Source organism: Pleurodeles waltl, chromosome 2_2, assembly GCF_031143425.1.
Source record: "Pleurodeles waltl isolate 20211129_DDA chromosome 2_2, aPleWal1.hap1.20221129, whole genome shotgun sequence".
NCBI classification, from domain to species: Eukaryota; Metazoa; Chordata; class Amphibia; order Caudata; family Salamandridae; genus Pleurodeles; species Pleurodeles waltl.
Genome location: NC_090439.1, coordinates 1,024,260,097 through 1,024,548,454, shown reverse-complemented (window position 1 = coordinate 1,024,548,454; position 288,358 = coordinate 1,024,260,097). Strand labels below are relative to the sequence as shown.

General features: G+C 43.6%; 1 protein-coding gene across 1 annotated transcript; it reads left to right on the top strand.

Moving 5' to 3' along the window:
• The first annotated feature begins 96,584 nt into the window (after positions 1–96,584).
• HHLA1 (HHLA1 neighbor of OC90) lies at positions 96,585–287,519 on the top strand. Its single transcript, XM_069219243.1, has 7 exons — positions 96,585–96,672; positions 101,258–102,808; positions 162,525–162,602; positions 189,938–190,012; positions 268,515–268,671; positions 270,429–270,511; positions 287,269–287,519. The coding sequence occupies exons 1-7, from the start codon at positions 96,585–96,587 to the stop codon at positions 287,310–287,312; spliced, it is 2,076 nt and encodes a 691-aa protein (XP_069075344.1). The 3' UTR covers positions 287,313–287,519.
• Positions 287,520–288,358: the final 839 nt, after the last annotated feature.

Sequence of the window (288,358 nt, the reverse complement as noted above, 5' to 3'; positions counted from 1 at the left end):
TATATATATATATATATTCACTGAAATAAAACAAAGGTTACAAGGACATTATAGTTAAAATAGTTATAGCTAAGTTCTGAATTTACTCGCACAAAAGTCAGCACAGGGCGCAAGTTATAGTTACCTTAGGGGACACGTTATAGTTACTTAAGCTAACCATAACTATAACTGCAAAATTTCTATGGTTTTGTGCGAGTAAATTCAGATCCTAACCATAACATTCATGTAACCTTTGTTTTTTAGGTGAATTTCTATGTTTTTTTCAAATTCTATTTCCAAACTATAACATCTCTATAACCTTTGTTTTTTTCACTGAATTTCTATTTTTTTAAAAACTAAAGTAATATTAATTACTATGCGTTAACTGAACCACCGCCGCACATGGCCTTTGGCTTAAGTCTCTGTGGGTCTGTGAGTGTGTGCATGAATACTTCAATGGGTTTGTCAGTGGGTGCATAGGTCTTTGAGTGGCTGTGTGAGTGGATGCATGACTGTCTGATTGGGTCTCCTAACAGGTATGTGATTGTCTGAGTGTGTCTATGATCTGAGTGTTTCCGGGAATGGGAACATGAGGGTCTGAGTGGGTCTGTGTGTGAGTGTCTGAGTGGGTCTCTGAGTGGGTGTGTGAGGGTCTGAGTAGGTCTGTGAGTGAGTACATGAGTCTCTGAGTGCATTTGTGAGTGAGTGCACGAGTTTCTTAGTAGGTCTGTAAGTGAGAGTATGAATCTCTGAGTGAGTCTGTTAGTGGGTGCATGAGCCTGAGTGGGTGAAAGAATGTCTGAGAGGGTCTGAGATTGGATGTGTGAATGTGTGAGTGGGTCTGTGAGTGGTTGGATGAGTGTCTGAGTGGGCCTGTGAGTGAGAACATGAGTCTCTGGGTGGGACTGTGAACAGGTTCATTCATATCTGAGTGAGTGTCTGAATGTGTTGGGAGTGGGTGTGTGAGTGTCTGTGTCAGTGTGTCAGTAGCTATGTGAGTGACTTGGCCACAAAGGAACCTCATCTGCCCTTTTATCCAACAACAGTCAACAGCTTTGCTCAAAATATCTACCCAAGTGGAGTTCTTTTTGCCTCTTTGGGTAAATGTCCAGTATGTATTCTACACTATAGGTGTGTAATGGAGCACAAGGAACTATCACCAGTGACCTTGCATGAGTTTTGGCAACATGATTGTTCCTGGTGCAACTTACTCTAGACTTCTATGATAGCATGAATCCTCCTATAGAAAGGCCAACAAGACTACAAAGATGTAAATCTCCACCAAACCAGAGTCCTTCCTTTTAATCTATCAAACCACCCAGTCAGCAGCATTGGGGCCAAACAATCACGTTGCCAAAACGCACGCAAGGTCACTGGAAGACTCAGAACATAAGGACTTCAAAATAATCCCCAAAAATGGAAGTATTTTGTAGTACCTATTATTGACTGATATAATTGGCCTACCTGGTGGATTAGTAATGTGTTTGTGTATTTAAGGCAGCATGTAAAAACATAATGTAGTGAGTTTCCTTATCAATAAAAAATGAAATTCTTCATCTGTCAAAAGGCCCCTGAACACCATTCAGAAAAAAAGGGAATGATAACATGTGATGGAGTTCTTAAATGCCATTAATGAGGATTTATCATAATTCATAACTCCCTGACAATGACAACTGCCTTTAAGCCTCTTGATGATATTTATTCAAATCACACAGGACAACATTGCTACCTTCTTCAGCAGGCTTGATCACAAATGGCATGGCCTTCCTGAGAGTCTCTAGCACCTCCAGGCACTCACTTTTAGTTACATTTCTGGCAAAATCATCACTGCTTCCCTACCATAATTTCAGCAACTCAAATCTGACAGCCTCATGAAACGAATCAATATCATCATGATGAATAACTGGATTGCACCTGGATTTAGGCCTGAAGTTACTCTTGCTTGTTCTATCAATCTCAAGTCCTAAATTACAAAGCAAATCTCTCTCCGTGACCCAGTTCTTCTCCCTAAATTCCAGCTCCTTTAATGCTGCCAAACCTTCGATATCACCTATACATAAATCGTCAATAGTGATAGCGGAACTTGTATTTTTGACAGAATTATCCTCATACAACACAGGTCTCTATTTCTCCTTTTGTTGTGTGAAACCCTTTATCAGTTTTAATTTTTTTGTATAAAGGAAAAGATAAACACGAGTTCTGACATAAAGTTGGCAGTGGGATAAAAGGAGAGCCCAAGTTCCAACAAGGATTGCTCATCCAGTGTCAAATTATGGGACAGTAAATTGACAACAGTTAAGCTGTTCTCACCCATTATTTGTTCCATTTTCTCTGCCGAGCATCCTTCCCATGCAGCATGTTGTTTCTTCTTGCTCATGCCACCTTTTCTGATCTTATTTGTCCGTTATTGCCTCCTCCTCTTTCTTTTGGAGGGTTTCCCCTGGGATGTTGGATTTGCTGTAAAAACGATAGTCCTCTAGTCTTGTAAAAGTCTTCCCCATAGAATTGGCTGAACCCTGTTGATCCTCTAAATCTGAAAGTTATTCAGATTGGATTTGTTGCCTTAAAGAGCTCAATTGCGGACAAAACTCCTTCCTCATATTTCTTACCCTGCTTGGTGGAAGTAGTCTGAAAATGCCTCCATTTATCTCGATCACTTCCTTCACCCATATGTATTTAGTCTGGCATCATATTGTAGAGATAGTAAGGATTTTATCACAAAGATACAGAATATACAGTGGAAAGACAATTATATCATGGTCACAATAGATGTAGTGTCTCTTTACACATGCATCCCACATGATTTAGGCATTCAAGCTTGTGAGCATTTTTTCAGGGTTAAGCCCATAAGAGTATACGAACATTCTAAATTACTTTTGAAAATTTTGATGTTTTGTTTGGAAAACAATTTCTTCCTGTTTGAAGACCAGTGGTATAGGCAGACCACCAGGACTGTGATGGGAAGTTCCTTTGCTCCAAGCAATACCTGTTTACTTATGGGATGGTGGGAGACAAGACACGTGATGGTAGATGAAAACGAAAAGTGGTGCCAACATATAACTTTTTGGATGAGATATATTGATGATATTTTCATGATTTGGGATGGCCCAGAGGCAACTTTAACAGATTTTTTAACTTGGCTTCCTCACAATGATTTCAATCTTAACTCCACATATAAGATTCATAGACAAGTCATGGAGTTTTTAGATGTAGAGGTTGTAGTTGAGAGCAACACTTTACAAACTAAGGCGGTCATTCTGACCGCGGCGGGCGGCGGTCGCCGCCCGCCATGCGGTTACCGCCGAATGACCGCCCCGCGGTCATTCCAACTTTCCCGCTGGGCCGGCGGGCGACCGCCAAAAGGCCACCCGCCGGCCCAGCGGGAAAGCCCCTGCAACGAGGAAGCCGGCTCCGAATGGAGCTGGCGGAGTTGCAGGGGTGCGACGGGTGCAGTGGCACCCGTCGCGATTTTCACTGTCTGCAAAGCAAACAGTGAAAATCTGTATGGGGCCCTGTTAGGGGGTCCCTGCACTGCCCATGCCAATGGCATGGGCAGTGCAGGGGCCCTCAGGGGCCCCACGACACCCGTTCCCGTCATCCTGGTTCTGGCGGTGAAAACCGCCAGAAACAGGCTGGCGGGAAGGGGGTCGGAATCCCCATGGCGGCGCTGCAAGCAGCGCCGCCATGGAGGATTCCCTGGGCCAGGGGAAAACCGGCGGGAAACCGCTGGTTCCCCTTTTCTGACCGCGGCTTTACCGCTGCGGTCAGAATGGCCCAGGAAGCACCGCCAGCCTGTTGGCGGTGCTTCCGTCATCCGCGACCCTGGCGGTTTTGTACCGCCAGGGTCGGAATGACCCCCTAAATTGTTTAGAAAAAGAAAGCAGGAAACAGCATTTTACATGCCCTCAGTCATCACCCCTGAGTTTAAAGTGGAGTATACCATATGGGGAGCTATTACGAGCTAAAAGGAACTGTAGTACACCAGGGAGTTTTCAGAGTGAACAAGCAAATATGATCAGGAGGTTTCAGTCCAGGGGTTATCCGAATCAGGTAATTCAGAATGCCTGTCAGAAGGTGAAGAAAGTGCAGAGAGATGCCCTCCTAGTTGTTAATTAGAAAAGGAAAGAACAGGATAACACCTTGAGATGCATTACCACCTATAATGTGTATTCACAACAGATTAGAAACGTTTTGATGAAATATTGGCATCTGATAAAGGCAGATAGGGTGATTGGTCAAATTGTTACTCCTCATGCACAACTTACATACAGGAAGAGTAGTTCCTTACAGGACATGTTGGTACACAGTTATCAGATCAGAAATAAGGAGACCTTCCTTGGTAAACAACAGGGTTTTTACAGGTGTCTGAAATGTAAGGCCTGCAGAAACAGCATAAATTGTAAGGAGTATATGTTACTCACAGGAGAATCAGTTAGGATTAAGACATTTTTTAATTGTAATTCTGAGTTTGCCATATATGTAATAAGATGCCCATGTGTTCTACAATATGTAGGCAGTAAGATCTTTCCTTTGAAGAAACAGATTCTGGTACATTGGCGGGCCATCAGGAATGATAATGTAACTTACTCGGAAGCACGCCATTGTAACCTAGTACATGAAGGGAAAGTTGAGAATATGTCGTTTTTGGGAATTGACAAGGTGTTTCCAACCCCAAGGGGGGGGGTGACAGGGAGCAGATTTTGAGAAGGATGGAATCCAAATATATCGTTCGATTAAACATCAGACACCCATGGGGTTTGAATAGGGATGAAGAACTCTATATACATTTAGAGTAACTATGTTACTGAACCAACAACACCACACACAATGGTTTGACCTGTTCAGATGATGTTTTTTCTGAGGTTAAGAGAAGGGATGTGTTTGGAGATTTTTGAAAGAATTTTAATAGCTTGCTTTTCAATGTTAAATTTTTGCTTGCTGGCCCTCCTTAGGATGTGATTGGTTTCGAAGTGCAACGAGGCCAGGAAAAGAGGTTTCTCTGAAAAAATAGTTCCAAAAAATAGCTGAATTTTTTTTAAAAACTAGGAACAAGTTGATGAAGCAGGAAATTTGTGAAAAAAAACCTACTAATGTTATTTATGTTATAAATTGTATTATATCCCCGCTACATACTTTATATTTTGGAAAAGTAATTATTTGTTTTAAAAATGTTTTTTGTTTATTTTTAATTGATTTTATTTTACTTTACTTTATTTTATTTTATCGGTATGAGTTATTATTTATGTTTTAATTTGTCATTCATATTTTCTTATTTAGTAAGGGGAAGTGGAGTTAAAGATCCAAATATTATGTAAGTGGTATGGATTGAAAATGGATTTTGGTCATTTACTTTAATGCAGAGTATTTTTTCTATGTTTACTTGGAAAGGCTTATTTATAGGGGAAGGGGGGCCTTTGTAATGTTTGATGCTATTGAAGAAGACCGGAATGGTCGAAACGTGTAGCTGTTGAAGCAAGTTTTCTCTTTTTACCATCTGTTATGATTTGAAAGCCGAAATTAAAGACTACGGTTGTTTTGGAGTGCCATTTGAAGTCTTTCTTTTGACATTACAATTTACGGGTCCTGCGCCCTTAGCAGTCCACCGACCTCGTTTGGCGGAGTCAGGAAGAACAGCAGGATGTTTCTGAATGGATTATATATATATATATATATATATATGTATATATATATATATATACAAGAGAGAGTTGACTTGAACAAAAGCGCACTCACAACTGGTCATTATGGAATGTAGCAAAGTCAGAAACTTACAGAGAATTCTTTGGCATTTTCATTATTTCAGGCCCTGTATTTTCAAACATCTCTGGACACGTGTTTCTGGGTTAATCCCCTCATCAGCAGAGAACAAACATTTCTTTCCTTTTTCAAAGGCCAACTGCCTGGCTGCTCAGCAGATTTAATTGCAGGCACCTGATATCAGTTGAATACCAGTTTTGTCCCAGTGGACCTCAAGTGAGCTGCCAAGTGCATGCTGGTAAAGGTATATATATATATATATATATATATATATATATATATATATATATGTAGTTCCCAAGTTTAGGTGGAGAGCAGCTCCAATCAAGACCACCCTGTAACACTCTAGATTTGTTCACCTCAACTGTCTGTTTATCAGCAAAAGTTTTAAGCATAGGATTAGCACAGGGCTATCCATGCAGAGCTAGACAGGGACAAAGTCTTTTGCCGCTTATACAGCAAAATCTTTAAGCGCAGTATTGACCCAGTGCCATCCTCGCCAAGCAGTAACATGACAAAAGCTATTCACTGCTCCAGGTACAGTACTACAGCTTCGGACTGGTAAAACACCATCCAAGTCATCCTGGAATGAGTAAAATATATTGGTGTAGAGCTATCTATTTATCTTTCTATCTATCTATCTATCTATTTGTCTATAGACAGATATAGATATATGGCAAGGGTATTTTTAGGATTTAGGGCCTGATTCTAACTTTGGAGGACGGTGTTAAACCGTCCCAAAAGTGGCGGATATACCACCTACCGTATTACGAGTCCATTATATCCTATGGTACTCGTAATACGGTAGGTGGTATATCCGCCACTTTTGGGACGGTTTAACACCGTCCTCCAAAGTTAGAATCAGGCCCTTAGTGTTAATAAGAGTATTTGGATGGCAGGGGTAGTTTTTGGGATTAGGGTGGGTAAGGGTTCTTGGGTACTTGGGTCGCAGGGGTATTTTCAGGGTTTTGGGTGGGAAGGGGTATTTGTGTGGCAAATGTATTTTCAGGGATTAGGGCGGATGGTTTTTTTTTCGGGATGCAAGGGTGTTTTTAGGGAAAGTATTATTTTCTGGGAGTTGGTGGTCCTCGAGGCATGGGGCTGTGCTGCCCACATGCATTTTTCATTCTGATTGCCGCAGGGAGGTGGAGGCCCCCAGGGCTAATAGAAGCCCTAGATGGGGGAACCTGTGTGCCCTCATCCTTTATTAAAGATCCCAATGCCCACAGGACCTGGCACACCCGGGCGTCAATTAAAAGAAAAGGGCAGGAAAACTGTCTTTTTTTCAAATGTCGGAAAAATCTGTGGATCTGGATCCACAGATTTTCCCGACAATTAAAAAAAAATGCTTTTGGATGCCAACACTTCCTGCTTGAAGTCCGCGTCCCTATATATCTATATTTTTTTAACTCTAATTTCTCCAAAACTACTGAAGGGATTTATTCCAAATCACAAAAAGTGTGCTTTCTGGACCAAGACTTAGCTTTCTAAAAGATTTCGTGTGCTTCCTTTTTGTGGTTCAGGCTGTAGTTGTGTTCAAAAATTGGAAAAATCCCACTACCTACTGGTATCTTCATAACTATGTATGTATATTTATATATATATATATATATATATATATATATATATATATATATATGTATATATGTTTTATCCAAATGGTCAGAGTCATTTTCTTAAAGGCTCACCCAACTGCCGGTATATGTGGAAAATAATCAATTACATACAGCATTATATAGGAAAGAAACATCTATGAATAGCATATTACATGGGACAAGCTTTTACCCTAAATCACTGTTAAGAAGCATTCCATTTGGGGAATTTCTGAGAACTAGAAGCCATTTTTCTAATGATGCAGAACTGGATACACCAATCAGCAATGTTAAACAACGATTCCTCAAGAGAGGATACACTAAAGTGAATGTAGAATTTTAGATCACTAAAAGCCAAAAAGAGAAGTTGTCAGCAAACTTTGTTTGATAATAAAGTCAAGATCCCCGAGAAACAAGAAGAAAATGAGGGACCGTGACTAATATTAACATAAGTAAAGAAAGTAAGACAATTGAGAAAATTTTCAAAAGATATTGGAAGATTTTAAGGAGTGATCAAGATTTGAAACAAATAATTGGAACGAGACCACAAATAACATAAGAGATCAAAATCTTTAAAAGACATGTTGGTCATAAGTCACTATGTAGAACATCCCAAAACAAACAAAAGTGTTACTGGGTTCTATAAATGTAACAAGTGCAAAGCATGTCAGATTGCGAAAAACATGAAATCTTTTGTGGATTACAAAGGAAGAGAAGTACAGATTGTACAAAGATTGACTTGCAACAGCCAATTTGTGGTATATCTGATCCAATGTGAATGTGGATTCAATATGCGGGTATCACAATCTGCCCACTGAAGAAGAGAATATTGGAACATACTAGAGCAATTCAACATCAAGATCAAAGTTATGCAGTGGCTAGACATCATAATAAATGCCACACCACGGATTGGAAAAGTATATCATTTTTTGGTTTAGCACAAGTAAATAATAATGAACATGGAGGAAATAGAACATTACTGTTGAAACAACTTGAAAGCAAGTATATCATTTGACTCCGTACAAACATCCCATTTGGGTTAAACGTGAATGAAGAACTTTTTGTACATTTATAATGAACCAACTATACCAACAATGAATAGTTGAGGGGATTAGTACAACATTGAACTGAATGATTATCAAAAACTATTGGATAATTTGTGTGCAATTTCTTATTTTTTCGATCAATTGGAAAATAATCATTATGAAGTAAAATTATTGTTCGAATGGGGAGGGTATGGATAATATAACATAATTTTAAAATGATTGAATCTGATATCAAGGATTGATAGTTATTATGTTTAAATAATCAGTTTCCTTGTTGAGCTAATGTTGAAATTTATTCTGTAAAGGCACTTAGCCAACATTTAACGTTTAATAATTGTTGTAATATGTGATAAGCAGCAATGAAAGATCTGAAACGATTTATATTTTTCTATTTATATGAGATAACATCATAAGCAATACATGGTTTGTTAATAGAGCATGACAAGATCAGTGATAATCCTATCCTCAAAAAATGATAAATGACAAGAATATAAAAAGAAATACATATATAAAGTAGGTATTTGTATAACATTCTCATGAAAATTTAGCGATTGCAAAAATGGAGGCAACATATTGAAAAATGCAGAAAATAATATTGGTTATAAGTCTCATGTATATAGAAGTAATTATTGTAATGTAATTTAATGTTTTATTGGACATTCTTTCAACTTTAGGATTCTAATTTGAGTGATATTTTTTATTTTATTCTTTAAAATTCACTTTCATATATGTTTTTGTACAATGTCAAACTACCATAACCAGAATGCAATGGGGCGGTAACAATGACATCACACTATTTAAGGGTGGTATGAAAAAAATCATTTACTGTGAGCAAGGCTCAAGTGGAGTTGAAACAAGTTGGTGGTTGCTATTCTTATCAATAAATCTGCCTAAAGGAAGTTTGGAGTGCGGTAAATTTCGTTTTGGATTCAAAATATATATATATATCTATATACATATACTGAAAAAGGTTACAGGGATGTTATAGTTAGGGAACAGAATTAAAAAACCTTCTGAAAAAAACAAAGGTTACAGGGACGTTATAGTTAATTTCTGAATTTACTCATACAAAACCTTAGAAATTCAGCAGTTATAGGCAAGTTGTTTCAAGTAACTCTAACTCTCACCCTAAGGTAACTATAACTCATGCCTCTATTAAGCACCAAACTGTGATTCTTTCAAATTATCATAAGTGTACATAAAGCTCGTCATCATTATTGAAACCATAGGATATCTTGGTTTTTAGTCAAATAATATATTTTGATTCCAGTTGTCTCAATTACTTTATGTACACGTATGATATTTTGAAAGAGTCACATGTGTAAAAAGCTGCATCAATTACATTTGAACCAGTGAGACTATTGCATAGATAGAATTTTATAGTTTGGTGCTTAATAGAATGCAGTAATGACATATGTTCAAATGAGCCCAGTATAGCGATAATTTAATACTATATATAAAACAATAGTTGCATAACATGAAACATGTTTAGAAACATAACTCGGATGAGTTACTCATTTCATAGGGAATTACCTGTATATATTAATTCAAGATAATGAATAAATGGCACTGCACTAGAATATAATGGTTCTGTCTAATGGGAGACCCAATTTTGCATATCTGGAAGAAAAAAAAATGCAGACTGTGAACTGAACACAAGAATAACAATATAGCGTTTCAGTACTAAATTGATAAACTGAGGGAGTGGTGAGCAAATATAGTAGAAACAATTAATTAAGTACCATAAATAATAGCAAGAGACATAGCACCAATGCAACCAAAGGAATTTAATGAATTGTCTGAATAACGTGATGCAAAGTAGGAGTCATCATCCATGAATTGTGTGGAACATAAGTGTGCAAAGTTTTTATATTCACTATCGTTCACATTTGTTGTTTTATTCATTGTCATTTGAACTACAGATCCCACAATGCCTCCTAATGGGTTTAAGTGGGACATTTATATATACCTCTAAGATGGAACGCTCACCTACCGTGAAAAAGACCAGTAGTGGTTGGAACACATTGGTGGAGGAATTGTTGTTGTGAAAAAGAAATTGGGAAATTTGGAGTTCACAAATTGCGGTGTAATTTTGTGTGCAAATATATATATATATATATATATATATATATATATATATATATATATGAAAGAAAAGATGTCCTGATCTGCGTGTTACGGCGCACTTAATTCTCTGATGGTGCTGGTTTGAGGCAGGACAACCATATTTTCAAAAAACAAGATTCTCTTTCTGTTTTAGCAAGAGAAAACCGCACTCTGTCGTTGTGCCAAAAATACCTTAACTTTTAATACATTAGTGAGATCATAAACAAACAAACAGGAATCCCCTGACGCGTTTCGGTCTCACCAGACCTTGTTCACAGGTGTTTCCTGTGTGCTAATTTCGGCGCTTAAAATAAAGTACTCCAAAGTAACAGAAAAAATACTCAAGTTACACCACTTATCAAGAGTTACTCCATAACATCACTAAATATATATACTTTAACAAAGAAAAATTAAACGTTTTTCTATATACATATTTACCAAATTGTAACAGTGTTTTGACTACAATCCAAGGTGTTTTTCACTGAGTTCCACATTGCATTCTGGTATATGTAGTTTATAGCATTTCATTAAATCAAATTATTTTTAAATTTATGTCATAAAATCTTGTTTCAGCGACTAATGGAGACTTCAAAACAATTTCTGAGGTGTGTTAACAAAATATAGGGGCCCTCATTAGTTTTTAATTTATATTCACATTGGATTCATATTCATGTATTGCATGTTACCTACAATAGCACAATCCCCAAAGTTTCTTTTAAACAAGGCCCTCGCTAAATCCTGCACCTCTGATGGAAGAAAATTAATGTTTGGGTATTATTCCTTCAGTCAATTTATATTGATAGCACCAAAATTGTATGTCTATCTGACAAATGACAACGGGAAAGAAAGCATCTTATCAATTGGTGGAAATGACATAAAATAAATGAATGGCAACATCTTATGAGCTATGACAACTCTTATAGGTGTACAAATAACTCCTCATCCTGGTTTAAACCTAGCGGGGTGAGAGATCGGATATCAAGTATATGTCTGGATTCTAGTTGACGCAATTTATTTTCTCTGTCACCACCGCGTTCTGATTTTAGTACCTGATCAATTACATACATATTTATTTTTGGTAAATATGTATATAGAAAAACGTTTAATTTTTCTTTGTTAAAGTATATATATTTAGTGATGTTATGGAGTAACTCTTGATAAGTGGTGTAACTTGAGTATTTTTTCTGTTACTTTGGAGTACTTTATTTTAAGCGTCGAAATTAGCACACAGGAAACACCTGTGAACAAGGTCTGGTGAGACCGAAACGCGTCAGGGGATTCCTGTTTGTTTGTTTATGATCTCACTAATGTATTAAAAGTTAAGGTATTTTTGGCACAACGACAGAGTGCGGTTTTCTCTTGCTAAAACAGAAAGAGAATCTTGTTTTTTGAAAATATGGTTGTCCTGCCTCAAACCAGCACCACCGGAGAATTAAGTGCACCGTAACACGCAGATCAGGACATCTTTTCTTTCATACCTTTCAAATTGCGTGGGCAGCCACCATCTGCTAAGCCTTTTGTCTCAGAAACCGAAGGAATAAGAGCGAAACGGTAAGCGGAGAGAACAGAAATGCTGCTAATTTAAACAAAATGCACTCGTGTCTATTCAAGGGCTTGTCTTTTGTGAAAACCGAAGAAAATATATGAATGCGAAGTGTTGTTTGCAGTGTGAGAAGTCCTGAGGGAATTCTGAGCATATCGAAACTAAGCAAATTGTTGAAACTTTAATTGCCGTCTTAAGTTACAGAAAGGAGAGATTGGTATCTGTGCAAGTTCAACAGTTAAAACAACAGACACGTAGGTGCAAAAGCAGCTTCAGCTTTTCTCTATTCTTTGATGGTTTAAAAGGGAACCCCGACAAACACACATGGTAATGAGAATCCTTTGCTGTTGTCCAAAGGGGTGGTCGTGTGTGCACAGGATTTAAATTGAAAAGTGAAGTACATTAGTGGGATCTACAAGCAAAATAGAGTTGTTTTATGCACAATGGAGGAAAGAGAAGCTATACGAACTGCAACAGCTGCAGAGATTTTTAATGAGGCGACAAGTAGCTCAAACTTGAATGGCAAAAGTAGTGGAGTGGCGCAGAATCATGGTGGTGTGAAGATAAAATTACGTGAATGGGAGAAACTATCACGCAAAGAGATTAATAAATGGTGGGAACTTTTTACCCTGAAGAAATATGTTGAAGTGAACAGAATCCCAAGAGGCCTGCGAATTGGTATCATGCCCAGTCACCAAGATGCAAGCAGTGCACTGTTGGAAGAATGGGTTGCACATATCTTGGATTCATCAAAGGGATTAGTTTTGATATTAATCAAACATGTGGAAATAGCATTGAATAAAATTCAGATTGAATTGAAGGCTTTAGTACAAGAAATTGCGGGCATAAAATTAACTGAAGAAGAAAGTAAAATCAGGAGTGAAATGGCTTCAAAAATTCAACAACATGAGGAGACTGTGAAAACACGCAAACAAACTAAATTTCAAAGGGACAAAAGTGACTATGAAGAGGGGAGAATTTTCACCTTTGCAAGGAGATTTCAATATGCAAAGTTGAAGGAACAAATAGATGTATCCCAATTTGAAAAATCGGATAAATCAAGTAATGAATCAAGGTCAACTGATAATGAATCCAGTGAAGGAGAATCAACCTCAATAAATACACAGGGAGTAAAATTAACTTTGTTAAACGAGATGCGCCTCGCCCTCCAACAACAATCCAAAGATCAGCAAGTCAAAACAAGAGGGAGAGGAAGAGGACGAGGCGCAAAAGGAATAAACCCACACGAAGGGGACAAAGAGGGAAGACAAAGAAAAACCAGGGCTCAAACAGCGGCAACTTTCAAGAGCTAAATATTATTAATCTTTCCACCAGAGAAATGTCCCAATCGGAGGAATCTGTCCTAAAAAAGGGGCTACAATTCTGTCCCTCTACAGATTTGGATTTAGTACAAACACGCATAGACTTTTATAAGTATATACGCAAAATCAAACTTGCCAAAACCTTTGCGGAAACTAAAATGAAAGAGAAAAATGATCCACCAACACAGGAGTATGACCTTACTGTCGGAGATAAAGAGACGTTGATGATTCTGGTGAATTTAGATCTGGGAAACAAACCATTGGAAGTTACTGAAATAGTTAAACCCCTTGGGGCGGGCCTGACAGATAAAAGACCACCTTCCAAGTTTTACCCAGCACTACCAGCAGGGAATAAAATAGATTTATTTGCGGAGATGGTCATTCATGATCTTTATAAAAAGAATTGGAATAAGAAAGAGGAGAACTTAACCATACCAGAGAAACAGGCGTTGCACAGACTTCAGATGGAAACAATGGTTGAAATCAAACCTGCGGACAAAGGTGGAAACATTGTAATACAAAATAAACAGGATTATGTGAAAGAAGCGATGCGGCAATTGTCGGATAAAACCTGTTATGCACTTGCTACTGGGAACCCAGTAATAAAACTGAAGGAGGAGATAAATTTGTGTATCTTAAGGTGGGAAGATCAAGGCCTCATTGATCAAGTAGAGGCAAAATATTTGTTAGTGGAACATCCTGTAACTCCAACAATATACTTGCTCCCTAAAATTCATAAAAATTTGCAACATCCACCAGGTAGACCTATAATATCAGCCAAAGCATCTCTATTAGAACCTATGTCAGAATACATAGATTTCTTTCTAGCACCCTTGGCAAGAAATTTGAACTCCTATTTACGTGATACAGGAGACTTACTGTTACAATTGGAAGGGATACCTTGGCAGGACACCTATAAATTAGTAACAATGGATGTAGTTTCGCTGTACACGAACATTGAACATCAAATAGGAATCCAGGCATGCAAATTCTTTCTCAACCAAAGGAATATACGTTTTTATCAACACAATGAGATGCTTCTGGAAATGATTAACATTTGTCTAACAAATAATTATTTTTTGTTTAACCAACAACTGTATCTGCAAATTAAGGGCACGGCAATGGGTTTTTCTTTTTCTCCCAATTTTGCGAATCTGACGATGGGATGGTTTGAACAACGAATAGCTTGGGCAGAAGAAAACGAGATTTACCAACAAAAAGTAGTGACTTGGTTGAGGTTTATTGATGACCTTTTTCTTATCTGGGATGGTACCGAGTCAGAATTTGATGAATACTTTAAGATCTTGAACTCTAATGTAGCCAAACTTAATTTCACCTACGACATCAGTGCAACACGTGTGACATTTCTAGATACAGAAATTTATGTTAAAGAGGGGACAATTCAGACTTCATTGCACAGGAAAATAACAGCTACGAACTCCATATTACATGCTAACAGTTTTCACCCACCACGAACAAAGTGGAACATTCCCTATGGTGAATTTCTACGAATAAAGAAAATCTGCTCAGAGCCGGAAGAGTGTGAGAAGCACTTGAAATTAGCGGAGGAGAGATTCCTGGCAAGACAATATCCGAAAAAGTGTTTAGCTCTGGCACAGAAATGTGTGAAACAATCATCAAGAGAACAACTAATTCATGGAGGAAACCAAGCCATTAAACATGCCAAACAACAACAGCTGAGGTTCATAACAACATACTCACAGAGTGCTACACAAGTTCGTAAAATCTTGGAAAACCATTGGGCAATTTTACAAATGGACCCAATAGTGGGGGAAATCATGGGACAATACCCATTAATGACTTTCAGAAGAACAGCAAACTTAAGGGATAAATTATCGCACAGCCATTTCCAAACTACAAAAGCAAACTGGTTACAAAAAACTGGCTTTTGGAAGTGCAGCAGCTGTAAGGCATGTAAAATTGGGGTGAATAAGAAAGAGTACTCAACAAATACTGGCATGGAGAGAGTGATACGTAAGCACTTGAACTGTAAAAGTCGATTCACAGTATATGTGATTGAATGTCCTTGTGGGTTGAAATATGTTGGCAGTACCATATGTGAGACTAAAAAGCGAATTTTAGAACATATTCGAGCAACTATCAATATAGATAGGAGCTATGCAACAGCGAGACATATGGAACAGAAACATGATAGCAAGTGGGAACTCATGACATTCCATGTAATTGATCAGGTACTAAAATCAGAACGCGGTGGTGACAGAGAAAATAAATTGCGTCAACTAGAATCCAGACATATACTTGATATCCGATCTCTCACCCCGCTAGGTTTAAACCAGGATGAGGAGTTATTTGTACACCTATAAGAGTTGTCATAGCTCATAAGATGTTGCCATTCATTTATTTTATGTCATTTCCACCAATTGATAAGATGCTTTCTTTCCCGTTGTCATTTGTCAGATAGACATACAATTTTGGTGCTATCAATATAAATTGACTGAAGGAATAATACCCAAACATTAATTTTCTTCCATCAGAGGTGCAGGATTTAGCGAGGGCCTTGTTTAAAAGAAACTTTGGGGATTGTGCTATTGTAGGTAACATGCAATACATGAATATGAATCCAATGTGAATATAAATTAAAAACTAATGAGGGCCCCTTTATTTTGTTAACACACCTCAGAAATTGTTTTGAAGTCTCCATTAGTCGCTGAAACAAGATTTTATGACATATATTTAAAAATAATTTGATTTAATGAAATGCTGTAAACTACATATACCAGAATGCAATGTGGAACTCAGTGAAAAACACCTTGGATTGTAGTCAAAACACTGTTACAATTTGGTAAATATGTATATAGAAAAACGTTTAATTTTTCTTTGTTAAAGTATATATATTTAGTGATGTTATGGAGTAACTCTTGATAAGTGGTGTAACTTGAGTATTTTTTCTGTTACTTTGGAGTACTTTATTTTAAGCGCCGAAATTAGCACACAGGAAAGACCTGTGAACAAGGTCTGGTGAGACCGAAACGCGTCAGGGGATTCCTGTTTGTTTGTTTATGATCTCACTAATGTATTAAAAGTTAAGGTATTTTTGGCACAACGACAGAGTGCGGTTTTCTCTTGCTAAAACAGAAAGAGAATCTTGTTTTTTTAATATATATATATATATATATATATATACTTACTTTATACTTTCCTGTGAAATACTTACATTTTCATTGTAAGGCATGTGTGATAAAGGTACCTGCGTGGTTAAATTTTGCATGTGTCAAAGCATTTTTATTGACACAAGTGGGACATTGCTGGATGTTAGGAATTTTGTGGATTCCTATGGATTCCAGACATTTCCATCTCAGAAATATAGGAAAATGTGTGATTTCAGGCACATTTTGAGGTTTGCGGAGCATTGTGGATGAGAAAACCTTATGAGATTCACAGAAAGCACACCATCCTGGAATTGCCTTTTTGTCTACTTTTGAAAAATGTGTGTTATTTGTAGGTTTCTATAAGTTGGCTGCCGAACATAGTCCCTAATTCCACTGCTACCCCTATTGCTGATCTCTCCACTAAGTACTAGAGGGCCTTATGTGTCAAGGTCTCTTGGCCCACCCACAAGTGAGGTACCATTTTTATCAGGAGACTTGCGAGAATCCTGTTTAATAGGAAATGTGTGGCTCCCCACAGACTCCAGAATTTTGCCTTAGAGAAATGTGAAGAAAATGTATGTTTTTAGTCAACGTTTGCAGTTTGCAGGGCATTGTGGGTAAGAAAATGATGTGTGACGCCTGCAAAACACAACAACCTGTGCTCCCCAAATGTCTAGTTTTCAGAACCGTCTGGGTCTGGTAGGTTTTTCCAGGTGACAGTCTACCAAAGTCCAAAAAATTCAGTCGTTCAACATTGCAAGTCAGGCAATATTGGGAGTTAGACACACTCTTGTAGCCAATATGTGAAAACAAAACAAAAAAAAATCAAGGCTTGCGCTAGTTTGCATCCAAAAATTTACCGCTGGCTAACGCCATTCCTACGGGCCAGGCGGGTGCCTTATTTATGGATTGACGGTAGCCGGTGCTGCAGGCTGGTTAGAGTAAAAAAAATTGACTCTAACCGCAAGTACAGGCGTAGGGAAGAATGGGGGTTGTGTGTCAAAAAATGGTGCAAGTCAAGTTAGAGTAAAAAATCATAGCTCTAACCGGACTTGTGCTTTTTTTGACGCACAACCCCCATTGAAATGACTCCTGAGTTAGGCCCCCCTATGCGACTTTATAAAAAAAAAAACATTACTTACCTCAACTTACCTGTACTTACCTGGGATGGGTCCCCCCATCCATGGCTGTCCTCCAGGAGTGGGCCGGGGTGGTGGGGGGTGTCCCTGGGGGCAGGGAAGGGCACCTGTAGACTGTTTCCATGGTCAGAGACAATAGAAATGAGCCCACAGGTCCCTTAACGCCTGCCCTCACCCAGGCGTTAAAAAACGGCGCAAATCAGGCTGTGCGCCATTTTTTAAGGCCTGCCCCCTCCTGTGTGTCAAAATGATGTGGGAGTATAAGTAAGGCGCACATGCCTTAAAGACATTTCTTGGACGGGAACGCTTACCGTGCATGTCATTAACGCAAGGCGGTTCAATGCATCCAGAAAACGACGCACACTGCTGAATTTTGAGGTCCGCGGGGTCAGGCATCAAAGTATAAATATGGTGTTAGGTTTGCGCCGCATTTGCATAAAAAATGTTGACGCAAATTCGGCGCAAACAGAGTATAAATATGCCCCCAAATGTCTTCTCACTTGCCCATTGAGATGGGAGTAGAAAGACTGTTGAGGTTTTAGGGGTGAGGGTGGGGCCTGATGTTAGGCTGGGAAAGACACACCACATTGTTTTATTAAATATATATTGCTGCAATACACCCTGGGGGCAGACTGGGTGTAATTACCCCTATCTGTGGAGGCAGAAAGACTGGTTCTTCATTGGGATGGGGACATAGCTTACTCATGCTGGGCAGTCCCACCCCTATAATAAAAAGAATCCCTGTATCTAGTGGCAGATAAGGGGGTAATTACCCCCATCTGACCCACAGAGGGGGCAGAAAAACTGTTTACTTAGAGTTGGGGCATGGTTATGCCATTGCTGGGCAGCCCCCACCCCTATGTTCCTATATCATTGAAAATAAAACTGGTGTCTAGTGGGCTTTCTGCCCCCTGAGGGGATAGATTCAGGGTAATTGCCCCCACCTGCCCCAAGAGGGGGCAGAAAGACTGCAATATAAAAATTGGCAAGGGGGAGCACAAGCACTTGCCAAGGGGCGGCTCCCCCTATCCCTGTTGGGATAGGCAGTGGATCCCTGCTTGTGGATCACTCTCATGTGGTGATCATCAAGCAGGACTCTACTGAGCAGAGGTAGCTTAGGGAAGGAGAGATGCTCTCCTTTCTAATGATACATATCGTGTGAGAGTCAGTGCATTCAGTGATAGTAAAATTAGCCCATCAGCTCATTTTACTTTCACTTTTCCTTCAATGACGATTATGTGGGTGTTGGCCATTGGTCGACAGCCACACTCAAAAGGTTAAGAAAATGTTTTCCAAGATGGTTGTTTTGCATGCATTCACATACATTGCACACACAGGTAGCTATTTAGGAATGATTTAAAATATGTCTGCCTGCCGATACTGGTAGGTGGCAGACAGAGCCAGGTGACAAAGCTGGGGCTACGAGAAAGGCAACAATTTTAATAAAGAGAGCATGGGGAGGAGAGAAGTAGCAGGAAGAGAAAGTAGAGAGAAAGAAAGAAAATTTAATGTTATGTTCTGGTGTCAGCATTGGAAGGACACACATCTCAAAACTCAGTGACACTGAAATCCTTGTTGGAGATGACAAATGCTAGAAAAGGGGGGAAAGCTAATAAGTGGGTAACTTAGGCAAGACCCAAAATTAATTTATGTGTAAAATGGACACAATAGAACTATTTTAGGCAAGATCTAAAAAGGGACCAATCAAATCTGTTCCTAAAAAACTTCTTCAGACATTAATGAATTCAACAACTTCAGACCAGCTTCTAGCCTATCAGTTTTGGGGAAGGCAATGGAGAGTGTGGTCAATATATAACTAAAAGACCATATTAGGTACTACAACCTGATAGTCTCTAACCTGTCAGGTTTCAGAAAGCATAGCATCACTAAAACAGAGACCCAATACATTATCAGTATTGGACTAAAATTCTACACAGACAGATGGAGTTGTCTGTCTTAATTGCAGTGCATTTCCAGAAATAGCTGTCATGGCAATTCCTGGAAATGCTAGATATGATCTGTGGCCTGACAGATATATCTATATACAGTGGGTGGAGAACCTTCAACATGGTGGCCGTTAAGTACTCTGCCATGCTGACGGATCATACTTTGTCTGCCAATATATAAACTGGGCCCTTAACGCCAAGGTATAAATCTCTGACTCGGATGAACCTACTTAGAGTATCCGAACCAGGCTCCATTGTAGTCAACCTTAAATCACACCTGGGTGCTGGTGAACTATGCCCACAAACTATCATTGGAGTTCTACTTTTTCTTGATATTTTTTTCACCTAAAACTTTAAAAAATTCATAGTTCTTGCTCCTCTTATTGGAAGTTTGTCATTGTGGTGTCATCGTGCTTACTAAACTTATTTCTATTTTTCGTTCTTTGGAGGGGGATTTTTATTGTGTTATGTTTTTGATTTTTTAGCTGTTTTAGTGCTTCTAAATGCTTTACACATTTTCCTAAGTAACAGTCTGCGCTGTGCCATAGCTAACAGATTGGTGAGTTGAGTATCTGAGGTGACTGCCATCCACCACAACTAATAACCATCTTTTAATACAACGTTGAAAAAAATGAATGGAAGATGAATTTGCTGTCTTTAAATGTGTAATGCTTTACCTGGAAAACAGGTCCTATGCAGTTAGGATGAGAACTTTCTCCTGCTATACTTTGCCACCTCCTCATTGTCTACCACATGGACACATACTAGCCTCTGCGCTATCTTTGTACTTATTAAACTACTCGATAAAAAAAAAAATCAAAGAACTAGGCATCGATATGCTGATGATACCTATCTCTGTCTAAAAAAATACCTATCTCTGTCTCAAAAATTGCTCTGATAAAGATGATGCCAACCTAATGAAAACTTTTGAATAACTCGAAGTTCACTTTATAAAACCTTGGTAAAACACAACCCTGACACACTGAATTCCTTCTTTTTTGCACAAGTGACAACATAACTCCTTTTTACAATTTGTTACTCAAATTAAACCCTTCAGGAATCAGATCAACTATAGTAAGCAAAGAGATCTTTGGGTTTCATACTTCCGAGCTAACTCTCTGTAAAGGGTCATAATAACTACATTGTAAAAAATGCCCAAAAGATAATTATACAGTTAAGAATTAGGGGCTGGATGTATCAAGGACTGCCCTTGTGTTGCCCTTGAATCATGTAAGGTTTTGCAAACGTTTTGCAAACCCTTATGTGAGATGTACTCTGCCACTCAGAGGCACCTTGAGTGGCTCTGCGTGGCATAGTAAATATGGAGTAATGCAAGACAGTGCAAGTTGCTGACTTGCATTACTCAGCCAGGGATGGCAATTAATGGATGTTCTCATGCATCCACCCATGGTTTTTGGTGCATTTCCAGATTTACTAACACTGGTAAACCTGGGAATGCATCAAAATGGTACGCCTTCCCAGAGGAGGCATGATGAGGAGAAATATGTTTATTTCTTCTAATTCTTTCCTCTTCCTACATGTGCTGCTTTTTGCATCACACATAGAAAGAAAAAAGTCTCATAGGATTGTTTTTGTGCAGGAAGGTATCCTTTCCTCCGTAAAAGCAATTCTGGCTGTAATGCAATCCTGGATATAACTCCAAATGCATTGGCACTTGACAATCACAAGTGCACCACCGCAAAGAAAGAGCAGAAATGTGCCATCTCTTGCCATTTTCCACAGTGAAGCAAATCATCTTGCTTCATTGCTTTACGTTGCACCAACTATTAGTAAATCTACACCCTGATCTCTGTACAAGTTCTGCAATTGATAGTCCAGTTTTTATTTATGCGCAGTCTGTACTGTAAAACCGTCTTAGTCACAGGCCTTAAAGCCTAATGTCGCTAAAAGTAGTACTAAACTCTGCAACAAGACTAACTACAAACATGAAGACTACAGAGCACATATCACACACTGAAATCTCTAATTTTCCTCTCTGTTGAGAAATGATTCATAAACTGTACAGCATGCATATCCAATAACACCATGCATGCTAATACCCCAAGCTACCTACCATGGAAATTACATAGTCTAGCATATAAAGCAACTGCGGAAACTGAGGCTTGAAATCCCAGCATTTAGAATACAAAAATGATTAATCAATCTATCTTGAGGGCAACACCCAAGATCAGAAAAAACATTCCTCCAGAACTGAAGAAGGCCCCTTCATACATTGCACTTTTGCATGGATTGTGCGCATGAACCAACTCTTATTCAAGCACAACCTTATTCCCACAAACTTCTTTTCAGCTCAAAAATCAATTTACAAAGGTTTACACATAGGCTGTTGTTGGAAATACACCTTAATCTGCATGATCACTGTGACTTCTTTGCTGGCTTAAGAACTCATTGCCCTTTGCCCTTATTAACCAGTATGAGTGCCTGTGCTCCCTCTTACTAGCACATTTAGCATTTAACATATAACCTAGGACATATCAAGAAAACATTGACGGTAGAGCAACTTTCAGTCTAGAAGTTCTTAAGGAGAAGAGAAACACTGCATACCTTGTTGACAGCAAAGGCTATCTTGACTAGTGGAAGAGCAAAGACAGTGTTCCCAGATATTGCATCTGCGAAGTGCAAAGTGCGCTGGCAGTAGGTGGGACCATCTCTGGCAGAATCTTGGGTCATAATCTCCTCACAAGTGGTCAAATGGTAGCCCGCATATGCTAACTCTGATCGGAAATTGGAATTTCTGACATACGTTTAGGAATGTCTGACATAGGTTATGTGCATCAAGGTGTGCATCCCAGACATTTCCTTATGAACATATACAGTAAAAGAACGTTAACTCAGGCTACATTATTTTGGTTATATGTCTGTATGTTTTCTTATTCAACTTTGACATGGTGAAAGGTAGACATCTGACCCAGACAAATGTTGTATTGACAGTTGTATCTGTGTCATCAATCGAAAGTCTTGACACTTTGACAATTCTTAGAAACATAAGGGCAGGCGACATCTGTGTCTAATGGCAGAAATTACAATGATTCTGCATAAATCGGGAAAGATGGCAACTTTAATTGTCTGAGAGTGGAAAGATGGCGACTGCCACTAGCCAAGATGGAGTTGAGGCCTACATAAGATGGAGCCGGACCTTAGGAGCTTTACGTCACGCCCAGGGCCTTGAAGGTAAATGCCAGTTGTGGACTTGATAGCAAAAGCTATTGTGTCATTCGCTATAAAGGCATTGCAAACATGGCTGAGGTTTACCCAGTGTAGCGTGACTGCTGCAGTGTAAAAGCTGCAGTGCAACCTTTTAAAATAAACCTTTTATACAGGTAAAAACCTCCCTTTTAAATATCAGTAAGTTACCACTATATAATCCTTGTATTCATCCAGGTAAGGTGTATGATATTTTAAAGTGGGACATGTAAGGCATGTCTCTACAGTGACAAGGGCCAAAAAGCCACTTTTACTAGAGGGCATATTAAAATACTAATACTGCTAACTTAGGAAAGGGACAAACAGGAAAATAACTAAACCATTGCATTTAATATTTGTTAAAATTCAATTTATTGGTGAAGTCAGGTTTAATAAATGTTAAGGAAAAGTAACTTTCAGAAAGTTATCTTTTCACTGCCTGAAGTTCCTGAATTTTAATTGGCTTAGTTGGTGTTAACTCATCAGCAACAAGCAGACTGTACTTAGTCTGAGAATAGGTGTGATATAGGTGTGAAAGGCCTCCCACAAGCAAACAATAGGCTTATCTTATGGACAGAGGTGACTCCTCTAAACTCCACAGAATATTCAGAGTGACACATGGACATACTATGGCACAACACTGTCAAATCCTGCTTGATAGGTCTGTTGACCTACATGTATTCCTTAGGGCACACTTGAGAGAGAACAGGATGCCAAGGCAATTCTTGAGGAATCTCCGGTCTGATTGCTGAAGGGCCCTGCTTTTGTCCTACCAGACATCTCTCTCTGGCATTGATTTCCCTCTAACACTCACACTCTGAGCCTTTCTCCATCTTGAAAATGGCCTGACAGGTAGCATTTTGGGCCTGTTCGTAGTTCAGTTGGTTGGTCCTGGGAACTTTTACCCCATTGGATAGTGTTAGACTTTTCATCCTTGGCGTGGTCTCCCTTAACTTTTTGCCTCTGTTTTCCAGGTTGTTGATGTGTGCTGGACTGTGTTTTTGCTGTTTTTGTTACTCTGTAACTCTGGGGATCCTTGCTTGGTAACCAGTGCTAAAGTGCAATTGCTCCTTTACAAAATGTGTATGTAATTGGCTTATCCATGATTGGCATATTTGATTTACTAGTAAGTCCCTAGTAAAGTGTACTAGAGGTGCCAAGGGCCTGTAGAACAAATGCTACTAGCGGCACTGGTTGTGCCACCCACATAAGTAGCTATGTAATCATGTCTCAGACCTGCCACTGCAGTGTCTGTGTGTGCAGTTTTTAACTGTAAATTAGACTTGGCAAGTGTACCCATTTGCCAGGCCTAAACCTTCCCTTTTCTTACATGTAAGACACCCCTAAGGTCGGTCCTAGGTAGCTCCAAGGGCAGGGTGCAGTGTATGGTTAAGGTAGGATATATAGTAATGTGTTTTATATGTCCTGACAGTGAAATATTGCTAAATTCATTTTTTCACTGTTGCAAGGCCTGTCCCTCTCATAGGTTAACATGGGGGCTACCTTTAAATCTGATTAAAGAGTAGATTCCCTTTGGGAGTGGATAGACGTGGAGTCTGGGGTCTCTGAGCTCACTATTTAAAAATACATCTTTTAGTAAAGTTGATTTTAAGATTGTGTGTTTGAAAATGCCACTTTTAAAAAGTGAGCATTTTCTTGCTTAAACCATTTCTGTGACTCTGCCTGTTTGTGGATTCCCTGCCTGGGTGAGTTTGACAGTTGGGCTGGTTGCACCTCACACTTGACAGTGACACAAAGGGAGCTGGGAAGTAGGCTGCATTTCCTGATGAGCCATCTGTGCTAGGAGGGAGAGGAGGAGTGGTCACTCACACCTGAAAGGACTGTGCCTGCCCTCACACAATGCAGTCTCCAACCCCCTGGTGAGTGTCTGGGCACGGCAGGATTTCACAAACAAGGAAGACTTTGCTTTGAAGTAGGCCTACTTCAAAGGGCAAAATGGGTATAAGAAGGGCACTCAAAACCACAGACTTTAGAACACTTCTGGAAACCAAGAGGGACCTCTGCCTGGAGAAGAGCTGAGGAAGAAGAGCTGCCTTGCCTGTGACTGTGCTTTGTGGAGCCCTCCTGCAGTTGCTGCTTCTGCCTGTGCTAGAGGACAAAGACTTGACTTTGTTTTCCCTTCCTTCTTGTGAAGAACTCTCCAAGGGCTTGATTTAGAGCTTGCCTCCTGTTGTTTGAAGTCTCAGGGACAGCAAAGACTTCTCTCTGCCAGCACCTAGAGTCTCTGGAGAGACTCCTACTCTGCCAAGTGGTGCCCATCCAGTTCCTGGGATCCTGAAAGGAGAAGCTGGCAGCCCAAGAGAGAGAAATCCACGCACCGACCGCCGTGCGTTGAAAAGATCGATGCGACTCCTATCTGCGGCTCAAAAATAGACGCGCCGCCGGCTTCACAGCAGAAAATCGCCGCTCGCCTGCAACGCGACCGGAAGATCGACGCCCAGAGCTGGGGGAAACGATGCACAGCATTGCTGACAGAGATTGGTGAGATCACAACCCGCACTGCGTGGTTTTCGGACGTGTTAGCGTTGTGTTTAAAATTACATGGAGACTTTTGAAAAACAACTTTTTGCATTTTTAGTGATAATTTGACTTGTGTATTGTGGATTTTTGTCGTTTTGGTCTTGTTTTGTTTAGATAAATGTTTTCTATTTTTCTAAACCTTTGTTGTGTCATTTTTTAGTGTTTTCATTAAGTTACTGTGTGTGTGTTGGTACATATACTTTACACCTATCACTCTGAAGTTAAGCCTGCTGCTCATGCCAAGCTACCAAGGGGGTAAGCAGGGGTTAGCTGAGGGTAATTCTCTTTTACCCTGACTAGAGTGAAGGTCCTTACTTGGACAGGGGGTAACCTCACTGCCAACCAAAGACCCCATTTCTAACAGATAGGGAGTTCCCAAAAGAGACCCCCACCCACTACCTGGTGCCTGGCATAAATGTGGCACCCTTAGGTACACACATCAGAACACTTTACAGGCCTGCAGAGGATCAGAAGAGGGCAGGACCTACTGTCTGTGACCAGGAAGGACCTCTGAATGTCCTGCTCTCTCCAGTACCCCAAACAAAGAAGTCAGAAAATGTCTTATGATAGCCTCAGGAGATGTGAGGGTGTAAGGGTATGCTTACAATGCCAATACGAATGCTCACTTGTTGAATTGTTGAATCAAAAGCAGTATATATTAGTCTGTATACACGTCCCATGCAGTTGCATGAATTTATTTCTGTTCTCTTTCTTTTTAGAGCTGCCTGCTGCTTCTGTTGACCTTGCTGCCTTCAACCTCACTGATTTAGTCAATGGAATGTTTAATACAGCTCTTAAGGGTAATAAACACTTTCCAACGGATATGTAAGAATACATGTTTTGTATTTAAATTTTACACATTGTCAAAAGTCAGAAAATTACGTTGAGTCTTGTGAGTTACCAACTGTTGCACTAGCAGTTCCATGGGAGATCCTTGCTTGGTGTCCAAAACAATTAGTAGTTCTGAGAATATTTCCATGGTCACGTTTACTGATATAAATGCTAGCATTTGATTCAAGTGGGAGAGACATTGCTAACCATACCCTCCAGCATTAGGGTTGTTATCATTAAGTGTTGTGCTGGTGCAGCGCAGTGTTTTCTGGCTGTTTTTAAGACAGTGGACTGGCTTAAACCCATACATTTAAATCAGAAATTCTCTAAGTTAACGCATAAGCTGCAGATAGCACAGCTCAGACACCTGAAAGAAGCAGACACTGATCCATGTTTTTGAGCCGTGCTGTCTGCAGCTAAAACACTACCAAAGAGTTATCTGAGATAAGTGCATGTACTTAAGAAAGTGCAATAGACTAAAAACAGGCATACAGCTCTGCTTTATGCCTGCGCATCCATTCATGATATGGCCCTTGGATTGCAAATAACAGGGCTCAGTAAGAGCAGTATAGTACACAGCACTCTATGCTGAGATCAACACTCAACTGACCAGTAGACGCCAGACCATACAAAACTCAATGGCTTGGCTCATCTTCAAGATCCCACCTCATACTCACATCTCCCCACACCTCAAAGAGCTCCACTTGCTTCCAATCCACAAACGAGCACTCCTCAGACTCTTTACATACACTTACAAAGCCCAAACCGTCACACAGTATTGGCCCCACATAACTCAACAACTGCATAAACTTCCACAAACACACCAGGCACCTATGCTCAGACAACCCCTGCATATGCAGAACCAGATATGACAGTCTGCATTCTCCTACCTGGTCCTTCCCAAGCACATCAGAGCCTCCACCTCAGTTCTTTAATTCCAATAGAAACTGAAGACGTGGCTCTTTACCTAGCCCTGCCCCTGATCCCGCAGATACAACTTCTTCTTTCAGTGTTGGGATAACCTCCAGGGTTAGTTGTGTGATATACGAATAAACATAAGATAACATAGCATGACACGGAATAACATAACATAGCATAACATTCGCAAAGCCATTTGCACATGTAAGTTTACCTCGCATATGCAAATATCTCAAAGGTGAGTTTGCACTTGTTAATCAATTACATTATGAAAATAATATATGCACCACATGCCATTCCTCTAAACAAAGAATTACTCACTGTGTAAGTCAAAAGTTACATCATTTTCTGGGTGGAAATGTACCGGGAACATCCCAAACCTTTAGGAGTTTCAGGGAAAAGCTTTTCTTTGGGAAAAAATATTGTGTGTAGATGAAAAAAATAAAGCGTATTGGTAAGTGGTTCTTTCCGTGGAGCAAATATTTTACCTCCTCATTATTATTAAGTAAAAGAGCAATTGGACCAATGAAAATGCATTATAGATGTGCAGTCTTTCATTATATACATTAGTAATTCCATTGGTAAGAAGCATCTTTTAACCACTATAATCATCCTCTGTTCCTTCACACTTGTGATCATTTCTATCTCACCTTGATGTGCTCTTCACCAGGGCCTGTGGTCTGTGCTCTACTGTGTTATCACACTTGTGTATATGATGTCACTTTGGGGATATTCGCTAATATGTCGCGCAGTAAGTGAAGTTGCGGTGACTTGCGTGAAAAGGAGAGAGCAGAACAGCGCCACATTTTCAAAGATTTGACACAGTTCTGCTTTCTCCTAGTGTTGGCATGCTTGTGGCTGTGTATAGCCAATGTTGTGTCTATGTTATGGTCAGGTTGATTTTTGTGCAGAAAGGGATACCTTCTTTCAATGTGTGCTGCAGAATTCATTGGAGCATCGATGAATCACCCATTAAACTGATACGTAACGCAAGGTAATGCAAGGCAGTGCTAAGCAAAGCCTTGCATTACTTTTGGTTTTGAAAAACCATTAAAAGTCATGCAAATCAGGGTTTTACATGGCTTTGAATATACCAAAATGGATTTTGTACCGGGTTGCACCAAAAAAGTGGGGCAATCTCAGCACAAAATCTTAGTAAATGTGGGCTTCCTTACTCAGGCATCCTCCCCACCTTTCTTACCAGTTTGGTATTTATGCATAAAACTGATGATCTAAATACTAAATACATTAATTTATTGAATATTTATTTGCTGAAAGGGTGTGTGGGAAGATTCTTTTTTGTTTGTTTTCTAATTCTTGATTTCTAAGGTCATCTTCAATGGAGTCCACTGCTATGCCCTGCGTGGTCTGAGCAGAAAACACAGTAGATTCCAGAAAACGGTTCCAAAATTAGCAACAAAATTAGCAACAAAAAACATTTGAAATAGGAGCAAGCCATGCACACCTGCAACCAACATAGACCACATACTCTGTCGGTCAACAGTTTAGAGTGAGGGCCAGCTGTATTATTACAATGGCTGCAAAAACTTGTCGCAAATTGTGACCAGTATTTTTGCACATAGTATGAAACTTGATACTGTATACAGTGTGACAATAGGCCAGTTTGTAAAATTCTGAATCAGATTAATATGATCAAACTCATTAATATTTTTGGGGTAGGTTGCAAATTACACAAGTTACAGCGATGGTGGCCTGCGTGGGCCAGTAGACCAACATGCCTGTGATTCTGGTAAAATGAAGATAACTTTTTTTTAAGCCTTTTTTCCTTTAGGGGAAAAGGACTGCATGTTTAAACAAAAGTTTACGGTCTTTTAAAAAGTTTCACTTCGAGTTGGCAGTCCAGAAGTGAATGGTGTCAAAAGAGACCCTCCCCTTTTGTGAATGATTTGCTATTCAAATTTGGGGGGTGAAAACCTTTAAATGGTTTGTGACTGAGATTATGGTTGAAAGCCATTGACACCTTGTATACTTAGTTTTTGAAAGGATGCCTACAAGATGCCCTTTGAAATGCCAGATCTGTAACTAGTCTTAATCCTGTTTTAGGAGTTGCAATCCTGTTTGCTACTGACAAAACGGATAATATATCTGTCCCTGAATTTGCACACACAACATAGACTTCATAATTACAGGCGTTACAGACACACACGCTCATGAACAGGCACACGTACCCCTAACAGACAGCACCATGTCATCAACAGTGAAGTTTTCACGACACAGACAGATGTGGTCACAGATTTCTGGCTGTTTTTATGGGTGAATATGTGTGCAATGTCTAAGTGCAGTGTGCTTGTATGTACAATGAAAATGGTAATGTTTTCTTGTTATTAATATTATTAGTAGTATTATTGTTGTGGTTATTATTATTATTGTTTTATATAGCGTGGACATGGCCCGGAGGCATCAGTGCACTTTACAACAGAACTAAACCAGCACATCTATCAGAGCGGGTAACACTAAGATACAACATAGCAGGCATGGAAAACAGGCAAAAGAGTAAATTGGGAAGGAGAATGTTAAGAGCGGAGCTCATCAACAGTTCTTGTAGGGGGAAATAGAGATGCACCTTCTGCTAGTGGGAGAAGTTAACTCGAGCCTCTTTGGAAGAGGAGAGCTCTAAGATATTTTCCAAAGTTGTCATGACGTGGTAGGGTGGAGGGAGGGAGTTCCAAATTTTTGAGGAGCTTGCTCCATTTGCATGTGTACACCCACACCTGCACTTGTCACATATTGCGGATACACTCTATCAAAGGTCCCTCACAGCCAATGCACTCTACAAAAGGACCCTCAGTTCCAATGCACTCTACAAAAGGCCCCTCTGTGCCAATATGCTCTACAAAAGGCCCCTCGGTGCCAATGCACTCCACAAAAGGCCCCTCGGTGCCAATGCACTCTACAAAAGGCCCCTCTGTGCCAATATGCTCTACAAAAGGCCCCTCGGTGCCAATTCACTCCACAAAAGGCCCCTCGGTGCCAATGCACTCTACAAAAGGCCCCTTGGTGCCAATGCACTCTACAAAATCCCCCTTGGTTCCAATGCACTCTATAAAAGGCCCCTGGGTGCCAATGCACCCTACAGAAGGCCGCTCTGTGCCAATATAATCTACAAAATGCCCCTCAGTGCCAATGCACTCTACAAAAGCCCCCTCAATGCCAATGAACTCAACAAAAGCCCGCTCAGTGCCAATGCACTCTACAAAAGGCCTCTCAGTGCCAATGCACTCTACAAAAGGCCTCTCAGTGCCAATGCACGCTACAAAAGGCCTCTCAGTGCCAATGCACGCTTCAAAAGCTGAACATATCTTCTTTGTCCATGCATGTTAAGGTGGGCAGCTTGGAAGGCTCGCTCTTAAATACTGTACACTTTTTAAAAAGTCCCACTGCCCTTTGAGATGTCACTGGGCACCTGTCATATCTCATATCTCTAACTACGGAAATGCCAGAAATGTGCCTGCCATCTGACTGACTGACAAGTTGTATTCACTGTGAATTAGAGTTCCATGTAAACATTATTGTTTCTTCTTAATGGTCTGTGAATGCGCTTTCACAAAAACGTCAATAAAGCTAAATTAATCAAAAGCAGTGTGCCTGAAATCTGAATTACAAATTTGGCCCAGCTGCACTGGCCTGTTCGAAGTGCACCTCCTGCATACCTGACACGTTCCTACCCCTAATGCTCTTTGACAGGGGAGTCTGGCATGAATTCGACATGACAAACTCCCTACTGCCGTTCCTGAGGTGTGCCTGACATTCCACTAATCAGCATCAGTAGTACCAGACTGACTGACATGAGATTGATGTGTTGCTGACTCCTCCTTCTCCCTCTCTGCCTGTCAGGTGACCTTGCATGTGATCGACTCTTTTCCAATCCTACTTACCTTATTGAGCTGTGTCGGTCATGTGAATGACTTCTTAAGCCCTTCAGAAATTTCAATGAGTAACATTACCTCTCTGCCATGTCCGAAGTGCATCGCGCATGTGACTATCCTTGCGCTGTCCCAACCCATAAGATACAAGAAGTGTGACTGCCATGTGGCTGGCTCTCCCCAACCCCATGGGCTTGTCAGAGTCATTAGTGACCTATGGTTCACGCTGTCAAAGACAATTTGCAATGTAGACAGAAAGGCCTCTCAGGAATTCTTCATCTACCTCAAGAACCCGTCTTCCAACAATCAATATTTCCCTCTGAGCTCTCTCCCAGTAAGTACTTTTGAAAATGGCGCATTAATGGGGCATTACGCACATAAAGGCCCTCATTTAAACATTGGCGGTAAGTGCTGCTTACCGCTGTGGCGATGGCCGCCAAAAGACCGTCCGCCAAATTATGATTACAGTCAGATTTCCGCCTCAAGAAGGGCGGAAATCTGGCTGTGGCCATGCTGGCAGATGGTGTTAAGGTGGTGCTGCTACCACGAGCAGCGCCGCGCCAGTAGACAGCCGCCAGCCATATTATGAAAAATAATATGGCCTGGCAGTGTTCTGCTAGGCGGGTGCTGATGGCAGTAGCAGCGTCCCCTCCCCTGCCGAAAGACCCCCTGGATTCAGGTAAGTTGGGTTTCAGACAGGGGAGGGGGTGGGGGTTGTTTTGTTTGTGTGTGTGGGGGAATGTGCATGTATGTGTGTGTGTGTGCGTGAATACGAATGTGTGTATAGTGTTGTTTGCATGTGTGTATGCATGTGTGAGAATGAGTGTATGAATGATAATGTGAATGCATGTATGCGTTTCAGTGTGTGTGTGTGTACGGATGTGTGCAAGAATGAATGGATGCATGTGTGTATGAATGCGTGTATGCCTGTGTGAATGAGTGTGCATGCCTGGTGCGTTTCTGCCAGTGTGTGTGAATGGGGGGAATTGGAAAGTGGGGAGCGTGGATGAAGGGGAAGGGGTGTCTGGGGAGTGTATGGGGGAGGGTGGGCCTCCTACTCGTGACATGGAAAAAGTTTGCTCTCACTGGTAGGGCCTACTGCCATGGTTTTCGTGGCGTTACCAATGCCACAAAACCCATGGCGGTAGGCAGAATCAATATGCAGGCAGGTGTCTTTCGCAATTCTGAATGTAGATTACGGATTTAAGAGCACATTTTGACATCTTGACATGTTAAAGAAGTCAATAGCCTCCAGAAATATATTTCTGTGTTCTAAAAACAGCCTCCCAAACGAGACCTAACTATAACATTAAAAAGCTTGCTGCAGTCGAAAACAAAAAAGTAATAACTAGTTTCTGCATACAATGTGAGAGCTGCCGCCTTCGAACTGGGAAACAGGTTTGAATCTGATAACTCAACGTCCTGTGATTTTCGAAAAAGCAGTAAATCTCACCTTGCCCAAAAAATGAATGTGACCTTATATAATGTATTCTGGTGCTCGTGAAAAATGCATTAATTCCCTTGGGCCACGTTCATGCTATAGAAAACAGCAAAAGAAAATAATAGGAAATCAATGTATGCTGATTCAGAGTACTTTTAAGATGTAAAATAGTCCTTCATGCATTGCAATGCTAACATCCCATATGCGGTTGAATGGTATAGAAAATTAGGTTTTAAAATTAAGTGAGAGAGAATTACTCCTTTGGCAGAGCAAAAGTGTACTCACTCGATAGATATATTGAAGAATTGATTCCAGCCGGCATTGTTACACGGCTCATCAGATCTAAAAAAAAGAAATCTGATCAGATCTGAAAAAAAGGGTGGAAGCAGTTCTCCATCAACAATCATGTATATGTGGCACCAATGAAAAGGCAATGTGCCTCACTGCACCAACACCATATGTCATAAACAACAGTCATACGTTGTCTGGGCCACACATGAAGCAGGCCATAAACTTGACTGTATCTTTTCTAATCAGGAAGATCAGGTGAGATAAGAGTGTAGCCAGGTTGGCTGGTGATATCATTATGCAGTGTTATTCAAAGCAGCCAAGGCTCAGGCTGTTGAAAGGATCCAAGATAAAGCTATTAGTGTGAGGAAATGGAGCAAACTCTCTGGTAGGAGTTAGGAGAGGTTCTGATTAAATCTCAGATTGACACCTCATTGGAGTCTGAATCCCTAGCAGCGTATTTTAATAAATGACCTTCAAATGGGGCCCCTTCCGATCCTATCCATCTACTCAAAGCAGACCTGCCTCACCCATATCCAGGATAAACACCACACCGAAGTAACAGTTGGCCATAACCATGAGGCAACTGATGCACACTGGCCCCTAATTCGATACCCTCCATTAGATTGCCGTGGCAGCGCTCTGCCCTGCTTCAGCGGGATTCACTTTACAGTAAATGACTCTCACTCACACCCTTTATGGGTGACATGGTCTCCTGTCACTGTCACTCATGGGTCTCTTGTGAAGGCCGAAACAATCATATATCATGTGTATGGTAATTGCATAAATGTTCAACAACTGTCTGATACCAAGAACTGTGCCTCATGTTGGTTACTGTTGATGTTCGTACAAGATGAAAAAAGCATAATAAAACAAAAAATATGGCCTTCTGCTGCTGTTGAATAACTGGTCCTGGCTCAATATATAGTGGCCAATATATAGAGGACAATCTCGGCCCCATGGCTTTCAGAAGATATGAAAAACTTAGAAAGGACATTTTGGCGACTAGAACGCAGATGGAGACTCACAATGATCTCTGAGTATAAGACTAAGCAGAGAGACTCTGTGAAATAAAATAAAGGTGCGATCATTGAGGCTAAATCCTCCTACTTTTCACAGAAAATAAGGCTAGCCAAGAGAACTATTTAAGGTGTTCACAAATCTCTCCTCTCCACCTAATACACAAGCTCTGGAAAACTCCCAAGATTTTTGTCATAGAGTAGCGGAGTTTTTCATACAAAAGATCATGCAAATCCATGTGGAGTTTATACAGGAGGCTAAACTGTTTGCCCCTGCTTTTGAAGTTACCTCCCAGGATGTGCTTGTTAGGGCTTCATTAGCAACGATCTCTCCTCTTCCAGCAGCTAGAATTAAAGTTCTTCTTGCGCAATTCAACTCTGGCTCCCCAGGAGGCCCGTGCTCGCCTAGGGTGCTGCAACTGGTCACGGGTATTATGGAGCTTTTCTGGATAATGTCTACTCTCAGGTGTTGGAATCTGGCATTTTTCCCCAGTGCGGGAAGGAGACGATTGCAATTCCACTAAAGAAGAAGCCCAATGGTGATGCAGGAGATCTTAAAAATATATGTCCAATCTCTCTGCTGCCCACCTTGCTTTTAGCACCAGCCCAGTTTGTACAAAGACATGGCTGTGTATTTCTTATGAATCTCCCATTGGCATAGAAAGCAACACTACACTGAAATAAGAATTTGTAGAAACATGGTGGCATACAACTTGTGTAGTAGTAGATCAGAAAAGCTATAAGTCCAATGCAAGCCAAAGACAATTTACTATTAAAATAAAAGCATTTGGGAACTAGCACTGGAGGGTGTACAAAAAGTTGGATTCAAGTTTTATAAGAATGCAAGTCCATACTTAGATGCAGAAAAGTGTACTGAATTGAAAGAATGGAGGACTTTTCCAAATGAGTAAGTCTGTGTCATGAAGTGAAAAATGAAGGTCTGTGATGTTATTGGATGTAAAGAACTGGCTTTAAAAGCAGTTGTGGCACACAAATTGAGACCATTATATGGTGTTTCACACCCTTAAAGTGCATGAAAGATCACTCCTGAAAAATCACAGTGTATTTTAAGTTCCATGGTAGGAAGTTAAAGGAGTACTTTCAAGTTAAACAGGGTGCAGGACGAGAGTTTTTTGCATTGCTTTGGAAAAAAGGGAAAAAGCTCCAAGTGCAAATGATCATTAATAATCTCACTATTCCGGTTAGGTCCAGTAAAGGTTTCAGTGATTTAAACCTGAGCTGAACCGTTGGTAGCTATGTCACAAACCAGACAAGCTGGTGAATGTGAAAAGCATTTAGAAGTACCAAAACAGTTAAAAAAGGTGAAAACACAACACAATAAAAATCCCATTTCAGTTTAAAAATATGGAGAATATTCAATGAAAAAATGAGACAAAAACAACAAAAATCCAAAAGGAGAACGGGAAATATGTTAACATTTGAATTGAATTCTAGCACCAAAAGCACAAAGGCCCTCATTACAACCCTGGCGGTCGGTGTTAAAGCGGCGGTAAGACCGCCAACAGGCCGGAGGTAAAAAAAATGGAATCACGACCATGGCGGAAACTGCCAACATAGACAGCCACTTTCACACTCCTACTGCCACGGCGGTACAAACAAACACCCCGGCGGTGACAGCCAACAGACAGGCGGAAGACAATGTACCGCCCACACTATTATGAGAGGCCAATCTGCCACCTTTTCCGGGGCAAAACCAACGTGAACAAAAACACGGCAGAAACAGGACTTGGAAAGGAAAACACTCACCTCTCTATACCCCACGAGGAACCAAGACACAATGGAGCCAGAACTCCAAATACTCCCTGCGATGGCATTCCTGCTCCTCTACCAGGAGCACGAAAGACGGCGGCGACGACCACGGTGAGTACTGCACCTACAACACAGGGGAAGGGGGAGGGAAAAGAGAGTGACACACACACGCAACACGCAAAACCCCCAACCCCACCCTCACCCACAACAACATATACACAAATACATGCTGCAACATTACATTTACACCCCACCACCCCCCCTTCAAGAACGCAAGGACAAAAGGAAATGAGTTGAACAAGTAAATACAGTATATACAATGATGTACACCAACTACACAAGTCCAGATAGTGCACCATTCATAGTCCGTGGACCACTGGGCCCAAAAACCATGGGCGAGGCCCACACTCGATACCAGACTTCAAACGGAGAGAACACTACAGGGGCATCAGATCGAAATGAAACAGGCACCTCAGGGGGAAGGGAAGGGGGGGCACCTCAGCCGGATGAGTGCACAATGCCAGCTCCAGAAGGGGCTCCATTCCCACTACTGTATCCTGGGGAGTGCAAAGCCACAGTCTCACAAGTCTTTACAGTGGGTGGTTTGCCCACTGCTGTATCCTGGGAGTGCCAAGCCACAGTCTCACAAGTCTTTACAGTGGGTGGGTTGCCCACTGCTGTATCCTGGGGAGTGCAAAGCCACAGTCTCTCAAGTCTCTCAAGTGGGTGGGTTGCCCACTGCTTTATCCTGGGGAATGCCAAGCCACAGTCTCTCAAGTGGATGCCTTTCTCCACTGGTTCTGGAGGGGGCTTTGTGCCCAGAGTGCTTCATCCTGCCAAGGACTGAGGTAGTAGATGTGAATCTCCACTGGTTCTGGGGGGGGGGGGGCTTTCTGCCCAGAGTGCTTCATCCTGCCAAGGACTGAGGTAGTGGATGTGCTACTCCACTGGTTCTGGAGGGGGCTTTGTGCCCAGAGCGCTTCATGCTGCCAAGGACTGAGGTAGTGGATGTGAATCTCCACTGCTTCTGGAGGGGGCTTTGTGCCCAGAGCGCTTCATCCTGCCAAGGACTGAGGTAGTGGATGTGAATCTCCACTGCTTCTGGAGGGGGCTTTGTGCCCAGAGCGCTTCATCCTGCCAAGGACTGAGGTAGTGGATGTGATACTCCACTGGTTCTGGAGGGGGCTTTGTGCTCAGAGTGCTTCATCCTGTCAAGGACTGAGGTAGGGGATGTGATACTCCACTGACGGTGGTGCAACATGCAAGCTGGCCAGGCTCCTGGAACTGACCACCAGCCTCGTACGACTGACCACTGGGGATGGCAGCCATGTCTGCGGTGGTGCCACTGGCTCAGGGTGTCGCGGGGCCGCTGGCGGCGGTATCAGTGGCATCGGTGCTGGCGGCGGGCTCTGTGGCATCGGTACTGTTGGCGGGCTCTGTGGCATCAGTGCTGGTGCCAGTCTTTGTGGCGGCAGTGCTGGTGCCCGACTTTGTGGCGGCGGTGCTGGTGGTGGGCTCAGTGACTGTGGTCCTGGTGGCGGGCTCAGCGACTGCGGTGCTGGTGGCAGGCTCAGTGACTGCGGTGCTGGTGGCGGGCTCAGTGACTGCGGTGCTGGTGGCGGTGCAGGTGGCGGTGCTGGAGGCGGTCTTCTCCGCCGTGCAGGTTGGCGTTGACGTGGACCTGCCCTTGATTTTCTGGCCCTTCCCCACCTAGGATGGTGGCGCAGCTGTCTTGCCACTATCGACTTTTGTTTTGCCTGAGCCCTTGGTGGCAGGTGTTTTCGCCTTCTCCCTCTGGGATGTGGGGAACTTTTTTACTTTTGGAAGTGGCGGATTGTCCTTGCCCTCGCTCCGTGGAACCCTGGCAGCCCTGATGCTTGGTGCACTCCAAAAGCCCGCAGTTCCTGGCACCACTGTGCTCGGTGATGTGGTGGCTGAGGTGCTAGGTTGGGACCTGGAAAGGCGGGCCATAGGGGACGGACGGGGGGAGGTGTAGGGAAGAGGTCAATATTAGACAGGAAAAGCTTTTTAGACACACTGGGATGGGTAGGTGGAGGAGGTTTGGGAGTGGAGGAAGAGGTAGTGGTTGTAGGAGGTGTACGTTTGCTTACTTTGGGTAAAGGTGCATGGGCTGGAGGCTGTCGTGAGGTGGATGGCTGTTGGGTGGGTGTGTGGCTGTGTTTGTGTAGTTTGGGAGGAGGGCTCACAAACACATTGGGAGAGGACACAGGGGATGTGTGAACGGTAGTGGGGGTGGTGAGTACACGTGAGCGGTGTGTGGTGATGGGCGTGCTGGTGATGGAGGTAGTGGCTGAAGATGTAGTGCATGCAGGTGTGAGTGGAGACGAAACAGGGAGGGAGGAGGGAGACGTGGAGGAGGGGGACACAGTGGAGGCAGTGGATGTTGGTATGTGTGCATGGGTATGATGCTTGTGTGAGTGCCTGTAGGATGTGTGGTGCTTATGTTTGCCAGAGCCACCCTTGTGTGTTGAGGTGTGTGCATGCTGGTCTGATGGTGTGCTTGGGATAGGCTGAGGAATAGGGGATTAGGTCTGGGTGGAGGAAGTTGGAGGGGGGAGGCTGGACACAGGGACAAAGGCTGCCATCAGTGCTGAGGCCAGAGCCTGAAATGCTTTCTGTTGGGCTGCCTGGCCAGAATGAATCCCCTCCAGGTATGCATTTGTTTGTTACAATGGCCTCTCTACACCCTGGATGGCATTCAGAATGGTAGACTGCCCAACAGTGAGGGATCTCAGGAGGTCAATAGCCTCCTCACTGAGGGCAGCAGGGCTGACTGGGGCAGGTCCTGAGGTGCCTGGGGCGAAGCAGATGCCCACCCTCCTGGGTGAGTGGCCACGGGACACACGCTGAGGGGCTGCTGGGAGGGCGGTGCTGGTAGGGGGGGTAGCGGCTGTACCTGTTGATGTGGGTGGCACAGAGGGGTCCACCACTGCAAGGGAGCTCCCATCAGAGGAAGAGTCGGTGTCGCTGATGTCACCTCTGGTCCCCGCCGTGGAGCTCCCCTCGCCCTCTGTCCCACAGGTGGCTTCAGACTCCGTTGTCTCACCCTCCAGGTCCATGTGGGATGCAGCTCCCTCCTGCTCCGGTGCCACTGTCCTCCGCCTGATGATGCTAATGCACACAAGAACAGGGAGACAACAAAAAGGGGGGGAGACAGAAGAAAGACATGTTCATTGCATGCAATACCATTACCGTTGGCGGTCACTACAGGCACAACAGCCCTCTGCACTACACCATGCACTTAGAGTTCCCTAATTGATCGCAGGGACATGGGGTACAAGGCCTATGCCCGATTGCTGCACACATGGAAGTCACAGGAGCCTGACTAGGTGTAGTTGGCTCTTACCACTGGTGGGGTTGGGGTGCCACATAGGCTGCCTCACGAAGGGACCTTGCCTACAAAACTCGCCCTGGCCTAGGGGAACCCACAGCCCACCTCCCCTACCCAGACACCTTTAAATCCGCGCAGAGTCAGATGGATGTGACTGTACTCACCCCCTTGTGGCTGCTGTGATGCCCTCAAGCGCCCATCCAACTCCGGATAGGCCACCGCCAGGATCCAGTACATCAGGGAGGTCATGGTGCGACGGGCACCCCTCCCACGTTGGGAGGCCATCCCCAGCTGGGCCTCCGCCGTCTTCTTGCTCCAGCGGCAAATGTCCTCCCATCTTTTAGGGCAGTGGGTGCTCCATCTGTGGTGGACCCCCAGGGTCTGGACGTCCTTGGCGATGGCACGCCAAATATCCTTCTTCTGGTGGGCGCTGACCTAGAGGAATAGTACAGGGGAAAAAGGAAAATCTTCAATCGTCCAGAACGTCACAGTCACTGACCCACGTTCCCACCCTTGCCCTGACGCACATACACTCACCGTTCACTCATGCAGGCCTCAGTCCTCCCCCTCCCTGTATCTTCCATCCACACCACTCCAAACAGGCATTGCCCATACAGCATGCTCACAGTGTACTCACCTGTTTGTCTGGAGAACCGTAGAGTAGCGTGTACTGGGGGAGGACCCCATCCACTAACTTCTCCAACTCCTCCGAAGTGAAGGCAGGGGCCCTTTCCCCATACACATGAGCCATCATCGCTTCCAGACTGAGGTCACAGCAGCACTTGCAGTGTAGGGCCTCTCCTGTCGAAGGTCAGGTATCAAGTGAGTGAACAGACAGAAAATGGCGGTCACGTCTGCGGCGAGCGAACCGTCACCGCCGGCGTACATCGTCATTGGCTCCTTAGACCCATAGGGTCCAATGTTAACCAATGCAGGATTGCTCTGCGGTCTTCAACCGCCTACCGCGACGGTGTACAACACCAGCGCAGTTACCTCATATCTCCTTGTCCCACCTTACAGGTCAGGCAGCCGCCATTTCAGGGGGCCACATGGCATTAATTTTAAATGCGTCACACCTATCTAGGCCTTGCATACACACAGTGACACGCACATTGCGGATTGACAAATGTGTGCAATAAACATTATTTTTAATACCTCATTGTTGGCTGACTCTCTGCTCGCTGTTCTCATCCTTAGGGCATGTCCACTGGGGCAGGTGAGGAGATGGCGGCATCCTCCGGTGTACAGACCGCTGGTGGACCTGTCAACAATGGAAGAGAGACAGGTAATAGTCGCCCACAGTAAAAGGTGACTTCTATGCCCTGGGATATATCCCCAACATCATAGGTGCCATTGATGGGACACATGTGGCCTTGGTACCCCCCGCAGGAGTGAACAGGTGTACAGAAACCGGAAGAGCTACCATTCAATGAATGTGTAGATGGTGTGTTTGTCTGACAAGTACATCTCCCATGTGAATGCCAAGTTTCCAGGCTCAGTGCATGACTCTTACATTTTGAGGAATAGCAGCATCCCTTATGTGATGGGGCAACTCCAGAGGCACCGTGTGTGGCTAATAGGTGAGGACAAGGACCCTTTACCCTGTGAATAGTTGTCTGGGTCTGGGGTTGTCCCTAAGGGTTAGTGTGTGTCTAACAGTTGTCCCTCGATATTTTCAGGTGACTCTGGTTACCCCAAACTGTCATGGCTACTGACCCCAGTGAGAAATCCCAGGACAAGGGCAGAGGAATGCTACAACGTGGCACATGGGTGAACTAGGAGAGTGATAGAAAGGACCTTCGGCCTCCTGAAGGCCAGGTTCCGGTGCTTTGATATGACAGGTGGTTCTCTCTACTACTCACCAAAGAAGGTGTGCCAGATCATCGTGGCCTGCTGTATGCTTCACAACCTGGCTTTGTGATGACAGATGCCTTTTCTGCAGGAGGATGGTCCGGAAGGAGGTCTTGTGGCAGTTGTGGAGCCTGTGGACAGTGAAGAAGAGGAGGCAGAAGAAGAGGATATCGACAACAGAAACAACGTTATCCAGCAATACTTCCAGTAAGATATAGGTAAGAAGATGTCACTGGCTCACACATCTCATACAATTGTTAGACCTACCATAAGTCTGTCACTTTCATCCAGTGTATGGACCCTGACTTGTCACTTTGCCTTTCCATTTCACAGATGTGGGTCCCACTGTATGACCTCTGCTATATTACCTCATGGAATAGAGCTGTGTGACATAGGTATGTTGGCAATACAATCGACATTGCTTTTTTCCTTAGTTATTGCAAATACACATTTGTGAATGCACAGACTGACTCCAGATTGTTTTGTGATTCAAGGGTGTTTATTTCAGTGCAAATTAGTGGAGGGGGTTGTAAAATGGGCAGGGGTGATGGTGGAGAATTGTCCATGGCAGAGTCCAGTCTATTTGTTTCACAGGTGCATTGTCCAAAGTGGCATAGGAAGTGGAGCTAGGACAGTTGATGGATGGACAGGGTGACAAAGTGGGACAGAAGGATGACATTCAGGGTGGTCTCCTTTCCTGGCGGGGGTCTTGGCATTGTTCTCTGTCTTTGTCCTGGATCTCAGGGACCGTTTGTGCGGTGGTTCTCCATTTGCAGGGGGTGGGGTGCTGGTGTCGTGGTCCTGTGGCGGTGCCTCCTGTCCACTAACGTCGGTGGAGGTGGTGGGCTGTTCATCATCCAGGCTAGTGTCAGGGGCCCCTTGTTGTGACACAGTGTCCTTCCTGGTGTCCACAAGGTCCTTCAGCACCCCTACAATGGTGACCAGGGTGGTGTTGATGGACTTAAGTTCCTCCCTGATCCCCAGATACTGTTCCTCCTGCAGCGGCTGGGTCTCCTGAAACTTGGCCAGTACCGTTGCCATTGTCTCCTGGGAATGATGGTACGCTCCCATGATGTTGGAGAGTGCCTCGTGGTGAGTGGGTTCCCTGGACCTGTCCTCCCCCTGTAGCACAGCAGTCCTCCCAGCTTCCCTGTTATCCTGTGCCTCTGTCCCCTGAACCGTGTGCCCACTGCCCCAAGGTCCCTGATCTTCTTGGGTAGGTGGGTTTGCCTGGGTTCCCTGTAGTGGTGGACACACTGCTGCTTGACGTGTCCTGGGTGGGTGTTGTGCTGGTGTTTCCTGAGGAGGGAGGCTCTGTGGTGGCATGTGCCAGTGTGAGGGGAACTGACTGTCCCGAGGTCCCAGATGGGCCGGGCTGGTCATCTTGATCCAGTTGGACAGAGCTGCTGTCATCACTGTGGGCCTCTTCTGTGGGGGGAGTGGACATGTCTGGAACCTCCTGTCCGGTGACGTTGGGTAGGGGGTCCTCCTGCAGGGGTGTAAAGGCATGATTATTGCATCTGTGTGTGCCATCATGTGCAATGGGTGGGTGACCCTGTACTCCAGTGCTTGCATTCTTGTCTAGGACCTTGTGTGATAGTTGGTTTGGGGTCTGTGTGGGTATCTGTAGTGGACATGCTTTGGTGATGGGTGTCCATGCTTTGTTGTTGCATGCAGGGCTTGGTATTGGGATGGGTGGGTTGTGATAGTGGGGCATATGTGAGATGTTGGAGTGATGGGGGTGAGGGTGGGGTATGAGATAGCATGCAGGTAGGGTGGGGGATGTAATAGTTAAGATTTGACTTATCAGAGTCCATTCCTCCTACTGCTCCTGTGAGTCCCTCAGGATGCAGTATAGGCAAGATCTGCTCCTCCCATGTCGTTAGTTGTGGGGGAGGAGGTGGGGGTCCGCCGCCAGTCCTCTGAACTGCAATCTGGTGTCTTGAGACCACGGAACGCAACTTCCCCCGTAGGTCGTTCCACCTCTTCCTGATGTCATCCCTTGTTCTTGGGTGCTGTCCCACTGTGTTGACCCTGTCTACGATTCTGCACCACAGCTCCATCTTCCTAGCTATGGAGGTGTGCTGCACCTGTGATCAGAATAGCTGTGGCTCTACCCGGACGATTTCCTCCACCATGACCCTGAGCTCCTCCTCAGAGAACCTGGGGCGTCTTTGCGGTGCCATGATGTGGTGTGGGTGATGTGTAGGGTGGTGTGTGTTGTGATGTGTGAGGGGATGTGTTTGTGTGTGTTGTCTGAGGTGCGTGGATGTTGTGTGAGTGATGATGTTGTGTGCCTGTGGAAGCTAATATTGCTGATGGTGGTGTCTCTCTGTGTGCTCCTTTCTCTATTTTTGTCGTAGGGGTTTGTGGGTGTGTGTTTTATATTGTATTGGGTGAGTGGGAGTGGTGTGTGTATGTGTATCAGGTGTGTGTATTTGGAATTGTCCAATGTGGTTGTGTTTTGTAAATGTGTGTGTATTTTGAGCGCAGCGGTGTGCACAGCCAATGGAATACCGCGGTTGAAAGACCGCTGCGTGGATTCGTGGGTCGTGATAGTGTGGGCGTATTCCTGTTGGCGTGACGGTGTTGGTTTTGTTATCGCCAGTTTATCACTGACCTTTGGTGTGGCGGACTTGTGTGGGTGTCTGGATTTTGGCGGATTCCGGCCTGTGGGTCGTAATAGCTGTAGCGGAATTCCGCCGCCGCAGCGGTGTGTTGGTGGTCTTCTGCTCGGCGGTAAGCGGAAATTACCGCCAATGTTGTAATGAGGGCCAAAGTGCCAACCACAGGAAACTGGTAACATGAGACTGGGAAAAGGGTAAGGTTAAGGCCACCCACAATGGAGAGGAGATTAGATATAAAGCACAGGCAGGTCATGGTCACAAAATTTCCTTTAGGCTTAAAATTCTTCTGAGAAAGTAGAGTCCTAAGCTGGGCAAGGCACCAGGCTGGATATGAAGACAAGGCCATCGATGACGGGTTGGTGAAGGCCAAGGGCTGGATGAAGCCATCAACAAAGGTGGGGAAAAACTTAGAGCAGAAAAAGTCCAGAGTTCATGCCCAGGAAGCCTTTGAGGTCAATTAGATGCTGCTTGTCATTAGGACCGGTGAAGATTTCTAATTTAAGTCATATGGCCTGATTTATTTATTGGCAGACAGGGTTAACTCCATCAGGTAAAAGGTGTATATTATTCCCTTGCCTTGACAGAGGCCCTGTCCGGCAAATTTAGAAATGACCACCAAATCAGCAGTCATTTCTTATGCATTGGCAGGAACCACCGTCACAGCAGTTCCTGTCAATGCTTTTTTAAATTTCACACACATCTCAGTCAAAGTTATTTTTATCTTTTCAAAAAGAAAATCCTAAAGCAGAATTTTTTTTTTTTTTATTAAAATAACATTTCCCCCCTTGCCCAGGGATCTCACCCAGAGGTGTGGCCATGGTGGTCACTCAAATCCTCTTCTACGGATAGCCCCTCTCCCACTGGCATTCATGCCTGGCTGTCTGGTGTGACAGTGGAGGGGCAGGTTTAAGTGTGAGTCACATTTATTTGTCTGTGACTGGGGATGCACCCTTTGAAGTTACTTAAGTCCCTGGACACATCACAGATGATCATTTTGTCAGGGGGGAATATCTTCCCATACCTAAGCCCTTTTTCCACTGTCTGGGACCAATACACATTTCACCACAGAAGAGCAATCAACAGTCAGATGACACTGAGCACTGGCAGAGAAGCACATCTGGCTCAGGCAGAAAAATGACAACTTTCTAAAAGTGTCATTTTTAAAATGGTAGTTTGAAATCTGACCATTAAAAGGAGTCCTAGGAACATTTTTGTAGTTATTCCCACACTGAAGTTAAGCATTACAAGGTAACCCAGTGTTTTTCGATAGGAGACCCATAGTAAAAACAACTTTGGAGATATTTCACTGTCAGGACACATAAAACATATATTGCATTGTATTGAGGGGTATTTATAGAGCGCTTTCCGGGCAAAGCATTGAAGCGCTAAGGACTAACAGTAAGTCACAGGGAGCCCTTACAAGAGTAAAGAGAGAGGCCAGGTGCCAAGTTTATCAAAAAGAAAAATGGCAAAGTGGGGCCAAGAAGAGAAAGGGAGGCCTACCTTAGTCTGAAAACAGCCACGTTTTAAGCTGCTTCCGGAAACGGAAATACGTCTCCTCCACCTTGATGGAAAGAAGAAGTGAATTCCAGAGTCTTGCCACTATAACTGAGAAAGCTTTGTCCCCCCATCTAGCCCTGTGGCAGTGAGGGATACATATGAGATCCAAAGCAGAAGATCTGAGCTGACATCCCAGCCGGTACGGCCGTAGGGCTGAGCTTAGATAATTACAGCCTTCCTGATGAAGAGCCTTATAAGTAAGGCAGAGTGTTTTAAAAGTAATCTGTTTTAACACCGGTAGCCAATGCAACTGTCTTAGGCTAATACTAGCCAATGAAAAACTCAAAAGATCCAGAACTAAGCGAGGCTCAGCATTCTGAATCAATTGCAGTGTTTTGAGAGAGACCTTCTTGATATTAAGCATCAGCGCATGACAATAGTCAAGTTTAGAAATAACTAGCGCTAAAGTCACCAAAATGTTGAGTTCTTTTTTAAGAAAAGTGAACATTTTCTTTAGCATTTTCAGGCACCAGTAGCAGCATTTAACAGTTCGGTTAATTTGATGCTCGAAGGAGAGAGTCCCGTCAAATAAAACGCCTAGGTTTCTTACCAAGGAACTTGGAACTGGAAATTCATTACAAGACTTTGGCCACCAATGAGAGCTCCATATATTGGTGTCCAGAACAAAGAGGACAATTTCTGTCTTCTCTCCGTTCAATTTCAACTAGTTATTGTTTATCCAATTGTTAATTTCACTCATGCATGTGTGAAATCTGTCTGCTACCTTCTCCGAGTTCTGGTTGACCGGTATAATCAACTGGGTGTCATCTGCATAAGACACCACTTGAAATCCAAATGAGTGCACAAGTCTGGATAATGGGCCACTTTCAAATTAAACAAGGTGGGGCTAAGTGAAGATCCCTGCGTAACCCCACAGGGGAGTTGAAACGGAAGAGCCCTGTAATCTCCATAGCTGACCGTGATCGATCCATCCATCAGGAAAGACGTTAGTATTAAAAAGGTATCAAAAAGGAAGGTTTATTTTGACAGCTTGGATTGGCAGTTCTCAAAATGCTTGTCCAGGCTGCTGGCGCAGGCCTGGAGACATGCCTTGCATTGTCACTTTAGCGGTGGCCCAAAATATGCTGCAGTCCACTAGTGACATTTTGCATGTGGGTATAAGAACATTGTTTATGAGTCAAAGAGTATGTACAAGAAATTCAATTAAAGTCTATGCTTGCATGGTTGAAAACTATCTCCTTCGTGTACTGACCAAGAGACACCACCTTTCTCACAACACACAAGCACATTTATCAACGCTTTCAGTAACTCCTGACCTCGAACAGTTCGACCTTTGACCCATTGGAGAGGGCAAGTAGATACCAGTTGACCTTTGAATGCTCCCCCTATTGCCTCTTTCCCAACAGCCCAGTGTTTTTCGAGATTGTGACCAATGTCTCATTAATGGCCATGTATCAAACTGCAAGCAAATTACAAAAACTGGATATACGGCCGTCTGTCCCAAGAGGGCCTCAACCCCTCGCTGTCGCATGCCGATAGACCCGATTTAGACGGGAGCCTCCCGATTTTTGAGGCAAATGACGGCTTTATGATGACTCTCCTACACCGGAAATTGCATCTGTTGTAAATGCCTCAGTTGTAATAGAAGTCATAGAGGAAAATACATTCTTCCGATTTTTTTTCCTGGAAAATCTCCTACTTACTCTTCTAAAATGTTGGCTTGTATGGTCTCCTCAGCTTGTGAATGAGATAGGCCAGGTGTTCGGAGTGTACACTAATCGTTTGTCCTGCGCACAATTAGTGCACCAGTGTCAGGGAAAATAACTTCCTCAGTGTCTGCTCTCAAATATACTAGGGCTGAGGCGAGTCACTGTATATGGCCCACGATCATTAATGTCAATTAATCAAAATGCCAGGGGTAGCGGAAATTACATCACATGCCCATCACACGCCCTTTTCCTTAAATTTCACTCTCACACACGTGCTTAAACACACACACACCTACACACACGCTCAGTAAACACACACACACACACCTGCAAGCACGCACACAACATACCTTTGAAAGCATTTTTTAAATATGAGCCGCCACTGTGTTCTAGGCACTGACTGCGCCACTTCTGAAGCCAGGGGTCCTAAAAGCAGTGTTAGGGGTCGCAAAGCGCAAAATGACGTCCATGCCCATGATATGCAACATTACCACCTTGTCTATTCTAGACCCAGTATTCTTTAAGTCTGCTTCTGGATTTCAGACTGCAATTCACTGCACCTGATGAAACATTTGTCATGCATTGTGTAGCTCCAGTGTCATTGTATGTGTTTATTTTTTCCACAGGTACAAAGAAATTCTTCTCTTTCCTGAGCATTACTTCGTACAGCTCATTTGCATTTCACAAAGTTACAATCCTTATTTACAACAGTAGGTGCCTTTTCATTTTTCTTAAACTATTCAAAGATTATTAGTGAGCAATTATTTCCTGTCACTGATATTCGTGACGTGATTCTATTTCAGTTTCAAATATAAAAAACGTGGACCACAACAAATTCCCCATGAGGTACTGCTACTGTTTAACTAATAGGACCAACGACTTGACTGGTAAGCCCTCAACCATCTTTTTTTTAGTTCACATTTTAGAAAAATGTATTTGTATTGCATGAGTGATCTCAATCACCTGGACACTGAGGGGCAGATTTATCATTATTTCATGCAGCGCAGTGCAGCAAGCCACCTTGCTGAGCTGTGTGAAATGGAAAGGACAGGAATGTGTCGTCTTTAACATGATATGTCTTTTCCTTGCGTTGGCACACAACGTGCTATCTTGCTCCAGCACAGGCCCCCTTGCACTATTGTGAAATGGTGCCTGTGTTCTAGGCAGCATTGTTTTTGTGCAGGAAGGACCACCTTCCTGCACATAAACCAGTGCTTAATTTGTGCTTGTTGTATCCGGTGCTGAGCACCCGCACTTATTTTTGAGGGCCGGCGCTTATTCTTCTGCCTCAAGCATTTGCTGCGAGCAAATGATACATATGGGAAAGATGGAGGAAGGAAAAAAATGAAAAAGCGTCCCAAAGGGAGAAAGTAGAAAGCTGCAAGAGTAAGCTGCAGGAGCAGGGAGGGGCTTTAAATGGATTGACAAGGACGGAGATGGTTTCAGGATTAGGCCACCTCAGTATTCTGTTCCCATATTTAATCGCAGTAGCCGCGTGTTTAAGAGGAGGGCTTTCGGCACCAGCACGTTTTTATTTACAAATTAAGCACTGACATAAACAATCCTCCGCAACATCTTCCTCTTTGTAAGTGTGCTGCACAACGTAGCACGCATAGAAAGAGGAAACAATGAGAAGAAATAAAGATATTTCTCTTCGTTGTACTTTCCCTGGGAAGGCATATCAATTTGCCCCATTCCCAGGTTTACCAGTGTTGGTAAATCTGGGAATGCGGCACAATCCAAGGATGGATGCATGGGAACACCCATGCTCCACCCAGGGAATGCCTCCCTGGGGCAGAGTAACACAAGGTAGTGATTTCAGCTGCCTTACGTTACTTCCAATTCATCAAGCCACTCGGACCATGCAAGGTGGCCGTGGGCGGCTTGATAAATGTTTTGCACTACCCTTGTGCCCCATTGCATGGTACAAGGGCAATGCAAAACCATGATAAATATGCCCCCGGAGTATTCAAATAAGACACCAAGATGCTCCAGATATGTCTACATTCCGATAGAATCTTTTAAATTGTGAGAGTAAATACAAAGCTAGAGACTAAGGTCGTATTTAGCAGTTTGACTGTCACGCGGTCTCCAAAGGTTTAATCACCTGTATACAGCATATCGAACACTATATTGGTTGCACTTAAACAGCATAAGCAGGTCAAGATTATTTGATTTGTTCAGTTTAAAGATGTGGCCGGCTATAACTCTCTGCTTAGCTGTGTGCTATGAGTCTGCTCACTCAGTGAACTCTGCCTCTCATAGACTGCTGAAGGTGCCATGCCTTTCCACAAGACGCAGCACTAGTGGCTGGAGGCATGTCCGGGCATGTGATTAGAGACTATTCCCTTTCTTGGAAGACTCAGTTAAATGGTACAACTGACTAACCACGCAAAATTGGTGGGATGTGCACCATGATCATCTTTGTTTGAAACATTTCACTTGAGTGAAACCATGGGTTCCACGGAACATAGGAGTATGGCAATTATAATTTTCAGACGACTTGTCCTGATGAGACCCAGAAAATGCCTTTTAGGGTCAAAGCGTTGACAATAAGATCCCTTGGTGTATAGTTTCTGATTTTATAGAATGATAGACTGTAAATTGTTACAGGATTCATCTAGACCAGTGGTCTTCAAACTTTTTAATGCCGCGCCCCCCCAGTTGAAAAAAAAAAAGCATTGGGCCCCCCTCAGAATTTTTCACAATTATTTTAGAAAGATGGCAATGTTTAAATAGGTCTATACCTATTTAAACATTACAGTTAAGTACTGTTACCTTTTAAAAACTGCAATAACATGCTTCTGCTTAAAACAAAGGCATGTTATCTGTTTAATATTTCTTTTGGCCAGAGTTTGGCGCCCCACCTGGGATCACTTGAGGCCCCCCAAGGGGGGCCCGCCCCCCAATTTGAAGACCTCTGATCTAGACTGGTGTAAAGACGAGGGAATATATTGTTTTACTTGTATATAGTCACTTTGTGCATCTTCACACACTTCATTGTCTGCATCTTTGTCACCATGAAACATTTCATCTTCTTTACCTACATAAAGATAAAGTTTGAGTATGATTATGAACAATGAATGGTTTATGAAGAAGGCACTTATGTTATATTAATTACGGTTGTTGAAAGGTTGGATTATTTTGGGTCACCGCTGATTTAAATACAAGCCTTCAGTTTAAGAAAAGAGTCCCACAAGACCATTGTAATACATATATATATATATATATATATATATATATATATATATATATATATATATATATATATATATATATATGTAGCTTGGTCTTCCTTCTATAACTTACATGCTTTGAAAGAGCACACACTGGTTGCTTTCTGATCAGAATCCTCAGTCCTCAACTAGGACGTCCCTGCTGAAGTAGCTTATCCAGAGATCAGACTACTAAAAGTTCCAGAAAGGCTTAAAAACGTACCTTTTCTGTTAGTGTTTTGTTTGCCCCCCCATACCCCGTTATGCATTTAGTGAGAGGACACCATTTTAATGAAAGTCAGAGCTTCATACAGAAATGAAACACAAATAAGTAGTACCAGTCAGGACACAGGTTATGGAGGAGCTCTTGTGCTATCTCCCCTCAGCTGACTCTGTGGGGTTGGTTTGATGAATGGAGCACTCCATTTCAGTCTCTGCAAATGCTTACTCCATGCAGTCTCCCATCATTTGTCAAGGGTTGGCGATCATAGATCTCCCTTTTTTCCTTCAAAGACCGGATTGTCTATTTTTTTCGATCAGTCTGCATCTTGAAACAGTCAAATTTATTTAAAGCTGTTCTTTCCTGAACCTCAGGCGTCTATTGATACTGAATAAATTACTGTACCAGAATAGGAATCTGAATAGCATCAGGAGGCGCAAACAGCAGAGCAGAAAGAAGCACTGTTGAGATGCAGTGAAGATGAACCAAACACTTCCTTTTAAACCCCACTTTCCTACAGTGATCCTGAAATTAAAAGCAGACATTTTGGATTGGGATCCAACATAGTCACATAATGGTGATGCCGTGTTGGTTTAAGAAGGGAACTTGATGAAAGTGATGAGTGTTGCAATGCAGAGTTAGAAGACTGGTCTGGTAACCTTTTGAATGATGTCACTGTGTAAGAGGCAATAAATCAGAGACCAGCAAGATCAATGACCTGCACATGGGAACTCAAATGGGAAATGAGAGCAGCAGAACTAGAAGATGTCAGGTGATAGAACTTGAAAAAAAGTACTTGCGGTCACAAAATTATGCCTACTTCCCAGGACACCATATCCCCACAAATGCAACAAAAAGGGGGTCATTCTGACCCTGGCGGTCGGTGATAAAGCGGCGGCCAACCCGCCAACAGGCTGGCGGTCCAAAAAATTGAATTTTGACCCTGGCGGGAACCGCCAACAGAGCCCGCCACTTCAACACTCCGACCGCCACGGCGGGACACACAAACAGTGTGGCGGTCACCGCCAACAGCCAGGCGGCAGACAATGTACCGCCCACCCTATCACAACTCACCAATCCGCCACCTTTTCTGGGGCGGGAGCCCCGCCGATAAAAACACGGCGGAAACAGACTACGAACGGGAAAACGCTCACCTCTATACACTCCACGAGGACGGAGGACAGCATGGAGCCCGAATTGAACATCCTACCTGCTCTCGTCTACCTGCTCATCTACCACGAGTACGAACTCCGGCGCAGACGACAACGGTGAGTTCCGCACCTACAACACAGGGGAGGGGGGGATGAGGAAGGGTTACGGGCACACACATACGAATTACACCCACCCCCCAACTATCTACACACCAATGCAGAGCACCAAGTCAAAGTGACCCCACCCAAACCCCCCGGAATAACCAAAAGATATTATTAAAGTGAGAAACAACATTTATGTAAAAAATAGGTTCATTGAAGTCATGGTAAAATAGGAAAATGAATCAAAAAAATTCAAGTGTAAACATTTCGTAACCGATAAATAGAGGCAAAAAGTCCCGCACAGTCACTGAAATTGCAAACGTCCGTGGGCCAAAGTGTATCAACACATGGGCAAAGCCCACACAGGAGACCTGAGTCCGTTGGAGAGAACACTGCAGGGGCATCAGATGACAAAACTACAGGCACCTCAGGGGGAAGGGAAGAGGGGGCACCACAGCCACATGAGTCCACGACGCCAGATCCAAGAAGGGGCCACCATGCCCACTGTCCAATCCTGGGGAGTGCAAAGCCACAGTCTCTCAAGTCTCTACAGTGGGTGGCTTGCCCACTTTCATATCCTGGGGAGTGCAAAGCCACAGTCTCTCAAGTCTCTACAGTGGGTGGCTTGCCCACTGTCATATCCAGGGGAGTGCAAAGCCACAGTCCATCAAGTGGATAACAGTCTCTACAGGCAATGGAGGAGGCAGGGTGGCCCGAGTGCAGCGTGAACATTAGCACGACACAGAACCGGCACTGTCATTGGGCCAGCGGTGCTTGAGACGGCGGGGCCCAGCGGAGCGGTGCTTGACAGGAAGGGCCCAGCGGAGCGGTGCTTCAGACGGCGGGGCCCAGCGGAGCGGTGCTTGACAGGAAGGGCCCAGCGGAGCGGTGCTTGAGACGGCGGGGCCCAGCGGAGCGGTGCTTGACAGGAAGGGCCCAGCGGAGCGGTGCTTGAGACGGCGGGGCCCAGCGGAACGGTGCTTGAGACGGCGGGGCCCAGCGGAGCGGTGCTTGAGATGAAGGGCCCAGCGGAGCGGTGCTTGAGACGGCGGGGCCCAGCGGAGCGGTGCTTGAGACGGCGGGGCCCAGCGGAGCGGTGCTTGAGATGAAGGGCCCAGCGGAGCGGTGCTTGACAGGAAGGGCCCAGCGGAGCGGTGCTTGACAGGAAGGGCCCAGCGGATCGGTGCTTGAGACGGCGGGGCCCAGCGGAGCGGTGCTTGAGATGAAGGGCCCAGCGGAGCGGTGCTTGAGACGGCGGGGCTCAGCGGAGCGGTGCTTGACAGGAAGGGCCCAGCGGAGCGGTGCTTGAGATGAAGGGACCAGCGGAGCGGTGCTTGACAGGAAGGGCCCAGCGGAGCGGTGCTTGACAGGAAGGGCCCAGCGGAGCGGTGCTTGAGACGGCGGGGCCCAGCGGAGCGGTGCTTGACAGGAAGGGCCCAGCGGAGCGGTGCTTGAGATGGCGGGGCCCAGCGGAGCGGTGCTTGACAGGAAGGGCCCAGCGGAGCGGTGCTTGAGACGGCGGGGCCCAGCGGAGCGGTGCTTGAGATGAAGGGCCCAGCGGAGCGGTGCTTGAGACGGCGGGGCCCAGCGGAGCGGTGCTTGACAGGAAGGGCCCAGCGGAGCGGTGCTTGAGATGAAGGGCCCAGCGGAGCGGTGCTTGACAGTAAGGGCCCAGCGGAGCGGTGCTTGAGACGGCGGGGCCCAGCGGAGCGGTGCTTGACAGGAAGGGCCCAGCGGAGCGGTGCTTGAGATAGTGGGGCCCAGCGGAGCGGTGCTTGACAGGTAGGGCCCAGCGGAGCGGTGCTTGAGAGGGCGGGGCCCAGCAGAGCGGTGCTTGACAGGAAGGGTCCAGCGGAGCGGTGCTTGCGACGGCGGGGCCCTGTTCAGCGGTGCCTTTCTGGACGGCGGGGCCCTGTTCAGCGGTGCTCCTCCCGGCGGTGCCCTGTTCAGCGGTGCCTTTCTGGACGGTGGGGCCCTGTTCAGCGGTGCCTTTCTGGACGGCGGGGCCCTGTTCAGCGGTGCCTTTCTGGACGGCGGGGCCCTGTTCAGCGGTGCCTTTCTGGACGGCGGGGCCCTGTTCAGCGGTGCTTGTTCTGTAAGTCAAGGGAGTCAGACCTGGCCACGACTCCCTGCTCAGTCGCCCTCCGACCATGCAGTTGCTGGACCCTTCGGTGACGGTGTGCTGGGCCCTTGGGTGTCCTCCCTCACACCCGGGATGGGGCTTGTGGGGCCCTCCTGGTCTGTGCTCCTGCTGGCTGACTTCTCCGCCCTGCCGCCCTTGCCCTCCTTCGATCTGGCTCTCTGGCCCTTGCCTCCCCTGGATGTTGTGGCAGGTGAAGTGGCAGAACTTTGGTCCTTGGGGGCAGCCGTGTCAGTCGTCCCGCGGCGTCCCCTTACTTTACGGGTCCGCTTTCCAGGGGGGGGGGGCTGGCTGTCCCCTTGCTGCTGACCGATGTATCACTGCTGGCAAAGGGGGGACTCCAGAAGCCATGCACTACGGTGACCCTTGAAGCCGGGCTGGTGGTGGCTGAGGCGCTCCTGGGACTCTTAGCAGATGGAGGGGGGGGTCAGGGGAGGGAAAGAGGTCAAGAGTGGAGAGGTAAACTTTTTTAGGACCAGGGTAAAGGGTAGGTGTAGTGGTTATGGGAGTGGAGGAAGAGGAGGTGGTTGTAGGAGAGTCAGGTGTGCTGTCCTTGGGTGAAGGTGCATGGGCTGGAGGCTGTCGTGAGGTGCTTGGCTGTTGGGTGGGTGGCTGCCTGCGTTTGTGTGTCTTGGAAGGGGGGGTGACAGACACAGTGGGAGAGGACACAGGGGACGTGTAAATGGCAGTGGGGGTGGTGACTGCACGTGTGCGGACTGGACTGGAGGGTGTGGTGGTGATGGAAGTACTGGCTGTTGGTGGTGTGCATGCAGGTGTGAGTAGAGACGTCACAGGGAGGGAGGAGGGAGACGAGGAGGTGGGGGACACAGAGGTGGTAGTGGCTGTTGGCATGTCTGCATCTGGGTGTTGCTTGGGTGAATGTTTTTGTGATCTGTGGTGCTTATGTCTGGATGAGCTGCCCTTGGGTGTTGAGGTGTGTGCAGGCTGGTCTGATGGTGTGGGTGGGATAGGCAGAGGAACAGGAGACAGAGACAGGCTGGAGGCAGTTAGAAGAGGGAGGCTGGAAACAGGGACAATGGCTGCCGTCAGTGCTGAGGCCAGAGCATTGAACGATCGTTGATGGGCAGCCTGACCCGAATGAATGCCCTCCAGGTATGCATTGCTACGATGCACCTCCCTCTCTACCCCCTGGATGGCATTCAAAAGGGTAGACTGCCCAACAATGATGGTCTGTAGGAGGTCAATGACCTCCTCACTGAGGGCAGCAGGGGTAACAGGGGCAGGGCCTGAGGTGCCTGGGGCGAAGGAGACGCCCGCCTTCTTGGGCGAGCGGGCACGGAGCGAAGGCGGAGGGGCTGCTGGGAGGGCGGAGCTGGTGCGCGGGGTGCTCCCATCCGAAGACGTGTCGGTGTCGCTGGTGTCACCACGGCTCCCCGTTGTGAAGCTCCCCTCGCCCTCCGTATCACTGGTGGCCTCGGTGTCTGTGCCATGGCCCACCGGGGCCTGGTGAGTTGCAGCTCCCTCGTGCTCCGGTGCCAATTCTCCTCCGCCTGATGATGCTAATGCACACATGCACAAGAAGATAAAGCAAAAGGGTGGGGGGAGACATCAAAACAGGTTGAGTGCATGCATTGTCAACACCGTTGGCGGAGAGGACAGACACAGGAGCCTCATGCACTAAGCCGCGCAATCGGGGCACACTACTCAGTACTTGTGACTAGGCCAACAGGTCTAGGGACAACAAACGCGCACATGGGTGATGCAGGACCATGGATAGCTGTACTTGTCACCCTACAGAGGTGGGGGGCGGGGGCACAGGGACATGGCTAAAGCAGAGGACTACACTACAGAAAGCGCCCTGGCCTAATGTCACCCACAGCCCTCTTCCCCCACCCAGGCACCTCCACTGCGCGTACAGATAGCTGAATGTGCTGGTACTCACCCCCTTGTGTCTGCTGTGATGTCCTCACGCGCCCATCCAAATCGGGGTAGGCCACCGCCAGGATCCGGGACATCAGGGGGGTCAGGGTACGACTGGCACCCCTCCTAGGTTGGGAGGCCATCCCCAGCAGTGACTCGGCGGTCTTCCTGGTCCCGCGGCGGATGTCCTCCCACCTCTTGCGGCAGTGGGTGCCCCGTCTGTTGTGGACCCCCAGGGCCCGGACTTCCTTGGCGATGGCACGCCAAATGTCGACTTTCTGATGGGCGCTGACCTATTTGACATGTACAGGGTGGAAATTGAAATATCATCAATTTTCCGCATGATAGATGCGATTGGCCCCCCCTCCCCAACCTTGCCATGTGGCACATGCTCTCATCTGTCGTGCCTTGCACTAGTCATTGTCTCCCCACCCCACCATCTTACATCCACCATACACAACCCAGGCATAGCCCATTCAACGTGCACACAGTGTACTTACCTGTTGGTCTGGAGGACCGTAGAGTCGCGCATACTGGGGCAGGACCCCATCCACAAGTTTCTCCAACTCTTCTGTAGTGAAGGCAGGGGCCCTTTCCCCAGTCGCAGCAGCCATTGTATCTCCCAGACCGAGGTCACAGCAGCACTTGCAGTATAGGTCCTCTCCTGTGGATGATCAGGTCTCGAGTGATTAACCAGATAGAAGATGGTGGTCACGCCCGCGGCGGCGCGTACCGCCGCGGTGCGTTCCGCGACCGCCGGCGCAGCTAGTCATTGGCTTGTGAAACCCATAGGGTTCGATGTTAACCAATGCGGCTTTGCGCCGCGGTCTTCGACCGCCTACCGCCACGGTGTGTCACGCCAGCGCATTGACCTCACATCCCACTGTCACACTTCTCAGGTCAGGCAGCCGCCATTACAAGGGACCACAGGGCTTAATTACTACTGCGTCACATAGGCCTAGGCCTTGCATTGCCACTCATACCAGCCATTCAATGCATTGAGAATCGTGTACTGTGCAAGCTGTAGTAACGTACCTGTGGGTTGCTTGACTCTGTGCTCCATGTTGTCCTTCCTAGGCACCGTCCGCTGGGACTTGCGAGGAGAAGGATGAATCCTCCCGTGTACCGACCGCTGGTGGACCTGTCGACAATGGAGGAACGTCATATAATACTTCGCTACCGACTTGACCGAGCCACTATACATGAACTGTGTGCCCAGCTGGAGCCAGCACTGATGTCCCCCATCCGCCAACCCACAGGAATTCCCCCTCTGGTGCAGGTTCTGTCAGTCCTCCATTTTTTGGCAAGTGGGTCTTTTCAGACAACAGTGGCCATGTCATCAGGGATGTCTCAGCCTATGTTTTCTAAGATTTTGTCCAGAGTGTTGTCTGCCCTGACGAAATACATGCGGAGCTACATCATTTTCCCTGAGGAGGGTGATTTGGCCACTGTGAAGGCTGACTTCTATGCCCTTGGACATATCCCCAACATCATTGGTGCCATTGATGGGACCCATGTGGCCTTAGTACCCCCAAAAGACGATGAGCAGGTGTACAGAAACAGGAAAAGTTACCATTCGATGAATGTCCAGGTGGTCTGTTTGGCTGACCAGTACATCTCCTATGTAAATGCCAAGTTCCCTGGGTCAGTGCATGACACGTATGTTATGCGAAATAGCAGCATCCCTTATGTGATGGAACAGCTACAGAGACACCGTGTGTGGCTAATAGGTGACTCTGGTTACCCCAACCTGCCGTGGCTACTGACCCCAGTGAGGAATCCCCGGACCAGGGCAGAGGAACGGTACAATGAGGCTCATGGGCGATCTAGGAGGATCATAGAAAGGACCTTCGGCCTCCTGAAGGCCAGGTTTAGGTGCCTGCATATGACAGGGGAATCCCTAATGTACTCACCCAAGAAGGTGTGCCAGATCATCGTGGCCTGCTGTATGCTTCACAATCTTGCATTGCGACGCCAGGTGCCTTTTCTGCAGGAGGATGGTCCAGATGGTGGTGTTGTTGCAGCTGTGGAGCCTGTGGAGAGTGAAGAGGAGGAAGACGACGGGGACGACACGGACAACAGGGACACAGTCATACAACAGTATTTTCAGTAGCACCCAGGTAAGAATCCCCCACGCCATTTTACATTTACTTCTGGCCTCCTGCATCTCTACTTTCTGTGTTTCCCCCCAGTTCCTTTCAACTGAATTGTGACTTTCCCTTGGCTTTTCAGAGCTGTATGACCCACTGCGTGACTTCTGGTTTGTTCGGCCATGGAGTAAAGCACATTGACATTGGTATGTTGTCATCACAATGTAACTGAACATTTTTTAACCGTTATGTGTAATACATTTGTTAAGAATACAAGCAGACTCCTGAGTGTTTTAAGTGCAATTAGTGATTTATTTAAAGTGCTACATATAGGTCCATGATAGTAAAACGGTGATGGGTGGGGGTGGAGTGATGTCCATGGCAGAGTCCAGTTCTCGGTCGCACAGGTGCATTGTCCATATGCCTGTGGAAGGATGGAGCAGGGGCAGTTCAAGGTTGGACAGGGTGACGATGTGGGACAGTGGAATGACATCCGGGGGGATCTTAGGCTGGCGGGGGTCTTGGCATCCTACTCTGTCTTCCTTTGTGATCTCAGGCTCCTCTTGCGGGGTGGTTGATCTTCAGCAGGAGGTGGGGTTCTGGTGGCCCGTCGTTGTGTGGGGGCCTCCTGTCCACTAACGCCGGCGGAGGTGGTAGGCTGTTCCTGGTCCGGGCTGGTGACAGGGGCCCTTTGAGGTGCCACATGGTCCCGCAATGTGGTGACTATTAGGTTCTGGGCCTGGACGATGTTCCTGAGCTCCTCTCTGTACCCCATGTACCGTTCCTCCTGCTGTGCCTGGATCTCCTGGAACCTGGCCAGTACCGTCGCCATCGTCTCCTGGGAGCGGTGGTATGCTCCCATGATGGTGGTGAGGGCCTCTTGGAGAGTCGGTTCCCTGGGCCTGTCCTCCCCCCCCTGTCGCACTGCAGCCCTCCCAGTTGCCCTGTTTCCCCGGGCTTCTGTCCCCTGGACGGTGTGCCCACTACCACTGCCCCCAGGTCCCTGTTGTTGTTGGGGTGTTGGGTCAGCCTGGGTGCCCTGTAGTGGTGGACACACCGCTGATTGACCTGTCCTGAAGACAGAGGCATGGGCCCGCTGGGTGGGAGCTGTGCTGATATTCCCAGAGGGGGTTAGGTCTGCTGCGGCCTGTGTCTGTGTGTGGGGAACCGACTGTCCAGAGGTCCCCGATGGTCCGGGCTGGTCATCAGGTTCCAGGTCGACAGAGCTGCTGTCCTCACTGCGGGCCTGTTCTGGGGGTGGGATGGACATATCTGGACCCTCCTGGCCGGTGTGTTGGCGTTCGGGCCCTGCAGGGGTGAAAGAGTATGGTTATTGCTTCTGTGTGTTCCATGGTGTGCGATTTGTGGGTGCCCTTGTCCCCCAGTGCTGGCATTCCCTTGTGGCAGGAGTTGTGAGGGTGGTTTGTGGGGGGGATGGGTATGTGCAGTGGTCATGCATAGGTGATGGGTGTCCATGGTTTGTGTTGGCATTCAGGGTTTGGTTTTGGGTTGGGTGGGTTGTGCTGGTGAGACATTGGCAGGGAGGATGTGTGCTGGGGGGTTGGGGGTGAGGGTGGGGGGGGTGGCTTGGCATGCTGGTGGTTGGGGGGGGGAGTAGTTGAGACTAGACTTACCAGAGTCCATTCCTCCGCCTACTCCAGCGAGGCCCGCAGGATGCAGGATGTTAAGGACCTCTTGCTCCCATGCTGTGAATTCGGGAGGGGTGGGTGGTGGTCTGCCGCCAGTCCTCTGCACAGCGATGTTGTGTCTGGAGACCATCGACCGTACCTTCCCCCGTAGGTCGTTCCAGCGCTTTCTGATGTCTTCCCGGTTTCTGGGATGCTGTCCCACAGCGTTGACCCTGTCGACGATCCTCTGCCATAGCTCCGCCTTCCTGGCTATTGTGGTGTGTTGCACCTGTGTGCCGAAGAGCTGGGGCTCTACCCTTATGATTTCCTCCACCATGACCCGGAGTTCTTGGTCCGAAAACCTGGGGTGTCTTTGGGGTGCCATGGGGTGGTGTGGATGAGGTGTGGGGTGGTGTTTGTGGTGATGTGAGTGCTGGTGGGTGGTGATGTGTGCGTAGATGTGGTGTGGTTGATGATGTTGGGTTCATGTGTGTGTTGGGGTTTTCGATTGCTGTGCTCGCTCTCTCTCTCTCTATCGCCTTCTCTCCGATTTCCAACTAGTGGGGGTTTGTGGGTGATGTGGGTGTGTGTTTTATAGTTGCTTGGATGTGTGGGGGTGGTGTTTGTATGTGTATCAGGTGTGTGTATTTCAAATTGTCCAATGTGGCTGGGTTTTGGAGCTGGGTGTGTATTTTGACCGTGGCGGTGTGTACCGCCAATGGAATACCGCGGTTGAATGACCGCCGCGTGGATTCGTGGGTTGTAATGGCATGGGCGTGTTTGTGTTGGCGTGGCGGTAGAGGTTTGGTCATCTCCAGTTTATCGCTGCCCGCTGATGAGGCGGCCTTCCGTGGATGTCGGGTTTTTGGCGGCTTGGCAGTTGTGGGTCAGAATGACCGTGGCGGGTTACCGCGGCCGCGGCGGTAGAATGACGGTCTTCTGACCGGCGGTAAGAGCCTTTTACCGCCGAGATCAGAATGACCCCCAAAATGTCTAAACAAAAACAAATGCATGGCCATCACAAGATGTTCACCAGGCATAAGAAAACAAAAGATAAAGGGGGTTATTACAACTTTGGAGGAGGTGTTAATCCGTCCCAAAAGTAACAGTAAAGTGACGGATATACCACCAGCCGTATTACGAGTCCATTATGTCCTATGGAACTCGTAATACGGCTGGTGGTATATCCTTCACTTTACAGTCACTTTTGGGACGGATTAACACCTCCTCCAAAGTTGTAATAACCCCCTTAGTGTCCAGAACACAAACAATTGGGCAAGTGTTTGATTAAACCTCATACTCCGAATGGGAACCCACAACTATTGGAAGTAGATTTAGAAAGGAATGATCATAGAAGAGGTCTCGGAGTGCAGGTTTAAGAAACACTACATGGAATACAGAATAAATGTTCCAGTGGCAGGGAGGTATCAATTAAACAGACACAAAGTTCAAAATATTGTAAATTGGAAAATGGTAAATGTTGGGTGGGGAAGACTGTAAAACGTTGTTCTTGCATGACCAGACTTGATTACTACTTCCATTTGGAGGTGCAGGAGCATGACAAAACCCCAAGTACACTATAGTTATAAGGGAAAACCAATTAAGCTGGGAGGCATTATTGAAACAGTCACAGGCTCCAACTAGCAACCTGAATAGTGTGATTCAACCTTAATAAAAATTTTAGCAAATTTAGTAAGGCCTTCATAAGTCCTACGGGTTGAAAGGCTCTGAGAAAACCCCCATTTAGAGGAACATGTGCATATCTGTCCTGAAGCTCCTAGAAGACAGAATTCCAGAAGTCGAGGGAGGACTGCGAGGTACATCTGGAGCATCAATGGCTGGGACATACTCATTAAGAGCTGGAGAGGCCCCATATGCAAGTTTTCGATGTGATCTTAGGCTTAAGCTCCAATTACTGACAACCTGCCCCCAGTGATAAATCTGCATGAGACTTTCCAGGATCAATCTTAAGAGCATGTGTCCTTGTTTGCAAAGTTTGCACACTGGATTATGTGATATTTTCTGACATCAATGGTTGATGTTAGATAATATTGGCCCTCATTCCGACCCTGGCGGTTATAGACCGCCAGGGCCGCGGGTGACGGAAGCACCGCCAACAGACTGGCGGTGCTTCCTGGGCCATTCTGACCGCTGCGGTAAAGCCGCGGTCAGAAAACCGGGTCCGGCGGTTTCCCGCCGGATTTCCCCCGGTTGCCCAAATCCGCCATGGCGGCGCTGCTTGGATTCTGACCCCCTTCCCGCCACCCTGTTTCTGGCGGTTTTTACCGCCGGGAACAGGATGGCGGGAACAGGTGTCCAGGGGCCCCCTAACAGGGCCCCAGCCTGCTTTTCACTGTCTGCCTAGCAGACAGTGAATAGCGCGACGGGTGCTACTGCACCCGTCGCACACCTGCAACACCGCCGGCTCCATTCAGAGCCGGCTTCAGTGTTGCAGGCCCCTTTCCCGCTGGGCTGGCGGGCGCTAACTTGGCTAGCGTCCGCCGGCCCAGCGGGAAAGTTGAAATGGCCCCAGCGGTCTTTTGACCGCGGAGCGGCCATATGGCGTTTACCGCATGGCGGGCGGCAATAAGTATTCTCATCTCCTGGATGACTGCTGTGCCTAAGCACAAAACTCCTAAATATTAAGAGAGAGAAAGCTGTGAAATTTAAATCTACCAGTATGGACTCAGGTTTCCACTAAGAAAAGACTGGTAACATTGAGAAACTAATTCTCAAACTAAGAGATTGCACGTCTATGGATGCATCTATTGCACCAGCACACGCACTGATGCCTGTCTTTAGTTGTAATTGTAATTGTACTTGATTGTGATATGAATTATAAAGCGTAGGAGGGATAAACATTTACACACCGGACACCACACTATTTATTTGAGTGAGTTTTACCCAATTAGGGGCTTTCTTCATTTGTTTGTTTATTACTTGTTCAATAATGCTACTGTTGAGAGTATTAGGCCACGGAAAAATGCAGTTTGGGGTATCTCTAATAGAACAACAGTATATCCAATGGACTGATATGGTATTTGCATTAAAGTATGTTATCTGTCTATTGTCTTACAAAAAGATAAACGCCTCTTTTAAAAAACTCTCGTTCGTGCCTGGGCTCCGGGCCTGCCTTGCATCTGTATCCTGGCTTGATTGCTGCTCTGAACTTTATCACGAGGAACCGCATGGGCATGACAACCTTTCAGAACTGCATTTGGAAGAGTTGGTTTTAAATGTATTAAGACCAGCAGAGAAAATGACAACAATGATAAGCAAAACCACACACCGTCCACACCCTGTCTGAAGGTCGCCTCCAGTCTTGACCATGAGTGTCAGGTCCACAAGTCTGCTGCATGAGATCTGCATGTTGAACTCCTCTAGCAGTCAGCACCTAAGAACCCCTCCGACCCATCTCACCCTTCTTTTCCGCTAAGTGCAAATGTGTTTTCTTCATTCTCTCTTAAAACATACGAAAAGTCCACACGCAAAGTTGCCTGTTTTACATATGGTTGGCATCCTACCTGAATGACAGAGACAAGCTAAAAATGATGACATGGAATGCGCCCAGAATAAATTATTTAGATTATTTGGAGCGTTCCCGTTCATCACGTCTCTTCTACCAGTGCATGTTATTTTTATCCACATGAGTGTGTGATTCCTCCATACGTGTATCTAGCAAGTGCCCCATCCATCTTCCCCGGGCAGAAGGCCTGATCCTTTCCTAGACACATTATTAGTCACTCAGTTTATTCCTGCACCTCATTCTGCCCTCCTGTGCAGTTCACCTCTAACTCTCTCTCATTTGTCCAAATAACACTGGCTATGACTTCATGCGGCCAGTCCTTCAAAAAAGTATTATTGCTCTTCATCCCTTTTCCTTTAAAAAAAAGTCTAAATAAATATTTTCAGTCATTTTGATAGAGATGATGTTACATTTCCTAATTAAACATTTTCTTCAACTAAGTGATACTAATACCGATAACTATTTTTTTGTTTTGTAGATTTTACAGCATTACTCCTTGATATAATTGGAAATTCTACCAGTTACTTAAAAGAAATTTTCAAGTCGACATCCATTGTTTCAGGTTTGTTTTACCTTACCATCGATTAAGCCAAGACAGTCATTAATCTTTGTAATTTCTGAAGGCAACTTAGCTTGCTTAACTAGTACCATATTTGTGGATTGTTGGGTTTATTAAAGGCGCCGACATGCGGCATTTCGGTCACATCGAGGCGCCATGTTGAACAAGCAATGAGAAGTTTATTAGAGGTAAACAAAGTACATCATGGTAATGCATTCAAACCTATAATGAGAAATCCAGTTGCGGGGAGGAAAAAAGGAAGGCAAGTATAAAATGAGGATGGTACAATAAGAGAAATATAGAACGTCTGAAAATGCAGGCAAATAAAAAAAAATTGTGACTAAGTAGTCTTCCATAAAAGATGTAGGAAAATCAAAGTGGTTGAAGCACTTCTGTGAGAGGTTGACAGTGATGGGAAGATTTGGTATGTTGATTTAGAAAGTTTGTGATAGGATACCGTAAAATACAACTATTAAAAAAAGTGAGAGAGAATGAATGTATTCTGTTTCAAGTCTGTGATTGTAACAAACTGCATTTCACCAGGATCGAAAAGATAACTGTGTAAAATCTTTCCAGTTCTTCGTTGTTTCTTGGAATGCCCCTGCCAACAATAGATCTATAATTTGTGTGTGTGGCAAAATATCTTTCCAATTGCTAGATATACTTCCTAAGAAAATATTAATTATAGAAAAAGGTACTAATGAATTGAAAATAGAATTGAATTGTTCCAAACTTGTGTCCAAAAAGTATGTATGAGAGGACAGGTGAAAAATAAGTGTATTAAATCAGCATCTTGAGAGTGACGCGACCAACATCTATCAGAAAGGTCTGGGCACATATGATGAAGAGTAAAGGGAGAAAAGAAAAGTCTATTATAAATATAAAGTAGAGTTTGGGTGGTATTAGCAGCATGAGAATTTTTTTGTAATTTAGTCCAAATTTGTCTCCACTAGAAATAAGCCAAGTTACTCTAAAGTAACGTGCCCATGCCAGTTCAATGTCCATTTTATGTCTATCAACAGAAGGTTGTTGTGAAATAGGCAAAGCTTTAGGAGCTGGGGGGGGAGAGTACCTCATTTAGGTGGGGTTATTGAAGATTGTAAGCTGAGGTATTGGAAGTGGTTATAAGCAACAGTAACGATGCTTTGTAATATTTGAAATGTGTGATGAAAGGAAGATGGAAGATGAAAAAGATCTAGAGCTTGTGTAAATATCACAAGTAAGTCCTTAGAGTAAGGTTGATTTATCCATATTTCCCCCCAAGCATTCCAATAAATGGGTGTACTGCTATCTAATAAAGAAGTGGTGTGGCATATTGTAAAGATAGGGAAGATAGGGGAATTAGTACGTTTATATGTTAACAAGGGGTCCAACATTGTATAGAGATGTTTAAAAATGGGGGTAGAGAGAGTCTGAGGTTTCCTCAAGAAAATCAAATATTCACACAAAGTAAAGGGAGAAAGAAAACATTTATTCAAGTCTGCCCACAGAGGATAATGTTCACAGGATTCTAAAATCTAACAGATTTGTTGCTTTAGAATAAAAGCTGAGTGGTAGTTATGAAAGCCAGGAAAATGTACACCACCATCTGATGTAGGACGTTTCAATTTCAATAGCGATATATGTTGTTTTTTCCTATTCCATAAAAAAGAAGAAAGAACAGAATTGATTTGTTTAAAAAATTTGGAAGAATGGATGATATTAAATATAGGGCCTGATTTAGAACTTGGCGGACGAGTTACTCCATCATAACCGTGACAGATATTTCGTCCTCCGAAATCTAAATCCCATTATGTCCTATGGGATTTAGATTTTAGAGGACAGGATATCCGTCACGGTTGTGATGGAGTAACCCCTCCGCCGAGTTCTAAATCAGGCCCATGGTGTATACAACAGTAGATACCAACATCATCACTAAGGTGTCAATGCGGCCCCACCAGGAAAGATGTAAGGGATGCCAACAATTAACTAAAGTTGTTAGTTTAAGGGCACAGTCATCTAGACTTATTGAAATAGAGGTTTTAAGTGACTGGGAAAACCATAAACCTAAGTATTTCATTTTTGTTGTATTCCAGGAGAACCTGGTAATCACAAATTCTTGTTTAAAATTATATTTGTTAAGGGGTGAAATTTCACATTTGTTGTGATTTAATTTATAAACAGAGAACAGAGGTTAAGAATTCATTTTGTGTGAAAAAACTGGAATTGGACAAGGTGGACTGGAGATAAATATGAGAATATTGTCTGCACAAACAGCTATTTTAATCTGTTGGTTGTTCTGTGAAAAAACATTATGGGCCTCATTGCGAACCAGGTGCCAGGATTAGTTGTGCCCGGCGGTCTGGTGGTCATGGCGGTTATAATACGTCAGGGCAGCACTGCAAGCAGAGCTGCCCTAGGGATAACGACTTCGTTCTCCGGCAGTGATTTCATGGCGGTTGAACCCCCATGTAAAGGCTGGCAGAAAACTGGTGCAGGGGGTCCCACAGGAGACCATGCACTGCCTATGCAGTTGGCATGGGCAGTGCAGGGACCCCACTGGCCAGCACCCTGCGCACTACAGCATTGCCGGTGGCTCTATTACGAGCCAGAGACGATGCTGTAGGGCGTTTTTTTTACTGGGCCAGTGAGAAACTCGTAATGGTGGCAGGGAGGCAGCCACAATGGCAGCAACCACCCCATGGGGATTTCCGGGGATGGGCTTATCCGTTCCTCGAAATCGTAATGGCCCCCTATGTCTGGGTTTAGTCTGATCCTAGAGAGGAAGGGTTCCAATGCTAGGTTAAAGAGAAATGGAGAATTAGGCAATCATGATGCATGCCTCTAATCAAAGTAAAATAGGAAGAAGTTAGGTCATTAGCAAATATTGCCGCTTGGGGAGGAGTATAAAAGAAGAAAATGAGGGTGATGATTTTCAACCCAAAACCAAACCATTTAAGAGCATGGAAAATAAAAGGCCAGTTTACACAATCAAAGGCCTAGTTAGCATTTAAAGTAATCACTGCTAATGAAACAGTTAAACTTGAAAATGCAGATAGAACATCGAACAGTAGACAACTATTATCGGATATGTACCTCCTTTTTACAAAACTGGATTGTTCTTTTCCAAGAAGTTTAGGTTAAAAAATTGTAAACGAAGAGCAAGATTTTTAGAAAAGATTTTGTAATTACTGTTGACAAGAGAAATGGAACCATATTTTCCTCATAACTGTGGATCTTTGCCTTCTTTTGGGATAAGACAAATGAGGGCATCTAGGAAGTAATTAGATGATTGACTCTTGTGGAACAATGAAGTAATGAGAAAGAGATAATTGAGGAAGGAGCAATTTGAAAAAATGTGTGAACATTCTGCACTGAACCCATCAAGACCAAAGGCTTTGTGAATGTACCATCATTATGGTTCTAGCGTTCATTTGGCAATGAATACTGGCATCATGTTGACAGTTGTGTATGTGTCCAATATGTGTTGTGTACCAGTGTGTACCCATCCGTGGCTGACCCACCGTGTCCCCAACATATTATTGTCCCAGTAATTTGACGAAAACAAATTACTGTGACATGTATATGTCTGCAGTGGCCCGAGTCCATGTGCAGTGACCCCTCAATGTACACAGCCAATGCAGGTTGCCCACCTTCATGTCCAGCAACAGGGTTGTGTTTTCTCTGAGATCCATGGCAGCAGCAACCGAGGGTCCTCTCCAATCGTGTCAGAAACGGAAGTGGAATCGGGAGAAAAGGTATGTTTTTCCCGCTTTCCTCCCAAATCCGCCAAGTCAGTAGTGAAGGTTGGAATGCCACTTTTTGCTTGGAGATAAAGCACATCCAAATCTGCTCAGTGGTAAGTGTGGCTGGAGTCCCACCATCAGCCACTCTTTCCTATGGCACTGTTGTAGTAGATGGAAATCCTTAGCTGTGCTGGCGGGACTCGGGTGGGTTAAAGTCTATGGGACAGCCAACATCTAAAGCCGGCGGGTAGACCACTATGGCAGTGGACGGGTTTTCAGTCCGAAAAAAGATAGCGGGACCGTTACCCCCAACATCTAAATTAGGCCCATAATCTGTTCTTGACTGTGTATGATGCACTGGGGGGAAGAATAAGTGTATTCTTGTAGAGTAGGGTTTGAAAGTATCCAGGCATTGGTTAGTGCTCGTTGTTTAAAAGCATGAAGTAACAATTTTTGAGAGTTATCAGGCACATAAATATCAAAGGAATCTGTATTGATAAAGGAGTCAACAATCTGAGTACAGTCACCTTCGAAAGTTAAATGATCTTCTGGACACTGTTAGATTTTTTGAGTAACAGCGGATCACAATTGACAATTTGTATTAATAAGACCATATAAATTAAAAAAAGAAACAGGAATTTTATCAATCATAAAATTGGTAAGTAACCACCTCCCGTCAGTATCAATATTGTGAAATAACAAGTGAACATTGAGAGATCTATGACATAGGTTAGCAACACAATTTTGTTTCCCAGTAGCTGGAGAAAATTAAACATCACCAACTCACCCTCTCTTCAATCTCAAAGATTCCGTAAAATGAGATTCCTGTATAAGAGCAACATCTGCTTTAAGATTACTTAAGTGTGTTAAAACCTGTTGTTTTTTAATTGCCGAACCCTATCCCTTGACGTTTCAGGATGCAATTTTGTAATGACATAACAAAGAATACTGAGTGATAGATCAGATAATATAAGAAGAACAAGTAATAAGTACCAAATTTGAATTAATTTAAAAAAAGGTGAAGGAAAAGGAATAAAAAATAGATTCAGACTTGGAAGAAGAAACGACGAAACAGGATATAAGAGTAGATATATAGAATATATCATAAATACAAAGAAATAGGAACTAAAAACAAAAAACATGAGGGAAAAAAGACACACCTAAAATAATATCAAGAGTCTGGTTGACTGTGAGAGTAGTAGCAGTAAAGTTGCAAATATGTTGCTCAGCTAGCACAATTCTTTCTTCCATCCTTGACCACCTGTCAACAAGACATTGAAGTTTTACATTTGTCTCATCCAATAAAAGATCCTTGGAAACCTAAGGAAGAAGCTTAGTAGGAGAAGGAGGATCTTTCTTTTTAGATGTTTCGTAGACATTTTTCCAACTGAGTGAGGTGGAATAGTGACTCTTGTATTGAGAGCTCAAGAAGAATGTGATCCTCAAGGTATGGGAAGGATAGATTCACCCATCTTCAAGTGTGTTGAACGTTGAAGAGAATGTGTGGTAAATATATGTGAGGATCTAGATGAACACTTATTAAGCAACCTGAGCTTTTTCAATCTGCCCATATAAATTTGAGTATTAAGAGGGGGTGTACATTCTTAGTCTGGTAGATAGGACAACAATAAAAGCCAGCATTGTAAGATAATATCTGAGGAGAAGCAGTGTCACCTTAAGACATTAAAGAGCTGTATAATTGAATGCACCTTTGAGGTGAGGCAATGTTTGAATGTAAAAGCTGTAAATCACAAGAAGCTATCTAAATAAAACAAAAATGAGGGTGTTGAAGAAGTAAACTTACTCAAAGTAACATACAATCATTAAGAGAAGCGTTGCTGAAAGCGCCATTTTCTTTTTATGTATTTTAATGAGAGTGATATGATGGAGAGGAGTGCGCCACAGAAAGAAATGACATGGCACAACCTCCTGTCCACCCATTGAAGCAACAAAAAGGTGCTCTGACCCTTCCCAACAGCAATAGAGGAAGAAACTGTGAGCAAAAAAGGGAAAGGCCACTGCTGTAAGAAGTCCCCCGTCAGCCTTTGGAGAGCTACACGGATGCCGCCATGTTCCATGGGCATTAGGCCATGCCCCTCAGGTCGGGTACATCATAACTTCATCTCCTACTTCCCTGAAAGGATCATCAGTACTTGCAAATATATATGTAAACATACAACACTCAAGAATATATCAGTAAACATATGTAGCATGTGTGCTCCTAACTTCAGGTGCACAAACATGCATGTGTGTTGCCACATAAATGTGTCTACGTGTGATGTGTACAACACAAACCTAACCAAAGTCAATGGAGCCCGCGTGAGCAGTTAAAACCTACATTGAAACATAGTAGCTAAGTGTTTTATCATCAGTGGCACTAACATTTTGAGGACAATACTTAAAATAGGCAAGAACTGCCCCAGTGTATGCTTATTTTGCATTAGAATAAACATCTCCTGTTGGAACAATATTTCTTAATTTCTATGGAGCAGAACTCTGTCCACCAGAGGTGCTTCTACGGAAGAATGTTAATATTCTGCATGACGGATACAATTACTTTGTAAAGCAATGCTGCTTCAAAGAAAATATATGCATTTCTATTCATTTATTACTTTTGAAAATGTATATATCATGACAGAGTACAGTGAACAACTTTGCCTTGATCCTCCTTCAAATTCTCTGAGCAATAACACTTGGTCTTCAAGAAACATACATTTTTAATATTTTTCATGAGGCCAGTAAATTTTACAGAGAACGGTGGGTAATGAAACAACACTTCCAAAAAACTGAAAGGCTTTAAGGAAATGTCTTGCAGGTTATAATGTGAAAATGGGAAATATTTATATCTCTGCAAAGTGTTCTGTTAATGTAGCTTGCCAAGTCAAGGCATAGAAGGAATCTTCAATTTAATAGAGATTCTTTTTTTATTTATGTACAATCAGTTTTCTACAAAAACAAAAGTTCATAGAGTTTAGCAATTAGGAGTACACCATGATGAATTAAATATCAAGATTGCAGGATTTAATGATCTTCCATTACAGCATAGAAATACAGGGATGAATTAGAGTTTGGCAGAGAGGATACTTTGTCACAACAGTGACAGAGTGCCCTCTTCTCCAAACTGAAGGTCTGCCTGCCTGTATTAAAACCTGATAGATCTTCACCATGTCAATGATGAAGACTACTCTGTCTCTGTCATCAACATAAACTTCCAGTGGCCTGACAGAGTGAGGGCCATCTGAGGTTTGGCTATGTGTCTCACCACCTAATTTAGAGTCTGCAAACTTATGGCCATTTTTCACTGTCCGTCACCTCCAGGTAAAACCTGGTGGTAACGAGCACTGCAAACTGCAAAACATTCACCTCGCCATGGTAAAAAAAACTCCCATGGCGTTTTGGGGCATCGTTTTTTTTTCTGTCCAAAACAAAATGCCACTTTAGGTTTTTGTTTGAGAATATAAAAAAAACTTTGGAAGGTTACTGTGAAGCTTTGTGACGTTGACAGAGCTGTCTCTTTAATATAAAATGCATTGACAGGAACCACCATACACATGGTGCTTACTCATGCTAGGGGTGTAAGCTGGGCCAGAGGACATGAATTTGGCAGATGGGTCTCAGCCAGGGCGATGGAGTACTTTAATCTGTCTAATGGAATACACACCCATCACCAAACTCTAAGGGTCATATTTATACTTTTTGACGCAAAACTGCGCTAACGCAGTTTTGCGTCAAAAAAATTAGCGCCGGCTAACGCCATTCTGAAGCGACATGCGGGCGCCGTATTTAATCAATGACGTTAGCCGCCGGCGCTGCCTGGTGTGCGTGGAAAAAAACGACGTACACCAGGCAGCGCCGGCGTAGGGGGATATGGAGCTTGGGCGTCAAAAAATGGGGCAAGTCAGGCTGAGGCAAATTTTTCGCCTCAACCCGATTTGCGCCATTTTTTTCGACTCCCAACGCCCATAGAAATGACTCCTGTCTTAGCAAAGACAGGAGTCATGCCCCCTTGCCCAATGGCCATGCCCAGGGGACTTCTGCACAAATCAGGCCCCCCTATGCCACAATTTTTTTTTTTTTAAAGTACTTACCGGAACTTACCTTAATGTCCCTGGGATGGGTCCCTCCAGCCTTGGGTGTCCTCCTGGGGTGGGCAAGGGTGACAGGGGGTGTCCCTGGGGGCATGGGAGGGGACCTCTGGGCTCCTTCAGAGCCCACAGGTCCCTTAACGCCTGCCTTTTCCAGGCGCTAAAAAACAGCACAAAAGCGGCCGTACGTCATTTTTTTGGACCCGCCCACTCCCGGGCGTGAATTTTGCCCGGGAGTGTAAATACGGCGCACATGCCTCGGAGTCAATTTTTTAGACGGGAACGCCTACCTTGCATCTCATTAACGCAAAGTAGGTGTCCATGCTAAAAAATGACGCAAACTCCATGGACTTTGGCGCTAGACGCGTCTAACGTCAAAGTATAAATATGGAGTTAGTTTTGCGTCGGAATTGCGTAAAAAAAAACGACGCAATTCCGGCGCAAACGGAGTATAAATATGCCCCTAAATCTGGCTGATAGTTCATTGAGTTGTTAGACTGTTCATGTTTTAGTCATCTATTTATTAAGAAGTTTTATAAAGAGCCACTGGTCTCATTTTGGTTACCTCGGAGTGCTTGGCAAATTGTTCAACAAATAAACGGAGAGACTATGTGGGGGGTTAGAGTCCAGCAAGTTGTGTCGGAAGGTGTGCCTGGCATTGTTCTATTTTGAATTGAGTTGGTTGCAAGTATGAATAGCTATATTTCAAATGTTTTCTCAACCACAGGTAGTGGTATTTGGCTCTCAAGGGCATTCCAGATGGCTGGACTTTGTATGCCCATTGATGTTCCTCCACATTTCATCCTCTTGAATGATCATTGATTGATCCAATAGGTCGACAGTGAAAGAAGGGCTTTGGTTGGTACATCGCGTGGTGCCACCATCTGCAGGTATACACAGCCTTTAACCAGAGTGGCTATATTAATGTGCAGAAACCCTACATTTAAACCTGATATTTCCAGCAAGCAAGTGGTGTGATTTAGGGGTAAGTTTGATTTGGTCCCTCTTGTGGGGGCTAAGTCAAATCCTATGAACTCCGATCAGTAAGATCTCTGTCTTGGTGCCATTCATATAAATATAACTTTCCTTCATCCAGTGCCACATCTGGCTCAGACAAGTTGGGTCACATTATCCTGGCAGAAGTGGATTTGTATGCCATTGGCATACATTTAAAAGTTTACAAGGTGCCTCTTAAACCTATGAGAATATGAAGATGCTGAACAAAAGGTGCAAGAGAGCTGATTCATAAGCAGTACCATCAGATACTGGATGTGTGAAGGTTTTTAAATGATTTGTTCTTGACCTTTGATCTGAGAATGAAGAGAAATTAATGGAAGTATGGTAGCAATGGTCTTACTCTTGTCGACCACTGTGTGAGTTTCTCCAGTAGGGTTGTGTGGTGTAGAGTGTCATAGGCAGTGGACAAGCCAGAGGGAAAGTTTTGCGTGCTTGTCCGAGGAGAGGAGGCACTCTTCCCTTTACATATTCCAAGGCAGATCTGTCTTCTGGGAGAAATAATTAATAACTGTGTTTGAACAAAAAAGTACAGAAGGAAAGAATCTTATTTATTCATTTTTGGAATTTAGAAAGTACATCATTCACCCAGAGGTACCTTGGAGCTAAATTAATTATTGACTAGAACTATTGCTACCATATAATGCCTCTCTATGTTGCACTGCAGAAAAAAATCATTTTTCAGTAGCTCTCTGAATTTAAAAATGTTAACTTTTTTTGTAACTCAAAAAGCAGTTTATTCAAACATTTTGTGACTGCAGAGTAGGATTTCATCAGTGTGGGGTCATAAACGGTAGATGACAGGGGCAAAGGTTATATTTAGTAGAGCCCAACTGTCAGCAAACATTCAAATTAACCTTATCTGCACACAACCTCTAATTGTGTGCAGAGGAAATTGGATGCTGCAGGGTATTGTCTCTGAACAATTTGATTTTTGCATCATTTTTTATCGTTTTATGTTTTTTTTTAACCTTTTTTGGTTCGAATCTTTTTTAATCTTGTATAAGGTTTTAAAAGTGTGGAACTATTGCATTTTTGTAACTTTACAATTATTTTTATTGTGTTTTAATGTAATTTATTTTTTTATTTCTTATTTTTTACAAGTCGCTGACTTGTTTTCTTAGATGGTTGTGCACACAACATTTGCAGTACATAGGAACAAACTGCATATTGTTGTCATCCTCTTGGCACTGTACTTCGAGTTCCCCCCTCTGTTCCCTTCTGTCTTCTTTCCAAATCTGCACAAACTATGCAGTTTGGGTGTATAGCCTGCAGGTTCTTTCACATCCTGCTTGTAACAGAGGAGCACAAACCAGGTTTGCCCTTATGGAACACCTGTTTGCACAAGCAGCATGTGACTTCGTGGACATTCATTTTTTGCCCAGCTGAAAATGAAAAGAACTTCTACATCACTGATTCCTTTTCAGGCCTTTGGCCAATTGGACGTGCTGCTGCAGATGGTGATGTCAGTACAATAATGTCATCATCTTGTGATTTCCCATGTGTAAAAGGGTCAGTGCATGGTGTGGTATGTTGCTGCTAGTCTGGAGTATTTCCTGAGGCCATGAAGGACTTGGATTGTGTACACAGCAGTCTCTCGGTGACAAGGCTAATGGTGTTCAGGATTTTTTTTTTTTTTTTTTAAGCCAGTGGATTTATTTTTTGAGTAGGGAAACTTGAGTAGCCAATAAGACGATTCTACATTCTGACGAACAATGCCTAAGAGAAAGAAAGATAACATAACAGAGTAAAGGAAGCAGTGCACAATTACGCTCATTTTCAATGGGATGAAGAACAACAGAGATGAGAAAATGTATTGTTGAGGAAGCCAGAATGTACTGAGCAATAATGACAGAAAAGCCTAAAAAGAATTCAAAACAGGGAAATGTTGATGAGGAGTCTGCAAGAATAACTGACCCTGATAGTAATGCAGGGGATTCCATTTTAGATGGCTCCCAAGCAACACTAGAAAACTGCCACTCATCCCCTAGTCACTAGCAAGTTGGACTATGAGAACACCCTTCATACTGGGATAACCAGGCAGCTCATTGGAAGACTACAAAACATCAAGAATTTGGCAGCCAGACTTATTCTCAACCTCCCACACAGAACTCGAATCACACCACACCTCAGGGAAATACACTGGCTCATGATATACAGGCACACTCAATTCAAACTCCTCACAGACACATTCCAGGCACTGTACAACTCAGGCTTCAACTAACTGAACAGCTGTATCTCCTTCCACCATCCACCCTGACACCTTCACACTGCAGGGCTTCTACATGCACACATAACACACAGAGCCAGATCGGGAGGATGGGTGTTCTCTTGGATTGCTCCTAAAGCATGGAGCAACCTCCCACTCCATATCATAGCCTCCAACTCCTCTCTTGCCACAAAAAGCTGAAGACCTGTCCTTTCAATGTACTCACCTACATTGGCAGGGCTAGGCACTAACTTATGCCTAGCACCTGCACAGGATACCCCGTGCTGTACAAATGCACATAGCAGTGTTCTAAAGTAATATCTGTGGGTAAGAAGAGTGCACAGCTCATGGCAAGCAAGTGGCTTCCTATTGAGCCACGTGCAAAAAATATACTAATTTTTTACCAAGTTTTGATGCCCTGTTTTGTTATTATTAGTTAATCTCCAAAACATTAGAAACATTCCAGAATAAAATATAAAATGTTAAACAAATCAAAAATCAAGCTATTAAAGTATGTTACTATGGACCTGCATCCTGAAGTAGCAATGTTAGATTTGCAGAATCTGGTTGTAGTATCTTCACCAACTTTCTGCAAATCCATCGATATTGTGTGAGCTGACCTAGTAGGTTGCTTCACAAATCACTGAATCATAGTCACTGACAATCTTACCTCCCTCATGATTAGTCATATAAATTGCAATTTACTATGCTTTTTCTCATGAAACAGATGGTGACCTGCTGGGCTCAGTAGACCACCAGGTTTGTGATCAATTAAGAAAGTTACATGGGGGGTGGGCGGTAAGGGCTGATTTTCAGCCACATCCTGTGCCTACCCCCTGCCCCTCCCTCAAACAGGAGCACCAAACTCCTTCAGAAGACTTGCACAGCAGGAGGATAGCTTCAGGGCCTGGCCTGTGGCAACACCCTGTGCACAACCCTTGGGAGCACTCAAACTATACCTTTGACCATGTGTCGTGGGGATAAGTTGTGTAAAAACCCAATGACTTAGGGATTGGTCCGTCAACACCTGGTGTGCATGGACTTCATTATGCACACCGGATATCGGCTGCAAGTCTTGGCCTATGGCCTCGTCACGTGCCTATCCCATCGGGGGTAGCCAGCCCCAACTGTGCACAGCCATCAGCCGACCTGCTGCACATGGCCTTTGCACGGGGGAGTTCCTATGCCCCCTTACATGTGTCTGGCATTACCAATTCTATGATACTGAAACGACCGACAGGAGACAACGCTTACTCCCACAGTCAGGGTCAAGTATTTTTTTATTTTATTTTAATTGCAGGAGCATCACAGTCTGTAGGAAAGTCCTCCTTTTTGCCCTGGTCACCCCCATACTTTCTGGACAGGTACTGGTGGTTACTGACTCTTGGCTGTGCCCTTGGTACTGCTTAGCAGTACCAGGGCCACTGCTCTGTGTAAAATGGATATGCAAATTAGGCTAATTATAATTGGCTAAGTTAACCTACCTATAAGTCCCTAGTATATGGTAGGGCATGTAGGTTTAGGGACCAACAGCATAAGTAATGCACCCATAGGTGCACTGCTGAGGTGCCCAGTGTCATTTTAAAGGCAGGCCTGCCTTGCTGGCTGCTTTTACATTAAAGTTATATGCAAATTCGACTCTGGAATTAAAAGTAGTTCCAAAGTCTTAACTACCTTATTTTTACATATAAGTCACCCCTAAGGTGTGCCCTATGTGCCCCTAGGGCTGGGTGCCATGTAACTATAAGCAGGGACCTTATGAAAATAGTTTTATTAGCCCTGGTGAGGTAAAACAGCCACATTTGTTTTTCCCTCATTGTAGTGAATGGCCTCCATAGGCCAGAATGGGGAGACTTTATTTTAATTTTAAAAGTCCCCTTAAGTAATGGATACCAAGAGTTTGGTATCAAATTATTTGTTATAATAAATCCCACAACTTCCAGTTGTGGGATTTAATATAACTTGTTCAGGTAAAGAGTTTTAAACTTTACCTGAAAAGTTGCCCATTTCAGCCCTGCATTGTTTTTGCTGGTGTACTCTGATTGGCCAGCCTCTGGCAGCCTGGCCAGGCTGACTTGATAAGGTGTGAAGTGGCCTTGCTTCACACAAAGAGATGTGCCTGTGGGAGGGAATTTCCCCTCAGCAGATGGTGAGGCAGGAAGGGGGAGGGCTGCCAAACTGTTCTTCAAAGGCAGAGAAGGACATTTGGAGCACCCCAGCAACACCCCCACATCCTGCAACCCCAGACAACTAGGTGCCCCCTTGATTAGATTAGGAGAGGGCAGGAGAGGGGTGTGTTTATGATTTTTAGCCACACCAGTGGATGGGCTCAGCCAGATGTAACCTACAAAAATCAGATTCAGCCATGATGGATTTTTGAAGAATGTTGCCTCCTGGGATTGATTTTTGCCACACTTCCCAGGAAGTGGTCATCGCAGGGGGAAGAACCCTGCACCTGATTGGAGAATCCGGACCCCCATGTTTTTTACCCAGGAGCAAGGATAAAACTGGCAGACCTGCACCCACACCTCAGATCCCCATCAGATTCCAACAAGGAAGAACCAAAGGAGAAGAAGGACTGCCCTGCTGGACCCCTGGCCTGCACCTGGAACCTGCACTCTGAAGGACTGCACCAGCTGCACACTTGGGCTTCACCACAAGAAGGACTTTGCCTGGCTTCCACTGGTTCAAGGAGGGACTCCCTGTTTGCTACAGGTGAAGAATTGCTAACCAGAGTCCCCTGCACCAGCTCCTGAAGAAATCAACCAGCTGGCCACTGCCCAGTGGCCAAAAAGGAGTTTGTGCTGGGTGCATTCTGGGAGTTGTAGTCCACACCCCCAAGGATCATCTCAGAACTTCTGGACCCTTGGGGTGAGCTGTGGACCCCAAAAGAACCTTAAAAAAACATCTGGGAGAAGACCCAGAAGTTTGGAGAAGTTTGGAGAACTTTTGAAAAAAAAGCTCCATAGAGGGACCGACCTGCTGTGGCAACTCTAGCCGGCTTGCCTTACCGCGACCCGGCCTGATTTGCAGGTTCGTCCCAGTAAAGAAAATCTCTGAAAAAGAGACTAAGTCAGAAGGTAAAAAGTTGACCGGGACCTCCCAGCCAGCGTATCCGAGGAGGGCTCCAAGGACGTCGGATCAAGATCCAGGTTTACCCCGGTCGAAGGATTTTCACCTCGAAAAAATGACTAGGTCCAAAGGTAAAAATCTCCACCGAGGGCTCCCGCGACGCGTATCTGGAGAACAGTTCCAGGAGGTCGGATTGGACTGGCAGGTTCGTCTCGCTGAAGAAAATCTTCAGAAAAGAGACTAAGTCCGAAGGTAAACTTTTGACCGAGGCCTCCCCTGAGCTGCAGGGCTCCATCGTGGTCGGCCTTCAACTTTGACTTTGCCCCAGATGACACGGTTGGTGCTTTTTGTTTCTAGGTGCTAAAAAAACAATAATTCTTTAAAAATTAATATCTCTGGTTCCCCTTATCCGATTTTATTCGTTTTTGTGTCATTTTAAAGATAAAAATATAATGTATTTTTATAAATTGGTTTTGGATTTTTAAACTGTTTCCTGTGTTTTATTTCATTACTGTTTTGTGATATTTGAATGCTTTACACTCTGTCTCCAAAGTTAAGCCTTGCCAAGCTACCAAGGGTTGAGCTGGGTTTAATTTACTGAGACCTAACTGGACCTAAGTGGAGGTTAGTGGCCTATTGCTAAGTGTGGGTACTTACCTGCCCTTACCAATAACCCATTTTCCAACACAGTACCACTGGAATATTGAGGGACCACCAACCCAGTTATCTCTACCTTTTCGGTATGCCCAGGTCAAGCCCCTCTTTAGCTGATAATTTCTCAAAAAGGTCTGATAGGATTTACACCAAATCAAAAAAAAGCATACTTTCTGAGTAGAATTGTGCCAAACTTGGTGTGAATCCATATAGCATTTGTTTCTGTATTGGAGAGTCCTATTCCTATTAAAATTAAAATGTGAAATCGCAGTGTTGGGACCACTGCTTTTTTTTTGGGCCCCCACTTGACGGATCCTTGCGAAACATTCTAGGATAGAGACAAAGAGATTATATTTATTTTTTGGAAAGTTTTGTGCAGAATTTTTCAAACAGCAGTATATTTATTAGGAAAACAAAACATGCCTTTCCTATGGTTATTTTAACCTTTGTTTTTGTCAGTTATTTTTTTAAGTAAGGTATACTCTTTTTCTATACCTAATGGTAAAATCACTTTAACCTTTTTTTTTTTTTTGTGAATATCTGTTTTTTTTATTTTTATATAAAGATAGTATTATCATACTTAACTATAATGTCACTTTAACCTTTTGTTTTTAACGTAAAATAAATTTTTACCAACATAATTAGGTATAATGTCACTATTGTGTTTAGTTTTTCCAGAAAATATTTAGTACTGTTTTGTAATTTCACAAATTAATGTCACATAATATATTTGTAGTTTTTTTGACTGACCTACAATAAGTTCCGCAATACTCCAGTTGGACTCTTAGAACCATGAGGCCCGAGTGTTAGTCACATGGGGTAGAAAAGTTTACAGGAGATTATGGAATATTTAAATTAGTATTTTTTTCAATTTCTTTGATCTCCTCTTGTTAAGTCATGTGGTGAGAAGAGACCTGAGGCACTGGTAGAGGAGCAGGAGGAGAAACCTAGGACCGCTGTGGAGTCCAGGGTAGAGCAGCTTTTGTCAGAGAAGAATGTATCTGCCGGGATAATCACCTGTAACCTTTGTGGGAAGATGTCCAGAAGGAGTACTGGCAAAAAGTACTCCTTTGATACTTCTGGAATTAAAATACATTTGAAGGCGTGGTGTCCCAGACACCTATCTTAGTCCGAGCAAAGAAGTGACAAGGAGGAGGCGTCTACATCTTCTGCTGGACCTTATGTGCAACCAGGAGATGCTGTACCATCTCATGTACTCCAGAGGCAGGATGATGTCAACCCTGTACACAGCAGTACGGGCATTTACTCCAGCATGTGCATGAAGATAGTTGTAGGTGAACCAAGTTCATCTATTACAGACAAGCTGGTGTCTGACCGTCGATACCAGCAAAAAAAATCTTAAAAACTCAAATTCCAAGTTCAGATGGTGTTTGTCATGCCAGTCTGTTTATGTTACCATATTGTAATACAGTAGTGTGATATAGCAGTCTATGCACAACAATAAAAGGTAAGTCTTCTATTATATGTGTAACCAAAATGTAAGCACTCATAACTATAAATTAGCACTTGAATAATTACAATAGCATGCTACAAAAAACTATACATATATAAGACCTTTCTGCTGAATAATAGGAAGTATGTACTTATATATCCTTATAGTCTGCAGTAGTACTATGTAGTTGAGTAATCTGCCCAAGTGAGTTGGCCTTCAATGTCCGTACGGTGCTAATATGATAGCTGCTAAAACTATATAAACATTCAATTCTATAAGCACATAGGGGCTTATTTATCATGGTTTTGCATCACCCTTGCACCATACAATGCTGCGCAAGGGCAATGCAAAATATGTCTGATTTATCAAGCCACGAAAGGCAGCACACCTAGAAAGAGAAAAATGCTTCTTATGGATTGTTTTTTTTTCAGGAAGGTTCCTGCCCAAAAACAATCCTGCCTGCAGTGCAGGCACCCTTGCACCATGGTGCAACTGTGCTGGCATTGGTCACTAGGCTGCACTGAGTGCACCAAGGTAAGGAGAGGGCAGGAATTTGCCATATCATGTTAAATATGGCACATTGCTGTCCTTCTATGCAGTGCAGCGAAGTGGTTCGCTGAGCTGTGCTACATGAAAGTTTGATAAATGTGGCCCATAATGTTCTAATAGACAACAAAACAGACTTCAGAAACATACAAGATGTTTATAGCTCCTTGCTCCTGAGAAGTGAGTAGTTTTCCAAGGTTTTATTGTGTGTACGTGGTAGTTACTAGCATACATATACACTGAAAGAGCTGTAAAAATATACAACAATCAATGTATTTGTCCCTCAGTAGTGCCAAAATATTTCTCATTAATTTCGCACAGATAAAGGCCATAGACTCAAGAAACATATCTAAAGGGACTGTCCTGTCCATAACAGGTTTTATACAGAATAAAAAAAACAAGTGCAGCAGGGACTTGCCCATTCATGTCTGTTGGAATACCAATGAGCAGTTTGCTAACTAAGAAGGATTTGGGACAGAGCGGAAGCTGTATGTAGGAGAGATGTCCCACCTAAATGGGATTCAGTGTCTAGAAGGAGTGTGCTCTCCATAAGAAGATGTGTATAGGAGTGAAGCCTGTGTGCAGCAGCAACTTGCACACATGTATCATTAGTTACCCACTGAAGGTTGGCTATCCTCAAAGTGTTTGCTACACAGTGAAGGCTGTGTGTAGAAGGGGTTTGGCCTCCTGAAGAGGCTTCTGTGTCTGAAAAAGTGGGCTGTTTGTGAGTGGTTGTGTACAAAGCAAGGACTGTGCACAGCAGATGGTATAACCCACCTGTTTGTGGTTGGTTGCTCACAAGATGCTAACTATCTACAAAGGGATTGGTACAGGCTGACTGAAGACTGTGCACAGTAGGGACCTGGGAATATAATGGGCTTCAGTGTCTGTATTACTGTATGAAGTGGCTGTCCATGAGGGGTTTTCACACACAGCGAGCACCGTGACTGGCTTCACCACTCATGTCTGGTTGATTGCCCCTAAAAAGTTGACTATCCACAGGGCAAAGACTGTGCGCAGTAAGGGTTTCAACATCTGAGAGGCTTGGTTGTGTGAAGGGAGTGGTCTGCCCATGAAGGTTTGCATACAGGGTGAGAGTGTGAGCAACAGGGTCCTGCCTACCCATGTCTAATTGATTGATCACAAGAGGTCAAATTACCATAAAGGGCACACACTGTACACAGCAGACCTTTGGCCATCAAATGAATGTCTGGAGGGAGTGGGAACACTGTGTGCAGATGTACTTGCCCATCCACCTTTTGTGTGTTACCCACTAAAAGGTCAGTACATGGCGATGGCTGTGTGTAGTAGGGACTTCACTACCTCAGGGTGCTAGGGGTCTGGTGGAAGTGTACTCTCCATTAGGAGTTGTTCATAGGAGTTAAGCAACTTTCCCACCTGTGTCATATTGGTTGGTTGGGGACTAGAGGTGGTGGACTCTCTATGATAGATTGTGCACAATGTGAAGCCTGTGCATAGATTTCTGGAAGTAATGCTCTCTATGTAAGGTGTTGTGCAAAGTACAAAGATTGTACACAACAGATACTTGCCCACCCATGTGGAGTTCTTTACCCTCAAGAGCTCAGTTACCTGCAAACCATTTGGTACAGGGTGAAGGCTGTGTGTTCTAGGGAATTCACTATGTAAGGGATCTTCACTATCTCAATAAAGAGTACTCTCCATCAGGAGCTCTTCATAGGAGTTAAGATCATTTATAACAGCAACTTGCCCACCCGTGCAAGGTTAGCAGCCCATATTAGATTGACTGTCATTCTGTGAAGTGTTTGTTACAGGACAAACACAGTCCGTAGTAGGGGCTTGGATGCCTAATGGGGCTTGGATATCTGGTGGGAGTGGGATCTCCGTGAAGGGTTGTGCTCAGGGCAAAGACCTATGCAGAAGATACTTGCTCATCTGTGTGTGGTTGTTCATGATAGGATGACTACTTGCAAAGGGTTTGTTACATGGTGGAGGCTGTGTATAGTAGGAGCAAGGCCACTTAAGGAGGCTTGAGTGCCTAGAAGGAGTGTGTTCTCTTGTGCGGGGAAGTGCACAGGGTGAAAAAGATGTACAGAAGTTACTTGGCCAGCCATGTGTGGATGGTTGTTCATGAGAGGTTTGCTATGCACTAAGTGTTCAGTGCAGGGAGAAAGCTATGTGTAGTATGGGCTTGGCCACCTAATGGGGCTTGGGTGTCTGGACAGAGTGGGATCACTGTGAAACATTGTGTACAGGGTGAAGGCTGTGCATAGCCAAGGCTTGTCCACCTAAGGGGACTTGGGAGTCTAGAGGGAGTGTGCTCTCTGTGGCGGATGGTGCATATGGTGAAGACTGTGAGCTGCAGTTACTGAGCCACAAATGTGTGGTTCACAGCCCCGAGAGATACATTATCTGTGTAAGGCTCGGTACAGGACAGGGGCTGGGCAAGGTTTAACCACCTAATAGGGCCTGTGTGCATAGGGGAGTAGTCTCTATGCGGAAGGTTGGGCACAGGGCAAGATATGTAAAACAGGTACTACCCTACCCGGGTGTGGTTGGTTGCCCACAAGAGATTGACTATCCGCAAAGAGTGTGAAGACTGTGTGTAGTAGGGGTTTAGCCTACTGATTGGCCCTCAGTGTTGGAAGGGAGTGGGTTCACTGTGAAAGGATATGCGTACAGCAAAAGCTGTGCACAGCAGGGGCTTCCCCAAACATATGCGCCTCATTGGCCATGAGTGTTCAGGTACCCGCAGATGGTTTGGTACAGAGAAAATGCTATGCGTAGTTGAGTCTTGGCCACCAAATGGAGACTGAATGTTTGGAAGGAGTGGGTTTCTGTGGGTGGTTGTGCGGAAGGCAAAGACCATGTGCAGCAATTTCGAGCCCACCCATGTGAGGATCATAGCCCACAAAAGGTCATCTATTCATGTACAGTTTGGTACAGGTCTTAACCACCTAATGGGGCTTGTTTGCCAGGAGGGATTGGGCTGTCCATGAAGGGGGTTGAGTACAGGATGTTTGTATGGAGCCATACTCCTGCTGGATCCAGTGCAGCCCTGTATGGTCTTGTGAGAATCCCACAGGCTCACACAAGAGCCCACACAGTGTATCATAAGAATACCATAGAGTGAATATATTTTTTAAATTTACATTTTTGAAATGTTTTTGAGTGGCCTGAATCGGTCTGTCTAGGCCCCTATAACTATAAGGAAGTTAGTGTACCAGTACTCTACCCCGTTATATTATAATTATTTTGTAGTATTAAGAAACAAGGAATGAGTTCCTGTGCTTTATAGTGACAGCTGTAACATCTCTACTTGTGTTGCAGCCAGCTATCAGATTTCTAGGTCTTGCAGGACTGATGGAAGATTGCTCATTTTTTTACATTTGCAGCATGGAGCTTTCTGGGTAAACATCTAGCTTTCTGCCAAATTTTATGTAATTCTGTCCAGCTATTTTTTTTTCTTTTTCACTTCTTAAAATTCATATGGGAATTTGCATGTAGGAAAGGTGTTTTGGTACTCCCCCTTCTGCTTGGTCCTTGCTTGATAAATCACCCCAAAACTCTCCAAGAAAGAGCTGCGGTGGGTGAAATTTATTTTTGCAAAGTTTTGTGAAGAGTAACCAAATGGTGCCAATGTTATTCTCGAAACAAACAAATGCTCTTACTATGGAAACATTGACTATGAGTACACCATAACAACTAACACAGTATACTATATATTACATACAAAACGTTTCTGTAAAGTAAAGGTACTTCTGATGTACTACCATGCAATTAAAAGGTACTCAGAATGTAATGACTGTGATGTAATGACTCCTAACGTGATGACCTGTAGAGTCTCAGAGGATCTCAACAAGACCAAAAATGGTCACTGAAAAATGGTATGCATGAAGATTTGTTTTACCTAAAAAAAGCACCTAATAAAAAAAAAAAAAAGAAATTCTTGTAAAGGTTTTAATTAACAAACTGATCCAAAACTTACAAAGTGATATTCAACAGTAATTTTTAGCTACCCATCCATAATCCTCCATCTGCAATGCACTACTCATGACCTCAAACACACATGATGTCACAAGCGACATGTCGAATTACAACATTGGAAGCTTCGCAAGTACATCGCACTGTCATTAGCATCATTGATGACATCAGAAAAGCTACTATGATAGAGCAGTGCAGGCACTGAGAAGTTGCTAGGCATAGCCTATAGACAACTTCTGCGGGTTCTGTTTGATGGATTTAAGGCCCAGTCTGAAGAGACAAACTTGGTTTAGGTAAGAGGCCAATGTACTAGTGAGGTTACATGGGATAAAGTACCACCTGCCATACGTTATAAGAATATTGCAAGTCACTGGGGAGTTCCATGACCATATAGAAGAATGGGACAGAAGGCTTAGGGGGTCATTCTAACATTGGCGGGCGGCGGAGGCCGCCCGCCAATGTTCCCCCGTCAAAATACCGCTCCGCGGTCACAAGACCGCTGAGGGTATTTTGAGATTTGCCCTGGGCTGGCGGGCGGCCGCCAAAAGGCCGCCCGCCAGCCCAGGGCAAATCTACCTTCCCACGAGGACGCCGGCTCCGAATGGAGCCGGCGTAGTGGGAAGGTGCGACGGGTGCAGTTGCTGAAATACACAGTGGGGCCCTCTTACGGGGGCCCCGCGGCACCCCCTACCGCCATCCTGTTCCTGGCGGGAGACCCGCCAGGAACAGGATGGCGGTAGGGGGTGTCAGAATCCCCATGGCTGCGGAGCGCGCTCCGCAGCCATGGAGGATTCACCCGAGCAGCGGAAAGTCGGCGGGAGACCGCCGACTTTCCGTTTCTGACCGCGGCTGAACCGCCGCGGTCAGAATGCTCGAGGGAGCACCGCCAGCCTGTTGGCGGTGCTCCCGTGGTCGGTGACCCTGGCGGTCACCGGCCGCCAGGGTCACAATGACCCCCTTAGTTCCTTTATAAGGTTCTGAAACTCCCAGGTGACTTGCAATATCATTATCATATATCACAGGGGGTACTTTGTCCCATATAAAACATGGTCACAACATTCCTTTTCCCACTAACCATTTAGATCATTGGTGCATAGCTCTTTCATATGAAAGAGAGCACCTATTTACACAAATGAAGGTTACAAATAGACTCTCTACTGCAAATTTCAACACATAAAAAAGTTGTTGGATATTTGCTGCAAAATGATCTTAGAATCAGTTTGATGCAAGTCATTTTTTTTTTTAAAGCGGCAATAGCTCCAAATGTATAGAAACATGCAGAAAGATACTAACTTTTCCATAATTATGGGATGAATCCACAAAATGAACATGTTGCCATAAATATCTCATTTGTGCTTGTCATTGTAAGCTACAAAAGCAGAGCAGAAGAAAGAAAAACAGCAATTCCTCTGCTTTAATTATGCTCTGTGACCTGACCTGCCTTTCACCTCAGCTGCTGGCAATCCATGGCTGTGTGCCTCAGAAGTTCATTATAGGGAAATTAGACTGCTTTTTTTCAACAGTCATTACAGAATCTCATGTATTACAGTATGTATTAACCACAGAATATTCCACAAATTCAGTCTTTTACTTGCTGCCTTTCTTCTTAAAGTAAAGTGTTATTACATTTTTAGAAGCACATGGAAGCTCTTCAAGTATTACCTTGCCCAGAACCAATATAGAATTTGAGAATTAAAGTTGAAACTACAACAGATGTGTATATGCATAATTTAACAATCTCACTTGTTCTATTTAACTGAAGTCAGAATTGATTACAAAGCAGAAACGTAGTCTGTGAGTAAATGACATTGTGTGCAAATAAAAATGTAGGTGATTTGTTTTTGTTGTTTCAGTGAGTCAGAGCAATGAATCAGACTGCATCTATTTCTGTGTTATGACAGGCAGAACAGGTAAGAAAGTGAAGTCTGAACAGAATGAATTACAATGACATGTATTTCATTTTTTAGCTCTGTTAGTTATTTCTCGGTGCTTATTTTTCAGGAAGAAACCTGTCTGACTTATGGGAATTGACACAGAAGACTCCTGTTATTAATTACACATTTCCTCGCAATGAGTCGGTTTCTCTTGGTGAGTGTTTCTTTTAATACTAAGTTAAATGATTTCGACATTCAATTTATTTTAGCAAAAAATATAACGGCAATGATTTTTCTCAATATATTGCCTTGTGTCAGCTGTGTGGTTAATTTGAAATATTACTTGCAATATAAAATCTTATAATTGTTTTCGAGTCTGTATAAAGTTAATTTTGAACACAGTTTGGTAAAAAAAAAATCCTCAGCTTGTAATATATTGAGCCTATGATAAGGTCATTTCGAAGAAAACGTTCTTTTTCTTGTAAAAGAAACACTACGTTTCAGGTTTGGCACCACAGAGCTTTTGCTGTCAGCCAGAGCTTATGTCATCAACATGCATAGTACACAGTGAGTGGGTGTTGGATCAACTGCAGTCAGACATTTGCTTGTTTGGCTCAGCCATTTTCAGTCATTGGCGTATTTGGGTCAGTACCTTATAGCCGTGGCTTGTTTGATTTGTCTTTCACATTTTGAGTCAATCGCCTTCCATTTTCTGTAGTTATACGTATTGAACTGTTGATTTTCCGTTGGTGATTGGTCAAAAAATAGTTAATTTCATTTGTTATGCACATATTGTGAAAGGGATCCACTGATTAAACCAGTCCGACAGATCAAAGTGCAGGCACAGTGGCCACTCTAAATGAGAAGATTCCACTTTTGAAGTGTTATTAAAGCAATTGTTACTACACCCGGAAAAAACTGAATGGCTCCGAAGTGATAATAGACCTCCTGAGCTAAATAGTAACTCTTTTTTATTAAGGTACTGTTGTTCTAGTCATGTTCTCTTAAAAGTTATATTCCGGTAAACTCACTGTATTGGAAACTATAGGTTAATGGAAACATCATGATATACTGTTTTTAAAAAACCGTGAATGTACTGTATCTTATAATGTATTGCACTACCTATTTTTTGTGAATTGCATGTTTAGTAAAATGTAGAATGAATGGCCACGGTCCGAGAAACATCGTGTTTCACACAAGGACTTTCTGGCAAAATGTTGGTGAATTCAAAAACAATTTTAAATTCGTATTTTCGAATGCAGCGATTTCGTCCCGCCATGTGTAAATGTCTATGCAGAACTATTTCCAACCAACCTGTTGCGCTTCATTTTTACCGATGCATTTTCAGTCCATGCATACCCGATTTTTGTCTTTTACGATTATGGATGTGGCATACTATGAACAAAGGCCCTTTTTTCTGTTCGGCATTTAGTTGGAAAGATACCATAGTTGCTGAGTAAAAAGTAAACATGAATTAAACTTGTTGTACTGTTGGCATTTCACATAAAGGGGGTCATTCTGACCCTGGCGGTCACCGACCACGGGAGCACCGCCAACAGGCTGGCGGTGCTCCCAAGGGCATTCTGACCGCGGAGGTTCAGCCGCGGTCAGAAAGGGTAAACCGGCGGTCTCCCGCCGGTTTACCGCTGCCCCATTGAATCCTCCATGGCGGCGGAGCGCGCTCCGCCGCCATGGGGATTCAGACACCCCCTACCGCCATCCTGTTCATGGCGGGAAACCCACCATGAACAGGATGGCGGTAGGGGGTGCCGCGGGGCCCCTGGGGGCCCCTGCAGTGCCCATGCCAATGGCATGGGCACTGCAGGGGCCCCCGTAAGAGGGCCCCACAAAGTATTTCAGTGTCTGCTTTGCAGACACTGAAATACGCGACGGGTGCAACTGCACCCGTCGCACCCCTGCAACTACGCCGGCTCAATTCTGAGCCGGCGTCCTCGTTGCAGGGGCATTTCCGCTGGGCCGGCGGGCGCTCTTTTGGAGAGCGCCCGCCGGCCCAGCGGAAATGTAAGAATGGCCGCCGCGGTCTTTTGACCGCGGTGCGGTCATTTGTCGGCGGGACTATGGCGGGCGGCCTCCGCCACCCGCCATAGTCAGAATCAGGGCCAAAGTCTGTGGACTGCAATGTAACCAAGAGTGGCATTCTGCCTGATCTTATACTAGATGTTTTTTTAGGGCATGGGATATAAAACGGATAATGGATTCCTTCTGCAAGATCAGTTTCTTGGTGCAAGGCTCCTATATCGTTTTTTAAACTGGGAGGCAAAACATCACATTGTTATTTTTCCTGATGTAGGGTTTTGGGGGAGTTTTCTGAGCGTAGAGAGCATCTGAAAACTGATCATGGTAATTGTAGGAAATTGGTTTACTGGTTGAGGGGGGTGAATCCCTACTCAATCAGTAACCACAATTCTTGTCAGAGTGAAACAGCTGCAAACCCCAAATTAACCTGTGCTCAACCCTCCGGTAGCTTGGCAAAAAGCTTTCAGGATTGACCTACAAGCAATATGTGAAGTATTTATGCAACACTTCAAACAGTAATAAAGTGAAAGCACAACACAAAAAGAATTCCACACCAATTTAGAAAAATACAATTTGAAAAAATATTTGAAACCAAAACAAAAACATCCAATCAGTAGAACCGGAGAAATGAAATTTTTAAGGTTTAAGTGAAAATAGTGCCTAGAAGCACAAAGTGCCAACTGTGGTTATCAGGTCGAGCCAGACCGGGACAAGGTCACAAGTTCTGGCCAACCTCGATGGAGCGCAGGCCAGATATCATGACCAAGATAGGCATGCTTAACAAAACACCTTAAACCCTGGTTGCACAGTGTTGCAAGATCCTGTGTCGAGGGTGTGTAAAGGATGCATCGCACAGCGGCAGTTCCAAGGAAGCTGGGGGGACTGTGCTGCAGAGTCCTGCATCATCGTCAGAGATGCCATCAACGAGGGGCTTGCGATGCAAAGGCCAGTGTCGAGACTGTGTCACGCATCTTTGTGCTGGGTTGGTTCGGCCCCCAGGACCACAGCTGGTCAGGCAGAACACCTTCAGGCCCATTTCCAAAGGTCCAGGCTGGGGTTGGACTCACAGAAGACAGAGTCCAGGCTCTAAGCTCAAGCTGGTTGGTGCCTTTTCTGTCCGATAGGCCCTGATCATGAGGCCAGCCAACTGGCCCTTGGAGACACTCTTGTGGTCCTGGGTTCAAGATGCAGGTCCAGTCTTCCTTCCTCAGGCATATCGGGCCAGCACAGCAGCAGAGTAGCAGTCCTTCTTTCAGAGTGCCACAGCATTTCTTCTGAGCCTTCCACAGGTCCAGAAGTGTACTTATGAGTTGGGTCTGAGGATCCAATATTTATACCTGGTACCACCTTAGAAGTAGGAGAAGGTTCCGGGGGTTTCCACCCCCAGAGATCTTTGGAATTTCCTGCCTCCCTGCCCTGACCCAGCTTGTCTTGGGGCAAAAAAACAATGTCAAACCCTTTGTAAGTGGGCTCAGCCAGAAGCTTTGTGATGTGCAATTGTGGTAGGTGACAGCTCCTCCCCCCATCAAGTCAGAGATGTCCCACCTTGCCAACACCTATCCCCCCTTTGTCTCACTGTCTGGGAGCAATACACAAAGACCAACTGCTAGCTCCACCTAATCATGTGACCGAGGGTACAGGCAGCAGGCACCAAATGGCTAAGACAAGAAAATGGCAACTTTCTAAAAGTAACATTTTCAGACTTGTGGCTTAAAATCCGACTTTACTATTGAAGATGTTTTTTTATTACAATTCTGTAGACACCAAACTTAATATTTCTACCTGCTTCCAATTGAAAGCACTTATTAAATGTAATAAGGTAATCCAATATTATCATATGGGAGAGGTAGGCCTTGCAGCAGTGAAAAACTAATTTATGAGTTTTTCCCTACCAGGGCATGCAAAATATAAACGTACATGTCCCACATTTTAAATACACTGCACTCTGCCCTAATGGCTGTTCAGGGCCTACCTTAGGGGTGACTTAAATGTATAAAAAAGGATTGTTTGGGGCTGGAAGAGGGCTTATTTTGCCAGGTTGAAATGACAGCTTAAACTGAACACAAAGGCTGCAATGGCAGACCTGAGACATGTTTTGGGGGGCTACTTCAGTGGGTAGCACAAGGAGTGCTGCTGGACTACAAGTAGCATTTCATTTACAGGGTCTGAATATATATAGGAGCACTTTACTAGGGAATCACAAGTAAATCATGTATGCCAATTTGTTCGTAAGTCAACATTACCATATTTATGGAGTAAACACATGCACTTTATCACTAGTTAGCAGTCCAAAGCCAACAAAAACAGGATCAGCAAAAAGTTTGGGGGAAGACCACCTTGTGACTAACAGACCTGACAATAATGCATAATTCTGCTTCCTTCAGAGAAACTTATAAAACCTTCCTTATGAATTCAGTTTTTCATTTTTGAAAAAATAAGTCCTGGTGTCAAAAACTTTTCTTAGGAGGGTGCTGCCCTTTGCCTTTCTAGAAGCTGGCCCTCGTCACTACTGGTATTAACGCTGCTTCAAAGTACACCCTATTTTTGGTGCTAGGATCAAACCGACCAGCGTGTACTGATGGCTGGTAAACCTTTAAAGCGGTGGGCTATTAATACCTACCTCAAAGAAAGAGTTTGTGCAGAGAAGTGTTAGACACATCTGAGCGTTACCTTTTGTCACATACATATGTCTTTATGGAACCAGATCTCTTTGAACATCTTTGTTGAATGATCTAGGACAGTGGTTCCCAAACTGTGGTCCGGAGACCCTTGAGGGTCCATGAAGCCTCCTCAGGGGGTCTTTGACTGCTTAGAAAATTCATATTAATATTCATAGATGAATAAATTGTATATAAGTCAAGTTGCTAAATGTACAACTGAATATTTTAAAACGTACTGAAAATGACAAGGAGTTCGAAATTGGAGGTTAAAAATTAAATTAGCATCCTCAGATTTATTTGTGGGAGCAGTGAAGGTGCATCAAACAGAATAAAGTATGGATGAGGAGTGGCTTCAATTTAATTTAGAAGAAGACCAACCTTCCTGTTAAAAATATATTTTTTATATTTTTATTTATATTTGTTTCCAAATTAAGCAAATTACGTTTTCATTTATGTATTTTGTTTGATGAATGCTTGTTTCTGTATTTTTTTGTGTACTGTTTTGTGGTTCAAATCAACAACACTGTTTGGCCAGTGTCCCCGGCTTCCAGTAATGGCTCATTGGGGGTTCCCTGGATTCCAATAATGATTCAGTGGGGGTCCCTGGTGGGGGTACGCAGAAGTCAAAAGTTTGAGAACCAGTGATCTTGGAAGCTTATCAAAGTTAAGAGTAAGTTAATTATGATAGAGCAACAGAAGTGGTCTGGGTTTGTGGTGCATGAATGTGCTTGAGGGGTGGTATTTTAATTTCAGCAATGAGGGCCTTCAGAGTCACAATTAATTGTACTGTGCCTGTTGACATTATCTCTGCTTTATGTAGTCGGCTCATCAATATCTGAGGAGCTAAGGTAATCAGAAAATGAGACAGGCTATAGTCAGGTTAAAGTGTTTTATTGGGGTCGTGTGCCTGAAAGAAGAATCTCAGCAACAGTTTAGTCAAGGATAGAACCTTTATAGTGAGCAGACCAGGTGCAGGTTCAATAGTGTTCATTTCTTTAAAGTAAGGATTTTAGTAGCTAAATGGGACATCATAATTTTCCTCAAGGAGTTTGAACTCTCAAAAGATGTTCTCTGCCAGAGGAGATATTTAATGTTCTAAGTTCACTTGGATGGGCTCATCTTTAAAGACATTTTTTTCAGTGTAGGGAAATGTAGGTAGAATTGTTGTTCAGCTTAAAATGTTGAGCAGGAGACGAGGCATCTTCATTGGATATGTATTATAAAGAGGTGTTTTTATTTGTTGTTCCAATTTTGGATATTGGATGTTATTATAAAAGAGAACCACCTCTTCTCTTTAGTCTGTCCTTACGTACTATCAAATATCCAGGACGAAGCAGCAGCTTAATCAAATGCTGAGATGACAGGGTGTACCATGTCTCTGTCAAGCCCAACAATTCAAGATGTTGGTTTTGGATCAAGGCTCAGAGATCGGGAGGCAACTGTTTTACATCTATTCTAGTGCATGCATTAGCTGATTAAGCAGTTAGTTGTTATTGTCACGTTTCATGCTGTTATAGCAAGTTATTCTAGGATTCTGATCAATGGTTTTGGGCCTTTAAGTGGTGGGTGGTAGATGTAGAATCTACAGGGGAATTTTCCATCTCCCTAGAGACACCTCACCCACCCAAATTAGCCTAGAATTTGGTCTAACCAAACAGTCAATAGCAAGAGACGCTGCATTTACCATCATTTGCTACAGGAGTCAGTCTGCCAAAAGGAATACCCGAAACCACAATGTTTGGCTGGAAATAAACCCCATTCAGCAGGAAGGGGATATTTTTTTTATAAAAATCAATCGACCTGCTTAGGCTAGCACAATTATGAGCTACAATGCCGAGCCTCGAAACGTTCAGAAGAACCCTTAACAAAACATCAAAACTAATTTCATCTCTGAGGGACGTCATTTCTTGAGAACCATGCCCGTGTGTGGATGGTGTTGAACAGTTACACCTCCTTAAGACCCCAGGAATACCTGGGTGAGGCTTTCAGCAGCAGGGCCAAAGGAAACTTTTTAAAACAACGCCTGGGCATCCACCCTACTAACGCGCACGCAGCGCCATGTTCGAGGGCAGAAGGAGAGGCTCCATGCAGGCTGTTTGGTCAACTAAAGGAGGATGCAATCCACACTATCTGCCTCTGCAGGTCCACCTTAAATCTGCACCGGTGCTGGCTCCAGCCCTTCTGGACCCAGGCAGGGATGCATTCCTTAGGCAAGCTATAATAGCATGCCTGATCTCCAGAGACCCTTGTGTAATCTCCCAAACACTCAAATATCTCCCGGGAGTTGACCAGGCCCTAAAGAAAGCGCTCTATCAGCCAGAAATGTTTATTCAGCTTTGAACACTTGCCCCCTCTACAGAGATAGAAGTGATGTAACCTCCCAGCCATACCAACCATAGTGCCGGACTAAAGCTACCTCGGTTTACTTGCTGTGCTGAAATAACCATTTGCACTAGTCCTTCTTCTTGCACACAGCACTTCCCCACTCCGCCCACACGAATCAGTTACATGTCTGCACTGACAACATCAATAGCAAAGCAATCATTGCAACCGCTATCCTGTACGCTCCTTGCATACGTTTTTCTTTTGCAGAAGCAGACTAGCCTATGGCCTCAGGTGGAACAGTGTTAATTGTAACTATACCTTTCCACAATGTGCCACTCAAAATATGGCATACAAAGGATAAGAAATGTATATCATTTGATAAAGTTACCAGCATGGGCATATACATCTGGCAGGATTTCTTAATATCACTAGTATGTGTGTCACACCTATGTGTGTTCGATCAATGTTTACAATTTCAGCAAAAAGAGAAAACAAACTAGAAGAACAAACTTAACATCCCTCTCACCTTGTCCCTTAGGCCCTGCCCGCCGATGTACGCATGAATTATACACAATAAGAACCTACATTAGTACTTTAGGTTCTTGGGGTGTGTGCCTGTCTCTGTACCCCCATGCTGTGGCCAAACAGAGGCCCAATAAACTTCTGTAAAGGGTTGTGATGTGATTCTGGGGGAAGTGGGTACTTTACAAACCAAAAAGAGGATTAGTCATTTTCTATCCAAACAAAACGGCACGTCCATCGTAATTTGGGCAGTATACGTGTGGTAGGATTTATTTGACCCAACATAGCGTGCAGCCACTACACCTGTCTCAGAACAGCTGGCATATTGTACTGTTTATTAGTTAATCACCATACACAGATGCTGTCTATGCATCAAGCTTTAAAAGCTCCACACAGGAATGGCCGCACATGGTCCACATTGTCAGGGTCTATGTTGCCTGGCATGACTCTTCAGTAGTCGGTGTGATTCGTCTGCTTCAATTAGGGCACTTTCAAGGTGTGCATTTTTGGCATGTAATATCCCAGGGCTGAATCAGGCAGGTTAATGTTATAGTGGGCAGAGTCAAGGTGGGAAGTGACAATGACCAATGAGAAGGTTCTTAATTGTAGAGTTTGCATTATCAGAGTGTGGCGTGTCAGTGGCCGGGGTCAGAAAGTGCAGTGCCAAGTGTGCCTAGCCACAATGCAAATGTAGCTGGTGTTAGAGAGCAACCATATAGTCGCAGCCTTTAACTGCAGTGCCAGAGTGGAGAAAAATGGTGTTCAGCGTCATGGTGGGCACAGTGAGCAGGGCATAACTATCAATAATGCAGCAGAGGCAGCAGGGTCCAGGGCTATTGGGTGCCAACTGCACCCCAATTATGACTGTACTATGCTACTGAGAAGTGTTGTGCCAGGGCGCACATGCCTTGGTTTGCACCATCAGGGTGGACAGTGCCAGGATCACCTGTATTAGGACATATTACATCAGAGTATGCAGTGACAGGGTACTTTGTGCCACTGTGGGCAGTGTAGATGGGCAGTGTTCGCTGTGCATTACTAGAGTGAGCAGTGTCAGTCAGCAGTCTTCGTCTGTGAGTTCGTGCAGTGCCATTTGACAGTGTCAGGATCCGCAGTGCCAGGAGGGTACAGCGTCAGAGTGGGCCATTGTAGAATGGACAGTGCCAGTCTGCAGCGTTAAGGATAATGGTGTCAGTGAGCAGCATCAGAAAGAGAAAATGTCTCGCAGTACATTAGGGGGCTGTAAAAACAATATACAAAGCGACGGCGGTCAGCGTCATCTACATTGCCCTGTGTGAACAATGTCGTCTGATACTGTGCAGTGCCAGGGTCGGCCGGATCACTGCGCTGTGTAGGGGTTGGCAGTGCCATCGGGCCCAGTTTCAGTACTAGGGCCCCCCACAGAGTGCGGTGACCGACGAGAGACAGTGCCAGGCTGCACTTGCAGGGCCTGCCATGTCGTGGTTTGCACTCTCGGAGCTTGCAGTGTGACTGTGGGCAGCGTGGGCATTACTAGTGTGTGGTGTCAACTTGTCCACGGCCATAGTGCCAGCGTGAAGTACATTGTCGTTGGACTGTGCCCGGGGTTTGCTGTGCCAGTCATTGCCTCTGGATCCAGTGGTGATGGGGCTGCTGCAGCATCCCTGACTTGGGGACACTTCACAAGGATAAAAGACACAAACAGGGCCCACGCTCTGATGTTTTTTTTCTGTGCAGCTTCGCTGTATAGTCATACAGAAAGTCTTCACTAAGCAGAGCCAGAGAAGATATTTCTTACAGACCACTGCATATTATTGTATTGGGCACACCTATCTCTATGTACAATTGCTTACCTGAAAAGTGATGCCGCTTTGTAACTTTAATTGCATTCGTGCTGGCCTCTGAGGAGGATGAAAGGTGGAGTCGTGTAAAAGGTGACTTATCAAATACTCAAGGGCAAGTAACCATTTTCTACATCCCTTTCCAAAGGTTACACACATTTAAAATGGCATACTAATGATGTAATATGATGGGAACTAAAGTTTTCAGGAGGATAGCTAATGCAAGAGGAATTAGTTTTACCTTTGTGTTATGGACAGGACTAAAATCTCAATAATTTATTAGGTATCTTTAAAATAGCACCTTTAAGAATCAAAACATCACGTAATGCAAACCCATAAAGGAGTATTTTAGGCTAGTGATCACCACTCTTAATACCTGTGTTTCTTTTTAGATATATATTTTCATCTGGGGATGCCACTATAGTTTTCATGCTGTGTTATATTATGGTATGTTGCATTACAGTGCACTATGGTATGGTCAACTGTGCTAGGCACGCGGAGCTGACTTAGATCTAGGTTGTTTGTTTTCTCCTCGGTTTGGTCTATTTTGGAATCTGTGCAGCAGATACACAAACCCTCTGAGCTGCCACTATACACTACTGAATAGCAAATTGATGCCTCGTTAAGAGCGAACTCGTGATCTTGATAACTGTGAGCATGAGATGAGCTCCTCATCAAATCATCCTTTAAATCCGACCATCAACAGTGCCCTTTCTGTTTTTTTTGGTGGTCATTTTATATTGGCACACAGGCAACATTTTGAAGGAGGATTTGCTCACTATTAAAGATGATTCACAATATCAGATATTTGTCAGATACATACAGGCATACATACATGAACGTCAATTCACCAAAAAGCCAGGGGTGGCGGAAGTGACATCACATGCCATTTGACCTTTACATTCTTTCACATGCACGTACTCACGCAATCTCACATACACACACTCTCTCACATAATATCACCTGACCCATCCACAACATACATTTAATTTTTTTTTTACTTACGTCAACTGCTAGGGAGGGTCATATTCCAGCTAACTGTACACCACTTTTATTACACTGTAGTGAATAAAATGTTATTATTCACTATTAGTGTAATAAAATTAACAAATAACAATTAGGCTGCACCCCCAATTGACGTCCAGAAGGACGAATTGCCGCTGTGTTTTTGACACTGATTTTGCCACCTCTGAGGCCAGGAGTCGCAAATACAGTGCAGTGCCAGGGGTCGCAGGGAGCAAGCCCGGAGTCGCAGTTGCGACCCCCAAATGACACCCACGCATATATACATAGAAAAAATTTCTTCGGGAGGACCACTGCATTCACTTTTTCTTTCTCTCTCTTTCTCTCTCGCACGCACATACATACTCTTTCTCACTCGTTCACAAAGTTGTTTCTCGTTTGCTCATCGAACAACTACATTTGCAAATCCTTAACGATTTCAGTGAGCTGATGCAACAGGCTAACAACCCCGCTCGTAAAATTGTTCCAACACCACTGGTGTCAGTGTAAGAAATGGAAAGGGGGCAAAGGCCATTGTCAACATGTCTGCTGTCAGTGAAGGCATCATCGGTGTGGGTGGAGTTATGGTAGGTCATGTCAGAATGGACAGCATCACCGAAGAGTGATTCAGTTTCTAGCCTTAGCATCATCATTGTGAGGCTGTACCAGATCACGTGTCACAGTGTGTGCTGCCAGGGTGTGAAATGTCAGTGTCACAGTGGACAGTCTCAGCATACAGTGCCAAGGTGTGCATTATCTAGCAATGCAGCAGGCAGAGTGTGGTCTTCAGCCACCATATGCTGCATTGTAGCATGTGTAGGGTCCAAGTGAACAGAGTCAGGGTGCAAAGTGTTATGGTGGAGAGTGCCACGTAGGGCTTTGTGAAGGTCGGCAGTGTTCGCATGAGAACTATCAGGATGTGCACTGTTAAGACATTGAGGGTCAGGGTGGCCACTGCAGTAGGAAGTCCACGGGTTAGTAGACTACGTGAATAGTGTCCGAGTCTGCATTGCCAAAGTGTACCATGCCAGGGTGGGTAGTGCTTTGGTGTGTGATATCACACTGGTCTGCGCCATGCTGTGTGATATCTGAATGCATGATACCAGGGCTGCAGAACAATTCCTGGATGATGTGAAAGAAGCAGTGCCAAGGTAGGTTCCAGGGTGAACAATTTGCCAACACGATTTACCTACCCTAAAATTGTGGGTAAATATCATGGTTTACACAATTTGCACATGGACAAATTGCTCATGTGCTATTTGTGCATTGCTAAATACTACACACTGGGAGTGGTGTTACAGGCCAAAAGAGAGACTGCAACAGAAACAGAATTAGCCCCATAGTTATAATTAGGGACAAAATAATTGACTTTTTGCACAGATTCATGCATTTCTCAACTCGGGGATGTATGTTTCATTGTATTCAATGATTCCTAAATAACATTAACAAAAAATGATGATTCCAAGAACAGAAGTGGGCCCCTTGTAATGCTATGTCTGATTACTGTATTTAAAAAAATGTTTTCTATTTATTCACATAAACGTTACTGTATTATCAATATTTGTAAAATTAATTTGTTGCATTATGTCACAATATTTATTTGACATTTTCCTTTCATAGATGTAGAATCAGTGCTTCCTAATTTGATTACCACCGCTGAAGATATAGAAACTATAATGGAATCTACGGTGGACGTGTGGACCTTTAAAAGTATGCAAGTAATTTATAAACCTAACTTTTACCATAGGTTTCTTCACGGTAGCTGAGTAGTTGGCCTAGGGGGTTGTGTGCCGCAGCTCTACAGTACACAAAGAAACCTTTGGAAACCACTGGCTGCATTAAAAGACGGATGTATACTGGAATAACCTAAAGCAAGACCTCTGACTACTTCCCCCATTTCCCACTGAACTTTGGCCCTTCTCCCAAACTGGGGGCACTGGATAAGGGTTAGCTGGTAACTGAAAATCCTCAGATTTTTAGGGGAAGTGTTAAATCCATAGGGCACCCTGCCAACGGAATGTCTTACGCCGCAGAGAAAGTATGTGGAGGAAATGTTGGCAAAAGATTTTCCTTCAAAATGGGAGCTTACTCCAAATATTGCAGAATTGTACTTTAGTGCACAGTTCTAAATAATGAACATATCCTTTTCTTCCTCCCATCTCTTATTCCTGGCTGTAGAACCACCCAAATAAAGCAGCTAGGATCATCCTACTGCTAGGTGCTCGCCTGGGGTTTCTTTAGGCCTTCGACATACAGATGCAGATTAGGCCTTCAAAGTAAGGAGGCAGTTTAGTGAAATGAAGCTCCTTCCAGGAGGTCTAGAGGCCCAGCAGTGGTTAGGTGGCCACATCCCGACCCTCCTGGCACCCTGTCATAAGATGCACACATGCACACTTTTTCAATAGGTTATTAGTAGCGACAACACCAGAGCTTGCTCCTAATTGGCATAAAGACCGACTGATAAACGTTCAGAACTCGATCAAACCAAGCTTTTCATGCCATTTTCTGCATTGCAGCAGATAGCTGCCTGCATCATAACACGCGATACTTTCTACGCTGTTGCTTCCTCGTGCACACGTGATTTAAGCGTTTCTATAATCAGAAGCAAAATCTGGGAGGAAATTATCACTGTACTTTGCTTTATTCGAGTGAAAAAGGCCGCTTTACTGAGAGGAAACTGACCCCAATGTGCGCCCCTCAGGCCGTGCCAGTGCATCATTTCAGCGAACCGGTCCGGCCCCAGCTGGTTACCCCCAGATTGTTTTTCAGCCTGTACAACTGCCCACTTCACCAGGGAGCGGCTGCAAATCCAAATATCCCAGTGATGCATGCTGCACTCAGCACGTCTGCCAAAGAAAGCACGTCCCATAACTGCAACCCTTTCCTGACATAGTGGCACCCAAAGTTGCTTTTCCACCTGCCCAAACTTTTCAGCCAGTCATCGCCTATCCCCGGCCAAATCCCTCTGAGAATGCCTCAGATCGGAAAGAATGAGTGCCAAGCCCCTGTGCTGGTAGCCCTGCCAAAGCCAGACATTTTGGGAGGACTCGTAATACCGTCTGTATCTGTAGGTCTCTCATGTCTCCATACTGGAAGACTGCTCCTGTGCCACAACCCAGAGGCTCAAAAACCTTTGTAACTGCGCTGTTGGGCACACCTTCCTCTCCCCTGAATGTTTCAGTCTCATTACTGCACCTTCCCTTTCTGATCTGTTTTGGACTTCATCAGCCAAACTTCCATACCCTCGTCCATACAGTCAATATTGTTATCCTAGTATCAGGTCTCTCTTTACCCTCTAAATTCAGACATCCTAAAGAAAGTGAAAAACAACAGTGCGAATAGTGCTGTGAACAACTGAGCCTCCCAGGTGGACACACATGCAGCTCTCACCTGCAGCACAACCCGCCACAGCAGTCCAACGGAGATTGGCCGTGTGTGTCCAGGTATCCTGCCCTGCTTTCTGGACAATCCCTTCAACAATATCCTATCCAATTCCCCTCCTCAGTGATCATGCCCCCATATCATCTTCCCATAAAATGCTATATACACCAACATTCCCCCAATAGTCACCATTAACCCTTTCCCAACCAGCTCTATCACAAACACCAACATATTTTGCCTTATTTCCCCCAGCACTTGGAAACCTTTCCTCCAGTGTCTCATCGCAGACTCCAGAAACCCTTTTCAAGCCTGTCGATACATCCTCCTCATAGGGCAAGTTAGCACATTTTCCACCAATAGATACACACGCACAGTCCAACGTCCCACAGATTGTCTGGCACTCCCAGTCCCACTCTTGTTGCACCCAGGGCCAGTCCATAGAGCCTTGCTCACTGCGAACGAGAGAGTGCATCTGCCATGCCATTCTCCCACCACGCAATGTGCTTTGCTCGAAAGATCATGTAAATATCCAAACATTGCAACACCAGCTGCCTCAAAATCCTCATCCTTCAAACATCCTGTGCAGTCATCCTGTTTAGTCTTGCACCACTGCAGCATTGTCCAACACAAATTATACTCTCTTCCTCTGCAGCTCCTCCCCCAAAGGTTTAACACCAGCAATGGGGAAAGAACTCCAGGAATGCACTGCTGTGCTCCCTGTCCTTCCAAGCTTATGGCCAATGCTCCGCAAACCACTGACCATCCCAATACACACCAACCCCCCGTCTGAATCTTCAGAGTATCTTTACACCTTCCAAGTCAGTGGCTTATTCATCAGCTGCATCATTTTCTGTCAAAATATGTTTTTTACATTCAAGAGTCTTCCCTCGCCTGCCAGGATACTCGGGATCCTGTGGTGTGGTGTGCTGGTTCCTCACATTGCAAATGCCAGACTCCTGCAAAATGCTCTACCCTGGGTAACAACCCAAAACGCAAAGTTCAAATACTGCAGTACCTTCTGCATGAGCCGGAGCTCGCATTTTTCCTTCAACAGTCGCTTCTCCAGCAATGCTCTTAAAACCTTTTACTTGTTCTATGGCAGCCGTGAAACCATTTATTTTGAATCCAAGCCAATGCACAAAAATGTCAACTTGGTGTTTTTTTATGCCAAAGGGATCCCCAACCTGTCTGCCACCAACTCCAACTTCTTCATCAACCATGCACATTCCTCCTGCCCATCCAAAACATGAACATGTCCTTTTGCACTTATTTGCCCTTCTCTGTAGCTTTGCATGCTTTTGACTGTTATTTTATCATGTCTCTAAAATATATATCTTTAATTAAATCAGTGATAGACAAGCAATGTATTGTTAGATGTAATAAGGGAAGACATATTCACATTCATAATTTCTTCAGGTCTCCTGTAGAAAATAAATGGGGGAAAAAATCTCCTCCAACCCTCATCTTTTGTAGGAATTTACTGTGAAAGGTGAAGTTGCACTTGGTTACAAACTCTGAACTGCAATGGTCCACATTTTATGAAATTCAATTCACTGTGAAATATTAACTTGAACTTTTGAGATTGACTGAGAAACAGCTACAGAAGTTAGGACAAACGCCTCCTAAACATTTGCTCTGTACTATGCATTTCAGTAACCAATTGGTCTTTTCATCTTCCACCTTTTTCACCAGAATCTCATAGCCATTTTAAATGTGTTCATGCAATGCTTTTCTAAGGAACACTGGTTTGACAGTGGAACTATTCATGGGTCATTTTAGCTTAAGCTTTGTGTAGCTCAGTAAAGCCATGTATTTTCATTCTCTTTGATAGAGTTGTCCATTAAAATAAGCAAATACATTTTAATTATATGTCCTTGGTATTGCAGCTACAGGTGTGCCTTTGAAGGAAGAGTATGTTGAAGCTACAAGTGTCTCTTTGAAGGAAGAGTATGTTGAAGCCACAAGCATGCCTTCGAAGGAAGAGTATATTGAAGGTACAAGTGTCCCCTTGAAGGAAGAGTATATTGAAGGTACAAGTGTCCCCTTGAAGGAAGAGTATGTTGAAGTTACAAGTGTCCCTTTGAAGGAAGATTATGTTGAAGCTACAAGTGTCCCTTTGAAGGAAGAGTATGTTAAAGCTATAAGTGTCCCTTTGAAGGAAGAGTATGTTGAAGCCACAAGCATGCCTTCGAAGGAAGAGTATGTTGAAGCTACAAGTGTCCCTTTGAAGGAAGAGTATGTTGAAGCCACAAGCATGCCTTCGAAGGAAGAGTATGTTGAAGCTACAAGTGTCTCTTTGAAGGAAGAGTATGTTGAAGCCACAAGCATGCCTTTGAAGGAAGAGTATGTTGAAGCTACAAGTGTCCCCTTGAAGGAAGAGTACGTTGAAGTTACAAGTGTCCCTTTGAAGGAAGAGTATGTTAAAGCTATAAGTGTCCCTTTGAAGGAAGAGTATGTTGAAGCCACAAGCATGCCTTCGAAGGAAGAGTATGTTGAAGCTACAAGTGTCTCTTTGAAGGACGAGTATGTTAATGCTACGAGTATCCCTTTGAAGGAAGACTATGTTGAAGGTACAAGTGTCGCTTTGAAGGAAGATTATGTTGAGACCGGAACACACAAGATGATTACGCTGGGGATTTCTTGGAAGAAAAGTGTTGCAACGGAAGAAAGTGTAGGGTCGATCAGTAGTGTACCTTCATGGACACAGAAAGCTGTTCAGTTAAAGCCAGAATACTTTCCTACAAGCACAACTTTGTGGGAACAAAGTGAATCATTAAGTGTCCATGACACCACCAGAAAAACAGGTCCTGCATGGGCAACTGATGTTCCTTTAAAAGAAGAGAATATCTTTTCAACAATAATTCCTTCATGGGGACAAGATATTGATTCTGACAAGCATGAGATAGCTACAAAGATACTGCCATTGCCACAGGACACTGCTTTCGAAGGACAGATTTCTTCTACTGGTCTTACTACCTGGATGCAGGCTGCTTCTTCAAAAGCACCTGACCTTTCCTCCATCCCAACGCCTTCTCAGGCTGAGACAGTCACTACAAAAATACATGAACTTTTGATGATGCATAGAACAATGTGGGTGGCGAATGACCTTTTAGAAAATAATAAAATGTCAACCAAAAGTAAGCCATTATTGTCCAAAACACTTCCTTTCGAGGGACAGAAACTTTCCATCACAAAACTGCCAATGTGGGCCGACGACACTGGCATTGCAGACCTGTCAGCTACAGAGAAGCCTCTATGGGCCTGGTATAATACAGTGGCTCCAAAGGGCTATGAAATTCTCACTACAGCAGTGCCACTATGGATGGAGAATGCTGCTTTCGAAAGCAATGACATTTCAATTGCAGAAAAGCCATTTTTGGACCATTCTACACTTCAGACTAGATACATCTTTCCAACAAAAGTACCTCATACTCCAGGTTGGTACCAAGCCAATCAGCAATCTATTACAAATTGTGAATTCGTCCCTTGGTGTAAGTATATTTGTATTCAGCACATTCAGATGATACATAATGGTTAATACAAACAGGAACACAGTTTCGAAACTGGAAGCAGTGGCCTCCACTCTGTGGGGCATAGTTACAAGCCCTGTGGTGCAGGGTAGCACAGCAAGTGTCCTTGCTGCGCTGCCGTGCACCACAGGGAAAGGGCAGAAATGCACTGTATTTACAAGATACAGTGCATTTCTGGTTTTTCCCCCGTGCCGGCGCACAAACTACTGATTGCTTTTGTGCAGGAAGGAACACTTTTCTGCATAAAAACAATCTAGAGAGGCATTTCCCTCTTTCTATGTGTACCTCAGAAAACACCATACATGTGCCTGCCCTGGGAGGGCGTACAGGTTTGACACATTCCCAGGTTTACAGATTCTTGTAAATCTGGGAATGCGTCAAAACCCATGGGTGTTGCGTGGGAACATCCACAGCAACACCCATGGTACGCCTCTTTGTCACAGTGCAACACAACGCAGTGACTTGCGCTGCATTATCTTACACTATATCTACAAGGCCATGAAAATCCGCGCAAAGTGGCTTTGCATGGCCTTGTAGATATGGGTCTGTACTATGCGCTGCCGGTGCATCACAAAAAACGTGACGCACCTATGGCGCTCAGGGCTAGTAAATAAGCACACGCGTTTCCAAGCTTTGCTGTCTGCAGCTAATTCACAATCTCTTGGAATGCCTTAATTACTGTATGCATGCTAGACTACACAATGTCATTGCAAATTGGCCCTTAATCCAATTCTAGGGTTGCTCATGGGTGTTAAAGAGGATCAAGTTGCAGTCCATATGATTCACAAAATTGATTGCTAGGTATGTGTGTGTTTACCAATGCTGAGATTAGTGGAGTGATTTTTGAGTGAAAGGTTCAGATGTTCAGTAGTAAACTTCTCTGTAACATCTACTGCTTGTTGCATATGTGCAAAGTCGACTGTATTTTGACTCCTAGCAATCTCAGCTTTTCATCAAATTAGTAAAATTATTTCATATTAGAGAATTGTGAGTCGCCGTTCATTTACAAAGATGTAAAAAGTATGGCATAAAAGAGAGGGAGAGTAAGCAGCAAATGAACTGGATAAATGGAAGGTGTTCAACTTCATCGTAGCTTGTGGTTTGTAGTACTGATGAGAAGGATTTGCAAAAGGGTTGAGCCTGTAGAAGTGACGGTGTGTGATTCGCCTTTCACAAAACATGCTTTTTTTGGGCACAAAATGCAGAATTGTCATAATTTTTGCAGTTTCCTGTGGGTGACACACAGATCTACAACAAACTGAATAAGGTGTTAGGTAATTGTAACTAAAGGCAAACTGCTTTGAAGAAGATCATTACTAATAAGGCATAGAAAGGTTTGTCTCAATCCCCAAAAGAAAGAAGGGGTCATTTAAGTTTTGACAGCTCTTCTTGGCAGCAGATGCTCCGGACAATGATTCCCCCTCACCCCACTCCTGTGGAAGACCCACTTCCTAGCAGAAGAGCACAGGTCTGGCAGTGCTTTATCATCGCTCTATGCCGAGTAGGTGCCATGTTTTGTCACATACTTGGCATGTCATTCTATTAATGTTCAATTCCGCACTACAGATTCCACTTTTATTCTTCATGTTTGCAAGTATACTACCACTTCCCATGGAGGAGCGAGACAACAAGAGGTGTGCTGGAATATTGACGTGTGTCCATGCATTACATATAACTAAATACCCTCTACCATACATTAAAGGATACTGGTAGTCAATTCAGGGTTCCATGACTTAATAATGAAACTCAGCCTTTGGCCTCTTTCCCCTATATGGTCACACAACTCCTCCATACTTATCAATATCCTTCTACTGCACGATGGGGGTACTTCATTAGATAGATAGATAGATAGATAGATAGATAGATAGATAGATAGATAGATAGATAGATAGATAGATAGATAGATAGATAGATAGATAGATAGATAGATAGATAGATCTGTCACCAGCTCACTCTCTCTATCCCTTTCTTACTCTATTGGGCTGCCTCCATATATCTTTCTTGTTCTGTATCTCTCTCAGTTGCTATCTTTATTATCCTCCTTCTTTCTCTCTTGTCTTTTTTTACCCTCTTTCCCTCTCTCTTCCTTCGTCACTCCCTCTCACCTTCTTAACCCACTTTCCTGTATATTTTGCTCCTTCTCTCCTTTATACTGTTTGTCTCAGAAATTTGCACCATACTCTAACAACAACTATGGGCTTCGTCACGAGTCTGGCTGTCCGACAAGCTGACCGCCAGACTCGGGTTGAGAAGACTGCTGCAGAGCTGGCGGTGAGGAGAGGTCCACAGAGCTGGCGGTCTCCCCACCAGACATATTACAAGGTTTACACTGGGCTGACTAGCGGAAACCAAGGTTTCTGCCATTCAACCCAGGGGAAACTGAGCGGCGACATTGGTCTCAGTTCCACATGGAGCGAGGCAATGGCGTCAAGACAGTGGGCCCCCCCAGCATTCTGATGGATGCTGGGCAGAGGGGCTCCTGTACTGCCCATGAATGGGCAGTGCAGGGGCCCCCCTGTGGCCTCCAGCACTGGTTTCCGCCAGCCTTTTCATGGTGGGTTTCCCACCATTAAAAGGTTGGTGGTAAGCTGAGTTGTAATCAGCCAGGTGGCGCTAATATCAGCGCCGCCCTAGCTGAGTACAACTCCCACCGCCGTCACCCTATCAGGAACCATGCTTTTGGCAGGAACGACAGTCATCTGGCGGGTCCGCTACTAGTGTTTTAATGTAGCAGTCAGACCAGCACAGCTGCACTTGGACCTCCAGCCTCATAATGAGGCCCTATATCCCACTTTTCGACATTTATACCCATGTTTAGAATATAATAGTGTATGTATTATCAAATCCAATAGTTAAGCCACAGGTGATGCTTTTTCTGACAGTACACCAATGAATTGTCTTTCTGCCTATTCCTAAAATGTACTTTTTAGAAGTATTTGTTGAGGGGTGCCCAGCTTTCTTCTGTCCTTGTGACGTAACCTTTGGACTTTAATGGCAGAGACATAAGCACCTGACAAAAGAATATTTGTATTGATTTATAACAACTTGCAAACCTTTGAAGTGTGTAACACACACTGCTTACAATGATCTAAAGTAATATATCAACCTTTCTATCAATGACGTGTGGGCTGCATGAAATGAAAAAGTTGGCTAGTAATTTACTTCAAATTATGGTTACCAAAACATGGTTTAAGTAGCTGAAATTGGATAATTGCAAAACAGATTAATAAACAGCAGGAAGCTTTATGAGACATTATGGAATCAGATTAATTGAAATTCATGTAATTTCCCTTGAAGAAGAAATTATTGAGATGGTAATTGATCATCATCGCCGTCATTAAGTGAAGACTCCAGTACTCAGAAGGGAAAAAACATCGGCATTTATGATAGCATTTTGGGGCGCCCTTATTTTCTCGGAAGAAGTTATATTTAAATTCAACCTAATGCATTTGACTAGACTCTAATATCTGAACTCGTTGAAAATCTCGGAGGCGCTATTCTAATATTTATACTGCTACGTTTTATTTCAATGCAAAATTGGGCATAATAATAAGTGCAGTCTATTTTTTTATTTAAAAAAAATCGAATAAAAAAGGCAGTATTCTGTCTCCTGCAGTTTCGTTGCATGACTAATTTCCCATTTCCGAATCCGCTTTATCAGAATAAATTGTGTTCTGTATTTATCTTCTAAAATCTACATACCGGTCTTTACTAATGCAAATCGTATTCTGCACAATGTGTTGTGCTCTGTTAAAACCGGGCACAGCGGGCAAGCCATGCGTCCTCTAGAAGGAATTTTGTTGTGGGCACAATTGTTGAGTTTGGTGGCCCAGTGGACTCATGCATCTCCTCCAGAAACCCTTGTTTTTGTACGCTTGCTTGGGGCCAGAAGAAACTCTATTGCACATATTGTGCATATGCAATATTTTGCAATCTGCAGGCAGAAAGCTCTTACCTAACATCTTTAACACTCACGGAAAAAGGACTTGCTATCATGCCCCCTTTACTGTCTTGAAGGCACAAGTGCCCAGTGTGTCTGGTAGTTTGTCAACTTCACAGAGACTTGTGGCACACCAAACGACCCTGAGGAGTGCATTGCCGCCAACAGTCCAACAAAAGTCAAAGAAGCCTCAGAATCCACATTGAACTCTGAAGTCAATGGAAAAAGTGAGCAAAACGTGAATCTCAAGGTGCTTGCCATAGCAGTGGAGCTGAACATAGAACTGCAGGACAATGGCTCCCCACCTGTGCCCAACTTCTGACTGCCCCACGCACTATGGCAGTGCAGTGGCGAAACAAAACTTGAGGGGGGCCCCTCGCAAGGTACACGGATGGGCCCCCTCCCCACGCATCCAGGAGCTGTCAGGCCAGGAGCCCACCGCCCGTGCACAGTGTACCGTGCTGATGGGAGCCCCTGAAGCACGCCCCCCAAACGCCCCCCGCACCGCTGGGGCTGCGGGGGCCTTTGTTACGCCAGTGTGCCAGTGGTCATCTTATATGCTGCGCTGTACTTTACAAAGCACTTTTAACTCTGTATGTCCGGTTATCGCCTTGCTGATTGCCTGATGTCATTAAAGTGCACTTTATAAAGGCACCAGGTGCTACTGCAGGGACCTTCACATATGCTCACTTGAACTTTGTTAAACACCGCTACCTTTACACTGCACTTTCTTGCCCCGTTACGGACAGCGTTGAAACAGATCATTGGCACTGGTGTGTATGCTTTGAATGATTGCATTGGATGGCACTAATAGCATACAGCGTTTGTAACATGTTTTAAATGAGTCCTTTGATGGCGCACATGCTTTTTATCTGTTTTTACAATTTCTCTAACCATGTAAAGGTTGTAATTAACTGTATCATGATTAATAAATTAATTTATTCTGTGTTTGACCTCATGGCTTCAGTGCTTAATTTAAGTCGGTGGTTGCAGGTGAGGCCCACAGCAACTCTTTTTTGGGAAGATCTTCATATTTAACCATCACGCTTCAACCTAGAACAAGAGAGGGAAAGACAGCAAAGCAGATAAGAACAAGCATTTGCAATGCAATATGTCTCACATTTGCTTGAGTTAGAGCTATTGGTGTTGTAAATGTATAACTGGACTTTTCTTGCCATAAATTGGTCAACACTGCTGCATAATTTTATACTTTCTGTCACATAATTCCAGTGGTCCTGCATATAACTAAAGTAATTACGTTTACCTTCTTCTATCTGCAGCAAAACATGAAAATATTGCCATTATTTATTATATTTATTTATATAATACACACACACACACACACACACACACATATATATATATATATATATATATATATATATATATATTACACCAGTCGAGAGACAGCGCATGCACGCTGCCTAGGCTTGACCTAAAAACCTAGACTGAGTGAGATACAACGTGCACTTGCTGGACAATGCTTTTAAACAACAGCATTTACTACTCATCTGTACAGGTCTGTACTAGGCTTAAGGCTGCTAAATCTTGTAGCTTGTAAGCTACATCCGGTGCAAGGTGGTCATTCAGTCCTGGCAGTTACCTGGACCGTGCACCTTCCAAAGTTATATTTATTGCTTTATCAACTACTGCAAAAAAAGTTTTTGTTCAAGAAGTGTCTAATTGCATAATAACCGTGTTATCGACCTCAGCAGTAAAAAGGCCAAGTTGCCCCCACAAGGTCATGGAAAGAGCTTGCAACTTGAAAGTTACAGTTGAGCATTTGCTGAAGTTGAGACACTTTTTGTTTACATCCAGCTGTTAATCTGCGCTGGAGGTTCCCTTGTGATGCACTAATGTCTGACTCAGACAGGTGGCTGGAGGTATTCTTGGTGCAGTGGCTGTGCCGGGGTGCTGCACCTGCTGCCTGCCAGCTCTTAGGGCACACTGCAGTCTCCAGCTTGGTGGAAAGTGTGGCGCTGTGTATGCCTTAATAGTGAATGAGCTGTACTGCTACATTATGCATTAATGACCCTAAAAGTGCTGAATTATTTGCTTTTAGAAACTGCTGCACCCGACGAGTCGGCACTTCTTGTTCTCTGTTGTAGCCCGTCTTTGGGATGAGGTGAGCTGCGGCCATTAAGATACTGCACTTCAGCAGGATGAACGACTCTCCAGCAACCTGTTCGTACCTTGTCTTGCTGTGTGATCTTGGGCAAATCGTTTCACGTTGTCGCATAGGCTCTCATTATTCTAATGAGACTACTGGATTTTGAGCGGCAGAATCGCCAGCGGTGTGGGAGACTAAGGTGGTCATTACAACCCTGGCGGACGGTGTTAAAGCAGCGGTAAGACTGCCAACAGGCCGGCGGAAAATCTTTTGGAATTACGACCGTGGCGGAAACCGCCAACAAAGACAGCCACTTTAACACTCCGACCGCCACGGCGGTACAAACAAACAGCGCAGTGGTCACCGCCAACAGACAGGCGGAGGACAATGTAACGCCCACACTATTATGACAGGCCAATCCGCCACCTTTTCCGGGGCGGATACACCGCGGATAAAAACACGGCGGAAACAGGAATTTCGAAGGGAAAACGCTCACCTCTACACACTCCACGAGAAAGGAGGACACCATGGACCAGGAACTCCAAATCCTCCCTGCGATAGTCTTCTTGCTCCTGTACCAGGAGCACCAACGACGGCGGCGAAGACCACGGTGAGTACTGCACCTATGACACACGGGAGGGGGAGGGAAAAAACAGGGACACACACATGCAACACCCCCACCCCCACCCACTACAACACACACACTAATACATATCTATATATTATAGTTACACCCCCCAACCCCCCCCCGGAAGAATGCAAAGACAAAAGGAAATGAGTGGAACCATTGTAATATATCAAAATTCAGTAAGCAAAAATATGCATATATACACTATTAACAAAATATACACCAAGATTAGTAGTCCAGGTATTGCACCATTCATAGTCCGTGGACCACTGGGCCCAAAATGCATGGGCGAGGCCCACACAGGATACCAGATCAAAAAAGAGAGAACACTGCAGGGGCATCAGATAGAAATAAAACAGGCACCTCAGGGGGAAGGGAAAGGGGGGCACCTGAGCCGGATGAGTGCACGACGCCAGATCCATGAGGGGGCTCCATGCCCATTGATGTATCCTGGGGAGTGCAAAGCCACAGTCTCTCAAGTCTCTACAGTGGGGAGTGCAAAGCCACAGTCTCTCAAGTCTCTACAGTGGGTGGTTTGCCCACTGTTCCATCCTGGGGAGTGCAAAGCCACAGTCTCTCAAGTCTATACAGTGGGTGGTTTGCCCACTGTTCCATCCTGGGGAGTGCAAAGCCACAGTCTCTCAAGTCTATACAGAGGGTGGTTTGCCCACTGTTCCATCCTGGGAGTGCAAAGCCACAGTCTCACAAGTGGATGACAGTCTCCACTGGTTCTGGAGGGGGCATGGTGCCCAGAGTGCTTCATCCTGTTAAGGACAGAGGTAGTGGATGTGATAATCCACTGGTTCTGGAGGGGGACTGGTGCCCAGAGTGCATCATCCTGCCAAGGACTGAGGTAGTGGATGCATGTCTCCACTGGTTCTGGAGGGGGACTGGTGCCCAGAGTGCTTCATCCTGCCAAGGACTGAGGTAGTGGATGCATGTCTTCACTGGTTCTGGAGTGGGACTGATGCCCAGGGTGCATCACTCACCCCGTGACGGTCCCAGTTGCGTCAGTGCCCCTGCCGCTCATGGGCTAGCGGTGCTTGAGTTGGCGGTCCTTGCCCTGTTCAGCGGTGCTTGCCCTGTTCAGCGGTGCTTGAGTTGGAGGTCCTTGCCCTGCTCAGCGGTGCTTGAGTTGGCGGGCCTTGCCCTGTGCAGTGGTGCTTGCCCTGTTCAGCGGTGCTTGAGTTGGCGGTCCTTGCCATGTGCAGCGGTGCTTGAGTTGGCGGTCCTTGCCCTGTGCAGCGGTGCTTGCCCTGTTCAGCGGTGCTTGAGTTGGCGGTCCTTGCCCTGTGCAGTGGTGCTTGCCCTGTTCAGCGGTGCTTAAATTGGCGGTCCTTCATTGCCCAGCTGGGCTGGGGCTGGCGGTCCTTCTTTGGTCAGCTGGGCTGTGGCTGGCGGGGCCCTCCTTGGTAGCTGGGCTGTGGCTGGCGGGCCCTCCTGGGCAGCTGCGACGATGGGGCTGGCGGGGCCCTCCTGGGCAGTGACGATGAGGCTGGCGGGGCCCTCCTGAGCAGCAGCAACGATGGGGCTGGCGGGGCCCTCCTGGGCAGCAACGATGGGGCTGGCGGGGCCCTCCTGGGCAGCTGCAACGATGGGGCTGGCGGGGCCCTCCTGGGCAGCGACGATGGGGCTGGCGGGGCCCTCCTGGGCAGCAGCAATGATGGGGCTGGCGGGCCCTCCTGGGCAGCAGCGACGATGGGGCTGGCGGGGCCCTCCTGGGCAGCAGCGACGATGGGGCTGGCGGGGCCCTCCTGGGCAGCGGGGATGATGGCGGTCTTCTCCGCCGTGCTGCTCCTCCCAGACTTGCTGGGTTTCTTGTGGCCCTTCACCACCTTGGGAGGAGTCACAGCTGAGTCCACACTCCCACCGGGACCCCTGGGAGCGGCTTGGGTGGCTGGAGTCTTCCCCCTCTGCCGCCGGGCACTGGCCAACTTCTGGTGCTTCACAAGGGGGGACTGGCTGTGCTGTGGCTCAGTGCCACACTGGGTGTCCTGGTGACCGGTGCACTCCACATCCCTGTGACAACAGGCACCACTGGTCCCGGAGATGTTGTGGCTGAGGTGCTAGTTCGGGACCTATGAGTTGGACGGGGGGGTGGGAAATAGGTTAAGGGTTGACAGGAAAAGTTGTTTGGACACACTGGGACGGGTAGCTGGAGGGGGTTTGGGAGTGGAGGAAGAGGTAGTGGTTGTAGGAGGTGTATGTTTTGTGGCTTTGGGTGCAGGTGCATGCACTGGAGGCTGTCGTGAGGTGGATGGCTGTTGGGTGGGTGTGTGCCTGCGTTTGTGTATCTTGGGAGGGGGCGTCACAGACACACTGGGAGAGGACACAGGGTACGTGTGAATGGTAGTGGGGTGGTTACTGCACGTGAGCGGGGTGTGCTGGTGGGTGTGCTAGTGCAGGACGCAGTGGCTGTAGAGGTAGTGCATGCATGTGTGAGTGTAGATGAGACTGGGAGGGAGGAGGGAGACGACGACGAGGGGGACACAGTGGAGGCAGTGGATGTTGGTGTGTCTATATGTGTGTGATGCTTGCGTGAGTGCCTGTGGGATGTGTGGTGCTTATGTTTGCCTGAGCTTCCCTTGTGTGGTGACGTGTGTGCAGGCTGGTATGATGGTGTGCTTGGGATAGGCAGAGGTACAGGGGATTGGGTCTGGGTGGAGGAAATTGGAGGGGGGAGGCCAGACACAGGGACAATGGCTGCCATCAGTGCTGAGGCCAGAGTTTGAAAGGATCGGTGAAGGGCCGCCTGACCAGAATGAATGCCCTCCAGGAATGCATTAGTTTGTTGCAACTGCCTTTCTACACCCTGGATGGCATTCAAAATGGTAGACTGCCCAACAGTGAGTGACCTGAGTAGCTCAATGGCCTCCTCACAGCAGGGGTGACAGGGGCAGGGGCTGAGGTGCCTGGGGCGAAGATGATGCCCAACCTCCTGGGTGAGCAGGCACGGGGCGAAGGCTGAGGGGCTGCTGGGAGGGCGGTGCTGGTAGGGGGGTGGCGGCTGTACCTGTAGAAGTGGGGGGCACAGATGTTGCCGCCACCACAAGGGAGCTTCCATCGGAGGACGAGTCCGTGTCGCTGGTTTCAGCTCCTGTCCCCGCCGTGGTGCTCCCCTCGCCCTCCGTCCCACTGGTGTATTCTGAGTCCGTAGTGTGGCCCTCCATGGCCATGTGGGATGCAGCTCCCTCGTGCTCCGGTGCCACTGCTCCTCCGCCTGATGATGCTAATGCACGCAAGAACAGGGAGACCACAAAAAAGGGGGGGGGGGGACAGAAGAAAGACATGTTGAGTGCATGGATTACCGCTACCGTTGGCTGACAAGACAGACACAGAAGCTACGTCGCGCTGTTGGGCTCTACAGTGCAATTCCTGGGAAATGGCCTACAAGACTATGGACGACAAATGCACACATAGATGACACAGGGGCATGAATAGCTGTACTTGGCACTCTACAGAGGTGGGGTGGGGGGCCACAGGGCCATGCCTTATGGAGGGGCCTAGGCTACGGAACTCGCCCTGGCCTAGGGAAACCCACAGCCCTCCTCCCCTACCCAGACACCTCCACTGCGCGCAAAGTCAGCTGAATGAGAGTGAACTCACCCCCTTGTGTCTGCTGTGATACCCTCAAGCACCCATCCAACTCAGGGTAGGCCACCGCCAGGATCCTGAACATCAGGGGGGTCATGGTTCGACGGGCACCCCTCCCACGTTGGGAGGCCATCCCCAGCTGAGCCTCCGCCGTCTTCTTGCTCCAGCGGCGAATGTCCTCCCATCTTTTACGGCAGTGAGTGCTCCGTCTGTGGTGGACCCCCAGGGTCCGGACGTCCTTGGTGATGGCACGCCAAATATCCTTCTTCTGGTGGGCACTGACCTACACGAAATGTACAGGGTAAGAAGAGAAGTCATTACCAACTGCGCAGTCAAAGTGAGTGGCCCCCATCCCTACCCTTGCCATGTGGCACATGCACCCACCGTCTTTCATGCACGCAGCACTCTGTCCCCTTCCTTCTTACAACCAGCCCTCTCCACACAGGCATAGCCCATACAACATGCTCCCTGTGCACTTACCTGTTGGTCTGGAGGACCATAGAGCAGCGTGTACTGGGGGAGGACCCCATCGACGAGCTTCTCCAACTCCTTCGCAGTGAAGGCAGGGGCCCTTTCCCCAGACGCACAAGCCATTGTCTCTTCCAGACCGAGGTCACAGCAGCACTTGCAGTGTAGGTCCTCTCCTGTCGAAGATCAGGTATCAAGTGATTCAACAGATAGAAAACGGCGGTCACGTCCGCGGTGGTCACGTCAGCGGCGGTGCGTACCATCACCGCCGGCGTACATCATCATTGGCTCCTGGGACCAATAGGGTCCAATGCTAACCAATGCAGAATAGTGCCGCGGTCTCCGACCGCCTACCGCGACGGTGTAAGGAATCCCAGGACAAGGGCAGAGGAACACTACAATGAGGCCCGTGGTCGAGCTAGGAGGGTGATCGAGTGGACCTTCGGGCTCCTGAAGGCCAGGTTCAAGTGTCTGCATATGACAGGTGGATCCCTATTCTACTCACCAAAGAAGGTGTGCCAGATCATCGTGGCCTGCTGTATGCTTCACAACTTGGCTTTGCGACGCCAGGTGCCCTTTCTGCAGGAGGATGGTCCAGATGGCGGTGTTGTGGCAGCTGTGGAGCCTGTGGACAGTGATGAGGAGGAAGCAGAGGAAGAAGACATGCAGAACAGGGACTCAGTCATCCAGCAATATTTCCAGTGAAACACAGGTGAGAATACATTCCTGCCTACTACATGTACTTTAACACTTCTACCTCTATCCTGTCTGTCGATTTCACCCAGTGTATGGTCACTGAGTTGTCACTTTCCCTTACGGTTTCACAGGTGTGGGTCCCAACGTGTGTCATCTGCTTAGATTCCTCATGGACTAGAGCTGTGTGACATAGGTATGTTGACATTACTATGTCATGAACATTTTGTCACTGTAATTGCAAATACACTATTTTGAAATCACAGACAGACTTCAGATCTTTTGGTGCTTTTGGTGTGTATATTTCAATACAAAATATTGGAGGGGGAAGTTAAATGGTGAGGGGTGATGGTGGAGGAGTGTCCATGGCAGAGTCCAGTCTATTAGTCTCACAGGTGCATTGCCCATATGGGCATAGGAAGTGGAGCTGGGGCATTTTCAATATGGACAGGGTGACAACGTGGGACAGTGGGATGACAATCAGGGTGGTCTCATTTCTTGGCGGTGGTCTTGGCATCGTGCTCTGGATCTCGTGGTTCTCCGTCTGCAGGGGGTGGGGTGCTGGTGTGGTGGTCCTGTGGCGGTGCCTCCTGTCCACTAGCGCCGGCGGAGGTGGGTGGCAGTTCATCATCCATGCTAGTGTCAGGGGCCCCGTGTAGTGGCACAGTGTCCCTCCTGGTGTTGAGTAGTTCCTTCAGCACCCCTACGATGGTGCCCAGGGCGGAGCTGATGGTTCTGAGTTCCTCCCTGAACCCCAAATACTGTTCCTCCTGCATCCGCTGGGTCTCCTGAAACTTGGCCAGTACCGTTGCCATCGTCTCATGGGAGTGGTGGTAGGCTCCCATGATGGAGGAGAGGACCTCATGGAGAGTGGGTTCCCTTGGCCTGTCCGCCCCATGTCGCACAGCAGCCCTCCCAGTTCCCCTGTGTTCCTGGGCCTCCGTCCCCTGGACTGTGTGCCCACTGCCACTGCCCCCAGGTCCCTGTTGTTGTTGGGGTGGTGGGTTATCCTGGGTTCCCTGTAGTGGTGGACACACAGGTGATTGACGTATCCTGGGGACGGAGGTATGGGCCCGCTGGGGGGGTGCTGTGCTGGTGTTTCCAGAGGGGGGAAGGTCTGTGGTGGCCTGTGCCTGTGTGAGGGGAACCGACTGTCCCGAGGCCCACAATGGTCCGGGCTGGTCATCTAGATCCAGGTGGACAGAGGTGCTGTCATCACTGTGGGCCTCTTCTGTGGGTGGAGAGGACATGTCTGGACCCTCCTGTCTGGTGACGTTGGGTAGTGGTCCGCAGGGGTGTAAAGGCATGATTATTGCATCTGTGTGTGTCATGGTGTGCAATGGGTGGGTGACCGTGTACCCCAGTGCTGCCATTCCTGTGTGGGAGCGTGTGTGATGATGGTTTAGGGAGGTGTATGGGTATGTGCAGTGGGCATGCTTTAGTGATGGGTGTCCATGCGTTGTTGTTGCATGCAGGGCTTGGTGTTGGGATGTGTGGTTTGTGATATCGGTACATTTGTGAGGAGTTGGAGTGATGGGGGGGCGAGGGTGGAGGTATGTGATAGCATGCAGTTAGGGTGGGGGATGTAATAGTTAAGATTTGACTTACCAGAGTCCATTCGTCCACCGCCTCCTGCGAGGCCCTCAGGATGCAGAATCGCCAAGACCTGCTCCTCCCATGTTGTTAGTTGTGGGAGAGGAGGTGGGGGTCCGCCGCCAGTCTGCTGACCCGCCTGGTGGTGTCTTGAGACCACAGAACGCACCTACCCCCGTAGGTCGTTCCACCTCTTCCTGATGTCCTCCCGATTTCTTGGGTGTTGTCCCACTGCGTTGACCCTGTCGACTATTCTTCGCCATAGCTCCATCTTCCTTGCAATTGAGGTGTGCTGCATCTGTGATCCAAATAGCTGTGGCTCTACCCGGACGATTTCCTCCACCATGACCCTGAGCTCCTCCTCCGAGAACCTGGGGTGTCTTTGCCGTGCCATGGGGTGGTGTGGGTGATGTGTGAGGTGATGTGTGCGGTGATAAATGTGGTGATATGTAGTGGTGTGTGGTGTTTTGTGCATGGAAGTTGTGTGGGTGATGGTGTTATGTGCCTGTGGAGGCTAGTTTGTTGATGGTGGTGTCTCTCTCTGGCCTTCTCTCTGTAATTGTGGTCATAGGGGTTTGTGGGTGATGTGGGTGTGTGTTTTATATGTATTGGGTGTGTGGGAGTGGTGTGTGTATGTGTATCAGGTGTGTGTATTTCGAATTGTCCAATGTAGTTGTGTTTTGTAAGGGTGTGTGCATTTTGAGCGCGGCGGTGTGTACCGCCAATGGAAAACCGCGGTTGAAAGACCGCCACGTGGATTCGTGTGTTGTGATAGTGTGGGCATATTTCTGTTGGCGTGACGGTGGAGGTTTAGTTTTCGCCAGTTTATCACTGACCTTTGGTGTGGCTGACTTGTGTGGGTGTCTGAATTTTGTCGGATTCCGAGATGTGGGTCATAATAGCTGTGGCGGAATTCCACTGCCGCAGCGGTGTGTTGGCGGTCTTCTGCATGGCGGTAAGCGGCTTTTACCGCCAATGTTGTAATGACCCCCTAAGTCTAATCCACTGCGGGTGACACCTGTTGCTCCAATCCGGGTTTTGCTCCGGCTAACTAGCAGTGCCTCATCTCTACCCAAGGATAGTGATGACTGGGCAGCCGAGCGCATGACATACTTAGCTTCTCAGGGAAGTCGTGGTTATTCAGGTCTCATCCGGTTCTCTCACTTACAATTCAGTCTCATATATAAATGACAAACAGAAGCAGTATATGTTTCAATAATGAGTTTAATAAAACAACTGCATCTTAGATAGCAAAGCGTGAGCTGCAATAACCAGCATGACACAACATGACAGTATTAAGATTGTGACGAGAAGAGTGAAGCACAAAAACAACGCTATCATATTGTCACTATGATCAATGGACTATTCCCTATCTAGGTTGTAAATTGAGCACAGCAGGTTAAGCTCTAATTCTGCCTTTCAGATTCCCCTGGGAAGACATAAACCCCCATACCTGAGCAAAGGCCTGTGGTCTGCATTAGCAGCTGTAGCGAAGCATTCAGCAATCAGCATACAGTTGTGGTTCCCTGGCTGGAATCTCCCTCTAACGTGCAAGGGACAAGGAAGTGTTTATATAAAAACACAGCTGATGGTCTCTGAAAATGTTCCTACGTAAGGATGTGTATTTTCTACGAATGTGGGAGACTAAACTTCTTACGTGTTTGCCGGCAATGTACCGAACTGTATCCTTGAAGGAAGCACAGAGTGATCAAGAATGTCTTGTTTGAGAAGAGAGTGCTGACCTAGGCAAAAACAGTTAGATAAATGAAAATAAAACAAGACCGTAAAAATGGTTATTGTATTAATAATAAAGCAAGCTGGATAAAATATTTCTAGGTTAATGTGCACAGCGGCCTAGTGTGTTAAAACAACGTGCATGGAGCTATAACTAAAATGACTACACAACACCCTCCTCTTGTAGGTTGAAAGTGTTTCAAAGCCAAAGCTAAAATATTATTGCTAAAAAGCTCAACCTAAGATATATTAAAGCAAAGTCAATTCGGACAAGTTGAAGGGACACATAAGATTCCTACATGACAAATTAAAACATGAAAATGTGGCATAAAACCAAATTCGAAGGGCATTTCAATTTAGAAAAGTTCCAATCTAGGCCTGAGTCATGGAGAATAGGAGATCTTCCACTTTCTCCGAAGTTAAAATCGGAAAGTCCTCACCACGAAGGATCAAGGAGCAGATGTGTTCCGTAGCCTCAGTCTCAACCAATGTGGCATTCCGTGGTGTGCCCGGTGATGAGTCGTGAACAACTTCCTCCATGAAGGGCAACTTATAAGTAGCTTCAAATAGCAAACGCAACCTCAATGCGCATGTCCGGTAATGAACCCTCAGCGAGGACATCAACAGGTCAGCGTCCACTGTAGGCAAGCGCTGCTTCGAAAGGCAGATTTCCAGTGCGTATTCAAAAGAGCACCTGAGGCACCAAAACACGGGCTGCACACAATCCAAAACCGGTCTGAATGACAAAGACCAGCCACACTCCAATTGCTCCAGGTGTGTTGCTCCAAAATACTGCATCATGCGTTCATGACACAGCTGCGCTGATGGGAGTGCCGTCATTCCTCCTCGTTGCGGCGGGACAGCCAGCTAATAAAGCCAAAGTTATTGGAAATCCCCCGAAAATTGAGTGGATTACTGATGGTATCAAACCGAATATACGGAGGAGAAGGTATGAATGAAACCAGAACCAACAGGTTTGAAAAAATTTGCGATTCCAGTTGTACTGGACGCATTGAATATTCGTCCCACGAGTTCACCAAAGTGTCTCGAAAAGTTTATATTTAACAGGGACTGTATTTCTGCTGATGACCTTGCCACTTGTAGTGCGTAGGTCTCACGCACAGATGTAAGGGCCACATGCTTTTGAAACAGTAAAACCTTGAGTCTACTCAACTTGTCAAAATGTATGTTTGAAGTAGCAATGTGAGGCCAAATATCAGCTACCTCCTCAATTTTAGTGGGGGGAAATAGCACGTTCCCACAGCATGTAACGACCTTAGAGACCGAAACAACGTAAACTATTCCAGCCTGCATACCTCAACAGTCTTCACCACTGAGGAGGACGTAGCTGCCGTTTGAAAGCACCTGGAACGTAGGTCTAATCAAGGGGACTGGAACTCCCTTCAGATAACAAGCCAAGTTCGCAGTAGAGACGTTACACGCCCCATGCAAGGACAGCTGTTTTCCAAACCATCGAGTTGCTGACTTGAGTCTCACATTCACTACGCTAAGAAAGACTTCTTTCATGCCACTGAAGCATTCGTACGAGAAGGGAAGCTCCCACACCTCATGGATGTAACTATCTCCCAGTTTCTCATATCTACCTACCGGAATGTGCTTTAAACAGAAGGTGAATTGAAGTGTTGAAAGAGGCAGATTAATAACCCCATGTATTAACCACTCAGCAGATGGTATTTCTGCCACAGTAAAAGGCAATTTCTCTAATTTCTCGATGTGAAGCATGACATAAGTAGCTTCCTTCTTAGCCATTAGTTGTTGTTGTCGCGTTAAAATAAAGGAAGAAAATATCTCCCTTGCCCTGACATGCTACCAGGGAACGCGACCCGCCTTCAATGTTTGAAGTATCTAACCCAACTGCATAATGGACCTGATCTGACTCTGCCCATGGTGTAAAGAAGACATATCTGATTGTATAATGTCTATAGCAGAAGAGACAATATTATTTATGGTATATATTCGGTCAGACAAGGTGTTAATCCCATTATCCACAACAGCTAATGCCTTTTTTAGATTTTCCTGGTCTATTTTCCTTAACCAGGCAGCTGCTTCCTGTTGGGAAAGGTTCCAAATTTCATTATGTACTTCATATAGGAAACGTTTCCTAAGGTGTTTTCTGGGGCCTAACAGGAAGTCCTGTAAGTCAGTAGTATTAGACAGGAGACTGAGGTGTTCTCTAACCGCGTCTACTGAGGATGATTTTAACCATTGCTGGCACAATTTTCCTACACTATATGTCGTGACTATACCAGCATGTTCAGATGATATATAGCGAGGGTCTAGCCTACTAGTTCTAAAACCCAGAGGAGTTAATAAAACGTTGATGACACCCATTGGTATCTATTTGCCCAATAACTATTGGCCACCCGCCAGGACGTGTCAGTGAAGCGTTAAACGTGCCATTCTGGACCCATTCGTCAAGCTGATTTTCAGTTGCATTTGTATATTTTTGCCATTTATAAAACTTTGCGGGGGCAGGTATACTGGGCATGTTTAATTCCTTAATTTTAGCTAAGCCTAAACAACTTGTCTGTTGTACTGTTTTGTTTAAAAAGGTCATTTGTACAGGAATAAGGCATGCTCTGAACAAGGCTTCCTTTCCCCTAATTTGCCAATTTTTTGTTCACCATATACTTTTCAGATCGATCGACTTCAGCCAATATTCATAGCCTTCTATAGACAACCGGGAAACAAAGGATTCCAAATATATGAATTTCGTACTGGTCATTAACATATATATATCTTTAGTAGTTGGTACCTTAAAATAATACGACTTAGCATTTTTCACATTGTACCCAGAAAAATATGCAAACTTTTCAGTGTATGTTTTAGAACGCCCCTTCGGTGGAGTCGGACAATGTTCCCATTGCGTATAGTTAAAAACAGTTTTAGGGCTGCTCGCTCTATATATGAAATGGTGCCCATAATAGTTATAGCTAAACATATCACCATAATTCTCTTTAAATTGATAAACATCTTTGTTTTCAAAGACAGTATAATATTGTAATTCAGTCATCATGGAATCAACTGTTTTCACATCCCAAACATCAAAAACAATGCCTGGTATTATTATATATCATTCATTGATAGTTTGAACACATACAGTATTTGAATAACTTCCGTGGGAACATATATATCAAACATTACTTTGTCCCAAACAATCCCATCAGGAATTGGTAGTGCGGAAATGTTTACAATTGACAAGTCTTTTCGGACCTTATGCGATGGAAAATGTGGTTTTAAAACCTCCTCCACCAGTTCAATTGTTGATTTTTCAGGAATAAAGTGACCATTTATTAGTAAGAAAAAGGTAATGACAAACCCAATCCAAAGAAAAAAAGGCTAGGAGAGTCAAAGAGAGCCATAGATAGTTCCATGGGAAAATAAAATATGTTTCTTTAAGCCAGTTTTTTTTAGCTTACGCGCACTTGACAAGGCAGCTGTCGAAGAGGCGAATTAGTCTGAGAAGTCATAGTTGAAGTCAATAAAATATCCAGAGGCAGTTTGTGCAAATGGTGGAGGCATTGTCACTGGTGGAGTCGGTGTTTCCTGTGGTGGCACACTATATATAGCACCATCCGTCTGTGTTGGAGTCGAGTCGACTTGGTCAAATATTTCTAAATTATTTGATGTTAGGGGAACTACTGCAAGATCATTTTCAACCCTCCCCAAGCTCGGAGAGGTGTCAGTGTTGGTATAAACAACTTGTAGAGGAACTTCTTCGCCAGTAGTGAGAGGGATTTGGGATTTACTGGATGTTCCCCTTGGTCGGCTGTGTAGGATCGGCCACATGGTGTAGTTTGACATTGTCGATGGAGACAAAGCGATTTTCTTTGGCACCTGCCAACAGTGGTAGAATTACAGTTCTGGTACCGTGTAGCCCTAGTACTGGGACTGGTGATCGATAGGAAGGGCCAAATTCCTTTTTCACAGCGACTTTCTCACGTACAAGATCCCCAACTTTGGGAATCCAGCCAGTAGATGTTAATGGCACATCCTTGATTCCTGTGGAGGCTGCACTGATAGAAGAATTGTCATCACTGAACTGTTGCAATTCCTGTAAGACAGTGACACGTTCATTTATGTCAAATGTTTCTGCTGCCTCCACGCCAGGACCATTAAGATCCAGAACATACATTAGAGTTCCGAATAGGCACTCATATGAAGTATGACCCCCTAGGGACCTTCTAGGCAGATTATTTAGTGCTCTCTGGACTCCATACAGGTGGTTAAGCCAACTACGACCTGTACCTAAGACTCTGGCTGTTAAGAATTGCTTTAAATCACGGTTTAATCGCTCCACAACACTATTTCTCTTGGGATGAAATGGAGACGAGTACTGGAGTTGGACCCCCAAAGAAGCCATGGCGTTCCTGAATGCCCTTGAGGCGAAAGCAGGGCCCTGGTCCGAATGGAAAGCTGCAACCGCATATATACTGATAAAGACTCGCAAATCTTTAATAACAGTCCGAGCATCGTCGAGCGTTGTGGCCACACCCATAAAAATCTGGAGCATGAATCAACAGCGACTAAAATATACTTGTATGCACTGTCCGGTGTTAAGGGACCACAGTGGTCCAAGTACACACATTGTAATGGTTTGTTTGAAATTAAGAGGGGTGTCTGTGACGGGCGCTTGGCAGTGGAAACTTTAATTTCTTGACAGATGTCACAACAAAGGACATACTGCTTGGTCTCTTTGTAAAGACCTGGCCACCGATAACAGGCCTGCAGGATCGAAATTGTAGCTGCCACACCAGCATGGGCAGATGCCACCCCCTCATGCACTGCTTTAATCAAATGTAATCTTATGTCTCTATTTGGAATGTCTTGTACACCTACGCCTGGTATCTTAACCTCAGCGTTCAGCATACCTCCCATTCGATAGTGATATTTGTTAGGAAATCCTTTAGTGTAGGGCGTACCATCAGCCATAGCTGTCACGGCAGCCCAAATGTCTGCGTCCGGTTTTGAACTCAAACGAGTCACTGCAGCTACAGCGGCCACAGCCACTGCTGACTTTGTGGCTTTATCAGCCAGTGTATTTCCAGCAACGGGTATCCCAACACGCCGGTGTCCAAGTGTATGAACAACGTGGACATTTGGTAGCATCTCTTTCAGATCTGCTACTTTCCCCCACTGAAGTCTGTGTTTAATGGTGATGCCTTTGGAATATCTGAACCCATTCTGGTGCCAATAATGCAGGTATTCATTAAAGGACTAGACACAATAATATGAATCACAAACAATCAGCGTAAGCTGTGCAGGATCCGTGTGTTCCAGTGCCATCAGCAGAGCTTTTAGTTCTGCCAACTGCGCTGTGCAATCCCCTAGGGTTTGCGTAAAGGTTTGTAGAGGACAAAATTTATTGCCCTCCATGTAGCCGCTTCCGACTGCGGAGGCAGCAGAATATTGGTGTTTAGTACCAATTGCTGGTTGCGCTGAGCCATCGGTGTACATGACTCTGTGGTACTGTTCAATGGGCAAATTATTTGCTGGAACTGGGTATTCTATTTCATGATGTAAATATTCTTGAGTTTGTAACTTTGGGTCAAAAATGTAGTCTACATCAGTGGCTGTCAAAGACGTAGCCCATTGTATCAAACGCGGATGTAATGCTTTTGCGTTTGAAACACTGGCTTTTGTAACAGCCTCTAGGGCTGGGATCGGAGAGACGACAATATTGCGTTTTCCTTGGGCAAGAGGTCTTTCTTTAATGACAGCCATCTGCACAGCAGTGAGAATTTTCTCAGTGGGAGCAAAGCGTTGTTCTGCCGTTGAATATAAGTGTGATTTGTATGCAATCGCCTTCATTAAATGTCACATAGGTGAAACCGATGGCACCAGCTATTACTCTGATGACCAAATGTGTTTTGTTGTCCCTCGTGTGTAAGTGTTGTGCTGCAAGCATGTCTGTTTGGAAATCTCAAAGAATTTGTGTGTGTTCAATTGTCCAGAATTTACTTGAAAAATCAGGACGTATCAGATCATATAAAGGTTTTATGCATGTAGCATAATTTGGAATGTAAGTTCTGCGAAAATTTAGAAACCCCAATAGAGATTGGAGTTTTTTAATTGTATTTGGTGGTTGTAACTGTGTGCATTTTTCTAAGAATTGTGGCGCTAGGCTCCTTCCTTCACTTGATAGCTCATATCCCAGGAACAGGATGCTTAGGAAGGCTATTTTTGTTTTTTTTAAGTTGAATTTGTAGCCAAATTCAGCAAATCCGACAACAATGCAGGCTACCCGTCTTAAATGCTGTAGCAATTCATCATCCGTGAGATAAATATCATCTATGTCAGGACAATGCTTCAGGGTCAATCTCGTGCAAAATTGCAGTAACACGAGCTGCCAACAGTCCTGGGCTGTTCTTATACCCTTGAGGTAAACAACAATTGTTTCTGGGAGCCTAGTGCACTGAAACTTGTTAAGTTTCTATTTTCAGGCGCTATATTCTGGCAGAAAAAAACATTGGAAATGTCCAGTATTGTTTTGAATTTGTTTTGCACTATATTGTTCATTAGTGCAGTGCTATGTTAATTTTGTATAGCATAAGTGCGTGTATGACTATTTAAATGTCTGTAGTCTAAGTCTATTCTATATGAATGGTCTGGCTTAGCTACTGGGAATATTGTGTTATTCATTGGCGAGACACAGGGTTCAATTACGCCCTGGTACTCTAATTGCGTGAGTATTTCTCTCACCGGTGCTTTTGCTTCATGTTTTATGGGATACTGCAGTTGCGGTTGAGGTTCACTTTTAATTGGAATTACATGGTAGGGGGATTTTTTTATCCCATCCTACGTGATTTTGGTATAATGCAGGTGCTTGTGCCAAAGCCCATTCAATCGAATAGAATTCGGCGAGTTCCTCTGGAACAAGGGGCGAGAAGGAATGCTTAATGACATCTTCTCCATATGGGCAGGTACGGACAAATTCAGGTGGCCAATCTTGTTCGGCCAACAAAACATCATATATGTTCACCTCGCAATCCAAAAAGTTGTGACTATTATGCATTCAAAGTCTCCTTCTAACTGTAGCGTTACTTTATACGGCTATTCAGGCGTGGAGACACGCATGTCCGCAGTTTCTACTTGTATAAAGTCATCAGTTGCTTTTACCTCCAGATGCTCTATAAGATTCTGGCGAACTATTGTGTCCTCTGCCGCGCTGTCTAGCAGTGCTAGAGCCCATTTCTTGTTCTTCAAGAGGACCCTCTTCCTGAGTGGCATGTCGGACTGTGACTGCTGCCACCTTTTTCTTTTTTAATTGTGGTTTTTGTTGGGCGGGTTTCTCGTCCTTTTGAACAGAAACATCCAAGAGCGTTGTGATTCCAGTCTCGGTTTCACGTACTCTGTCCTTCGCTCTGATCGCCCACCTTTCTCATTTCGTTTTTCCGATGATTCCTGAAAGGAATGAGATTGGCGTGTATCAGTATATTGATATCTATCAGGCGTTTTTATAGTATCTCTATTTCTGAGATTATATCTATTCTGCGGGGTGTCCATACGTGGAGATTCTCCCCTCTCTTTTTTTAGGAGTTTGTTGCTTTTTATCCCAGCGTTTCTTATAACCCTCAGGTGCTTGCTTGTGGGAATCTTTACTCGATTTTCCCTGAAATTGTGGTTTAGATGGTCTGGCCCCTAAGCTGTCTCTACCGATACTAGAATAGGTCTCTGCGATAACTTTGGGCAGCTCTCGTTCCTGATCCTGTTGAGGAACGTCATGGAGCCGCATGCGCACTGCAAGCGCTACCGCTTCCCCTTGAAAATTACTTAAAATGATTGAGGATACTGTGGCAAAATTGCCCATCAATTGCAACCCCAAATCTAGGGCTGGGGCAGCCCCGTATTCATCTTGAATTTGTTTCAACACCTCCCGTAAATTGGCAAGTGTCGGTGTACCGTGTGCAGTTGTATAGAGCGTGGTAAATACCGTGCCCCAGGTATTACAGTTCTCTACTGTAGGGACCGTCCCAAAGGGCAAGCACATTGTTAATATTCTATGTTTATCCTGAGGTCCCGTATGAGGAAATACTTCCTCCAGCACAATAATCTTTTGTGCTAACCAAAACGGAGTTTCCTCTCGTTTGGCGGGTACTTTACCCATAACCGAATGTACAGTCGCAGGATTTATATTTGGCGTTGCTGCCTGCGGATGTGCTGGAGCAGCACGTGCTGGGTTTGTATTTAGTGTTTGTTTTACAAATTGTACTAATCTTCTATATATCGCTGTTATTTCAGTATATAAACGACAAACCTCAGCTACTGCTAAATTTGTAACTGCAGGATGTGGTGTATAGGTGGCCAATGAAGGCCAGGTAGGACCATCGTTACTTAGAGGACCTAACCATACTGGTAAAATTGTGTGGGGTAGGGCGCCATCAAGCTAATTATTATGTTCTTGATAAGATAGAGGAATTTCTAAATATGCATATGCTCTGTATTGTCCAGGCACATTTGCAGGTGTGTAATGGTGAAATGTGTTTGTATTCCCATCAACTGCTGGAAATGTGACCCAGGAATAAAAAAGGTCTGTTCTATAAGCTGCATGGGCATCCACTATAAATGTGACTGGACCCCCCTGGGCCATTAGGCCATTTGCTAATAAATGTGTAGTTAGAGGTTGTCCCATATTAACCGCTATTTGTACCTGCTGTGGATTCGCCATTGTAGTGAAAACTTTAAGTTCAGAGAAGGTACACCAAATAGGGCTTTTCCTTTTAAAGTTCAAGCTTGAACAACCTCCAGCTGCAAATAGGATAACCCACTCAGCTGGGTGGAAATCCTCAGTATCACGGACGTCTCCGTATACGGTATTGAGGCATCATTATATATACTGAGACCGAGATACTCCATAGGAGGACCCGAAAATTAGAGCCTGACCAAACGTTGGCGGCGCCATCTCAAGTAGCCTCTCATTATTCTAATGAGACTACAGGATTTTGAGCGACAGAATCGCCCGCGGTGTGGGAGACTGAGTCTAATCCACTGCAGGTGACACCTGTCGCTAAAATCCGGGTTTTGCTCCGGCTAACTAGCAGTGCCTCATCTCTACCCAAGGATAGTGATGACTGGGCAGCCGAGCGCATGACATACTTAGCTTCTCAGGGAAGTTGTGGTTACTCAGGTCTCATCCGGTTCTCTCACTTACAATTCAGTCTCATATATAAATGACAAACAGAATGTTTCAATAATGAGTTTAATAAAACAACTGCACCTTAGATAGCAAAGCGTGAGCTGCAATAACCAGGATGACACAACATGACAGTATTAAGATTGTGACGAGAAGAGTGAAGCACAAAAACAACGCTATCATATTGTCACTATGATCAATGGACTATTTCCGATCTAGGTTGTAATTTGAGCACAGCATGTTAAGCTCTGATTCTGCCTTTCACGTTCCCCGGGGAAGACATCAACCCCCATACCTGAGCAAAGGCCTGTGGTCTGCGTTAGCATCTGTAGCGAAGCATTCAGCTATCAGCATACAGTCGTGGTTCCCTGGCTGGAATCTCCCTCTAACGTGTAAGTGACAAGGAAGTGTTTATATAATAACACAGCTGATGTTCTCAGAAAATGTCCCTACGTAAGGATGTGCATTTTCTACGAATGTCGGACACTAAACTTCTATCATGTTCACCGGCAATGTACCGAACTGCATCTTTGAAGGAAGCACAGAGTGATCAAGAATGTCTTGTTTGAGAACAGAGTGCTGGCCTAGGCAAAAACAGTTAGATAAATTAAAATAATACAAGACCGTAAAAATGGTTATTGTATTAATATTAAAGCAAGCTGAATAAAAAATATCTAGGTTAGAGTGCACTGCGGCCTTGTGTGATAAAACAATGTGCATGGAGCTTTAACTAAAATGGCTACACAACAATGTGGACCATATAGGAACGGAAAGTTGGAAAGATGCTTAAATGCTGCGATAAAATCCTATTTATGTTTGTTAAGTATCACTTGGGCTACATCCTGTTCGAATTCAGAACACTTTACATAGCTTGTAAACATACAGTGTATAGTTAGAAGCAGCACTGTTTACAGGAAAGTATCAAAGGTAACAAAAGTCAAAATGATAGTTTAACATCTGCTTCTTTAAAGTGTTTCTTTACGTCGTGAGAAACGCGATTATGGTAGGAGGAAAGAGTTGTGCAAATAAGCACCTATTATTTGAGCGTGAATGCACGTTTAGCCCCAGCTCTGCTCCCTTAGTGAAGGGCTGCTGACATCACAGGCCTAGCAAAGTTCTGCCTGAGACTGACTGTCCGTGAATACACCGCACTGTGATGTGCTTAATGACTTTAGCTAAAGATAACAGCACGAGCGTAGGTACAACCAAGAACAGGGGTTTGGTGTTCTCCACTCAACGTCTGACGTGCCCTCGTTAACCACCACCTACTCTCTGCAAACACTTGACCCTTATCGCCAGCAGCTCAGACAACCACAATGGGGATATTTAAGTTTTAAAAGTATTGAAAGTATTAGTTCACTCCACACCAAATGGGTGTACTGGCTTAAGCTCACCCGTTAAGTGAAAACAGCGTTTGTGTATTTTTTATGACCAATGAATGAGATGAGGATATGCTCAACCTAAAAAGGAAGGTCTGGGCCTGGCAAAAGGTTTATTTTGCCAGGTTAAGATGGCTGTTCAAAACTGCATGCAAAGGCTGCATTGGCAGGAATGAGACATATTTAAAGTGCTGCTTAAGTGGGTGGCACTATCAGTGTTATAAGCCCACTAGTAGCATTTACTTTTCAGGCCCAGGGCACAGGTAGTTCCTTGTTTACTAGGGACTTACAACTTAATTAAATATACCGGCTTGGTACAAGCCAATGTTTCCATGTTTTAAAGAGAGAGGACAAGCACTTTAGCATTGGTTAGCAGTGGTTAAGTGTGCAGAGTCCTAAGGCCAGCAAAAATGAAGTCAGCAAAGACATGAGTTAGGGGGAAAACCACACAAAGGATGCCAGGTCTAACAGTTACATTTATTTTTTATTTATTCCTAATTGCAACCGCATGTGTTTTCGGTTAGCATTTATCGTTTTTTCTGTAATTTATTCTTTTGATTTATATTGTATATGCTTGCTGGGGTTTGTGTGTTTTATTGTGGATGGAGGAGGAGTGGAAGTTTCCCCAACATTAAAGTATTGCAGAAAACAAGACAAAACACAACTAGCCTTGACACAGCAAAAAAGGTTAGGTGTGAAAGCCAGACCTCTCAGGTTTTGCCAAATGTATTTTCATTGCTGTGTATAGTTTTGATAGTTGAGTCCAGTCTGGGGCTCAAAACTGGCTTCAAGCATTGTTAATTGCTGCAAAGTACCGATGGTCTTAATTGTGTCGTTTAAATTATATAATTTTAGATTTCTAAACATTATGTTGAGGGTACTCGGGTGATGATCTGTGAAAGAGGAAACGTTACCAGTGAACAAATGGTGCGATGCATTTCTTTCGATTACTTAGTGTGGCTGATACAGATATTTCTGTGCGGCCTGGAATTCACAGGCTCGAATACCACGCAGCAAACTAGTTCCGTCATTCCTATATGGTTAACAAAATGAAGTCACTGACTTGGGCTAGAGTAACCAGCCCATCAAACTGCTGGAGTGATTTTGAGCAATCAGAATAGAATGAGTAAAAACATTTGCTAAATAATCCATGCATCATTTTGAAACCATTTGAATTGTACTTTTACAGTTCATACACTCTGGTTCACCTATCCAGATGAGACAGTAATAGCTACAAAAATGTTACAAATGATAACACAATGTTTCCCAAAATGTCGTGTAACCTTTTGTAGCCACGCCTCAATACACACTTGGTAGGGCTGTCCAGTGTACTAGACACAGCAGCTGGAAAAGAGGGTCACTATTTGACCTTTAAACTACTGACCTCACAGTGTAACTAGAAAACATTCTCTTTACTGTGACAAGACAGTGAAACACTTTACTGAGCTTGTCTAACTTTCCAAGCCCGTTTCTCTGTAAACAATGTAACAGATATAAGAAGTAACGTCACAGTCACTTACTACAGAGTCTCACACACTGACATTTCACTAATGTATAACAGAAAATGTGCATAATGTGAATGTCAACTGTCATAACATGGTTAAATGTGAAGATGCCATTGCAAAGGAAGAAGGTTAGCTGATCAGAAAATTCAAAGAATCTATTTTACACTAACTGAAGTCACGCAAGCAGGACTGGCTTGTGGTAAAACTGGTGGCATATCTGGACAGATTTAAAGACTGTAAATATTTAGCACAATGTGACTTATCTTTGTTAGTCTGATTGACACGTCGTCCTCTTCATGCTCTCCCTCATCACGTTCTCTAATTATGTAGGAAATGTTATGTGGAACCAGTGGCTGAAGTCACAGAGAAGTGGGACGGAATCCGCAACACCTCCGCTTAGCATTCATTTTTAGGTCAAGCGTAGCACCGCGCAAGTGCTGCTTTTCCGACGTGTTGGTAGGTATCTTGGCTTTTAACCACGCCCACCGCACGCCCATCACTATCACTCATTCATGGGCTTGCCTTTCAATAAACCTTTCTTTTCATTGGTACATGCTTTACGTTTGTCCCTCCTTAGGGTGGTTTTGTTACCGTCTTGGCCATCACCCCTGTTACATGGCTAATTGCACTTTTGCCGATATGTTTGACAGCACGTGAACTTCATTTTCCTTTTGTGTCTCTTCAGGCTGATGCTCATGGCGGCCTTCAGCTCGCTTATGTGAAACTGTATTACTTTCATTTTTTAATTAATTGTTTACTGATCACGTCTTTGGTGTTTGTTGTAATATTTCTCTTTTATGCCCTTTCTTCCTCTCACAACAGCCTCGGTTTTAAGGGCATGGGCCAATCAGCCTGTGTTTTTGAAATATTTCATTCTGTGCAGCTCCCCGGCTACCAGGAGCGAAGAGGCTGAGCCGTCCCCTGGTTTCAATCGCTTTCAGAAACACCTCAGAAGGGGAGAAGAGCTTTAACAAAAACAATCCCCATCTGTCCTCCGAGTAAAGTTTCCGCTGCTTTCCAGCAGCACGTAAATGTCGCCTTTTGTGTGAGCTTGTTACATGAGTTGCTAGTTCTGATCTGCCTAGTTCATGTTCCTCACAGCAGGCACATTAACCTTCTGCGCTACCTTATAATTAGTCCAAGCTTCCACTAGAGAAAAGTAAGTTCTCTCTCCAGAAATAACATTAATCACCAGAGTTATTTTAACATTTGAATGCAGTCTGTGATCTGCCTACAACACGTTCTTTGCAGCAGCCACATTGACCCTCTGCACTGCCTTATAATAATTCCACGCTTCATCTCTTGCTTACAGCGCTGCATTTAGTATTACCAAAAGAGAAACTTAGGAAAGTCATAACAAAACCAAAACAAAAGCGCAACACAAACAACGGAAAATTAGCTTCTTTGCAATTTCAAATTAGCCTGCTTTAGTATTCAGTAGTCGTAAAAGTATATGCAGCAGTTATTGGCGTGCATGGTAAAGTGACAGCTGAACCTAGAAAAAACCTACTTTTCGTGTATGCTAGCAAGGCAATAGTGAGACTCGTAAGCTAAAAACATAAAGCTTATGGCTTCACTATCAAGGAAAAATAAATCAGCCTTCTGTGTAGAGTAACAGCGAGATCTAAAGAAAGCACACTTATTATGTTTGCAGTGCTTAATTTGAGCTGGTGTGTTCCGATGCAGGGCATAAACAATTTTTGTTAAAGGGCCATCAGTTATTTTTCTGCCTCACTGATATAGTGAGGGCAAAATAAAGAATAATTTATTAGAGATGAGAACTCTAACATGTCAAAATGTCCTTCCGTTCGAAACTATAACCAAGCTGCCAGGCTGGAAGCTTAAGCAGCAGGATGTTATCATGTTGTAGAATTTTTTTTAACACAAAAACATGAATCACTCTTCACTCGTAAACACTGTGAAATACATCAAATTAACTTAAAAAGACTGCTGGTGAGACAAAAGTTTAACATGAAAAACAAAAACACAAAGCAGAAATATTAGCATGTGTACTGAAATCGCAGCATCACCCAGATGAAAGTGCGTAAATGACTGGCTGGCTTGCTTTGTAGACAGCAGTGATGTTATCAGATGCAATAAAACTTTGTGGAGTGAATCACACCTAAACAGTGTAAATTGCAGCCAACCACCATATGGGACACACCAGTAAAACAACACGTAAGCATAAATATTAAAAGACACAATTGTATTAATATGCAAGCATTAGCTTTTAAAAAAGATTTATTTTCCGTGTGGCCAATGTGTTCCGTGGTTCAACTATACTTTTTAAGTGTAAATCGTGTAATTTATAAGCGCATATTTGCCTTCAGAAAACACAACGTTAGCATGCTTCAATTAGCTTTGGCCAATTAAACGATGCTAAATAGCAACATTTTAATTTTTGGTTGCAAATAGAGGAAGAAGGTACATGGAGGTGCTTTAGTTTTATGCAGTGCCACTGGAATTATATGGCAGAAAAAGATGAAATTATGAGGCAGGGTTGCCCAATTTATGTGGCAAGAAAAGTCTGGTTATGAATTTACAATGCCAGTAGCTCTAACTCAAGAAAATGTGAGACCTATTGCATTGCAAATGCTTGTTTATTGTTCTATAAGTAAGTCAATTCACTGCGCCACGGCCACCATGAGCATGAGCGCAAAGGAGAGACACAAAAGGAAAAAGAAGTTTGCTTGCAGTCAAAGTTATCTGCAAAAGTGCAATTAGCCATGTAACGGGGCGATGCCCAAGGTGGTAACCAAACTGTCCCAAGGAGGGACAAATGTAAAGCATCTACAAGTGATAACAAAGGATATTTGCAAGGGAAGCCCGTGAATGAGTGATAGTGATGGGCGTGTGGTGGGTGTGGTTAAAAACCCAGATACATACCAACACGTCGGAAAAGCAGGGCTTGCACACTGCTTTGCTCAACCTAAAAAGGAAGAAAATATCTAAAAAACAGTGACAAAGAGCAAAAGCAAGAATGAAAAAACTCCCAAGAGTAAAATAAAGGGGCAGGCAGAGTATGCCAGTGGGTGAAAGAGGAGAAATCAGAACTAGTCAGCCCTGATATTCCCAACCCAATTTGACAGCAATGTTGGAGGGCTTCTGTGAAACCTTTGGGCCCCAGCACCTATTGTTTTACAAAATACGTACTGCCACAACCTTTCATCCTTCTGAGGTCTGTAGAAAAGGGCTATGCAGTTGCATAACAATAAAGACCTGTTTTCAGATCCAACGGGTGAACATGCGATTTACAAAAAGATGTGTTATGTTATCAAATAGGGGAGCAAGGAATAGCAGTTATAACACAAGGCTTGCCTTTTGTATAACCACACTGCCCTTATTACCGCTGATCTTGGCAGAGGGTGGGAGTTAGAGGAACATGAAAACAATAGCACAAAATGCCCTCACCACATCTTCAAACTAGGAGCATCCAGGATTGGCCTTGAACTTTGCACCCAATTCAACCCTTCACTGGATTCTTCCACCTTCCTAGAAGACTGGAACCATGCAGAAATCAAACCCACCAAAAAAACCTTCAGCCAGCGGACACCAATGAGCTCAGCAACTACAAACCATCTCCCTGATCCCTTTCCCAACTAAAGTAATTGAAAAAGCCGTCAACCAACAATTCACCATCTACCTGGAACACAATCACCTCCTGAATGACTCCCAGTATGGATACCCCAGCAACCACAGCACTGAGACAGCCCTGATCGCGGCCACAGATGACATTGACTAAGGAGAGACAGCCACCCTTATCTCCTAGGTCTCTCAGCAGCCTTTGACACTGTCTCCAACTACACACTCACTGCCAGACTACACAACATTGCCATCTAAGAAGCTGCCTTCAGATGGATCGCTTCCACAATCACTGACAGAACACAAGTCCACCTTCCACCCTTCACCTCCAAACCCAAACCAGTCATCTGCGAAGTCCCTCAAGGCTCATCATTCAGCCCTACCCTCTTCAACATCTACATGCCTCCCTTGCCAACATAGTCAGATCCCATGGAATCAACATTATATCCTACGCTGACGACACACAATTTATCCTCTCCCTCACTGAAAACTCCACGACCACCAGAACAAACTTTCCCCACTGCATGACCAGCATCGCCAATCAGATGAGAAATAACTGCCTCACGTTCAACTTAGATAGGATGGAAGTCTTGATCTTTGGCAGAGACAACTCCCCCAGGACGCTTCCTGGTGGCCCACAGAACTGGGGCCCACTTTGATGACAGCTGTGCATGCCAGGAATCTCAGTATCATCTGGGACAGCAAAATCACCTTGAGGTCCAAAGCCTATGTAGTGTCATCCTCCTGCTTCTTCATCCTGCATATGTTACATAAGATTTTGAAGTGGCTTCCTCAAAATGTGAGACACACCATCGCCCAGACCCTCGTCACCAGTCGACTGAACTACGGAAACACACTCTACATGGGAATCAAGGCCCACCTAGTTCAAAGACTGTAGACCATCCCGATGCGGCAGCAGGACTCATCCTGGATCACCCTCGTTGCAACCACATCACCCCCATCTCAAAACACTTCACTGGCTCTCATTACAGAAGAGATATCAGTTCAAGCTCCTCGCCCAAGTGTCAAGGCCCTGCATGACTCCGGGCCCACCTACATCAACCACCGCCTGAGATTCCACAAATCCTCCACACAGTTCCTTTCCACCTCCCATGTGCTGGCCCATACCCCCGATTCACATGCAGCAGAGCAGAAGGATGCTTCTTCTTGCCAAAACCTTAATGGCCTCCCCCTGCACCTCAGGCTCTCCTCTACTCTACAGGAGTTCCCTTGGAATGCTGAAAATCTGGCACTAAGATCCTGGACCCTAAAAAAATGCCTGGATACCCTCACGGGTAACAAGTCGCACTCTACAAGTTGATTGACTGATTGATTGAAAAATAAGCTTTAAAAGCAGGAAAGAACTCTGTCAAACTGAGAAAGAATATTTAAAGTGAACAATGAGAATTGTTTCAGTAAGTTTGCATTCCATATGTACCATATTTTAGGAGAATTTCTCAGTATACAATCAATAAAAGCAATAAGTCCCAACTCTGTACTCAAAGCCTAGGGCCCCTGCTCTGTAACTATACTAGCCACTGCAGGTAGCTGTCATTGGACACTATGGCAAATTGCCTCAAGAGGGTGCCAGATTGCAAAAGGTGGTCTTAAGAAGGGGTAAGGGCTATCTTAATAGCAAAATGCCATTTCACCTGGGGCTTTAAAAAGCCTTGTACTAAAGCTGCTAGAACATGAACACTCTGAAAACTGTTTGTTGCTCTCATAGGATGCTCTGATCTTCAATCGGGGGTGTGCTGGTAGTGGCAGTGTCCTGGGTCTGAGGGAAGCCTCTGAGTATGAGTTGGTCTTGGTTCAGGAGGGTGTGACTGCAGAATCCCTGCCAGTATGTGACACCCTCAAGATTCTGAATATTGAGCTCCGGGGTGTTGGCTGAGCTCTAACTGCATGTGTGCTGCCAAATGAAAGTTGTCAGCGCAGCTTCTGGTGCAAGTGTGTGACATGGTCTTCTTAATCTTCTAAGTGCAATCAGTTCGAGGACCCAGGCTCAGACCCCCAGCGGCGTCCGTGTGCTACTACCTACTACCCCTGGATGCAGGCCCAGTCTTCAAGCCTCTGAATTTAGCCATTTTACAGGTACAGACTCAACCTGTGTTGCTATGTGTGATCAGACCCCTGAAGGCATCAAGGTGCACCCACCTTTTGCACAGTCTCATTTCTTTAACTTACTTGTAGTTAAGTGAAAACACATTTTGTTTGACATTAGGAACCGATTGACATATTTTATTTCTGTTTCAAATGCAAATACATGTCTTCAGCCATGCCCTTGTAAGACTTAAAGCATGTAACCATCCACCAACACACTGACCCTAAATACTGAAATAGATGAACCACAGTGACCCACTGAGTGAATGATACGCATCAAATGAAAGCATAAAACTGAACACATGATGGACTGATGACATAAAGCGAGGTGGGAACTTTTCAGAAAGAGTTTTGTTGCTCCTGATCATGCTAGATAATAGCCTAGGTCTACCCCATCACAGTGCACAGTTTGCATGGCTGGCAGTTTGATGTGCCTTCTAGGAAGAAGTTGGAAATGCTCTTCTGGGGCACTATTCATTGCACTGATTCACAAAACATCTACGCTTTCATGGAACTAAGGCAGTGCCCTTGCTCAGGGATTCAATCTCATTATTCCATTGTAGGATTACATGCGTGTCTCCGTTGCCTGAGAGGTAACTATACTCAACAGTTAGGACCACAAATTCTCTCCAGGGTTGTAAAGAACTGTAGCTCATGCCATATGCACAGATCGATGTGTCAATTGCACTTCACATTGTCAGTGTATGTATTGCCTGTTGTTAAGCACCAAGAAACTAGTTGTAGAGTGCACTGTGGAAGAGATCAATTTATGTAATGGATTGTGATGAGTACTTGTAGCACACACATCTCATTCAGGAGGATATCCAGGTGCTAATCAGAGGGAGCTGAACTGGCCGTGTTTGGGGTCTAGGTAAAGAGACACGTCTTCAGTTTCTTGCAGAGCTCAAGGCCTGAGGAGGCAGTTCTGATGTGTAAGGGGAGGTCACTCCAGGTTTTAGGAGAAAGGAATGAGAAAGCTCGACCGTTGCTGGGGATGTGTGCAAGCAAGAGGCCAGCCAAATAGAGATTTCTGGTTGGGGTGTGGAAATTAATGTGTCTGTTAGAGTAGGAGGGACCTAGATTGTGCAGTTCTTTGAATTTGTGTGTAAAGAGTTTGAAGCATGCACATTTGTGAACAAGGAGCCAGTGGAGGTCTCTGAGGTATGAGAAGATGTGTGTGCAGGATAGGAGCCTGAGAGTGAGCCTGACTGCTGCATTTTGTATGGTCTGAAGTCTTCTAGTTAGTTGGGTGTTGATGTCAATGTAGAGTGTGTTACTATAGAAGGTGAACTTGGTCCAAGTGCTGGACATTTCTTCTCTGAGGGGAAAGGATGAGCTGAGTGTCATTAGCATAACATAATGTTAATTTCTTAGATTGAGATGTTGTTTGCAGGAGGTGCCATGTATGTGTTGAGATGTGAGGAGCTGAGAGAAGATTCTTAGGGTACTCCACAAATTAAGTTGGCGTTGGTCAAGGGGTAGAGAGCCAGGCTGACAGACTGGGTGTGACCAGTAATGAAGGAGCTATTGTGGAGTGGTTGAATGAAGATGGGAAACATGTTGAAGGCAGCTGCTGTCTCCTCTGAGGGATGCTGTGTCTCCTCTGTCCATGATCAGTCGGATGTTGTCTGTGTTGGGTATGTGGGAGTTCTTGGTGCTGTGGTTTGGCCTAAATCCATATCGAGTTAGGTCAAAGAGGTTATTGTTGTTTAGGTGGCCGGATATTCATTTGCTGATTATTTTCTTCCAGTACTTCAGCAGGGTAGAGATCGGTTGGTAGTTCGCCAGTGTCTTTGGGTCTGCTGAGGATTTTGCCAAGAGAGTTATATTGTGGCATGCTTCCAGGCATCTGGGAGTTTGGCTGTGTTGATGGAGCTGTTTAGTATTGGGATTATTGCTGAGCTGATGGGTCCAGTTCTTTCATGAAGATGTAGTTTTGGGAGGTGACCAAGGGTACTCCTTAGAGGAAGGAGTGAATGGTGGCTGCGGTTTCTATGTGGTGATGGTGCATCACATGGTCATGGTGGGGTAATGGGGGGATATTTTTTGAAGGGTAGGAGAGCTGTGAGGGTGGGAGTGTCTGGCTCATAGTTGGGGCTCTTGCAGATGTTGCTGATATTGTTGCTGAAATGGTGGGAGAGCTTTGTGCAGACATCCCGCGAATGGATGACAGTAGTGGAAATGTGTCGTGAGAGGTGAAATCCTTCATAATGGCAAAGTTTTCAATGGCATCATTTGTGCTGTTTTCAATGCGTTTGATTAGTGCTGATCGCTTGGTGGATATGGTTTGGCAGTGGTAGAACGTGATGTTGGATTTGTAGGTGCATTCGTTAGTTACATTGTGGATGTGTCTCCATCTGTGTCCAAGTTATTTTCAGTGACATGTGGTGAACTTTAGCTTTTCCATGTACCTTGCTTGTAGCCTTGTTGTGGTGGTGGTTAGGAGCAGGGCCAGGGCATTGATGTAGGGGGTGATCCAGGCATCAAAGATGGTGATGTATTGTGAGGGGTTGTTGTGGTGTTGTGGATGGTGAGCTTGGAGCTCTGGGGTCTGAGTTTGTTCCGGGATCCTATTTCCTTTTCATTGTGTGGATTTGGAAGGAGCTATATCATGAGTATGAGGGAAGAGCAGATCATAGACGATGATGGCATTGTCGGTCCAAGCGAGTGGGGTGGCCTTGTTAACCATGATGTCATTGAGTTCGTGAAAATGGACTCCAGGAGATATCTTGCAGCATAAGTTTGGCCCCACCAGTCGCTGGGTGAGTCCGTGTATGAATAGCACCTCTAGGAAGTTATTAGTGTTGGGGTCAATAGCTAACCGAAAAGATTTTCATCACAAAAGCTGTGATTTTGTGATCCTACTGGTATAGTCAGACTAGTGCCTCCACCATCATAGTGCAACAATAACACAGCCTGAAGCTTCCTAGAGCCAGCAGAACCAGCGTTAAAGGCCATCACCAGACCGTATCAGCAGCATTTGTGTCTCAGATTCTAACTTTGTAGGGTCAGACACAGCAGCATTTGCTTTTCTAAAGGCTCTTTTGAAGCTCACATTCAGTACCCCAGCAGTTAACATGTGTAAATCATGCAGCATCAGTGTTATCAGTCTTATCAATTGTGCCTGGGAACCTCTGAGGATGGGCTTACTGAGCTAGCACTCTAGAGGTAGTCTTGCAACAGGAGGCTTCAGTGCTCTTAAGGAGATGGTGATGCCATGAAAGTATTGAATACAGTCACTGTTTGGCATTTCTTCTGCAGTGTGACTATATAGTGTGAAGACTACTGCTGTAGTTAAAGAAGAAAAAGGTGAGATTCACACTATTAGGAATTCAGCTTTTTATGACCCTAATAATAAAAAAGGTGAAATATTTACAACTATGGACAATTTATCCATTGAAGAAAGTTTATAGTTAGAGGTCAGGATATCAATGGTTGGGTGGGCATAAAGTGCTACACATCCACAAAGTCATAATTGTGGGGTTATTCACAAAATCACTTGATGACTTTGACCCAAATTGTGGTCTTCAATTTATTGCCAAAGATATTTGTGTACAGTAACTATGAAAAAAATCCAAACACCCCTATATGGCAATGGGGTATATCAAAAGGTTTTTCTCTGTCAGGATAAAAGTTTTTACTCATGAAGAAAAATGAAAAACAAAAACAGTTTGATGTGCTAATGCACAGTTTTGTTACACTCTATCTGAGTCATCATCCAGTGCACCATCAGTGAGTATGTATGAGACAGAAGAATATATCATAATAGATCTACAGTTTTTTTAGATCTCCATGACTGTTCTTTGGGATTTTTCTGCACCTTCAATAAAATTAGAAATCTGTGTCACGCTGTAAAAAATTAAATATGGCAGAAGTCGCCAACGTTCCAGAGCATACTCTTAAAATAGTGTCTCTCATATGTATAACATATTCATTTTTAGATGTCCCTAATAAATAATCAAAACATCAATTTTTCTTGCAATCTGCACTTTCATTTAATAGGCAGTCAGTGCTGCTTTTTGTCATACATTAGATGTCTCTAACAGGCTTGAATAAATCCATAACCATTACCAAACACACGTTTCTCCCTTATTGACATTAGGACTAGACCTTTACAAGGAGAAAATTAATCAGTGATGCATATATATTGTATATATAAATGACCACAACTGAAAAAAGAGTTAACACATTTACCACACTGGCACAGACTATAAAACATTTATTAAAAATAATTTAGATTGTGGTAATAGTGGTTAAATAACACAATTTTTATTGGAGTAAGTCTGTAAATGTCTTGATACATTACTTGATACTTACAAAGTTTTACCTTTATGAATATTGGATGATCTTGTTTTAGGACCATGAACATAGGTAGAGCACAAGGAATAAAGGATAAGACAATGTGAAGCTAGCCCCAATAATTGATTTGTGAGTGAGGATAGATCAGAGTAGAGCAATACCGCATTTATTACTAGTAAATTAAGCAGTTGTCCTTGCAAGAGTCGAATGTGGTCTTTGAAAGTGGCAACCTCTTGGTTGCAGTCAATTGCCTAAATGAAATGCATATCTGTTTTTATTATGTAAATCCAAAGTATATGTCCTTGACCCATAGATTTGCAGCTCTCGCAGAAATATTTATGAATGGCACCAAGAGAATATTAGGATGATTCATCTAAAAAAGAATGCAAAAATGAACGTTTCTGTGATGTGTCCTGGCAAGTACATCAAGCACCGAAAGCTAAGTCTCCAAGTAATAGTGCGCCTTATGGAGAGCTCAGACTGCAGAGATATACTTTTACTATGTATTAAATGCTGTTTGCTTTGATATTTAACATCAATGAGGGTCTTTTCAAACTAGTTTTATGGAAGTGTTTGCTCTGAGATAAGTTTAACACATTTTGAGACCATACCACCATCAAGCAAAAATGTGCGTTTCAAATCACCCATTGAGATCCAAAGAAATACACATTTTGGATAATACTCCCCGAATTACATGTTTCTGCACATAGATGTGAATGAGAAATAGTAGCTATTATGAACATTGCTTTACAAAACTCACAAATGTTTTGCTATGCTTACTGAAGCTTTTATGGTTCATGTCACCAGTATGAAGTCCAAAAGCCTATTGATAACATTGTTTACTATCTTAGGTTTAGAGGAAACTAACACTGCCGTGTTCTTGTGTGTGAAGATCACAAACTAATGGCAATTTGGGAGATTTTTCTTAAGAAAAAGAGTAACAGTTCATTTATACGTGCAGTGTCTTGGCCAGCAAATCAAAAGGAGTAAGGTCTTTATCCCACAAAAATATTACATAAATTATGACAATTTTCTTTAAAAAATATGTTTTTGAATATTTTACTTTTGATCTTGATTTGAAATATGATGGAAAATGAGCAGCTTCAATCTGCCCTTTCTACAACAGCTCATTCTGATATAATTTGACTGCAATTAATTTGTTGTATTACTCTGTACACTCTTGTCTCACTATACTTGAAAGCCCGGAGAAATGCATATCTGGGTTGGTTCATCTTCCATTTTTTAGAAATTTCAAAGAAATCAAATAAAAAAAAAAAATCTATGATCTGTCATGGCCCAGGTGGGTCAGAGGATAGAATTATTTCTTAAAATAATATATTCCATTGGATTTGCTTAAATAAAAAATATACTATTGCTGTGTTTAATTGCGGTGCTTAGGTTGTTATTTTTCACAAGACAATGCTTTATAACCAGTAATTCTGTTATTATTTACTCATATGTGCAAATATTTGATAAGAGCACATACCAATACTAAATACATCCCAGTTGAAAAAGTTGAGATGAAATTGCTGGATTTAGGGCATTCTGGGCAATCATTTTCTGGTGAGATTTATGTCCTCCCAATAAATGAGAACAATTCTGTTAGACAGTGAACACCCCAAGGATATATTAAAATCCTGTTCTACACCTTTACACAAATACAGGAGGGGCCATTGTTCTGTTATCATCACATTGCCTTGTCTATAGAACATTCAAATCAGTAGCCTTAGGTTTCCAAGCTATGTGGTCTGAAGCTTATGCAAGGTAAAGCTACCGAATATAGAACCTATTCGGGGGGAGGTGGAAGTCTATTTAGAAAGGTAAACTTACACATGAGTAAATCTAGAGGTGTAAATGTACTCTTGTACTTTATAATAAATTTACTACTTTTGGCTACTCAACATTTCCCTGTGTAAATCTGTAGACTTACACCCTCACTTTAGGGGGTGGAGTCAGAATAAATGTAATCTATGACTGTAAAGTTACTGCAGGCAATTTTACCACCATATTTTACATTCCACACACTTTGCAGGACCTACGCACTCAGGAATGTTTCTTTTGCACCAGTGGTGACGATTTCTGCTTCCAGGGTGGAGACCTTCACATGGAAGGAAATAGGAGAATCATAACCGCCTGAAGCTGAACCTACACAACTATCATACACACCTAACAACTATTTCTTTCCAACACCATAAATCCTGCCCACACCATAGGATCTTTGGGAGGATCACTTGTTTCACAGACAGGCATATGGCTTGGATAACATTGTGAAATGCTTTCAAGAAATGGCAAAGATGAACCATGAACATCTTCGAACTTTTAAGGAAAGTGCAAGGCAACATGCTTTGGCCATAAATATGATTAAAGCAATAGGCAAAAAATGCATGGCCAGTGTATATAGGGGATTCTACAGAAGTACCACAATGTGGGAGAGGCACACCACCTGTCAACCTTACACCTCTGCCACAACCACCTTCAACACCTCCACCACCTCAACCTTCACCTCCTCCAGCTCAACCACCGCCAGCTTAACCACCCACAGCACAAGCACATTCTCAAACATTCTCGCCACTAGCATTGCTCAGATGGACTAGTAGGGGAAACCTTTCGAAATAAATGTTAATGTCTGAAAAGAAGCAACTCTATTCTAAAGTCACTGTAACCATGTTTGAGTAATAAAAAACGAACACATTTTGATAGCAAACCTAACTTTCATCTATGTTGAATGCTTGATGTTTCATTTGCTACATAGGAAGGTCTTATGTATTCTTTGTTCCTTGTTTACCTTTAGATTTGAAATGTATTTAAAATGCATTCTGAAACTGGTGGCATCTTCTAATTAACTACACATTTCTTTTGACTCACACACAATACATAAATCAATCTGCATAATTTGTAAACAGCAAGAAATACATTCATATTTGTGATTTAAGTATTTTATGTGTACACGTTTAAAAGAAATATATATTCATTTTGGGATAAGTAAAAACTGTCCGTGGAAAGGGACAACAATAAATAAAATGGAGTCTTAAAGCAGAAGGGAAATGGTAGTGTAGGGGGGTCAAAATATAAAAACATGTCATGGAACATCAAGGCAAGAAATGTATACACACAGGGGAAAGTCAAAAGTCCATAAACAATCCAAACTTGGACCCACTGTCCACAATCTTGATAAAGTCATTCCCCTAAGCCATATGGGGTGTCCAAATCATGTTCCTGACATGGGGACAAGCATCCCTGGTCATCCTCACTATCTGTTTCCAACACAGGTGAAGTCCTCCTCCAAATGGACGTTAAATGGCTTGCCATGGCAAGACCAAACACTTCATGGGAAGAAGGAATGGCAGGACGTGTAGGGGAAACAGGTACCACAGATTAACTTGAAGATGGGACAACAGAAGCTAGGGTGGGTTGGGGAGGCAAGTGCAAAGGCAGATCCAATCTCCAGACCAAGGAGGTCATGAGGCCCCCTAAAGTTCAGATCTGTTCAGTGACCACCTCTCACAGTATCCAGATCTTGCCAACTGAGACCCATGTATCTCAAGAGATGGCTCCCTGAATTGCTCAGAGTGTCCTTGGACACCCTTAAAAGTAGCCAAGGACATATATTTTGGGGGAAGGGAGTGGGCTGAGTAAGAGGACTGTGTGGGGCAGGGGTTAAAATGTCCCTAGACTGATAGTATTTTTCTGGGAGAACACTGGTAGGAAGAGATGATACCTGTGGTGCAGTTAGAGACCCTGATGGAATAGGGAACTCTCGAGTTAAGAACAGGCTTAGCCCAGGCCAGATGGTTGTGGCATCTGTACTTTGGGCACCAAAGATTGTTGCCTAATGCCAGGAGAAGCCCATGATCTGCCTCTTCTTGGCTGGTGGTGATCACATCCCCTGCTTCTACAGTTGCCTCTTCAGCGTCTCCCGGAATTCTTTTGATGACAAATGGGGGTGTCTCTGGGCAGGTAGGCTACCCCTGCTGGTGGTGGCTTCCTTCTCCCTGCGGCTGGTGGAAAGTATTGGTGCCCACATTATGGTCGAGGATCTTCTTCCTTGTCGCAGGTTCTGCAGTGATGAACCTTGGCCAGCCCAACGCTGAAAAGTAATATATAGAAAAGGTGACATTTTGAATTCTTATGTTTGATACTGCATATCAACATACCTTTGTTTATCACTAATTACAAGAACTGACATTGTGCAGTCTTAAGCAAATGTGTCACCACGTAATGGATTTAGATAAATATTCGTGCACTTTCAAATAGTTAAAAATTATATTTTCTAAATAATCTTTGGAATGAGGTATTCAAGGTAAGAGATGGGATTGTGCTAATAGCTTATTACGTTAACAAATCCTGTACTTAAAGTAGAAAAAGACAGTTTGCAACATCTTTAACAAATTGGCTAGTTGAGAATAGAGTATCCAAGGCATTTTGAAGAATTATGGCCCTCATTACAACCGTGGCGGTCAGTGTTAAAGCGGCGGGAATACTGCCAATATGCCAGCGGTAAAAAATGGGATCACGGCGGAAACCGCCAACACAGACAGCCACGGCGGTAGCAACAAATACCATGGCAGTAACCGCCAACAGAGAGGCGGAAGACAATGTACCGCCCACCCCATCACAACCTGCCAATCCGCCATCTTTTCCGGGGCGGTACCAATGCCACCAAAAGCACGGCGGAAACAGAACACAGAAGGGAAACCACTCACCTCTCGACACTCAACGAAGAACCAGGATGCCATGGAGCCCGAGTTGGGGTCCTGCCCATGCTGGTCTACCTCCTCATCTACCAGGAATACGAACTGCGGTGATGAAGACCACGGTGAGTACTGCACTAGTACACAGGGGAGGGGGGAAAGAGAGTGACACACACACGCAACACGCAGCACCCCCACCCTCACCCACAACACCATACACACAAACACATGCAACAACATTACATTTATGCCCTGTAACCCTCTGGAAGAATGCAAGGACAAAAGGAATTGAGTTAAATCAGTGATATATTAGAAATAGGCAGATATACCTAACGAATAGAAAAACAGTATTTACAAAAATATACTATGTACATAAGGCCGTCCATTGTCCCTTCCAAATGTCCGTGGGCCACTGGGCCAAAAATCATGGGCCAAGCCCACACTTGACTTCTGCCTCAATACGGAGAGAGACTGCAGGGACATCAGGTCGAAAACACACAGGCACCTCAGGGGGACGGGAAAGGGTGGGCACCTCAGCCGGAAGATGGGACAAGGCTACTGCTCCTGGAGGGGGCTCCATGCCCACAGTGATGTCCTGGGGAGTGCAAGATCACAGACTCTCTAGTGGGTGGTTTGTCCACTGCTTGGTCCTGTGGAGTGCAAAGCCTCAGTCTCTCAAGTGGGTGGTGTGCCCACTACTTGGTCCTGGGGAGTGCAAAGCCACAGTCTCTCAAGTGGGTTGCTTCTCCACTGGTTCTGGAGGGGGCCTTGTGCCCAGTGTGATTCATCCTGCCAAGGAGGGGGTGAGTGGATGCATATCTCCACTGGTTCTGGAGGGGACCTTGTGCCCAGTGTACTTCATCCTGCAAGGAAGGGGTGAGTGGATGCATATCTCCACTGGTTCTGGAGGGGGCCTTTCCCAGTGATGCAGCACTTGGGGTGTGGCAGTTCACATTCCCTCACCTGGGTGTCTGAGGCACGAGATTTGCAGGGACCGGGTTGCATGATAGTCCATGGAGGCAGAGCTAGACTCCATCCTGCGGTGGCTTAGGCTGCAAACTGGTGGTAGTGATGGTGGGGGTGTTGCCAGTGGTGGTGGAAGGCTCCGGCCCGTCTCCTGCAGCCTTGGACGGCTGCCCACTGGGGATACTGCTGCTGGTAGTGGTCCTACTGTCGGCGGTGCAGGTGGCGGTGCAGGTGGCGGTGCTTGCGGCAGTGCTTGCGGCGGGGCTGCTGGCAGTGCTGACTGAGGTGCAGGTGCCGGTGCTGCCAGTGGTGGAGGGAGGCTACAGCACTTCTCCTGCAGCCTCTGACGGCTGCCCACTGGGGATGCTGCTGCTGACAGTAGTGGTGCTAGTGGCGGTGCAGGTGGCGGTGCTTGCGGCGGGGCTGCTGGCAGTGCCGCCCACGGTGCAGGTGGCGGGGCTGGCGGTTGTGTTGGTGGGCACAAGGCCTTCAGCTGCAGCCTCCGACGGCTGAAGTGCCTTGCCTTGGGTTTTCTGCCCCTTCCTCACCTTGGCAAATGCTGTTGTGACCTTGGCTCTGGCAGCTGGAGTTTTGGAGGAGGCCTTGCTGGGTGGTTCGTGCTCCTTGCCCTTGCCGCATGCTGTCCCCTTCTTCACCTTGGCAGGTGGCGGAATGGTTTTGTCCCTTGCAGGGGTTGGTGGCACACTGGCTAGGCTGACGGTTCCCCCTTTGAGCCTCTGTGAATTGCAGGTACCACAGCGGGCACTGACTTGGTGGCTGAGGTGCTGGCCTGGGTTCGGGACACCCTGGTCCAAGGGGAAGGATGGGGGGGTAGGGAAGAGGTCAATGTTTGCCAGGAAAAGCTTTTTAGACACACTGGGGTGGGAAGAGGAAGAGGGTTTGGGAGTGGAGGAAGAGGGAGTAGTTGTAGGAGGTGTCTGTCTGCTGAGTTTGGGTGAAGGTGAATGGGCTGGATGCTGTTGTGAGGTGGATGGCTGTTGGGTGGGTGGGTGCTTGCGTTTGTGTACTTTGGGAGGAGGGGTCACAGACACACTGGGAGAGGACACAAGGGACGTGTGCATGGATGTGGGGGGTTGACTGCCAGTGAGGGGTGAGTAGTGATGGGCATGCTGGTGATGGAGGTAGTGGATGAGGATGTAGTGCATGCAGGTGTGAGTGGAGACGATACTAGGAGGGAGGTGAACAGGGGACACACTGGAGGCAGTGGATGTTGGTGTGTATGCATGGGGATGGTGCTTGCGTGAGTGCCTGTGGGATGACGTGTGGTGCTTGTGTTTGCCTGAGCCACTTCTGTGTGTTGATTTGGGTGAATGCTGGTCTGAAGGTGTGCTTGGCATAGGCTGGGGTTGAGGGTATTGGGACTGGGAAGAGGAAGTTGGAGGGTGGAGGCTAGAGACAGGTACAAGGGCTTCCATCAGTGTTGAGGCCAGGACCTGAAATGCTCTCTGTTGGGCCGCCACGCCAGAGTGAATGCCCTCCAGGTATACATTTGTTTGTTGCAAATGCCTCTTGACACCCTGGATGGCATTGAGAATGGTTGACTGCCCAACAGTGAGGGATCTCAGGAGGTCAATAGCCTCCTCACTGAGGGCAGCAGGGCTGACTGGGGCAGGGTCTGAGGTGCCTGGGGCGAAGGAGATGCCCACCCTCCTGGGTGAGCGGGCACGGGAAACCCGCTGAGGGGCTGCTGGGAGGGCGGTGCTGGTATGGGGGTGGCGGCTGTACCTGTTGTTGGGGTTGGCACAGAGGTGTCCGCCACCACCCAGAAGCTTCCATCGGAGGAGGAGTAGCTATCTGTGGTCTCCCCTCCTGTCCCCATAGTGGTGCTACCCTTGCGCTCCGTCCCACTGGTGCCCTCACTCTCGGTGGGTTCGGCCTCCGGGCCCATGTGGGATGCAGCTCCTTCCGTCGCTGGTGCCTCTGCTCCTCTGCCAGATGATGCTAATGCACACAAGGACAGGGTGACAAAACAAAAAGGGGGAGAGACAGAGGATATACTTGGTCAATGCCAGCAACACCACTACCGTTGACGTACACAACACACAGGGAGCAGCCCTATGCATTAGGCCGTGCACTACCAGTTACTTAGATAGTCACCAGCCCATGGGGTACAATGCCTAACACCATTAGCTGCACACCTGAAACCCAAAGGGCCCTGCCCAGTAGTAGATGCCCACTAACACTATTGGGGTAGGAGTGCTTCAGAGCCTGCCCAACAAGGGACCTACCCTGCCATCTTCGCCCTGGCCCAGGGGCACCCATAGCCCACATCCCCCACCCAGGTACCTCTTAACACGCGCAAAGTCAGGATTAAGAATCTGTACTCACCCCCTTGTGGCTGCTGTGATGCCTTCAATCGCCCATCCAACTCCGGATAGGCCACCACTGTTCCTGTGGCGGGGCCTCCTGTCCACTAGCGCTGGCGGAGGTGGCAGGCTGTTTATCAGTTTGGCTAGTGTCAGGGGCCCGTTGTTGTGCCACTGCCTCCCTCATGGTCTTGCCCATGTCAGCCATCACCCCTGCAATGGTGATCAGGATGGTGTAGATGTTTTTAGGTCTTCCCTGATCCCCAGGTCCTGTCCCTCCTGCAGCCGCTGGGTCTCCTGCAACTTGGCCAGTATCTGGCCCATCATCTCCTTGGAATGGTACTATGCTCCCAGGATGTTGGAGAGTGCCTCGTGGAGAGTGGGTTCCCTGGGCCTGTCCTCCCCCTGTCACACAGCAGTCCTCCCAGCTTCCCTGTTGTCCTGTGCCTCTGTCCCCTGAACTGTGTGCCCACTGCCACTGACCCCAGGTCCCTGATCGTCTTGGGTTTGTGGGTTTGCCTGGGGTCCCTGTAGTCAGTGGCATGGGACCGCTGGGTGGGTGCTGCGCTGGTGTTTCCTGAGGGGGGAGGCTCTGTGGTGGGTTGGGACTGTGGCAGGGAAACCGACTGTCCAGAGGTCCCTGATGGGCCAGGTTGGTCATCCTTATCCAGGAGTGCAGAGCTGCTGTCGTCACTGTGGGCCTCTTCAGGGGGGGGGGGGGTTGGATGTAGCTGGCACATCCTCTCCGGTGATGTTGAGTATGGGTCCTGTGGGGATGCAAATGCAGTGTTAGTGTATCTGTGTGTGCCATCTTGTTCATGGATGTGTTTCCCTGTATGATTGTGATTTCCCTGTCAGCTTGGCCTTGTGTGAGTGGTGAGTTTGTGGGCTGGGTGAGTCTCTCTACTGGGCATGCTTTAGTGATGGGTGTCCATGCAGGTCTGTGTTGGGGGTCCATGCATTGGTTTTACATGCAGGGCTTGGTATTGGGATGGCTGGGTTGTGATGGTGGGGTATGTGTGAGGTGGTGGAGTGATGGGGGTGAGGGTAGGGGTAGGAGTTTGTGTTGCCATGCAGGTAAGGTGGGGGATATAATAGTAAAGATTTGACTTACCAGAGTCCAGTCCTCCTGCTACTCCTGCGAGGCCCTCAGGATGCATTATTGCCAAGACTTGCTCCTCCCATGTTGTTAGTGATTTGTGGGTCGTGATACTGTGGGCGTATTCCTGTTGGTGTAACGGTGTGGGTTCTGCTATCGCCGGTTTATCACTGACCTTTAGTGAGGCGGACTTGTGTGGGTGTCTGTATAGTGGTGGTTTTCTCTGAGTGGGTCATAATACCCGTAGCAGAATACCACTGCGGTCACGGTATGTTGGCGGCCGTCAGAATGGTGGTAGGCGGCATTTATCACCTGGGTTGTAATGAGGGCCTATGTCTTTTAGTTAATTTTTGTATAGCATATTGTTAGACCTGGTATTACTGGAGGGGTCCCACAACATTTTACCTTCACCCCTCCTGTTTTTCAGAATTTGTTTTTGTTTGCATTAGAGCTCTGTCCATGTTACTACTGCTAACTAGTGCTAAATTGTGGGCTCTCTTCCTACACCTGATTGTCATATTTAATTTGCTAATAGGTCCTTAGTATATGGTACTGCAGGGCCTCATAATGAAATGCTACTAGTAGTCTTGCAGCACTCATTGTGCCACCCATTAAAGTAGCACTTTAAAACATGTCTTGTGTGCCATTGCAGCATGAAGTGCAGTTTTAAACTATATATTAACCTGGAAAATAAACCTTTTGATAGTGCTAAACCATCCTTTTTAATACCTGTATGGCACCCCTAAGGTAGGCCCCAATGTCCCACAGAGTAGGGTACCATATAGTTAAACAGTTGGGCATATGGGTTTAAGTTTTACATGTCCTGGTATAGTAGTGAAAACCCCCTAATGTAAGGTCTATCTCTCCCATTGACTAACACAGGGTTACGCTATTATATTTAATAAATGGTAACTGTGGATGGGAGCAAGTACGGATGTCATGTTTAGACTCAAATGATTTGCCATTTAAAATCCTCTTTAATGGTAAAGTCAGATTTCAAATCATGGGTCTGAAAATGACACTTTTAGAAAGTTGCCATATTTGTGTCCTAACAATTTTGTGCCTCTGCAGTATCCTGGGCCACAAGACTGTGAATGGGCCTGCTGTTGGGCTTTGTGTATTTCTACCAGACAGTGACACAGAAGGGGACTATGCATGGACAGGAAGGGGCATCCTGTGAAAATAGTGGAACTGTCCCTGCCCAATGTACACCTCAAAGGGCTTGCTCCCAGCACACCGAAAGCAACCTGACATTAGCCTTTTATTACCTCAGATGTATTGGAGCCTTGACCAGGGAAAGGAAAAACTTTCAACAGCCAGATGTGGAGGTAGGACAGGGTGCACCCACACACAAAGGCTAGCAACAGGTATAATTATTGGACCCTCTGAACAACTCTTCAGTACACTTCTGGACCTGTGGAAAACCTCTGTAGGACTGTCTTACCACTAGAGGACTTCCCTGCTCCTATCCAAGGACTGCTGTGCTGCTTTAAGCACTGCCTTGCGGTTTGAAAGAAAACTGGACCACCTCCTTGAACCCATGACCACTAGAATTGATCCAAGGGCTAGTTGGCTTGCTCCCTATATGAGCTATAGGGATATAACAAGCTCCTGAAGCCATGAACCCTGCTGTCAGCCTCTGCTGGAGTGCGTCCTAATCCCCCAAGTGATGCCTCCAGGTCCTGGGCCCTTGGTAGTGGTGTTTGTGCTACATCTGGGATTCAGAATAATTTCCTACAAAAACATCCAAGAGAACCGACAGAAGACCAAGACCTACATGCCAGCTGATCCACCCAAGTTGCATCACCAGCCAGCCTGACTTTGTGGTAGATCCCGCTATGTTCTTCTATGCCAATCCTGTTCAGAAGGACCTACCGGCAAAGGTATCCAGCCTTGCATCCCCTCTTCAGCTACTGCCTTCTGCTTCATCCTGCTGGAGATTTCATCCTCCAAAAAGTTGTCTAAGTCCAAAGTGAGAAATCTTAACAGGGCTCGACATTGAACAGCTCCCCACTGGTGATGATGATATCCCCGGCCTGGAATTCCAGTTTTTTCTTGCCATCATTGACGGCTTCACTGAGACTCTGTCCTGCGGCTCCCCGGTGTCAACAACTCCTACTCGGACACAGCCTGGTGTCTTGCCCTGCTGAACTTTACTTTCTATGGGACTTTTCTTCAGGATTTTTTTCTGAAGTCCCTAGGAAAGCCGAAACAGGACCCATCCCATCCATATCCGATACGCACTCCATTGTGGTCGGCCTTAACTTTTGACTGGGTCTCGTGGGACCACATACCCGCGGTAAGCACTTTAAACTTTTAGGTGATGAACTTTACTAAAAACTTCAAGAAACCATAACTTTGGTTTTACTGATAGGAGATTTGATTTGTTTTGGTGTAATTTTGTTTATTTAAACATTCTCTATTTTTCTAACTTGAGATGTATTTTCATATTTGAAGTCTTTGAGTGCTAAATAAATAGCATACATATTGCCTCTCAGTTAAGCTTGACATGTGGGGCAGAGACTCTGCATGCTGGGCAGAGACTTTCCACATAAGAGTAGAGAATCCTTCACATTTTAAGGGGATACCTCCACATGGAGGAGGAAGACCCCTGCAATCAGAAAAAAACTAAAACAATTAATATGATCACAAAGCTAATAAGAGGGATTTTTTGTGTACCTAATGCATATGTGCTAAATAAGGATTTTAGTATATTTGACCTAAAACATAATGGGGCAGATTTATGAAAAGTGCAGCACCACTTTTCTTGCACCCCTTAGAGCCCCCCTAATGCCACAATGTGTGTGCTGTATTTAAAATACGGAACACCATGGTGGTAGTTAGAGATCTAGCGTCATAATTTTCTTACCCTTGTTCGACGCTTTGCTGGACTGGCGTCAACAATTTTGATGCTAATCCTGCAAAGCACCCAGAGTCCCACTGAAACCAATGGGAGCCTCCTTTTAACACCTGCTCTGAGCAGGCGTTAAAAATCCTGGAAAAAATGACGCAAATAAATCTTTTAGATTTCTTTGAGCCTTTTTAATGGTCCACTTAACAGGGGAACGCCCCCTTTCCTGCCACAGGCATAATGTGGTGCAATGGGTTACAAAGTGGCGCAAAGCAAGCATGGTGGTTTTGGCCTTCTGACGCCATATTAGCATAAACAAAATTACGCTAATGTGGTGTTGGAATGGCGCTAGGCCCTTTTAAATCTGGGCCAATGCATTATAAGGTGAAGTGTTGTTAATGATAAGTGACTAGGGGCCAGATGTAGGAAACTACAATTTTGCGACTTGCAAATTGCGAGTCTGACCAACTCGCAATTTGCAACTCGCAAAGTTGTATGCAGAAAGGAGTCTCAGACACCTTCTGTGACTCGCTATGGGGTCGCAAAGACCCACCTCATCAATATTCATGAGGTGGGTCGCAGTTTGCGACCCCATAGCGAGTCCCTGCACTCACAGGGATGGTGGCCTGCTGTAGTCAGCAGACCTCCATGTCTGTGACTGCTTTGTAAATAAAGCAGTGTTTTTTTTTTTTTTCATTTTGCAGCCCGTTTTCCTAAAAGGAAAATGAGCTGCAAAATGAAAACTAAACCGAAACCATTTGGTTTCGTTTTTTTCAGAAAAAATATTTTTTACGGCATTCACAAAGGGGAAGGGGTCCCCTGGGGACCCCTTCCCTTTTGCGAATGAGTTGCCACCAGTGTGACACTGGTGGTAACTGCGAGTTGGTTTGCGACCGCATTCGCGGTCACAAAGCAACTCTGAATGGCGATGCGGTCGCAAATAGGAAGGGAACACCCCTTGCTATTTGCGAGTCACATCCCCAAATTGCGAGTCGGTACTGACTCGCAATTTGGGGATGAGCATCGCGTTCACCTTTCGCATGCCGCAAACTGCGTTTTTCGCAGTTTGCGACATGCAAAAGGCTTCGTACATCTGGCCCTAAATGTTATAGAAAATGGAGAGGTAAATAATTTTCATTAGAGCATTGCATGTTAGTTGACAACTTTGTATGAAATAAACAAAGCTATCTCAGAATATTATATATGGACAGTGTGGTAGTAGTCCATCATTCACCATTGACAAGAGACTGTCCGACTACATAAATGCAGCAGCTAAATTAGCACTTCAAGAACAAAATGAGTTAACTAGCTAGTCCCATACCTGAAGGCCTGATGTATATTCTCTACCTCACCCTGGTATACAGATGTGTGTGCACATCAAGGTCAAGATTTATATGTAAACCCTGTCACATGGCAATGCAATGTTGTGCAACATGTGTCTAGCAAGAACAATGTTGAACAGAGCTTCTAAATAAGCAATGGCATTCCTAGTATTTCCCAGAACATTTTGGGGCTCCGTAGAAGTTCAAAGGATGTGGCAGTTGATGTCAATACTTGCAGGAGAAAGAAGAGATATTTATCAAATTTAATCCCGAATTCGTATTGTGGTGGTCAGAGTATGTGGCTATCCTAGTTTCAGCAGCCACTAACTTCTAAACCATGGAGAAGTGGGTCCACTAAAAAAAAACAGGATTTCAGTTTTCTCAGTGTTAGTGTTAGAAATAGGGTCTTTGGTTGGCAGTCAGGTTACCCCCTGTCCAAGCAAGGACCCTCACTCTAGTCAGGATAAGTCACACACAATCCAAATTATCCTGTGCCCACCCTCTGGTAGCTTGGCACTGAGCAGTCAGGCTTAAATTAGAAGGCAATGTGTAAAGTATTTGTGCAATAAATCATGCAGTAACACAGTAAAACACCACAAAAATATACCACACAGTGTTTAGAAAAATATGTAATATTTATCTGGTAAGATGCAGGTCAAAACTATTAAGATGCAATAAGTATATTTTAAAATATCGCTGTAAAAATTATATAACGTGTCTTTTGCATTCAAAATCTCCACAAGGAACCACAGAGGAGGAGATGCGTGGAAAACAGGGAGGTGTGTGTCAATTTCTCTGGCCGCACATGGCGATGCATTGTTTATTTTTCACGCAGGGAAGGCTTTGTGTCGATTTCCGGCACTTGGATCCTTTTTGGGTTGCAGGGTTTTTGGACGCCCTGGGGACGATGCATTGAAATCTGGAGCTTGCAGGACAAAGTCACCGGAGCTGCGTCTATCCGGTGGGTGTTGCGTGGAAATTTCTACTGCATGGCAGGCGCTGCGTCAATTCCTCTCAGGAAGCCGGCCTGCATCATTCCGGCTCAGCTTTGCATCGATCCAATGGGCCGTGCGTTGAATTTCCGGTCGCTATGCTGACGCTGGGTCGATCTTCTCCTTGCGAAGTTGGGCTGCGTCGTTCCAGTTTGGCGTGCAGTGATTTTCTCACAGCGATGCAGGCTGTGCTTCATTTCTGGCAGGCTATGCATAGATTTTTGCCGCACAGGGAATTCTTCTTGCAGGAATGAAGTCTTTTTGGTCCTGAGGCTTCACGGAACAGGAGGCAAGCTCGATCCATGCCCTTGGAGTGCACTTCCCAGCACAGCCAGAGAGCAGCAAGGCAGCAGGCAACAGCAAGGCAGCAGTCCTTCTCAGAAAGCAGTCAGTGAGTCCTTTACGCAGCCAGGCATTTCTTCGTGGCAGGTTTTAGGTTTTAGTTCAGGGTTCTTTTCCAGGAAGTGTATTGATGAAGCAGAGTGCCTACCTCAGAAGTGTCTGTGACAAGAGTGTCATGTCAAGAAGTGTCGAGGTTGGTAGGGCCAGAGGCCCTGCTCAAATACCCAAATGTGCCTTTGAAATGGGGGAGACTTCAAAGAGTGGCTTAGAAGTGCACAGGGTCCCCTTTCAGTTCCATCCTGTTTGCCAGGGTCCCAGTAGGGGGTGTGGCAGTCCTTTGTGTGAGGGCAGACTACTGTCATTTGATATGTAAGTGTCAGGCCCTCCACCCTCCCAGCCCAGGAAAACCCATTCAATGTGCAGATGTATGCAAGTGTAACTGAGCATCCTGTGTTTAGGGTTTGTCTGAGTGAATGCACAAGGGAGCTGTCAACTGAACCTAGCCAGATGTGGACTGGGAGGCACAGAAGGATTTAAAGGTAGAGCAATGCTCACTTTCTAAAAGTAGCATTTCTGAAATAGTAATATAAAATCCAACTTCACCATTAAGCAGGATTTTGTATCACCTTTCTGGCCGTACTAAATATGACCTGGCTACTCCTTTCAGATCAGGATCTACCACTCAAACAGTATATGAGGGTAGCCCTAATGCTATCCTATGAAAGGGGCAGGCTTCACAGCAGTGTAAAATGAATTTGGGAGTTTTTCACTACCAGGGCATGTAGAACACACATGTTCATGTCCTGCCTTTTGCCAACATAGCACCCTGCTCTATGGGCTACCTAGGGCCTACCTTAGGGATGACTTATATGTAGAAAATGGGGAGTTTAAGGCTTGGAACGTACTCTTAAATGCCAAGTCGAATTGGCAGTGAAACTGCACACACAGGCACTGCAGTATCTGGCTTGAGACATGGCTAGGGCGCTACTTATGTGGGTGGCACAACCAGTGCTGCAGCCTACTTGTAGTATTTAATTTACAGGCCCTTGGCACATGTTCTGCACTTGACTGGGGACTTTCAAGTAAATTAAATAAGACAACTGGCTGTGAGCCAATGTCACAATGTTTTAAGAAGAGAGCATATGCACTTTAGCACTTTTTAGCAGTGGTAAAGTGCACAGAGTCCTAAAACCAGCAAAAATGAGGTCAGAAAAAGAGAAGGAGGAAGGCAAAAAGTTTGAGGGTGACCATGCAGAAAGGCCATTTCCAACAGTTAGGCTTTAAACAGCTCTTTTTCAGCCAATCCGCCACTGAGATGAGATACCCTTTAAAAGCCTCTATTAGTTCCACATTAGCTTTTTGGAAGGAGATCATGAGCTAAGTGTCATTGATGTTTGACACAACCTTAAAGCCAAATGAATAACTAAATAATTGTGGCAAAGAGAGCTATACATATATTAAATACTGTCAGAGATAAGGAAGAGCCCTAAGGGACACTGTGTCTCATGGGTTTGGTAGCTGGAGCAAAATGTGGAAGATGAACTGTATAGAATCTTGTATTTTTTTTAAAGGAGCCTCTATTTTGCATTTAACACATGATGCCTACAAACATGCGGTAGATATGACAGTAATGTGTGTTTACTGTGTTGCAGTGGTTACTGAGTATGTTACAGATATCACCGTCAGATGTACATGTGGGCCCAGTTTGAGGTGTTGTTACTTACCAAAAAGCCACATGTCACTAAAATCACCAGCAACCAATTAATGTATAAAAGCAACTAGTAAAAGATATAGCTGTAGTGTCTGCTTCCCGAAAGGCAGGCTACACATCGGTGAAGCTGCTCCTGGCATAGCAGACAGCTTGCACATTAATGGAGTGCCAGCAGTGTATGTTGGGGAAACGTTGTGCCGTGTAGTGAGGTGACTGGTGGGCCATGTGGATGGAGTCAATTTCACCTAGCATATGCGAGGAGAGGCCAAAGACAAAGAATTCCCTTGCCATATTTTTCCTTTCTTCCTATGGCTATGACATAATGACAAACAGGTACACTCTTCTGTTGATGCATCTCTGTACCTGATGCAAGCATTGACATTGGCTTGTTGTGAGATGCCAAAGGTGTCAAAGGTGACCACCTGGAAAGATGCAATGGTGCTGAAATGGAGGACAGCCATTATTTTGAGAAAGACAGGAATAACCTGGGAGTGGGCTTTAGATTAATCAGACTCCTCCGCTCATTCAGCAACCTTGTAAAGGATTACATCAGGTGAGAAGGGGTATCTGACAATGACGGTTTCCCTTGACATCTCAAAGATGTTGATCCTTTGCCTGTAAATTGTTTTGCACCCTCTGCTCATACCCACCATCATTGGGCTTACCTGTGAATTTACAGTGCTCAAGTAAGCTTCAGGACCTTCTGCTATATACATATATTGACTTCCAGCCTCTTGACATTATTCTTAAATCCCTAATCATTCCAGATCCATGCTGAGCTTTGAGGAAACCTGTCTGTTTCATAGCTAAAAACTCCATAGATTTACTTCCAGCCTCTTGGACACTAATCTAAAACTCCTATTCATTCCAGATGAATGCTGAGTTTTGAGGAAACCTTTCTGTTTTTGTAGCTAAAACCTCCAATACCTAGAATTCCCTTCTCACTACTTCATCTCCACACCTGAAGGCCAAGGATTAGTGGAGGAATTCATAACACCAGTGGCTGGAAGGTGCCAGCATGCAGAGGTATGTTAATATAATGAACTCCTTTAATCCCTAATCTCCATCAGTTCAGCAGTGATCATTACAGCTGTGTTCCTGTCTGATTGACCACTTGCTTCCCGGGTTAATCAGCTTTTGCTGAACCTTGTTTCCAGAAGCTTCTCAAGCCTTAACCCATCCTTGTTCCTAGAACTAACACTGCATGCAGTGCTACTTTGATTCCTGAACCAGCACTATCTTGGTGCATCTTTGAACATTCACTCTTTCTGTAGTTAGCTTTTACAAGTCCCTGCCTTTTTCTGTCTATCTCAGTTCCATTTTCTAGTCTGATAGTCTGTTTTCTCAATTGCCTTAGCTTCCAATTTCCTAGAGTGGTTGTTATTTGCTTTCTGTCTAGTGTTCCGTTTATTTCCCTTTCTTGTTAAGCACTCCTCCTTTCTAGTGCATTGTTAATCATGGCTATGCAATTTAGTTCTCTACCCTTGCTGTTACTGCCTTGCATGTTCCTGTGTGCTTGATGGGATTTGAAGGCACAATTGACAACTTAGGTGGTAAGCCTCATCCACTGTGAGTATTGTCTTTATTTTACTTTTATATCACATAGATATTAGCTCCATGGCTCTGCCACAAAAGTCACTATATTAACCTGCACTTAACCCTCTGTTAACTTGGCACAAAAGCAGTAGGACTGAGCGTACAGACAGCACTCAAACAGTAATAAAGTGAAAACACAATGCAAGAAAAATCCCAAGCTAATTTGATAAAACTAAGTAACCTTTAATAAATAAACTGAGATCCAACAAAAAAAATCCAATCACCAGAACAGGAAATATTGAATTTCAGAGTTTTAGGTATGGTGTCTAAAAATATAAAGTGCCACTCTCAGGCATCTGGTCATGCTAGACCAGGGGAAAGCCACAAGTTGAGGCCACCCATGATAGATGAAGGGACCGTTACACGGACAAGGTTAGTGCAGCTGAAAAAGTTACCTTCTAAAAGTTGTATGCAAAGCGATCTGTTCACGGTGAAGGCAATGAAGATCAGGGAGAACATTGTGGATGGTTGCCGCTGTAGTGCGAAGAGCAGGTCTGGTAAAACAGAAGGTCATGAAGTGTAGTGTGAAAATCTGGTCAGGCGATGCAAAAGATTATTGCTGGAGCTTCACTTTGATGGTCATTGTGGGTTGTCATTGCTGTAGCTCAAAGTGCAGATCTTGAGTTGCTGGTCATTGCTGGCAGTCTGTCACAGGCCACAGAGTCTCGGTGCGAACGGGCCAGTTTAGGGTTGCAAAGAGCCCAAAACTTTAGGAGTTTTTCCTTTTCTTGTAGAGGAGTGCCATCTGATGCCAGCCACGGGTCCAGGACCTAGTGAGGCACCTCTTGATGGTCACGGACTCACTTTAGCAGAGTCCAGCAGGGTTCGAGCAGGTCCAATTGCAGGTAAAGTTGCTGCAAGTCAGCTGGGTAGTTTCAAGGAGGCCTCTGGGGCTGGTTGTGTCCCGGTAGCTCAGAAAAGGAGGTCTGCCAACTGACCCTTGGGGTCACTCAAGTATCCTAGGATGGAGGGAGCAGGTCAAGTCTTTCTTCTCAGATATCAAGGCAGGCATAGAGCAGCAGGCTAGTCCTATCGGGGACAAGGCAGGTCTCAAACAGCAGGGCGGTCGGCTGGTAAACAAGGCAGGCCTCAAGCGCATGTAAGTGGGGCTTGGTAAAGCTCAGCAAAGAACAATCCTGGCAAGATGGTCCATCATGGCTACCCCAAGTTCTCTTTGTCTCACTATCTGGCAGGAATACACAAACCCAGAGCCATTTACAGTCATGTGACTCAGGATGCTGGCAGAAGGTACAAATGATTAAGGCAAGAACATTCTAACTTTCTAAAAGTTGCATTTTCAGAATTTTGACTTAAAACTTTACCATAAAGAAGATTTTAACCTACAATTAATTTGAGTCTAAACAGCATATCTTTATCTGCTCCCAACCAAATGTTTTCATGTATTAAATGTAATAAAGTAACCCCAAGTTAGTCAATGGGAGATATAAGCCTTACAGTAGTGAAAAACAACTTTAGAACTACCTGCTGCAAGGAACCCTGCCCTGTGGGCCTTTACCGCTTACGTTGATGATAACATAAATGTATTACAAAGGAGGGTTCAGGCCCGGCAAAAAGGTTTATTTTGTCAGATTGAATCTGCAGTTTAAACCTGTACTCTAGGCTGCAGTGGCAAACCTGATACATTTTAGAAAGCGCTACTTTAGTAGGGGCACAATGAGTGCTGCAGGGCCACTAGTAACATTTGATTTACAGGCCCTGGGTACATGTAGTTCAACTTTCAGGGACATACAAGTAAATTAAATGTGCCAATCAGATGTAGGCCAAGTACACCATGTTTAAGGGAGAGAGCACATGTGCTTTAGCACTGTAGCACTGGTTAGCAGTGGTAAAATGCACAGGGTCCTAATATCACCAAAAACAAATCCAGAAAACAGGTGGTGTAAAGGCAAAAAGTTTGGGGGTGACCCTGCAGAGAGAGCCAAGTCCAACAATGGATATCCCATATATATGGGTATTTGCAGTCAGTATCTATAACAGCAGTTGTGACTGAGAAACATAATGATCTTCAGCCTTACGGTGTGGCGCTCCTGAGTGCTTACCCCACATTGCCTTTATTGCTAATGTTGTTATATGCATGTCTTGCACATCCTGTGTGTTAATTATTCAGAATGCTGAATAGCCTTGCAAGTGCCTGTTCACCCTGAGCTTTGACTTCTTGTTACCTTGTGCAGAGCTTTTTCACTGAATGTCTTTCTTATGCTGACTCCCTGTATGATCTTGGGTAGCCCCTTACCCAATATTCTGTGTACTTTGTATACCGTGCCACTAGTCCTTGCCAGAGTCCCTGACCGCCTGTAAAACCTATATTTCCTCCTTCTCAAATAATGAATCCTCAAAATGAGGTTTAAACTAAACACATTCTCCAACATAGTGGAGGAAGAAATAGTTGTTCAGTGTGTGAGTTTATTTCTCATGTCTTCAGCCTGGCTGTGATTGAGTGTAGGAGTTCAGAACAAATACTCCTTTCAGTGAGAGATGTGTTGCAATCGTTGTTAGCCTTGTATATAATTCAACAGCATTTGCTTTTAAAGGAAAAATTTGACATTCATAAAAAAATGTAGGCTTGTGATAAGCTTCAACAGGGCTTTCTTTCAAAAATATAAAAGGACTGAATGATTAAAAGTGAAATAAATTAATATAGTTCACAGGATTGAATGATATTTTACCCAATTAAAACCTTAAAAAAGCCAAAAGGTAGCACACTCTTTGGCAATATATTTTTAAAGTTATTTGTTGGCTCCATTACTCTTCATGGTTGTGTGCTGCATTACCGATGGTCAGAAATGTGTGATCTGGACTTACTCCAAGGCTGAGCTGGAGTACATTTACTATTGTATTAGGTCCTTCTTAACTGTTGTAATGTCAGAAGTACCATTCATGGAAAGCAATGATGTTATTCTTTTGTAGCTGATTCTATGTCCCTCTCTAAATTCCTTCCTACCCCTCCCTAAACCCCTTCTTAAATATCCCTAAACCTGTCCCATGTTGTAGCAAGTACTGCCACTCCCTCTGTCCATCCTACATTTATTACAAAAAGGATGCAATGCATACATGTGCAGAGATCAGCACACTTGGGCAGAGACTTTCACACAAACAAAATAGCAGAGGTAGAGAGAATTTTGTAGTGTGTGAGTAGTAGTATTTTGATACTACTAAAAGTCTTACTAATTGCAGTCTAAGAATGGGCTCCTCATAGTATGCACGGCAGACACTGCAATTTAGTTGAAAACCTGTGCATGTATCTACATTGACAAAATGGGATAAAGATAGAGCCTCATATGTTCCTATGTATCGGAAATGTCCAAACAGATTACAATGTCAGCTATAAGTTCCACTGTTGTGTCAATCAACTGTGCATATTTTGCCTGGTTCTATCCCATGTCCATGGAGATAAATATGTTAGTATAAGATGAAATAAAACCCATAAGAGGGCATACTAACAAGCTGGCATGTAAAAGATTTAAAGGGGTCTGCAAAACAAGGCTTAAAATGTACCTAAACAATTTCTCTGGCCACCAGCTTTTGAAACAACCATATATCGTGTAAACCTTCTTTTAAGTCCTATTCATCTAGACCCAGTTTATTTTAGAAGACACCAGTACCTACTGGTTGTCCTAGAAACTGGAGTATGAAATACATAACTGTGAAGGAATTCCAACTGGTGACTTTGACTCAAGATTTCAAGATTGCTCCGCCCCACCACCCAAAATCATAGCTGCCTCATAAATATCGGATCTAGTTGCACCCATAATCAAGAGTGTAACTAACAGAAAATTAGGCCGCTTGGAGCAGGGAAAGAAGAAGAGGATTTATCTACTGGAGAAATTCCAAATGGATTTCCCTCCTCATTGTTAGTCACACACACACCAATGTTTGTGCTTCTTTCCTGTATCCTTTTGATAGTCTGAATGAGGCTTTTAATTGCAATTTAACTTCCTCGATGTTGGTAAGGGTATACAATGAGCACTAGGCACACAGGCATTTTTCTTAAATGAATGCCTGTTGTGAAATTGGTTATGAAAAAGTAGGAAAATGCAGTTACTACTCAATGGCATTTAAGCAATTGCCAGTGTTCGATTTCATTTTATAATTGAGCACATTAATCAATATACTACGTTACACATTTGACCTTTTCTGTTCAATGAAAACCCTCAATTGGTTCTAAAGATATCATAATTAATATCATAACTGTCATTTGCTGTAACATAACTGTCAAAGTTTTGAATCCCCATAAGGTCTACTCAGCCTTCGTTGCTGATGAGGTCAGTAAATTGAAGAGCATGTTTACAAACCCCTAGCGCCACCTTGCACCACCCTAGTGTCATTTTTTTATGCTAAGACTGTGCTAAGGTGGCCTTTCCCACACTCCAGATTTACAATGTGGCCAATGCATGCATTGCAGCACTTGGCAAACCCTTGCGCCACATTATGCTTGATCCATGATGTATGCAAGGGGGGCGTTCCCAAGCAGGAAGGCCCAAAAAAATGGTGCAGTTCAATTTACAACATTTCACTGTGCCATTTTTCCCCATAATTTTTAACAACTACTCAAGGAGGCAGCCATTAAAATGACACACCCATTAAAATTAATAGGCCTCCCTGTGCTTCGCTGCACTAGCGTCAACATTTTTGACGCTAGTGTAACAAAGCACAACAATAGCGTCAGAAATGTTGACACCATTGTCCTAAAAACTGCCATCGTGTGCCTTATTGTAAATATGGTGTTGTTAAGTGAGGCAGTGGTGAGTCAAGAAAAGTGGTGCATCGGGACAGATGCACCACTTCTTTGTAAATATGCCCCCAATTACTATTGAACTGGACAGTAGCATGTCTCTTATTTACATCACTTAGAAATTGCAAACTTAGGCTATGAATAACTTTATTGAAAGGAGTGGTTATGGTCTCCTTCATTTTGTTTTACAGGGAAAGCATTTCCACAATCAACAAAAAGTGAATCTAAGACAAGAACATCAGGCACTTCAACAAATTATCCTCTCACAGGTGAGTGCATTTAAAATGCAATTACAGTAACATGATGGCAAATGGTGTGTGCAATCCCCCTTTATTTGTTATGTTGTATGAATATCCACAGCATAGTACAATGTTTGATAAGGCATCTTATGTATTTATTGTGTTATGCGCAATACTAATACGTCACAAAAAGGTGACAAGCTAGTGGGGGAAGGGGTATTGCGAAAATACAATGTTTCTTTCTTAACTGCCACACTGGTGTGAGAAGCAAGCTCAGGAATAGACCACCATAGTCTAAGAAAAACAAGAAACTCAGAAAAGATGGAGTATACTGGAACTACTATACACTATGCAATATTTCTAGCAAATGTGATCCAGTATGATGCTGCTGCAATGATAATAATAATATGATCGGCAGTAGTATCACTAACAATAATTATACTAATAATATGTACTATTATTATCTTACTCATTATTATTATTGTTATTATTATTATCATTGAGGTTGTTGTTATTATTATTTAGCACCATATTGCGCTATTTTCTCCTGATGAAGACTCTAACCCTTATTAAAAGTTGAAACACAAAATGCAAGCTTACAACTGATGAATTAGAAGAAGTTCTGCATTTGAATACAGACAACTGGATGCAGTAAATTGTAAATTGGAACTCTGTGATCTGAAAAATGAACTGGGCACTTTGTGGTCTCAGATGTTCTAGATGCACTCTATTATATGTACAAAGTCTGTCTGAGGAACTCTGAGAAGGGGCTCTATGGTAAATTTAATGATTTTGATTTATTTTTGTTTATTATCATATTGAATGCTCATTTAGTGACGGTTTAGCTCACTTTCTTTGAGACATCAAACACAGGAGTGAATCAGAAGTTACATTGTTTTAATACATTTTGTTGGCTAATAATCCATGTGAAATAATTTTTGTCGCATACAATTGGGTCTCGAAGAAGAAGTGTTAGGTGGTGTTAAAAGAATACAAAATGGCCACAATTCAAAAGTGCTAATGTTTGAAATAGGTCCAAACATCATTTTGTAAAAAGAAAAGGAGTTTGGAGAACCTTTGATCATTATTATTATATGTCTGCCCATCCCCAATGGTTCTTTAGGGCAAAGCCCCTTGTGTACTTGTCATACATTGTATATTGTATTGATTACTTTTTATTTTTGGAGCTTTGTGGAACTGCCTATGTGTGGAGAGGTTACACAGTAATTGAGGGTGTGTAATAAGTTGCTTTTTCAATCCACATTGCCTTCATGTAGTGAAAAGGACAATAGAGATATTGAACTTTGGATACAGCAGGTTATTGGAATCAGCATGAATACCACATATATATTAAGGTTGTTTATTTGTATGCATAGTGTATTAAACAAATTACAAAAAATAAAAATTTGCAAAGTTGATCAACATGCCCTTGAACCATGGAATGTTACCGTTATACCTACAGACTCATCAGAAGGTTAAAATAAAGACAAAGAATCCCACTGCACCATTACAGTTAGAAATGCCCACTCTAATTGGAGTAAGAACACTAGTTTTGCAGAGTCTACTAACTCAATCAATCAATCAGTTGTTGTAAAGTGTGGCTACTCACCTGTGAGGGTCTCAAGGCGCTGGGGGTGGGGAGGTTAGGGGAGAGAAGGGTGGAGCCTCATCCGAAGAGCCACGTCTTAAGGTTCTTCCTGAAGATGGTGAGCGGTGGTCTTTGTCTGAGGCATAGGGCAGGTTGTTCCATCTGTTTGCTGCGATGTAGGTGAAGGATCGTCCTCCGGCAGTGGTTTTTTGAATTGAAGGGATAGTGGCCAGATCCAGTAGAGTGGAGCGGAGTGATCTGCTGTGGGTGTGGAAGGAGACACTGTGTTTCAGGTAGGACGGTCTAACGTTGTGTATGGCTTTGTACGTGTGGGTGAGTAGCTTGAAGGTGATTTGTTTATTTCTATTTGGAGCCAGTGAAGGATCCTCCAGTGCTGGGAGGTATGTTCTTGGCATGGGAGGTTCAGGTCAAGTCTGGCGGCGGCATTCTGGATGAGTTGCAGCTTTTTTATATTTCTCGTCATGGTGCCGGCGTAGAGAATGTTGCTGTAGTCAAGCTTGCTTATGACTAAGGCGTGGGTGACTGTTCTGCGGCAGTCTGCTGGGATCCATTTGAACATTTTCCGCAGTTTGCAGAGGGTGTGCCAGCAGGAGGAGGTGACTGAGCTTACCTGTTGGGTCATAGATAGGGAGGAGTCAAGGACGATACCTAGGTTGCGGGCACGCTTAGTCAGTCAATCAATTATTCAGTTTTTATATAGTGCAACTACTCACCTGTGAGGGTCTTAAGGCGCTGGGGTCAGTGAATGCGGGGTGCTGAGAGATGTGGGCCTCAGAAGTCGTCCCATGCTGAGGTGGCGTTTCTCGCATCCAGGTGGCAATGGTTTCCATTCCCGAGTGGAAATTCCTTTTGGCTGTGTCAGGTCTTCGGTGAGGGAAATGATGGGTTGTGTGTCATCAGCATATGACAGAATGTTAATTCTGTGGCTTTTGATGATTGCTGTGAGTGGGGTCATCTATATGTTGAAAAGAGTTGGACTCAGAGAGGATCCTTGGGGAACTCCGCAGCTGACTCCTGTGTGTTTAGATGTTTAGGGAGGGAACCTGACCCTCTGAGTCCTTCCGTAGAGGAAGGAGTGGATCCATTTCAGGGCTGTCCCACTGATTCCTACTGAAATGTCATATTGTGGATGTATCTAATATAAGGATATTTTCCATTTTTCTAACTGTCTTTTACACTATGTGTTTGAAACTGAACTATTCATTTAGGTGGGGGGGTAGCCTACTAACTTATTAAAACAGTATATTGGCAAGTTACAACACAGTTCATTGAAAAATCTCAGCTTATCCCCTGCTAGCTGTTGCACACACAGGAGGTCTTACCCTAGAGAAATGTGTAATAGTTTCAAGAAATACAACAAAATAAATGCCCAAAACACATTCTGAAAATGAAAGAAAACTGTTATAACTAAGATATGAATTTTTTAAAAAGGTAAGTCAAACCAATGTCCATAGCAAAAATGGCCTTTAAAAAGGTAATGTTAGTCAATGTGTATTACCAAAAACAGCCACCGGATACCACTCTTGCACTAATGTCCCAAAAAGTTATCAGCAAACTATTTTGTCTCACAGAGGACGTTAGGGAAGAAGCAGAGTGAGTTACCTTTCAGGGTGGCACACTTGAATGGTACACTTGACAGCTTTCAGCCTTCCTGTCACTATTCTGGTCAAAGTTCCATGAGAAAGACATATCTCTCCCAGCCCTTTTTAATCATGAGTCCTAAGTTCTTGAAGATGCAAGATATTGCATCCTGGTCTCTGTCTCCATTTAGGTCTACCAAAGGGCCCAGTGGAGTCCACTTCTAACTGAGCAGCTGGCCCTTCTCCAACTGTGTGTGTCCATTAGACCAAGAGGCCAGCCAATTGACCATTGAAGAGCACTTCCAGTCCCTGGTTTTAAATGGAGCTAGAGCTGCATTATTGTTGAGTTACTCATACTTTCTGGGTCTTGGAGATTTTAACGTTTGGTGGATATGCCCACAAATACAGACACTGATCTTTTAATCAATTCTTTCTCTGACTTAAATCTTTGTCAATTAGTTCCTGGCCCCACGCATAAAGGCAATGTTTGTATTTTATTTTTGCTCACAATGGAAAAGCATTTTGAGATGCACTTATTCCTCTGGCTTAGACTGACCATTTAATGATCCCTTTAAAATGTTCCCTACCACAGTGATGTACTTGAATTAATAATACTCTTCAGTCTGCTAATAGACAAGCTTGGGCTAAACTGTCTGCTGAGAGCTTTTATAATGAAGTTGAGTGGCCTATGTCTTTTTTGCCCAATACTATACTTATGCTATGAAGTTGAAGTTTCTAATAACAAAATCAAGCTTGCCCTTTGTCCACTTGCATTTCTCATTGTACTTGGTTGGCCATCACCATACAAAAACACAATTAAGGAAGTCAAACTCCATAATAAAAAAAAATGGTGAAAGTACAGCACAAGGATTATTCCCCTTCTTTGAAGATTAAATTACAGATAGTGCTATGCTTTTAGAAAATACTTATACATCAGAGTTTGACTGATTACTACGCAGACAAAATTGTCCACCCTCGTAATGCAACTAAAAATATTTTCTGGGTGGCTCATTTGCTTTCAATCCTGATTGTCTGATCTCCCCTCAAGCCCTCCTTGACAACCCTTCTGATTTTTACTGATGAAATTCCTTCTATTTATAATTCAATAAAGTTATTTGTTCCATCTCTTCAGATGGCTACACATACATGTACATAACACAGCCACACCCTGACTAGCACACCACGTGTGGACAGATGGAGCCAAGTCTCTTTTGCATATAGAAGCTGCTCACAAACTACTACAAGTGTCCACTGGTTGACAACTAAATACAGATCACACACACATTACACCAAACAAAGTATAGCTCAGCCATGTCAATGGCATAGGCCATGGCAATTTAAAGAACGTCACAAATAGGCACTGCGAGAAAACAGGGCTGATTGCAGAAGCCCCTAACATTTTGCCACCGTTGTTCACTTTTTGCTGGTGCTTACCTGATTCTGATGGTGCTCTGGGTAATGCTAACCAGTCCCAGGGCCTGTGGTCTGTGTAAAATGAGTATGCAAACTAGGCTAATTATAATTGGCTATGTCAACCTACCTATATGTCCCTAGTATATGGTAGGGCATGTAGGTTTAGGGACCCCAGCATAGGTAGTGCCCCCATAGGTGCACTGTTGAGGTGCCCAGGGTAATTTTAAAGTCAGGCCTACCTTGCTGGCTGCTTTTAAATTAAAGTTACATGCAAATTCGACTTTGGAATTAAATGTACTTTCAAAGTCTTAAACTACCTTATTTATACATATAGGTCACTCCTAAGGTGTGCATTATGTGCCCCTATGGTTGAGTGCCATGTAACTATAAGGAAGGACCTTATACTAATAGTTTTATAAGCCCTGGTGAGGTAAAATAGCCAAATTCATTTTTCCCTCACTGTAGTGAATGGCCTCCATATGCTAAAATGGGGAGACTTTGTTTTAATTAACAAAGTCCCCTTAAGTGCCAGATACCTTGAGTTTGGTATCAAATCAACTTCAGCTCTGTAGTGCCCTTCTCTGATTAGCCAGCCTCAGGCAGCCTGGCCAGGCTGCCTTGATGAGGTGTGAAGTGGCCTGGGCTGAACACAAAGGGGATTCCTGGGGGGAGGAGATCTGCCTCAGCAGATGGTGAAGCACGAAGGGGGAAGAGCGGCCAAACTGGTCTTCAAAGGCAAGGAAGGACATTTGGAGCAGCTCAGCACCTCCCTCACATCCTGCAACCCCAGACAATTAGGTGCCCTCTTCATTAGATTAGGAGAGGGCAGGAGAGGGGTGTGTTTAGGATTTTTAGCCACACCAGCTAGTAAGCTCAGCCAGATCTAACCTCCAAAAATCACTTTCAGCCATGTTGGATTTTTGAAGAATGTTGCTCCCTCAGATTGATTTTTGCGACACTTCCCAGGAAGTGGTCATCAAAGGGGGAAGGAGCCTGCCTGTGATTAGATAACCCGGGCCCCCCTGCTTTCCACCCTGGAGCAAGGATACATAAAGCAGAGCTGCACCCACACCTCAGATCCCTGCAAGGAACAAGACAAAGAAGAAGAAGGACTGGACCCCGACCTGCTGGACCCCGACCTGCACTCCGAAGTACTGCACCAACTGCACACTTGGACTTCACCACTAAAAGGAATTTGCCTGTCTTCTACTGCTTCAAGAAGGGACTCCCTGTTTGCTACAGGTACAAAGGAGCTGCCCAGAGTCCCCTGCATCAAGTCCTGCAAGCAGAGCCCAGCTGACCAGTTGCCATTTGAGGATTCTGATCAAGGGCATTCTGGGAACTGTAGTCCCAACTCTTAAGGAGCATCTCTGAGCTTTTGGAACCTTGGATCAAGTTCACTTGACACTTCAAGGACCCAAAAAAGGAAGAAGATCCAGAAGTTTGGAGACATGTAGCAAATCCATAAGTGGAAGAGGTGCATTGTGGGAGTTGTAGTCCCAGGCCCCAGGAGGCAAACCAGAACCTCTGAACCCTTGGCTGGTGCTGTGGAACCCTTTCCTGAATCAAGAAACACTACCGAAAGTTAGTGTGACAATATTACCTTGTGCGTGTCCTGAACTCTGGACTTTGTCCCTTTACAGGAAGAACTTTTTTAACCCTTTAAGTGCTAGTTGCTTCTATGCGCTATAAAACATTAAGGGCCTGATTCTAACTTTGGAGGACGGTGTTAAACCGTCCCAAAAGTGGCGGATATACCACCTACCGTATTACGAGTTCCATAGGATATAATGGACTCGTAATACGGTAGGTGGTATATCCGCCACTTTTGGGACGGTTTAACACCGTCCTCCAAAGTTAGAATCAGGCCCTAATTCTTTAAAAATTCATGTCTCAGGTTCCCCTTATCGTATTTTAATCGTTTTGTTGTCATTTTAAAGATAAAAAATATAATCTATTTTTATAAATTGGTGTTGAATTTTTATTGTGTTTTGTGTTTTACTTATTTACTCTTTTGTGATCTTTAAATGCTTTACACACTTGTCTCCTAAGTTAAGCCTTGTTGCTTGTTGCCAAGCTACCAAGGGTTGAGCTGGATTTAATTTATTGAGACCTAACTGGACCTAAGAGGAGGTTAGTGGCCTATTGCTAAGTGTAGGTATTTACCTGCCCCTACCAATAATCCACTTTCCAACAGGCACAGTCCCTCTGGCAGGACCTAAATCAAATGCCACCCAAGTGGTGTCATAACCAACTACATATCATCTACACATACCTGACATACCTGAAGTGTGCACATACACCTGTTTGCTGCATTGTGTCGCACACATACAAATACAAATTATCCTGTCATTAAAGACCATGGGGCAGAATACTGAGAAGAGGGGAAGCACTTACCCCAGTGCCACCTCACATGTACCCCTAGTACCTCCTAATACAACCATGTATTTTCCGTATACCTGAAACGGCCCACTATGGTGCAGAGTTTGTGAAAGAACTGTAAAAATCATGGTTGCCATAGTAGGACTCAGTGGGAGTATAGAGGACATACCTGACCTCACATGCACCATACTAAAGGGCCCATGTGAAAAATAGCAGTGCCCCCTCCCAAAGTCTGCACTGTGTATGTGTAGAAAGTGTACTGGGAGCTAGGAGATACTTCTGCACCAAATCTGATCATCCTTCAAATGTGTGATACATACCCTTGTACATTTAATTGGTGGCACAACCATCATCTGCCACAAAGGGTCACTAATGGTAAGAAAGTCGACACAGTCTTGCTTTGTGGCTCTACTCTGGTGTCTCTACATCTGACACCATTGTGGTGCAAGGAGGTGGTAGGTTCCATCTAACAATAGAACACTGCTTCAAATATGTTCTGCACAACACATTTTTGCTAACTTATAACCATCATTTTGGAATCAGTATGAAAATTCCCAGGTCCTTGAGCCACCACCCAAGATTGTCATGTCCATTAACACAGTCCAATGAAACCATTTCACAAGAACCGGAACATTCACTATACCACAAGCAAGTCTGAGTCATCACTCGAACTACAACTATAAACTGCCATTGTATATTCCAAACCACTATCAGGCTTTACCAACACATCTTTTCCCTTTCCTTTGCAGCTGATCAAGGTTATAGCATACAGCCGTGGGTTATGACCCCATTTGCCAATCCCACAATGGTGGAAGAGCATGCCTACAATGAAGGGCACAGAAGAATATGCAATGTGGTGGAGAAGACATTTGGGCTTCTGGAATCAAGGTTCAGATGCCTGGTCCTCACAGGAGGAAGCCTCTTGTATGCTCCACCAATCATATGCAAAATAATACTGGCATGCACAATCCTCCACAACATCTGTGTCAGAACAAATGTCCTCTGGGATGACCAGGCTGATGTCCCCAACGAGGAGAAGATGGTGATGGAACAGATAATTTGGAGGGGGAACAACAGAACACTGCTGGAGGAGTTTGCAGGAGACTCCACATTGTTGAGCACTTCAATGCATAGTGACTGGGCTAACAACATCACATTGTAAATAGTACAAATAAAATACTTTGCACCTGATTCTTCTTGGTCTACTCATTCTCAACTACATATATCTTGGAATGTGACTCAAACCTCAGGGAGCAGGTAAGAAACACAAAAGTTATAAGTATGGTAGCAACATTGTTTGTGATGTAAGAGGGCCTACTGCCTCCATCTCACATATCAGTGACACACAATTCACAGGCATGTGACTACTGAAGGCCTAGATCCATGCACCACTATCTATATATATTTATATTTGCCATCAAGTGGCCAAGGTGCTAATTCCTGGCCCATTGCCAACAACAACACCATGCCTAACAGGATGCAGGATATATGCACAGGGCACACATAAGGTAGGGGCTGTCAACAAATCGACACTGTCACAATTCAGGATGATTGGTGCTTTGCTTGCACAGTACATGTGAGACAAGGGGGGGCGTCATAGGTAACTATAGTCCTTCAGTAATTATCCAGGGATTGTAACCAATGTCAGATGCAGATCCTGCACAGTGTATCCATGGAATTATGTCCTGGCACTGCTATTGGGCATAACCCTGACACATGGTGGACTGTACCTCACATATGGTACACACAAATTGGCTGTGAAGTCCGCAATGGGTTGCTAGACAAATTATGCAGCTGTGGATGCAGAATTACTATCCAAACACATGACCCATTGTCAGGATGTAAGATTTAATGGACAATGCACCACCACATAATACTCTGAGTGGAATGTAGGCAGAGTGTGTTACACTCCCTATATATAAACAGTGAACATATGTCACACAAATCTGATGTCTTGAGACATGCCTACAGCAAATCCAGATAAACATGTGAAGACTGATGTACGGGTGTATGTCCTGGGTAGCAATTGGTTTGCCAGTATCAACAATGCTTGACAAGTGTAAGCATGTTTACCTAGTATGCACATCACGTAGCACATAACAATACACACCACTCATTGTCACTCACATGACAGAACAAGCGCATGGTAGCAACAGCAACAAATTATCCCATACATGTTTTGGGCTCCAACATCGCAATCAATTGTGGGAATTGCAATTATATCCAGCATTGTTCAATAATGTCAGAGACCCAACATTAACCTGAGTGGGAGTAGACTTAGCCATATATGTTGCATTTGGCTAATGAAAAGTACAGCACTGAGATAATTCCACACCTCAACATCATTCAGTCATGGTAAGCGTTACCTAGGTTGTGGCATGTTGGAGGAAATCCATAGCCATGTACAACGGAGGACGTGGATGGACAGCTTAGAGATACCCACAGATACTTGCAAATACAACACAGGAGGTCACTTGGAGACAATACAAGTGCTGTGGCAGGTGTAATGTCATGTGTGCATGCCACCTATTACATCTCACAAATACCGTCACTGGGACGGTAACCTTCAAGTAGCCAGTATTAGGAGATGTGTACATCTACAAATCACACAAGTCACATGTTGCTTCCTGTCCATGCATGAGCAATCAATGTTGTTGTAGAAGATGTGTACAAAGTGCAAGCAGCCTAAAGAATGGGAACATTGTAAGAGACAATACATACCTTACCAGTAATGCCGGAAAACATGGAGAAGGAATACACATAGACCAATGACTATGCGACTATGTGACTGTGCAGCACATTCCTGTCTACATGTCAAACTTTAACATATGTACAGAGAGGGTGGCCAGGTCAGTACATAACCCAATCATGTTTGCCACTACCATACCCTGGTATTTGCCCATCGCATGCCACCATGACAGGAGGCAGTTACAAACCATCTGTACCCTGGCACGTTCCAAAAATTGAAGTCACAACAGATATACAACCCCTAAACAAGCCGCCCATGGAAACAACAAAGGACATCAACTGATGAGACATGTCCTACACGTGCAAGCACCCAGTCCTCTGTACATGAGAGGGGAAGGCTGACATCAAGTACTGCAGAGGAAAATGTGATATCCTGGTCTGTTTGATCACAATTGTGCATGTGTCTTTCTGCAGGGGGAGTGTGCATAGTTCTGCTGAGTAGCTATCATGAAGAGGTTGGATCCCTGCTCAATAAACCCACACACCACTGCTCTGGCTACATAACTGTATGACATTGTCAGGGGCCTGATGCATGTGCACAGGGGGCTGAGTAAACTGGAGCTCCATAAACCTGCTCCATCACATGCAACCATGGGTTTGTGGTGCCATACAAACTAACACAGTTGTGATGATGAGTAGGCTGGCATTTATGCCAGACTGCAACACTGCTACACAATGCATATGACAATCATAACAAACAGTATGTGGACAAATGTGAGTGCCTAGTTGGAGGCATGCACACATATACCAAATATCTCAGTACACATGTACCACTATAATGGCTCAGGCATGGTAATGTGTATGGATTCTAAACAAAAGGCAACCTAGCGCAAAAATAAGGGCATAGGTATCACAAGATCAGTGACTGTAATAAATGACCTTCACATGCGTTCCGACATATGGAAACATAGGTGACACTAATGTGAGTACACATGCATTTGTCAAAGGCCAACATGTGTCCGTGCAGGAAGATAGTAATGTGAGGTTTCACATCCCATGAACACACAACTGTCCTATGTTACGGAAATGACACTACACATGTTTTTACACACACACTGCTTATACCAACCTTCAGTAACACGTCCATACCATCTCCTGCAACTAAGATGCATGGGAAACCATATGTCACACTCGTAGCAGAGCATCATGAAGTAAAATCCAACAACACAGCACAGGGTGGACACTCATACACATGTAAATTGCCTGGATTAACGTGTTGTCAACCTAGTCCTAGTCCACTTGAGTACAAATTGTCACAGCTGTCACATGCCCCACCATGTGTTGGACATAGACCATCATATATATTGTTTTGTTGGAATATGTACATTTGTATATCAGACATAACAATGTAGTCCTCCAACAAATTAGTATCCAAACACATATGTACACTCATATCACCCATGTGCCAACATGTACGTGGGCACAGTGTAGCTACACATGTGCATAAGGTATGAGTAATCACAGCAGACTCATAAACAAACCTATGGATTCAACATAGCACTGTCACCGGCATGACATAACTGTATGGTCACGCACATGCAGCCATACTATATATACAACATTGTTGCCCCGCCAATGCAAAATTCCACGCAATCCAGTTGTGTAAAAAAAAATTATGCAAACGCATCAAATCTACACTCTGCAACGTCAGTAAAATGACACCTGGGCCCTGAGCGTCTGTCAAACGTTCACATGCCTTTTAATGTACCATGGCGAAATATCGACCCATGACCATCGTGTACCATACAATTCTCCCAAGCTAAAAGACACCTAGCCCCTGAGTGTGTATTGCACATCGACAGGTAATTTCACGCACCATGGTGAAAAATTGACACATGACCGTCATGAGTCAAAAAGTTTCACACATACACATATATTATGCTATTCTCCTAAGCTAAAAGACACTTAGGCCCGGAACGTCTATCGCACGTTCACAGCAAATTTCACGCTAAATGGGACACAAGACCGTCATGCGTCAAATAATACGATGCATGACTGGAAACATGATGCACAGGCCCAGGAAGGATCTGCCTGCAAACATGGTACAGTGAGTCCACTTTCACTTTCACTTTACAGTCTTATTGTCTGTGACTGTGTGAGGGTGTGTGGAGCTGGTGCTGTAGGACTTTTGGAGTGTTTGGAGTGTTTTGTGCTGTGTCCCGTAGCTATTGTGTTTTATGTGGCTTTAAACCTGTCTTTTGTGTTGTAAGTGTTTGTCTCGAGTAATACTGTTGTTGGGGTAGATGTTGGGAATTATTTTTTTGGGGGCAAACTGCATTTGCAGTTTAGTATGCCTGGGAAAGGGAGGATGGCGGCCGGTGAGCTGGGGGTTTTATGAGGCTGGTACAGCACTACCTACCCATCATGCTGGTACTGGGTGGGCGTGTCATTCAAGGCTGCCCACCAGAGGCAAGGAAGCTGCGGTGGGGCAAAGTGCTCCACCACGTAACAAGAGTATTTGCGACAGGAATGAACGACCACCAACTGAAGTACCGCTGGGCAGAACTCATTACAAGGGAGCAAGATCTGCTGGATCATCTAGGCATTGAGATTGGTGGAGCAGGTGGTAAGTACCCCATTTTCATACAAAGTCAAATTTTTGCATGTGCATGACAGTTGCAGATACGGTTGAGTGCTGCAAGTCATGGTAATGTATCTGGACATGTCGTATGCTACCATTATGAAGAGCTCCATTGCCACCTTAGGCCTGCAATTCAAATGTACAATAATGAAGCCAGAGCAGGTGATAGGCCCCCATGTACTCAGCATAAGTTTTGATGATCTATTGTATTGCTGCTCCTGCTGAGTACATAATTTACCTAAACATAAATAGATGCAGTTGGACCCTAACTGCATCAAACTGTGCCTTTATTCTCATTAGGTGCACACATGGTGGGGATGAGAGGTGCACTGAGGGCCACAAGGACTTGGTGCTGCGCCACTGTTGTTCTATCGGCCCCTTTGTGTCTTTGGCCAAGGCCATGTAAGGGAGCTTGGCCATGCACTGCGTCCAGGCTACTAGCACTTTCCTCTTTGTGTATATTGGGTATCACATACACTCTAAACTATGCCTATTACCAAACATACATGTGGTGAGTTAGTTCCACTGGCCTGCCAATTCTCACTCACTGTACGAGACTGCCCTTCATCTGCTCCATCACTGGCACATTACTCAATAACCTGCACCAGCAAATGCATCTTTGGACCACAGAGCAAGTGTGTCTGTATTGAGGCATATGTCTACGCCCACATTCTTATCCCTTCCTGAACAAATAATGGTACACTATGCCAACAATGGCTGGCCACACACTGTTGCCAATATATCCATGATTTCAATCAGTCAATGTGCAGGTAGGTACAACTATTTTCACATGAGTAAACTCCCATAGCATTATTGATCATGTTTGTGCCTTGTGATGGCACACACATATTACTTACTTCACACAAGGATGTATCACAGCATTCCTCAACACTTTGGTATACACACACAACCCCTGGGCAGTTGTTTGTCAGTTTGCTGTGACAATGGGGTAGATGTCTACGACATCTGGGGCAGGATCAAATGTTATGGGTGTCACAGTGGCATAGCCCCTTAAACAACCATTTCATGTCCATCATATGCAGTATACAGTGTCATGCAGTCCCATATGGACATGGGGTGTAGAGCTAAAAAACACCCGCATGACAATGCCATGTGTAAATGGTGCAGTGAGAAGCACCACAGGAGTGTCAGGGACAGTGATGGTTTGTAGGTGCGTGAGTATACATTATCTGAGGCTATGTGTGAGTGACTGATCATAGATGTTTGTCAGTTTCTCTGATCTGCCACTAGGATGATTTGCTCACTAGTGACAGTGAACAATGTCGTCCATTAACTGATATGTACAAATTACAATAAGCAATGTTTTCCATTCATGTCTTAACAGGTAGACCTCTGCCCTATACCATAGGTGAGGTGGCGCGATTTGAAGACCCCGATGCAGCCATTAAGTGTCATCTTGTGCATCATATGTGCCAATCAAGGGTTTGGTGTGAGTCAGTCTGAAGTGTGGAATGCTATGAAATATGGTCTTGCCTGACGGATAATATGATATCATTGGAGAATGGATGGTGGCATCATGTCTGTTGGAATGTCAACGTGTGCTGGCATGGAATTGTGTGTAATAGGAATTGTAATGGCTGGCCACATATTCATTGATGTCTACCTTGATAGGTGTCAGTGCAGCTGTTAATGTACATAGCATGCCTGTTGACAACCACTTTGTCACAGCACTATTATCAGCACTGTGTGCCACACATAGCTTACACTTACTGACAAGACAGTACAGATGTGGGTTATATCTTCAAAGGTCTCTAGGAGGTTTATGTAGGAGACACATGCACTACAGGTACCTCCGTACCTTTCAAATATAATGAGTTTGTAGTTCTGAAAGGACCTATATTGTGCTGCACAACAGTCAGTAGTGTGCACAATTAATAGACAACTCAGCTCCAAATGGCTGTTGGAAAAGTCTATGATTCTTCCCACGCCAGGTCTTAGCAGTTTTCACAACATGGTCCAACCACCATGATATTTGTGAGAGATGTAGGTCACATCACATATGCATATGATGTGAATGATGTGTGCGTACCTGGAACTTAGATGATGCTTGACATGCATGTGAAAATGATGTACAATGTATCAGGATACTGTTGTAGCACTCACTGCAGTGCCAAAGTCACTGTGGGCCTAAGGTCACCCATACAGCCACCATGTGTGTGCCGTTTGACACTTGTAGCACAACATAGCACAGGGTAGCGGGCTTAAGTTCTGTAAAATGTACAAAACGTTGATGTGCAAGCCAGGCTTTGGCCAAACTTTCTGGGGACATTGCATCAGTTACACATGTGGGCACATCATGGACAATGGTGTGCTCCCTTGTAATGTATGCTCAGGCCAGGTCTAACACCAGGATACATGAATGATGATTTACCAAACCTTAGGATGGCTGGTGGGAAGTTATCAGACACCCTATCATATGGTCCCCACCTTGCATCCATGATGACCGGGCAAGCCTTGATGTTTCACCAGGGGTGTCGAAGTGTTGGATTTCATGCACAGTCCAATTAATGCACAGGAACGCAGGAAATCCAGACTTGTTGGTGCACATGATGCTCACAAGTTTAATGACACAAATGTTGATCATGGACAATGTTGTCCAATCAGCTGTGGACCCTGTTGGTTAACAATGGATAGCCGTCATCCCAGTGACATGTACATGATACTGTAGATGGATGATAGGAAATAGTCATAGATAAGGAGTAAGTCATTTTTGACGAATGTGGTTACTGTATATGTTATCTGTAGTTGCAGTGTACATAATATTTCTGTACAACCTCCACCTAATTCTGAAACTGATGCTTGCTTCTCCTATTTCAACTCCCAAAATGGCACCAGACCAGGGGTGGCTCCTCCATAGGGGAGGAGGAGTGTCACCCCCCCAGCCACCAGCAACAGCTGAAAAACTTTTACCAAACAACGATAATGTTTATTATCATTGTTTGGTAAAAGGGGTGAGGCCAACTGGGGTGACGTGCACTGAGGGGGAGTGCTGTCTCGGGCCAGCCAAACACACATCCGCTCTAAGCTCTCTCCAGCCCAGCAACAAAGTTGCTGGGCTGGAGAGAGCCTGCACAGGCTCCCAGTCTGCCTGGGATGGTCCTGGCTGGGCGCTCCCACCCAATCCTAAAGCTGATGTGAGCAGCATCAGTATTGTGTCTGCAGCGAGGAGAAGGAGAAGCAGAAACAGAGCGGTGTGCGGTGTTGAGGTGAGTGTTTTTTAAAATTTTATTTAAAATTGTATTTTAATTCCCCCTCCCCTCACCCGTGTGCCACCCTGCCCCTTCACCTTCCCGGAAGCCGCTCCTGCACCAGACCAGAGCCATGTTTTTCATAAGAGACCAAACACTACTGGCACATAATGGAGGTGGAAGCAGTATACCGCTGAATGGGAAGGAGGTTCTGCAGTGAGAAGGCATCTGAGGAATGGCATGCGTTTGCACATGGTGGACCTCCACAGCAGCCACAGCCTTACAAACACACTCTAGGAAAAACATCAGGGGTGCAGAGGGCTACAGCCAGTCCAAGGCCCTCCACGTCAGCTGCACCAGTCAGGAGCCAGGCAGCAGTTCACCCACCTGCTGCAGTTGTTGCTAGCCAATTTGATCTAGACATGAGACGGTATATGGTCAAGATTTTAGCCAGACTTGAACAAAGTGGAGGAGGAGAGTGCTGAGAATGAGAGGATGTTGCGATACATCAAAAAAGAAACTGAAGAAAACAAAAAAATGAATGCTTATTGTTCTACAACCTCCCAGTTCCTTCCTCTCAGTTTTACTGTTTTACATAGTTTTAGATTGGGGTTTAGATGGGTAGTATTAGGTCAGTGTAGGGTAGGTATAGGTTAGGTTAAGTATAGTGGGAGTTGGTTTTTCTTCATTTTTTAATTGGTGGGGGTTTGGTTAGGGGGTTCATGTTGGGGTATTTGTGTTTAAAGGTTTTTAAAAAATAAATAAAAATACCCCCAAAATATATATTTGCTTAGGCCATAGGTTAGGTTAGTACATGTGTAGTCATAGTTTATGTTGTCCTACTTGTATCTTGTCTCTTAAGAGGGTTGAGGGGGCCAATGTTTAGAGTGTGGTGTTTCAAGTGTAAGATATGTATAGAATAGGTTAGATAGGTGTAGTTGTTAGTTAAGTTAGTACAGGCTACTTTAGCATAGGGTAGTTGTTAGGTTAGTTGTAGGTATATGGTTTTGCAATAAATCCTGTTTTTCTTAGCCTAATAAGGTTGTAAGTTGATTGAGAGTCTGGGGGCTCTCATGACTGCACTGGGCAAGTTGGGGGGATGACCTAGGGAATGCTTATTGTATTGATTTCCAAGGTTTACCAAGTGCATCACCTATGACCAAGGAGCAGTCAGATTGGCTGCTACATCCTGTCTACTAGCACATACATTTGCCATCCAGTGTTCAAGCCATTCACAATGTGTATGTATACTTTATCTTGGACAGGTAAATATGGTAATTCACCTTTCATTGGTTGGGTCATGCAAATTCACTGTTGGCAAGTGTGGCACATCTTTCAACAGGCAAATTTGGAACTATATCCTGCAACACTGACAGTGCAGGTGGATAGCTTTTCCTGTACCACACAAATAAGTTGTACTGGTACTCCCATCTGGGTAAATTACCATTGACTTGGCAAAGATCCATACATGTCATATGTCTACTTCAAAGGATATCTGTTCAAAACTTATATAGAATACCATCATCCACCTTTCTCATGGTAGGATCCTAGTGTGTGTGGCTTTGTGCCTGACAGTCATGCCCTCATGTACTGATATTCTGTTCACATTGACATCGATTGACACAATGCTATCTTTTAGATGAGTAGATGGATCACAGTAAACGTAGAAATGCTACATGTGTACATGTTGGTCTATTTACAGGTACATTTGTTTTTTGTGAATTCTATACAATGTCCAGTTCACAGACCCCATGAGTGAATGTTAGTCATAGGTAGCACAATTTGAGTCCAGGGTTGAGACATGAGACATGGTTAGAAGTGGTGACCAATAGTGAGGAGTTAAAACATTGCCAATTAGTATAAAAGTGACAATGCCAGTGCACAGCAGACAAATCAATAGTGGTTAGGTGAAGAGGTCACATTTCTTACTATCACAACACTAGCATGATCTTAAGCCCAGAACTAAGGAGAAACTGTCCATGCGGCACAGACTGGGGCTACCGGGTGCTTTTCCTTGTGAATATTATTCCTTGTACATCTTCATCCTCTGATATGTGTGGTGCCTCCTGTGCCATGGCTGTTGCAGAGGTAGAGGGGGCCACAGACACTTCAAGGGATAGAGATGTGAAGTCAGAGGTCCCGGCAGCTGCCATTTGTGGCAACACATAAGGTATCACTGCAGCAAGGAGCAACTGCTGATTTTTCAACATTTCAGCAGCATCACGGTGGTAGCCAGCCATGTTTTCCCTGAGGGAGGCCACTTCCCACTGCATGGACTCCAGGGTATTCTGTATAGCCCCCAACCTGTTGTCTGTTATGCTGCTGCCAGTTTGGGAGGGCAATTGTTGTAGCCTCTGCTACAGTAGCTGTGTCGGCCAGAGACTACTGGAGTTCACGTAGCGGGAGTGGGTGCATCTGAAGGTCAGCATGAGGAAAGCCATCATCTTCTGCAAGGTGATAGTGTAAAATCAATATTCAATTGTTTTTTGGCATGTTGACATAGGACATCATTTCTTTGCCACTGGAGGCTCAGTGACATGTTACTGACCCAAGATTGTGGTTGTACTTATGTGCAGCATTGTGCATCACACATGGGTGAAGCTCACTAGGTATTTTGGGGCATATGTAGGTGCCCCAAGCGCCACCTGAGTGACACTTTTGGTGAGGCTCAGGTGGTGCAATTCCCTGCCCCCTATCTACAAGGTGTCAAGAAGCCATCTTTTGTGCCTTGACACCACCTTGTATATATGACCCCTTCACACCCAGCACTTTGCGTGGAAGGTATGGTCAATCTACCACAGCAATACTCATTGCATTTTGACCCTGCCCCAGATTTTGGACTATTTGTATACCAGACGCTGCACCATTGTATAACACCACCCTGGGAGTGTTTTAGCATGGCAAAATCTAGGAGTAATGGTTACATTTCTACTGGATCTTTTGCTTTTTCTATGTGTGCTGCATTCTGCAGAACACATAGTAAGAGCAAATCACCCTTTAAGTTTGTTGTTGTGTTGGAGAGTGTTTCTTCCTGCACAAACACAACCTCCCCCTAAACACAGCCATCCTTGCTCTATGGTGCAAGGGTGACAGCATTGGTGCACAGCAGCTAATTTCCACTTGTGCAGAGGGAGCACACAGGGGTGCACTGTATTCTTATGTGTACCGCGCAACCAAGCATTTTTAAACTGGCCGTGTGTGATGCTGCCTAATTTGGCACAGCAGCACGCACCATCATTTTCTGTTTGTTATAGCCCTGTATATTGTCAGATGGTGAGACTCCAGCTACTTGTACAGCTGCACACATGATTTGCTCACACATTCACAATGTGTTGTATGTATTTTACTTTGTGGCCATTCCCATATGGCACATATGATTGTGTGTGAGTAGTTGTGGGTTGTGTTCCACAGGTGTTCCACAAGTTGCAAGCTTTAGGGCAGATGTTTCTCATGTGGTATGGCTCAGGGCAGCTGCAATATGTGTTGCAGTACATTGCTGCAGTTAAGATATGCAGGGATGTGCCATATTCACTTGAATACAGTACATCCCTGTAATTCCCCCTGCACCAACACAGGCATTGTTGCATCATAATGACAGGGTGCCTGCCTTGAAACGGTGATTTGTTCATGTGCAGGGAGGTGTCCATTCCTGCACATGTACAAGCTATTTTTGCTGAGATGGCATTTCAATGTGTGCTGCAAGATGCAGCACACATGATTAAAGGCAATGTGACAATGAGGAAGGGAAGCATTTTGGCCAGAGACACCACCCTGACACCACTCCTGGGGTAGTATTGACTTCCGTCCTAGTATCTGATGTCTATGGTGTGCTGGTAGAGGGGCTTTAACAACTTGCAATGGGTGTTGTACTGGCAGAGCCACACTATTTTCATGTGCCTACCAGGCAATGTGGTGCATATTTACATGGGGGAGTATAGCCATGGTGAGTGGCCTATGTTGACGTTGTGTATATGTAGGAATGTTGGAATGCATAGCACAACCAAAGCGTCAGTACATGTGTGGCTTGGGTGGTGATGGTGCATCTTGATTCAGGGCCTATGTGTCCTAATACAACCCTTTAGCATGTATTGAGTGTGTCCTATGTGCCTCCCCCTTCTGCCATTAGTAGAGTTCCAGATATCTCCCCCTGCAACTTTCCCTGCATTTGTGGTGGTTACTGGTAGTCTGCACTATCCTGTCGTGCAATTCTAGTTACCAGCTCCTCCAGGAAGACCACTGCAACTATCTCCTCCAGGTCATCCAGGTCCTATTGTGGTACGGGACTTCCACCTCCAGTCTACAGTGCTGCCTTACAGTTACTTGCAAGATTCTTCTTCGTCCTGCGCTTGCAATCGTGCCAGCACTTCTTGCACTCAGTTACAGTTCTCTTCACATCTGCGATGATGTTGATTTTGTCTACTATTTGCTGCCATATTGCGTCTCTCCTACCAACTGGCAATTTGGAGGTGACGAAGAGCTGGTGTTGGTGCTCTCTCCCTCTCTGACCAGGATGCCATGCTCCTCCTCGCTAAAGTGGCACTTGTGCTTTCTTTTCTCCTTCTCCTGGGACTTTTCTGGACCATCCTGGCTGGTACTTGTGTGATTGAGGTCTCCCTGGAAGTCTCTCCTGGCCTGATGATTCAATCTTCTCTTGCAATTGCACTCTTTCCTGCTTGTGCATTTTGTTTTGACCCTAATGCGGTAAAAAAAAGGTGCTAACTCTTTTGCATCATGTTTATGTGCTGAAAAACGGTCTAGCACCACTTTTGCAGCATTACCTTCATTTTTCCCTATGGCAGCATTGTTAGAGGAATTGTTTTTAACGCTAACCATTCCTTAGCACCATCCTAAGTCATTTCATATATATGCTGCATGGATGGCGCTAAGGAATGATGCTAGGTCGTGTTAAAAAAAATTATACACAACTGCGCTAGCGCAGTTGTGCTTCATTTTTCATAAATATGCTCCTATATTTCTAATTCAGTCTGAGATTATGATTACTTGACATCCTAACATTATCACTGTTTTGGAATTTTTGTCATTCAGGTGTCATTTTATTTACTAAAATACTTTCTATTTTTCTAAATTGGTTTGAATATTTTCTTGTGTTGTGTTTTTCTAAACTGTTTGAGTAATGTACAGAGCTTTATTCATTGCCTGTAAATTAAGCCTGTATGCTCTGCGACATAGGTTCTCCCTCTGTCACCTTCGTTTTTAGATACTTTGCATGTCTCTATGGTAAGTTAGGATTAGTCTTCACTTTGAAAAATTTAGATCAACTGTCAAGTCAAGTCAAGTACCTTTACGCTAACATTAAAATTTGACTTGACTTGAGATCATCTTTCAATTTCTTAGCAATTTTAAATTAATCTATTCACGCATGTACCCATCTCTGTAGCTTCAGTGCAAGCTTTCTTTAGCTCTTCCTCTATGGCTAAATTTGAAAGGCAATCTATCAACTTGGTATACCTGACTGTGGTGATAAAAATAGATGTTCCTTCAGAGAAAATAACTTGGCAGGAGAATGAAAGGTTTTTGGAAAAGCTATTTCTTACTTAAGAAGCATTCAACAATGTTTGAAATTGCCTATTAGAGACCATAAGAGATTTAATCAGCCACAAGGCGCTCTACAAGAGCAGCAGTAAATCCACTTTTGGTAAAGCATGAGTGGTCTTCCCATCTCTGCTGCAGTTTTTTTTATTTGTCTTCGCTTACTTGTTTGAATGGCCTCTGTGTTGCATCTTTCAGATTCTTTTGTGTGCCCCTATATCCCTGCACCCATTATTATTGCTCTAGAATAGGCCAGCTTGTGATATGTTTATATGGTTCAAAGTGTGATACTTAGGAAGTGTGTAGTGGATTTCTATTATTTTGTGCAATGAGTTATTTGATAGTTCATGATATGTGGGCTGAATGATGAGTACTTATCTGTTTTGGAGAGAAGCAAGCTGAGCATTCCTGGCAAACAAAGTAAAACATTACAGTTCTAGAACCAACACTATTTGGCTAAGAGAAATCAGTCATGCTTTTAGGAGAGAAGTATAGTATGCCAGTAGAAATGCAGGCAAACATAATTTACTTATGGTAACTATTGTATAGTTAGAGATGTTTTTTCACTATCACACCCACCACACCTAGGAGGATATTCTTGCAGATGGGCTCTCAACTTCTCATGCTCAAATTGAAGACAGCACAGCAAATGGTTCACTGATCATGTTCTTACTGTGGGTGAATCTCACAATATGCACCTCAGTAATGCATCATGGTGCCTTCCCTTCACCATGAAGGCCTCACCTGGTACTCAAGCTAGACAACCCATCTAGGATGTTGCCATGGTCATAGGACGGTGCTTTAAGTGAGATGATAAAAGTGGGTGATTTCTAAAAGAGGTGTGGGCAAAGGAGTGTCATTTGGAATCCTATTCAATGCTTGGCTTATATAATTGAGGCCACAGCTTAAAACACATAAACTAAAATCCTGTTTTTTGCACAGCATATCCTCTGACCAGTAGGTAGGTGCCTCTCTGTGAGTTTTCTGTTCTTGCATCCAGACATTTAAATAAATAGGCACACACCTTTTGGCCTTGCCAATGTTTGTAATCATGTCAGACAACTGTGTGACAACAATGTTTCTGTTCTCAATAAATAGAATTGAAAGTATTTCAAATATGGAAAAATTAGATTATGAATTAAACATCAATAAGGTCTGTTCAAGGTATAATGGGCTCATTCACTACTGTTACCACCTTCATATGACTTTCCTATGCAATCTTTCACTTTTACACACTTACGCCCTTTATCTCCCCACATGTTTCTCAAATCAGCACCATCTTTTTATTCTCAATTTTCTTTCGTCTTCACCATTACCCTCTTCTGTAAGCACTGCTTTTTCTTTTCTTTTGGCGCTGGCTATACTTGGACAAGCATGTACCTCCTTCAAACACTTTTCCACAATTACAGTTTACACATATGTGACATTTCTCAGTGTGCTCTGCAGACATGGCAAGTATTGGATGTGCATGTAGAATGATGGTCCACTTGCAGACGTTGTGAGAAACTTCCCAGCCTTCAGCCTCAACTGCTGATCTCTCAATCATTAACCCTCCAAACTCCACCCATAACCTGAACTCACCCAGACACTGGTAAAATATGCATTATACAACAGTCACTACAGAGGTGCAACATTTTGAAAAAATAATTTTGGAAAAAGCAAATACTCATAGGGGAAAATAAGAGGAATAAAAACATGAAATATAAAACAGGAACCATAGCTGACATGGAGTACTTTAAGGGTGTTTACTGTCTGGCCTGGATACTGACTCTTTCACAGGCGTTTTTCATTACTATCTGTTGGAAATGGGCTTTTCATCAGGGTCACACCAAGCCTTTTGCCTCCACTTTTTGCTGAATTGTTTTGTTGACCTTAGGACTCTGGGCACTTTACCACTGCTTACCAGTGCTAACCTGCATGTGCTCTCTCCCCAAAATATGGTAACACTGATGTATTCACTATTGACATATTTGATTTACTTTTAAGGCCCTAGTAAAGTGCACTATATGTGCCGGAGGTCTGTAAATTAAATGTTAGTAGTGGTCCTGCAGCACTGATTGTGCCACCCACTGAGGCAGCCCTTTAAACATGTCTCATGCCTGCCACTACAGAGCGTGTGTGCGCAGTTTGATTGCATATGTCACCCTAAGGTAGGCCCTAAGTAGCTAATAGGGCAGGGTATTACATAATTAAAAGGCATGCCATATACTTTTAAGTTTTACATGTCTTGGTAGTAAAAGAAAAAACTCCCAAATGTGTTTTTCACTATGATGTGTCCTACACCTCTCATAGGTTAACATTGGGAATTACTTATTACATTTAATAAAGTGTAATTTCTGATTGAGAAGGAGCAGACCTCTCATGTTTAGCACCTAAGGAAATGTAAGGATAAATCCTCTTTAATAGTAAAGTCGGATTTAATATTACAATTTTGAAAATGCCACTTTGTGCACTTTAAACACCACTCTTCAGAGCCACCCCCACTTCAAAGGCATCACTGGGTATCATAACTAGACATCTGACCCTACCAAACCAGTACACTTCTGGACATGTGGATACTCTGCCAGGAAGAAGGATTGTTGTGCTGCTGAAGGACTACTACATTGCTGCACTGCTGCTCTGGAAAAACTGCTTTTCTGCTGTGCTGTCTTGCCTGCTAGACCTACAGAACTTGAACCCAGAGTGACTCCAATGGCTGGTCTGCTTGCCTCCTGTTCTGAAGTCTCAGGGACATCAAATACTTCCAGCAGCCATAGAACAACATTCAGACTTTGCCGACTGTGAGTCCTCCCCTGCATGCAGTGCCAGTCTAGTCCTGAGCCCATGGAAATGGGTTTTGCTGTGTAGAACCAGCAAAATCCATTAATCGCCGCCATTGTGCCAGTCAGAACCGATGTATCTTCTTTAACGCCACAGCATCACTGCTCAAGGTCTTTGCATCGCCGGCTGCGTGGCTCAACAACAAATCTTCATCACAATGGGCTTGCCGATGACGCAGCTCTGCCTGCACAGATCAGAACTGACGCATCCGCTGCATACAAAAGGATTAACACTGACACATCACCTCTTCTGCGCCTTGCCTCAAGTCTAAGACATTGATGTATCCTCCATCCAAAGGTACTTTTTCAGCAGGACAAGGTTGGTCCTGTATCAGAGCCGCACTTCATCAAGGTCAGTTTCACTTTTCAGATCTGACCCGGTCTAGCACAACCAGATAGCACCAGTAGGCACTTTATGCTCCTACGCACTATCACACATATTTATACTTTTTTTGTGCCGCATTTACGACATTGTTTGATGCAAAAGCAGCACAAACTTACAAAATATAATTGTATTTTGTAAATTTGCGCTGCTTTTGGGTCAAAAAGTGACGCAAATGCGGTGCAAAAAAAGTATAAATATGGGCCTATATTTGCACATATTCTTAGAAAATTAATATCTCGACTTCTACTAATTTGATTGTTTTCATTTTGTCTTGTCTCTATCTTTCTACCCTGGTGTAAATTATTTTGTGTGGTGTTTTCACTGTTTTACTTTTTTAAGTATAGTATAGGGCTGCAAAAACACTTCACACATTGCTTCCTAAATAAAGCCTGCCTGCTCTGTGCCAAGCTACCAGAGGGTGAGCACAGGTTAATTTATGTTGTGTAATTGACTTACCCTGACTAGGACTGTGGTCTCTACTTGGACAGTGTGTATACCTCTGCCAACTAAAGACCCGGGCCTCATTTACTACTTTTTAGCACAGAGAAGCACCACAAGGCTTCTTGCTGAACTGTCCTGCATCAAAAGAAAAGGGCAGGAACGTTCCCTATTAATAAAATACAGTGCATTCCTGCCCTTCTTGCCTATGTCCGCACACAAATTGGTGCTCAGCGCCAACACAGACCCCCTTGCACCATTGTGCAAGGGTGTCTGCATTGTTTGCACAATTGTTTTTGTGCAGAAAGGGAAAAAATATATAGGTCTACTCATTACCCTTCCCCTGGGGATGTGCAGAGTTTTGACGCATTGCCAGGTTTACAGATCCCTGTAAATCTTGGAATGTGTCAAAACCCATGGATGTTGCATGGGAAAACCCATCACAGCACCCATGGAATACCTCCTTGACATAAATTAAGGGAAGGCAGCGCTTTGCGAGTCGGACCGGAGCTCCCAAAAAGATGAAAAGACTCAATAAAGCATGAGGCCCCTGTAGTTTTAAGGAAAGCAGCTTTAGCCGCTCATTCAATATTAACTGCTCGCAGCCGAGGGGGTAGCCCAGAATGCTCTGCAAGGGCTCTTCTGCATGTTTTCCCATCATTGTTGTGCCAAAAGGAGGAGAAGAGGCACCACCAACTTCATTTATGGGTGGCGTGGGGGGCTGCAAGATGTGCAGCATCCCACCCACCCTCAAAATAGACTATCAATCATTAACCCTAATGTTTCCAGTGGTCTTGTGCACATGATCCCAGGAGTGGTTTTCATTGTTTCTAAAGCACACTGACGTGAAACTTTAGACTTATCGTCAGCTTGGGGAGCACACTGATCCCTTGTGGCTAATTGTATGGCTGTATTATGTGGTCCAACGCCAGTAAAGAAAGACCCTGACACGTAATTATGATTGCTTTCAACTCCAATGATCCATGTAAATTGTATTATTGACAAATGTCAATGAGTAGGTCTTAGGCTACTCTGTTTTGCTAATGGAATTCTTGGTTCCCAGGAAATAAGACAATTGCAGATGTATTACTTGTGAAGGACTCACATCCTTTGCAATGACAAAAAACCTTTTCTTACAGGTATTGAGTAGTCCGAGGGGATTTAGACAGGTTTGTGGTAAAATGCCATTTTGGTGCATGGTATTTTGTGGAAATAGTGTTGATGTGGGGTACAGAGTGCAATCATTTAGAGAGGTATCAGGTATGGACTGGTGTGAAGCTGTGCATATTAGTGCAGAGTGATTAGGTAGCAGGAAGATGTGGACTGATTACCACATGATATGGTTTTACCCTGGGCAAGTAACATCATAAGAAATCTTGCCATTTCACATAACATTGCTAGAAGGAGGAGGAGTAGGAGCGCTTTCCTGAATGATAAAAGCAGCTCTAGAAGTCTACCAAAATACCTGAGGAGTATTTCATTGCCAGCCAGAACATTTGGAAGTCGCAGTCCTAACGTGAAACATTTGTCATGTCTTTCTGGAGGCCACTGATTAAGAACATGTGGGGTTTTTCAGTACCCAGGAAAGCATCCAGGATCTCCAACCAGAAGTGATGGTCTCCAGACTAACATGCTATTTTTACTCATTAAGGTACTATGTTCAGCCTAGTTGACCTTTAGAGCCAGCCTCGAGTTGGGAAGAAGAGGAAACTTTCTCTGCCTGCTTCTGAGAAGAATCCCTGCAGGATGAAATACATGCCAAGTGTTCAAAACGCCCATTGTTAATCTTTAAATCAGCAGTGTGTTCTAGAGTTATGCCAAGCTTATCTCCTGAAGAGTCATACCAGGATGTTTTGTGTTATGTTGTGTGTTAGTGGTATTTTGCTGTGATGCTGTGGATTGGTGTTTTGTTACTCTGGTACTGAGTTATTTTTATCTCAGTTATTGTTAAATTGTGTACATTCCTCTAAAGGCTTTAACCAATGCTTCTAGGTCTGAAACAACACACACATGACTTGTCTAAGTGGTTAAATAATATCAATCCACTAAAAAACATGTCACAGACCAAACACTAGAACAGCACTTACGAACCTCACTTTTATCTCATCCGGCCTCATATCTGCTAATATTTTAGCAAGGTTTTACCCAACGTAACCTTATCTTGCAGTTATGGTCCCTTGTACCAAACACTGATCATAAAGAGACAAAGTCATGACCAGTGCGTAATTTGTACAGAATGAGTATCGGTGCCCAATGCTCTGCTCAGAAGCCCATGTCCAACACTATTAACTGTCAACACAACAAATACAAAGGCTGCATAGACTTCAATCCACCTCATGTCTCTTCAACCCACTACCAGATGCCCCCTGGCCCCTCTATCTCACTCATGCAGGTTCCTGCATTCTCCAGTTATGATGATTCTTTCATCTTTCTCTTACTCCTTCTTTACCCTTTGTGTATTTTTCTCTTTCTTGCTCTCGCTTGCTTTTGGGAAATGTCTGATCAGGAAAAATAAGTGCCAGTCCCCAAAACTGAGTGCTGGTGGCCCTCACCAGCAACCACTAGTTTGAATGTGAACAGCAAATTTAAAGTCAACCTTGCATCACAAGGTTTCCTAATACTTTTGTCATGACTTTTTCTTTTTGTGACAGAGAGTCTCCCGGCCCGACCACCATCACATGCCACAGAGGAGGTCAAGCCCCCGCCGTTCACGTACACTCATTCAAGTGAGTTATCTTCTATTTCTACATGTGTTAGCAATGCAGTCATAAGAGACATGCTTCCATGATGAACAAGGGACCAAGAGTTATGATTTACATACCTGTGTTAAACTTGTCATTGGATCATACATGTGATAAGTATATTGAACGTAAGTGACATTGTCTAACAAAATGTTAGATTTCAAGAGAGGGCTGTATGTCTTTTGGAAGGGTTAGCTCTCAGTCAGATCATGTGCCAGGGATTAAGGGCCAGATGTAGCAAAGGTTTTTACCCATTCTGTGTCTATGGGAAAAAGTGTTCGAACATATGGCCCTAAATATATTCAATGGCCATTAGTGGAACGCTCTGTATTTATAAAAACTGAGGGGGGTGTTACAGCCATTCACTAGAAACTCAATTCTACCATGTATTAATTAAGAAAGTGCTACATTGAGCTAGATAGACTGTTTTAGATCTTTTTGGGGCTTTTTAGAAATACAGCTATTGCAAATACATCACAAGGTATGGCTGATACATTTTTGATTTTACTAAAACTATATATAATATGCTTAGTACAAGGGCTTTCATCCAACCATCTTCAATCATTAGTCTGTTATTTGTCATTCAGTTTTCTTCCTCCCACCACGGCATGAGGCAGCAGCCTAGTCGACTTGAAACATTGACTGATTTCACTGTGAGTGATGACATTCTGCCCTCTCACAAGGAGATCATCCACATAAAGTAGCTTCCTTACATGCTTTGTGCGCTTTATGAGACCAGAAGATATTTTTGCTTTTAGCCATGTTTTCATTTAGGTTGATGCTGTACTAGCAGCTCCATTAACAATAAGGTTTTGCAAAAAGAGTGACAAAAGATAACAAGCATATGCAAAGCCAAAAGACCAGTTGCCAACTCTAGACTTATGGGCTTTACCAATATTTGTTTTAAACATGTAAAGCTTAATACCTACTTAGCTAGAAAGTGTACAGTCGGGCGAACAGTTGTTGTGTCTGCCTAGTTTCCATTTTACACCATTAGTGCAAAAAAGTGCTCATTCCTCATCTGATTGGGCATCTTCCTTAATGTCGTGGCTGGAGGAACGTGTTAGGGCAGAAAAATGCAGTAGGAGTAAAACTGTATGCAAAAACATATTTAGCTCGTTAGTACAAAATGATTATCAGAAAAATACTAGCTAATTGAAAAAAATACCAAATACCTTGTTCAAACCGTATTTGAACTGGTGATTTTTTTGGTCTGTTATTACTACTGCACTCGGAATGTGGCAGTTATTTTAATTTTAACAATAAAAAATGTGTGTAAGAAGTAGATGAAATAAAAACATCACACCACACCTCACATTTAAAAAAACCTTGGCCCAGATTTACTAAGATGCTGCGTGTTACATCACTTTAGTTACGCAAAATCCATTTAGGCATTTACTAATCCATGCAAAGTTGATATGACTGACTTTGCATGGTTTAGAAAATACAAACTAACCCAATGCAGCAAATAGCACTGACTTGCATTACTTTGCATTAGGTGTGCACTATATGGCTGGCACATAGGCGTTCCAGTGCATCTACCCATGGATTTTAACGCAAAACCAGATTCACCAAAACCTCTGAACCTAGGTTTGCTACAAAATGGTGCACATACGCTACAGGGTCGTAACAAGGAGAAATGTATTGGTTTCTCCTTGCTACTTCCTGTTTCCATGTATGCGGTTTCTGAAGCACACATGGAAATAGGGATATAACTCTAAGCATTATTTTTGTGCCTTAATGTGTTCCTTCCTACACAAAAACAATCTTGCCTGTAACTCAGGCACCGTTGCGGCATGGTGCAAGCGTGATTGCGTTGGCGCCAGGCATCACAGACTGCGCTAGCACTAGGAGAGAGCAGAAATGAGCCCTGTGTTATCAAATATGATGAATATCTGCTATCTTTCATTCCTGTTGCATTGCATGAAATATTAGTAAATTTGTCCCCTAGTGTTTTTGATCAACTATGCATAGTTTGAAAAATGACTTGGTTCTAGAGCAGTGGTTCCCAACCTGTGGTCTGGGGACCCCGGGGGGTCTGTGAAACCTCCTCAGGGGGTCCGCGACTGGTTAGAAAATGAAATAATATCAACAGATTAGGTGCCATCTTTCAGTAATGACTCAGTGGGGGGGGGTTCCCGGATTCAAAAAATGATTCAGTGGGGGTCCCCGAGTTCCAGTAATGCCAAAGTGGGAGACCACAGACATCAAGTGGTTGGGAACCACTGTTCTAGAATATTGAGTATATCTAACCGAGAGTACAACGTGTGTTGATAGAAGCAGGTAGCGCAGTCCCACCCATCGCCCTTCACTCCGCGCAGACTGCCTGAGGTCTCATTAGAGCTGATCTGCAGTCCCATCTCAAACACTCAGTGACTCTCCTCCCTCCGAGTCCTTCTTACTGAATACCAAGCGCTCTTTGTGTGAATGAAGGCAGCACCGGGGTTCCTCTGAAGTCTGACCTCTCCCATGGCTCTTCCTGCTCCGCCAGGAGTGTTTCTCATTATCCCAGCGATGCTATCAGCAGCCCCTCCCTTCAGAAACCTGGTAAGATCTTATCCGGGCTTTCCCTCTTTTGTTTAACTAGATCCAGTGCACCAGGCTGCCAATAGTTCTTAATAGAGCAATCAAAGAGTTATTTTTCACACCTGTCACTTGTTTTGAGTTTTCCTCTGAAGACATGAAACGTAAAAGAAGATTGCTTACATACAAAGTAATACTGAGTTTACATTGAGAAATAATATGAAAGATTGTGACGTGAAAGACTACTAATGCTAGAACAATCTGGGGTTTCACTGGTGCCAACACACACTTGCTAAAATTGTTTTGCTGTTAAAGACTACAAGTAGACAAATACACCCTGGTGATGTGATATGAACTAAAACTACCAGAATACACTCGTGTCTCAGTGGGTACCAACATCACCCTGCTGACTGAATTCAAGTAAAAGACCACAAGTCCCAGAATTACCAGCCTTTCGCTGGGGGCCAACACTAAATACTGTACTTCCAGAAGCTGCCTTGTCTGCGCTCAACCCCTCCTTCTTAAACACAACAATGAACCAGTTAATGGGCTTCCCTTCCACCCAATCGCCACCAAACTCCTTTATTAGAACGCAACAAGGATTAGGATTTTTTCCACATTAAATATATGCCCTCCACATATTGTTCTTTTCATAAATAAAAAATGTTTTGCTACTGCTCTTCAATTGTGTCCTAAAGGCTAAGGTTTTCAGTGGATTGATATGGCAAAAGATAGGGTATACGCGAATGGATTTAGGGATGTTTGCATCATTATCAGTTTGACTGTTGCATAACTAACATTATTGACGAAAAGAGTGTCTATCTGAGGTCCATGACATTGCGATATCTTGTTGGTTTTCACCACTGTTAATTTTTATTTAAAACTCTTTTTATTGACATATTTGTCGCGTTACAGCATCCATGGGAAATGACTGCAGAGTATCACATGACATACACAGCAATGAAGAACTACATTGTTAGAGGCAGATTATGGGCTTCGAGAATGGCTTTTTACAGCCTACTATGGTACAATATATCGCACCTGCTAAATTCGGATTTGCGAAGTGCAATAAACTACACTAAAAATTGCTCCATACTGAATGAAGACCTACATGTGAGTGTTTACTATCTGCTGAACACTGCACAAAGTTAATAGAAAACGTTATCACAAATGTACAACCCAGTTAGTTGCTATAGTTCACTCTCTGTCTAAAGAGAGTGTGCCCCCACCCACCATGTCTGCTGGAAGCCTCGTGCCAGGGGCGGCCCTGAATGTGCAGCAGGTGGCTGTGTTACTTTCATGTTTTCTGCTTCGCTTCGAACCATTTAGCAAAACAAACTTCAACATTTTGCAGAAGGTGTAAAATAGCGCAGTCACCTACGCTGCTGGGAAGCATTGTAGCAGTCCCGCATCTGCACGGTGTATGTACAGACTACAGTTGCAGGCGGTGTAATGTGAACATAAAAATATGCATTATTTTGAGGAATGTAATTACTAAAAAATGTGCACTTATCTTTTTTACAGAGCAGGATTAAAGCAATTATTCCATGTTAACCAGTTATTATTAGTTTTTTCTTGATTCAGTGGATAGCGTGAGGGCCTTTGGATATATAGGACTGATTCATAGTTTGGCGCAATAGAGACAGCACACCCTCTCTTCTAAACTAAAGGTCCGCCCACCTGATTTACAGTCGGGCTGACCTTAAGTATTTCAGGGACGGAGCCTACTCAGTCCCAGTCACTGCCATACCCTTCCGAAGGCCAGACGGAGAAAGTGGCATCCGAGGGGTGGCCATTCGACTACCCAACTGATCTAGAGTGGGCAGTCGAATGGCCAGTGTTTACTATCCCTTAAAGATGGGAAAACTTGTCAGCAAGAGACAGTACAATTGTTTAAATAACCCCAAACACCATGATTTTTGTTTTTTAAAAACAAAATCCAGCTCTGGGATTTTGTTTTTGAAGAAACAAAAACAAGTTAGAAGTTTGACCTCCAGCTGTCACGTTTGATGGAGCTGTTCATCAAAATGTTAACTCATTGGCAGGAACAGTGATGATGGCTCGTTGTACCTCTCATGCCTTTCAGTAATCTCTTGATGTTTTACCAATATATTATATAACTAATTAAGCATAGCCAGTTTATATAAACATACAAATAATGCAATTTGACATTGGGGCTGTACAGTAGAGTTGGTTCACTAGCACCAGTACTTCTGGGCGAAGTTTAGCAAACCTTACCTAGTTTCCTTTGCAGGAGCAATATCAGAAGCAGTACAAAATTAGGAAATTTGATTCTGTTTGGAGGATATTTCTTTATCCCTTCCTGCATAAGTATATTATGTAAAAATAACACCAGCCGTGATCCTGGAAAGTTTAGCTTTCAGCAGTCAAAGTTATTGAAGCCTGGGTATTGAAACATGCCCTAAGAATGGGGAACAGTATCATAATGGGTTTGATTTGCAGTTTTGCAGGGAACTGAGGGTACTACTGAACAGTACCTAAACATCTTCAAGGCAAAACCAGTTTACTTTACAAGCTAAACTGTGGTATCCCAGGTTAATTTTTAGATTTGGAAAAACTGCATCTTCAGCACTTTGCACATTTTTATTTGTTTAGACAAAACATTTTAATGCACTAGTAAGATGGCTGAATGCTGACAAATGATTTAAAACTACATACATCATGATTGATGGTTTGCCCAACCAGAACCTCTAATGTGGGTTGATCAACACATGAATGACACTTACAACAACAAATGGCTGATTGAGTTGTCCTGTTGACTGTACGTTTATTGATAGATAAACTCTGGAAGGCAACTAAAACTATCACTAGCCAGGCCTAAATGAGTGTTCCCACAGCTGTTAGTGTTTTACCTTAGCACCTTCAACTATTTAGCAAACCCATTAAAATATTGGTCTTCCCTATTTAGGTTAAAACAAATATCTGAGCCAGTTGTCTAGAAACAAAATACCATAAAAATCTTATATTAATACAATTCATAGCGTGAATATCTATTTCACAAACAATACACGGCTTAAAAAGTAAGAAAAGTAGAGAAAATAGTGCTGGCAGCAGGCACAGTAAGAAACAACAAAAGGGTTGTATGTAAGGGGATGTGCTTCTTATTAGAACTTTATCGTATGGCAGCATAGTTTAGGTTAGTTGGAAAACCAATAATGTTAATATAGTTCCAATTATGTTCAAGATGTAAGTCAACACATTTCACTCTTAAGACTTCAATGAATGGAGACTTCAAACGTATGTTGAAACATTTAAAAGCAACAAAACCTGTGAAAGTGATTTGGAGAACTATCCTTGGCCTGACATATATCAATTCCACATTAAAAGAAGAAAAATAGTACTTGGATATAAAGGGGGTTCTTACAAAACTGATGATCTCATGACCCCCAGGTTCGTGGATGGTGGTCGGACCATTGCCAATATTATAACTGTGGAGGTCGGGCCATGGTGGGACCACCAGCACCGCCAGGATCAGAGATCACGGCGGTCTGGTGGTTGGGGTGGTTGGGGTGGTTCTAATCCACCAGGACAGCGCTATAGAGGCAACCTCCTTGTGGGAAGTTCGGCGGATGAGCAATAAATGGATCATTTAAATATGGCAATAATGGGATATCTGACAAAAAAAAACAGATGCCCTTTAAGCCCACCTCTTCATTCTACCACTCACATATAGTGAGATGAAAAGGAGTGTGCCTGATGACAGAACCACCACAGGCTCTGCTGCTGGGAAACCTTGTTTAGTGGTCATGATACTAATGTTAGTGGGCTGCCCTTAATTGGGTGTCCCCTTTGACATCATGCTGCCTATCTATATTCGATCCAGAACAACAATTGAAACCAGTGGCAGTCACATAAAGAAACTGATTTAGGGTTTGGGGGATGGCGTTACTCCGTCACAAATGTGACAGATATCCTGTCTGCTGTATTACTATTCTATTTTATCCTATGGGAATTGTAATATGGCAGACGGGATGACCGTCATGTTTGTGACGGGGCAACCCGTGCGCTAAACTCTAAATCGGCCCTAAAGCTTTAAAATTTCTCTTAAGCATTGGGAGAAAACTCCCAGAGTGTGGGGTTCATTTGTTACCTCTGTGAACCTTCTGCCACTTTTTTTGATCTCTCGAAGTGGCTCTGGGAATGCATATGGGAGCCATTTGGAAGGAAAAAATGTCCACCACAATGGCAGGGGTCTTTAAATCGGGCCTCCAAACTAACAATGGCCCTTTGGCGCACCATGTGATCTGTTGTTTGAGTTCCGAGTTTATAATCAACCCAATTTGAGCACTCACCCGTTTTCTACACAGCAGCAACTGTGTGTCTATTGCTTTCAGTTTTCAACAATGCTTGTCTTTACTTAGGCAATCTTATACTAGCATAAGTTGATGCTGCATAATATTTTGAGAAGGAACCAGAAAAATCTTCTGACAATGTAATCTATATTGTTTAAGGGTTTAAAGAGATTAATTACAGCATATTTCATAAGTCTTTCTCATAATAGAAACAACTGAATGCCTTGCATGTCAGTGATCATATTTGAATGAATGAAGTAGAAATAAGTAGCAGTTACACTTACATACATCATTTTTACAAAACATTTCATTAAGAATTCGAGAAAGGTTTTTGTGTAGAGGTACGCCGAAGCAATGAAAGATACATAAAACTGCAGTATGAATATTCATATAATTAGCAATGTAGTTGCCCATTATTTCATTCAATACGCAAATTTAAACAGCTTTATCGGATATAGTTTTATTTTATTTTTTATTTGAAAGCGTGCACATGACCTACAGGGGTGTCAGAGTGCTTTTACAGTTTGGGTTGTGGAAGGAGTGAAGATTTTCCATCTTATACAAATGTATAACTCAGTGACAGTATTATTACATGCTTACATATGCACCCTGCAGGTTCAATGTGTTTATAAAGAATAGCAGGAAAAGCAAAGGAGGAGATGGAAAGATGGGCCACTTTCTAATGGCTATTTATATTTTAATGAGTTGTTATAAGTTGTAACGTGGAGCAGGAACTGTGAGAGAGTGTATGCTCTGCATTGGAAGTCAAGTATGTCATTTTGAGTGCACATTGAGTTCCTGATGCACAAAAACTGGATGTATCATTAAGATGGACTTATTCTTGTAGGCCTGTATGAATTTCAGAAGTGAGACGAAGTACTCCTATCTTGCTCCTGCCTTATTCCTGCAATTCCGAAGTACTAGAAGAGTATGTCACAGCAAAGTCTTTGTGAATCTTGTCCTAAGTCTCTAACTGAGCCAGTTCAGGATTATCAGGGCTGATATGATGGCACTGTCATGACGGGAGCCAGAGCTAGCATGAGCTGTACCATGAAACACTTATTTATGTAGGACCATCCTAATATTAGGGATACATAGTAGTAGAACATTTCCATAGACAACTAATGAAAAAATAAGGCACTAGACCACAAGTTTAAAGTCCTATTGAGTTACGAAAGTTTTGAGTCGACTTAGGACCTCTTTTCAGTGAGCTTGGGAAAATTGGGTGCAAGTGGCATACAAGCTAATTTGTGTTAGCAAGAGATGCACTAATAAGCAGGCACACACTTTGCACCTTGCAAGAACTTTGTTATTCAAGGACAGAAAATTAAATGCAAATTGTGCATGTTTGCACCTATCGCCAAGTGCACAGCACAATATTTTAAGCTGCTTGCTCATTAAAACTAAAAACAAGTTTAAAAATAAACACAGAAAATAAAATTAAAATATACTATGAAATACGATCACAAAATATTTCTAAACAAACTAAAATAAAATACAGAGAAAAAACAAAATTAGCATGAAAACAACACAAATTACAAAAACTGATATAGAAAAATCCTACAAATACTAATAAAAATAGATATAATAAAAAAAAAAGAAAACACTCTTTACAATTCTACCTCCAAACTAATAAACATACAAAATGTGAAATTACTAACAACTAAGTAAGATTAATTATATGAAAAATTAAAACACACATTTATTAAAAAAAAATGTTTTTAACTTCAACATAAGAATGTTTAGAAAGGTGGTAACATTTGGTCAAAATAAATGTTATTGTTCTCTCTTTAACCTAAATGACAATAGTGAAAGTGTTGGGTATTGAAGTAGTAGGATGCATTTTTCCCATTTCAAATGAAGCATTGGGCTTTTAAAGGGTCACATTCACTATTCCCACTGCAACCTAAGGAACAGTAGGGATCGCATTGGCCTTTGGAATGGTAAGACTTACTATTCCCATTCCATCCTAAGCAACACCAAGGAAAACAATGATCTTTTTAAGGAGTCAAATTTAGTATTCCAATTCCAACCTAAGCAACAGGAACGAAAGCATTCAACTTTTTAGGGGGCACATTTACCATTCCCAAGCCAACCTAAACAGCATCAGGGAAAGAGTTGGATTTGGGAGATTAGGATTTTCTGTTTTCCACTCCAACCTAAGCAACAGTAGTTCAATTGTTGGATTTTGGAGGGGTAAGGTTTACTGTTCCCACTAGAACCTGAGCAACAGTATGGAAAGTGTTGGACTTTGGAGGGGTCCAAAATACTAGTCCCACGCCAGCCTAAGCAGCAATTAAAAAGTGTTGAGCCTTGGAAGGGTCAGATTTACTATTCCTCCTCCAACCTAAGCAACAGAAGGAGACGTATTGGTGTTTGAAGGGATCAGATTTACTATTTGCACTTAATCCCAAGTCACAGTAGGGAAAGTGTAAAATTGCTACGTTCAGACTCACTATTCCCAATCCTAATAAAAAAGTACAAACAATGAAACTAACTAATATAATAAATATATATAAAACAAAAGTATAAATTACTTTAAACTTTAAACAAAGGAATCATTTAAAAATAAATAATAATTCACGTCAAACATTTAAAGCTACAACCAGTACACAAAAATATATACATATCAATTACAAATACAGAAAAAAATCTAAAACAATCACAAAATGTAAAAATACTCCTTTATTTACAGTATAGTACAAATTATATTCAAATGAACCAAAATATTTAATTTAAATATAAGCTATGTAAACACAAACTAATTAATTATTTAACCAATTAACAAATAAGAAATTAAAACTTAATAAAAATGTCTAAAAGGGCCTCATACTTCTCTGTATACCAGTAAACCCCAAATTCCCCAAAATAATTAACATGTACAAACATAACAAACACAAAAATATTTTTAAACAAATATTCTAAATTTCATAAACAACCAACTATACATAAAATATACATAAATAGTTACCATAAAAATATACTCATATTAAAAACAAAATTGCCATATATTTATCAATGAAAACACTAAAAACGCATATACTTAAACACTTTCCCCCCTACAAACACAACAAACTACAAAAGGTAAAGCAAGTAAAACAAATAAACAAATCACCCCTAAAAATATATTACAATGAAATACTAAATGGTTACAAAACCTAAAGCCTAATATATTAAATATATTACATCAATCACATCATACAATTAAATAGTTTAGTTAACTATTTAACTATTTAAAATTATAATATTTACATTGTACATATAAAATAAACAATGCATAAGAAATTATCAAATGTATATAATTTTCAAATGTATATTAAAACAGTTCCCATCCTACTGCCATACAAATGCAATAACTCATAAATAAATAAAAAAATAACATCAAAAACAATTCTTTAAATATATTTCCAAAGCACAAAAAATAACTACCAAAAATAATAAATAAATAAAAATAAGATAATAACTTATAACATGCAAAGTAATTAAACGTTATAAAATATTTTAAAAATCAATATTATATGCAACAATGTTAAAACAACATTAAACACTTAGAACACAATATTCCTACTTGCCTTGCAACATTCTGTTCCAGAATATTCTTGTAACCATGATATTTTTAGACAGTATATGTGCCCAACAATATTTCTGCAACAATATTATAGTTGTTCACCCAACTACTTTTATCTGGTGGAATAAAAGGCTAAAAGGTTGTGAACAGTTCTGTTGCAAATGAGATGTGTGTCACCCTCCCTCTGTTGATAATTAGTACCTTCCGCATGATTGTACTCACACAATGAGGCCTCTATTGCTGGCTTGGGGAACATGTTGGTCTGTTCATTGGTTGGCCACTTGTTTCTTCAGAAGAACTGACACCTGCTCAACATAAAGATAAGGCTGATTCATTCTTAAAGCACTCAACCAAATCAACAATTGACTGTGCTGCAAAGTAATGACTAAAAAGAAATATAATGCTTGACTTTGGACAATAATGAAAGTGCCAAATACCTGAAATGCAACATCACAATAAAATTCAAAATACATGAAGAATCCTTCAAGAATGAGAGATAGATCCATCATAAAGGGAATAACATTGATGGTCACAGTGACACTGTATGGAAGTTTTTGCTGAACATACATAAACTAAAGTCAATAATTTAAAAAACAGCAGATATTTCTAGTCAATGTTCTTAATTTCCATGGCTCCAAATTTACATTATGTGTTCAAAGTAAAAATATAAATAGCAGTGAAAATGGACTGCTGAATATTTAAGTCTATGATACAGATAGCACTTAGTTTCACTAAAATAATTTACTTGATGGTCCTATTTCGTCGTGCTGTAAACCAATGGATATTTTTCCATGTCCCTCCATTGTTGGTATGTTTCACTTCTTTATTCCCTTGCCACCACAATTTTGTAAGTGTTGTTGAGTTGTATACTGTTGCTCTAACGGTGCATCAGCTGTCTTATAACATGATCTTTTTTTTTAGATTAGCTTTATTACTTGGCTTTTTCTACCTGTCAATGGTAAACCAAATAAGTATTCAATACCAATATGGTGTTATTCAACATGAAATGCTCCAGGAACGATTGACATCTGAAACTTTGGATCACCATAATGATTTTGAAGCATTTTTATGTAAGATGAGTAGTGTGCAAAAGTCTACTGTACATAGAAATCTATGAGGCAGATGTACAAACAATACATTTTCAAAAAGTGTTCACAAATTCACACCAATGTTTTGTGAATCTATTCTAATCCTGTGACCCAACCAATGTACCATTAGGTCAGTCCACAAAATCACCATTCAGAGTGGGTCATAATTTGACCTGCACATCAATATTCATGAGGTAGGTCACAAATTGCAACTCACTTTGATGAGATGCCATCTCAGGGGTAGCAGGCTGCTGGGGTCAGCAAAAGACAATAAAACATGTGGCTTCTACTTTTGTGTCCATTACATTCATCCACCCAAGGTTCAAAAAGCACTGACAATAGGTCTTGCTTATACAAAATCAATTGGCTTTGAAAATGTTTTTTAATCCATTTTGTACAGTAGCCCTGTCTGCCATACAACGTGGCTGAAAAAAAGAAACTAGCATTATGATGTGGCCAGCATTGACTGCGCCAATATGCCTTTCTTTTTAACTTTCAGCCATGCTTCACAGCAGGCAGAGCTGCTGCACAACATGGCTAAGAAAACATTGACAAGGCCAATAGATTTCACACAGGGGAGATCTAGTGGCTTTGCCAATGTTTGTTTTTAATGTAGCCCATTTTCCTTGAATGGACAGCATTGAAGAAAAAAAATGATTTAAAAAAAAGTATGTTTAGGAGTTGGCAGTGGTCCCCCAGACCATTGCCCACATCCAAACATACTGATGTTTTACTTACATAGTAATAATCTGTTTGCTGGTGCAGCCGGGAGACTCTACATCCAGACGAGAGGTGGCTAGTTACACAATCAGAGGTGAAACACAGGAACAGAAACACCACAGAGCTTAAGAGTGACTTCTATAACAATCACCCTGTGAAGGTAAATTGACCTATTGATCCAGACATGGATCGCCTGAGTTGCTGTAAGTGAAAAATGGACTTGGGGTATTACCCAAGGAACAAAGGTCCCTTTTGAGAAGATAACACATATATTAATAAAAAAGATTTTCAAATGTAATAATGAATCAAGTAATAGTAATGAATAACAAAGAATAATATTTAAAGAAAGTGTCAATAAGGTAAAACATGCTTTGTGCTCTGACAAATATGATAGACGTGTGAGAGTGAGGCAATGAGGGTGCATTTCACAACTAATACAAGAAAACATGGCCTGTATATGTACATTAGTCAGGTTAGAAAGAGTCCATTACAAAGGTCAAGGGTGTTTCTATCCCTTTATGGATGCAGGATCATCATCAGGAGTCCAATGGGTGAGAGCTTGAGAATGAGCTCAATAGTGAAGAGCAAAATAGGAGGTATGGGTTTTATTAAAGGCAATTCTAAGAACTATCTAGACAGCTTGCATGGTATGAACGATGTATCACACTGAAGTGGCATCGGAGTATTTTAAAGAACAATGTGGAAAAAGATAGACAGATGTGGCAGGGTTAAAGCATTTAGACTAGAGGCCAAAGTTGTAAACCAAGAATGGCATAAGAGGAGCTGAGGGCTCACTGGAAGGGTGGAGACAAGAGAGGAGCACTGTTGGCAAATTGCAAATTTCCCTGGATGTGGTGAAGAAGCCCCCTGGGTAGGATCTAGTTGGAGTTATATTGTGAGGGCACCAATGATGCTAAGTAGGACCTGGCTGAAATTGCTGAAAATTAAACAATTATGTCTGTGTAATTTAGAGTCATCTTGAGCACAAAATGTAGAGTGTGTGAGCACCAGCTGGTGGCTGATGTTTGTGTTCTGTTGCATTCAGCACTATTTGCATAGCGCAAAATGAATACTCTGTTCCATTTTGGAATCAAGGGTGCATTTTTTTCTAAGAAAACAACACTAAATGAAGGCTACACTCATACTGTAATTCCCCATAATTGTTCTGTAATTTTGCATAACTAAGCTACAGCAAATTACACAAGCTATGCTCATCCCTAGTTCAGATGGGTCAACTCTGCCCATTTAGGTCAGCCTATAGTTCGCTCCTGGGAGCAAGTTCACACCTCTTTTACACCTATTCAAATAGTAATTACAGTTGGCAGACATTGGAGAGCAAAATGCAGAGGTAACTTTCTGAAAGTTATTTTTCCATATTATTGAAAAATCAGTCAGACTCCACTATTGCAGAAGATTTTTAATAACTATTAGAATAGTTGTTTGATAGTTGTTCTAGCTAGTGCAATTCCCAAGAAACAGTATCAGTATTTAATACTGGATCCCCATGTTTTCCTATAGAACATACAACCCTACTACAGGGAAGATGTCTTTTACAGCATTTTCACTGTAAGAACATGTTTACCATTAAACTTGTACATGTCCTATTTTAAATATCATGCATCCTTTCTGATAGGCAATAAGGCAACTTATGGGTGACTTCTTAATACTCCTGGCAGGCCTTCAGTCATGTTTATTTTGTCACTGCAGTGGAATGCACAATAGGTGCTGTAGTCCCCTGTGACATTTAGCTTACAGGGCGTGGGTGCACCTTGGTAGCACATGCTAGTTACGTTAAATATGCCAATTAGGAGTATGTCAATGTTACCATGTTGAAAGGAGAAGCACAAGCACTTTGCTAAGGGTTAGTCGGGGTAAAGTGCTCAGGGTTCTATAGCCAGTACACAGGGTTCAGCAAAAAGACAAGACAAATTGGTGTACCCGTGCTGAAAGTGCACATTTCCCAACCACATTTTTCTCATGAACACACAGCCACACCACCTAGGGTATATAACCGTTTCAACTCATACTCTTCTGTATTCTACTTGCAGTCATCCATGGTCTTGACATAACAAACATAGTCATACATCAGAATCTAGATACAGTCTTCATCAAAGAGACTTGTCCCTGTACAATATTGACATCCTTACCCCTACAATCTACAACATGGAAAACATAGACAACTCACACAAGACAGGAGGACTTGCTGGTACCAGCACGTCGATTTGGGCTAGATCTCTCAGGGACAAATTCTTGTACATCTGGGGCAGCATAAAAAACAATAGTTGTTGCAGTGGAATGTCCACTGCAACACCCATTGCACACCCCTCTGATGCAGAAAACTGTGTTGCAGGGGCCCATATTTACAAGGAGGTGTAAGGCCACAGAAAGTGGCACTACACCTCTTGTGAATATGGAGAAGTGGTTAGCGCCACTTGGGCATTGCAAAAAGTTATACTCCAGTGGAGCTAGAACCTTGTAAATCTGTCCCTTTGTACTCTACAGTGGCTTGAGCACCAAGGCAATGAAAGAATTAGATGAGGCGTTCCTCAAAGAAACCAATCAGCACATTATCAAACCCATGCATTTCAAAGGCAACATCATTGATCTTATAAAGACAGCCTAATAATCAGTTCTGTGCAAGCTCCATGCTCCTGGACAGGATTGATGACTAAACTATCTCCTTCTCCACCTTCTACTGCACACTCATATACCACCAACAACCACAAGAGTAAAACAGACCTCCTGATCCTTAAGAGACTCTAATAGGAATGCCCTTTTAAAAGGATTTCCTCAGACTTTCAAATACCCAACAAATCTCATTTGATGTCAACACAGGATCAAGGAATTCTACAATGCTCAGAAAAAAATTGGACTGAATGCACCTTTTAAAAGGCCATTGAAGTCAACCCCCTTCCCACATTGGCACACCCAAGAAATCTCAAAGAACAAGCTCACCATACAAAGACAAGACCTCACCCAAATTGACTTCCTACAAGACCTCATTTAGCTTAAGGGCATCTCCCCATTGCCAGATCCCTAAATCCCTCAGTAAGACTAATACAATGGCTTCAATCACTTCATAAAGAAAATACACAAAATCTGGTCACACTCCAACAACTTCCAGAAATCCACATCACCCTCAATTCAATCTCTTTTTCTCCGCAAATGGATAGTCTTTCTCACACCAAAATAAGTGACAACCTCAATGCAATTAAGGCCACCTCCTATGACAATGACATTCTTCTATGATCCATCAAGGTATCTCTACATAGAGATGCCCAAACACCCCATCTCAGCATCATCAATGTCTCCCTCAGCCAAAGTACCTTCCACAATTACCTCAAACTGGGCAGATCCTGACCTTGCTGAAAGAAACTACCCTATACCAAGATGATCTTGCCAAATACTGACCCAGCACTCTCCTCACTTTCTTCAGAAAAATCTATGAGAAAGCAGCTTCTGTCCAACTATATAATCAGATCATCAGAAACAATCTCCTACAGAAGACCGAATTGGGTTTCAGATGTTGCTGCAGCAAAGGGACAACTACCCTGTAAGTAATCAATAATGCCCTTGTTTTCAACAACTGAAACTTCCTTTGCCTACTGATCCTACTCAGCCTCTCAGCATCTTTGAAACTATTGAACCAGAAACTCTCATTGACATCATGGAAACATTCTTCACTGACACAGTGCTGCATCGATTCACTTATTATTTTACCAACAGCCACAAGCTCATTCAGACGGGAACCTCAAAACTCCAGAAATTACCCACCTCCTGCAAGCCCACCAATCATCCATCCTTTCTTCCCTCTTATCAATCCAATTTATCGAATCTCTGGGTACTTCAACCAGCAACAACAACTTTACGATCCGTGAGCACTCCAATGACCCACAACTGTAGTTCAAAATCTCCTCAGGGCCTCATTATGACGCCTGTGGTGCAAGGTGGCGCAGCAAGTGCCTTTCTGCGCTGCTCTGCACCACCGAAAAAGGGCAGAAATGTGCTGTATCTGCAAGATATGGCACATTTCTGTACTCTTCCCCTGTGCTGGTGCACAAGTTGCTGCCTAACACCAACGCAGGCAACCTTGCACCATGGTGCAAGGATGCCTGCGTTGCGGGGATGATTGTTTTTGTGCAGGAAGGGATACCTTTCTACAAAAAAAAATCACAAGAGGTGCTTTCCTCTTTCTACGTGCTGCATTCTGCAAGAAAAACAGGGAGAAATAAAGATATGTCTCCCTGTTACGTCATTCTTACCCCACCCTTGAGGTGGGGTAAGATCTGACGCATTCCCAGCCTTGTAAATCTGGGAATGCGTCAGATTCCTTCGGGTACCATGGGTGTTGCTTGGGAACACCCCAAGGAACACCCATGGAATGCTCTTTCACGCAGCGGTATGTGTGATAGGGGTCCATATTTACAAGGCCATGAAAAGCTATGCAAGGTGGCTTTGAGTGGTCTTGTAAATATGGACTGGCACACTGCACCACCGGAACTTTATAAAAAATGACGCTCCGGTGGCACAGTGTGCCGCTAGGGCCTCTTAAATGAAACCCTCAGTGTTGGAAATAACGCCTTGGGCTATTTGATACTGTATGCAAAATATACAATCAACCCAGGTAAAATTCCTTCTATTCTATACTAGCACTAAACAACTCTTGATTCAGTGCTGCCTAGTATACATGAACTTCAAGTATTTTACTACTAATTGACCATAAGTGCAAAGTCAGTTGGATTCACTCTGACCTCTCAGAGAACACATCAATAAGATATACAAGATAGCATGCTTAACACTTGCATCTGAAAATAAGTGAAACTGTTCCTTTTCAAGCTGACTCTAGATCTGCATTGCAAGCATTGATCCTCTTCCACAGGGATGGAGCAATGCTGTGCTCAGTGGCCTTGTTATCACTACACTGACCCCTAAAAGGCATCCTACTTATCAGCCATTAGAAATGGGGTCTTTAGTTGCCAGTCAGTGGGACCCTCACTCTAGTCAGGGTAAGGGAGGTACACAGCTCAGATAACCCCTCCTCACCCCCTTGGTAGCTTGACACATGCAGTCAGGCTTATCTCAGAGGCAATGTGTAAAGTATTTGTACAAACACACACAGTGAATTTGCCACAAAAGGACTCCTCATCAGTTTAGAAAAATTACCAAACTTTATCTAAATCAAACAAGACCAAAATGACAAAAATCAAACATACACAAGTAAAAACGAGTCTTAATCCATAAGAATCAATGGATGCGTTGTCTTAGCACAAAGTACCTGATATGCGTAAAAAATAAAGAACAGTCCAAGCCCTTGGAGAAACTTCACAAGCAGAATTTTAGAAAACAAAGTCCAGCCCTTTCAATCTTAAGACAAAAGCAGCAGCAAAGCAGCACAGCAAAGCAACAGGCAGAGTGGCAGGTCCTCCTCAAGCATCAAGCTCTTCTCCTTGGTAGAGGTTCCTCTTGATCCAGAAGTATTCTTAAATTGTGGGGTCAGCAGTCCAACACTTATACATTTTTCTGCCTTTGAAGTAGGGAAACTTCAAAGGAAAGTCTTTGTAGTGTAAAGTCCCTGCCTCTGCCTGTCCTGGCCCCAGACACACTCTGGGGGGTTGGAGACTGCTTTGTGTAAGGACAGACACAGTCCTATTCATGTGCAAGTATCAGCTCCTCCCTCCACTCAATCCCAGGAAGACTCATCAGGATATGCAGGACACACCTCAAATTCCTTTGTGTGACTGTCTAGAGGGAATTCAGAAACAGCCCAACTGTCAGTCTCGCCCAGACATATATTCCACAACCAGGCAGAGGCACAGATTGGTAAAGCAAGAAAGTGCCCACTTTCTAAAAGTGACATTTCCAAACTTACAATCAAAAAACCAGCTTTAACAAAGGATGTATTTTTAAATTGTGAGTTCAGACATCCCAAACTCCATTACTCTATCTGTTTCCAATGGGAAACTGCACTTAAAAGATACTTCAAGGCAATCCCCAAGTTAACCTATGGGAGAGATAGGCCTTGCAATAGTGAAAAACGAATTTAGCAGTATTTCACTATTAAGACATGTAAAACACAGCAGTACATGTCCTACCTTTCAAATATACTTCGTCCTGCCAATGGGACTGTCTTGGGCCTACCTTAGGGGTGCCTTACATGTAGTGAAAGGGAAGGTTTGGGCCTGGCAAGTAGGTACACTTGCCAGGCAGAACTGGCAGTTCAAAATTGCAAACACAGACACTGCAGTGGCAGGTCAGAGACATGTTTACAGGGCTACTCATGTGGGCGGCATAATTAGTGCTGCAGGCCCACTAGTAGCATTTGAGTTACAGGCCCGGGGCACCTTTGGTACACTCTACTAGGAACTTGCCAGTAAATCAAATATGCCAATCATAGATAACCCAATTACCAATCCAATTTAGACAGAGAGCACTTGCACTTTAGCACGCACTGGTCAGCAGTGGTAAAGTGCCCAGAGCTAACAAAAACAGGTCAGAAAAAAAGGAGGAAGAAGGAAAAACGTTTGCAACCTGATTTTTTTACCTGATTTTTTTAATGTTTTTATAACCTTGCAAAAAGGGCTATTTCCAACATCAGCAATGACCTGTTCCAACAAAGGCATGTTGAAACTTGACCACATCATCCTGGCATTGAAGAAACTTCATTGGACACACCAGGAGCCAAGATTTCGCCAAGCTGAAAATGAGGAACCGTTGAAAGGAAAAGGCCAGAAAACAAGCATCTCCAGTCTATAAACCCAGGATTTGAACAGAATCCTTACCAACATCAGAATTGCTCCTATCCTCTTATACGTAATATCGAAATTAAAGACATGTCTCTTCACATAACATAATTACATCATCCAATAGGTGCCCTCCTGAAATGACCAGGATTACTCATTCCTAAATAATTTAGCTCCAGCGTGTCCGTGACGCGCTGTTGTAATATTCCAGATGCCCAACTCAGTGCATTAAACGATGCCCAAAACAAGTTTTGTAAATTGGGAGGATCCCCACACACAGTGAACCAACACTACTGTGCCACAAATCACAGCTCGTTCAACAGTGAAAACTTGGACGCTCCTAGGCTCAATTTCGGATCAGTTATAACGCTCGCTTGAACAAGTTTCAATAATCACCACTTCCGATAACAATGCTGGATATACAACGTCGTCTCTCCTCCTGGTCAATGAAGCCCCTCGTCACCAGTGAAATGATCGGCTGGAGCCACACGCAGGTAAGTTAAGTTGAGTTTATTTAAGTACGTGTAACCGGGAGGGAGGCTTCCCAGCAACTGTTACACGACAGTTCCAAGTTAGAACCAAACAATACAAACACCCCACAGCATTTGGCTGAGCACGCATGAAACCAGGCATATAGAGCATAACACCTCCCTCTTGAGTTTCAGTAAGAAACTGAAGACACTCATTGTCACATGATTTACCCTTCTCCTATTAAGTAATCCCCTCCCTGTATCTTTGTTTCTATGCAAATGTTCTTAGAAACATACCTTTGGCTCTCACCTTTCTGTTCAGTGCTTTATAACCTCCCAGCTAATTTCACCAAATCCTAGGCCTTTTCAGAGGCACAGACTCAACATATGACTTAATGGCTCTGAATCCCGACCTTTCGAGAGGCATATCTTGAAATGTGTGTGGCTCCTTTCCCTCAAAACCATGCTTTCAGATTTAACCGTCACCTCTGACCTGAGAGCTTTGTGACTGATTCTGCCCCACCCCTACTGACTAGTCAGAGGCAATAACCTGAAGGGAATTTCCCCATTTTGTAGGATCAAGCCCACTTCTGCGTTAGTAGTAATGTTAGTGCTGAATACACAGCTGTCCTAACTGGAAAAAAATGATACTGAGAGACATTTACAATGCACGAATGTACTTGAAAAGATATAGGCCAATATGTATGAAAAAGGGTTCTGCATTTTTTAAAGTGCTGAATCGCAATTTCAGCCTGTTAAGAAATGCAAAACTCCCTTTTCAAATGTACAAAAGGCACTGTGGCGTCGCAAACTGTGACTTCTACTCAGTAGAAATTACAGTTTGAGAGTCACAAAATAGGAAATTTCAAATAGGGATTTCCTAGTTGTGATTTTCTAAGCACATGTACATAGCATTTCCTAAATGTGAAATCAGCAATTACCACAGAATTACCAATTCGATGGTAACCATGTTCAAAATGGGAAAAGGCACCCAAAATGCACTTGTTTGCAGTGCCTTGAAGCGCGCACTCGCCCGGAGGGCATGGGAGCACCCTTCAAGAGCACAACTTTTTCATCTGTTAGATTTAAGGGGGGCCTTAGGCCCATACGTAGGGAAGCTTTTGGGTTTCTAAAGCTGCAATTTCCTAGAAACCGCTGAAGGAGAAGGGGGTCGCAGTCCCCAAGGCAGTGCTGCTTGCAGCGCAGCCCTGGCGGATTAGGACCGCTAACTACCTCCAGACTGCATGGATCTTTGATCCTGGTGGAGCTGGTGATTCCCTGTCAGCCCGATCGCCAGGGTTATAATGTGGTGCTCGGACCGCCACACTGGTAATGGTCTGATTGCCATTTGTGAGTCTGGCGGTCTAGTGACTGCCAAACTCGTAATGACCCTCATAGTCTTGAAATGCTAAACACATTAAAAACTGTCCCATATCTTACTGCATTAATACGTTCAACAGTTACTTGAATGTGTAACTTGTACAGTGCAGCAACTTCAGGCCCTTTGAAGTGTGTGCTTGCCCAGTGTCTTGCACTGCATACAGCACCAACCTTGGAAGAAAATGCTCTAACCAGGCATTAGGAAGCACCCACAGCTTCTGGTTGCAATCAATCATACAGAAATATGTGCGGACAGATCTTTAAGTGGGATGAAAAAGTGGGGGCTCCCTAAAAGGGCACATGTAATATAAATTTCTCTGATATCCATAGTGTTAGAAATTAGGTCTTTGGTTGGCAGTCAGGTTACCCCCTGTCCAAGCAAGGACCGTCACTCTAGTCAGGGTAAGTCACACACAATCCAAATTATCCTGCGCCCACCCTCTGGTAGCTTGGCACTGAGCAGTCAGGCTTAACTTAGAAGGCAATGCGTAAAGTAATTGTGCAATAAATCATACAATAACACAATATAGCAGCACAAAAATACACCACACAGTGTTTAGAAAAATATATAATATCTATCTGAATAAATGCAGGTCAAAACGATTAAAATGCAACTGAAAAGTGATAAAGTGTCTTAAGTCTTTTAAAAGCAAAAAAACTCTCTTTCAAGTGCAAAGTACCTGGTTCGCGTGAAAAATCTCCACAAAGAACCTCAGAGGAGGAGAAGGGGTGTGCGTCGATTTCTCTGGCTGCACACGGCGATGCGTTGTTTCGTTTTCACGCAGGGACGGCTGTGCATCGATTTCCGGCACTCGGTTGTAGATCCTCTTCGGGTTGTGGAGTTTTCAGAAGCCCCGGAGACAATGCGTAGATTTCAGGCGCTGGCAGGACAAAGTTACAGGAGCTGTGTCGATACGGTGGGTGTTGCGTCTAATTTTCTACTTCTACTCTCTGGAAGTCGGGCTGCGTCATTCTGGCACGGCTGTGCAGCGATCCAGTAGGGCCGTGCGTCGAGTTTCCGGTCGCTACACTGGCGCCACGTTGATCTTCTCGTTGCGAAGTCCAGCTGCGTCATTCCGGTTCAGCGTGCAGTAAAATTTTCACCGCAGTGCAGGCTGTGCGTCATTTCAAGCAGGCTGTGCGTCGTATTTTGCCACACAAGGAGTCCTTCTTGTAGAGATGAAGTCTTTTTGGTCCTGAGACTTCAGGGAACAGGAGGCAAGCTCTATTCAAGCCCTTGGAGAGCACTCCTTCACCACAGCCAAAGGCAGCAGGGCAGCAGCAAGGCAGCAGTCCTTCACAGAAAGCAGACAGGTGAGTCCTTTGAGCAACCAGGCAGGTCTTCTTGGCAGGATGCAGGTTCTGGTAGGGCAGAGGCCCTGTTTAAATACCCAAATGTGCCTTTGAAGTAGGGAGACTTCAAGGAGTTGCTTAGAAGTGAACAAGGTCCCCTTTCAGTTCAATCCTGTCTGCCAGGGTCCCAGTAGGGGGTGTGGCAGTCCTTTGTGTGAGGGCAGGCTACTGTCCTTTGACATGCAAGTGTCAGGCCCTCCACCCTCCCAGTCCAGGAAGACCCATTCAAAATGCAGATGTATGCAAGTGCGGCTGAATATCCTGTGTTTGGGGGGTGTCTGAGTGAATGCACAAGGGAGCAGTCACTGAGCCTAGCCAGACGTGGATTGTAAGGCACAGAAGGATTTAAGTGCCGAGAAAAGCCCACTTTCTAAAAAGTGTAATTTCAAAAATAGTAATATCAAATCCAACTTCACCAGTCAGCAGGATTTTGTATTACCATTCTGGCCATACTAAAGATGATCAGAAGTTACCACTCATATAATATATGAGGGTAGCCCTAATGTTAGCCTATGAAGGAGCAGGCCTCACAGCAATGTAAAAACGAATTTAGGAGTTTTACACTACCAGGACATGTAAACAACACAGGTACATGTCCTGCCTTTTGTCTACACAGCACCCTGCCCTATGAGTTACCTAGGGCATACCTTAGGGGTGACTTATATGTCAGAAAGGGGAGTTTAAGGCTTGGCAAGTACTTTTAAATGCCAAGTCGGATTGGCAGTGCAACTGCACACAGAGGCCTTGCAATGGCAGGCCTGAAGCATGGTTGAGGGACTACTTATGTGGGTGGCACAATCAGTGCTGCAGGCCCACTAGTAGCATTTGATCTACAGGCCCTGGCACATGCAGTGCACTTTACTGGGAGCTTATAAGTAGATTAAATAAGCCAATTGGGTGTGAACCAATGTTGCCATGTTTGAAGGGAGAGAGCATATGCACTTTAGCACTGAGTAGCAGTGGTAAAGTGCACAGAGTCCTAAAACCAGCAAAAACAGTATACAAAAAGTGGAGGGAGGCAGGCAAAAAGTTAGAGATGACCACCCTAAGGCTGTCAGGTCACCCCGCCTGTATTTTGGTTTCTCTCTGAGATGTTGTTGCATCCAGAAACATAACACAACAACTGACATACACCACTGACAGTACTATTGGTTTTGTCAATGGTTGTTAGCCATTTAAGATAAGTGAGTAACAACAATGAATAGTTATAAATAATTAACATTGGAAATCTTCAAATTCTGAAATTGTGAGACTGTGAATTCAATATTATTGCAGCCTATGGAAGTATGGCCTTCAGATATGTGTGCTTTACATTAGATATGTATGCCCTTTTTCTCTTCACATCTTATCCATCTGCACATTTTCAACCTCCTCTCTTTCCTCATCAGCACTCTCTATTCCCTCTCCCCTGAATGCACTTCCTCGCATCTTCCTCATTTTACCAACCTAAACATACACTGCACTCCTTCACATTTAAGCACTTTATTTCATTTTGCTTTTGCCTTCTAAATAATGTCACCTCTATGCACCCCTTCACACAGATTTACACTGAATTTAATTTGCAACTGGAATACATGACTGTTGTTCTGTGTGCTCTGCAGAGACCAACCCACTGTCAGGCACTTCGTTTTGCCTTCAGTCTCAGCACCAGAACTCTCAATCGAAGCCCCTCATAAACACCTGTCACGAGTCAAAGTATGCACTATGCGAGAGTAATATAATGCAGTAAAACACAGCATGATGAAACAGCTAACTCTCTTGATGAAAATGCAACATTAAGTAAAATGTGTGAAATAAAGGAACTAAATGGCTGACACACATTACACACATTTTAACATTCATCATTCGAATATCAATCCATGTTTATGGCCATAATGTTAAAGGCATGAAGAGAGGGCCAGCTGTAACACCATACAGCAGATAACTGCCTTTACTGAAAGCACATATTTCTCCCCTTGTAGTTGACTCGGATATTTGGATCCATTTCACAAGGGAGCAATAACCGTGCTTGTTGTTTGGAACACTTTCATGAGGAACAAATACAGCAGCTCCACTTCTAAAGGAGCCAGCGATCTGCAGCCAGAGCCTGGGGTGTCACAGTGGGGGAGGCTAGTATGACAAGGGGTCTCAGTACAAAACAAATAACACAAGATGAGCTTTATAACACTAAGGGGGTCATTATGAGTCTGGCTGCCGCTAGACCGCCAGACTCGCAGATGGCGGTCTGAGTGCCACATCACAACCCTGGCAGTTGGGCCGCCAGGGAACAGCCAGCTCCGCCAGGATTTTCTGGCAGTCTGGAGGTGGTGGTGGTCCTAATCTGCCAGGGCAGTGCTGCAAGCAGTGCTGCCCTGGGAATTAAGATCCCCTTCTCTGCCAGCGGTTTCATGGTGATACCATGGGAATGGGCAGTGCAGGGGCCCCCCTGGCAAGCACCATCACAATGTTCACTGTCTGCTTGCACCCTGCTTGCTACAGCATTGCCTCCAGCTTGATTACGAGCAAGTGACAATGCTGTAGCCTGCTTCCGACTAGGCTAGCGGTCGGAAACGTGACTTAGCAGGAAACTCTTAATGAGGCCGGCTGGGAGGTAAACTGTGTGGCGGCAACCTTCCGGTCAGAAGTTAGGCAGATGGTAAAAATTGGCCACCAAACTCATGTTGACCCCCTTTCCATTACCAAAGACAAGGCACTAAATCACACGTGTTTGCATTAATTCCTACTGCATGATGAATAGGGAAAGGGTGGTATCTATGCCTGTTAATGACAGGTGGCTGCCCTCACACAGGGATGAAGACTCTGATGCCCAAAATCATGACGCTAAAAGCTTGACTGGCCTATAGTGGATACTGCCAAAGACCACAATCGAAATGAGCTTTAAAGCAGTCAGCCCTGCATCGTGCATCAATGTAAAAAGTTGATTTATTGCCTGGCTTCCATCTTGTGCTTCAAAGCAAGGCGGGGCAGGCAGCTTGGGACAGACAGCCGAGACTTAAATGCACCAATTTGTTTACAGATACGAACATATCTCTAAACAAATCAATCTATTTAAAATGTTTTATGTAAATGTGTATAATTTCAGAGCCCTTAAAGAGAAACGGCCCCTGCACTGTGCCATTGGCGAGGTGATGTGCACAGCTGGTATGAAGATATGCATGCTAAGCTTCCTTGCAGAAGCAATAAACTGTGGTCCCTAGCAGTATAGAATTTCAGGTCCAGGTCCAGGTCCAAGGTGAACTGCCATAAGTTCAAGACACAAACACCTGGAGGCATCTCCTTAGCCTCTTCTGTGTCGGCTCCATGCACACATTTGGAGGGTGCCATCTCAGTTCCGTGCCGGTGTATTACAATCAACTCTTCATATGTCCCAATGTATGCCCATAGCATCTCAATCTGTGACTCTGTACATGCTAGGTATCCCCCTTATGTTCTGGACTGCCACTCGTCTCTCAGGCACTGCCACTCTCCTGCCCTATAGAGTCTAGCCACATAGGAATATGTAATGTTGGGGATCTTTGTGAGAATATGGGACGTACTGTGTGATATCCATTATATCTATTTGTGAGATAAGGTTTTTTGTTTGAGAGGGGTAAATACGCATCTCAAGCAACAACCACAATACCTGTCAGAGTGAAAGACAAAAGTCACTAAATTAACCTGTGCTATCCCTCTGATAGCCTGGCAAAAAGCAGTCAAACTTAACTTAGAAACACCATGTAAAGTATTTATGCAGCACATAAGCAGTAATAAAGTGCAAATTCCAGGACAATTTTAAAAAATATAGTACAATTTAATAAATACAATTAGACCAAAATGGCAAAACTCCAATGTGTAGAACTGGAGATCGGCAATTTCAAAGATGAAGATAGGTATAACACCCAAAGGCACAAAGTGCTACTCACTGTTATCTGGTCATGCTAGTCCAGGGGAAAGTCACAAGTGCAGGCCGACCGCAATGGAGTGTGGGTCAGATACAGGCACCAGGTTAATCCTGATAAAACAATTAACGTCTCAAAGTCTAGCGCAGATAGTCCAGTGTGCGGTGGATGAGGTCGAGTGGAGCAGGGAGAGCCCCACAGAGGGTCATTGCTGTGGTGAGAAGAGCAGGCCATTTGTTGCGGATGGTCATTGCTGTAGCTCTAGGATCCTGTCAGGCGTCATGGGCGAACATTGCTGGAGCTTTGTGTTAGCAGTCACAGCAGGCTGTCAAGGCTGTAGCATGAAGTGCAGATCTCGTGTTGCTGGTCATTGCTGGCGGTCACTGTAGGGCCCAGGAGCTGCGAAGGCTTCTATTGGGGATCAGGAACTCTCTCTAACAGAGGCAAGTCCAGTTGCAGGTCCAGGCAGGACCAGTTGCAGCAGGTCAACTGGGCATTTGCAGGGAGACCTCTGGAGTTTGTTGTGTCCCTGCAGCTCAGAACAGGAGGTCAGCCAGCTGACCCTTGGAGTCACTCCACCTGAGATGAAGGAAGCAGGCCTAGACTTCCTTCTCAGAGAGCAGGGCAGGCCTCAAGCAGCAGGACAGTCCTTCTTCTTCTGGAGTATCCACAGGTCCAGGAGTGCACTGAAAAAGGGTTCTGCATGTCCTATATTTATTTCTGGTGCCAGCCTCGAAGTGGAGGACACTTCTGTTGCGCCGCTGCGCGCGGCACGAGCCATACATTCGGCTCGGGCCGCGGCACTTGTCCCCAGCCTGCTCTGCACCTTACGAGGCCCCAAATTGGGCATGGGGCCTCGTTCTTTTTTAGCACACCATGCTCCCAGGCAGGTCTGACCTCCCCCACTCACCTGTTCTTCTTTTCTTCTTCCTGTTGTCTTATTGTACCTTCCTTTATGTTTTCTCCCTTTCCCATATTACCCATCTCTTCCCAGCATTCCCTGTTTCCCTACTCTCTATAGCTCCTAGTCCATTCTGTTCTATGTGTTTTTCCCTATCTAATATGGTGTCCTTTTACTTCCTGTTGGTCACTTCCTGTTTCTTGGTATTTAAGGGCTGTGATTCTTTCTCTCCTTGCGCTGCAACACTCTCTGTTTGGATGGTGTCTTCGCTCCTGCTTCCTTGTATCCTGTGCTGGTTCTCGTCTGTTCCAGTGTTTTTTCCTGTATTTTGCTCCTGTTGTTACCTATTGATTTTGTTCCTGTTGCAGGAACCTATCTTTTTGGAGGTTTGGTTCCCCTTTCAGGGTTTTTTTCCCTCTGTCACTACTTCTGAGGGACACGGCCTGCTCTTGGCGTACCCATTGCCTGCAGTACCGTGGCTACCAGAAAGAGTCGCCCCTACCTGGGCCAAGGCCGAACATTCAGGAACAAGATCCTCGCCACTCGTTATGCGGACTCCAGATTAAAGCAGCACGTAAGTCGTGACAGATTGCAGCACCAAATAGTCCCAACGTCGTCTAACACCATGGATGATTCAGTGGCGGCTGCTGCAGATCAATCTCTTCTGGCAACCATTCAGCAACAGGCTCAGGAACTGCAACAATTACGCAATGAGAATGCTGCTTTACAACAAGCTTTCGCTTTCCGCAGTGCAGATGTTCCGGCCGTTTCCACCTCTACTCCTTGTTTCTCCGGTGAACCAACTAAACTGCAAGAGTTCCTCGATGCATTAACTGCGTATTTCGCCTTCCGACCTACCCAATTCTCCCACGACAAGACAAAGGTGGGATATCTTATCAGTGCGCTATCCGGTCCTGCCTTGGCCTGGGCAACCCCAATGGTATCATCCAATGACCCAGTATTTGTCGGACTATCTTGCCTTCGTGAATCGGTTTAAACAGGTGTTTAGTCGTCCAGGATTGGAGGCCTCTGCGGAAGAAGCCTTATGTGACATCCAACAAGGCTCACAAGATGTCCTCCAATATATTACCCGCTTTCGACAGCTAGAGGCTGAGACCACCTGGGTGGAACGAACTCTGGTGACTTTATTCCGTAGAGGACTGAAAGAGGAGATTAAAGATGAATTAATACACTCCACCCGAGTTGAAGATCTTCGTGGTCTGATGGATCAAGCTCTTTCCATCGAATACCGTCTCCAAGAACGACATATGGAGAAGAGAAAGAATAGAGGATCTTCCCAGCCAAGCACTTCACGTGTCTTTTTGCATCGTCCCCAGGAACCTCGTCCTCCAGCCAGAGACACATAAAGTGAACCTATGCAGGTGGATACCACTCAAGGCCCACTTTCCGTTAGCGAGCGGGAAGACAGACGTAAGAAAGGATTGTGTCTGTATTGTGGTGCTGCCGGCCACATGCTTTGTACCTGCCCCGTTCGTCCTCAAAGGCCATCAGGAAACGCCACTTCCCGTCCTCTGTAAGAAGGGAGGGGATGGGATCATCTGCTATAACTTCCATCAGTTCATTCAAGGACAATGCCACAACTTTGTTTATGTTACCTGTGACGTTACAGTCACCGGACGGCCGTCAAGAAAGAACAATGGCTTTACTTGATTGTGGTGCTAGTGGCATATATATGGATAAGACTTGGGCCACAACTCAACAAATACCAACACTACCCAAAGAAGTCCCGGAACAAGTTCACACAGTGGATGGATCCTTAATATCCTCTGGTCCAGTTGATACTACCACCCTGACACTAAGTTTACAATTTGGGAACCATCAAGAACACATCTCATTTGATCTAATATCATCCCCCAATCATACTATCATTTTAGGAATTCCGTGGTTCATAAGACAAAACCCTTATGTAAATTGGGAAACCTGGACTATTTCCTTGTCCTCACAGTTTTGCCATGAGAACTGCTTTGCTTCAGACACTTATTGGTCACCCAAGAGGTTGATGCCTACTGAAATTACTACCGGATGTTCCATCAATACAGTCCAAGGAGTTCCTGATCACTATCTAGAATTTCAAGATATTTTCCCAAAAACATCCAGACCTGTGTTACCCCCACATCGAGATTACGATTGTGCTATTCTCTTGGAACCTGGAGCGATCGTTCCCTTTGGGAGGATGTATTCACTCACGGAACCCGAAAGGGAAGTTCTCAAGGAGTATCTGCAAGAAAACTTACATAGCGGTCTTATTGTACCATCATTCTCTCTGGCAGGGGCTCCCCTCTTTTTTGTACCCAAGAAGACGAAGGATCTTCGTCCCTGCCTGGATTTTCGAGGTCTAAATAAGATAACTATAAAAGACCGTTTTCCTTTGCCCCTCATCAAGGATATACTAGAGGCAGTCAGAGGTGCTCAACGATTTACCAAACTAGATCTTCGTGGAGCCTACCACCTTCTGCGTATTAAAGAAGGAGACGAGTGGAGAACTGCTTTCTGGACCCCATTTGGTCATTATGAGTACAGAGTTATGCCCTTTGGTCTCACTAATGCCCCCTCAATTTTCAAAAGATTTATGGACTCTATGTTCTCTGATCTCTTGAATCATACGGTAGTCATCTACTTAGATGATATCCTTATTTATTCTAGATGTTGTGAACTTCATTCCTCTCACGTGAAACAAGTCCTCCAAAGACTCCGGGAACATCAACTGTCCTGTAAACCAGAAAAGTGTGAGTTTGTCAAGACCAAAGTCAAATATTTGGGATATCACCTTAGTCCCACTGGAATAGCAATGGACCAGGAAAAGGTACAAGCCATCCTAGACTGGCCTTCCCCTTCCTCTATTAAGGAAACGCAATGTTTCCTAGGATTGGCTAATTTTTATCGGCACTTTATCTTAGACTTTGCAGAACAAACCAGACACATAACTCAAACATTAAAGAAGGAGAATTTAAAGAAAGGCTTCGTCTGGACAAGGGTGGCTGAAATAGCTTTTCAGATTCTAAAAAAGGCCTTCACTCAAGCACCGATATTGAGACACCCAGATGCCAACAAACAATTTATTGTTGTTACTGATGCTTCCGAAAGAGCCATCGGAGCTGCCTTACTCAAACAACAAGAAGATGACGGTCTTGAACATCCTGTTTTCTATTTGTCCCATGTACTCTCTGCGTCTGAACAACATTACTCAGTACTAGAAAGGGAGTTATTAGCTCTGAAAACAGCCTGCCTAGAGTGGAGACAGTTTCTTATGGGTTCCAAAGAGCCTTTCGAGGTGAGAACAGACCATCGTAATCTACAATGTTTATGTAATTTTTTATGCCAGAACAGTCGTCAGGCTCGTTGGGCCTTTTCTTCAGTCAGTATGACTTTTATGTCACCTATATTCCTGGATCCCAAACCATTCTGGCTGATGCTCTGTCTCGCCGTTATCCAGATTGTGCTCCTACCCCATCACAATATCTACTTGAGCCCAGTAAAATCATTGGTGTAGCTCAATCTTTCCTGGATGAGGTACAACCTGAATATTCCAACCTGTATGATAAAGAGTTAAATAACCTAAACCCCCTAATACGTAAACAGAAGGGGTATTATTATTATAAGAACCTGTTGTTCCTCCCTACTAATGGAGTAAGAAAAAAGGCACTACAAATGTGCCATGATTCTCCGGTTGCTGGTCATAGAGGCATCAAGGCCACACAAGAACTACTCTTGCGGTCTTTCTGGTGGCCTACATGGAAATTGGATGTAGAAACATACGTTCAGGCTTGTCCCATATGTGCTCAAGTAAAGATACCCCATACCAGACCTGCAGGATTACTACAAACATTACCTGTTCCACCGGCTCCCTGGCACACCATTTCTACTGATTTCATGTGTTCACTACCTCCATCAGCAGGAAACCGGGTTATCATGGTCACCACAGATTCCTTTACTATGATGGCTCACTTCACTGCCCTGAAAAAATTACCTATTTCCCAAGAACTAAGTCAGCTATTTATCCATCATATTTTCCGTCTCCATGGACTTCCACACAGCATTGTATCTGACAGGGGACCTCAGTACATCTCTCGGTTTTGGAAACATTTCTGTAGGACACTGAATATCAATATAGCACTATCATCGGGTTTCCATCCTCAAACCAATGGACAGACTGAGCGTCTCAACCAAGGATTGGAGCAGCAGCTTCGCTGCTTTTGTAATTCTACCCAGAGCAACTGGAACACTTACCTTCCTATCGCTGAATTCTCTTACAATAACACTGTCCATAGTGCCTCTAAGGTCACTCCTTTTTTCTGTTCTTATGGCTATCATCCTACCTCTTTTCCTACTACTCCTCAGTCTACCTCTTCTCTTCCTACTGTTACTTTATTTTCCAGATGACTTTTACAGATCCATAGATTGATTCGATCTAACTTGTTGAACACCAAGAGATACACGAAGAGAATAGCAGACAAGAAGCGTAGGGATGTTCCAGAATATCACCTTCAGGATAAAGTCTGGCTTTCGTCAAAATTTTTGCCTTTACGCCTTTCTCAGAATAAGTTCACACATCGTTACTACGGTCCTTTCCGTATGCTTCAGCTGATTAATCCTGTCACTGTCCGTCTTCACTTGCCTCGTACCTGGAGGATTCATTCGGTCTTTCATGTTTCCCAGCTCAAACTCTATGTACCTGATCCTTACTCTCGACAGTTTCCTTGTCCTCCTCCTTTATTAGTGGATGATGTACCTGAATATGAGGTACAAGAGATTTGTGACTCTCGTATCTTTCACAAACGTCTTCAGTATCTAATTCATTGGAAGGGTTACCCTCTCAGTGAATGCTCTTGGGAAGATGAATCTTCTGTTCACGTGCCTCTTCTGATTCGTCATTTTCACCGCTTGTTTCTGCACAAACCTGGACCTTTGGGGGGGGTACCTACTGTCGCGCAGCTGCGCACGGCACGATCCGTACATTCGGCTCGGGCCGCGGCATGCGTTTAAAGACGCGCCGCATCCCCAGCCTACTCTGCACCTTACGAGGCCCCAAATTGAGCATGGGGCCAAGTTCTTTTTTAGCGCACCATGCTCCCAGGCAGGTCTGACCTCCCCCACTCACCTGTTCTTCTTTTCTTCTTCTTCTTTTTCCTGTTGTCTTATTGTGCCTTCCTTTATGTTTTCTCCCTTTCCCATATTACCCCTCTCTTCCCAGCATTCCCTGTTTCCCTACTCTCTATGGCTCCTAGTCCATTCTGTTCTATGTGTTTTTCCCTATCTAATATGGTGTCCTTGTACTTCCTGTTGGTCACTTCCTGTTTCTTGGTATTTAAGGGCTGTGAATCTTTCTCTCCTTGTGCTGCAACACTTTCTGTTTGGATGGTGTCTTTGCTCCTGCTTCCTTTTATCCTGTGCTGGTTCTCGTCTGTTCCAGTGTATTTTCCTGTATTTTTCTCCTGTTGTTACCTATTCATTTTGTTCCTGTTGCAGGAACCTATCTTTTTGGAGGTTTTTTCCCCTTTCAGGGTTTTTTTCCCTCTGGCACTACTTCTGAGGGACACGGCCTGCTCTTGGCGTACCCATTGCCTGCAGTACCGTGGCTACCAGAAAGAGTCGCCCCTACCTGGGCCAAGGCCGAACATTCAGGAGCAAGATCCTCACCACTCGTTCTGCGGACTCCAGATTAAAGCAGCACGTAAGTCGTCACAACTTCTGGAATATGGTTCTGGAATTTCCTTTCTCTGTGCCATGGTCCCAGGATTTCTGGGGTGGAAAAAAGTTAGTAAGGTTTTTGTGAATATGCTGAAGCAGCTCCTTTGAAATGTAAGTGGGGCTGTCCACAGCTCCACCCCTCCCATCTTGGCAAGGCAGCCTTTCCTGAGAACACCTAGTCCTCCTTTGTGCCCCTGTCTGGTTCCTTTGAAATGTAAGTGGGGCTGTCCACAGCTCCGCCCCCCCCATCTTGGCAAGGCAGCCTTTCCTGAGAACACATAGGCCCTCATTCTGACCTTGGCGGGCGGCGGAGGCCGCCCGCCAAAGTCCCGCCGTCAGCTTACCGTTCCGCGGTCGAAAGACCGCGGCGGTAATTCTGACTTTCCCGCTGGGCTGGCGGGCGGTCGCCTTCAGGCCGCCCGCCAGCCCAGCGGGAAAGAGGCTTCCACGATGAAGCCGGCTCGGAATCGAGCCGGCGGAGTGGAAGCTGTGCGACGGGTGCAGTTGCACCCGTCGCGTATTTCACTGTCTGCGCAGCAGACAGTGAAATACATTTAGGGGCCCTCTTACGGGGGCCCCTGCAATGCCCATGCCAGTGGCATGGGCACTGCAGGGGCCCCCAGGGGCCCCGCGACCCCCCCCTACCGCCATCCGGATCCCGGCGGTCGGACCGCCGGGATCTGGATGGCGGTAGGGGGGGTCGGAATCCCCTCGGCGGCGCAGCAAGCTGCGCCGCCGTGGAGGATTCAATGGGGCGGCGGTACACTGGCGGGAGCCCGCCAGTGGTGCCGGTCCGACCGCGGCTTTACCGCCGCGGTCGGAATCCCCATTGGAGCACCGCCGGCCTGTCGGCGGTGCTCCCGCGGTCCTCCGCCCTGGCGGTCTTTGACCGCCAGGGTCAGAATGACCGCCATAGTCCTCCTTTGTGCCCCTGTCTGGTGGTAGTACACAAAGGCCAACTACACGTAGTCATGTTACCCAGGACTCAGACTGAAGGACCACATGGGTAGAACTATAAAATTCTAACCTTCTAAAAGTGGCATTTTCAATATTATGAATTAAATTCCAACTTTACCTTTAAAGGGGGTTTTAGATTACAATTTATTTGAGTGTAGACATGAAATTACTACCTGTTCCCAAAAAACGTTATCACTTATTAAATGTTATGGAGTAACCAGTATTCACAGCAAGAAAGAGTAAAGGTGAGTTGAGGTTATGCGTAGACCTGAGGGAAGTGAATAAAGGCATTACGGTTGACAAGTATCTGATTCCTATAATAGCAGATAGGTTAACATCATTGTGTGCTGCTAGAGTTTTTTCATCCATAGATCTGAAATTAGCATCTCAACAGATAGACCTAGACAAGAATTGCAGTGATCTTACTGCTTTCATAACACAGTTTGGCACTTTCAGGTATAGGAGGATTCCATTCGGTCTGGTATCAGCAGCTTCAGTTTTTCAAAGGGCAACAGAGAAAGATCTGAAAGGATTGAAAGATGATTAAGTATATCCGGACGATTTGCTGGCCCAGTGCTGGAGGCGTTGTGTCCGGCGCTCCAGATTGGCGGTGCCTTACGCGCCGGAGATCCGAATGACCTGGCTTCGATGGCTGCCTAGGGCTGGGGACTGGAGAGAACTGCTGGCGTGGGAGGAGGCGGGCGCCCTGGAGATGGGGGACCTCTATAGAGAAGGTACCCTCTTGCCCTTTGAGGACTTTCAACAAGCACACAGCCTATCACAGGGACAGTTCTTACTACATCGGCGATCACTCAAGGGGCTCGGGCGTATTGGCGGATGGGAGCAGAAGAACCTGCCCTCCATCACCCGAGCACCTACATTATAACTTCAGACGACACACGAAGGGCGATTACCAGCCTATACAGTGCAATCAATGCTGGGTCACATGGCCTCTAGAGGATCTGAGGCGCAAATGGGAAACAGACCTGGAGACCCAGATTTCAGAAGATGACTGGGAGCAGGTCCTGGGGAGGGTCCCAAAGATATCCAGGAACACACGATTTTAGCTCATTAAATTTTACATCATACACAGAGCATACCTCACTCCGCGGAGGCTCCGAGATCCTTTTCAGATCCTAGATGCGAAATGCCCCCGTTGTGGGATAGAGGCAGCAGAATTCTTCCATATGCTCTGGTCTTGCCCCAAGCTGGGGCATACTGGAGCTCAGTGGTGAATGAAGTGGCAGTTGTCATAGACCGCAAGGTCCCTGTCGATGCCGCGCACTGTTTATTACACTGGTTTCCCCACACCCCCAAAAACCGAGCAACTAGTAGATTTCAAGATCTAGCATTCATACTGGCCAAACAAGAACTGACAAAGAACTGGAAGAGCGTGGCTGGCCCCCACCTTCCCAATTGGAGAAGGGACCTTCGAAAATGGTCGGTGAGCGAGGGAATGGTTATACACATAGACCTTAGGAGGGGTGGAGGTTCCCCAGAATTGAAAGAGGCCTGGGACCAGCTTCTGGGTAGGCTGCGGGAGAGGCCCAGACCCCCCTCACGGGGAATGCGGAATTAGCTCCCACATCCATTGACTGACAGGACACCACACACCACAGCGCCTGAGAGGGTCACTAATCAATGCAAGGAGCACACCTGACCATCCCACCCTGTGGGATCGGTGAGACACTGGAGCAGTTCGGGGTGAGATTGCAGACTATTTTTAGTAGGGCGCAGGGAGGGGGAGTTAGCAGGGATTTAGAGGGTGTTTAGAGTCTGGTAGAATGGCAGTTATACACCAGACATCAGACAACACCTCAGCGACACTGGCCAGTTACTATGACCATTAATACTTGACAGCAAGTGTGTGCGAAGAGGGGAGGCAATTGAGGTAGGCCTACTCACAGGCCACACGACCTGATCCTGACTCATGTGAATTGAGATGACTACCAATATTATGATGTTTCTGTTAATGGGTGTGATTAAACTGTCACTATTTTAGAATGTTCTGTATCGACTTGAATATAACTGGAAATTAATACAATTTGTTTGAAAAAACAAGTATATCAGGATGATGTATTGATAGTTGTTCAGCTGTGGATGAACATGATGAGCGAGCTAGGGCAGAGGGCAGTCCTCAGGAGGCTAGAAGGGGTGAATTTGACAATAAAAGGAGAGAAATGCAAATTCAGGCAATCTCACATTGACTATCATGGAGAGGAGAGGGAAGTATGGAACAAATGAAAATGTTTGCTCCATGCAGCTTAAGAGGGTCAGAAACACTGTAGTCAGCAATTGAAGGAGAAGCTCTGGCCAAATACAGGGCAGTGATAAATATGAGAAATTTCTTGTGGGGCACTGAATTCACAGTTACAAATGACCACAAGTCACTGAGGGAGCTTTTTTACAAGAAATGTATTGACACAGTTTCTGACAGACTCACCAAGTGGGTATTGGCATTATAAATTCCGTGAAAGATTAATGTGGTGGTGGATGCTTTATCAAGGTTGGCTTCACATGGGGGGGGGATAGTAAGAGAAGATGAGGATCTGGAAGGGGATGTGAGTGTGTGTGCTACGAAAGGGGGAGCAGTTTCAGAAGAAGAGTGGAGAGAAGCTACTGCAGCTGATGAAGCGATTCAGGAACTGTTCAAGTTACAAAGAGGTTGTTGGTGCAAGAGTGTTGGAGACTATGAAAAGTGTCCAAAATTTTGAAATGTGAGAGAGAAATTGTTGGAGAAACAAGGACTGTTGTTTAGGGGGGCAAGGTTAATTCCTCCAACGGTTCTGCAGCACTCATTTTTGAAGTAAGCGCATGTAGGACATTAGGGTGCTTCCAAAACTATTGAGAGATTGAGAACCATATATTGGTGGCCAGGATTGGTTTTGGAAGCAGAAAGGCTGGTGAGGGAGTTTGTGCAGTATATGGTGAGTAAAAAAATACTTAAACCCAGAGCTCAGCCAATGGTCATTAGAAAGTTGTCCAGCTGGCCAAGGGAAGAAGTTGCCCTTGGCATCCTAGATCCAATACATTCAAAAGGACAGTTTATATATCTCATTGTGTTTATGGACATGTTTTTGAGATGGACAGAAGTACATTTTACACAAGAGATGGAAACAAGGCATGCATTTACATTTCCCAATCAACTCATAAGTAGAGAGGGGGTTACCAGGGTATTTACTCACAGACAATGGGGTCCAGTTGGTTTCAAGAGAAACGGAAGAGTTTTTAAAGAAGAGTGGTATTGAACAATAGAAATGTGTGTTATATCACCAAGGAATGGTGGCCAAGGAATGGTGGAATGCTTTAACAGAGTGTTGAAGGAGACCATCGTATGGCCAAAAGCAATGCAGTGGAGTGGAGAGGAGAAGTGCAGAAAAAAATTGAGATGTATCGCCTTACTCCTCTTTCAGTTACTGGATACTCTTCTTTCTAATTATTCAGGGGGCGGAAACCCAACAGTGTGATGTCACCATCTTAGGTAAATGCCAAATGTGAGGAAAACAGTGTGAAAAGTGGAGACTGATGTGAGAATAAGATGAGAAAACTGGAGGAGAGAAAGAGATGGCTTGATGTCAAGAAAGGTGTAGAGGTTATTAGAATGCAAGTTTGAGATTGGGTGAGAATCAGATTGCTAGGGGGTAGTACAAAGTTTTCTGAACACATGTGTGGAGTGGAATTATTCAGAAATGCAGTCATGACTGCTGATACAAGAGTGTGGAATCTTAATAGAGTGGTTGTTGTGTATAGTAGTGATGAGGTGAAGGCTGGAGGCAGAGAGAATGTCAGGAGAACATGGTTAGGAAGTTGCTCAGACGTGAGGAGAAGTCAAAGAAATGTGAGAGTGCCCAAATATTTAGAAGATCATGAAAGGTGTGTGTGAGGAAAAGGACACAATAAATGATCTTTATCTCATGTTTCTATTTCTTTTAGGGTTATCTTATTAGTAATGTAATTGTGGGAAGTTGCCTATGTTGTTATTATTTGTTGCTTCTGTGTATTATTTTATTAGTATTAGGATAAGGAGGGGTGTTCTCGTTTATAAGAGAGGGAGGTGTGTGGTAACTTGGGCATGGAATGTTAGTATTTCACATTTCATGGAATATAAGCATGTCACACTCCAGTGGTTCTTAGGAGAATGTTATGAATTGATGGGAAACTGTAACCTAGCCAGTAGCATATGGCTAGGATGTTTCTCCCGAAGTTTATCTATGAATAAATATAATTTGTACTTTTATTCGGTGAAGACGAATTAGTCAAAATTGACGAAATGCTAGTTACTAGTGTGTCCTAAGGAACTAGCATTTCAATAGTCTTGTTGTTCTGTGGGTAGGCCAGTTACATTATATTTACAACACTGTAAATTGATATTATTTTCTAGTATTGATTTTGTCAATAATTCTATTACTCTTCTGAGAACTTCTGGGGCCCTGGCTCGCTTCAAGATATTACTTCAGATTTTTCTCAAATTCCTAAGTGTTAAAACATATTGGCATGAGGTTTGGGAGGGCTTGTAGTATTGTTTCTATTATCTTTCAGAATGTAATTGATTTATTATGATTCCATGTTATCCTACTGAGAGCCACAGATATTATTACTGATTTGTCCTTTTTTGCTAATTGTCTGTATATTGCCCTGTTAGGTGGGGAGTCTTGTTTTGTTGAGTGACGACCACAGATATTATTTTTAAATAATTGTAATCATCTTAGACAATCTGCTTGTTTCTCTACTTTGGGCCCAAGCACACCATGGTGGCCATACAAGTAATATAACTAATGTTTTCCAAAAAAGTGTTACATTTGCGGTGCTCCAAGAATGGCCTTATTTTTACAATCATCACAGATTTCAATCTTGCACTAAAAACATTCTTTCCACTTAGTATTGTGCCATATTACCTTTTCCCATTGGCCCTTGATGGTGGGGTAAAAGTAGGCCTGACTAGTTGGTTCCCATTAAGGCAGTTTCTATTGTTGAAAAAACATTTTTGAATACTTCTGTGATATGACATTTTCATGAAGGCTGTGTCTAACTACAGCCCTTGATATGTGATATTATTGGTATGTGTTATGTCATGTGCAGTGTCCATTATAATGTCCAGAGAGGTTGTTTGTCACAATATAAGGCCAATATTATCTGCCTGCATTCATATCTCAAAGTCAAAGAGAGCAAATGTAGGTATATACAGATATACCGTACTTAACTCCATATACACCTACCTATCTTGATAATATGTTGATAGAAGATATTGTGGACCTGACATATGCGCAGATCAATAGTAATACTTAGATACTGTAGTAAGATATCATCCAGGTCTGAAAGCTGACCTTATTTTATTTTTGCCTTCACAAACACTATTTGGAGCTCAGTGAGATTCCAGTCATTCCATTATCATAAATTTCCTGATCCAGATATTAGCTAACTAAGATAAATGTACCATGACATCCAAGAAAAACCTTTGTAACAAGAAAGTGGCCAGTCTGAAATTTCTTCAGCACCACAGAGTCTGGTATCAAAGTCCTATTGTTCTTTGACCAAAGTGTCCTCAGCAATGTACCTCATATAACCTCTTCTGAGCAACAAGACAACAGAAGTGCTCTTGATCAAGTGTAGCATGATCAACATTACTGGTCCATCATGGCTGATGGTGTGACAGTGTTGTCAGAGCAAACGGTGCAAGAAAAGAAGCAGGCATATCTAGAGTAGGAGCAGTGGAGGAGGTTTGCTGCATTACCAGTATCACAGCCTTTAGCATCTCCGTCTTCAAAAAGGAAAAGGGCAATCCTCTCAGATTCTCCAACTCCCCTTCAAAAGGAAATGTCAAGAAGTGGAGCTCCATGTGCCCCATGAGAGACAGGAACAAAAAACTTCCAAGTAGCACAGGTGACAGTCATTACAGTGATGAAATAACTTAGAATTGTTCATGTTGGCAGCAGCACTGAGGAAGTGCAAATAATCTATACAAATTCTGCATCATACAGAGATTTTTTCAGAATGCTATTAATGTCTCAAATCCAGAGCTTGCTCTATTGCAATGGCCTGTCCACCTCATCAAAATCTGAGCTGTAATAAAAAAAAACATACAAACTGCTCTGTCCCATCAACATGTACATAATTGTGATAGTTCAAAACTCTGTGTGGTAAAAGTGGTAAAATAGTAGGAGACAGTTTTCATTCACCCGGTTATCTAAACCCTCTGTTAAAAGCCTGACATATTTGTTTGTGTCATGTCCAGAAGGGCAATGGATGATCATTTCTTGTATGCTCCACATTGCCCTTTTTAAAAAGAAGACGGAGCATAATCTCTGTCCAAAAATCAGGTTTCAGAGCAGACTGAATGAAAAGCCACAAAAAACAGCCTATACGTAACTGAATATCTGATATCTGATTTAAAAATAGGAGCTGAAAGCCCATTTGGGCCTGCAGTACCAGTATAACTTAAGTTCTTGATGGTCTGCTATTCTTTCATATGTAAACTGACAAGAAGATGTTTGAAGTTCAATATTGACCATCAACAAGTAGCAAGAAGCAGGGCTTGATGAAGGACCCAGATGTACAAGTCGAGATGTACGAATTCGCAACTTTGCGATTTCCTATTAGGAAATTGCAAACTGCTATGTGACTGCTATGTGACAGTGTGTCCTACACTGCTAGCGATTCGCAGTGGTTCGCAAAAGGACCTGCCTCATCAATATTCCTTAGGGAGGTCACAATTTGTGACCTATTGTGAAAGGCTACAATAACAGGGATGATGGCCTGCTGGGGTCAGCAGACCACCATGTCTGTGATTGCTTTTTCAATAATAATAAAGCAATGGCACCTCCTCATGTCCTGTGAACTCTGAGCATGGTCAAGCCACGTTTGAGCACTTTTCACTCCATTCCCCAAAATGTCGGCCGTTCCTGCAGTTATTTGTGAGGAATTCAAAGAATCCAAAGAATCCCAGGGCGTTTGATTGACTTCGCCACCTCATGTTCGATGCCTTTTTCCAAGGTCTTTTGTGTGTTCGTGATTACAGGAGGTTGTTGATCCTGCTTAAGTTCAAAGGTCAGATATAATTTCTTATTCTGCACATTTGGTATAGATGGACAAAGAAAATTCTTTCTTACCTTCCTGGCCCGTTTCTTCTGCCTTCTTCTTTGTACTCTGATCATGGGTTCCTGGTCCTACATCACCACTAATCCCATGGAGGGATGGGGTGAATGCTCAATTATGCCATGGTGCTCTGAAGTGCTATTTCAAGTAGTATGCAAGGAGTTCTGCTGCTCTGCTTCCTCTATCTGTGGTGTGGGTGATGCTTGGGGTGGGTGCTTTATTAGACCACCAGCCTCAGACAGATTATCTGAAGTAGGATGATTATAACCTTGGACCAACATTGTTTTTTAGTCAGCTTATTAGATTAAGCACTTTCTGTACCTTGGTCCAATGTCTGTTGCCTGTTTGTTACCAGTTTTTGAGTGCACTTACACCATTCTGTAGTGGAGCCATGATTTGCTCGTTCCACCTCAAGGTCTTTTCTTTTATTTAAAATGCTGGTGTGGATGGCTGGTATTGAACTTAGGTTGCCAATAATTGGACCACACCCAAAGATTGATGGATCAGCCTGATTCCTTCCTTGATCCTCGAAAATGAAATCCGTCAACTTCACCAGTTTGGTACTAATTCCAGAAATGTGGGTGGCTATGACATTCATAAGGTCAATTTGAAGTTTAAGTTTATCTGATTGCATATTAAGCATTGTGATCGAGGTTGAAATATGCTTAACAGAGAGGTGTGAAGGTTCAAGATATCCAAGGCCTCTAAGTTTGCTCTATTTTTAAGTGATCATTGTACCTAAATATCCCATTAATGCCAACTGTAAATTGGTCTCTACTTGCATGTGTGTATCACTTATCAGTCCAGCAATTTGTATTTGGCGGGTGGGTTTTATGGAATGCTTGAGCACGCATGGCAGAACATGGCAGAACATGACAATCCATGTTCTGCAATAAAATGTTGATATTTTCACCATGTTGCCACTAGATCGCAGTAGCTGCCATGTGATGGGTGTTCAGGTTGATTAGAGATCTTCTTACATAAGGAGCTTATTCGGGCACACAGTAACTATAAAAGCCATGTGCTGTATCCAGGGCCACTAGAAGTGTGTGTCAAGGGAGGACTGTTTGTCATGAGGGATGGCTGACTTAATTATGAAGCAGAAACAGCAAATTATGAGGTGGAATGCAGCACATTTTGTTGCAGTAGTGCTTTGCTAGTTTGTTGATTTAACTCACATTAACACCGAGCAAAGATTTCACCCCTTTATTGCCAGTTTAACACCTGTCTGCAGAAATCAGAAACTACAGTTAACCTATGAAATGGTCTGCCAGTAACCTGCATTATGTGAGCCACTATTGTTTAGAAACCTTTCCTTCATCTGAGCTAAAACAAATGTATTATTGCAATCTGCAAATTATGCAACAGTTGGAGACCTTGTAGTGTTAGATCTGTCAGCCTTAGGGTAGTTTCCCCCATACTTTTTGCCGTTCTCCTCCATTTCTAGCTAATCTCATATTTTTCTCTATGGACTTTACAACAGCTAACCAGAGCTAAAGTGCTTGTGCTCTCTCCTTTAAACATGTTAATATTGGCCTACACCCAATTGGGACATTTTATTAACACATATCCAGGGCCAGTAAATTAAATGCTACTAGTTGGTCTGCAGCCTTTCTGGTGCCACGCACTTGAGCAGCCTTTTAAAACATGTCTCAGGGCTGCAATTTCAGCCTGTGTGTGCAGTTTAAAACATTCATTTCAACCTGGCAATATAAGTCCTTTGCCAGGCTTACACATTCCTTTATAATACATATATGTCACCCCTGGGGTAGGCCTAAGCATCCCAAAAGGCAGGGTGCAGAATATTAAAAAATATGGATATGTGCCTTTATCCTTTATGTGCCCTGGCAGTGAAAAACTCTTGAATTTGTTTTTCATTACAATGGATGACATTGGGTTAGCTTATTATATTTAATTAATAAGTGATATCTTTCAATTGGGAGTAGGTAGAAATGTTGAGTTTGGTGTTCTATAGAATTGTAATTTAAAGCTTTCTTTAATGGTAATGTTGGATTTTAAGTCACAGTTTTCACATTTTTTTCTCCCAATCACTTGGTGTCTGCTTGGTGTACCCTGAGGCACAGGACTAGTTGTAGCTGGCAGTTGGTCCTTGTGTGTTGTTCTCAGACAGTGAAACAAAGGGCCATAGGTGTTGGCAGGATGGGCCATCTATGACTTGGTGACAGGGAGTAGCTGTCACCTACCACACTTGTACCACACTTGTACCTCACAAAGGCTCTGCCTGATCACACTAACAAAGGGTGCTTTTAAAATGCTGGATGCTTTTAAAATGTATCAACAAAGGAAAAGCAAACAACGGTGACCAGCAATTGTGAAAGTCTATTTGTTATACTTTCAAGATGGCTGCCACAACGCTATGAATTCTAGAAATATGCTTCAGAATTCTTTCCTACTTAATTTAATTTTGAAACTCTGATTTAATTGTGAAATCATATTTTTGATAACGTAAGTAGAAAAGCAACTTTGTAAAATGTAACTTAGGCCGCCTAAGTTAGAACTGTTTTAAAACCAGTTTTGCCATTCATCATACCTCAAGCGCTGGAATTCACATCCTTGGCATAGAATGTTAACCACTCTGGCTCAGGGGACAATGGCCTGTCTCTGAGCCAAGGAACAGCAGACGGATGTTAAATGCTGCCGACTTATCAGAGAATTGCTACCTGTTAATAGACAGAAACAGTTGGGCGAGTAGGGGATAGCTTTAGCACTACCTCGTGACTTAGAGATGCCAGGAAAGGTTTCTCCTACCCATTCCAAGGAGCATTCCAGACAGCCAGTCTCCAGTCACAGTAGGACAGAAAACCTGTTTTGACACTGCCAGATAGGGGGAAAAAGTCATCTAATAGGAGAGTGGCTAAAAAGCTGAAGGCAGGCCTGTCTGGTGGCTGAGTGGGTTCTGCCACCTTAAAACAGGGCCCTGCTGAAAGAAGAGGACTTTCTCTGGGAGTGAAGGAGCTAGGGGATACCGGACTGACCAGGAGTACCTTTTCCAGCACTTTAAAACATGGATGAGTTTCCAGGACAAGATGCTGAGACTTGCCCAGTGGGATCACATCCAAGGTGGGCAAGACATTTAGGTTTTTTCCCTCTCAGAGCTTTTTGCTGCACTGAAAACTGGTTCAGCTGGACCACATACCAAAAAGTGACTAAGAACAAAGGTAAAACCTTGAACCGGGATAAAGAGACAAATCTATTCAACCTACAAATTGACCTTGGATGCTCCAAATTCACAACTGGAGCTTTTAGCACCAAAAGCAATAGTTCAAGTGGGAGCTCAACAATGATGTATCTGACTGGGGGGGGCTTTTACTGACTACAGCCTTGGACCATGCCCCAGTGGGAGATTTTGACTTACATTTCAGAAACTAATCCCAAAGGTGAAAACCTTGGCTTGAACTGCCCGCTAGGTGTATCTAATCTCTGCTCCATCGCAGTTGGTCTGAAATCACACGTTGGCCCCACTTAAAACGAACTAGGCCTTTTAATTGGTGCTTTACTGTTTCTTTGCAATTTTGTTTTAAAACTTTAAAAGGTCATATCTCAGTTCCCTTTGCTTATTTTAATGATCTTGGTGCCATCTCGCTCACTAGATTGGTTTGGAAATCATACTGTGTTGTGTTCTTTACTTTATAATTGTTGGAACTGCTTGAGCTTAACAGGCACTTATCTGAGGATTGCCTTCTGCCTATGCCATAGCTACCAGGAATTGGGCAGAATAGGGTGCCAGTATCTCAGTGTTGAGATACCAATGAACAATTTGTGTTTGGAAGATAGGTATGCATTGTGGGAGCTCTGGGGTGGCTATGCATAGTGCAGGTTAGTGTGGTGTGAGTTACCAGAGTGTTATTGAAATTTCAATTTGGAATAGTGATGCATGATGTAGGGAAGCAGCGTTTTTGTGGAGTTGTAACTGTTTTTCAGTTTATGAGGCACTGAACCTACTTCTTGGGGTTAGACACCTACCTTTGTAGAACAAACATAGCATGAAAGATTCCATAAAATGTACCTTAGAAGAGCAGAGTGTATGGCTGAAGTGGTGGGCACCCTATACCACGTAATTAGGTTAAAATGAAAACTATGAATACATCTCAGTAGTGGGAAATAAGTGCACCGATGGTCATAAGGGAGGTGAATTATTGGAGCTCTGTGGATTTTTGCTATTAGCACAGCAGTTCAACGTGATGATCAGGATAGAGGAGCTCTGAAAGAGCACCAACACCAGTGAGATTAATATATATTACAACATTTCTATAAACGGAATTGGTTATGTTGAACAAAAAGTATGATTTCAACACAGCTTGTAAAATGTTATGTGTACTGTCTTACAAAAAGTTGTTTTAATTTCCACACTAAATTGTCCCATGTGCTGCAGAATTCTGGACTGATGTAATGAAAGAGCCGAAACTATAACATACTTGAAACAACACAAAGAGGGATAGTATCTAATGTCATAATGTGTGCATTCCACAAGACAGTTTCTCAAAACATTCCAGTTTCTCAGGTTCATGTGCAAGTAGCCAATCTGAGCCAAGATTTTGCTTTGCGTTCTGGAACTTGTGGTCCTGTTTTTTCCCATTATAAAAGCTGGACTACACGTAATAGCATGGAAACAAATGCAGAACTGGCTGAGATGCTCATGCATGGCTCCCAGAAGCTTGATAGTTCTGTAACCTTGATAACTATAACAAATATTCCCATGCATGTGACATTAAATTGAGTGATGGCCGTGAGCTTCAGAACATTTGACATTGAAGTTCTCACTGGGCAATAAAGAGTGATTGTTTCCTCCTTGCAGAGGGGGTATGGCTTGAGAGATATGTGTGCACTAAACAGCTCACTGGAAAGGCTTTTGCAAATAAAGTGTTGTAGTTCCTTACATCACAAACACACCAAGATCTGAAATCCGAGTGGCACTTGAAAGCTTGTTAGGTATTTGGGCCCAAATTTATACTCTGTTTGTGCTGAATTAGCATAATTTTATTTGACGCTAATTCAGCACAAAGTGAAATCCATATGTATATTTTGACGCTAGACCTGTCTAGCGTAAAAAATATAGGATTTAACGTCAATTTTTAAATGCTTGAAACCACCTTACGTTAATGAGATGCAAGGTAGGCGTTCCGTCCAAAAAATTACTCCAAGCTCCTAGAGCCATATTTGTCCACCTGTGCAAAAAGAACGCACGGGTGGGAGGTGGAACCAAAAAACGACATTAACCCTAATTTGCATCAAATTTTTATGCCGGGGTCAGACCAGGTGTTTAAATGTGGCCCACACACCACTACTTAAGGAAAACACACAGAAACAACATTGGCAACCCACAGAACAAGATGGAAGTGTTACTGCTCCAGCTTGGGAGATGACGCAGAGGACAACAACCACAACAGCAACCACCACCACTACTGCAGCAACCACAACCACCACTACGGCACCCATAAAGGTAACGCAGAAGGCAGGAGAGGATATTCCAAAACAGGACAACCCTCCTTGGCCTCAGGGAACAAGATCTCATTAGGAGTTACTGTCTTAACCGGCAAGTCTTGCTATGCCTGCTGCACCACATTGAGCCACAGGTCACAGCCAGGCTGCAGACACCACATAACATTCCACCTGTCACAAAGCTGCTAGCTGTCCTGCATATGCTGGCACGTGGCTCATTCCAGACAACGGGTGAACTGGTTGCTGGTGTGTCACAGCTGTCTTTCTCGGTCTTCCTGCCGAAGGTATTAGATGTAATCATCTAACTGACACCCCGCCACATCTGCTTCCCCAACACCCAGCGAATGCAGCAGGAGATAAAACAAGGCTTTTACCAATTTGCTGGGTTTCTGCATGTGCTGGGTGCAATGGACTGCACCCATGTCCAACTTGTCCCACCTGCAGCAACAAAACATTTATACAGGAACCAGAAACATCTGCATTCCATAAATGTTCAGGCCATAGTGGACCACCATGGACTATTTACGAACATTTTAGCTAAGTATCCTGGTAGTGTCCATGATGGCTGCATATTCAGGCACAGCAGGATCAACTAACACCTCCAGGATGGCCAATATGGTAATATCCTACTTGTGGGTAAGTCAACAAACCTAGCAATATACACACAACGCACCAACCCTGTAGGACACATAAGACATACACCACTCCAAAAACACATGGCCAGGGTAACACAGATGTGCAGTAACACTACATATGCACCATGCTGCAGTACGGCACAATCAGTACACAGCACACACACATACACCCACATGCACGTAACATGCCCACAACTTGACAGGCACACCACGTGAAGGACAGGTAGAGCTATGTACCCTTTGCTAACAGAAGATGTCCACAAACCACTACAAGTGCCCACAGGTTCGCTACTAAATACTCTTCACACACACATTACCCCAAACAAAGAATAGCACAGCAATGTCAATGGCATACACTATGGTCATGTAAAGAATGTCCCACATAGGCACAGAGCCCTTAAAGTTTGTTGTGCAAGTCTCTGCCAGAACATACATCAAATACCAGGCAACTGGTGCCAATACTAACTACATCTCATCAACACATACCTAACTTATCCTTAGTGTGCATATACATCTGCCTGATACATTGGGTCACACACATAGGAATATGAAATTAACAGCCCTTACATATCATGTGCCAGATCTTTGAGAAGTGGCACCACACCTATTGTAGTGCTACCTCACATGCACCACTTACTGAACCACATCACCATCATGTCTGTACCGTAAAAAATAAGTGGCCCACTATGGGGCAGAGTCACTGTTACACAGTGCAGATCATAGATGCTATAGTGGGACCCTCTAGGAGTATTAAGGACATTACTGACTTTGCATGGACTGTGCTAAGGGACACATTTGTAAAGTAGCTGTGCCCCATCCCATAGCCTGCACTGTGCATGTGTTGACATTATAAATGCTGATTCATGTATTGGAAGATAGGAGAAAGACTGGTAGTAATGTTGATCATCCTGAAACAATGGGATACACACCCTTGGACACCTAATGGCTGGCATAAACATCAGATGCCACTCAAGATCACTAAGGGACATATGTAAGAGCTCCTAGCCCCATCATTATGTCCTGCACTGTATGTACAAGTTGGGGATTGACCACTCTTTTGTGTCTTAATGCCACATTGTTAATAGGGCCCACTCCCATGCAGCACTTCGCGTGGAAGGGGCATGCATTGTGTGTTGCAGTAGGTGTGTTACCGCAAGATACATAGCATGATGACGCTGACTCAGATGTAGGTGCCACCTGAAACCTGAGGCAGTGCCAACATCAAACACCACCCCAGCGGTGGCGTTTGCAGGTTGCAATAAGGAAATAGACTGTGATTTGACCTCATATGAATGTGCCACCTATGCGTGCTGCACACTGCTGCACACACAGAAAGAGCAAATTGCCCATGAACATAGTATATGTGTGGGAAGGTGTTCCTTCCTGCACACATTTGTCCACCTCAACAGGGCAGCCTGCCAAGTCCCTGGTGCAAGGTTGGCAGTGTTGGTGCACGGCTGCATATTTGGCCCCGGCACTGGGGACAACAAAGGGGTGCCTTGTAATATATTACACATGGTGCATTCCTGCATAGAAAAAATTATGCGGCACGGCACTGCCAATTTTGGAACTGTGTTGTGCACTGTCATTTACTCTTTAAAATGGGCCTAAGTGTTACACTTCATCTGTACTGACACATATCAAAAAGGCTGGGTTGTCCAGGCTTTGTAGGGCTACCATGTTGTCACTACATCTGACCCAATTGTGCTGCTCTAGTGACAGCACACTGCTAAAAAGATGCACTACACAACACATGGTACATACATACTGAGCATCAGTTCAGAATTCAAATTATATGTCCCAGGTCCTTGAGCCAATACCCAAGATTGTCATGTCCAACAACACAGTGCTAATAAAACTTAGCACAAGGCCAGGATCTCATACCATACCACAAACACGTCTGAGTCACAACCAACTCCAACTAACAACTGCCATGCTACATACTAAACCTGTTGCATGCTTTAACAACAACTTATATCTTTTACCTTTGAAGTGGATGAGTGTTACGGCATACAGCCCCATTTGCAAACCTTAACACAACAGCAGAGCGTTCCTACAATGAGGGACACTGTCAGACACGCAATGTGGTGGAAAGGACATTTGGCATCCTCAAATCCAGATTCAGGTGCTTGGACCTGATGGGAGGCAGATTCTTTTATGCCCCACACATTGTGTGTAAAATAGTCCTCACGTGTGCCATCTTACACAACATTTGTGTGCGAATAAACGTGCCATTGTAGGACCAGGTTGCTGACCTGCCTGAGGAGGAGGATGGTGCAGAAAATATGGAGGGGGAACAGCACGGCGCAGCTGATGGAGCACACCAGAAACAACATATTGTTGACAACTTTTATACATAACAACCACAGAAATCACCATGTAAAATTTGTAAATAAACAGTTCACATTTTTCCACCAATCCTGCTTTGGTCTATTTAATCTCCACTACATATACCATAAGAATGTGGCTCTAATCTCAGGGAGCATGTAAAAAACACCAAACCGACAAGTATTGTAACAACATTATTAGTGATGTTTTAGATCATATTGCCACCATCACACACATCACTTACAGCCTTATCACTGGTATGTGACAACTGAAGGACACAATCCATGGACCACTACATATTATGAACATTCACGTTGCCAACTTGCTAATCAATAGCCCATCACACCCAGCTACATCATATCCTAACAGGATGTATGCAAGGGGCCCACACATAAGCTAGGGGATGTCAAAAAATGTAAACTAAGTAATGTTGGAATTGAACACTATCACAAGTCAATGTGATAGTTGCAATGGCTGCATAGAACATGTGTGACGAGGAGGGGACTTTATTGGTAACTATAATTAGCATGATTTGCCTAGGGATAGTAACCAATGGAAGAAGTTGAGCCTACGCAATCTATCCATGGTAAACTGTCCTGCCACTGCCATAGGGCACAACCTTGACACAGGGTAAACATGACCTCCCTCATTGCGCAGACACGTCTATGGAATGCACATTAGTATGGATGAGAATGTATGCAGCAAGGGCTGCAGGTCCACAATACAAAAACAACAACTATTGGTAAATGCAATTAGTTAAATGGGTACTTATTTTCGATTGTCATTAATTGTTTTTTGATTTGCATATTTGTATTGGATTTTATTATCTGTACAATAAATTATTATACATATACAATGAGTTAAATCAAAAATGTGTGATCAAACCATATTCTCGGTGGAATGTAGGCATAGTGTGTCTTACACACTATGTACTATGTACATACAAATATGATGTCTTCACACATTTCTCCAGAAAATCTAAATCTAAATACGAAGATAGATGTGGGGTTATATTTCCTACGTAGCAATAGTTCGCTCATCATCAACAATGCCTGACCAGTGTATGCAGCCTTAAATAGTATGCTCTGTATGACAACATCACACATGACATACCAAAACACAATACACAATCACAATACAGTACTAAATATAAAAATGTGTCCCATACATGTTATGGACTCCAAAAGCACAATATTGAGTGTGTGTGCTACTATGTGTTGTAATGTCCAATACGATCAGATATCCAACATCACATTGAGTCGGAGTACACCTAGCCATGTAGGTAGGTTGTTCCAAGAGATGAATACAGACCTGAGATGAGTTCTAACCATTACATCATACAGTCATGGTTAGAGTCAGGTAGGTTGTGGGATGCTGGAAGAATTGCAAGGAGGGTGTGGATGGACAGCTCAGAGATACCCACTGATGGTTCCAAATAGTACATGCCATGTCACCTGGAGACTACACAAGTGCTGTGCCATAAGTCATGAAATGTGTACGTGGCACTCAGTACATCTCACAAATACCACCAATGGTACGGAGACTAACAAGTTGCCAGTAAGAGGAGGAGGCAAGATCCCAACATCACCAAAGTCATATATTGGATTCTGTCCCCACATCACCACACAATGTAGTTGTAGAAGATGCGTACAAAGCAGTACCTGCCAAATATCTGTGACTGATGGAGGACATAATACATAACTTCACAGTAATGCCAGAAAATAATAGTGAAATGAACAGAGATACTCCGAAACAGACAGTGCAACACATCAATGATTGTAGGTATATCCTTCACAAATGTATATTGAGGCTAGCCAGGAACATACATTATCCAGTCATCCTACCATAACATGACAATTGGCCTACACCTGGCACCATCACATGAGCATCTTACGAACAACACCATCAGTACAATGCCATTAGTTGATCGTTGAGACAACTACACTCATACAACTTCTACACATGCTGCAAATGGAAACAGATGATGAGTCCCATGAATGTGAGATGTCCTACATGTGCAAGCATCCGAGCATTGTACCTGAGAGGGGAAGGCTTAACATCAAGTGCTGCGTAGCAAAGCAGCACATCCTGGTCTGTATGAACACATTTGTGCATGTGTAGAACCACTGGGGAGTCAGCATAGGCTGCTTAGTTCCAATCATTAATGACCAAGGACCCAGCTTTGTTAAGCCACAGACCACTGTCCTGACTACATCAACATAGGACATAGTCAGGTGGCTGTTGTAGCTGCACAGGGGCAAGAACAAAATGGAGCACCAGGAACTTGCAGCCTTTCTGTTGCCATTCATAGCCACAGAGTGATGATGGACAATAGCCCTGCAAACTATGCCATACTGCAACAGTGGTACCACGTGGTACAGTACACTGTGGGACAGTAATGACAAACATGAACAAGACAAATCGATAGTCCATTTGGAGGCTAGCATACATATACAACATATCAATGCACACTTTCAAACATAATGGCCTTGGCACTGTAACGTGTCAGGATTCAGGACAGTAAACGACCTAGCAGTGCTATGATAGCATTGGTAGTAAAGCACCAGTGACATCCATATATGATCTCCACATGTGTACCCACATACATATTGAATACGTGCCAGTGATGTGACTGCTTATGCAATAGTCCAATTCCAATATCTGCCCACGCTGTAAGATTGTAATGTGACCTTGAACATCCCCTTCAGACACCAATCTCATTTGTGTTCCCAAAATGCACTTACACTGTTTCTGCACACACAGGGCATATCCAATATATATCACAAACACTGGAGTACATGACATCACCAGCAACTGTGATGCATGGGTAACCACATGACGCACGTGTACCTGAGCAAAAAGACGGAACATACAACTACAAACCACAGAGTCAACACACAATGCCATGTAACTCATCAGTGGAAATGTGATGTTAAAGCAGGATAAGTACACTGCATACTCTGAGTCCAAATTGTAATGGCTGACATATGACAGAGCAGGTGTTGGAGTCAGGCCATCTCATATCATCAGTCATGGGTATGCCTACACACTATTGTTACAGAGTTTACTATGTGGTACACCCACACATTCAGATACCTACACATATCTACACATAGGGCACACATGTGCCAAACATATAGGGACACACTGTTGTTACACATGCGTATATATGCACGATGTGCAAATAATTGTATGCTGTTGACTCGGTAACACACTTATTGGTGGAACCGACCACTCACACCTTTAACACATTGCTGCATGGACTTCCACATGTGGTCATACCCCATATGCCACATTGCAGCACAGCCCATGTCATATGTATGGTGAAACAAGGTAAATTCAAGGACAATTGAAAACTACACACAATTAAGAAATGAGGCAAAAAAAATGGCGCTAATGCATCAAAAACATCCGCAAACGTTAAGAAAATGACACATGGGCCATTAGTGTTAATTCTACGTTCACACTCCTCTTAGTGCAGCCTTTTGTGAAATTGACGCATAACCACCATGCGTCAAGGTAAATGACACACGTGCGTTATGCATCTAAAATAAACTACGCATATGCCTAATGTGTCAAATAAAAACACGCATAACTGAAAAATGGGACTCACACGCCCAGGAAGTGATGTAATGGGAAATCCTGTCTACAAGCATGGTACGGTGGTTGTAGTTTCACTTTCTCTTTACAGTCTGTGCCTTTGGGACTGTGTGTGGTTGAGTATTGGAGCTGGTGGTCGATTGCTGAGTGTGATTGGAAGTTTGTGGTGTCCCTTGTGCCGTGTCCTGTGTAATTTTGTGTGCATTTTGTCCTAGAAGTTGTAGTTTTCTGTAGTTTTCGTCCAGTTTTGTAATTGTACTGTGGGTGTATGTCTGGGGTTGTTAATTCATTGAGATAGTTGGTTTTGGTTAATGGGGTTAAGTTTACTTTTATTTTGTATCATAATTTATTGGGGTTGAACTCTGTACATCTGTCAACATGTCTGGCAAGGGGAGGATGACTAGAATGTCTGCAGATGAGCTTGGAGGATTCATTTGGCTGGTTGCACACTACCTGCCAGTGATGCTGGAAGTGGGTGGCCGGGTGATCCTTGGCTACCGGACAGAGGTCAGGTGGCTGCGGTGGGTCAAGGGGTGCACCACCACCTGAGACGTGTATATCAAATAGGCTGGAATGACCACCAACTGAAGCATTGCTGGGCAGACCTGGTGGCCAGGGAGTAGGATCTGCTAGAAACTGAGGATCGAGATTGGCGGAACTGTTGGTAAGTCTCCCATTGGCATACGACTGACTGTTTACTGCTTTTGAATGACAGTAGCAGATAAGTTGGAGTGCTGCATGCAATGCTTGTGAACAGGTTGTATGCAATCGGCATGAAGAGTATCTACGCCAGTTCAGGCCTGGAGTTCACATGTCCAACAATGATACCAATGCAGGTCAGAAATCTGATGAGTCCTGCACAACCATCACAAAGGCATCCATTTCAGAGCCCATAGTGTCACCTGTGCACTGGCATAGTGTCATGTATGAAAAGCCAATGCACCACCAGCCTACCATTTTTCCCAGGATTGTGTCAACAAAGTGGCGCAATGCATTCATTACGCAACTTTGTCAACATTTCACGCACATGAGCCCTGCCCCAGCCATTATGTTTGCAAATGAGGTTTACCCGCCTTAAGGGGGAAATGAATATAGTACTTTTGATTCCATGAGACAACTTTTCCACATCAGTCATGAAATAATCAATGCATGATCATTGCAGACTTTCAATAGAGCCGCATTTCAAATACAAAGCGCTTCTGGGTGCCTTGCAGAACTAGCTTAAGTACTTGAGTTGTAAGTCTTGCACAGCATCAGGGTAGTGTCATGTATTTACTACACAACTCCCCCTTACCCCATGTTGTGCCTTTTTGTATAGACGGCGCATGCATGGTGTTGTCAGGAGTGTGCTAAGGGGCACACATCATGTGGGGCAGCACTAGGGGCCGGATTCATGAGGTGAGCACCGCCCTTGCATAATTGTGTGACACATTAGCAGCACAAAATTAACATCAAACACATGATTTGTAATTTAGTGTTGCTTTTGCGTCAAAAACGGCGCTCACTTTTTATTACTCAAGTCCCAGGTGCTGCATCACTGTTGTCCTATTGGCCCCTTTGTGTCATTAAGCAAGGCCATGTAAGGGAGATTGAACATGAATTGGGAAGAGAATACCGGCAGTTCCATGTTCCAGTTCATGTTCTGTCACAGACGGCCTCTACCGCGCCCATACCACACACATGTGCAGAGTCTGTTCCACTGGCCTACAACTCCTCACTGACAGTATGAGGCTGCACTGCATCAGCTCCACCTCTGCCACATCACTCACTAACCTGCAACTCCAGATGCATCCTCTGACCAGAGAGCAAGTGTGTCTGTGTTGAGCGCTATTTCTATGCCTATGTACTTCTCCCTCACTGGGTTGACAATAGTGTACAATGGCAACAATGGCAGGCCACCCACTATTTGGAATACATACATGTCACAATGCAGTCAATGTGAAGGTAGGTAAAACAACTGCATATGAGTCCACAGCCATAGCAATTCCTTAAGTGTGTCTGCCTTGTGATGGCACACACATTTAACTCTGTTCATTGCAGGGTGTGTAATGCAAATCCCCAACACCTTGCAATACCCACACAATCCCAGTGTTGTAGTGTGTCTCTGAGCTATAATGATGATATACATGTTTCCAACATCTGTTGCAGGCAGAAATGCCATGGTTGTGGCAATGGTCCTGCCACTGCTACAACCATAACATGGCCCTCAGCTGGAAAATACATGATCAAACAGTCCCATTTGGCAATGGAGGTGTCGTGCCCACAGACAGCTGCATGACAACGCCACATATAAATGTTGGAGGGTGTAGCACCACAGGAGTCTCTAGCCCAGTGCTAGTGTTTAGATGTGTGACTCTAACTCACCTGAGTTTAAGTGTCATTGTGTGATTGTAGTGGTGTGTCTGTTGCACTGATTTCCACTAGGATGACTAGTTCACTTCTCTTAACTAGTTCACACTAAAATTTGTTGTCCACTCACAGTGACTATGATTTGACACTAAGTATGATTTACTATTCATGTCTTATAGGTGGACCAGCCCCCTACACTATTGGTGAAGTGGTGTGTTTTGAAGACCTAGGTGCATCCAGTAAGTGTGAGAATGTGTGTCCTGTGAATAAATCCAGGGTTTGGTGTGAGTGAGTCATGTGTGTTGAATACAATGCCAGATGTGATAAACTGTCCAATGATCAGATACCATAGTAGGCTGGATGGTGATATAACGGCCCATTTTAAAGGGCCCCTAACACCACCAGGGGGTCACGTCTTGTGAGACTCATGGTGCGCTGTGAGAAAATTGGCAATGGCACACTCCATCATTTTCACAACACAGGGATGCTCTGCATTTAATCGAATACAGTGCACCCCTGTGTTGTCCCCTGTGTCGTTGCTAAATTTGCAGCCATGCCCCAACGCAGCCACCCTTGTGCAATGGTGCACGGATGGCTGCGTTGAGGGGTGCATTAGTTGTTGTGCAGGAGGGACACCCTACTGCACAAAATAGTATCTCCTTATGTGATTTGCTATTACTCTGTGTGTTGCAGAGTGCAGCACACATAGAAAGAGCAACAAACAATGGGATATGCTAACTTTTCTCCTCATTGAACCCTGCTAACGCCACCGCTGCCATGGGGTTAGCCAAATTTGCTCTGACTGAGGTGTGAGTAGACTTCAATGTCTGGGGCAACGTGATAAGCAATATCCATTGCATTTATACGCAGTCCCAGATTAAAAGATTTGCTCACACCAGAGTCAGTGCCAAATTCAGCACACACCCTAAGTGGGCCTTAGCAATGCGCAATAAGGATGAACACTCTCATGTATCCTCTGATTGGGATCTTTCAATGGCTGATGCATTAGGCAGTACACCTCCATAGTATGTCCTCCTTCTCGGTTACTGTATTGTGTTGGAAGGTGTCCCTTCCGGCACATAATCAAACTCCTCCTCAACTCAGCCAACTGTGCACCATGCGACAAGGCTCCCTGGATTGACGTATGTTAGCAATATGTGCCCAGGCATAGGTGACAACACAGGGGTGCACCATATTGATCCTAATTTGGTGCATCCCTGTATTCTCATGAAGCATGGTGCTTCGTCTTTTGCACTCCATGTATGTTTCACTTTTGTGGAATGTCATTGGCTTGCATGCAGGTCAAGGCCCAACGTGTGCTGGCATGAACTGTGTGTGAAAGGAATAGTTATGGCAGATCCTGTTTAGATGGGTGTCTAAACCTGGACACATGAACGTATATGTGATTAACCTATGGATACCACCTTCCTAGTTGGCAGCCCTCCTAACATATGGTCCACTCCTTGAATCCATGTATGAGTGGTCAGGCCGTGGTGGATGACCAGGACTGTTGAGATGATGGGTAGCATGGCCATCACCCCTTTAGGCTCAGGGGGAGAGGGATACCATATTTGTAGGCAGATGTGATGTTCACAGTGTAGGAGACAGTTATGTTGATCAGGCTTGCATGTGTACCTATCAGTTCTGACCCCTTATGGTTTTCAACAGCATCCCATCCTCCCAATGACATGTCAAAGTTACTGTTGATGTATGGTTGGAAATAGACACAGATGAGGAGGAAATTTTGGCCTGATCAATGTAAAGTTAGCACCGCTTATGCATCATTTTTTTATGCAAAAGTGGCGCAAACTTACAAAATCTACGTTTATTTTGTAAGTTTGCCTCACTTTTGCGTGAAAAATATGATGCAAAGGCAGCGTTGACGTTACATTTTTCAGGGCCTTTGACTTCTCTGGAATGTGAGTTGGAGTGCATGTGTGATGAGATGTAGCAGTGTAAACTAGTAATCTGCACAGACTCCACCCAATGCTGAAACTGATGGCTGCTTGTCTCCATATTACAGCTGCCAACATGACAAATGAGGAGAGGCATGATTTTCAGAAGAGGGCAGTAAGGTACCACCACATCCTGGCAGTGGAGTCTGGGTACAGACGAATAGGTCCCTGCTTCCGGGCAGAGAAGGCTACAGGGGAATGGCGGGCATTCCCACATGGGGCCCCCACACTGCCTAAAAAGGCTCAGCAAGCTTCAGGCTCCTCAGCAGTGAAGGGGGAACAGCTAGCACCACCCCAACAACATCAGTTGCAGCAGTCACCACACCAGCGCAACAGCCTGCACCACCTGCTGCCATTGCAACAAAGTTGATTCAGGACCTGCAGAGGGACGTGTCCCTCGTTCTTAAATGTTTGGACAGATTGGAGGAGGACGTTGCAGGAAACAAGGAGATGTTAAAACACATCAGAAAGAAACTAAAAAAGGCCAAACTGTGACTGCAATGTGATTTGCCACCTCCAAGTTGAGTCCCCTCCCTTATGATGTTCTTAGATATTTTATTGTGGGTTTTAGAGGGTTAGTGTTAGGTTAGTGTAGGTTTATAGATTAGTTAGGATAAGTGCCGTTGGGGGTGAGTTTTTTCTTCTTATGTGTTTATTTCTGGGTGGTTGGGTATCTATGTGTTTTATTTAAAAAATAATGAAAAAATTAAAAAAATTAAAAACAAATCACAAAAAAATATATATTTGTTTAGGATTAGTTAGTATATGTGTAGTATTAGTATTTGTTGTCCTGCATGTGTCTTGTAACCTAAGGGGCGTGAAAGGGGGGGAATTTTTAGAGTGTGGTGTTCAAAGTGTAATGAATTTTAGAATAGGGTAGATAGCTTTAGTTGTTGGATAAGTATAGTTAGTATAGGTTAGTTTAAGATAGGGTACATTTAGTTTTATTTAGGTTACTGGAATTTTTAATAAACATTTTTGCATTCTCCCATTCAGCTTGTGTTATATGCTTGAGTCTCAGGGTCTTCCCATGAGTGCACACAGCAAATTGGGAGTTGCCCTAGGGATTCCGTCCTGCCTCCAAATACCTCTTTTTACATGTGTGTCACCTATTGACAACTGAGCTGTCACATTGGCAGCAACATCACGTCTACTAATCCATGCATCTGCCATCCAGTGTACCCACCATTCATGATGGGTATGTTTACTTTGTATTGGACATGTAGGTCTGGTACTTCAGCTGTCAGTGCTGGGGTCCTCTGTAGGAATGTCAGGAACTGTGGCACATCTGAAAACAGCCCAACTTGGAACTCTATCCTGCAAAACTGGCCGGTGGCAATCACTAATGAGGTTAGGTACCTCAGTATCACACCAATGATTTCTACTGGTCCTTACAGCTGACAATATTGCCCTAGACTTGCTTTAAAGCCATACCCGCAGTATATAGTGAGGGAAGCATATATGTGTTCTTCATTTGTGACATACTCAGTGAATTGCTTGTAGGTGAAGAGACCAGCATACACATTTGCCATGTTAGGGACCTTGTGTGTAGCTTTGTGCTCCCACAGTCCTGCACTCTTGTACTGATATTCTGTGACCAATGACATGGATTCACACATTACAATAATTTAGCTAAGTCGATGGATCACAATACAGGTAGACATGCTGATTGTGTAGCAGGTGTTTATTTACAAGTGGAAGTGTTGTAGTGAGATATTTGCAATTTCCAGGTCAGTGACCCCATTTGTGAAATCCATACATTTGTGACACAACACAAGTCCAGGTTTGAGGAACATGTCATGGGACATGCTTGGAAGAAGTGTTGTTAAGTGTGGAGGAACAATAATTGCTAATTGGTAAGTGAGAGACAATGACAGTCCATAGCAGACAGGTCAACAGTGTGTGGGTGAAGAGTGCACATATCTAACTGTGCTAACATTGGCATGATCTCAAGCTCAGGACAAAGGAGGACACTGCCCATGTGGTATAGGCTGGTGCTACTGGGAACTCTTACGAGTGAAGCTGATCTGTTCCACATCCTCATCCTCCGATGTGTGTGGTGTCTCCTCTGCCATTGATGGTGGTGGTGAGGAGGTAGAGGGGGCCACACACACTTCAGTGGTTGAAGATGTGGAATCTCAATTCCCGGCAGCTGCCATTTGTAGAACAACATATGGCATCACTGCAGCAAGGAGGAGCTGTTGTTTGGGAGGGCAGTTGTTGTGGCCTCTCCCTCATGGCAGCAGCTATGTCCCTCAGACACTGCTGGACTCCATGCAATGGGGAGTGGGTGCCTCGTTTGGCAGCTGTATGTTCATTGGCCATCACGAGGCACGTGCACATTCCCTCTAGGCTGGCTGCCACAGTCTCCATCCCTACCCGCACCTGCTTGGCCAGCTCCTGCTGGACTTCTACCACTGTTCTTTTTAAGCTTGTCCCTGGGTTATCAGAGTCCTCAGCTGTGTCGGTGCTGGCAGGCTGTACTATTGGGGTGTTGGATGGGATATCCGGGACGGCTGCTACATTATTTGTCCTCCTTGTAACTGGAGGTGGTGTCTGAAGGGATACCAGGACATCTTGGAGGGTCTCTTGGCTGATGGTTGTCAGCTGGTCATCCAGGTCATCGGGGAACTCCAGGACAGGCAGATCAGCAGGACAGCCATCATCCTCTGCAATGAGATGGTGTAAAATCAATCTTTTTATGTTGTGGCAGTTGACATGTCACATCACTGACTTGCTGTTGGAGGCTCAGTGACAACTTACAGCCCAAACATTGTTCCTGTACATCATGGGTGCAATTTATCATCCCTTTGCCCCACTTGATTGTCACATAAAGGGAAGCTCAGGTGGCGCAATAGTCTGCGTCATATTTACTAAGCGTGATGTATTTCCTTTTGGTGGATTGACACCATCTGGTTATTGTGGACCCTTCCAATGCATCCATTTGCATGGTAGGGCCTTGTAATGGATGATGCAGTGATCAGGCCACAGCAACACAGCAACACACATTGCAGTATGCCCCTGTCCCAGTTTTACATGTTTTACAAACACCCGGCAGTACTGAAACCTTACACCACCCCAGGGATGGAACTACCAAGGCGCTATATTGTTGTTTCCTTTGATTGCTCCTCATGTTGATATATGTGTATGTGTGCTACATTGCACAGCACACATGGACCTAGCAGATTGCCATTTCAGTTTCTGGTTCTGCTGGAAGATGCTCCTTCCTACTCAACTATGATCTCCCCCTCAATGCAGCCATCCTTGCACTATTGTGCAAGAGATGCAGCATTGTGGCAGTGCAGCTACTTTAACACAGGCACAGGTGTGGACCCAGGGATGGCCTGCATGGGTATCATTTGTTGATGCGTACATCATTTTCTACATGACAGTGCCTGATGCCACAAAATAATGGACATAGCCAGTTGACTAAAGTTGAACTAATTTCAGGGCCTCAAGCTAGTTTGATGGAGATTTTGCAGGTAGTTGCACTGGACCCTCATTACAAGTCCGTCAGTCCTATGACCACCAGACTGCCATTGTCAATATGACCACCACCAACAGCGCAGGTGGAAGTGGCACATGTTGTCCATGGGGAATGCCGCATGAGCCAATGGCCTGGCACTTACAGACTGGCAATGCCACCTGTCTTTTGACACCAGACCAGTATTACGATCAGCGCTACCCTCTAGGTATGTTCCCACTTTTCCACCAGCCTTTGCATGGCGGTGAAACCCCTATGCAAAGGTTGGTGGTAATGTGGTGTGGTGTGCCCCTGGGTGCCCCTGCACAGCCCATGCACCTGGCACCTGGCATGGGCAGTGCAGTGGGCCCCATGCCCAGGCCCATTGCGCTTTCCACTGCCTAATTTGCAGTGCTAAGACCAGCGTGTCCTGTCACACTCAATGCATCTTAAGATTGGCGCTGACTCTATTTGGTCCATCAACAATGTAGTGGTAACTGCCCCACAGAGCTGACATGAGCAGACAAATTTCCACTCACCATCCCAGCGTGTTACTCATACTGCCAACCACAAAGGGTACACTGCACTAGCAGTCTTACCAACACCAGCCTTGCCCATGCACCATTCCCCCCGTCAATGTGAAATTGTACACCATGATGTTCAGAGACATACACCATATGTTGTGTTTGTGGGGTTATTTCCCCATTCCTATGTGTCTCACATGGTTGTGTCAGAGTGGTTGTGGGCCAGCCTGTATGTGTTGTGATCTACAGATTGCAACCTGTAGTGCATAGTTGCTCTAGTGGCACAGTTCTGATCAGCATCAATATGTGTGGCTCCACACTACACCAGTTTAGTTAAACTAGGAAGTGCCATGTTTCCTGTGATACAGGACCGCCCTGCAATACCCCCAGTAGCTGCCCAGATTACTTTTCCCTGCACCCAGATAGACATCCTTTCTGCATGATGGAGAAGTGGCTGCCTCATGAGGATGTGTTGGCTAAGGTTGCATTTTATTGTGTGCTGTATGATGCTGCACACATGTGTTTTGGCAATGGGACAAGGCAGTCGCAAGGTGGTTCTGCAAGGGACACCACCATGACCCCAGGAATGGTACTGACTGATCCCTAGTCTCTGATGTCTTGGTCATGTTGGTAGGGTTTGTTTGACTATGTGCAAGGGATGTTGTGATGACACAAACAGAGGCACAGTAATTAGACATGTCTTCCATCCTATGTGCTGCAACATGTACATGTTGGTATGTAGCCCTGGTGATTAACGTATGTCCAGGTTGTGTATGTGTTATGGTGCATGGCACAACCAAGGCGTGTGTACATGTGTTGCTTACGTTTGAATGGTGAAACTTGATTCATGTGCAATGTGTCCCTCTGTGCTCCTTTCACATGCATTGAGTGTGTCTTATGTGCCTCCCCCTTCTTGCATTTGACAATTTTGCCTTAATATCCCCCATGCAACTTACCGTGCATTTGTGGTGGTTCCTGGTAGTCTGCGCTGTCCTGTCCTGTGATTCCAGTGACCAGTTCCTCCTGGATGACCGCTGCAACCATCTCCTCCATCTCGTCAAGGTCCTCTTGTGGTGCTGGACTTCCACCTCCAGTTTGCAGTGCTGGCTTCCAGTTCCTTGCCATTTTCTCCTTACTCCTTTGCTTACAATCATGCCAGCATTTCTTTCACTTGGTTATGGTTCTCCTCACCTCTGCCACACTGTTAATCTTGTCAACTATCTGCTGCCATATGGCCTCTCCTGCCAATTGGCAATTTGGAGGTGACGAATAGTTGTTGCTGGTGCTCCGTCACCTCTCTCACAAGGATTTCATGCTCCTCCGCACTAAAACGACACTTGCGCTTTTTCTTCTCCCTCCCCTGAGACTTGTGTGTGTCCTCCTGGCTGGTTCCTGGTTGAATGGGGTCACCCTGGGGTCTCTCCTGGCTTGCTGGGTCCATTTTGCCTCTCCTTTGCAATGTTTTCTGCATTAGCATCTAAAGTTGATGTTAACCTGCCGTAAAACAGGTTAGACTAATTTTTGCAGCGTTAACGTCAGTTTGCATTTCGACAGGGCACAAGGGTTAACGTCAACATTTTTTACTCTAACCAGCTGTTAGCGCCGTCGTGCATCATATTATAAATATGAAGCCCAGATGGTGCTAAAAAATAGCACAAGCCAGCACTAAACTTTTTGACGCAATACTGCGTTTGCGCAGTTTTGCGTCAAAAAGTATAAATATGGGCCCTGGGTAGGAGTACAGAATCTAATGTTATACCCCACTGTCCACGAATATACAGGTTATGATTGGCCCTGAACTAAGAGCCAACTCAGTAGCATGGTCTGGTGAACAGCAAGACTTCTTTAGGGATAGACGTGAGCAGCTTTCTAAACGCTGAAATACTATATCTAAAGTGAATTGTGAAACTCCAAACATGCTGCATCACCTCATTTGACTTGTCACAAAAATATCTCCCCCACTTTTAAAGTAGTTATTTCTCTCACTGTTCATTCTTAGACTCTGTTTAACCAGTCTATATGTTACTCAACAAATACTTGACAAATACTCCCCACTGTTATCATCATGCTCAGATTCATTGGCAGCATCAATCTGTACTCCCCATGTTTAAGTTCGGACTGCGTTGAAACATCTTTAGGCCAGGTGAGTTGTGTGAAGTTGTCCAGAAAGTTTTTAGATCACCAACAGGTGAAGTTTCCCCTCTCGAAAGAGTTTTTTTGGGAGAAAAAACTGTCATGCCAAAACTTTTTTACAGGATAGCTGTTATGAGGTTCACGAATATGCTGAAGTTTAGAAGAAAGTTCATAAAGCGGGCACTAGCAAAGGTTCCAATATTCCCCCCCACCCCATTAGTTTAAATCTCTCACTACGAATAGCCGGTTTTTGAGCTGATACCGAGATGTTTGGAATTCATCGGAATGTGATAATCATGGCTATGATGGGTTTAGCCCATGGAATGTGCATAATATGTTGATTTTGGTGGCTACTGCACCGAAATGCGCATGCCCCAATAATTACATGGATGCAGTTTTTATCGCACCTTGGCACAGTAGGTGTGATACACTAAACTCAAAATTGTGATCTGTGTGGTAACAGGAGTTACCACACATATCAGAAATTATGGGCACATCCTTATTGAGCGCCTTAGATCAGAGGTCTTCAAACTGTGAGGGCCGCCCCCCTGGGGCTCCGTTGCTGTACTCCCAGGGGGTCACAAAAGCGTCTGCAATCACTTGTAAATGAAGATAGCTTAGAAGTGCAACTGGTGTGTTTCCTGGCTGTCTTCCTTTACATTTAGCAGCTGAATGTCATAAGTGGAAATTGTAATACTGTGTGCCATGGGGCAGGGGCAGTGAGAGTGGTGAACGGGTCAAAGACAAGGCTGAAAAGAGCAAAATATTCTATCTTTTGTTATATTTTTTTCGTTGTCAAGTAACTGCATATAAAATAGCACACACCCAATTAACATGAAAATAAATCCATGGTAAACTTATTGGTGGTACGTACTTTTTTTACATTATGAAATCTCAAGTAGGCTAATGTGATCCTTGCAGATGTCTCTATGTCAGTGAGTGACCAGAGAGTCATCAAATTAAATCCTGATTGGTGTACTGAGGAATAGTGGCTTGTTTATAGTGCCAGGAGCTCCCAAGCTGTGACAGAAATCATCTTGAATATAGCATTACTGAAAAATTCTATTATACAATATAAAATAGGCTGTTGAAAAATGATGCATTTGAAGAAAAAACTATTGCTTTTAAGACTTACAATTTAGAGATAAGTAATAACACTATTTCTACTCATTTTTTTTAAGTGGCATTAAAGGACACAGTCCAAAATCCCACTGATAGGAAACGCCCTGAAGGCCGACTCCAGAACAACAAAGTCGTGGGCAACGAAAGCGGAACCACGCTTTCCTTAACCACGACTTCGTTGTTTTGTGCCTTAACCACGCATGTGCTGAACAAAGCACATGCGTGGTTAAGGCACAAACAAGGGAGTCGGCTGAGGAGGACGACACGACGAGTCAGGTAAGTGGGGTGGGGGGTTGGGGTTTTAGTTTTAGGGGCGGGGTCGGGGTATTTTTAGTTTTGGGGCGGGGTGGGTGTAGGGGGTTGGGGTTTTAGTTTTAGGGGCGGGGTGGTGGGGTCGTGGTATTTTTAGTTTTAGTGGCGGGGTTGGGGTATTTTTAGTTTTAGGGGCGGGGTGGGGGTGGGAGGTTGGGTTTTAGTTTTAGGGGCGGGTGAGGGGTCAGGTAAGAGGGGCGGGGTGGGGGGTTGGGGTATTTTTAGTTTTAGGGGCGGGGTTGGGGTTTTAGTTTTAGGGGTGGGGGGTCGGGTCAGGTAAGAGGGGCAGGGGATTTTTATTTTTAGGGGCAGGGTGGGGGGGTTGGGGTTTTAGTTTTAGGTGCGGGGTGGGGGGTCGGGGGTCGGGGTATTTTTGGTTTTAGGGGCAGGGGCAAGGGTGGGGGGTTGGGGTTTTAGTTTTAGGGCCAGGGGTGGGGGTTCGGGTATTTTTAGTTTTAGGGGCGGGGGTTGGGGTGGTTTTAGGGGTGGGAGTTGGGGTAGTTTAGGTTTTAGGGGCGGGAGGGCGGGGTGGGGAGATGGGGTTTTAGTATTAGTTTTAGGGGCGGGTGGGGGGTCGGGTCTGGGTATTTTTAGTTTTAGGGGCAGGGGGCGAGGGTGGGGGGTTGGGGTTTTAGTTTTAGGGGCAGGGGTGGGGGGTCGGGGTATTTTTAGTTTTTGGGGCGGGGGTTGGGGTGGTTTTAGGGGTGGAGGTTGGGGTAGTTTAGGTTTATGGGATGGGGTGGTTTTAGGGGTGGGGGTTGGGGTAGTTTAGATTTTAGGGATGGGGTGGGGGTTGGAGTTGTTTTAGGGTTGGGGTGGTTTTAGGTTTTAGGGGTGGGTTGGGGGTCGGGTAATTTTAGGGACTGGGTGGGGGGTTGGTGTGGTTTTAGGGGGGGTTGGGGGGCCGCGGTAATTTGGGACGCATGCTGGAACAATGCGTGCCTATCACTAATGCCTTTACCAGGAATGCCTTTACAACGAAAAATCGTTGTTAAGGCATTCGTGGTAAAGGCATTAGTGGTAACAAAGAGGTCGTTGTTCCGACCTCGTTGTTCAGGCATGCGTTGTTCCGGCAGGCGTGGTTCCGACATACATTCCCCACTGATACCAACCTTATATCACAACTTATAAAGAATAAATATTTGTCACCACGAAGCTTCAAGTGACTCCATCAATTAAAGCATATACTGACTTCAAAGCATCCTTTATATTTGGTGATTAACCAATTGCACATATTTCTTTCAGGTAGCAGGCCTCAGGTAAGAAGACATATTTCTTCTTTAGCTTCCTATCCCTTTTCTCTGATTCACAGCAAAAGAGCCCCTCACTTCTGCTGGAGCGCCCACCGCATCACATAGAGGCTTACTTCCTGTGCTAGCACTCCTACAGCAAAAAGGGGTGGGGTGCAAAATGCACAAGTTAATTTCTCACAGAAAGCAACAGCCTTTTAAAATGCTGAGGTAACGGTCTGAGATGGTGGTGAAGGGGTAAAACAAAAAGAGGAAATATCTGCAGCAATCACAAGTGCAGGTGAAGTTGCATTGGCGCCCAGATGTGCAATCACCTCACAACACCCCATTTATGGAGATTAGTGTTTAAGTCAATTCTATTTTTGTTTTGATGCGTTTGCTCTTTTATAAGTTTCACATTTAGTGTGGATTTTGAAATTCATAAATTCAACCCTGAAATGATCTGGTAATCTCCACACCCTGGAATCAGCCCTGCCCCAATTCTTACCATAGGTTTTTTTGAGAGGGTCCAACTTCAAACCATTTTGCTTAAGAGGGGGCTCTGAGCAAAAAGGTTTGAAGACATCTACATAAGACTCAGAGGAAGCTTCGTCGATGCAAATAGCATGTCAGCATGAAATGCTTGGTTTGCTTTTGATAGAATAAAGGCTATCATGAGCAACTTTTGTTAAATAACAAACTTCACTTTCCCACTTTGCCGAAGAATGTGCTAAAGACAATTTTTGTTGAATATTGCTGAAGTTCATGCAGTTTCAAAGTATTTGTTCAAGAACTTACTGTGCTGTACTTTATAAAGCAACATTGAGGCCCAATTGACAAAGATTTTGCTGTGAGTAGGAGTGACTTACTCTTGGAGTATCCCTTGTTTACTCCATAATACAAAGAATATTTTAAGAGTGAGTTACATCTACTTGCAGCAGAATCTTTGTGAATTGGATCCTAACAATTTTCATTTCAGACACAGACCCTCACCTTTCTTCTGTTGATTCAATATATTACAGTCACATATTGTATAAGCATAATGAGCACGTTAAGCTTTGATCAGCGTAACAATACGCATGGGCCCGATTCACAAAGAGTTTCTATGTAGTGACCTATTGTTATAGTATTTTTGCATTCTGGGTGTAAGCCAGGTGCACTCTTGCCTTAGTACTAGTTTACTTCTAGACTGCAGGAGTAAGTCAGGATTACTAAAAGAGTAAGTCACAGCATAAGCTTTGTAAATCAGGACCACACTGTTCAGACTCCTTTGTGTTCGAGATGGTGCTTGTGTGTTTGATTTAATTCCTTTCAGCTTGCCTGTCTATATCTATTGCATTATTCTACTCTCACAGACCGGTCAGCAAATCAGAGGAACAAATGGAGACTTGTGATCCTTGTCTCGCGCTCGACGTGCTCTTCATTTTTGTGCCGCCGTTGGGTGCCATTTTGAATTACCTCCATGTCATCTCTAGACCGTTCGGGCACATTTCAGCAGGATATCATTAATCCCGGCGCACCCCGCACGACCTCTGCTATCGTATAACACGAGTGAAGGCGGAACACAAAGTGTGTGTGGCATTCAGACAGAAACAAAGCGGCCCTGTTTGCCTGAAACGTATTACACTCGTCAGCGTTTCCCAGAGGCCTTTTCATAAGAGTAATCTATTCTATAATTAAATATAAATAGGCGAAAACACGGGCACAGGTGCAGCCGGCATGAGGGAGCCTTTTTGTGTTCAGGATTTGATGAATCTTTATGTTGGCTCAAAGGAAAAAATTGTCGTTCAGAAAAAAACCAGGAGGTAAAAATAAACTCCAGGGTTCAGTGATGGGGTATTACAGGGATTAGGTAAACATTGTTCCTGTGCTAAGCTTCTTACAGGGAACCACTAGCTAACTACAACCCTGACTGTTGTTACAAAAATACTGATACTCTCCTCCGTGACTCCCTCTGTAACTCAGCTGCAAAGAAACGCAATTGCACCTGGAGTAGGGAAAGTTTTGTTTTGCATTCAAGAGTAATTAATGGCGTATAGTATTGTTTTACATCACTAAACAGGAACATGGCTCTAATTTTAATTTTTATTTGAAATGCTTCATTAAAATGGCCACCAGTGAAACCAACTAGTGGGCCAATTTACAAAATCATTTATTAGCAGAGGAAGTTGGGCAACAGGAGTTCTATTTCATGCACTCTTATATGCCTCTGTAAATCAACCCCAAAATTTCCATCTTCCCATTAGTATACGTGCAAGAATGGCAAAGTCATCTCTACTTGTACTAACTGAATATTCCCTTGATATACCCATCTTATTCCCATTTCACATGCTTTGGGGCCAATTCACATAGTTATGTAAGAGTACGTAAAAGAGTACTTCAGGAGAACTACATTATGTACTCCGAAATGTCTCTATGAATAGGCCCGATGTGCTGTAAACCTGTGCACCTTTATGCAGTAAAGGAGGGCCTAAAACAGCAGATAGAAATCTACCTTTTCGTTATTCCTCTCTTCTGCAGAGGAGTGAGCACTGTATTTTTCAACATGCATCCTATGTTGAGTGCAGAGCAGAAGGAAGTGGTAAATCAGGGACCTTCACACAGGCCAGGTCAGTGTCAAATTTTCAGGATAACCACTGACTATGTCTTAAATTGAACATATGCAAGGTTCATATAACAAAAAAAATTGTAAGGTGTAACCTTTTTCTAAGGAGCACACCACGAGTTGTCCTGAATGCCGTGGTGTTGAATACCGTGCTTGCCACGTCTTGATGGATACCGTGGTGCTGAATAACGTGCTTGCCATGTCTTGATTCCGCTTCAAACCTCTTTCATCTACCACCCAAACTGTCCTTTCTCTTTCTTTCCCTCTATCTTACCCCTGCAGTTCTTTTTTCATACCTGATTTCTCAATTCTTCACTGTTTACTGATCTTTCTCTTCCTTTTTCTTTCTCCCTTTTCTGTCTTTCTCTCTGGGTGCCCAAAATGAGTACTGGTGCTCACTACCTGCAACCATAGGCACAAAATAAGCACTGATTATTTGTACATTTACCTTATGTGGACATCCTTAAATTGTGGCATACATCTTTCCCTCAAAGACTCAAGTTGGACATTACACTACTAATTAATGTTGACTGCAGTAAACCCTAACACTTTGCCTGTTTTAAGTACAGACAGCATTAGGACTATTATCATTTCGTAAGTGTATTTTAAGATATCCATTCAAGAATGTACATGAAATCCAAAAGTAGTAGATAAACATCGTTTGCCAGACAGCTTTGTAAGAAGGTCCTGCAGGTGTGGGGGTCCCTTTGGGGGTTTCACTGCTCAGTTAGTTTTTCTTTTAATATAGCGTATAATGATGTTTTATACACTTACACGAAGCACAGTAATGTTAGGAGCTGGGGACTCTTGTCTCTGAATTTCCGTAGTCCCACCATTTGTAGTAGTCACATACAGTGCCTGTAGGAAAGTGCCTTTATTACATGGTCACTAGCACTTTTTGCTTGGAATTCAATGCAATTTTGACCAAAAGTGCACTGGGTTCCTCTTAACCAGGTACCAAGTGTCAGCTTTCTTTCCCAAAAACTGTTCAATTGTTCCCCTATTGGCAATACCTTTGCCCCCTTGCTAGGTCCCCAGTAGACAGTACCCGTGGTACCTAGGGCATGGGTACCAAAAGGGGGTCCCCAAGGGCAGCAGCGCAAATTATACCACCCTCAGGGACTCCTTACCTAGCACATGCAGACTGCCATTACAGGCTGCATGTCTCGGTGCATCTAAAAGTTAACAACAACATGGCACACCGCCTGTGCACCATGTCTCCGAATCCTGCATGCAATATATGTAAGTCACCCCTAATATAGATCTTACAGCCCTAAGGCAGGGTGCAGTATAGTGCATGTAAGGACATATCCACATGAGCAGAAATGGCCCTGCTATGTCTTTGTCAATTCTTAGACATGGTGAGTGAGCAGGGGAGTCATTTTAAGTAATGTGCTGAACACTGGTCAATACGAGTTCCCCAGCTTCACGATGGCTTCACTGAAAATGCGCATGTTTGGATTCAGACATCTCATATTAATAAACCCTCACTGATCCCAGTGATGGATTTATCAATACATGCATCCAGAGGGCACCTTTGAGGTGCCCCCTGAAAACCTAACAACTACCTGTGTGGGAACTGACCAGTTTTAGCCAGTCTGTCACCACCAGATATGAGTTTGACCTCCTAGGGTGAGGGCCTGTGCTCTGGGGGTGGTCAATCACAAAGGCCTGCTCTGGGAGAGGTGTTTCAAAAGGATGACCTGTAAATCTGCATTCCAAAGCAGGGTATGCAGATCTGGCTTCCCTGACAGGAGAAATGCCGACCCCCTGCCCCATCTGGACAGGTGGGAGATTCAGAATTAAAGGAGGAATCCACCCCCTCAGCTCAGTACCACCCTTGAGGTAAGCTGCCCTAGGTGGACACAAAATTTAGAAATCAGCCATATTGGTGTTGACAGATTTAGAAACTCTGGGACAGGGCTATGCCCCCTGCTCACAGGAAGTGGTCATATTGGGGGTGTAGTGACCCCAGTGATGAGTAGCCCATGGCTACTAACCTACACTCCCTGAAATGCCTCTAAATGCAGTATTTAGGGGAACCCCTGACACCAGAAAATCAGATTACTGCCAATCAAAGAAGAAGGACACCGAAGAGCTGCAAAAGCAACCGAAGAAGCAATTGACCTGGAACCAGCCCTGCTGCCCTGTTTGCTGCTCTGGCTGATTTGCTCCAAAGTCAACTCGTTCTGTAGCTGGAGTGCCTCCAAAGCCTGGGAGCACTGCCTGCCTTCAACAAAGACACAGGAACTGCGGTGGAGCAGTGGAACTGTTTCCCAGCATTTTATTTACAGGCACCCCAAGACAAACTGTGAGGACTTCGGACCACCAAGAACCCGACACCCAATAGCACAACAGCACCTGTGCCACGCAGCCCAAGTTGCAGTGGACCTATGGTGCCAGCATGGTCTGCCAGCCTTCCATTGACAAAGCTCACTGTGGACTTGCCCACTGTGGACCCACAAAACGTCGCCTGTCGCCTCTGCAGGCAGGCTCTCTATACCGCGAGTGCTCCAGTGGAGAAAGCCCCACCCCTCAAAGCACCTCTGCACCTGTTGCCCCTGGCCAGTGGAGAAGAGGACCCAAGGTGTTTTCATGCCTCCGGACAACTCCAGAGCAGAACCTCCTTGTTGGTTCCTCCTGACTGGATCCCCAGTCCTCACCTGCAGCATCTTCCTGCCCGGACCAATCTCCACAAAGCAACATTGGGCACCAGGCACCATACTGCACCTCTGCACCTGGCCACCACAGTGCCACCCGGTGTGACCTGTTGGTGTGGTCCTGACTCGTGCCCAGTACTTACCTCAAGTCCAGGAGATTAGCCTCGTAAGTTGCTGTACCATACCTGGATGCAGTACTTGTTGTTCTTGTCATAGGATAACATTGTCACGCCTGACAAATGCACTAAGTATTGACTTCCCAAAGCTGCAAAGATTCTCCTTGCAAAACGTACTAACTGGATCATAATGATTCTGGCACCAAAACATATATGAAAATATGTGTTATTTTTGTAAACTGGTGTGTCTCATTTATTGACTGTGTGTGTATGTGCAGATGTCTTAGACTCCTCTCTGATAAGCATAAGGCTGCTTGACCACACTGCCCACTAAAAGGGCAGTTTGGGATTGCTAAAACAAGCCACTGTCCATTGGTAAGGCGAACCCCCAGATTGTTTTCCACATTATTTCTAGTTTCAATATATATCAAATAAAAAGCCAGCTTCCTACAGTGAGTCCCTGGTGCATGGAAACCTTGAAAAACACACATTTTATACTTGCCTAAACAAAAGAAGACAAATTCTCTACTGGTGGGAAATGGAACAGTTTGGACTTTGTTTGGATGTAAAATCACCTTAACGTTTTTCAGTTTTCACAACGTGGCAAGAATTTTTCCATGTAGAGGTTTCCCTTCCCATATACACTCAGATAATAGAGCAGTGGTTGAGCCAGTCTTACCCAGTTTGAAAATGTACAGCACATGTTTTAACACAAAAATAGGTTTGCTGATTGTTTATGACAAAACTTTAATAGTGTTTGTCAATAACCAACAAGTTATGTCTTTTAGGAAATTCCCATATTTCCAGTGGTCACAGTCTACGACTTATCTGGGATTACTCATGTTTCTACTTCTAACCTTACACTAACAATACAGAACACTTAGAAAAAATTAGGTTAGGCAACATGACCTCTACAAATAAACTATAAATACTTACAGAAATGGAAAATCCACCATCCTGAAGAGTTATCTGCAGTGAAAAGTATATAGGGAAGGACACAACTCAGTTGCGAATGATTAATATGGATTTGCATTAACGCAAGTGTACTTATAGATTGGCTTTAGAGTAGTGGTGTAGTGCAGTATCAATCTGAAGAAGCTATTGGTAGAGAACAATATCTGAAATTGACATAACCCCCACATTTTTTGCCTTCATCCCTCCCATCTGTTTGAATTCGTTTTTGTTGGCAGTAGGACTCTTATTACATTCAATTAGTGTTAACTTTGGCTTAGGAACAGATAGAGATATCATGTTTAGACTCAAATTAATTGTAATTTAAAATTCTCTTTAATGATAAAGTCCATTTTTTATTGTCACAGGTCTGAAAATGCCACTTCTAAAATGTTGGCATTTTCTTGTTGTAACCATTTGTGCCTTCTGCCAGTGTCCCAGGTCACTCTGCTTTTGAGGTTTGTGTATTCCTCCCAGACAGACTTTGTGATTTTGCAAATCACAGGCCTAACAACTACAAAACACATTTCTACATCAGGCCCTTTCTTTCTTAGTCTTTTCGATCAAGAGCAAGCCTCAAACAGTCACAATCAGACAGTTTGAACACATGAGTAGTGACCCCACACAAGGGTTTTTAATGGAAAAATGTAACAATTTATTTTCTGTGTCAAAATGTAATGGTTTCCTAAATGTATGTCTAATAACACACAGATAGTCACATTAGAGTCTCTTGCATATGAAGTTGTTGTCCTTTACATTAATGTCTTTTAGTTGAAACCAATTGATTGGGTCCTTAAAATGTTTCAAGGTATAATTTCAGACTGGATACGTTTTGAATGTTACAAAATTAAATACTTTTCATCTGGCCCGTTATTTTTGATAATAGTGACCTGTCAGGTTCACGGCTGGTATAGAGGGCATTCGTGTTCATTAGCATGTGCAATATGTACGTCTAGTTAGGGTTTAGTATCAGGGAAAAAAAGACCGGTAATAATGATAAAATCCTTTTAATTGTGTATCTTTTAAAACTGTGGTTATGTTTCGCTGCATCTATATGTTTGCAGTATTTACCTATCAGAATGCTCAAAACTACTTGTACCTCTTCTCCTAAGACCATGGTCCTTCTTATTGCCCATAAATGTAGGCAGAATATCATGCGCTAAATCAATGCAGATCATGATACTGTCATTTAGGATGTGTTGTTTGAACTCACATGGATTTGAACAACTAAATTCATGTAAAATTTGTGGATCTCATCTGAAGAATTGTAGGAAACATAGGATTTGATCTCTCAGTGATGAAGAAGACAGTCAACTTGCAGTAATATACCTTGCTCTGACAAACAATATGAAGGCAATCAATTAAACCATAAACACACATAAACAAGTCCTCAAAATAATAGACCTATATACTAATATAGAATACAACAGGGCATTCTGGCCCGGTGACTGCATAAGGAGACTGGTACATAGCCATCACTCTATGGGAAATAATAAAAACAATTAGAATGTGTCACCCCAGTTTTTGTTGGAAATTACAAAATAAGAAACACAATTTGCAAACTGGACTTCAAATTTTGATGAATGCTGCAAAAATGGGTTTCAACCACAAATGGGCAGCTTAATCAATATTTATACTTGATATGTTAGTGTCGCAAGGTTAGTACCTTTTGGAGAAGAAAGATTAAATGATGAAATCAGTCTTTGGTAACCATCGTCTCCACTCCAGACCCTCCCTTAGCCTTTTTAGCACCACAGGGAGTTTTTTTAGATGCCCACCAACCCAGTTACCTTTGTTGAATAACCCAATTGCTTCCAGACAGTTACTGTGCTTTGGGATTGTTGCTCTCTGTCCCCGCTCTTAAGGCATTCTGAAGGTGAGAATGATGCTGATAATGCTGAGTTATATGAGCCCACGAACTTTACTAAAGATGTTTCAGTACACAGCGCGCTTAGACCTCCCAAAGAGAGCTGAAGATGTCTCTCTCCAAAAATTTATCAGTACTAGACGTAAATACAATTATTCTGATTACTATGCAAAAGGCAGACCCAGTGATTAATGATGCAAAATACAAGCAATAGCACGTAAAGTTTGTCACATATTCACTAAAATCTGTTACTTATTGTAATTCTCACCAATGCGGTGTGCGAGGCATTGATGGAGCATCACCCTGCTATAAAACAAATGATATATGTTATGCCTAATAACTGAAGCACACATTTATGAATGAGTAATGTGCACTGAAATACATAAACAAGTGAAATGCATAGGGGGCACATAAGTGAGAAGTTGCAGTGCACATGGCATAATTTGATTTATAGGGCAATGTTACTAGGAAATATATGTGTATATAAATGTATGCACATTGATAAATGAAAAACTAAGCAAAAGCCATATGTCTCGGTTGACTATGTGGCATAGTGCAAAACCCTAATCAAAAAGCAGAAAAAAACTGGCTCGAGGTGGCTATACAGGCAAGCAGCAGCAGCTACTGATTCTCTTTCTCCTGTTTTACTGAAATCTTTCACCCTGAAATTGATGGATACTTTGAAATCTGCAGCCTTGAAAAAGGAATCCATGGGTGGAGTTGATGATGTTTGAAAAATCATACTTACATCAGGGAAGTCGGAAACGTTGGAACTAGGTGGAGTAATACTGATACTCACCTGTAGATGTTTGGGACACCAATTGAAGATCAAAGTTGTTGAAGTCGCAGATGTGTATGGCGTCACAAGCTAAATCTAAGATGTAGCTGCAGGGTTTGAATTGATTTGTGACATTGGGTACATCTGAAAATCGTGACATTGGGAATCCCACACACTTTTGTTGTGGTACACGTGCTAGCACAAATGAAGACTCCAAGTAAGCACCTTTTATCATTAGCAATTGCATCGCATTTTAAGATGACTGAAACTTTCTGATCGGTCAAATCAACTCCCATTATTTGTTTTTCCAATGGAGCGTTCAAGATGACAGTTTGAACACCGTTCAAGCATTGCATCATAGGTCTCACATGAGGAGGTTGTGGTTTAAAAAATGTGCACTCAGATTAGCAAGCAGATCTCCCTTCAGATAGAAAGAAATAGCTTTAAGGCACACATCAATATGGACTTGGTGTCATGGAAGTATTCTCCTCATTTGTATGCCGCATATCTGTTTCCCCCCCCCCCAAAATTAAAAATATATATGTGTATTTATGTGTATGTGTGTGTGTGTGCGTATATATATGATATACACATATATATAAATATGCATATATATATATGTATATATATATATATATAGAGAGAGAGAGAGAGAGAGAGAGAGAGACAGAGAGAGACAGAGAAAGAAAGAGAGAAATGACCCACGTTTTGTCATGGTCCCTTTACTGTGTCCTTTCTGAATTTACTGGCTTTATGACTTTGTGCACTTTACCACTACTAGTAAAGAGCCTATGCTTTGTCCAAAATATTTACTATACATTGTAACCATGTTTCACCAATATAACATCCTTGTATGTGATGCCGAAAATGCACAGAAGGTTCAACGTCATGTGTGAGCTATGTGTATTTATACCAGCCACATATATGATATCTGCCATGAGCAACACTGTGCTCTGGCTGGCTGCAGTATAATTTTCCTTCAGTGACATGTTACAAGGAAAAGTGACTTCCACGTGGGAAAATCCTAATGTATACATTAATAAGCTGCCCCTTAAAATGTGTCTTGTAAGCCCACAAGGCAGAGTGCTAATACATAAAAATAGGGCAAAATAGCAATTTGTGTTAATGTGCTTTTGCAGTAAAAAATTCAAAGCTACTTTGCTGTATAGACCTTCGTAGACTTTTCCCTGAGCAGGCCAAGATGGGATCAATATCTTGATTTACTCCTGGGTAAAAAAAGGTAGAACAATGCTTCAAAGTTATTTTTCATTTCATTTCAAAAAGCTATTGTAATGGTGAAATCAGACTGCTGATGATTACTCTCAGTGCCTCTAAGGTCTGATCTGGAGTAAGGTCACCTCATGCAACTTGCGGTCAGGGTGCTCACTGAGGGAAGGCCAGTTTTAGCCCTGATGGCTGAGAGTGCAACCGTCTTTGTTGGGGCCCTTCAATGATCACCCTATCACCCTCCCACAGTGCCCTTCATCTCTTCATAACCCCTCACATGTATTTCATTTGTTTTCATAGCACCTGTCATACCAGTATAGGGTGTTTGAGCAGTATGTACACATACACACATAGGGACAATGAATCAAGGGTGTGTAAATTAGTGTATAGAAAATGTTACCTTAGAAAATAAGGAGCTATAAGGTGTAGGAGTCACATGTCATCCATATTGGTAGGCATCGTTTAAGAGTGCTTGGTCTGGAGAAGTAAAAAGTTAGGATTTAAAACATTCCCCAGTGGTTTGGGTTGGCTTTACTGATAAGAATTTTTTTCACCCAAACAAACCCTTTTTAGCTACATTAGGATAATCAAAGACTGGGAAAAACATAACAGGCCCTAGGCACATCTAGTGCACATTACTAGGGACTTATAAGTAAATTAAATAGTCCAATCAGGGATGATCCAAGGTTACCATGTTTAAAGGGAGAGAGCATATGCACTTTAGCACTGGTTAGCAGTGAAAAAGTGCGCAGAGTCTAAAAACCAGCCAAAACAGTGTCCAAAAAGTGGAGGGAGGCAGGCAAAAAGTTAGGGGTGACCACCCTAAGGCTGTCAGGTCTAACACTCCTTATGGCAGTTCATAGCTCCATGTGCTATATTACGATTGTAACTTATGAACTGCAAGTAACAAAACAAACTCTGTGGCAAAGACAGCAGCACACTGAGCTATGTACATAAAATTCAGGTCTGTGATTTGCATGGTACGTGTTCTTTGCAGCAGGCATATTAAACCTCTGTGTTACTGTAGGTGAGTTAAAACTGGCACTAAACCAAACTCCAATCTCTCTTTAGCAGGACTTTCAATCACCACATATATCTTGACACTTTTTATTGTTACTGGAAAATTGCCATTTATGCAGGGAACTCTCAGCCAGTACTTCTAAACCTGTAACTTCTACAAAACCAGCCCCAAGTACAGAATACCAGCCTCTCATTCTTCCACTCTCCTGGGAAAACGCCTTATGCCTAGTACAGCCAGTCCAGCCTTGGAGGTGGGTTATCACCTCCCATAACTAATACTACAATTTCTTACAAACAGATTTTGTATACTACATGTAGTTTCAGGGATAGAATGATATTTGAATTTCACTGGCCAGAGAATATTGGCATTGCAAAGATGACTAGATTGCAATGATATTTTTCATTTGCTGAGCTTGGTAAATGCTTTTCTCACTTTTACAGGATAAAAAATATTTCAGGGCCATATGCATTAAAAATACATCCTAGTGATTGTAAACATGTAGGGCTGTATAACACAAACTGTGTATGGGAAGTGCTAATTCAGATATTATCTGCAGGACAATTTTACACTTAATTGTGTCATGTAATAGAGCTGCAGCTGGTACCCCTTTACCATCTTTAAGAATGGTAAGGTAATTGTTTCTCTATCGAGGAACTCTAATTAACGCTCTTTTCTTTTAAACTTTCATTGTTGGATTGCTCCAAAAATGTTTATGTGACTATTTTTTCATCTTCCGGTGTGCGTAGTGACTCCAATTCACCTTTTCCCTCCTGCATTTTAAGTTCCACGGCCAATAGCTGTTACTAATGAGTGTTAGGAGTGAGGTATCATGTATATCAATGCATGATTATCATTAGTATATGATCTGCAATCAGTCTTGCCTACTCTGCTATCTGAGAGGAGTAAAATAAAGATACATCAACAATTCTCTGCATACCAAAAGTTACAGGTATGCATTTATATTTTTCAACCACTCAAAACCATGGACATTTTTTAAAACAAGTCACTTTTCATTCAAACATTTGTTCACACGTTACCACTTTCGCAAAACTGTTATACAATCCAATTGTAAAAGAAGTTTGCACCAAGCACTTCCTTACTTATCATCCAGGACATATTGCCAGAAAAACAAATTGTGATCTGCTCCATAGTGTTTCTATTGTGTGTTATATGCCTAATGTGATTTGCTGTGGGGAGATGAAAAAACATTAAAATTATGCCTAAATTCTGGTTGATGATGACTGTTATGATTTATATTTTTTAAACTTTAAATTTTTTTAACTTACTACCTTGAACATGGATTGCTTAGGTTTATTTTAACCATGAAATACACACTACAGAAAATAAATACTTTATCAGACATTGTGTATGTTGGAGCATGTTCCATGGGCATAATGTGCTATTCACAGGTATGTACTGAAGCAATCGCACCCATTAGTTCAGAGTTATGTCTCTTCTAGGATGTCTACAGGCAAACCTTAAAGAAATAGAAGTGACTGCCTCTCCAGTTATGCTTCTCATTCAAAACATAAATCCTTGTGTGATGGAACTTTGTAGATTTTTTCATCAGTGCCTCTGTGTCAGTGAAAGAAGATCTCCAAGGAAGGAATCCCAGAGGTAAACTTTGCTTTATTTGCATGCTAAGTATTTGTGGACTGCGCCTTTGTAATATATGCATCTTATTTGGATTCTCGTGTGTGAATTTAATTAGCAGAAACAGTAGTGCGGAAACATAATGCCTTCTATAAAGTGTATTTATTGAGGATGGTGGTATTTTGATTGTTGTGCATATATATTTTTTTGTGAAAAGGACATAAAGAAAACAATAGTTTGAATGTTGAATTTTAAAATAGTCAGTTTTTAGCTTGCTGTCCTTTTGTTTTAAGGATTTACAGCAAGGGTTAAGTGAGATGATCTTCATTAAACTAATAGATTTTTGTTAAACACTAGGATACAAATGTAAGGAGAAAAAAATAAATCTCACATGAGCTGCTGGTCTATGTTGAGTTGATGGGCCTGTTTATAACAAGACAGTGTATGTAGATGAAGAGTGTTTCTATGGTGAAAAAGGACTTAGAGCATGCTATTTGAACAATAACACATTTTACTTGAACTGTGAATTTTGGTGCCTACATACAAATAAGGCACCAGAATCATATCTGACTGCAATTCTTTGTGGTCTTTTTGATGTTGAGCACTTGATTGTTTGGCAAGCTATATGCTTATCTACCTTTGGAATACAATTAGTTAAAATCCAGCTAGGATTTGATTGCATATCTAAGTTTCAATCCGGTACACCAAAAGTGAAATCCAAAAGTGCAGATTTCATATGATGATTCATACAGTATGAATCTCTGGAGATTATGCCTCACAGAAGAAATGCATTGCTGCAGAAAATCTTCAATATGGTTGATGTTGCACTGTGGACAAATGATATGGATTTGCCATGGACTACATAGTAGGACCATCAAATGTACTGTATAGTTAATGGATTGATAAAAAATTATGCTTTGGCCCTCTTAGGTTCAGAGTGGGCAGGGACATCTCATAATGTACCAAGCAAGTACCATACCACAGACATTATAAAAAGCATAAATAAACCTATCAATCACCGTAAATTAACTTGTTTATAATAATATTAATAAATAAAATGTAATTAAACTGCACATCAAGAGTTCCGAACAATTTTTGATTCTCCATCTTCAAAGTTAATAATACCTCAAAAGCAAAATTGATAAACAGTATTTTAATTTTAACTGTTGAAGCATATGTCTCGGGTGATAGTTAACTGATTTGATTTTCAGCAATTCATTGTTAATTTTATTTTTTGCAGCGTCTTAAAGGCAATTGAAAGTGCGTTTGTTTGCTGCAGCCAACTAAATGTTTTTCAATCGGATAATTAGAATGGTTTTTAAATCTTAATAAAATACCTGAGACATCTCTTGTTAATACACAAAATGGTTACTTTCCAGAATTAGAATGATATATTCTGAATGCAATTAAAGGTAAAATTAATGAAATAGGGTATTCTAAAATCAAAATCAGCATTAAAAAAATAATACAGAAAATACTTGGTTCATAGTAATAATAAGTATAATTGACTTGCTTAGCAAGTAACTCCTGCCCAGCAACTCAAACCTGCTGCTCTGAAGCTATGAGATCTATTTTTGAATTTGCTGTATGAATAAAAAAATACTGCCAAATTAGATTGCCATTTACAAATATGTATAGATTTATTGAAAAAGGGTGTAAGAGAGTGATATAGGCACATATGTGTAGAAATCACAAAAAAATGCATAATTAATGTTTTAATATAAACTAATACAATACAGTATGCTGCAGGCTGCCCTCAATAACTTTAACTACATCTTTAGGTACTGTATCCAAAATTATTCCTGGTACTTGAAACATGCAACTTACATCTGTGAGAGAGCGAAAAGAAATGTCCATGCATACAGTAAGTAATACCATTGACTATGCTCTTAAGTTGTTTATAAAACCACTTAACCTAATTCTAAAACATAAAACTATTAACTAACATGGTAGCTTAATGTAAGACGTTATAACAACTAAATGTCCTTATATCCTAATTAGTCATTTAAGGCTTAGGGCCTGATTCAGAATCTGGTGAACAGGTTGCTCCATCACAAACGTGATGGATATCCTGTCCACTGTAGTACAATTCCCATACGGTACAATGGGATTGTCATACCGCGGACGGGATATCCATCATGTTTGTGACGGTGTGACGTCATCCTCCAAACTCTATATCAGACCCTTAGTAAAATATGTGCTGACAAACCAGTATGAAAAATGTAACTGTAACTAAATGATTTCTAGCTAGGATGCAGATGAAACTAATCACCTTTTTAGAGAGCTACAGCTGTGTGATTCTTCTGTAGTCTTCTTAAGCAATTATGTTTTGGCCTTGATTTCAAGTTGTATAAAAAGACTAAGCGGTTTCTATTTTCCTGTTTTTAAGCTTTTACAGTTTTACAATTTCAACATTTCAAAGTCATTACTATCACCACATTCTTGTCCACAGTCATTGTTACATATCTGTGTATGTAACCTGTATTTGTATAGTAAGAACCAATCTGAAAGGCAGATGAGCCTATTCCAACAGTATTTTTCTAACAACTTACATATTATTATTACAGCATTGTTCAATTCGGTTCTCATGGTTTCTTCACCTGTGGACCTCTCTGTTACCATTACCCCAATCTAGGTACTTTTTACCAGATGTTTTCTGTAATGCATCCCACAAGATAGTGTTCTTTCTGTTGCTCTTTAGCCGCAATGCTCTAGTTCAAAAGCCATTTCCATTATGCAGTGTTGAGATGTGTGCTGACATACAGACCACTGTCAAATACCATTTGGCAAGTATTAAGGGCAGTTTAAGGTATTTTTTTATTGCTTGGGAGAGTAATTAAGTTTAACCCCAGCAATGTGTAAAGTAGTAGTAATTTAAACCTGAGATCAACTCCTGGTTTTTATGGGACAGGGTAGGAGGGCTTAATTTAGAGACAATGTGTAAAGCATTTAGAAGTACCAAAACAGTTAAAAGGTTAAAACACATCACAATAAAAAACACACTACTTTTTATCAAAAAAGAGAAAAGAAAAATAAACAGGTACACACCAAAAGTGCAAACATCCAATGAGGGGAGCCAGAGATATGAATTTTTAACATTTAAAGAAAAACGTGCAAAAGAACAACTAAAGTTCTAACTCATTGTCACTGTTCATGGTTGACCAAGACCTATGCATGATTTCCGACCAACAGCATGTGAGCACAAGTTGGATATACCAAGCAGGACTGTCTTGGTCAAACATTTTACTTTCTAACCTAGGGCCCTAATTTAATATTTGCCATTCGGGCCATCCTCCATTCAGTCAAAGCAAACTACTTCTTAGCCCTGAAGGAGGTCTAATGACTACATTTAGAAATTGTCCTTAGGCTGGCAGATATTTAAACAATGGACAGGAATCACAGTCAAGGTAGTTCCTACCAGTGTATTATAACATTGCCATATGGCTCTGTCGAAAATGACAGAGCAGTACGGTTAAGTTACAATTTGATTTTATTTTCAAAAACAAAACCCAAAGTAGGATTTTGCTTTTGAAAATAAAAATACAATGCCTCCTTTCAATGAGTGTTATCTCCCATGGCAAAGGTGGCTTTTTGCAGTTTTCACTGCTTCTTACTGCCAGGGTTTTCCTGGCATTGAGTGGCAGTGAAAACTAACCTGTATGTTCACCCACCTAAACAAGGTGGGCAGACATACAGGTCAACCTCCATTGGCCTTTACTGCATCAGGCTTTTGGAGTGGTATAACCACAGCTGAGATGGAGTAGTCTCTACTGAGGTTACGCCCAAGGTTTGCCTGCATTTAAATTGGGCAGACTGATTGTTATGTCGACGGAAAGGATAATCTGTCACTGAAAGAAAGAAGTACCCTTTCCGCCAACATATAAATCGACTGTGAGTCTCTGAAATGGAAGTTGAAATCCTCCAGCAAGGCAACCTGTATCTCCTGAAGTTCTTTGGAAGTTGGATAGCCAATAGAGGAAGTCCTGTTAAAGTTGTTGGCAGGAAAAGCTCACAGTGTGAAAAATTCAAATTTTGCAACCAAGAAAGTCTTCTGTTCAGGTAGATACTTTTTTGCGCACCTTTGTTTACTCATGATTTCGAACTGTGCAAATAGGGCCTAATGTAGCATTTGGAAGATGCTTTACTCCTTTACAAATATGACAGGTATTGCATCAGACTTGTTACAAGTGCATTATATCCTATCGAATTCAGTCTTTTTTGTGAAGCTCAAAATCCTCCAATGGGGCCAGTCTGAAGCTGTATTTGATAAAGTCACAACATAATCTGACACCTTTGCTACGTGCTCTTATCGATGCACCAGAGGAGATCTTGGAAGTACCAGCTTTTCAGAGTTCTTCTTGATCAATTTCAAGGCTCCCGGGTGCTCAGTGACTGCATGTAAGGGCCACAGCTCACTCCAGCAGAAGCTACCAGCAGGGGCTCATCTAGTTGCTACTGAGCTGGTCAGCTGTGCACTTCAAGGAAAAGGCCTCTTGCAGCTTGTTGTATCTCTGTAGCCACACAGGTGGTCAGCACCTGGCACTAGGGGTCCACTTCTTTGTCCTGGGTACAAATGGAAGCAGGTCCAGCCCTCCAGGTCTCTTCACAGATGAGATTCAATTGTCTTCTGTTCTTGTGCAGTTCCAGAAAGGGTTCTGGGGAGCTGAAGGTGATGTCTATTTTTGTTCATTACAGTGGGATGGGGGCACTCCCTAATCAATGGGGAAAAGGTTTCTGGGGAAACCTTATCCATTTTCCGCCCCACATCCTGTTTGCTTTACTACAATCTACTCCAGAGTACACTCTTCTAAGGGAAATCCATGATTACACAAGCCTTCTGTCCTTGGAAGGAGCTTGTGTGCCAGTCAGGTGTGTGTTTAGGTTAATAATCAGTATCCTCATTCTAAGCTACACCAGATTGTTTCTGGAGCGATCCCCCTTCATGCAGGGATGACGCTTGCTGGTCTGACAGGAGTCACATACCTCACCCCAGACCACTCAGTTGCCAGGCCTCAGTCATTGTCTCTGCTCTGGGAACAGTTTTCATATCTGCAATAACTCATGAGGATGTTTTTTCCATCAGTTTCCAGCAGAGTGGGGACTCCCTAGTGAATCTTCTAAATGGGCAGATAATTCATTTCCCATTGTTTCAGGGGATCACCACAGCTATGTATCATGCACAACCAGGCCCTCATAATAGGGATCACATATTGCTCAGAGTCTCGTGGAGATTATTTATGTATGACTTCCATGTGGTACAAACAGCAATCACTGTCACGGTAAATGAGATTGCTGGATGGCTGAAAAAGCCCAGTGAAGTATGTCTCCTCACATCAAGTGTTGATGATGCCTATGGGCTGTGCTCCACAAGATCAAATATGCTTGAATTATGTGGCAAAGAGTACAGAGGCAGGCAAAACATAAAATCTTCCAGTTACGGTGTTGTCCTTGTTAGGATAGGAGAACAAATTACAAAATTTCCTAACAAAGTTCTAAAGTCCAGACACCCCAGCCCAATCCTAGGGTGCCACTTCATAAATCCAGACCTTCCAGCACAGTTTTCTTGGACATTTAAAAATGTCAACTTTCAGTGGTCTATTAAAAAAATCTTTCCTGGGAGCATCAGCTGTGCCCCACCAGACACAACTGCCCGATCCTTATAAATGCAGCCAGAGCACCTAGAGTCAGTTGATGGTCTGTTTTTCCAGTAAGCCCACTTTATTTGTGAAAATCACCAGTGTAATGATGATTACAGTTTCAATTTCAGAGATAATCAATTACAGATTCCGACTTAAGAAGACAGCCAAATCACTGAAGAAATGATGATTACAGTCCCAATTTTAGAGATAATCCATTACAGATTCCAATTTAGAAAAACAGCTGACACATGTTTCATCAAAGACAACTTTTTCAAGGCTGCAGAATCAATAAATGCAATAAAACACCCAATAATCTAATACAACCTTACTAATACTACATCTTGTACTGTATGAGGGCAACACCCTCCACCATGTTGTGCAATTTAATATTCCCTTGATTTATTAATTAAGGGAAGTGCACTGTTGGTAGCAGAGTGCCCATTACCTATTGAGCAATCATTACAGTATAATGTGTTTTTTACTAACCCTGCATTGGGAGGTGCGGAATATTTTGAGACCACTGGTACCAGGTTCCTCTTTTCCTGCAACTGCCTGATTGATCCCTCTGTTGCAGTCTCTAGTTGGCAGAGGTATGCACCCTGTCCACGTAGGGACCACAATCCTAGTAAGGTTAAGTCACAACACAACCTATATTATCCTGTGATCACCCTCTAGTGTCTTGGCACAGAGCAGACAGGCTTAACTCAGAAGGTGTGAAGTATGTGTGCAATAACTTATAAAGTAGCACAGTGCACCACCACATAAAGACTCCACACCAGGTTAGAAAAATCAAGAATCTTTATTGGTGTAAGATAAGGCAAAAACAATAAAAATCCCACCAGCATGTTTCCAGATATGAACTTTGAAATTATTTGAAATTATGTAGGTAAAATACAGTGCTAGAGCAATCGCAGGAGAAAATGTTTCTAATCCCCCTGTGGATTGTTAAATGTCAGCAAAAGCTACTGTGAAGTATTGTGCTTAATGAGCAATCGTATAGGGATCCACACAGGTCCTTTGAGACCGTGGGGTGCAGAACAGGACAATCACCAGGGGGCATGTCCGGTGTGTGTTTAAGGACCTCTCAGGCTGAGGTCTGACTCACAGTACCTTTACTATGAAGGCTCTCTGGGTTGGGGAGGCAATGCAGTGGTGAACCAATCCGGGCTTGTCCTCGAGGAGTCAGGATTGGTCTGGGTTCGGCACAGCACACTGACACAGTGATCTTTCTCACAGCGGGCAGCAAACATCTGACAGAGTCAGGGCTCATTGGAAGGGGTTTCCTTCAGCGCCTTACCACATGGCAGAGAGGTTGGTATTGGGGTCAAGGGAACAGTGCTCGAGGATTGTTTTCACCAAGTCGACGATCAGGCACTCACTACCAAAGTGAAGCGCAAAGCAATCGATCCTCTCCTCAGTCAGAGCACTTGCCAGTTACAGGTATCGGACTCATGATGTGCAGATTCCCACTACAATGGGAAAGTCTTTGATGGCCCTGAGACTTCGGAAACAGGGGGCAAGTCAGCAAGCCCTTGTAAATCACTTTTGAAGAGAAGGCAGAGTCCTTCCAGCAGGGTCAGAGAGCAGCAGACAACATGGCAACAAGCAAAAAAGCAGTCCTTCTAGAAAAGCAGTCCAGTCAAGTCTTTTGAGCAGCACAGCAGTCCTTCTGACAGAGGTTCAGTTCCATATCCAGAAGTGTCTTATTTTAGTGGGTCACAGACCCAGTACTTAAACCCAAAAGTGCCTTTGAAGTGGGGGAGACTTTGAAGAGTAGTTTTAAAGTGCACAGGTATTTCTTTCAACCCAGTCTGTCTGCCAGACCTTCTGTGGGGGGTTAAAAGTGCCTTTGAAGTGGGGGAGACTTTGAAGAGTAGTTTTGAAGTGCACAAGTATTTCTTTCAACCCAGTCTGTCTGCCAGACCTTCTGTGGGGGGTTATCAGTTCTTTGTGTGGGGTCAGGCCACTCCCCTTTTGAAGTGTAAGTGGGGTCCCTTCCTCTATACCTGTGTGGACTTCGATTCACCAAAATGCCAGGGGTAGTGGACCTGACATTACATTCCCTTTGACTCCTCCTCAATGATGTAACAGGAACATCACAAGAAGTGAGCTGAGGTTACTATCAGAGACCTGTGATGTCCCAGGAAGTAACACAGAATCGCTCTTTCACCCTGTGCCATCACATGAAGTAACACACCTGACCTTTGGTTGGCTGCATCACACAACAAGGTTGGAAAATCTCTAGCAGCTACAAATGAAATACTCTATAAACAAACATATTTCATTCAAATGCTGTTGAAAACACTTCCATGTTAGTGTCAGAAAGGACTTTGGTATATATGGTTAAATAATGCAGCATGGTTTAAAAAACAGTTTAATAGTGTACACTAGTAGAACAGATTATGGCGAAGTTGAAATCTCCCAATATCAGATAAGTGTTTTATAATGAGAAGGTCAATTGACATATCTTGTTCATCATATGTTTACTTGCTTACCCCAGGTTAGGAGGCATTGCACCTTCAATGATTTACTAACATAAATTTTGCTTACAGGTAAAAGTGCACAGAACCAGTAGACTACTTGTGTCAATTGGTAGTATGCTTGTTCTCTATTTAGTGTACTGAGATTATTTTAGAGTGTTAAGAAAAGTAAGGCACCACATTGAGAGAGAAGGTGTTGGCTTGAGAGTTAAGGGCTGTGTAGAGGCTAGAAAGGCAGATTTTACTCATGTGGAATATGATACTTGCTTCCATACTAATGCTGCATGACTATTAGAAGAGAACAGCGGGTGTCAAGTGATACTTTGTTTGCTTGAAGAGTCTGACAGATTTAGCTATTATAATGCTGCTGCCTGGCTCCCTTCAAAAGGAGAAGGTATTTAATAAACAGCAAACTGAAACAGAGAGCAATAGTTCTAGTGTCAATAGATGGAATCTTTTCTGCTGTCATGAGTAGATGTGGTTCTGAAGATGACTGGGCGTCTTGCTATAAAGAGACTGGCCCAAGGTTAATTTGCACTGCAGAGTATGAAAACAAGAAGGTGGCTGATAGTGCAGCGTACATGGTTTACAGTTCTCTATATTAGATACTAGCACTACAAAGAATTGTTGCTGAACAGATTCTTGGCAGTTCAGAAGAGAAAAATGGCTTAGTTAGACAGCAAGTTTAGCTTGGCTAGCAGGAAATCAAACGGAGGCCTCTAGTGCTTGGCAGCATGATAGATGTTGTTTTCATGTCCCTGGATAGAATTTGTGGTACAGTGACAAGTGGTAGTGCCTATGCTATTTGGCTGTCTTGACAAGAAAAAACTGATTGGATGGTAAATTACTGCATGGCTATCAGAAAACAAAGGAGAATGACAGTGTGTGAACAAGTGGTAAATTCTGTTTATTTGTCCATGGACTAGATACTGCAGTCTGCTAAGAATAACTACATTATAATAGGAGAGAGATTAAGCATCATAATAAGAGATAGAAGAGTATGTGGTTGCTTGGCTAGCAGGAGCAAGAGGACAGCCATTTAAGGTGCACTATGGAGTGTTTATACGTAGACTGATGCTATGAGTAGCTATTTAACAGATGTTATTTCAATGTTTTGATGAAGATATGATACATCACTGGACAACAAGTTGTTGCTTGGCTGGCCAGAAATCAATCAAAGTCAACCAGTGCTTAGAATTACTGTGTTCATATCCATGCACTTGACTAGCTGGTGTGATACCAAGGAACACTAATTGGTGCCAGGAAGGGCAACCAAACTATGGAGGGACTTTAGGGGCCCAGAATAAGTGCCAATGGGAAGAGATACCAGTGAAGGTTGGCCAGTCCAGAAGGAGATTTCTGGAGGTAGGTCTAGCGGGTGAACTGAGTGGCCAGGATTACCACAGTATGTACCAAATACTTCAGAGGGCTATCAGTCTCCCTGTTGGCATGAGTGGCCCCTTTTCCTGAAAAAAAAAAAATTACACACTTTGTGTACTACACGTAGATTTGAAAATGTTGCACAGAAATGTGAGATACAAGGCTTAGAGACTTCAAACACCCTTAATATTAATATTGAACACAATGAAACAACTTATCTAGTTTATCAATACAACTCATCACTCTCCAAAGTTAGACATGTTTTTCACAGTTACAAGTGACTACTGTTTGAGCTACAGCTGACCATTACTAATTGAATCTGCCTGAACCTTGCTGCTGGCCTCTGATGTAGTGAACCCTAACCTCCAAGAGGTGCCCCCAGGTCCTGGATCCTTGATGCGCATCAAAGTGCACTCCTCTAACACTAAAACTGCAAGAACTGGGTCCCAGGTGAAAAACAAGAGATTTTGGACTCTTCACTTTGAAAAGAACCTTCCCTGGACTCCTTGCGAATGCAAGCGGGCTTCAGTTAGGCAACAGTGAACCTACATCTGTGTGATGGTTCAACATTCCTGGATACAGGCCCCAGACTTCTCTGCCTTGAGTTCTTCACGTCAACAACATCAGTGCAAAGTACCGATTGTCAACCACCTCTTACCACTAATGATGACATCACCACAAATGCAAAGTTTCAGCCAAACCCTAAAGCTTCAGAAACCCACCATCAATGAGTCCCTCTCTAGATCCAGCCTGCAGCATTACCACTGATGAACTCTTCAATGAGTGCTTCTCTAAAGAAACTGGACATGAGTTAGAAGGTAAAGTTTCCACCGTGACAAAATTGATCTATATATCCAACCTGCGATCCATCGGTGGCAGCCTTAACTTTTGACTCTGACCTGGTTCAGCACACCCAGAGATCCATGATTGGTACTTTATGTTATTTCTACTGAAAACTTAGAAAATACATTTCACTGGTTCTGCCTTTTGGATTTTTGTCATTTTGGTGTCATTTTAGTTATTCAAATGTTCTTTGAAATGGTTTGGAATTTTTCTTGTGCGGTGTTTTATCTTTATTACAGTTTAAGTGCTGCATAAATACTTACACATTACTTCTAAGTTAAGCCTAACTGTTTTTGTGCCAAGCTACAAGAGGATTAAGCACAGATTTATTTAGTGACTTTTGTGGTTCTTCCTAACAAGGATTGTAATTATTACTTGAGTGCGGCTCTCGCACTTCTTAATTAATAATTCAATTTCTTACACTACTGATAGCCATGGTTTTCTTCAAAAACAATTTTCTCTAAAATAACATTGCGTTGTTCTTTAAGCCCTAAGCAATTTAATTAGAAAAACGTCTTCCAGTTTCTCTCTCTTACGTGCCTCTTTAAAAGAGGTATTGTCAGACCTAGTCTCAAAATTGAAAAGGCGGATCCTGGCAAGAAGGAAACTTATCTCTGGCCTCCCAATAACAGCAAAAATGTACATTACCGTTATTGAAACCTAGGTTTCCAGATCATTGCAAAATTAACTTTGTGATTCCGGTTTCTGTTCTGAAATCAGTGCATTTGATAAAAGTGCTAAAATAATTACAATAAATACAAATGCAAATTGATGGTCTCCATTACCAGGTCTCTACACTTTATTCTGGGCAATAAACTTAACCTGGATTCTCACAGTATATCCAGAGTTAAGAATGCCTAGTACCACTTAAAACTAGTAAAAGCCATCACAAAATGCATTCCTTAGGAGGGTCATAAACAAACTGTTCTAGAGCTTGAGATCTCCTGCTTAGAAGCTGATGAATCCATTGTCACTAGCCTACCTGTGATTCAAACAGTCTACCTGTGATTCAAACAACCCTTTCTTGAGCTTTCCTTCATGCAACTTCCAAAATGATACAATATACTAGGAAATTCGACCACATCATTTCAGTTTAAACTGTACTAATTGGATCTGTAAGAAATTGGGTTATTGTTCAAGGGGGTTGGAAACCCAGGAAATGCAGCAACCACAATCCTTTCAGGGTAAATCATAAAAATCATTACATTAATCTGTGTTTAACCCTCTGGTAGCTTGATACAAAACAATCACACGTAACTTAGAGGCAAGGTGTAAAGAATTTATGCAGCACACACACAGTAATTAAGTGCAAACACAAACAATTATACCAGAACAATAAAAATCCAATCTGTAGAACTGGAGGTATGCGTTTTCAAACTTTTAGGTAGATATAATGTCTGAAAACAGAAAGCACCACTTGCACTCATCTGGTCATTCTAGACTGGGCGAAAGTCATGATTTCAGGCCGATCCAAACGGCGCAAGGATCAGATGCAAGTGGAGCTTGGTGCATTTCCTCCCAGTCATCCTGCCAGGATGGCCCATCCTGTCCACACCTATGCCCCCTTTGTGTCATTGTCTGGATAGAATGCACCATTACAAACAGCAGAGCTGTTCACAGTCATGTGACCACAATACCGGCAGAAGGAACAAATGATTAGGAAAAGAAAATGGCAGCTTTCTAAAAGGGGCATTTTCAGTAATGTGATGTAAAATCTGGCTTTACCATTAAAGACAATTTTAAATTACAATTAATTTCAGTGCAAACACCATCTCTCTATCTGTTCCCAATTAGATGTTATCACTTATTGAATGTAGTAAGGTGACTCAGTGTTAGGCAATGGGAGAATGGAAAAGATAGGCCTTACAACAATGGAAATAGACTTTAGGGGTTTTTCACTGTTAGTACATGTAAACTTAAGCATGTCCTACTTTTTAAATACAATGCATCCTGCCCTATGAGTCTTTAGCGCTTATACTAGGGTGACTTATATGTATTAAAAAGGAAGGTTTAGGTTTATCAAAATGGTAGGCCCTAGACTTGTTTTAAATAAAAGGCAACTTTAGTGGGTGGCACAATGAGTGCTGCAGGGCCACTATTAGCATTTAAGTTATGGGTCCTGGGTACATTTAGTGCCATTTTCCAGAAAATTACTAGTAAGTTAAATGTGCCATTTAGGTATAAACCCTACAATTCTAAGAACAAACTCAGTTTCTCTGGCAGGCTCTGGATACTTAGAAGCTTCCAACTACAAAACCTCACACTGCAAGAGATTTCTCTCATCTGAATTTTACTTCTGAGATCTAGAACAATATACTTATTGACATCAAGGAAGACCCCTTACTTGTCTCTTTTAAAAAACACCTCAGTGAGCCTTTCTGATTCTAACATTTAAGAATCAACGAAGTCTCCGATCTGTATTACTGCATCGTAAGCATGAGGCCGTGACACTCCCACAACTTATCTTTGCGATGCGAGTGAGGCTATTCCCTTCTCTCTTTTTGAGATCCAAGTTTCACTTCTGCTCACCTTCTGCTTTTCTTTGCGTCTTCTCATCTCCTTCTCTATAGAAATCTAAGCCCTATCTGCTCCATCGCATTCTCGAGGATTTAGGTTTGACTTACTCTTGGGGTAATCCTGGTTATCTCCTGGATTACTCCAGGCACATTCCAAGAATATAGTAGGAAACAAAAAGTACTACTCATAGCAAAATTCTTCGTAAAACGGACCATTAATGTCTATACCTTTATCATCACCTTGTGAGCAATGTAAAAACGTATATTGCCTTCCCTTGAACTTTTAATCTTAGCACATGTCCTCTTCGAATCTACCAAATAGCTCTATTCTCACTGTGACGTAAATATTTCCTTATTCCTTTATTGTCATAAGTTAACATATGTATTCGCTGCATCCAACAAATCCCCTGCCACTTGTCTCTGTTAAATGCTCTAACATCCTTCTGAATTATGTCCACGCTGTTTAAATACAGAAATAAATAAAAAACAGAGAAAATAAAATACATTCATAAGGCCCTCTCCGGGTCCTCCCGCTGGATTGTTTTGTTCATGGAGAGGTGTGAAGTGTTAATTTATTCTCAGATAGTCAGGTTGTCATCTCTGCACCTTTGAGAGTAATATTAGTGTGGACAGGTCACAGCATTTGCAAGGCTCATGTTAACTCCTCTGACAGGATTCGTGTGTCTAGGAAAGGCACACCAGCAGACTATGCCAAAAATGCTGTAATTGGGTGAAGCCTGCCCATTCAACAAGCAATGTTAATGGTAATAAGTGGCTCAGTTTCTGTTAAAACTCTTTGCTGTCAGGATTCCTTTCAAGCTTCCGTGCATGATTTGCCTACCCCTTTGTGCCGCTGCCCCTTCGAGTTTGTCTAAGACACAAGGGTAGTGTTTTTGTATGCAGCGCCAGACATAGTAATCATTGTTGGGCTGCAATTACGGGCATCAGTAATAAGTGAGTTTTAATGTGTCTCTGCCTCATCACGCTACATGTGGCCAGCTAGTGGGTCTCCGTCCCTGAAAGATTCAGCCTCCTTCCTCATTCCTTCATCCAAACCTAGTCCTCCTTAGGTGCTTTTTTGACAGAGCATCCTTTTAATTACATTCCAGGTCGTGCTCAGGCCTCAGATTTCTTACACGATCGGTGAAGGCTTTCAAGCAAAAGTGGGAGTGTATTATCTTTCGTTGTATTTATTTATTTATTGCAGTTTTATGTGGCTCAAAACTGGCCCAGGAAGACTGGCGTGCTTTACAACAGAACCCACTACATATTTGTGTCTTTGTTAGGCACACGGGGATTAAGTAAATTGCCATTGATGTTCGCATGGGCATCAACAGAATTTTTTTCGTGGCGGGGAGGGGGGCGGTCCGTGGCATCCCAGACTGTTTTTGGCAGGGGCGCGACGATACTAGTGCAGGCAGTGTAGCACTATAATGGTACCTACAGGCTGTATCAAAATCCAGGGAAGGGGGCAAGCGCTCCCCCGTCCCCCCTTTCCTCTGTGGACACCCATGGATGTTCAGCCTAGGTCGGCTGCTGTAGTCACTGGTACACATCTCCCCCCCACGTGGTCAGGGACACATATCCACCACGTGGGAGTGCATTAGCCGTGAACTGTGAGTCAGTGCGGGAACTGGAAAAACCTTACTCTTAATAAATCATAAACTGGGGGCTAAGGAGCGGCAACGAAAAGAGGATGTAGTCCTGTGGCGATAAGTCAAGAAAAGCAGTCTGACATTCATCATATACATTTATATTTTTTAGAAACTCTGTTACAAAGAAATTGGCTACAAGGATAAACGTGACAGTAATTTTGTTCTGGCATAATAGGTTGTAAAATCTTTGTTATAATGCACAGTGAGGTTTGAACTGGCATTAAGGACCTGCATGCAAACTGCAAGACATGAGTTAAGAATATTTTTTTTTTCACAATCTTTTTTTATAAGGCTACTAAAAAGGGTTCCTTTGGGTCATAGTAAAGTCTTATTAGTATAGACAACACCAAGCACTGCATTATGTTTTATATCTGGACTTTTTGCTCCTCCCATCCATGCAGTCTTCACATACAATCCCTAACAGAAAAGACAATGGGGGTTATTCCAACTTTGGAGGAGGTGGTAATCCGTCCCAAATGTGACGGATTTACCACCAGCCGTATTACGAGTTCCATAGGATATAATGGACTCGTAATACGGCTGGTGGTATATCCGTCACTTTACCGTCACTTTTGGGACGGATTACCACTTCCTCCAAAGTTGGAATAACCCCCTATGTGTGACTCCGACACCTTGAAACCCTCATTGTCTTATCTAACATCCTGTACATCCATACTTTGATTTAAGCACTTATATTGTATTGTATTGTATTGTATTGTATTGTATTGTAATCGTATTTATATAGCGCTTACTACCCCTGACGAGATATATGATTTATTGTCAATGTATAATGTGTGCATGTCATGAGAAGCGCTCTTACAACCTACATCAGGATGAACAGCGCCATAACAGTATTGAATAAAAAAAAATAGTGTTAGTTAAATTGTTATTCGTGTAAATACTTGTACATACTGATACATCTGAAATTCCTACAGTGAATGCAAATTTCTTCCATAAAGGGTATGTGCAAAGTTAAAAGCTTACCTCCAAATCATAGTTTCTCTTAAGTACTTGGGAATTGATTACAAACTGTGTGCCTTTGTTCTCCCCATTGTATTGGCATGCAGGTGTTAGACGCAGATATCTCCCATTTTACTGAAACAAAAGGAGGTCTGGTGCCCTTCAAATTCAGCTTTTGTTTTGGGCCCAGAAAATAAAAAAGCCCATGGGTTAGTGCTTAATTTGTAAAAACAAAAAGGTGCCGGTGCCCAGAGCTCTCCTCTGAAACACGCGGCTGCTGCAATTAAATGTGTGAACATGGAATACCGAGACAGCGTAATCCTAAAGCCATCCTGGGCCTCTTTAATTCATTGACAGCCACTCGCTGCCCCTTCAGCTCGCTCTTGCAGCTTTCTGCTTTCCCCTATTGTGACGCTTTTTTGTTTTTTCTCTTCCTCCGTCTTTCCCATATGTGTCTTTTGCTCACAACAAATGCTTGAGGCTCAAGAATAAGCACCGGCCCTAAAAATAAGTGCTGGTGCTCTGCACCGGAAACAACAAGCACAAATTAAGCACTGCCCTGGGTGCCTGAACGTCTATGCTCTGAACATAAGGCAGCAAAGTGTGGTGCTGATGAATTGTGCCCCGGTGTTTGCACATCACACTGAGACAAATTCAGCACATTTCACTGGGGCCAGACAGCTCTCCAATCTGGCTCAATAATAGCTGCTGGATGCGGGATCTGATTGGCTCTTCCTTCATTTCAGCACTGTTGTGAGTACCATATTCCCAAAGCTATGACTTGAGTCGAGAATGTGACCAAACAGGATTACTGCTACATTTGGAGCAAACTTATAAGTAATTTTGAGTTGACAAAAGATTTTAGAAATACTCCTGGAGATGTTTGACATTCATAGATTTCTTTCAGTAGTCATTTGCATGCTTGTAAAGTTTCTCCACCATATGTAAAATTCTACATGCCTTGGTATTATATCTTTCGTTTTTTGATTTGCAACAGCAAAAACATGTTTATCACACATTGGCACCCTGTAAACTAATTTACTCCAGCCATTGACAGAAGTAAATATGTGTGTGTGTGCTTAGCATCAGAAACAACATGCAAGGGGTATGTGAATTTCAAGATTGTAGGCGTTCACTTAGTTTTAAGGTGAACCGTCCAAAAACACTGACAAAACCTACACTTATAAATTTACAAATTAAGAAATTTCATCATAATGATGGAATATTCACATTCACAAGTATGCTGTATGCACCACTTACAATCTTGATTCTGTTATTTGGGATGGGAATTTGCATGTGTGCAGGGGTAATTTTGAGTTCAAACTCCTGTTTGAATTATAAATTGGCACACTGTTGTCTGACTGTTTTAGATACCCAAGAGAAGTATTCGATTCCAGGCACAGCTTTAAAGTGAGTCTGTTCTAGGTATCCATTTATGGTACCCACACAAAGGTGAGCTAGATCCCCCCTACAAACATCAAATCGAAGATGAAAACAGAATTATTTCATCTTTTTGGAAATGCTAATGACAGAAAATTGTGCCACAAGCCCCAAATCACTACGGAAACTTAGGCAGAGGTCCACCACAGCTCAGCCCAGTACACTGTCATACATTTGCAGCTTCTCAGAGAACTGTATGCCTTGACACAGTGTGGTGTTACATACCCCCACTCTGCCAGGGAATATCCAATTAGGTGAATGCAGTCCTTAAGGGAACTAACAACCATCTCTGTCATCAATTTTCATCTCAACAGATGACTTCAGAATTCTTTGACACAGACCCGCTTTGTCCCACCCCCCTAAAAATTCCTCCCTCCCTTCAAATGTGAGGTGACATTTCCAAACTGAAGGTCATGTTCTGCAAGTTGAATTAACTGAAAACGGTGTTAAAATGTTTGTTCCAGTGCATGCATAGGTAAGATATAATTTTATATCTTTGGATGAAAGAGTAACAAAGTACTATTTTCAGAAACAAACAAAACACCTTTGACCTTCAGTATACCAAACACAGTGTTGCCCGATAAGAAAAAAAATCATCTAATAAATAACCTATTGGAATGGACTGTTGCTGCAAATGAGATCTAGGTCTCCGACGAGGTGAAAAGCGATAGCACAATAACTAAATGCTAGTGACAACACTATAAGCCTTTATAGGACTTCTTAATATATTTTATGCACCTTACTACTACAGAAATGCAGAAGGTTCAGAAATTCAAAACTCGATTCACAGAATCATCGCTTGTAAATATTTCAAACTTCTAATCCCACTTAAGTCTGAGGAAAACGATGGAGTAAGGAGGGAAACATTTGAGGACTAAACCTGGAGTCAGGAAATTATGGGCGTTCCCAAACATTTTGATGGGCATTTTTACCTTTCAAAATGTAAATCCCTTTCAAAACCATTATGAGTGTCCCTACAGTGCGAATGAATAAAGATCACATCTGTATTTTCTTTGTGTGTAGGGAAAGGTATTTCAATGGAAAATATTTTCCAAGTAGCACATGTCCAAATAACTACTTCTCTACAGTGTCCGCAATGTAGAAAATCGGCAGGAATAAGTTACAGGAGTCAGAGAATGCATGGAAATATAGGAAATTGTCTGAGGCAACTTACAATACTAAGGGCCTCATTTACTAAGTTTTTGCACATGGCAGTGCCACAAGCCTTTTTGCTGCGCTGCCCTGTGTCAAAACAAAAGGACATGAATTTGCCATATCTATAAGATACAGCGCATTCCTGTATACAGCACACATAGAGGAAAAAACAGGGAGAAATAATGGAATTTCACCCCGTTGCGCCACGTTAACTCTGACGAATTCCTGGACTTGTAAATCTGGGAATGCCTCACATTCCATCAGACTCCTTCATGTAGTGTGATAACACCCACAACAACACCTATGTTCCAGCACACTGCACCACCTTAGCATAAAAAAGAGATCATGCTCCAGTGACAAAGTGTGCCCCTAAGGCCTCGTAAACGAGGCCCTTAGATTTTCAACCTTTTCTCTCGTGCGCCCTATGTAACTATATATTATATAAGAAACTATAAATTAAGATTCTCTATTTCATTTGGAACTTGTGTAATTGTAAAAGTCAAATCGTTATAGTCAATGCCAAGACCACTGATTCTTTCTTTTTTTCCCACAGCTTTAAAGCAAATATGCCTTACAAATATCTGCAGATCAATCTAAAATCCAGAGGATAAACATGAAAAGAAGCCTTTTGTGTCGAACGTTACCTCCTCCTAAAAATGTATCTAGACTTTTCTAGTACTTTCCAAGGAATAATTTAATGAATTTTTGTGTAATGTACATTTTATAATGGCTTTTAAAACATTACATTTTCTATTAATAAACCATAAAACATTTTAAATGTAACCATAAAAAGGATGTTGTACAAATGTGTCAACTGGTTGTGTAATTTGTAAAAAGGAAATAAACAAGAAAATAAACATAACATAAAATAATCTGAAGTAGTTTTCTTAAACAGTGTAGTATTGGCTAATCTTTTTGCTCATATGCTGATTCAATGTATACTTTTAGCTGTAGTACATATCTAAGGGGCAATTCAGATGCCTGATATATTTTCAGATATATTTGCAGAATAAATAACATAATTTATATTCCATGTGTTAAGTGCCCAGCCATTACACTAATGTCAGGAATAGCCCTGGAGAAATTTATTGATGAGATGACCTGCTGAATGTTTCTGGCCTACTTATAAAATTGAGAGCATTTCCAAGCAATCAAAAAACAGAATACTTCAATCCTACTGGAAATACTAATGAGGCAGAAATTAGTGCTACGAGCCCTAATTCCCAATGAAAAGTTAGATATTTCAGCAGTGAATCACAGACACAAAATATACAAGCATTGGCAAAGCCAATCGGCTTCGCCTATGCAAACTCTATTGGTCTTGTCAATGCTTTTTTTTACACATTTTCTAAAATATATTAGCTATGCACTTTCAACGCTGCAGTCTACCCGAGAAATGCAGAGAGGAGAGGATGTGGCGTTATCACCTGAGCTGCTGGTTTCATTCAGCACAGCAAAGTGGCATGCTGCATTGTACTGAGTGAAAAAGTGATAAATATGGAACATGATGTTTAGTATGTGCATATTTTTGCATGGTAAACACAAACGTTCTGTCTAACTGTGCTGGCATTTTGACTCAGGAAACTTAGAGATTGCTAAACAGCCCGCAGTGTATGTGTACTAACCCTTAAATCATGGTAACA

Excerpts from the sequence above, each read along its gene's own strand:
- HHLA1 (XM_069219243.1), top strand. The coding sequence starts at position 96,585 with ATGTCAGAATGGACAGCATCACCGAAGAGTGATTCAGTTTCTAGCCTT. Across the intron at positions 268,672-270,428 it reads CCAAGGAAGGAATCCCAGAG|GTACTGTATCCAAAATTATT; the intron begins GTAAACTTTGCT and ends CTACATCTTTAG. Across the intron at positions 270,512-287,268 it reads AAGAAATGTCCATGCATACA|CTTTAAAGCAAATATGCCTT; the intron begins GTAAGTAATACC and ends TTTTTCCCACAG.